This window comes from Erythrolamprus reginae, chromosome 1 (genome assembly GCF_031021105.1).
Source record: "Erythrolamprus reginae isolate rEryReg1 chromosome 1, rEryReg1.hap1, whole genome shotgun sequence".
In the NCBI taxonomy this organism is placed as follows: Eukaryota; Metazoa; Chordata; class Lepidosauria; order Squamata; family Dipsadidae; genus Erythrolamprus; species Erythrolamprus reginae.
In genome coordinates, this window is record NC_091950.1 from 323,878,362 (window position 1) to 324,103,837 (window position 225,476).

General features: G+C 41.0%; 1 protein-coding gene across 8 annotated transcripts; it reads left to right on the forward strand.

The window, feature by feature from the left end:
* Positions 1–99,901: 99,901 nt before the first annotated feature.
* On the forward strand, positions 99,902–219,034 carry SCAF8 (SR-related CTD associated factor 8). 8 transcript variants are annotated; one of them, XM_070733743.1, is made up of 21 exons: positions 99,927–100,284; positions 117,680–117,763; positions 118,683–118,727; positions 119,142–119,303; positions 121,342–121,498; positions 125,353–125,483; positions 129,482–129,655; positions 131,217–131,299; positions 131,945–132,059; positions 134,193–134,327; positions 135,802–135,914; positions 138,098–138,291; positions 140,257–140,357; positions 140,717–140,830; positions 143,381–143,537; positions 145,294–145,424; positions 146,608–146,752; positions 148,657–148,710; positions 156,527–156,739; positions 157,472–159,068; positions 217,852–219,034. In XM_070733743.1, exons 1-20 carry the CDS (start codon positions 100,255–100,257, stop codon positions 159,052–159,054), a joined length of 3,921 nt encoding a protein of 1,306 aa, XP_070589844.1. In that variant the 5' UTR covers positions 99,927–100,254; the 3' UTR covers positions 159,055–159,068; positions 217,852–219,034. The 8 variants fall into 8 exon arrangements, with proteins under 8 accessions (XP_070589848.1, XP_070589844.1, XP_070589845.1 ...); XM_070733744.1 differs by lacking the exon at positions 217,852–219,034 and adding an exon at positions 182,046–183,132; XM_070733745.1 differs by lacking the exon at positions 217,852–219,034 and adding an exon at positions 160,111–160,272.
* The last annotated feature ends 6,442 nt before the right edge of the window (positions 219,035–225,476 follow it).

Here is a 225,476-nt window from a genome sequence, read left to right on the forward strand (position 1 = left end):
TCATCTGTAAAAACATTGAGGATAGAAATAGACGTGGAAAAATAAGGGAAGTCTTTGAAAAATTATCTGAAATTCAATATTGAATTAGTGTGCTAAAGGATGCCAATGGATAGATAGTAACTGATTCAAAGGCAATAGATAGATTAGATTGATTGATAGATAGATAGATAGATAGATAGATAGATAGATAGATAGATAGATAGATAGATAGATAGTGTTGAATATGCATTGGGGTAATGTAAATAGTTGAATGTGGATTGCTACAATATGATTGGTTAAGAAAGTGACAGTTGCGTTTAAGCGGGAAAATGAAAGTATAAAAGAGGCGAGCTGACACTGTTTCAGTCAGTCGTGCCTAGAGCTGAAGTCACTATTGCGATGTTCTTTCCTGCTGCCGAGAATAAAGAGATTTAAAAGAGCTGACTGCCTCAGTATTCTTCAGATAGATAGATAGATTGATAAAATTTATTGCCACTCACCTTATCATGGGCAACTCAAACAAAGATGGGAGATCAAATAAAAATGAAAGCACTATATTAAAATGTTGTGCAATAGAGATGTCAACATCCAAGATACCTTAAAAAATATTCCTTACTTACAAGAACTTCTAAGACTAGAAGACAAACTTAGATCACACTGGTCATTAGTAGTTTGGAAGGCTACAGGAACTACAGGAATACCCACTAAAATCAAATACTGTACAATGATGTACCTACACTTTACAAGTATTGTGCAAATCATGGCATTCCTGTAACTCTGAAAGGAAAAGTTGGGCTTTGAAGAAGCAAAATAGGAAGAGTATTGATGCTTTGAACTTTGGTATTGGAAAAGATTTCTGAGAATACCACGGACAGCCAAGAAAACAAACTAATGGATTGTCTGTCAAATCAACCCAGAGTTCATACTCATGGCGCAATTTACCTTGTTCAAATTATCCAGACTTATTTTGCAAATACCTAGCTCTCTGGAGAAGGCTCTGATGCTGGGAAAGTTAGAAGGAAAGAGAAGAGACCAACCAACAACAAAATGGACAGTAATTATGAGTGCAAAAACCAAATTAGGGACAGATAATAATAATAATAATAATTATTATTATTATTATTATTATTATTATTATTATTATTTATTAGATTTGTATGCCGCCCCTCTCCGAAGACTTGGGCGGCTCACAACAATAATCAAAAACAATATAACATCTGGGGAAAACAAATATCTATTGTGGCCATTAAGGGTCAACATGACACGATGGCATATCATCGTCATCATCAAACCATTGCAGTCTTTGCACCGAAAGGTTGATATGTTTATATCCGTTTACTAAGATTTAAGCCCCATTTTACTGAGTATTAAATAAAACTGTAACTTCAGAAATAAATAAAGTTTCCCTATTCCCTTGAAACATTTTAGCATGTTTGTTTTAAAATGTGTTTATTCTGGTGGTTTTTTTAAGGTCACTTGAAGACAGCGAGATAGGAAAATCCTTTCAAGCTTGCTTTAATCAACAAAAGTATGTCAATCAGTACTTTCTTCAAATCTAAAACCGAAACCTGGCACAGGCTTCAAATACCTCAGGCCTCACTTTTTGTTGACATATTTTCCTGCCAACTGGTCGACTTACTAACATGACTGTGTTGGCAGACATGGCAAAACATTTCCCCACTCCCATCACACAATGTGCATGCACGCATACGCACAGACATACATACTAGGAATTGTTTATTAATGTCTTTTTGGCCTAAAGCTCAAAGCATTTGGAGGTTGGGAGGAGCTTGTATTTCAATAGCACATTTTAGTAACTGGCCCTAAATGTTTTTGAGGAGTAAGGGGATGAGAAATAACAGCTGTAAACACAGAACAATGGTTTTGTACAAATTCTTGGTGATCTGGTATGTTTTTGTAAAAGGGGAAAGCAGCCATTTATTTTTATTTATTTTATTTATTTATTTTGTCAAACAATTATAGGGTGATAATTTGTACCAATAAAACATTAGATAAGTAATGCTAAAAAGTAACAAAAGAAGACAATAGGACAGGGACGGTAGGCACACTGGTGCGCTTTTGCATGCCCCTTACAGACCTCTTAGAAAGGGGGAGAGGTCAATTGTAGATAGGCTAAGGTTAAAGGTTTTGGGGTTAGGAGTAGAAACCACAGAATCAGGTAGTGCATTCCAGGCGTTGATTACTCTGTTGCTGAAGTCATATTTTTTGCAGTCAAGTTTGGAGTGGTTGACATTTAGTTTAAATCTATTTTGTGCTCGTGTGTTGTTGCAGTTGAAGGTGAAGTAGTCGTTAACAGGTAGGACATTTTGGTATATGATTTTATGAACTATAATTAAGTCAATGCTCCCATTCTTATGCTTATACTCAGTGAAGGGCTGCCTGTCGCTAGCGCTACTGGTGTGCTCCTGGTGACGGGCGCGCAGGCGCAGGAAGCAAAATCTTGTGTGAGGATGCTCGCGCACACAAGATGTCACTGATTATGTGTGGAAGATTTTGCCAATTATGCGCGGAAGCAAAAAAACTGCCGAAAAATCAGTGAAGTCTTACACGTGTGAGTGTTCTCGCATGAGATTTTGCTTCCTGCGCATGCACAAAAACTGACTAATAATAATTTTAATAATAATTTATTAGATTTGTATGCCGCCCCTCTCCGGAGACTCAGAGCGGCAATGAATGTCGTGCGGACCCACACATGAACGCATCAGAAACACAGAAATGCATGCGCATCTCCCTTTTTTCCAACTGTTCTGGCTGCAGCCCATTACTGCTTATAACAGGGGTGTAAAATGCAAAACCCGGGGCCAGATCCAGCCCTCAGGGTGCTTATATCTGGCCTGCAGAACCATCCTGGAAACAACAAAGGACTGGCCCTCAGTGCCCCTGCTAGCAAAAATGGATGGGGCCCCTGAGTTCCATTTTCATTGGCAGAGGGTTGCAAGAGTTCACCCCAGCCAAAAATCGAGCTCGGGAGCCCATTTTCTGTGTCAGAGCATTAGGCCCACCACAGTTGTCCCCAACATGAGTTATGTCAAGCTGGCCATACCCACCCTGATCATATCCACTCCACGCCTTCTGAGATTAAACACAACGCTGATGTAGCCCTCAATAAAATTGAGTTTGATACCCATGGTTTAGACCAGACCTGGGCAAGGGGCCCGCCCGCTGTCTGCAACCGGCCCGCCGCCCAGTCACATGCCGGTCCTTGTTGCCGGCCTGAGAAACATGGCCAATGCCCGTGCCGCACTCCTCACCGGTAGCACCTCCAAGCCCGCATCTTGGTAGTGAGGGGAACCTGGGCTGAGGCGGAGATGGCACGGCTGAGCCAGTGGGTGGGTGGGAGCACTCTTCGGGCGAGGCTCCTCGGGCAAGGTTCCCCACGGGCCGGGAAGGCTCACTCTCCCCCCCACCGCCAGCCCCAGCTGGGCAGTCCAGAAGCTGTGGGGGCATCGGCGTTGCTTAGGCCCCCTCAGTCCGCCCCCACCCTGCCTTTTCCCGCCCGGGAGCCCCATAAGGGTGGCCTCGTGTCATGCTTTTGCAGAAGGCTTGCGGGAGTACTTCAGCCAGTTTGGCAGGTGAAGGAGTGCCTGGTCATACCTGAGTTAATTATATTAGTCCAGCCCTTTAAAACTATCCCAATTTCTCATGCGGCCCCATGGCAAAATTAATTGCCCACCCCTGGTTTAGACTGTAGCTTGATATTCACCACTGAACTCAATGGGACTAACTTCTTAGGAGACACAACACAGGTTATTGTTGCAAAATACAGCTGTACCAATAAATCTGCAAAGGTGAGCAATTATTGCACCTTTATTAAAACAAAATCTCTGGCTGCAGCAGGAAATAAGGGACATCTTTGTCCTTTCTTTGGTATGTGGCAAAACTGGAACTCTGATCAGTTGAAGCAGGTTGGGAAGAGGTTATTCATGGCAAGGAATAGGCAGGAAGGAGAAATCTCTGTGGATCCCCATGCTGTATGAGAAGCGGTAAAAGTGTGCAACAGGGAGTCTTTGATTTCAACCCACAATTGAGCTCAAAATTTGTTACTAGGCAAGGCAGTTTGGAAGTGAGCTGTGCCTCATTCTACGACTGTTCTGTCACAGTTGTTGAGCAAATCACTGCAGTTGTTAAGTGAATCATGTGGTCCTTAAGCTGATCTGTCTTCCCCGGTTGACTTCACTTGTCAGAATTACCTGGAAAAGTTACAAATGGTGATCACATAATCCTAGGATTGTGTAACTGTCATAAATGCATGCCAATTGCCAAGCATCACATGACCAAGAGGATACTGTAATGTTCATAAGTGGAAAAAACAATCATAAATCACTTTTTTCAGTGGTTTTGTAACTTCAAATAGTCACTAAACAAATGAGGACTATCTGAATTTATTTGTATATAAAAATATATCATTTATTTGGTTACAGGTATCCTCGGTTTGAATTGGAAATTTCTAGGATACTGTTGTACCATGGGAAATCTTCCAGAATTGTCCTTCTTGTTCTGGTCCAAGCTTAGAAATGCTTTTCTCAGTCAGATAAAACTGCACACAAATGGGTAAATCATACAGATTACATTTATTTATTTATTTATTTATTTATTCATTCATTCATTCATTCATTCATTCATTCATTCATTCATTCATTCATTTATTTATTGGATTTGTATGCCGCCCCGCTCCGGAGACTCGGGGCGGCTAACAGCAATAATAAGACAGCGTACAATAATAATCCAATAATAAAAATGATTAAACACCCATTAATATAAAAACCAAACATACATACAGACATACCATGCATAAAATTGTGAAGGCCTAGGGGGAAAGAGTATCTCAATTCCCCCATGCCTGGCAGCAGAGGTGGGTTTTAAGTAGCTTACGAAAGGCAAGGAGGGTGGGGGCAATTCTAATCTCTGGGGGGAGTTGGTTCCAGAGGGCCGGGACCGCCACAGAGAAGGCTCTTCCCCAGGGTCCCGCCAAGCGGCATTGTTTATTGTCTGGTATCTTCATATCACTTATTAAGAGATGAAATTCCTCAGATCTTATGTCCATAACCTGTCTCATTACACGTAGGTGAAAAGAGATTCATTTCCCCCATCTGCAGGCAGTTGCATGGTCCTTTGTTAAGAGTTAAAAATGGCTGTTGGAGAGCATGGCATAATTACCCAGCTGCTGAGGTATAGCTCAATGGCCAATCAGAACACACAGATGAGGTCATATGTCATGGACTACATTACCCAGAATGCAATCTGCAGCTACATTCCCTTAATGCAGGGGTAGGCAAAGTTGGCTCTTCTATGACATGAGAACTTCAACTCCCAGAATTTCTGAGCCAATCATGCAAGCTTAGGAATTCTGGGAGTTGAAGTCCACATGTCATAGAAGAGCCAACTTTGTCTACCCCTGCCCTAATGCAATCTCTTAAAAACAGCTCCTAATCAGAGCTAAATATTCCTTTAGTCTGTCAGCACACTTCTCAACTCTCAACTCCCAGAAATGATAGCTTTAATACCCAGCTCATAGAGACATAGATGCTTTTAATGAGGAATCTCCCTCAGTGGTTGACCACTAAGGACAACCGAAGAAGAACATTGTAACCTGTCAAGGGAAAGAAAGTTAGGTAAATTGGAGTTTACGTATGCTTAGAGTAAACCAAATAAAAATTAAGAGTACTATAGAAGCCAAACTGGCTCTCAACATTCATTATTTACTGCTTTAGAAGTGATCTGGCCTTCTCACAGCCCAAGAAACCCAGTCCAAGTCTAACCTTATAATCATAGTGGCAAGAATGACTATTCCTCTGTAAATGTGTGTGAGGTTTAATTTAGTTACAAAATGGGATCGTTCTAATTTTTCCACACAAATTAAATATTTTCAAATGTGGAGAGGAGCAGATGAATCTATAGGGACTCCAAGGGAACAACTAATGAAAGCAGGGTGGGTGATGCGCTCGCAATGCAAACGCTGCTCCTTTTGTATGTATGAAAAAGATAGAGCTGACTGCATGAAATTGCTTTTTTGCACTATGACAAAAGCATCAGATCCTGTAAATGCCTCTGTAGGACATTGGCCAATCCTGAATTAGATAGAACATTATATCCACAGTTGAAAATTCCTTGAATTGCAGTTAGTAATTATTGGACCTCAACTCCCATTAGCCGCAGGCTGGAAGGCCAATGGTCAGATGGTGTAGACCCACAACTTTGGAAGGTCACAAATTCTTCATCCCTAATCTATCCTGACTGCTGGGAGTTATTCTCCAGATTTCCAAATCATATTTCCTGGCATCTGCTTAGAAAGGCTAGGATGAACTTAGCACCTTTCGTATGGAAAACCAAAGCGATATAGCTGTTTCCCATAGGCAGGTGTGATTCATTCTACATAACTTGGAAAACTTAACTCTTATTAAAAAATAATTAATGCAAAATGTATAATAAATCTCAGCTGAGGACTTGTTCCATTTATTTTTCTCTTCTTCCAGAGAGCAGATTTTCTATTCTGCAGAAGCAGTTAAAAATCTTTACCAATTTAAGGTCAATATATTAACATAGGCATTTTCATTTTGCCCTATTCCTCCATGAAGTTTATTTCAGACACATGGCTGTTATTTATTTGGATCTTTGGTATGTTTTCATATTATTAGATACTTAGCAAGCATTCAGAGTAGATCCCCAAATTCTGTCTGAGAAAGAGAAAGAAGAATCAGCCCTTTGTGGTGCAATTTTGGAGAACCACCACAATTAATTATTTCCTCTTTCTCTTCACTTTCTGAGTTATAAACCAGATCTGCAAAGGAGTTCCTTTGTGTTCAACCTGGAATAATATGGTCATTGTGGAAACAAGCTATATTGTCTTTCCCACTCTACTATATAGAATGAAGTCAGTGAGTTCAGTCTATTCGGGAAATAAAAGGTCCTCGTTGTGTCTCATTGTGGCATCATCTTCATTAGTTTATATTCATTCATAGCTCGCCTGGGACAGTCAGTGCCAGAGGAGTTGGGTGTGACAGAAGATGAACTGACTCATGGCGTTAGAAACAAAACTAGATTTAAGACCATGGGGCATCTTCCCCATTGTGAGATTCTTCCATTATGGGAGTGCTGGAGCTGCAACACACAGATCATATGAGGATTCCAGATTGGAAAAAAACTATCTGAAATGATTCTCTAAGTTCTCCAAGTTTACAGTTGTGGGATGGCTGATGAATCCCACTTTACTGATTTGGAGTATAGACGTAGAATGAATAAATGACTAAATGAATGCTCAACCTGCAGAAAATGAAACCAGAAAATAATTTTTAAAAAGGAAGAGTGGAGGGGAGATAAAGGATAGTGCCATGGTAGCAGGGGTGGGCAGCAGACAGGATGGGGTGGAACACAGTTCCACCAGCAGGAAATGAAGATGTGTGTGCAGCTCCAGCTGATCGGCGGCTGTCACTTCCTGGATTACTGATCTCAGCTCAGCTCTCCTTTTTTTCCCTGCTGCTGCAGCTGCGTCTGGGCTCCTTGATTTTTTCCTCTTTCCTCCTTCCTGGCCTCGGATGAGCTTCCCTCTCTCCTGCCCGGCTCCTTTCCAGCCTCACGTGGCCACCTCCTGCCTGAGGTGCAAGCAGAAGGTGTAGGTGGAAGCGGCTCTGGCAGTATTTATGCTTCTGGCAGCACCCGTTCGCCTAGCCACCCAGCCTGAGGCAGGGAGGTGACCCAGAAACGCGAAGCAAATTGCCACCCCAGCAAATGACACTGCTAAGGTTGTAAATCGAGGATTTAACAGTTCACTTGAACGATGATTATCGCTCAAGCCACTCCCACCTGATCACATGGTCAGCAAGCCACTTCTACCCAGTCACATGACCACTAAGCCACACACACAAAATAAGCCACACCCACAGTGTGGCATTAAAACATTTGGCTGTCCTTTACTGCGTGGTAGTGCCTGGATATAAGGGAATTGCAATTCAAACTATTTCAGAAGGAAATGAAGGGAATAAGTTCCCAATTATTTTTGCATCACATTTTAGAGGGAACTCACAGCAGACTCAGAGCAGAAAATCCTGGGCCTGAATTCAAATAAAACTGTACTGATCTAATCCATAAAAGGTCTGGCCATCTGTAGAAATTGGACAGATTGTGGGGCATTTTCCTTTCACTTTCAAAAACTCAGTGCTCCATTATTTAATGCCAAGAATACACAGAAGTATCCTTACCAAGGAAGAAAAGTCAGTTTCATAAAGGTTTCTCAGATTCAAAATGGATCTAAATGGATCAAGACTTTGATCTCTGCACTGATACCAGTTTTAGACTGAACCATGAATGCTCTGATGCATTATAATAGCCTTAGCCTGAGAGGTTTGGGGAAAACAGTACTATATCATTCATTGGAGGTGAGGGTTTACACAAAGTTGGATTTGTGTGGGAAAAATAACAATAGCAATAGCACTTAGACTTAGAATCTCAATTGCGCAAATGTGGAAAAAAGATCAGACCCCAACCAAAAATCTAATTATAGAAAAAATCTATAGATGTGCGGAAATGGACGAAATGATGAACGCAATTAAAGGAATAAAAAGTAAAGAAACCAAAGAGACATGGCAAAAATGGCATGAATGGATCCGTAATAAAAACCAAATATATCAATGCAGAGTATCAGTGTATATATAGAGATAAAAAAACAAGTATAAAAATATAAATATACATAGATAAATGAAACAACTATTTTTGTTTAATTATTATTCTTTATAGAATCAAGGGTATCTATGTTTGTTTCATATATGTGAATGTATACCGTCTAATATAATACAAAGTGTAAGAAATGATGTTACAAGACGTAACAGAAACGGAGTATGACCTGTTCAACAATGTATACATGATAGATATATATATACTGTATATGTATACATGATATATGTATACATGATATATATATATATCATGTATACATATATCATATATATGTATATATATATATATATATATATATATATGTTAAAATGTTTTCAGCTGGAATTTTAAAATTAAGGGAGACTAGGATGGTCTCCCTTAATTTTAAAATTCCAGCTGAAAACATTTTAACACATACAGAATATAGTTGTCGGCTATAAATATATTAACTGCCTTGTAGTGGTCCTGGGTTGGGCCTAGAGGCAAAAAGGAGCTGTGACGTTCCTTAAATATACCAGGGTGATCCGACATAAGAAAAACATATATATATATATATATATATATATATATATATATATATATATATATATATATATATGTCACATGTTTAAGCTGAATTTGAAAATTAAGGGATATATATATATGTGTGTGTGTGTAGATTGTTCTGAGTTCGGGTTTTGCCCTGTGTAATATTTTGCATGTCTATGCGACGTTTCGGCGAAATCACATTCACCATCATCAGGCTGAAGTTCCAATCTTTGTGTTGTTGTAAAATGGAATGTTAGCAACTGTCATTTCTTCCTAGTATATAGTGTGGGGGTGGAGATTTGTTTTGAATGTAGCAAATAGATTGGGTGATTATGTTTCAGTGATCTGATTGGTTGGTGTAATCATAATTATTAGAAGGAATGACATGGAGATTTTTATGAAGTGTTTTGTTTAAGGCTGATTTCCAAATATAAAATTCTAAAATCATAATTATTAGAAGGATTGACATGCTGATTATTATGAAGTGTTTTTTTTGTTTAAGGCTGGTTTCCAAATTTCTGGTAGGCGGGATGTGTCATCTCTTTTATTTATGCAAAGGGGTCTCCTCTCAATTTCTATAGCTTCTAGAGAAATTCTTCTATATATATATATATATATATATATATCTCATGTATACACAGTATATACAGTGTTCCCTCGATTTTCACGGGGGATGCGTTCCGAGACCGCCCGCGAAAGTCGAATTTCCATGAAGTAGAGATGAAGTAAATACACTATTTTTGGCTATGAACAGTATCACAAGCCTTCCCTTAAAACTTTAAACCCCTAAACTGCAATTTCCCATTCCCTTAGCAACCATTTAGATTATTACCATGTTTATTTATTAAAGTTTATTTAAAAATATTTATTAAAGGCGGACAAAAGTTTGGCGATGACATATGATGTCATCAGGCAGGAAAAACCGTGGTATAGGGGGAAAAACTACAAAGTATTTTTTAATTAATATTTTTGAAAAAACGTGGTATAGACTTTTCGCGAAGCGAAAATCGAGGGAACACTGTATAGTGCTTTACCGCCCTCTCTAAGTGGTTTACAGAGTCAGCATATCGCCCCCAACAATCTGGCTCCTCATTTTACCCATCTCGGAAGGATGGAAGGCTGAGTCAACTTTGAGCCTGGTGAGATTAGAACTGGGGAACTACAACCAGCAGTCAGCAGAAGCAGCTTGTAGTATTGCACTCTACCCACTGTGCCACCAAGACTCAAGGAGGGATAAAAACCTGATTTCATTGTTTTCAATTATCGTACAGTATTGAATTCCAGTGGTCCCAGGAGAAGGGTGGCATAGAAATGAATGAATGAATGAATGAATACATTAATGTAATAATTTTATCCAGAATTAATAGGTCCACACCTTCTGCACTAAATAATTACCCTCTACTGTCCCATTCACTAATGGCATGTATTGGCGTCTCTTGAGAATTATAGCCATGTCTTTTGCAGGGACGATGCATGGGCTGTAGGTGGTACATCTCAGATAAAAGCCACAGGAAGTTAAGAGATGTCAAAATAATTGGATTTGTTTTGCTCAGGCTGCCTGAACATGCCAAATTAATAATCTCAGTGTGCATACCAATGTGACTAGCAATTTCTCATAATACACAGGCTACGGATTGGAACCAGGTGCAGTCGAGCTCAAATCACAACAAGTCTGTTGAGATTCTCAGTCATCCAAATCATGGTTGTCCCAAAGGTGCTTTTCCAGGAGACAACTAGACTTTCTTGTTTTTTCTTTGATGATGTTTTGCTTCTCATTCAAGAAGCTTCTTCAGCTCTGACAGGATAGTGGGGAACGGAAGTATTTACCGTATTTTTCGGTGTATAAGATGCACCTTTTCCTCCCTAAATTAGGCTGATAATTAGGGTGCATCTTATACACTGAATGTAGCTTTTTCCCCCAGCCCTAACTAGCTGCTAACGATCTTCCCAGCTCTTACCTTGCAGTCTCTTTCATTGTTTCTCTCTGTGAATAATGTTTTCAAGCTCTAAGTCTTTGCAGGGTTTCTTTCATTACTCTAACTTGCTCTGAGTAAGTTTCTTTCTAGCTCTAACCAGGTGCTAACGATGTTCCCAGCTCTTACCACTTGCAAGCTCTTTCATTGTTAATATCTGCCAAGAATGTATTCCAAACCCTGCCTTTGATTTTTTTAAAAAATTCTCTATTTGCTCCAAATGTTTCTTTCTAGCCCTAACCAGGTGCTAACGATGTTCCCAGCTCTTACCACTTGCAAGCTCTTTCATTGTTATTCTCTGCCAAGAATTTATTCCAAATTCTGTCTTTGTAGGGGGCGGGGTCATTGCTTTACTGTACTTACTCCAGATATTTCTTTCCAGCCCTAACCAGGTGCTATTAATGTACCCAAGCTCTTAAATTGTTACTCTCTGGGAAGAATGTTTTCAAGCCCTAAGTCTTTGCAGGGTTTGTTTCATTACTCTAACTTGCTCTGTGTAAGTTTATTTCAGCCGTAACCAGGTGCTAACAATGTTCCCAGCTTTTACCGGCTTGCAAGATCTTTCAATGTTGCTCTCTGCAAAGAAGAATGTTTTCCAAACGCTAAGTCTATGCAGGGTTTTTTCCATTGTTCTACTTGCAATGTAAGAAAGATCTGAGGAAGGCTACGCACCTGGGATCAGCTGGTGTGTGAGTTCAGATGGGAATGGCTAGCTTTCTACCTGGTTCTTTTCTTTTAAAGAGAGAGAGAGAGAAAGGGGGGCGGGAGAATAACAAGCTTCAAATGTGTATCTCCCATCAATTGCAGTGGAAAGACAGAAAGACAGAATTACACTGCAATTGATGGGAGATACACATTTCTTTCTCTAGAGAAGCTGGTTATTCACCCGCCCCCTTTTCTCTCTCTCTCTTTAAAAGAAAAGAACCTGGTGGAAAGCTAGCCACCCGCAGCCGAACTCACACTCCAGCCGATCCTGGTGCATAGCCTTCCTCAGATCTTCCTCAGCTGGGCTTGGCTTCCCACTCGTGGCTGGTATGTCTTCATAGCCTGGAGCTGTCATGCAGTTGCAGAGCGATGCCAGCTCTAAATCTAGCTAGAGCAGAAGGGGGTGTGAATCTGAACCTTGGGGAGGGTGGGTATTGGGGGGGGGAGAAGCAGGAGGAGAACCGAGTCTGGCCTGACTGGTGGAGGAATTCTGGGAGTTGAAGTTCACAAGTCTAAAAGCTGCAAGTTGGAAGACCCCTAAGTTAGAGATTAGGAGTGCAAGGGTTTTCAAACTTGGCAAGTTTAAGGCTTGTGGATTTCAACTCCCATTTCTGAGCTAGCATGACTGGTGGAGGAATTCTGGGAGTTGAAGTCCACAAGTCTTAAAGCTGCAAGTTGGAAGACACCTAAGTTAGAGGTTAGGAGTGCAAGGGTCTTCAAACCTGGCAAGTTTAAGGCTTGTGGACTTCAACTCCCATTCCTGAGCTAACATGACTGGTGGAGGAATTCTGGGAGTTGAAGTCCACAAGTCTTGAAGCTGCCAAGTTTGAAGTTTGTAAAAAGTGTACATGGTTTTTAAAAGTATACATGGTTGTAAAAAATATTCTGCTACACTGGTATTTTACTAAACAATATAATACTACACCATTTGGTTCAGAATGCTTTTTCCCTTGTTTTCCTCCTCTAAAATCTAGGTGTGTCTTATAAACCGGTGCGTCTTATACACTGAAAATACGGTATATTACATACCGTCAGTGAAGGGCTACCAAAATTTTTACTACCACACTGTGGGCGTGGCTTATGCATTTTCTTTCAACACCTTTCAATACAAATTGGGTGCTCTGGGGTGGAGCTCCATTTTTGCTACCCCACTGTGTCGTCCCCCCCGGTCCGGGCAGTAACCCACCCCTGCATACCGTATATAAAAGACAAACTGTCTGCAAGGAATATAAATCCTTCCATTCCCTACTATCCTGTCAAAGCTGAAGAAGCTTCTTGGATGAGAAGCAAAATGTCTTCAAAGAAAAAACAGTGAAGTCCAGGTGCCTCCCAAAAAACCCCTTGGGTCAAATCACAACGGCAAATTAAGAAGATTTAATATCTGTCTAGATACAAATGTGTGGAGAGCAATGGGAAGAAAGCAACTTATCCTCATTTCCAGATAGGATTTAGAAGTTGAAACCAGATGGAAGTGGCAATTTTACAATCTGGGGACCTTCAGAATCATAATATACTATACCAGTGATGGCAAACCTATGGCATGGGTGCCACTTAGTGGCACGCGGAGCCATATCTGTTGGCACCTGAGCCATTACCATAGCTCAGCTCCAGTGTGCATGTGTGTGCCAGCCAGCTGATTTTTGGCTCATACAGAGGCTCAGGGAGGGCATTTTTGGCTTCCAGTGAGCCTCTGTGGTGATGGGGGAGGGTGTTTTTATATCCCCTGGTTCCAGGGAAGCCTTTGGTGCCTGGGGAGGGTAAAATATGAGACTACTGGGCCCACCAGAAGTTGGAAAACAGGCCCTTTCTGGCCTCCAGAGGACCTCCGGGGGGCAGGGGAAGCAGTTTTCGCCCTTCCCAGGCATTGAATTATGGGTGTGCGTACTCATACATGCATGATAGCAAATGCCCAAGCTTTTTCAGCATCCGAGGAAAAAAAGGTTCACCATCACTGTACTATGCTGATTCAGAGTTGGAGGCTCTTGGCCCTCCTCCTTTTATTATTGTGGTGGTGGTGGTGGTACAACCTTCAAGTCAATCTTGACTCCTGGCAACTGCCTAGACCAGTCCTTGCAGGTTTTTTGGCAAGATTTTTTGGGAAGTAGTTTTCCCTTGCCTCTTTCCTAAGGCTGAGAAAAAGTCACTGGCCCACTTAGCTGCTCAGGGTATCTCAAGGTATCACATATGATCTGTTAAGTCCTCAACTTACAACCTCACCAGTGTCACTCACTGGGGTGACAATTTGCTTCGCGTTTCCCGTGCTCTCCTTCCTGGGTCATTCCCTGCCTCAGGCTGGGTAGCTAGGCGAACGGGGGCCAATCAGCTCTTGAGAAAAGAGGGGGGAGGAAATGGGCCCCCTCCAACTCCTGCCAGTGCTGGCCTCCCTGCCGCTTTCCGAGGAGGAGGATGGGGTGGGTGGGATGGTCAGGTGGAGCTGGGCACACAGCTTCATTTATGTTGTGAGCCGGCCCTATTCCTCGGAGAGGGACGGCATACAAATCCAATAAATAAATAAATAAATTTCCACTGGTGGAACTGTGTTCCACCCTGTCTGCCTGCTGCCCACCTCTGGATGCATTTTCTTCTTGATATATGTTTTTTTGTATGTAACTTCTGAACTACAAACAGCATTATCTACTGTCTGTATTTGTTAGTTGTATATGGCTTGCTGTCATGCCCTTTGTTAAAAGGACATTATAAATAAATGTTTTGTATTTTTATTATTATTACTATTATTATTATTATTATTATTATTATTATTATTATTATTATTTATCATCATCATCATCACAACCAGTAGTGGGCTGCTGCATGGAAGATCTGGTATGCAGTCCCAGTTGAAAAAGTAGAGATGTGCACGTATCTCTGCATTCCCCAATGCGTTCACACAAGCGAGATTCAGCTTTTGCACATGCGCAGGAAGCAAAATCTCATGCAAGGATGCTCATTTGCGAGATTTTGCCAATTTTCTGTGGGGGTTTTGCTTCCGCGCATGGGCGTACACATGAAATTTTGCTCCCTGTGCATGCACAGAAGCCAAATCTCATGTTGGTGGCTGCATCATTCGCACGGGGAGGACCGACGAAGGGGAGCCCTTCACTGATCATAACATATGGACAAATGCAAAACCTGTTGATCTGCTCTGTTCCTTCTATATATTAATCTAGGAAGGGCAAATGAGGTTAGTTTCTGTAAAAATGTGGAGCCAATTACTGGCACCCTTCGTGCCTGTTTATGAATTTCTGGCTTGTAAAATAAAAAGTATTATGGAGCAACTCGACAAGTCTTTGCTATTGTTTTAGTCACAAGAAACTTGGCAAGCAGTCCTGAATCACCTCATCACTTGGAAAGTTGGGCATGCCAAGCAATATTCATTTGGGTTTTTCATTTTTAACAAAAACACAGTTGTGTTTGTGTATGTATGCAGGTTTATGAAATGTGGCTGATGCGATATGTGGTGTGAATGAAAAGTATGTCCATTATTTGTTCAGCATGTGTTCGTTCCGTCCTTTCTTAATTTCTTTAATTCCTTTATCTCTTTTCCTGACTTGTAATACAGCTTTGGCTGAATCCAACACCAGGTCAGCAAACCTGGAAGAGGGTAGTCTCTGTTTTCTCAAATGTCTTGTCAGGGGCCTCTCTTGATTTTTGGAGAAGGCAATGTAAGCTGTCAGTGAATGGCCTAAATTTAACTAATGACATGGAAAGAACACTTTTTTTAAAAAAATTAAAGAACAATAAAGCATATTAAAGGTGAAAAATTATCTGATGTGACTCTTTTCAAAATCCGTCTGACTTCAGATGTAGATTTAGTGGCCCCGAAAAGGGTAGTAATTTTCTTAGCAGAAGTCTGGCTACTTTTCCTTTCGGGGAAAAAAAGTCCACAGAAAAAGAACCTCCAATACTGTTATATACAAAACCAGAATTCCCTGGTTCTTCAATAAGAAAGTGATTGTACAGTATTTCTTTTTCTCATTTTAGAAAGACTAACTCGAGTTTGACAATATAATTAAATGATCTAAGCCTTGGCCAAAAAATGGAAACTTGCAAGAAATTATTGGATGTCAAGAACCTTGTTCTCTCTTTATGCCCTTAACATATTGTAGTGTGGTAAAGTTGCAAATATACTGTAGCTTCATAAAGGAAGAACCAAAACAACTATGAGAATATATTTTGTTGATGTTGGGACTCAAATAATCACATTAGAACCTGACTTTTTGCAATATTTAATTCTTTTCAATAGGTGACATTCCTCAGATGTTAAAACAGTTCGCTTATGCCGATTGGTCACCGGAAATCCGGTCATGAAGGGTGTCTGAGACTCCACCCACCCAACTGGACACCGCAATTTCAGAACATTTGTGTATGTGCAGAGGGTAAAAGAACCCAAATGGCAACTTTTGCCAGACACATCCTCAAATACAGCTCATCTGTTTGGAACCCATATCGCATCTCAGACATTAACACCCTTGAAAATGTCCAAAGATACTTCACCAGAAGAGCCCTTCACTCCTCCACTCGAAACAGAATACCCTACGAGACTAGACTTTCAATCCTGGGCCTAGAAAGCCTAGAACTAGGACGCCTTAAACATGATCATAGGCTGCAATGTCCTGCCTGTCGGTGACTACTTCAGCTTCAACCACCACAACACAAGAGCACACAACAGATTTAAACTTAATATTAACCACTCCAAACTTGACTGTAAAAAATATGACTTCAGTAACCGAGTTGTTGAAGCATGGAACTCATTACCGGACTCCATAGTGTCATCCCCAAACCCCCAACACTTTACTCTTAGATTATCTATGGTTGACCTATCCAGATTCCTAAGAGGTCAGTAAGGGGCGAGTACAAGTGCACTAGAGTGCCTTCCGTCCCCTGTCCTATTGCTCTCCTATATCGCCTATTCCTTTCTTCTATTCCTATATCTCTTCTTCTATTCTTTCATTGATATGTTTTATTACTATATCTTCTTTTCTATTCTTTCATAGATATATTTTACTATGAGTATCTCCTCTATAACCTTCATTGTGTATTTTATTATGTGTGTATATATATATATATACCCACTAAAACCCTCATTGTGTATTGGACCAAATGAATGAATGAATGAATGAATGAATGAATGAATGAATGAATGAATGAATGAATCTCGGTGGGAGGGCAGAATATCACGCTCCCTTCATGACCGGCTCGCTAATGACTTATAGGCACAAGTAAACTGGGAGCATTTCACCCCTGGGGACATCATGGCAAAACTGAAGAGTCTTAATAAAGAGGTTCTATAATTGTAAATCAAGAAAACAGGATAGGTTAAGGCTAACAGACCCTGGCTGGAAAAAATCCAGGTGGCCACTAATGTCAGGAAAAAGTACTTGGTAGTGCTTTTTTTGCTGTCTCGTATAGTGTTTCTCAACCTTGGCAGATTTAAGATGTGTGAACTTCAATCTCCAGAATGCTAGCTAGGAAATTCTGGGAGCTGAAACCACACATCTTAAAGCCGCCAACAGCAAGAAACTGTGGTCTAGCAGCTATCTGAATTTTTGCAGCCCAGATTTAACAGTCTTGTCCCTCACCTAGGAAAACTAGGTAATATTCTACTTGAGGTGTTCTGTCGGGCTCTCTGGTAGACTCCTCCCAAAAATTCACAGGTACAAATCAGCACACAAAAAGTCAAAGCCAGTAAAGCAGTCACGAAACACAACGATCAGATAATCCTTCACAATGGCCAAACCCACAGGCTGCTCTTTATAGCAGCCTCACTAATTACCACAGCCCCACCCAACCACAGGTGACCTCATTTTCTTTGATAATAATCTCTCAGTTGTTGTTGCCTCTGCATCGTTCTCCGCATGCGTGGCTGTATCATTAACTCTTGTCCTGAATCCAAGGAGGAGCTAGATAATTGATCTCCTTCTGAGCTGTCTGCCACACTCTCCTCCTCCCTGTCACTCATGTCTTCTTAGTCAGAAGAGCCTTCATCAGCAGATTCCACCAGTGTGTGTGGGGGGGGGGGCAAAACAGGCCTGCAGCATGTGGATGTCTCCCCCACATCCACAGTCCTTGGGGCAGGTGCTGGGCCAGAGCTAACCACAACATTGAGGTATAGAGCATATTTTATGCAAATGTCAGCAAAGAAGTGGATAAGTGTCTACTGTTGCAAATTCATTTATTAATTCAATTCATTTATGCAGTTGCTTATCACACATTCATGAGTCTGGATATTTCATAATTTAAACATACCAAAAATACAAAATAAAATAAACCATAAAGAATGCAAAATATTGAAACAATTTAAAAGCCATGCAATACGTTTATTGGAAAAACACAATAATTCATGAACTGTACACTTTATGGGATTTACATCTCTGTGATCCCCAAGCCTGGAGGTAAAGACAAATTTTCAAGTCCTTCTGAAGGCCATCAAGATCAAGTTAGGGTTTAATGGTAGTGACAACCTTGGTATGAATAATGGTCCTTGTTCTGATTGAATTTGTCTTTAGGTGACCCTTGAAAATGCTAGAAAATGCTAAAAGTATTCACTCATTTAATGCCTAGTGTTATTTGTTCAATAATGTACTCTAAATACTTTGTAATGATGTTTAACTTAACTGATCAAAAAAGTAGCCTGAAGCATTAAACCATAACAGAATGCTAATTAACGCCTCTAATCTAGAACAACTTTCCTGCAGCTACTACTTATGGACTGCCAAAATCTAATCACTAGATGGCAACAAATAGCTAAGAGGTTTTTTAAAAAATCTCTTTGCTGCCCTCTAAGTTTCACCTGAATTTTGGCAGCCTAAATGTGTTAACAATAGTGATAAACATGCCTGACTTATTCCCTGCCAGATGGGTTTTGGTGTACACGATAACATGTTTAAGCATTAAACAAATGAGAGTATTATTAGCAGTTTAGCTAAAGGCACTTTTACCAGATGGGATTTAATTGTGGTGTTTTCCATTGTGGATTCTTCCTTCATTGTCTTCTTGCCTGAAGCCTTAATATGAAGCCAAGTGAATACATTAGCCACTGTGTAAGTAGAAACCATTATGCAGTAAAGCTTTATGGGGTTTTTTTTTTACTTTAAACTAAATGCAGCTTTGAGATTTTTGAATCATTTAAAAATGTTAGGATGATATAGAAAAAGAAAGAAGTGTATTGATTACTTAAATAGACCGTGTAAGTTGTAGAGAGGAGCTATTGCTTTGGGGATACCAGATCTGAATTGCAAAATTGCAATTGCAATTGCAATTGCAAAATCTGGATAACAATTGCAATGGTATCATATGTTTGTTGTCTCGCCTTAGTATGTTGTATAAAGCCAGATATTTAATAAACCATGATTAAGCAACCCATAGTTTAACTGACTTTGAATTCAGTTTGTCTTTCAGTTTCTCATTTATGGCCCAAATCTAGACAGGCCTACTCAGTGGAAAGTATCACTAAGTTCTATGGAGTTTTTTCCCAACGAATTAGATCATGTCAGCAAATTTAATTATTTCTTTATGGCCTCAAATAAGTGATACAGAAATGAAAGTCATGAAATATTCATGAAACATTTTCTAATATCTGGTTTGCATGTTTGATTAATATTCAAATGTGTTCTTATACTTTTTAATTTCAGAAGATATTAAGATCATATTGATATAACAAAAATAAGTTACTACAGTTGTACAATTGGTGTTCAGTTTAATATTTACAAAGGTACATTGAGGTTTTTTTTATGAAATGAGAGCATACATCTTTGAATTTAGGACCAAAATCTAAATGTATTATTATTGATAAATGCTATTTTAAAAGGAAAGGAGAAAAACCTTAATATATATACAGTATATATATTCAAATCATGTAAGGGTGTGGCTAGCTGATGAGAGCAAAATAGCTTGAAATAGATCTATACTAGTCTCCCTTCATTTTCATTATCAGAAAAATATGTTATATATTTTACCAGGGGAGGTAAAATGGCTTTCATATTTTATGAACAGAATAACAAGAGTTAGAAGGGACCTTGGAGGTCTTCTAGTCCAAGCCACTGCTTACTTCAAACAAATGGTTATCAAACATCTTTTTAAAAACTTCCAGTTTTGGAACATTCAGAAATTCTGGAGGCAAGCTGTTCTACTGATTAATTGTTCTAACTGTCAGGAAATTGTAGTCCTTGACTTACTATAGTCCTTGACCTACAATCACAATTAGGCCTAGAATTTTTCATCATCAGTTGTTGTGGTTGTTAAGTGGGTCACCATATGATCAGTTTTATGATGGTGGAAAACATCAAAAAAAAGTTGTAAATTGTGGTCACGGGAAGCTGCAAAAAGTCATTAAAATGAAACCAGATGCCAAGTGTCTGAAATACAATCCCTTTAGTACAGGAGGAGCAGCAGTCATAAATTTGAGGATGGATCATGGCTTTTCTTAAGTCCATCATAACTCTGAGCAGTCATTAAGCAAATTAGTCATAAGTCGAGGACATTTGTTCTCTACCCAAAGGAGAAACAACTTGTAAAATCTGTTTCTGGAAAATTCAGATGAGCTAAGTATCCAGCAATTTAGAAATACATGCTGTATTTGGACAGCTTATGTCATAAGTTTGCCAATACTATATATGCCTAACGTCAGTTGTTTTTCAGATAGCTCCAGTTTTTCAAAATACCTTCCAAATCCATTAAAGCAGTGAAACTATATCAAACTCTGGTTAATCGTTACAATTCTTTTCTCTAAACTTCAAATGAAACTGCCATAAATATGCATATATAAACATAAGTCACTGTATACAGACAAATATATATTTTGGCAATTGAAAGACATATATTATTATTATTATTATTATTATTATTATTATTATTATTATTATTATTATTATTTAGATTTGTATGCCGCCCCTCTCCGAAGACTCGGGGCGGCTCACAACAGCAATAAAAAACAATATAACAGTGGAACAAATCTAATATTAAAAACATATAAAACCCTATCATTATTTAAAAACCAAACAGCAACATTCATACCAAACATAAAACAAAGTATTTAAAAAAAAGTACTCTCTGGTTACTCTGAGTGGAACTATGTGGTTGCATTGTATGAATTCAAACAGTAATTTAATATTTAAATAAAGGAAGCAAATAAAATAAGAAGAAATTACAGACTATGTAAACAGGACAACAAGGCCCAGATTAACAAACTGGCTCAGTGGACCAATTTGGTATAGTGGCTAAGGCACTAGGCTACAAAAATGGAAGACAATGATTTCATATCATCTCCTTAGCCAGGAAAACCAGCTGGATGACCATGGGCCAGTCACTCACTCTCAGTGCAACCACCTCACATGATAGTTGTGGTAAAATAGGAGGAAGAAGGTGTGTTGAATATCTTTGCCATCTTGAGTTATTTATAAAAATATTAAGAATATTATATGAATGAATGAATGAATGAATGAATGAATGAATGAATGAATGAATGAATGAATGAATGAATGAATGAATGATCAGAAACACTGGTGTATCACAATGCAAACCCCATATCTCTTCTGCCTGAATTGTAATGTCACACTACTTCAGTCATTCAGAATTCTTGCCTCAACTTGTCTCCCACCTCAAGGATTTCAGCCAGATTAAGAGGTCTTGACAGCTTTGCAGCTCTGCTACACAGAAGCTGCTCAGATTTTTTAAAATGCAATCAAATGAATGACCACCACATACAAGATGTGGGGGATAACTGTCATTTTTTCTATTTTCTAGGCAAGGGAATATTAGTTTTCAGACCCATGGCAACTGTAAAAAAAAAAAGGTGAATCTTTTGCTCCTTCTTCCCTGTGTTGTGAGGTCAGCAACACAGTCACGGGTCATATACAGCCTTCCTTTGAGAGATGGAAGTAATGCCATGGTAGGATTACCAAAGAATTAGATTAACAGGTCATTTCCAATTCCCTGAAACCTTTACACACTGCCATTATCTACGCTTGAGAAGAGACCTTGAATGGTGAATTCTCATTATCTTCAGAAAAAAGAAAATTCTGACAGAGGTTTAAGGAAAACATTGATGCTTAATCTGGCCTGAAACGACTTCCGGGGGCAGAGCCACAGCGAGCAGGCACGGGAGAGCAGAGGTCCGCTCTCCCAAACCTGGATCCTTGTAATTGAAGGCCAGATTTTTGGCACATCCACACCGGAGACAAACCTGGCTCTTCCTTAAAATAGCCTCTTCTCTGGTCTGTCTTCTCATTTGTTGTGATTCCCATTTAGCATTAAACCAGCTGTACGTATTCTGCTGTCTGGATACAGCTGCTGTTCTTCTTTCTTATTCCCTGTATATGACTTTGCCTGTCACCTGGCCAGGCAAGTACTCCAGTGTTTTCTTCCAGGATTGCAGCTAAAAAGATTATTTCATGTGCATAGAGTACTGTTAATTATCATTCCAAATGCTCTAACAGGGCTCCAGTTACTATTCAAAAGATTGAATCTCCTGACGAAATCCACACCGCTAAATGCTAATGGGACCGGAATGACTACAACCATATTCCCAATTCTGAGGACATCCTGTTTATTTCTCAAGGAAAGTGCATATTCAAGAGCATCTATGTTATAAAATGGAAATAACACTAGTTTGCTTTCCCAGTTTGATGCACAATATTCATTGGTTTAAGTAATTCCCAGAATAGGCTTTGCTTGCACTTTAAGTAAGGTGAGATAAAACCCTGAAAAAAACCCAGTTTTTTTTAATCTCTTAAAAAGAGCCAAATTAAACCGCCCCCAGTTACTTGGATACTGAAAGGGGCAATGTTTAAATATGATGAATGAATAAATAAATAAAAATTGATCCAAATACTTAAAAGTAAGTTTCTGATATCCCTGCCAACAAAAATTCCTATAGGCATGCACAACTGATACATATTTCTGTCAACACAGAGACAATTAAAAGGCGCCTGAATGTATTTTGGAAATTTCGGAGGCTTAGATTAGATTATTATACAAATTTGCTTCTAGTTCCAGGAACTGATATTAAAGTACATTAATATTTGAGGAGTTATCTCCTTCCTGTTAGAATATATTTAGCCATTAAACAAGCAAACCAAACATTACATATTGTTATTTGAGAGTGCCCATTCTGGGATATATATGGGTAGAAGTTGGGATAGCGATTCTAAATCAGTTACTACCGGTATATAAAGATTGCTTCAAGGATTTATCTAAGCTTCAAACTTAATTTGGTCTTCCTACCTCACAACAGTAGCAGTATTTTGAACTGAAGCATGCTTAATATAAGCCCAATGCATTGGCCACCTCAAAAGTTTTGGAGAACTTTTCTCATTTGATAGAATCTATGATGGAAGTTAAATCCAGAAAACCAGTCCAAGTCTAATCTTATAATCATAGTGGCAAGAATGACTATTCCTCTGTAAATATGTGCAAGGGTTAATTTAGTTACAAAATGGGATCGTTCTAATTTTTCAACACAAATTAAATACTTTCAAATGTGGAGAGGAGCAGATGTGTTCTATGGGGACTCCAAGGGAACAAGTAATGAAGCAGGGTGATGCGCTCGCAATGCAAACTCAGCAGGGGATCCTGCATAAACCACACCCACAGTGTGGTGGTAAAAATTTTGGTAGTCCTTCACTATTGCCATGTAACCATGTCCAATTGTGTGGCCTTTCTTGCAGCAGTAGAGTAGATCTATTTAAATAATTGGGAGGAGCTAGTGTGAGTACATTTAAGAAAACTTTCTGGCATTAATATACTGCCATAATGTAATTTCTCCAATTCTTTGCTATTTCAATGGGTCACAGAAATACACAGCAAACAGTGTCTATCATCTGTGCTGTTTATTGTTTGCTGGGAGGCAGAGGCAGAATTTTTTCCCTTGTTTTCCTCCCCCAAAACTAAGGTGCATCTTATACTTGAGTATAAGATTTATACTCCAAAAAATATGGTATATGTTGTGGTTAGCTCTGGCCCAGCTCCTGCCCCAAGGACTGTGGATGTGGGGGAGACATCCACATGCTGCAGGCCTGTTTTGCCCCCATGGAATCTGCTGATGAAGGCTCCTCTGACCAAGAAGACATGAGTGACAGGGAGGAGGAGAGTGTGGCAGACAGCTCAGAAGGAGATCAATTATCTAGCTCCTCCTTGGATTCAGAACAAGAGTTAATGATACAGTCACGCATGAGGAGAGCGATGCATAGGCAACAACAACTGAGAGATTATTATCAAAGAAATGAGGCCACCTGTGGTTGGGTGGGGCTGTGGTAATTAGTGAGGCTGCTATAAATAGCAGCCTGTGGGTTTGGCCATTGTGGAGGATTATCTGATCGTTGTGTTTCGTGACTGCTTTACTGACTTTGACCTTTGTGTGCTGATTTTTCCCCACTTTGAAACTAAACCAGAGCAAAGTGTGTTTCACTTTGTGAAAGAAGAAGGACTGTGAATTGCCTCACAGCTACAAGCTAAATATCACAGAACTGATAAGGGACTTGTACAAATTACCAGTTTGTTTGGAGACAAGTGCTCTTTATTATACCAAAAGAGGGCTTAGTTTAAGTGAAATTTCATTATAAAGAACATTGTTTTGAATTTTCAAACGTGTGTGTGTCTGAAATTTGTACCTGTGAATTTTTGGGAGGATTCTACCAGAGAGCCCGACAGAACAGTACTGTATATGTATGTTTCATGTGGTCTTGAAATCAGAAATCAGTAGTAGTTTTCTGTTCCACAGAATATATTCATTTATAGAAAATGATACCTTATCTAAATACTATAACAGGTATAGAAAAACACCACATTTTTAAAAATAGATTTTCATACATATGTTATTTATAGATATGATCAGTAAGTATCTTGTGTGTAGTACCAATGTAACTTTACCAAATCACGAGACATGTATTAGGGTACACACATCAAAGATGGAAAGAGCTGACGAGACTTGAAAAATCTGTGACCTGATCACATGAATTAAAACAAAAGGATTTCAATGGTTTTCCACTTGAGTGCTTTAGGTTACCTCCACTTCTGTATCTCTTGTCAACTCAAGGCAGATCAGTATAACTCTAGTTTCTAAGAAAAAAAGAATCACGCTTCAGTTTATTTTTATTTAAAAAATAAATCTGCTGTATACCACCATGTATGGTTATGATTATTTCCTGGCTGCCTTTCTGATCAAGTTAGAAAGCAGAAATTCAGACAATTGGCTAAACTATATTAGGAAAAGTCTGAGTTTGTCTAAATGTCATGATGTAAAAAGCTCAATGGGTTTTAGAAAGAGATAGATGTATTAGAAAAATATTTAAAACAGAAGATGTCTACAACACATGTGCCTAAATCTGGTTCCCTGTCAAAATATATAAACACAGAACTGAACAGGTTATCCTTCAGAATCTCACTCTGTTCTTGTTGGGGAAAAAAACAATCGTCCATTTTCTAATTTTTATTTTATTTATTTTATTTTTATTTTCCAATTAGAATGTATCTTTTCTTTTATGTACACTGAGAGCATATGCACCAAGACAAATTCCTTGTGTATCCAATCACGCTTGGCCAATAAAGAATTCTATTCGATTCAATTCAATTCGATTCGATTCTACTCTATTCTATTCCATTCTATTAAGAATCTTCATTCAATTAGCATACCAGTATCTCAGGTAGATATGGAAGGCCACCTGCCAAAAACTGTAAATGCAAGGTAAGAATTAATGTAGTAATAAAAGTCTTGATAATTTTTATCTGGAGCTAATCTTCTCGGTCTAGCACTAGACCTTTCATAATTCATATTAATGTAAGGCTTTTTCCAACATTTTTAAAAACTTGATATACAAAGTGTTCAGAAGATAATAGCATCCTTTAGCAACTTCAAATGACAGAAGCTCCCTTCTCAAGCCTATCTTTAAAAATTTGGGTATTTATAGGTCCATCTGCCTTTTCACATGGGCTTTCTCCACCATATCTGGAAGAGAAGGCTATCTGAAGGTCCCAACCCTAAAAGATCCCAGGAGGCAACAATCTATTAAAGTTGGGAATAATGGCTTTCTCTGGAAGACTTTCCCTCTGATATCTTTTCTTTTGGTTTTCCCTCAAGGTTCTTAAGGACTGACTGTGTCAACAAGCTTGTGAGGTCTGAAGTGTTGTGTTTGTTTTGTTCTATCCTGCTAGGAGGGAACATTCTGGATATGGGGAAATTTTGTTCTTGTTGTTCTTACAGATACCATTCTGTATAGTTTGATCTTATTATTGGCTGTAGATCTGTAAGATGCTCAGCTATGACTGGAGTAGCATTTAAATGTTACACCAACACTCCGCAGTCTGCATTGGTTGCTGATCAGTTTCCGGTCACAATTCAAAGTGTTGGTTATGACCTATAAAGCCCTTCATGGCATCGGACCAGAATATCTCCGGGACCGCCTTCTGCCGCACAAATCCCAGCGACCAGTTAGGTCCCACAGAGTTGGCCTTCTCCGGGTCCCGTCGACTAAACAATGTCATTTGGCGGGACCCAGGGGAAGAGCCTTCTCTGTGGCGGCCCCGACCCTCTGGAACCATCTCCCCCCAGAGATCAGAATTGCCCCCACCCTCCTCACCGTTCGCAAGCTCCTTAAAACCCACCTCTGTTGTCAGGCATGGGGGAACTGAGATATGCCCTTCCCCCTAGGCCTATACAATTTATGCATGGTATGTTTGTGTGTATGTTTGGTTGTCTTTTAAATTAGGGTCTTTTAAATTATTTTAAATATTAGATTTGTTATATGATGTTCACTATTGTTGTTAGTCGCCCCGAGTCTGCGGAGAGGGGCGGCATACAAATCTAATAAGTAAGTAAGTAAGTAAGTAAGTAAGTAAGTAAGTAAGTAAGTAAGTAAACAAACAAACAAACAAACAAACAAACAATGGATTCAAGACTTTCTGAGATTTAAGTTGCAGCAATTTAAGATCACCAATATGCTTCCTGAGATCAGTAGGGCAGTGATAATAAATTCCTGGGTATAATACCTAGACTCTGTAGAGAATAACCAACAATGATATACAGTGGGTGGGATCCATTTGCAGGAGTGAAGTTCTGGGACTTTTTTGTTTTAATGCAAATGTGAGTATATAATCTGCTGGCCCACTAGGACTATGGAAGCTGAGGGATACAGCAAGCAACAATTACTCAGCTTCAAGGCTAAGAGGTATAGGACAAAAGATCTGTTAAAGTGTCAGAGGAATAAAATAATGAAGAGCTAGAATTACAGTGGGTGCAAAGTAAAAAAAAATGTTAAGACAGAAATCTAATGTTTAGGTAGCTACCTAAAAAAATACATATCTCACACACACGTTGTATTAAATAACCTAGGTTCTAGTACATACCTAGAACCTTACCTAGGTGAAATTCTGCTACAGTCTTAACAGTAAATGTGACAAGGATAATTTATAGGGCTTCCTTGTTCTAGTTAGTAGGTGAATTAAACCATAATAAATAGCCAGATTTCCATGCAAGATTGTATTTTTGATTAAAAACAAATGGTTGCAATTCAGTTGGCTAAACATATTTTGTGAAAGTTTATTATTTATTACATTAAATGCATCTGAATTCAATTTCATTTTCCTGGTATCCAGGTTTAGGATTATATTCATGGCCTTACAACTTGATTATGGGTTTATTGTTGCTTTGTTTTGGCTGTAGTTTATCCTCTGGGCTTGGTATAGATTCAGTTTGGGAGGAGTAATTAAAAGAGCTGTATTGATGAATTCTTGCACTTCACCATCATCTACCCCAGTGTTTCCCAACCTTGGCAACTTGAAGATATTTGGACTTCAACTCCCAGAATTCCCCAGCCAGCGAATGCTGGCTGGGGAATTCTGGGAGTTGAAGTCCAGAATATCTTCAAGTTGCCAAGGTTGGGAAACACTGATCTAACCCATAACCTTTGTGATGTAATGAATAGCCAGGAAATACAGTGTGTGAATCTAGTGCTGTTTCATTAATGCCCTTAAAAGTTTACTGCATGCTTGTATAATCATTTCTGACACATACTAAGCAACTGTGAGGGGATGATGGAAATGACAGAATAGAAAGCAGGTGTAGCAAGGCATACTAACGTCTTATGGTTTGCTGGAGTTTACACTTTTAAGTGTGTCTGTCCCTCAGAAATCCTTAGCATTCTTTGCAACAGCTGGATTTTTCCTCAGTGAGTCAACATAGCTAGACTTTTGTGTTGGGAAGAAGGAATTCCTTCCAAACACTTGGAGTTGAGACATCCCTAATGAGGGTTTTCTCAGGAGTGTGCTGAACAGCTGTTGCGGGGATAATGAATTGTCTCCTCAAGTTTATGGGAAAGGACGGGTTGACAAGTTTAACTTCTCATAGAATCTTCTTGGCCGAAAGCCAACATGGGAAACTTGTGAAATGTTACTCATCATGGACATACCTGTTTTAAAATAGGTGCACAGATGGGAGCCATCTACTTTTTAAAAGGCCAGAATGTTAAACAAATGAAAACATCAAAGCTGCTCAAGGAAACAGATATCATTACGGTATTTATAAACTAGCAAGAATATAATGCATAAATCAGATTTTCATTTTCCTTTTTTGGGGGGAAGGGGAGAGCCTGAAGAAGTAAATCAACTCTTGCCTGAATTGATACAAAACCAGAAGACAAATTCAGGCGTGTTACGTAGCCATTGAGTGACATTTGAACTGTGTGGGTATTTCAGCAAAATTAATTTCCAGAAAGTATCTGTCTTTGGGAAAGAAGGGTAATTGAATGTACTGAAACTACCACGATGATGCAAAGCAATAGCCTCTTTTCTCTTTCTAATGTCTACAAAGTCATTTTGGTTCAGCAATGAATAGGAGATAATCTACTCACTGTCACGGTACAAGCTAGGTACTGAAAGGCATTTATTATTTTTTTCTTTAGGATCTTTAAGGAAGAAAGGAATGTTGATCAGAAACATACAACAGAGGAAACTTCATACTCAAGCTACCTGAGTCTCAGCTTTCTTTGGCTCTTAAATTAAGATATGAAAATTAAGAAAATGTCCTCTCAAGAAACTGCCCCCAGACCATTCTAAGTTAGGAAGCCCAATAGCCTTGGCCAGAATTTGGCCTAAGCCATGATTTGCTGAACCATAATTTATAGAATCAATCATGGTTGGTTGGTTTATATAACACTAAGCCAAAACTAATAGATAAGACGGTTTAGAATGACGTGAACAAAATCAGGATAAAGCAGATTTCTTTGATTCCAACAGCCTCAGTAAATGAAGGGGTAGGTGGAGAAATGAGACAGCTAAATTATATTAGAGTAGCAAATGCAATTAAAATTATTAAAGTACAACGGTACGATTTGAAAACAATTGGAAGAACTGCTTCAGGCCCTCATTGTATGTGAGAATAGCACCTCTTTTCAATTCTTAAAGCAAATCTTTTTGGGGGGAGAGGGCTTCCATGTTGAAATGTTTATGGAGTCAACTATCAATGTGACTCATAAAATAGCTATTTAGCAGCTTTTAGAAGCCTGAAGAAAGACAGGATATTCTAATGAATAGCAGAGAACTCCAAAATACTTCTGAATCATTTTCAAATTGTACTACAGTGGTACCTCTACCTAAGAACACTTCTACTTAAGAATGTTTCTAGATAAGAACCGGGTGTTAAAGATTTTTTTGCCTCTTCTCAAGAACCATTTTCTGCTTACAAACCTGAGCCTCCAAAACTGTAACCGGAAAAAGCAGGGAGAAGCCTCCGTGGGGCCTCTCTATGAATATCCTGGGAGGAAACAGGCCTCCACCCTCCCTGTGGTTTCCCCAATCGCACGCATTATTTGCCTTTACATTGATTCCTATGGGAAAAATTGCTTCTTCTTACAAACTTTCCTACTTAAGAACCTGGTCCAAAGAGCCAGGGCGGAATACTGTAATTAGGTTATTCATAGCTACAATTAAGCCTCAAACAATTGTCAAGCATTAGAAGATCTGGGAAGTTTACAGTCAAAACCATGGACTTTCTATGCTTCATCAGTCATTTGGCCTATGTTGCTACACAACCTAGATTTCAGTTGTCACATAGTAATATTGGGTGTGTAAGAAAAACTAACCTGTGCAGTAATTATTTATTTTGTTTAAACTGGAATAACTCCTGACTTACATGTATGAACTTAGCACTGAGTGATGCCGCTTGTTTGATGACTTGGAATCTTTTGTCCCCGTGTTTATTTTATTTAAAATATTTACATAGCTGCCCTGAGTCCTTCGGGATTGGGTGGCATAGAAGTTGAATAAATAAATCTTATATCAAAAAACTCAGCAGCTCCTAAATCAACAGTTAAAATATGAATAGTAAAACTTAATGCATATAACTGTGAAAGTAATAAACATTACTTAGAATTTTTGCCACTCCACCCATCATCCGGTTGCATGGAGTCAGTTAGCAATAAAATAAAGCAAGTAAACGAAATGTTATTAACAATAAAGTTCACAAAAGAAATTAAAACAACAGTTACCTGGAACAGAGTTAATTATTATTTAACAATTCCATCCTTTGAGTTTACCTTTTTAGTGCCATCAAAAACTAAGCAGTGAAAACATCAAAGGCAGTCCTCTTGGGATGAAATGTTAGCCAGATCAGTGAGGTTTGCCTTTAATTCACCTGGACGTCAGAGCTATTCTGGGAGAAGAGGGTGGGGGACTGAGATAATTTATGTGTGTCAATTATAGAACCTCCTCTGTTAAAACTGGACTCTTGTACCTTGGATTTTGCCCTAATTACTTACTATTGGGTTGTGATATCTTGATGACTTACTATTGAACCGAGATGGTGCAGTGCTTAGAATGTAGTACAGTATTGCTTGCTAATTCTGCCCACTTGCCAGCAGTTCAATCCTGAACAGCTCAAGGTTGATTCAGCCTTCCACCTTTCCAAGGTTGGTAAAATGAGAACCCAGATTTTGGGGGACAATATGCTGACTCTATAAACTTCTTAGAGAGAGTTGTAAAGCACTGTGAAGTGTATATAAGTCTAAGTGCTGTTGCTATTGCTAATCCTGGCCTCTAATATGTTTTTTCTTCAACTTGGCACTATCCTGATGGGTTACATTGATGGCAAGATAGCAGAAGGAAGAGAAGGATTCTCTATGCTATGCAGTTTCTTGTAGTGTCTTCACCCCATTAATCTGGCTAAAGGCAGTAGTGATGGGGAATGCTGAATATTCCACAGCATCTCATAATTTGCATTGGGGATTGAACAGAAGGAATGCTACTCTATCATTGTTTGTCTCCTTAAAAAAAACATCAGGAAGAATACCATCTAAATTTTGGTGATTAACAAAAGCACATTCCAAACTATTGTTTTTCTACTCTCCTTCACTTATCTCAAAGAGTATAGAGCAGTGATAGTGAACCTTTTTTTCCTCGGGTGCCAAAAGAGAGTACACGTGCACTATCACGCAGGCATGAGTGCCCATACCCATAAATCAAGGTCTGAGGTCCTCTGGAGGCTGGAAATGGCCTGTTCCCCAACTTCTGGTGGGCCCGGTAGGATCATGTTTTACCCTCCCCAGGCTCCAAATGGTTCCCTGGAGCCAGAGGAAGGTAAAAACGTCCTCCCCATCCTCCAGGATGCTCTCTGGAAGCCAAAAACACCCCCCCCCCCCGAGCCTTTGTGTGAACTAAAAATCAACTGGCCAGCACACACATGCACGTTAGAGCTGAGATTGGCAAAGACTCGTGTGCCAGCAGATATGTCTCTGCATGCCACTTGTGGCACCCGTGTCATAGGTTCGCCATCACTGGCATAGAGGGAGCTCTTATCATTACTAAATGCAAAATAGTCACTACACAAAAAATTAACTGAAATTGAAGGAATCAAAAGGTAATGAAAAAGAAGACTCAGTAAAAGACCTTGGAATGCTAATATCAAATGACCTAAGTGCTAAAGCCCACTGCAACAATATCGCCAAAAAGGCTTCCAGAGTTGTTAACCTGATCCTACGTAGCTTCTGCTCCGGCAATCTCACACTATTGACAAGTGCCTAGAAAACTTATGCCAGACCCATTCTCGAATACCGCTCATCTGTCTGGAACCCATACCACATCTCGGACATCAACACCCTCGAAAACGTCCAAAGATATTTCACCAGAAGAGCCCTTCACTCCTCCACTCCTCCTTATGAAAATAGACTGACTATCCTGGGTCTAGAAAGCTTGGAACTGCGGCGCCTAAAACACGATTTAAGTATTGCCCACAAGATCATATGCTGCAACGTCCTTCCGGTCAACGACTACTTCAGCTTCAACCGCAACAACACAAGAGCACACAACATATTCAATTTTAATATTAACTGCTCTAAACTTGACTGTAAAAAACATGACTTTAACGATCGAGTTGTCGAAGCGTGGAACTCATTACCAGACTCAATAGTATCAACCCCCAACCCCCAACATTTCTCCCTTAGACTATCCATGATTGACCTCTCCAAGTTCCTAAGAGGCCAGTAAGGGGCGTACATAAGTGCTCTGGTGTGCCTTTCATCCCCTGTCCAATTGTCTCTCCTTTATCTCATATATCATATATGTTTTCTTCCTCTCATATATTTTCTCTTCTATTTTACATATTATCTTTATATATATTACTTCGTGTCTATTCTCTTCCATATGTATTGTGTATTGGACAAAGAATAAATAAATAAATAAATAAGATATACTTTAATTCGCTGTCAAAATCACATATATTCCGTTTAAGATTCTGTAAGTGTCTTCTTTTTTCTTGCAATAATCCTCACTGACAAGATTTGGTAAAAATCTAGCAGTCTTGGTTACTTTTAGGGAGCAGATCATCTTAAGAAATTCTTCTGATAGAAAGTGTTATGTCCGAAGTTATTAAAAAGGAATTGTATCTAGGTAAATTTCTAATAGTTGTTGTTAAGCAGAAATCATCAAATGTAATGTAAACTGTTTACCTGTTTCCTATTGGCTGTTGTATTTGGCGCCAAGATCGGATAGCTGTCAGCCGCCGCTTGTTGCTGGGCTAAATGCTATAAATAGGACGGCTTCTGGTCTTACGCGTCTTCTGCAGAGAGCGCGCCTAAGCGAAAGTGTTACAGCCGCTTGTTAACCTCCTGCTGTGAATAAAGAAGAAATAGTTAGAAATTGTGTATCTCACTTATTACAGAAAGGTCTCTTTCTTTTTCTTCCCCCAAGTATTAATTTAACTTAAGATTTATTTATTTTTTAAAAAAAGATGTAGGTAATAGCAGGAGAATCAGTGGTTTGGTGGTTAGAGTGCATTACTGCAAGCTAGTTCTGCTGACCATCAGCTGCCAGCAGAAGGCTCAAGGTTGACTCATCCTTCCATCCTTCCAAGGTCGGTAAAATGTGGACCCAGATTGTTGGGGGCAATATGTTTACTCTCTGTAAACCGCTTAGAGCTGTAAAGCACTGTGAAGCAGTATATAAGTCTAAATGCTATTGCTATTGCTAGAATTGTTTAACACATAGAGCTAATTAGTTAGCATGTGATCTAGCATGATGCCTTGCAAGATGGGTGCTAGAAATATAAGAAAAAAATAATAACTTCTAATAAAAATGAACCATTTTGCTCCTGTAGGCACATTCTCAGGCAACATCTCCACTCCTTAGTTCCTCTGAAACAGTTTAAATTAGACCTGCCAATCAGACTTGCTTCTCCTGACCTTCAAATCACCACCAGGAACTTGCTAGAAAGACATCAGTCTGTCCCTTAACACTCCTGTTAATGGAACAAGAAAAAAAATTCCCCAAACCACAGAAAAGGATTGAAATAAATTGCTAGAACTTCTCCCTCCCTCATGTTTTCAACAGATGGTCAATTATTTCACGTCTTTATCTTTGTATATAATTGTGTAGCAGCCTTGCTATCAAACTTTCATTTCACTCTGTTTCCTTGTGATCCCTTCGAGAGCTGAGAAGATAGTATATCAGGCCACTTATTTTACAATTGTTTTTTTCCATTGAAAGTAGCTTCCCAACTTGGGCAGAATGATTTCATTCACAAACTGCAGTAAACAATCAGTGATTTAAATCCCTGTTTCTTCAATGAGTTCGGGATCTGTGTTTCTCCCTGTGAGTGATTTTGCTTCTTCCACAGGCGCAGCAGCAAAATTGCACTGGTCCCGCAAGAACTTATGAGCTGCGGTGGTGAGCGCAATTTAGCATTCCAGCTCGTAGCCCACTGCTGCTCCTGAGGCAGCCCTTCACTGGTCGTAAGTCACTTTTTTCAATGCCATTGTAATTTTGAATGGTCCTTAAACAAAGTGTTTCTAAGTCAAGGATTACCCTTATCAAATGAATCCTTTTGCTTCGTATGTGTGGACAGCTGCTATATTTCTTAATAGCAAAACATTAAGCTGGTACATGAATCATTGGCAAATTGATGGAAACTCCATTCATCTCTGAAGCTTCCTTGGCCCTTTCTGGGGCCACCACTATTTTATCTACCTTGGCAAATGGCAAGACATTAAATTTAGAGAAAGGCAGAGCAGAGATGGGATAAATAAATGAACAACATAAGTCAGTGGTTCTCAACCTGGGGGTTCGGGACCCCTTTGGGAGTCGAATGACCATTTCACAGGGGTCGCCTAAGACTAGGAAAATGGATTCCACAACCAACCAACCTTACCTCTTCTCTCTTTACATACACACACACACCTCTTTTTGTAGGTGAGGTCTCCAGAACTGGAATACTGTGTTCAGTTCTGGAGACCTCACTTACAAAAAGATAGTGACAAAATTGAACGGGTCCAAAGACGGGCTACAAGAATGGTGGAAGGTCTTAAGCATAAAACGTATCAGGAAAGACTTAATGAACTCAATCTGTATAGTCTGGAGGACAGAAGGGAAAGGGGGGACATGATCGAAACATTTAAATATGTTAAAGGGTTAAATAAGGTCCAGGAGGGAAGTGTTTTTAATAGGAAAGTGAACATAAGAACAATCTGAAGTTAGTTGGGGGAAAGATCAAAAGCAACATGAGAAAATATTATTTTACTGAAAGAGTAGTAGATCCTTGGAACAAACTTCCAGCAGGCGTGGTAGATAAATCCATAGTAACTGAATTTAAACATGCCTGGGATAAACATATACCCATCCTAAGATAAAATACAAAAAAATAGTACAAGGGCAGACTAGATGGACCATGAGGTCTTTTTCTGCCGTCAGTGTTCTATGTTTCTATGTTTCTATTTCAGTGTAACTGTAGAATCATAGAATACTCTAGAACAGTAGCTCTCAACCTAGGGGTCGGGACCCCTTTGGGGGTCTAATGACCGTTTCACAGGGGTTGCCTAAGACCATGGGAAAAGACAAACATCCCATGGTGTTAGGAATTAAGCTTCTATTCTGGCGCCTTGGAACATATTTTTACAATCCGACCAATCAGGCGTTTACAGTGGAGGTGTCCCTCTGAACTTCCTGCTAATCAGGTTAAAGTTCTGTTGGGAGAATTGGCGCTAGACTTATGGATGGGGGTCACCACAACATGAGTAACTGTATTAAGGGGTCACGGCATCAGAAAGGTTGACAACCACTGGCATAAATAAAGAGACAACTGAAAGCATGAGCTCATCCTTCTGTTCACTGATGACTGCAGACCTTCAGGCTCCACCCTGGTTGAGCAACATTGCCCTAGTAGCTTTCTTTGTATATATTTAGTCGCTATTGTAACAAGCCAGTTTGACCCTAAAGCTGTATTTTGATTCAGCTAATGAGAAATGCATTCTTACCCATGGAGTGAACTCTAGCGTCAGCCAAATTTAAATTATTACCAGGAATATCTGTTAAAGGGGAGGAATTTCCATCCAGTGCATGCACGCACATACATATACACACACATATACACAAAGAGCAACGGATGCATAAATAAATGAACAAATAAAAGTAAGCTTGAAATAGTCCCCGAAGTAATTAAATACAGATGTTTCATAATCCTGAAGCTTTGGAGACAAGAAGGGGAGATATATTTGATATGTATCTATGACAACATTCAGATAGCATTTGACACTGATTTAGTATAAGTTAGTAAATTCAACAAGGCAGCTGAAGCTAATCCCCATGTCATTGAATTCTCGGTGTGTTTTCTTGTGCCAACTTTTATTTGTTAAACTACATTTTGTAATACAGTAATAAAATCCAAGGATTCAGGGACTCTGAAGATACTGAAATTAGAAACATTGAAATCTGGGCCAACTGAGAATTTTACAGAAAGAGGAGGTCAATCTCTGTTTTGGGAAAAGAAAAAAATGTTGGAGATCTAGGAGAAAATGTACAGCTCCCAATCAGAATGGGCTACGTTGCTCACGTGTTGAAATCAAATCTACACTATAGAGTTAAATTGGAATATCACGGGGTGGTGTTATTTTTCCCCTAACGTCCCTGGAAAGACTCATCTGGGACTTGCCTATCTTTATTATCCACATCAAACTGGTATTTTTCCAAATGTGTTGGACTACCGTATCTGTCATCTCCATGACGAGCAGAGATAATAATGCAATGGATGATTCATTGTTGTTCTGGAAGAGATTTTTTAGTAGCATTTATTTATTTCCTTTTATTTGTTTTAGAATTTAGAAGGCCACCCAACTGCACAACAGCTCTGGGCGGCCGACAGAAAAAGCAATCGTAAAATACAGGGGGAAACTCTGGTGCCAGAAGAAAAACAATCATTAAAAAACAATTCAACACACAAGACCTGTCACCCGCCCTGATCCAAGGCCTGGGGGAAGAGCTGTTTTCAGGAGTCTCTTAAATACATCGAGGGTAGGAGCCAGTCATATGTCAGGTGGCAATGGGGGAGAGATGATCATTGCTAAATTGATAAATACTACAGCTAGAAAATTTACAACTACGTCATCTCCAAACTGATTAAACTGTTGTTCATAAAATCATACATCATAATGTACTCCCTGTCAGTGACTACTTCACCTTTAACAACAACAACACAAGAGCACGTAATAGATATAAACTGAATGTAAATTGCTTGACTGCAGAAAATACGATTTCAGCAATAGAGTGGTCACTGCCTGGAACTCATTACCTGACTCTGTTGTTGCTTCCCCCAGCATGAAAATCTTTAACCTTACATTATCTATAATCGACCTCTCCCCTTTTCTAAGAGGTCTGTAAGGGGCGTGCATAAGTGCACTTATGTGCCTAATGTCCCTGTCCTACTATCTTATTATCCTTTCTATTAGTACGTTCTACTTATGTTATGTTATGTTAATATGTACTATAATACTGTACTTGTTTGAGAAATAAATAAATAAATAAGCAAACAAATAAATAAATAAATATACAAATAAATAAACAAATAACAGTAGGCATACTTCCTAAGTCCCATCCCACCCAGGATTCCTATTGAACAGACCACAGTCCATTTATTGCAAAAATTAAAAGTGCCTTCAGGCCCTCCCTTTCCTCCTCTCTTCTGTTTGCTGAGCCATACTGACTTTGATATGTTCTTCAGATGATCAACAGGCCTAAAACAACCATATATTTTTTTTAAATGATGATTGCCATTCGCTCGTGCCTGTGGGTCGTCGGAAAGCCAGTCACAAAGGCAGCGTGAAGTTCTGCCCACCTACCTGGACGCCGCCATTTGGGTTCTTTTACCTTCTGTGCATGCGCAACAGCATCTATGCATGCGCAGAGGGTAAAAGAACCCAAATGGTGATGTCTGGGCAAGTGGACAGAGCATCACACTCCCTTCGAGACTGGCTCTCTGACGACCCACAGGCACAAGCAAACAGGGAGCATTTCACCCCTGGCCATCAGATATTTGCTTTAACAAAATGAAAACAATAGCCACTGCATCAAATTCTACTGTCAACATTCCCTTGCAATCCTAATGAGTTCTCCTTTGTGTAAAAAATAAGAAGTAAGAAACAAGTTTTTCTAAGGCAACAAATAGGAAAGTATACAAAAAGTAGAGATAATAATGCTAAGAGTATTACTTGAAAACACTGAAATAACATGTTTACCTTCCCATTTTGTCAAGGAGGTTTCAGGAATTTTTAATGTCAGAATTTAGGCCAAAATTTTGTACTGAATCAATTTGAGTGAAGGGTTAATTTCTAAATATAGCAATCATAATCCAGTTTAGGTTGTGGCTATGTTCGCATAGTACACTAAATCACAACAAGCTTTGTTTAATCTCATTGTATGAACTAGGCATTATGACTTGAAAATCATTAAATCATGACTTAGAGTGAAACGTAAACTTTTCTAGCAACAAACAATATTATTTTTTCTGTTAGTTGTAGCTACCAACTTCACTCATGCCCTGGTCATCTCCTGTTTGGACTTCTGTAATGTGCTGTCATAACTGTCTATGGAGATTCTCAATCATCTAGGTCAGTGTTTCTCAACCTTGGCCGTTTGAAGATGTGTGGACTTCAACTCCCAGAATTCCACAGCCAGCGTTGCTGGCTGGGGAATTCTGGGAATTGAAGTCCACACATCTTCAAACGGCCAAGGTTGAGAAACACTGATCTAGGTCATGTTTGCCCAAAGGTACTTGTTGTATCCTGTAATGGCTACCTTGTAACTCTGTAAATAGTTTGTTCCTCTTTCAGCGCTGTCTGAGCCCAAGCAGGAAGTCGCTCCTGATTGGCTCAGACGCGGCCGGCTCTAGCTTTGGCGGGAACCGCAAATATATAAAAGGAGCGGTTTCTCCAGGCAGAGTCAGTCGGTACTCGCTGAATTGTCACTTTACCTTGCTGAGCTGTCACTTGTTCTCTGAGCTGAATAAAAGTACCGATTGCTCAAAACCCTGTCTCTGGGTCTACTTCACTGGCGACGAACGGACGGAAGAAACTTCGCGTGCAACATGGACAAAATCCAGATCGGCCAGGCTCCGGAACTTTTCGATCCCGAGAAATCGACATGGGACGAGTACATGGCCACCTTCGAGATCTTCCTCGAGGCGGCGGGAATGCAGGACGCCGAAGCCGATCGCAGACGGGCTATTTTCCTCAACTACTGCGGCGCAGAAATCCGTAGACTTGCCCAAACTCTCACCGAACCGGAACAAGCAAGAGCCACAGCGTGGGATGTCCTACAACAAAAACTGGCGAGCCATTTCAAGCCGACCAAACCAGCCATGGTTTTTCGGCATCAATTCCACATGATGGCTCAGAGGGAAACCGAGTCGATCAGCCAGTTTACAACGCGGCTTCGAACGGTACTTGCTCAATGCAAGTTTAAAGACCCGGAAGCTCGCCTCACCGACGCCTTGGTTTTCGGCATGAAAAGCAGCACGGTGAGAAATAAACTCCTCATCGAAGAAGAGCCGAGCCTACAAACCGTGATTAAACTGGCGCAAACCGCAGAAGCAGCGGACGCAGCGGCGAGAGAATTGAAAGAGCACGGAAGGCGAGAACTCATTGCAAAAATCGACTCCGCGTCTCCCAGCGCCGTGGAAACAGACAACAGCCAACAAATTCCCAGCGGAGACAACTGCCTCCTGGTGCAAGACCAGCCGAGACACCTGAGAGCTACTCACCCAGCCCCCTGCGCGGGCTGCCGGGGAAATCACCAGCGCCATCGATGCCCCTTCCGAGACGCTACATGCCGCCGTTGCAACCGGAGAGGCCACATCGCCATCGCATGCAGAGCAACAGCGCCAGAGGAAACATTTGCCACACCGCAATACCAGCGACCTCAAAACCAGACCCCCCAAGTGCGAGAAAGGAGACCATTCCGCAACGCGGGTCAAAGGAACTACTCAACCGCTAACCGCGACTACTATAGAGGTAACTCTCGATTTTCCGTGAATAACACGGCAACCAAAAAAGGGGCTAAAATTGTTATATCACTGTTACTCAATAACCAACCTTGCTCGATGGAGCTGGATACGGGCTCTAGATATACCATCATGCCCTGGGAAAAATTTAAACTGTATATGCCTAATGTATCTAAGGCTGACCTAAATCAAACCTCTTTGGTGATTAGAGACTTTCAGGGGGGAGTAATCTCGGTATTGGGAACAGCAAATGTACCTATCGCATTCAAGAATGTTAAATGTACCCTTCCCATGCTTATTGTAACAGGGGCCAAGCACTCTCTTCTGGGTTTAGCATGGATGGAACCACTGGGGATCGAGATTTCGGGTGTGTGTAATGTAAACTGTTATGATATGCCTAACTTTGTGAAAGAGTTCCCTGAAGTGTTCAGCCCCACACTGGGATTGTATAAGGGGCCCCCTATATCTTTCTCTATTGACCCCAAGGTCCCACCGATCAGACTAAAACCTCACAGGGTCCCCCTGCCGCTCCTCCCCAAACTAGACATACAGCTGGACAAACTCATTAGCCAAGGTATCTTGGTCCCTGTGGAGCAGGGGCCATGGGAAACTCCCATAGTTACCCCTCTGAAGCCAGATGGCTCTTTAAGAGTTTGCGCTGATTACAAATCGACCCTAAACAAGGCACTCCAACACCACCCCTACCCCATCCCGGTTGTGCAACAACTGCTACACTCCCTGGGGGAGGGGAAAAGGTTCGCAAAGATCGACCTGGCGCAAGCTTACCAGCAACTTCCGGTCGATGAACAAACAGCAAACGCCCAAACAATTGTAACGCACAGGGGGGCTTTCAAATGCACGAGATTACAGTTTGGGGTAAGCATAGCCCCAGGAATATTCCAGAGCATTATGGAACGCCTATTGTCAGGGGTAAATGGGGCCATTCCATACTTTGATGACATCTTAATTGCAGGGGAAAACCAGGAACAAGTAAACAAAAGAATAAGGGAAGTACTTAAGAGGTTACAGGACAAAGGGTTAAGAATCAAGCCTGATAAATGTGTCTGGGGAACCAACAGTATAGAATTCCTAGGATATAAAATAGATAAGGAAGGGATCCACCCCACAACAGAGAAGCTGAGAGCAATTAGAGAAGCCCCAGAGCCACGAGATAAGAATGAGTTGCAGGCATTTTTGGGCCTCCTTAATTTTTATTCCGTTTTTTTAAAGCAGAAGGCAACAGTAGCAGAGCCTCTCCATCGTTTACTCCAGAAGGAAGCCCGCTGGACATGGGGGAAAACTGAACGTGAAGCTTTTTCTCAAATAAAAAATTTATTAACTTCTAAAAGTGTAGTAGTCCAATATAGTGCTTCACTACCCATTAGGCTCACGTGCGACGCTTCGCCGTATGGCATAGGAGGAGTCCTAGCTCACGTTCTACCTAATAAGACAGAGGCCCCAATAGCATTTTTTTCAAGAACCATGACCAGCACAGAAAGGAATTATAGCCAGTTAGACAAGGAGGCTCTAGCATTAGTGGCAGGGGTAAAGAAGTTTCACAATTACATTTTTGGAAGAAGCTTTGAGCTAGTCACTGACCACAAACCCCTACTAGGCCTGCTAGCCCCCAACAAGCCCACTCCACCTTTTATGTCTCCAAGACTAATCAGATGGGCTCTTTTCCTCTCAGGGTATCAGTATGAGCTCACCCACAAGGGGGGGAAGGAAATCAATCATGCAGACGGTCTCAGCAGATGCCCCATAACAGACTTAGTGGAAGACCCTGTTCCTTCCACAGATGTGTTAATGATAGAACTCGAGGAAAACCCACTAACCACAGCAAAAGAGGTAGCTGCACACACGCAGCAAGATCAAATCCTTAAACAAGTGGTGAACTGTGTTCTAAAGGGATGGCAAAATGATGTTGTGAAACCTGAATTGTGTGATTTTAAAAACAAAAGACTTGAGTTATCGTATGTAAAAGGTTGTTTGCTGTGGGGAGATAGAGTGATCATCCCCAAAAGCCTAAGGGGAAAGGTACTCAAAATGTTACATGTGGGTCATCCTGGGATTGTCAGGATGAAGAGCCTGGCAAGGGGGCATTTATGGTGGCCAGGGCTGGATGCTGATATTGAAGGTTGGGTTGCAAAGTGTGATCCGTGCCAAGAGTCACGGCCCAGTCCCCCCAAAACGACTCCGGCTGAGTGGGAACAGCCTGCTGGTCCTTGGTCTAGAATCCACATTGATTTTGCTGGCCCAGTGGGGTCTCAGTATTTTTTAATAGTGGTTGATGCCTTCTCCAAATGGTTGGAAATAATAGCAATGAACAACATAACCACAAGTGCCACTATCAAGGTATTGAGCAGACTGTTTGCATCCCATGGTTGCCCAGATCTCTTAGTGTCTGACAATGGGCCACAGCTAACAGCCAGGCAATTCGAATTGTTCCTAGATGGCCTAGGGGTCAGGCATGCCCTCATCTCGCCTTATTCGCCCTGGGCTAACGGATTGGCAGAACGTTACGTACGGGTGGCAAAGGAGGCATTGCGCAGGTCAGGCCCTGGGGATGTGCAACAGAACTTGGACCAATTCTTACTCACCCAACACATTACCCCTAACTCGCACACACATGTAAGCCCTGCAGAGTTATTGATGGGAAGGAAGTTGAGGTCACCACTAGACAGGTTAAACCCAAGGTTCTGTGTTAATAATAACCAAATGTGTATAAAACCTGAAAGAGAAATGTATTTGGGACAAAATGTATATGTAAAAAGTTTTGATGGAAATGTAAACTGGATGAAGGGAATTATTGTTAAGCAAAATGCACCTAAGACCTATGTTGTTAAACTAGAGGATGGTCGTTTGTGGAAAAGACACATAGACCACATTCGGAAGCGAACAGAAAATCAATTGCCACAAACCGCTGACATGGACTCTCCCCCTTCAACAGACTTTAGTACATTGCCCGAAATAAGAGACACGCAAAGAGACTTATCGGGCCAGGGGGAACCATCCAGCGACGCCGAACCATCCTCGTCCTCCGAAGCCTTCGTTGGGCCCGCCAGGCCAAGTCCGCCACACCGGGAGAACAGCGGCGAGCCATCCTCCACAGTCGGTGGCGAAGGAGAAATTGAACTGCGCAGGTCAGCGCGAGCTCCTCAGAGGCCCCACCGATTGGACGACTTTGTCACATGGCTTTCTTGATGGATGTGTCCAACTATGAGGGGAGGGGTGTTGTATCCTGTAATGGCTACCTTGTAACTCTGTAAATAGTTTGTTCCTCTTTCAGCGCTGTCTGAGCCCAAGCAGGAAGTCGCTCCTGATTGGCTCAGACGCGGCCGGCTCTAGCTTTGGCGGGAACCGCAAATATATAAAAGGAGCGGTTTCTCCAGGCAGAGTCAGTCGGTACTCGCTGAATTGTCACTTTACCTTGCTGAGCTGTCACTTGTTCTCTGAGCTGAATAAAAGTACCGATTGCTCAAAACCCTGTCTCTGGGTCTACTTCAGTACTTTTTTCTAAAAAGCAATTGGACTTTCTTGGATTTTTTCCCCCCTTCGCTTCACATCCAAGAAGGTTCGTCAGTTCTCTGTAATGGGACTTATCTCAAAGAGTATCCAGAAGCTTCCACAGGCATGAAATTCAGTGACACAGGTGTGTGCCCCTAAAGCAATATTCATTACACCTCTGCTCTGGAAGCTTCATTGGTTGCCAGTTTGCTTCCTGGTCCAAATCACAGTGCTGGTTTTGAATCTTTAAGGTTCTTCATGATATGGGGAGAGATTATCAGAGGGACTACCTGTCCCCAACTACATCTGCTTGCCCCATCACGTTTGTTGGAGAAGACAAGCTGCAGGTCGTGTCTGAGTTGCATTTGGTGGATCTCAGAAGACAGGCCTTTTCTGCTGCAGAATTCGCCTTGTGGGAATTGTTTCTCTTTTTAGTGAGTGACATTAGTTTCATCATTCCTCCCGGCCCCAACCCAGGACTGAGGAGATTTTGTGTTGGCTCCTTTATTGTGGTTACTATAATCCTCTTTAGTTTTGTGTGCCTTTTTATAGTTACCTTTTAAATTGTGCCCGTTTTTATATTTTTATTATTATTTTTAATTGTGTTCATGCCATCCAGAGTCACTTTCATATGAGATGTGCAGTTATACAAATATAATAGATGATAGATAGAGAGAGGGAGGGAAAGAGAGAGAGAAAGAGAGAGACAGACAGACAGGCAGACATAGCAATAACATGAAAATAATTTTTATTTACAAATATATATTAAAACAATAACAACTGACAATACGTTTACATCTAAGCAATGTACAGAACACACACGAAACTTAAAAAGACGAATCTATTTTGTCACCCCTCCCCTCTTACGGCTGGCTCTATTGACAGCCAACATTTGGTTCTTAGCGGTATTGAGACCAGTGATTTAATTAATAACCTATAGTATTTAATGTTTTGTATTGTATATTAATGCATGTAAATTCTTTTTATACAGTTAATAATAAAACATACCTAACTCGCTTTCTATTGAATAGACAGGGAAAAAAAGGTTATATTGATTCTTGGTGTTTTTGCCTTTATAACATTTCTTTATCAAGCAGCACTACTAGTAATTGTTCTTTTATTCAACCATGTATAGAAGTCTTCCCAAATCTGATAGTATTTTGAGTTGTCTTGTTCTTTTAGCTCCATTGTTAGCTTGTCTGCTTCTGCACAATCTAGCATTTTTTAAATAAAAAAAATAATAATAATAATTTTAAAAAAGACATAGCAATAACAATAAGACTTACATACTGCTTTACAGTGCTTTATAGCTCTCTCTAAGCAGTTTACAGAATCAGCATATTGCCCCCAACAATTTGGGTCCTGATTTTCCTCACCTTGGAAGGATGGAAGGCTCTGTCAACCATGAGTCTGGGAAGATTTGAACTGCTAAATTGCAGGCAACCGGAAATTAGCAGAAGCAGCCTGCACTACTGCACTCTAAGCACTGCACCATTGTGGCTCATAGATAGAAGAAGGGAGGGGGAAGGGCAGTGAAGGGCTGCAAAAAAATTTATTACCACACTGTGAGTGTGGCTTATTTTGTGGGTGTGGCTTGCCAGCCATGTGACCAGGTGGGAGTGGCTTGATGATCATGTGACCGGGGGGTGACTTAAGGATCATGTGATTGGCTTAAAGGTGACCAAGTCGATGTCACTCACCTCAAGGGTTTGGGTTAGGGTGCCTGGCCTCTCCTTGCCTCAAAGAGATACAATTTCCCTATCTATTTACTACATATTACACATACCGCACAATATGTAATATGTACATACATATTACACACAAATATATATATATTATCTACTATATAAACTGTAAGTGTATGTACACACGCATGCACAACTCTTCTAAAATTATACACGTAAAACCTCATTTACTGCAATAGGAAAAACATACCCAGAGCCCAATAGGGGGAAAAAAGTTCAAAATTTTTCTACCGGTTCTGCGTACCTGACCAACATTTTTCTACCAATTCTGCGTACCTGACCACACCTGTAGGAGCCCATCAGTGGGGGAGGGGGAAAGAGAGAGAGATGATGGAATAAATTAAATGTGATGTGTAAAGGAAATCCAGTAGCAGATACTAAAAAGGACATGTGGAGATTCACAATCGCTACCAATAGAACTCAGCTGACTTCATTTCCATCAAATTCTCACAGTGTATCTCATTTGAATTACAAAGTAAAGCAGGATCTAAGCCGGAATGCAATTGTGCAAAAATGGTCACTTTCTTCTTTGTTTACTAAAGATTTTTGAAAGATTCTTTCGTGTTGTGAAATAAGTTTGGGCTCTCTTTCTTCTTTTTGAAATCACTCTGGATGCATCAAGACTCTTAAGAGTCTTGAACATTTGCTCCAACAGCTGCCCGAGCCAAGATAAGCCAGGAAACACTTTGCTTTTCATGACCACTTGCTCCATCTACCACAGCGGTTATCCTTGTTCCAGAGGCATTTGATGACATGGTGCACGTGGCCTTGGCAATGTGTTGTTGTTGTTCATGAGAAAACATCTGTCTTCTAATGTTATTGCTAAAAGCCCTTTTAGTATAGGGCATAAAGGCTCTAGCAGCACAGAATTACTTCAAAGGAGTTTCACTAGGAGCACACCAGCTTACTTCAAAAGAGTTTCACATTGGCACTGGGGGGAAAAAAACTTCCAGTTCCTACAGTAGAATAAAAGAGCCTGGAGCAATTATTAATATTAGGAGCAACATTATAAAAAGTTAATGTAAACAAAGCAGGAACAAGAATGTAATGCAATGACATCTACTTCTCCATCTGTAACCCAGGGCTGTGTAACATTAAACGAAAAGACATCTATTCTTGCATTAAAAGGTAGGTAGGTATCCCCACTCCAGTTTTCACCCGATAGGATTGATTGACAGCTCCCTAAATCTTTATGGAAATTAGCTAAGAATTCTGGGTATTGGCATTTTAACAAAATGTTTCTCAACCTTGGCAACGTTTAAGATGTGCGAACTTCAGAATTCCCCAGCACATCAAGGAGATGAAAGTCCCCATATCTTAAAGTTGTTGAGGTTGGAAAACATTGTTCTAATTCATTGGGAGGGAATCTGGTGGGGGGAATTGTTAAGGTAGAACAAGCAATTTTTCAGGTAGATGCCTTAATGTTTTAATTTAAAAAAATACATTCTCACAAGATGATAGGATCTTCCAAAAGCTTTCTTAGTTTTCACATGAGAACGTAGACATTTATTTATTTTATTTATTTATTTCTTAGATTTGTATGCCGCCCCTCTCTGAAGACTCGGGGCGGCTCACAACACATGGAAACAAATCATAAATAATCTGACAAATTTAAAATATTTAAAGATTTAAAAAAGACCCCATATACTAACAGACATACACACAAGCATACCATATATAAATTAAACATGCCCAGGGGGAGATGTTTCAGTTCCCCCATGCCTGACGGCAAAGGTGGGTTTTAAGGAGTTTACGGAAGGCAGGAAGAGTAGGGGCAGTTCAAATCTCCGGGGGGAGTTGGTTCCAGAGGGCCGATGCCGCCACAGAGAAGGCTCTTCCCCTGGGGCCCGCCAACCGACATTGTTTAGTTGACGGGACCCGGAGAAGGCCCACTCTGTGGGACCTAATCGGTCGCTGGGATTCGTGCGGCAGGAGGTGGTCTCGGAGATATGCTGGTCCAATGCCATGAAGGGCTTTAAAGGTCATAACCAACACTTTGAATTGTGACCGGAAACTGATCGGCAGCCAATGTTCAACATAGACAAAGTCCCGTATCATCTTCTGGGGATTTTGTGACATTCCCACTTTAAAATAATAATAATAATAATAATAATAATAATAATAATAATAATAATAATAATAATAATAATAATTTAATATTGGGGTTCTGCAGAAGATCATGTATGTATGTTGTGTTGCTGTTTTGCTACTATATATTCTCTATAGCTGATCATTTGTTAGAAAACCAGAAGAAAAGGGCCAGACTATGTTTGAGACTTCTTTCTACTACATAGCTCCCAGCAACCAATAAGGGCCCACAGAGTTGGTCTTCTCTGGGTCCTGTCAGCTAAACAGTATTGGCTGGCAGGTCTGCAGGGGAGAGCCTTCTCTGTGGCTGCTCTGACTCTCTGGAACCAGCTACCTCCCGAAATCAGGACTGTCCCTACCCTATTGCCTTCTATAAAGCTGTAAAGATCTGTCTTTTCTGGCAGGCTGTTGATTGGATGGTGTGCCATAGAGATCCGGCCATAAATGGTATCTGTGGTTTTTAACAGTTAGATTTAAATTGTTTTTAAATTGTTTTTAGAGATATTATCTGTATGTTTTAATTTTTGGTTGTGAACCGCCTAGAGTCCCCAAGGGGATGGGCAGCATACAAATTGAATGGAATGAATAAGTGAGTGAGTGAGTGAATGAATGAATGAATGAATGAATGAATGAATGAATGAATAAGTGAATGAGTGAGTGAATGAATGAATGAATGAATGAATAAGTGAGTGAGTGAGTGAATGAATGAATGAATGAATGAATAAGTGAATGAGTGAGTGAGTGAATGAATGAATGAATGAATAAGTGAGTGAGTGAGTGAGTGAGTGAATGAATGAATGAATGAATGAATGAATGAATAATTGAAGATTGAACTCCTGGTTTGGATCGGTTTTTAGAGCCAGTAGTGGCAGCAGAAGCCGTGGGAAGCCTCGCCCACCTACCCAGGACGCTTCTGCGCATGCTGATCCACAAGCATGTGGATGCTTGTACACAAGCATGTGCACAAGTGTCTGCGTGAACTGGTAGACTAATTCAGAACTCACTGCTGATTAAGATTAACATGAGAAATATGTCATTTTAATCATAATCAATTATAGTGAGAGAAATGGATCAGATCCTCCTGCTTCAGTATTTATAGACAAACAATAGCACTCAGTAAACACTTTCCCTTTTTCCAGAGCTTCAGACAGAGATCAATAGACTCATTTAAAACTAGTGGTTTCAAACTTAGCACTTTTTAAGATGAGTCAGTTTCAACTCCCATAATTTCTCAGCCAACGTGCATTTATTGGCTTCACATCTTTCATAAAAACTTTAAACTGAGGAAGGAGCAGGCATTGGTCTCTTGCTTTTGTTTGTCCTAAATGACCTTCTGCCATTTCTTCCATTTTTATGGGGGTAAAAATAGGAAAGTTGCTCAGTGCATTTCAATTGGAAGTCTTAAAGCCCATCCATCAGCTCACCATATTAAAAAGTATCTAGAGCAGGGATGTCAAACTTGATTTCATTGAGGGCCACATTGGGGTTGTGTTTGACCTGGGGGACCAGGGTGGATGTGGTCAGCTTGGCATAATTCATATTGGGAGCATCGGTGGCAACCTGAGCACTCTGCCAGCAAAAACAGACTTTCCAAGCTCTGTTTTTGGCTGCAATCCTCCGCCAGTGAAAACAAAGCTCAGGGGGGCCACTCATAAGCTCCGTTTTCACTGGCAGAGGCCCCACGGGCCAGTCCTTTACTATTTCTGGGGTGGCCCATAGGCCAGATCTAAGCATCCCATGGACTGAATCTGAACCCTGGGCCTTGAGTTTGATACCCCTGATCTAGAGAAACTGCCTGTACGTAAATCCCAATGTGACCGGCAGTAAATCCCTGCTTTAACTTATCATCATGCTTTTTAATATATTAGACCAGTGGTTCTCAACCTTTTCTTCACCACTGATCCCCTTTAAATGTCTTTTGTGGCCACAGACTACCAAGACTTAACTCAATATTTAAATCATAACATTTCTTCAAACCTTCGTGGATCCCCTGTGATGACCACAGGTTTAGAACCACTATTAGTCTGTTTTGCTTTTATTCATGCTGGGAGGTATTTAGCATTCATCCATGATAACACTTTCTCTTTCTAACTCACTGCTTTATAATACAGGAAAATCATTGTCCCCTTAATTATCATGAAACTGGAAGTTTTTTTTTCCTGTTTTTTCTCTGCCTCCAGGAAATAAAACTTTCCCACTTGCATTCAGGTTTCCTATGCTGGTATCACCATTACAGTATAATAGAGAAGTCATTATTGTGAGAAAAATCAGAAGAAAAACTCAGTAGCAAATATTTTACCTCTTTTTTTTATTTTATTGACATACACAAAACAAAACAAACATAAAACATATGTAAGGGCTTTTATCTGCCCCACTCTTTTTAGAAGTTGTTCAGAGTAAAGTTTTATCATACATGAAATTTCTAAAAATAATATATACTCTTATTTGCCTTTTACTTCATTTACAAAAGTTTGATTTATTTGAATATTCTCTATAATTATCTTTTAATTAACCATTATTTATTTTCCCTTAAACCTTGTCCCTAACAGAGCTTCATTTATTGCTTCACTTCTTGGCACAATGCTTCAAACTGAATTGTAAGGTCCAACTGGAATCCATTGCACTGGTTTACCATACCAAATATGAATAACATATTTCAATTGTATACAGCTGCAGTTTATGTTGGCTTCCAGTTTCTATTACAATGCAATTCACAGCAGAACAGAATAGAATAGAAATTTTATTGGCCAAGTGTGATTGGACACACAAGGAATTTGTCTTGCTGCATGTGCTCTCAATGTAGATAAAACAAAAGATAAGTTCATCAGAATCATAAGGGACAAGACTTAATTATAGTCCGGGTACAAATAAGCAATCAAATCATATTAGGAACCAGTCAATATATAAATTGTAAGGATACAAGCAATAAAGTTACAGTGATACAGTCATTTGTGGAATGAGATGGGTGATGGGAACAATGAGAAGATTAATAGTAGTGCAGACTTAATAATTGTTTGACAGTGTTGAGGGAATTATTTGTTTAGCAGAGTGATGGCGTTTGGGGAAAAACTGTTCTTGTTTCTAGTTGTTCTGGTGTGCAGTGCTGTATAGCGTCATTTTGAGGGTAGGAGTTGAAACAGTTTGTGTCCAGGATATGAGGGTTAGGTGTTTTTTTAATTATTTTAAAATTTTATATAACATTTCTCAAGTAAAATATATTTAATGTGGCACTCTATTTTTGCCTGAAGGTGTTGTTATTAATTGTTAGCTATTGTGAGAACTTTGTCTAAGAAAAGGGTGTAGGCAATGTGATTACCAATCTAGAGTTTAGAGTACAACTCTACAGTTCCTTTCCATGCTGTGCTGATAAGACACCATGGATGTCCAAATATATGGAGCCACTCTAGGAGTTTTCCAGATCAAGCTGTCTTCCAAAATTTCTGAATCCAATTTAAATTTGGATCTAACAGCTTTTTAAAAAAAATAGATTTGTACAGATATCAAAACAATATGCACGTGTATGTATTTCTGGAGTTATTAATTCAGAACTCTAGGAAACCATCAGCCAAACCGTAACTGAATGCTGTATCCTACTTTCAGATCCCTTTCTCTTCTTCACAAAATAATTCATCAGCATTTTTAACTCTGCTTCTGTTGTCTTCCAAACTTCTAAAATCCCTAAGAATTCTGGGGGAATAAAGTCCACGCATTTTTAAGATACTTTGGTTGGGGAAGCCTAGCATAAATTTTTTATGTAAAGATAGTGATGCACGAATCCCAGCGACTAGTTAGGTCCCACAGAGTGGGTCTTCTCCGGGTCCCATCAACTAAACAATGTCGCTTGGCAGGACCCAGGGGAAGAGCCTTCTCTGTGGCGGCCCCGGCCCTCTGGAACCAACTCCCCCCAGAGATTAGAATTGCCCCCACCCTCCTTGCCTTTCGTAAACTGCTTAAAACCCACCTCTGCCGCCAGGCATGGGGGAATTGAGATACTCTTTCCCCCTAGGCCTTTACGATTTTATGCACGGTATGTCTGTATGTATGTTTGGTTTTATAATAAGGGTTTTTAACTGTTTTAGTATTGGATTATTATTATATGCTGTTTTATTGCTGTTGTTAGCCGCCCCGAGTCTGTGGAGAGGGGCGGCATACAAATCCAATAAAAATAAATAAATAAAAATAAATAAAAATGCAATGTTAGCCACGAGCCCACGGCATAGAATGCATCTAACATTGTATGGACATTAAGGAGCTACGTCTTAGCATTCCCCAGTGTGCAATGAACCACATTAAGCCCATTAAATCTCGTCATTGCAATAATTGCAAATACAGACACAAGGATGCACATGTCAGAAAAAAAACAGCATACTGTGAAATTAATGCCTTTTGAAATCTAGGAATTCTTATTTTAAAAGTGATTTTAACACCAGTCTTTGTCTCTCAAAATCAAAGTTTGACAGCATCATTCCAAGAACGAAGGGAGAATTTGGGGTCATTTTACAAGGCTTCCCAGTGCAGTGGTGTGGGATAATTTCCTGCTTTTCCACCAAGATCTCAGAACAAGCTCAGAAGTAAAAGTACTGTCATACGTACTAAGTAAGCATTTCTCATATACAAAAAGTATGTTTGCTTTTTAAATGTAACATGGATGGATGATTGAATTTTCCCAGATACAAAATACAGCTGTTCATTTTCTCCAGCAAAGGTGCACAAATTGCACGAAATATGCCTGGGATTCCCAAAACTATCACATCCACATGACAGCTGCATAAGATTTGTGTTAAAACAGCCTTTCTGGCTTGTCCTCCAGAGACAAGGAATTACAGTTCTCATTGCCTTATCCAGCTGCTCTTGATGGGAACTGTAGTTGAATGCTAGACATCAAGTTGGAGAAAGTGGCATTAAAATATCATGTTCGGAAGAAAACACTCTCCTTTGGAGCATTTGAAGCCATAAAGAATCCTGGAGAAATGGACAGATTATCTCCAGTTAAATTAGATTTTCACATCTTGTTTCTTTAACATTAGAGCATACTAAAGATATACACAGGCATCTGCTGTTGAGGTTATTGGTCATATTTTATCTGGGGAATGAATAGAGGCATTTCCTGTCTATAAAAAGAAAGGAAACTTATAAAATACAGCTATTTGCCTGTTGTGCAAAAGATTATTGAGGGATTAAGTGACAGATATGTAGTTGCTTGATCAGATGATGAGTTTGGCAACCCACTTCTTTCTCCTGGGGCATTAGAGTCTGATCACCATATGTGGAACCAAGATGAATACACGATAGTATTTGTTATCATAGCTGATCCACCATAATATTAACAGCTTGGTTTAAAGTGCAATTTATTTATTTATATATATATTAGTTTAGTTTAGTTTTATTGGATTTATATGCCGCCCCTCTCCGAAAACATATATATATTTATTTATGTTTGGGTATGTATACGTTGTTTGCTTTTTTAAATATGATAGGGTTTTATGTGCTTTTTAATATTAAATTTGGTTTCGCTGGAATATTGTTTTCATTATTGTTGTGAGCCGCCCTGAGTCTTCGGAGAGGTGTGGCATACAAATCTAATAAATTGAATTGAATTGAATTAATCATATCTTACCAACTGTATGTGAATTTTTCATAGTAAAGAGTGCAACAACCAGATACGAATTCTCTACCATACTATATAATATATCTGACATATAATGTTAGGCTTGCAATGAGTAATATATATCCATACAATTGATTGCATTAGTCTTATTTCAGTCTCATCCTGGAGTAGAAGAATCTATTAGTAAGGAACTGAATTTCTCAGAATTAATGAGTAATATACACTGCTCAAAAAAATAAAGGGAACACTTAAACAACAGAATGTAACTCCAAGTATTCAATGAAAATATTTCATTCATTCAGATCTAGGATATGTTATTTGAGAATAGAATAGAATTCTTTATTGGCCAAGTGTGATTGGACACACAAGGAATTTGTCTTGGTGCATATGCTCTCAGCGTACATAAAAGAAAAAGATATATTTGTCAAGAATCATGTGGTACAACACTGAATGATTGTCATAGGGGTCAAGCAATGAAGAAACAATCAATATTAATAAAAATCTTAGGATACAAGCAACAAGTTACAGTCATACAGTCCTAAGTGGGAGGAAAAAGATGATAGGAATGATGAGAAAAAACTTGTAGAAATAGAAGTGCAGACTTAGTAAAAAGTTTAACAGTGTTGAGGGAATTAATTGTTTAGTAGAGTGATGGTATGCAGGAAAAAAACTGTTCTTGTGTCTACTTGTCTTGGTATTAAATAAAGGGAACACTTAAACAACATAACATACATTAACTCCAAGTATTCAATGAGAATATTTCATTCATTCAGATCTAGAATGTGTTATTTGAGTGTTCCCTTTAATTTTTTGAGCAGTATATATCCTTCTATTTACAAATGCAGGAGAGAGAGCTTTGCAATACCTGTTTTGGGAAGGAAAAAGTCAAACTGTTTTGTGTTGCTTGTCTTTCGTGGAGTTGGATGGTTGAAAAGGCCAAGGGTGTATTTTAAATCTTGTGGATGCTTAAGGTATCTATTGTAGTTTTTATATCCTCTTCAAAAACCTGACTTAGCTTCACCCAATTAAGTGCAGCCTTTGGCGTGCTGTGCAAAAGCTGGTGCACATTTGATGTTGCATAGCTCCACTTTACACTTTCTTTGCCTCCCAGCTGACCTCTCACTTGTTCAAAGTTAATGATCGTCTTAAATCACAGTCTTTGACTTGTCAGCTACTTACTGCGTTGGGAGTCTTCAAAGCAGGGGTTAGGGGTACCCATGTTAGCTTTCAAATTCCATTTTTCTTGTTAAGGAGAAAACCATGAAGGGTCATAGATCATTCTCCTTGAATAGCTAAGATGCCATGCACTGTAATTACTTTTTCTTTGGGAGGGATTACAGAAAGCATTACACATTTTTCATCATGGAGAACCTGTACATATTGTTCAGTTCCAAAATACAGTATATGAGTCCACCCCAAACTCTCAGAATTCTAGAAATGAATTTTTGGATTTAAGCCTATTTTATTATTATTATTATTATTATTATTATTATTATTATTATTATTATTATTATTTATTAGATTTGTATGCCGAAGACTCGGGGCGGCTAACAACAATATAAAAAGACAATGTAAACAAATCTAATATTAAAAACAATCTAAAAAACCCCAATTTAAAAACCACTCATACATACAAGCATACCATGTATAAATTCTATAAGCCTAGGGGGAAGAGAAATTTCAATTCCCCCATGCCTGATGACAGAGGTGGGTTTTAAGGAGCTTGCGAAAGGCAAGGAGGGTGGGGGCAACTCTGATATCTGGGGGAAGCTGGTTCCAGAGGGTCGGGGCTGCCACAGAGAAGGCTTTTCTCCTGGGTCCCGCCAAACGACATTGCTTAGTCGACGGGACCCGGAGAAAGCCAACTCTGTAGGACCTAACTGGTCGCTGGGATTCGTGCGGCAGAAGGCAGTCCTGGAGATATTCTGGTCCGATGCCATGTAGGGCTTTATAGGTCATAACCAACACTTTGAATTGTGACCAGAAATTGATCGGCAACCAATGCAGACTGCGGAGTGTTGGTGTAACATGGGCATAACTTGGGAAGCCCATGATTGCTCTCGCATCTGCCTTCTGCATGATCTGAAGTTTCCAAACACTTTTCAAACTTCTAGATAAAGTATGCCTTTCTGAAAATATCCTTTATCTTGAAGTTGAGGTATTATTGTTTTTCTAGCTGCACACAATAAATTAATAAAACACTTCAACTTGGGGACAGTGGTAGTATTCAGCCAGTTCTATCTGAATCAGGTGAATCAGTAGCACTGAGTGTGGTGGCCCACCCATCCACCTAGATGTAAGCACGTCACATTTTTGAAACTGTATACATGTGCAGAAGGCTTTGCGCATGTATGCATGCTCACATTTGTGAACTAGTGGGCAAGGTAAGTGAATATCCCCCCTGCTTAGGGATCATATGAAATTGATCAAATTTAGCAAAATAGACTATTTAGAGCAAACTATATAATTAAAATATGGATTATTTATTTACTGCTAGAAGATGTATTGGGTTGATACACCAAAATAGTGAAACTGTATATATTCTGTATATAATTTAAGCAGTAAGGAGCAATAATATGTCCATGGGATTAGTGTGCTTGCATTTTCCTCAGTTAGTACGTTGGCTTTTATCTTTTATCAAAGTTGCATTAAGTACCTGCAACTTTTCCCAGGCTGGCAACTCACCATGCAATCAATGGGCCCTTCCCTGTGACAAATAGTTGTTTCTAATGAAACAACCAAGATTCAATCTGAATGTGAGATTCAGTAAACCAAGAGCATTCTATATGGATTTTCAATGCGGCGGCTCAAGTCAATTTGCATTGCAATTTGAATCACTACACACAATTGATTAGAATTGAATAAAAATGTGGGTGTGGGAATGGATGTGCCTGCCTGAATCACTATGGATATGTGAATCAGCCAGGATGTAGTTGAGATCCTAGGTTTGATTTAAAGAGTCGCTTCTGTTAGAAAGTATTACCCACACAAGACAAATCAAATTGGAGTTGCAATTCAAATAATTAAACTGGTTGTTTGAAAATTCAACTCAGCTTTCAATTATAAAATGACCTTGCCTGTGCCAAAATAAATTGAGGACAACCTAGTTTTATTTGAAATTAGTTGGGGGAAAGATCAAAAGCAACATGAGAAAATATTATTTTACTGAAAGAGTAGTAGATCCTTGGAACAAACTTCCAGCAGATGTGGTAGATAAATCCACAGTAACTGAATTTAAACATGCCTGGGATAAACATATATCCATCCTAAGATAAAATACAGAAAATAGTATAAGGGCAGACTAGATGGACCATGAGGTCTTTTTCTGCCGTCAGACTTCTATGTTTCTATGTTCTATGAAATATCATTGTAAAATATCAGATTCATCTGATTCTTTCTTACTTTGAGGATGTATTCATCCCAGTGAAAATTGATGCTCATAACAATATTAGCTATTTATCCGAAAGGAAAAATTCTTATTCTCTCAGGATCTGTTTGTTTTCCTCACAGAAACACTGTCTCCTTTTCTTGACAACAGAATGTCCCATTTTTAGGGCTTGGTAGAAGCTCCACTACATTGCAGATCATTCTGTGAAATATATGGGCAGAATTTCCCAAGAGTAATAATAAAACTATTTTTCTGGTTTGGTGGGAAATAGTAGATGGCAACGTTTACATAGAAATTGGGCACATCTCTATGATTTCAATGTTTGTAGTTTATGATTCTGTATCTTTCCCAGTTTTCAGCTGCACTGAGGACATACAGAAAAAGCAACAGTTGCATTATTAGTGTCTATAATTCTGCCACAACATGTTCACCTCAATAAGCAAAAGCAAAAATTCCATGATTTTGATAAGACATAATAATGCTCAATAAAAATGCCCCATAGAGAAGATCTGATCCCTGCTATAGCAGTCCCAGATATTATGGAGCACAAGAGGAAGAAGAAAGAAAAACAAATAACTTATAGTACAGTTTAAGTAAAAAGTACTAAGATCAACAGAGTGGAGTAGAGAACAGAACAGAACAGAACATAATTCTTTATTGGCCAAGTGTCCTTGGACACACAAGGAATTTTGTCTTTGGTGCATGTGCTCTCAGTACTAATCTGAAATGCAAGCATTTTAAAAATACTATCACCTATCCCAGCAATCAGGTGTCAGTGTATTTTCTTCTGTCCATTTATACAATGAACTTTTTAAAAAAATCTGCACAGGAGATTCATTCTAAGCAGCAGCATGTTTCATTACAAGATTGGCAATCTTGGTCAGGTGATCTATCTAGTCAAGATTTTCAAGTTAAGAGATTTTCAAATTAAACGAAGCTTTCCAGAGATTCATGCAGAGACCAAAACACCCTTTCCCATCATTGGCTACCTGATCATTTTGACTGAAAATATCAGGGCTTATCCTGGGACTTCTCAAATGCAAAGTAAGTCATTGATCACTAGGCAGCATGTTCAGTGTCTATTCACAGAACCAAGATCACTAGTGGAAACTATCTTCAGATCCACCTAAAGGTTTGTCTGTCAGTTTTCTGGGGGTTAAATACATGGAGAGGACCATTAAAAGCATTGCATAAATCAACAGACTACTGTACTGTGGAGTACAAAAGAAACACCCAACCTAATATTGCCAAACTGCAGCTTCCAGTTCTTTACTTACCTCTAGTCAGGGGTCCCTGGAAAACAGTTCAACAATATTTGGAGAATGTTTTATGCTTCCCATTGCTCCTGTAAAAGTTTCCCCTAGACATCCCTTTAGAAATGGCTGTGACGTACAAAAGTTAATACAAAACTAATTTAGGAACTCGGATTTGCAGGCTGACAATAATTTAGAAGGTGGCTTATTGTCAATTTTACTTCTTTCAAAAGTAATGGAATGAATTTGGGTGGTCTAATGAAAGAAAAAGCATGACAGTGACAGCTGTTTTGTGTAATGGGGATTCTTTAGAAGGTCAAAATTCATAATTAGAGCTGCAGTGGGAAGCAAGGTCCTTGAGTGTAAGTTCATTCTGTTTCCATATCTTCGGAGTCTTGCTCCAATAGTCTTGGACAATTCCTGAAAGACTTTCTAGAGTAGATAGGTTGAACTGTATAATATAATTAACAATGGGATTTGGTAATCTTTGATGAGCTTATTGAAAAACTTGAGGTGTGAGCTCTATTCAAACCGGGAAACTTATTTTTTAACAGATGTCTGCCAATACATGTTGCCAACAACTTTAGAAATGTGAAGAGATTTTATAGAAATGATACAACATATTTTGCATTGGGTGCATGGTGTTAGTTCTACTTGCTATTTTCCCAGTAGAGACTTATGGAGTCATCCAGCCATCATTGAGATAATATAAACCCTGTTCTTAATGTTATGATATCAAGATAATGATGATCGGATGCGTCCAGATGATGGTTTCAATCACTAGTGGGAATTCTGCTTTAGTAGAGGGTGATATGTTACATTGAGCTAAGTGGGAATCCAGTTTCATATATGAAAATAGAGAATGACTGAGAGATGGAGGAAGAAGTGGGATGCCACCCATTCTATTGTCATAACAGCAAAAACCAAAGGATGAAATACAGGCAAGCAGTGCCATCCAAACCTAACACTTTCTTCTTTATTTATTCTCAGCTTTCTGCTTCTCATACAAAAGTTAGGGGAGTGTGAGATGAATATACTGTAAAGGAAATTTCACAGTCTATTCCATCAGCACCCTCTGCTGGTGCAGCTTCTGTTAAGATTAAACAGATCATCTAATTGTGACAAAATAGAAGGAGGCTGTAATTAATACTACTGACTTCCATAATTTGCTATCAAAGTCAAGATAAATCCTATCTTTAACACTAGGGTAAGCGCGCTTATCTCCAAAGTCAGAATGCATAGAATGGCAAGAGTAGACTGCAAACCTTCGCTGATGGGATCTGGTGTTTGGTTATCTCAGTATTATCTGAGTGGCATGCTACACTAAGATTAAAGCAGAGGCAAAAGCGAAAAAGGCAAAAAAAGTTAAGAAAAAGTATTTTAAGAGAACATATGCATATAAATTTTTATTGCTTTCATCAAGGTGGAGATTCTGATAAAACCCTTTGCTTTTTCTCCCCATGGGATTCCGATCACGGATGCTCCTGTTAGCTCTTTTCCTGCATCAACAAAATATTTTAGTGAGCTGTATGAGGTCCATTTCTGCCCTGCCCTCTTGCTTCTTTGTCCATCTTTTTCTTCCCTAAGCACTCTTCTCTAAGCACTGAGCCACATCCAGAGAGATACGTTTTCTTATAAACTTTCGTTTGTATTTTGGAACATTCAGGCATTCTCTACCAAGGCTCCTTCTACCTACCTGTGGTTCATATCTGTTGGCTTCAATGCACACCCAGTGACTTCAGTGGGCAGAGATAGGAATCTGTTCTCTCTAGAATCCGATGCAATCTGAGCACCTCAACACATGTAGAACTGTTCATCTTGCAGATCCCATCACACCTCACTTGGTGACATGTCACAATCTGTTCTTTCCCTTTTAACTGGTTCAATTTCTTTCCCTCAATACTCATACATAATAAAACCACCTGGACCGAGAATAGGGATGGAAGCAGTTGAGATCCCATATCAGATCTTTGCAAAGAAGACAGGGAGATGCTTTTATCTTTTGTAAGGATGCCAGCTCACTTGGCACTTCTTTGCCCTTCAATCTAAACTATTTTGCTGGGGGGAAAATGCATTCGGTAAGATTTTTACATGGGGCAGCTTAGACCTGAAAGAATAACAGCAAGTCTGTAATTCAGAAAAAATTACAGCAATTTTTTAAAAAAGAAAAGAAAAAGAAAAAAGAAAACTGGTGATTTTGGCCAGAGATCAGCTGCAGAATCAGGCCATAAACATCAGTTTGTGATGTTGAGACCATTTGATGGCTTACTTTACTTTATTTCTTGTTCTCTCCAGATGTTTTATGACCTCAATTGCAGTGAGAAAGGCAGCACCATTGAGTGGTAGACATCCTACCTAGAGGAAGAGTTGTGGAGGCTAAAACAGACAAAGCATGACAAAGTTTAGAAAGTGCAGTACAAACTGGAGCAAGTACTACAGATTTGCTTCTAATTGCATACATATCGACAGAGATTTTATTAGAACAAAGGTATCTTAATATATTAAGTATTGCCTTCTTTGCCTCCTTAAATATGGCGATAAGGAAGTATTCCCAGAGCCCAAGTGATGGATGTGGTTATGTAAACATTCTTTGTAGGCATAATTCCTTGAAATACAGATAAGCCTTCTTTGATTCTCATTGCAACTGGCAGCATTGTGCAGCCGCAATACAACTGCAGTATCAGAACTAAAAGGATGAGGGGGCATTTAAAGGGCTGCTTCCCTTGGCCATGTTTAATCCATGATTAAGTATCTGTACTGCAATGGAAGAAGCCTATGGTTATCATTTTGGTCTCTGAATGTGGTTGTAGCAAAGCCATGGAAAACAAAAACCACATTTACTTAATAATTTAGTGACTGCAAGAGAAGCAAAGGGACATAGGAAGAAGGAAGCAGAAGGGATTAACTCTGTCCTGCCTGGAGATGCAAAAGGAAATATCTCTCCTGGAATTGCTTGCATTATCAACGGTGGAGACCTCCCTTGCAGTACAAGCAGTGAAGGGCTGCAAAAAAATTTACTACGTGTCTGCCCCCCCCCCCCCGGCCATTTTAAAACTACTGCCCCCAAAATCCCGTGCCATGCCCACCATGGCCACACACCCTGGGCAAGCCCTCCCGCGGCCCTCTGAGGTCAAACACAGCCCTGATGTGGCCCTCAATGAAATTGAGTTTGACACCCCTGGCCTAGAGGCTAAATCCTATGAACAAGGGCTTAGAGAATGAGTATGTTTAGCTCAATATAGAAAACTGAGGGGGAATATAATAGTAGTTTCCCAATCCTTAAAGGGCTGCCACAGAGCAGATGGCATCTATTTATTCTCCATGCCACCTGAAGGTAGTACAAGAAGCAATGGGCGGAACCTCACCAAGAAGAAATGCAATCTGGAAATAAGGAAAAACTTGGGACTGGGCGGCATAGAAATAAATAATAAATAAATAAATAAATCCCTTCTTTTTTATTAAAAGAAATTAATAGAAACATAGAAGACTGATGGCAGAAAAAGACCTCATGGTCCATCTAGTCTGCCCTTATACTATTTCCTGTATTTTATCTTAGGATGGATATATGTTTATCCCAGGCATGTTTAAATTCAGTTACTGTGGATTTACCAACCACGTCTGCTGGAAGTTTGTTCCAAGCATCTACTACTCTTTCAGTGAAATAATGTTTTCTCAGGTTGCTTTTGATCTTTCCCCCAACTAACTTCAGATTGTGTCCCCTTGTTCTTGTGTTCACTTTCCTATTAAAAACACTTCTCTCCTGGACCTTATTTAACCCTTTAACATATTTAAATGTTTCAATCATGTCCCCCCTTTTCCTTCTGTCCTCCAGACTATACAGATTGAGTTCATTAAGTCTTTCCTGATACGTTTTATGCTTAAGACCTTCCACCATTCTTGTAGCCCATCTTTGGACCCGTTCAATTTTGTCAATAATAATTTAAAAAAACCAAAATCCATTACTATTAATACTAAAACAACCAGCAAAACTATTAATAAAAAAATGTGAGGGCTGGGTTTTTTTCTCTGTTATTATTTAAGTGCTTTTACCATATGCTTTAAATCAAGAATCACTTCTCTCTCTGTTTCTCTCTCTTTTCTGTCATTCTCTGCCTCAATCATTTTCTCATTTCTCTTTTTTTCTCCCCTTTTTTCTATCATTTCTCTCTCTCTTCCTTCCACTCTTCTCTCTCTCTCTTCCTTCCTCTCTCATCTCTTACTTTCTTTCTCTCTCTCTTTCTCTATCTTGCTTTCTCCCTCTCTCTCCCTCTTCCTTCCTCTCTCATCTCTCTCTCTTTTCTTTCTCTCTCTTTCTCTATCTCTCCCCCTCTTTCTCTCTCTCTCTCTTTTTCTCACTTTCCCTCTCTTGTTTTCTTTCTCTCTCTCTCTTGCTTTCTCTCTCACACTCTTTCTCTCTCTCGTTCTCTTTCTCTTGCTATCTCTTTCTCCCCCTAATTCTCTCTCTCTCTCTCGTTCTGTCATTGCTCTCACTCTCTCTTGTTCTCCGGAGGCTGGCGAAAGTAATTTTCAATTACTTTCAATTGTAATTTTCAATTACAATCAACCTATCTCTCCTTCCTTCCTTCCCCCCCTCCCTCTTTTCCTTTCCTTCCTTCCCTTCCCCTTTCTCCTTCTTTCCCTTCTTCCTTCATTCCAACCAACCTATCTCTTCTTCCTGTTTCCTTCTCCTCCCTCTTCCCCTTCCTTCCCCTCCGTCTTTCCCTCCCTTCCCTCCCTATTTTTCCTTCCTTCCTTCCCTTCTGTGTCCTCCCGGCCCTCTCTTCCCTCACATCGTGTAAACTTCGCTCAATCCCGGCCTGAAAAAGGGATGCAATTTTCCTCATGTAGGATGCTGTGCTTCACCCCAGGAGGGCACTCAGATACAAATACTGTACAGATATAAAGAGGGAAACCGGGGAAGTGACTGTCATAATTTATTAAGGTGCCACTTCTTCAGGTGGGGTTTTTTGGGGGGGGGCGGGGGACGTGCTAAAACCAAACAATCTGAGGTAAAATTAAAGATCCGACGTGTCCATGAAACTGCCGTCTGCAAGTCCGCTGAGAGAAGAAACGGAGCGCGGATCTTAAAAGGCAGGAGACCGGCCGTGGGTCAACTCTGAGTGACCCGCCAACAGCGCTGAGGGACCCTGACCACTGTGGGGGCCAGCAAAGTCCTCCACGAAGCCACGAGGTGCTCGGGCGGGAAAGCAGAGCCGGGCTGAAGGCCGCCGCGGCGACGGCAGAAGAAGAAGGAGGGATCCAAGAATGCCTGCAGGGAAGAGAGGCGGAGCAGACGGGTGGGCGAGGGCAGCGGCGAGTAGCCACGGGGGCGCGAGGGGGCTAGAGGCGTGGGGGGGCGGCCGCGGCTTCGTGCGTGCCCTTGGAAAAGGGTGTGCAGAGGGGGCTTTTGGGGGACGCTGGCGCACGCGTGCGAAGCCTACAACTTGCGCTTGTGTTAAATTTTGTTTCTTTCCTAAGCAGCCTTCTGTGTAAAAAAATCCATTTGGGAACGAGTCGTTCCCAAATGGATTTTTTTACACAGAAGGCTGCTTAGGAAAGAAACAAAATTTAACACAAGCACAAGTTGCAACCGCCACCCCGAAGGGACTCCTACCTTCGCCGCACGCTTTACTGGGACTGGAGGACCGCGCCGCTGCCAAAGGCTCCGTCGGGGCTTCTTCAAGTCCTGCCTCGCGAGGGCCAGAGGGCCCGCCTTTTTCGTTGGTGAGGCAGGCAAGAGAGGGCCGGTACTGCGCATGTGCGACGGCGGGCAAAACCGGGCCCCCTCATGGCTGGGCCCGGTACACCACTACCAGTAATACCCCCATATCGGCGGCCCTGCACACACACGCACAGCTCTTCTAAAATTATACACATTCAACCTCATTTACTGTGATAGGAAAAACATACCCAGAGCCCATCACTGTCCCACGTGCCACCTGTGGTATGCATGCCATAGGTTCACCATCACAGGTCTACACTCTTTCCCTTTAGATTTTCTCTCATGTATAATCTATTAGCGTTCACAGGAAAGCATTATAATTTCCACTAAGATACAGTATGTAAAGGGATATTCGTACAAAGCATCTTATTTATATACAAACCCTACCCATGTCTTTCATTTTTAAATCAATCCGTAGACTCTAAAGTGAGGGATGCTTTCCTGGCCAACTGAACCCTGAACTCATCACGACCCTGATCTGACCCTGTCGGTTCCATGGTATGAATGGCATGTCATGATTTTTTTAAACTTTTGCTTGGCCTCATTATGCACGCAGCATTCCACTGAAGGGACATCCAGCTTCATGCACTGATGAATAACTCAGAATTAGGGAGCTGTCATGTACCTGCCTGTCTCCACTTGCACTTAATCATGGCACAAACAAGTCCTGGCTGCATTTTTTTACCCCATTGCTGCTGCTTCATTCTTATATTGCTTTCAGCTCATCCTTCCAGCCAATGAGTAAGTTGAGCTTAACTATGTGGGTGGCAAAACAACATCTGAGACACTTTCCAAGGGCAACCTTGGTAAATGAAAATTTTACTCAGTTTCTCACCCATTCTCTAGCAGACTACAGTAATTTGAAACGGAGGCAAAAGAAACAGGATAAGAATTGGCACTGGGGGAAGGTACTTCAACTCAGCAGCAGGGGAAAGACCCACAGATACAGGTAGACTTACAACTGTTCATTTAGTGACTGTTCAAACGGCACTTTTAAAAAGTGACTTATAACCAGTGAAGGGCTACCAAAATTTTAGTACCACACTGTGGGTGTGGCTTATGCAGGATTATTATTATTATTATTATTATTATTATTATTATTATTTTAAATTAGATTTGTATGCCGCCCCTCTCCGCAGACTCGGGGCGGCTCACAACAACAATAAAACAATATACAACAAATCTAATAAATTAAAAGTCACTAAAATCCCCTTGTTAAAAAGCAAAAACATACACACAAACATACCATGCATAAACTGTATACACCCGGGAAAGATGTCTCAATTCCCCCATGCCTGATGGCAGAGGTGGGTTTTAAGGAGTTTATGAAAGGCAAGGAGGTTGAGGGCAATTCTAATCTCCAGAGGCAGCTGGTTCCAGAGGGTCGGGGACGCCACAGAGAAGGCTCTTCCCCTGGGTCCCGCCAAATGACATTGTTTAGTCGACGGGACCCGGAGAAAGCCAACTCTGTGGGACCTAACCGGTCACTGGGATTCGTGTGGCAGAAGGCAGTCCCGGAGATATTCTGGTCCAATGCCATGAAGGGCTTTATAGGTCATAACCAACACTTTGAATTGTGACCGGGAACTGATCGGCAACCAATGCAGACTGCAGAGTGTTTGTGTAACATGGGCATACCTAGGGAAGCCCATGATTGCTCTTGCAGATGCCCTGCATTTTCTTTCAACAGTGCAAATTGGGTGCTCTAGGGTGGAGCTCCATTTTTGCTACCCCATTGCGTTCTCCCCCGTTCAGGCAGTAGCCCACCCCTGCTTATAACTGTTTTTCACACTTATGAGCTTTGCAGCATCCCCTCAGTCACATGATCAAAATTTGGCCTCTTGGCAACTAATTTATATTTATGACAATTGCTGTGTGCCAGGGACATGCAATCCCCTTTCGCGACTTTTGGACAAGCAAAGTCAATGGGGAAGCCAGATTCACTTAATAACAGTGTTACTAATTTAAAGCCTGTATCAATCCACTTAACAACTGTGGCAAGAAAGGTCGTAACATGAGCCAAATTTACCCCACAAAAAATTGTAAAAGAGTTTAGCAATCTGCCTTTTAGCAGGATTGGCTTCAATATGTTCCTGGCCTAAGAGAACCTCATCCTTAAGAACATAAGAACATAAGAAGAGCTATGCTGAATCAGACCAAAGCCCATTGAGTCCAGCATTCTGTGTCACACAGTGGCCCAGCAATTATACATGGGGAGCTTGAGCAGAAAGAGAAGGCAAGACCCTGCCTTTCCCTTGACCCCCAACAAATGGTACTCAAGGGAATCCTGCCTGCCTCAACCAACATAGAGGCAGCACGTGGACATCCGTTTCAATAACCACAGATACACTTGGCATCCATGAATCTGTCTAATCCTGCCTTGAAGCTATCAAGGCTGACAGCAGTCACGACCTCTTCTGGAAGTGAATTCCACAAGTCAATGACCCTCTGGGCGAAGAAATATTTCCCTTTATTTGTACTCACTTTCTCACCTATGAGCTTTAGGGAGTGCCTGCTTGTCCTAGTATTGTATGATAGAGAAAAGAATCCACCTTTATCCACATTTTCTATCCCATGCATGATGTTATACACTTCAGTCAAGACATCCCTTAAACGCCGTCTTTCAGGGCTGAAGAGTTTGAAGTGTTGCAACCTGGTTTCATAAGGGAGGTGCTCCTTCTTTTCATAATCATGAATATAGCGGTCTTTACCTTCTTCCGTTTTATACCAATTGGAATAATCCCTGGCTTCCTGTTTTTGTCCAAAATGCATGTTAATATAACCAGAAAACAAAGTGCCTGTCTTTCTTTCAAAATGCCAAACTTCATAGATTTCTGCAATTCTGTAACCTTTCTCCATAGCGACATTCAGTTCTACGGTGCACCATGTACCGATTAGGGATCACTCTTCATCATTGTGGAGACACTCAGTGACTTGCTATATTTCTCTACAGGCTGCACACAGACAAAACATTAATTCCCCCCCTAACTTATGTGGCAGCACTGGAAAGTAGAGATCCCTTGGCGGGTACACTTTAACTTTAGTAAGTCCATAATACTGTTTTATATCCCCGAAGTTCTGGATGGCCTATTGGGTACACCTTGTTCTTGCTCACAAAAGAATATAAACTTGTAAGGTCATAATATAAGATTTGTTCCCCTGCTTTGGTTTATAGTACAATATAAGAAAGACTATGTTCTTGGTAATATTTGGATTGTGTATGACTTTAGATTGTTTATCTGAATATGTTATTTCTCAAAGTAAACTTTAATTCAAGTTAGGATATCGGTGTGTAGCTGAGTGCAACTACAACTAATCTCAATCTAAACGTTTCTGTGTGTGCACAACCTTAATAAACAAGGATTACTCTGCTCATACATTAACAACTTGGAACATGCACACGATGAATTCATGATCTGTTCCATAGTTATTCCTGGGCCACATATCTACTGCTATTAACCAATCTCTTCTGTTTTATTGTATAAATAACAAACACAACTTGATTTCTATGTGCTCCCTCTGGCAATGTCAATCTATATAAATGTCATTTGGTTATTTGGAGACAGTGTTAGCAAGTGAAGAAATGATTTGATTGGCAGAAACTAATACCGGTAAATAAATCTCCTGTTTCATTTCTATATCCTGGGGCATATAGTCTAGCTATATTTTCCTTCTTATTATTTCTGTTGGGAACATATAGCACATCTTCTTAGCGTGTATTGTCAATTTCAGATTGAACGTGTCAGTTTCCTCTTCCTCTGCATCAGTAGTTGGAGGATAGCCTTGGATAGCCATTATATTTAACAGCTATCCATAAAGTCTAACTGATACTCTTCAGTCATTATTCACTATTGTCTGTCATATCTTTCCTGACTACAAAGGCGGAGCTTCTTCCTTCTGTTTGTTATGTCCTGAATAGTAAACACTGTGAATTTTTTTCACCCAGTATCCAGTTCCAATCCATTTTAATTTGGAATGTCTAAGATGTCAATGTGTAATCAATACATTTCATTTGTCACTGCACTAAGCTTTTCGATATTCGGGCTTCTAACATTTCATGTTCACGCTGTAATTCTGTCTTTGCAGTTTGTAATATTTTTTTCCCTTGCATAGCAACATTCGTAACTAGATACAGCAAAGGCTTTGTTCAGAGATTTTTTTTTATAGCAAGGCATTATAAACCAAGTAGTCCTGGAAACAGCACCCACAGTTCTACAACGCCTTGTAGAAAGCATCTATTGGAAAGTCTGTTGAGAGGCTGGGGAGTAAAATGTTTTAGTTTCTTTTTTTTTCAGATTCCCCCAAAGATATTTTTCTTTCTGTTTGGCCTTTTAATATAGTGATAAGTTGCAGCAGTTTAAGATCTCAAATAAAACAATTTCTCACCTCTTGCAGTCTGGCACATTTTTATTTATCTACCTCTATCTCTGTGGCATATAGTTATTAGTGGCCTGGCCTAGCTGCAATTCTGCTGCTGTGAATCAGCAAATGTTTGGGGAGGGGGGAGGAAAAAGGGGCTCAATTTGGGGCCTTGAAGGCTAGCTATGCTGTCCAAAGGGCTAATGAGTTGACTTGGCTGTTGTGGGAAGGCGTAGGGACAAAAGTCCTATTGATTCAGTCTAATATTATTTGAGTATTCAGTACTAATGGGGACACCACACCTTCAGTAGTGGGTTCCTACCGGAATGGTAGGGGATAGTGTACCAGAAGTAAAAGTTGAGCTGTGTGCATGGCTTCGGGTCTCTGGCGTGCATGCACATCCCAGTGAAATTTTGCTTCTGCGCATGCACAGAAGCAAATAAAAATTCTGAAAATCTCGTGCGCACGCAATTCCCCTTGTGAGATTTTGCTTTCTGCGCATGCACAGAAGCAAAATCTTGCTGGGATGCATACATGCACATGCCAGTGAACCAAAGCTGCATGTGGAGCACACCAGTAGGAGCAGTAATGGCAACTGCGCCTGCGGGTGACATGCTGTCAGTCTGACCCAAAATTGGAGAGGAAGATTGCGTGATACTTTTTATTCTATTTTTAAATTTACCTATTCTGATTTTATGTATGGTGGGACTGGTCTCTGGGTGTCACACGACTTTCGTTGCCAATGACAATTCGTTGTTTTGACAATGACAATAAATTTATTATTATTGTTGTTGTTGTTGTTGTTGTTGTTATTATTATTATTATTATTATTATTATTATTATTATTATTAAAAGTTGGAGAGTAAAGTTACACTAGCGTGCAGAGTAATTGGCAATTCCTGCTCAGGAGAAAGAGAAAAAAATGATCCATGGGTAGCTTCCTTGAAGGAATGAAAATGAAGACTCAGAAAGGGGGCATCTTCAAAACAGAAAGATGGGACGCAGGTGGCTGCAGACAGCATCTTCACCTTTCAAAGACAGAACAAGGAGGATGGACAAAGCCCTGGTCTCTGGGGAAGGACTGGGCAGAAGACCCTGAGCAGGGGTGAAATTCAGCAGGTTCTGACAGGTTCTGGAGAACCTGTAGTGGAAATTTTGGGTAGTTCGTAGAACTGGCAAATACCATCTCTGGCTGGCCCCAGAGTGGGGAGGGAATGGGGATTTTGCAGTATCCTTCCCCTGCCATGCCCACCAAGCCACGCCCACAGAATTGGTAAGGAACATTTTTGAATTTCACCCCTGACCTTGAGAGAGGTTTTTCTCCAATAAAGCAGTAGATGTTCCTCTAAGCCAGTGTTTCTCAATTATTTTCTGTTATGCACCCCACCCCCCAATTCTCCGCCGGGACAATTGTTTGCAATATTTGACACATTTTCACTGAAAAAACCTCAAATGGCTTACCAGCATGATTGGGTGTAATGTGTTTAAGTGACGCCTTAATTTATTTGGCTTCATGCTGTCCGCTGCCAACATTTTTAGACACAGTAAACATACCGGCTTTTCCTCATCTCCCATCATAGTCACAATGAAGCCAAGCTTCCTCCTATTTCCTCATCTTAGCTTTCAGGAGACTTACGTTTGCCTCATTATCTCCATCTCTCTCCTCCTTTCTTTTCAGCCCTGTTAAATATTTTTCCATGGTGTCTCTTAAGTGTTTGTTATATGCACTTCATATCTCCTACTCTGTGCTGTGTGCTATTGTTCAGTGCAAAAAGCCCCTACTCCCTTAGGCAAAAAAAAAGGATGTTCCCTAGGGTCACGCCCCCCCAGTATCGCTCTGTGCCCCCACTAAGCAGATCTAGCAGAAAGTCAAGCCGTACTAAACACACTATAGTGAATTCAGCTGTTTCCTTTCTTTTCACTCTCTCTTGATAAGGCCAGAGAAGGGGAAGGAAGCAGGCGAGTTAGAGGGGGATGGTCTCTGAGAGGGTGACCCAGAAGGAAACCTGATATTATGTGAAAACCCCACCCCCAGATTATGTTGTAAATACCTATTATAAATACTTGCTGCAAATAGCTTCCCTGTAAATAGTTAGAAGTATAAAAGCCTACAACTGTCTTATTTCTTGTATCATTTACCACCCTTTCAAACTAAAATACACCTCCAATTTAAAAAAAAAATAATCACAGAGACTACCTCAATGTGAGAAATTGAATTTAGATCATTTTAAGTACAAAGAGGTGAATTTAAAAAAAAATAAGGAAAGAAGGTACAGATTTCACAAAGTAGTTTTATGATCCATCAATTAAAAAAAACCTCTTCCAATTATTTGAGAAGTGCAGTGGATTTCCACTGCATAGGCCAGTGATGGCGAACCTATGGCATGGGTGCCACAGGTGGCACATGGAGCTATATCTGCTGGCACGAAAAGCTGTTGACCTAGCTCAGCTCCAATGTGCATGTGTGTGCTGGCCAGCTGATTTTTGGCTCACACAGAGATTCTGGGAGGGAATTTTTGGCTTCCAGAGAGCCTCCAGGGGGATGGGGGAGGATGGTTTTACCCTCCCCTGTCTCTAGTGAAGCCTTTGGAGCCTGGGGTGGGCCAAACATGAGCCTACTGGGTCTACCAGAAGTTGGGAAACAGCCCTTTTCCGGCCTCCAGAGGGCCTCCAGGAGGCAAGGGAAGCTGTTTTCGCCCTCACCAGGAATTGAATTATAGGTATGGGCATTCGTGCATGTGCAATAGTGCACACCCACACTCTTTTGGCACCCGAGGAAAAAAAGTTCGCCATCACTGGCATAGGCCATCAACCAATTGTGTATGACCTATCAAAGACTCATTGAGATTAACTTGTTTGAATTAATGGCCTTTACAAACATTAGTGAAGAAAAAAGCAGGAGATTTGAACATGGCATTAGAACACTGAAAGTTCTCAAACTAAATCTCAGTGTTATTCCAGAAAAGGGGGAGGGAATGTATCTTACCCCTGGAATGTTGGAACAGTTTGCTGGATTCAGATGGAAGTTGCTGTGGTTTTGCAAAAAAAAAACCTGAATGTGGCTATGCTTAAAGGAATCTAAAAGGATCTACGTTGGATGACCCTTAAAATTAATGCAAAAACTGCAGCCAACCTAGAATGCAGTGGGTTGCCTCGTTATAAAGAGAATTGAATTGTTTTCATTCCCCTGCATTGGAAATAGAATATCCTTTGAACCTAGTTTCCAGTCCTGCTGCAAGCTTTTAGATCACTTAACAGTTTTAAGTTGAAATCTCTAACTGAGTCAAAGATGCCATATGGCAGTGATGGCAAACCTATGGCACATGTGCCACGTGGAACCATATCTGCTGGCACGCGAGCCGTTGCCCTAGTTCAGCTCCAGTGTACATGTGTTTGCCGGCCAGCTGATTTTTGGCTCACAGAGTCTCTGGGAAGGCATTTTTTGCTTCCAGAGAGCCTCCGGGGGGATGGGGGAGGATGTTTTTACCCTTCCCCAGCTCCGAGGAAGCCTTTGGAGACTGGGGGTGGCAAAACACGAGCCTACTGGGCCCACCAGAAGTTGGGAAACAGACCATTTCCAGCCTCCTGTTGGCTTTCGGGGTGTGGGGAAAGCTGTTTCCGCCTTTCTCAAGCATTGAATTGTGGGCAGGGCCGCCATCAGGAATTTTGGGGCCCCATACAGCCTAAGTGTCTGCTCCCCCCCCCGTGCCATTTTAAAACTACTTTTTTTAAGTTTTTAAGAAGATGTTAGATAATCATCTGAAAATAGCTGTAAATAAAACCCGATGTTCCCAGAATTAACTTTATTCATAAGATTATGATAGGAACAACTTGACCTTAGTTTTACTGGAACTATAGAATAATCATATAATAACCGCTGATGTTACAGGCCGTATAACTATATAAAGAAGGAACTGTGAGGATAACAGTTCAAAAGGGACGGGGGTGGTGTTTGTTATGTTGTGTTGTTTTGTTGCTTGTCTTATAAAATGCAAATACAAAATTTAAACAAACAAATAAGTATATTGTAAAATGATAGATTATGTACTATCTTATTTTTTTAATGTTTACATAATAACTACTTTTTTTAAAAAAATCATCTGTCTGAAGTAGTGTAGGATTCCTGTCTAAGCAGGGGGTTGGACTAGAAGACCTCCAAGGTGCCTTCCCACTGTTATTCTATTCTAATTATCCAGGGGGTTGTGTAGTTATCAGTGGTATTAAAATAGGAGCTGTTAAAAAAAACCAAATACAATTTCATATTGCTTCACATCTCAATATCCTTTTCGATCTAGTTTTTACGCCCATCGGTGAATGCAGGTCTGAACGAGCCCGTGGTATCCAAGTTAATTTCAAAGTACACTGCTCAAAAAAAAGTGAAGGGAACACTTAAACAACACAATGTAAACTCCAAGTTGTCAATCAGTGTTGCTTCCTAAGTGGACAGTTTGATTTCACAGAAGTTTGATTTACTTGGGAGTTATATTGTGTTGTTTAAGTGTTTCCTTTATTTTTTTGAACAGTGTAGATCAGGGGTCCCCAAACTTTTTACACAGGGGGCCAGTTCACTGTCCCTCAGACTGTTGGAGGGCCGGACTATTAAAAAAACGTGTGAACAAATCTCTATGCACACTGCACATACCTTATTTAAAGTAAAAAACAAAATGGGAAGAAATACAATATTTAATATTTATTCTTCCTCTTTCTCTCTCTCTCCCTTTCTCTCTGTCCTTCTGTCTTTCTAATTCTCTCTCTCTCTTTCTCTGTCCTCTCTTTTTCTTTCTTTCTCTCTCTTCTCTCTTTCTATCACTCACTCTCTTTGTATCTCTCCCTCTTTCTCTCTCCCTCTCTCTGTCTCCTCCTTTCTCTCTCTCTCTCCCTTTCTATCTCTCTTCTTCCTTTCTCTCTCCCTCTCTATCTTTCCCTTTCTCTCCCCCCTCTCTCCTTCTTTCTCTCTCTTCTCTTTCTTTCTCTCTGTCCCTCTTTCTTTCTCTCTGTCCTTCTCTTTCTTTCTCTCTGTCCCTCTTTCTCTCTGTCCCTCTCTTTCTTTCTCTGTCCCTCTTTCTTTCTCTCTGTCCCTCTCTTTCTTTCTCTCTGTCCCTCTCTTTCTTTCTCTCTGTCCCTCTTTCTTTCACTCTGTCCCTCTTTCTTTCTCTCTGTCCCTCTTTCTTTCTCTGTCCCTCTCTTTCTCTGTCCCTCTTTCTTTCTCTCTGTCCCTCTCTTTCTTTCTCTCTGTCCCTCTCTTTCTTTCTCTCTGCCCCTCTCTTTCTCTCTGTCTTTCTGTGGGTGGGTGTATGTGTGAGTGTGCGCGCACGCACTCCCCGCTGGGCGGTCGCGGGGGTTGTTCCCGTTACTTTGTTGTTGTTATTGCCTTTTTTTTTAAAGCCAGAAAGAGTCGTGGAGACCTCAGGTGGAAGGAAAGCCGTCTCACCACCTTTAAATGGCAATTGCGTGTCATCTGAGCATGCTCCTGAGTGGGCCGGCGAGGGATATAGAAAAGGCTGGGACGCAGCGCGGAGCTCTCAAGCGAAAGAGCCGCCGCGGTAGGAGAGTCAGTGGGAGCGTTCAAGGCGCCGGGTTCCCCTTTCTCCCTTGCCCGCATCCTTGCCGCGGTGACTCACCAGGAGAAGACCCACGCGGCTCCTCTGGGGGCCTTGCGGAACGCGGCGGCGGAAGCCCCCATGGCCGGCGCTGGGTGTGAGGGAGGATGCTTTCTGCGCGGGCGGAGGCCCACCCTCGCCGGAAGAGCTGCCCATCTAGCAGTCCCGCTGCCCCATTGGCCGGCAGGGGATGATGGGCAAGGGACGCCTCGAGGAAGGAGGGCGGGAAGGGAAGGAGGGGGCTGGCGGGGGTTTAGGGAAGGGGAGCCGAGGCCAGCCTTGCAGCTCCTCGGCGGGAGGAGTCGAAAGCCACCGGGAGAAGACTGGGCTCAGCAGCAGAAGCGCTGGGCCCGCCCCCCCATTATTCAGGCTCTCTTCGGGGTTGGGGAGTTTTTGGCGGGCGCCGGGGCCCGGGGCCCTCCAATTTTCCAATTTGCCCGGGGCCCAGGACAGCAGTCCCAGTAATACCCGTCTATCGGCGGCCCTGATTGTGGGTGCGGGCACTCGTGCACGCACAATAGCGCTCACACATGCCCTTTCGGCACCCGAGGAAAAAAAGGTTCACTATCACTGCCTTATGGTATTCTGATACTGTCATTACAAGCTTGCAGATTTATTTATGTATTTGGGTTATATGCTTCTCGAATCCAGGAAGACCCTAAGATGGAATTGATTGCATATTATGCAGTTAGATAGGACTTTGGACAAAACTCTGGTTTTAAAATATGAAAGGTATACAACTAATTTCAGTATTGCATAGGTCAGTGATGGCAAACCTTTTTTGGCTCCGGCGCCAAAAGGGTATGTGCGAGCGCAATGGCGTGTACGTGTGTGCCCACACCCATAATGCAATGTCCTCCCCCCATGCATGCACACAACCCCCCACACTAGCCCCCGCACATGTGTTCGGGCCTCACTGAAGGCTCCGGCCTTTCAGTAGGCCCATTGGGTCATTTTTCGCCATCCCCAGGGTTCAAACGGTTTTCCTGAAGCCTGGGGAAAGCGAAAACGGCCGAAAGAAGGCTGAAAATCAGCTGACTGTCACACTTATTATTTATTATTATTATTTATTGGATTTGTATGCCGCCCCTCTCTGCAGACTCGGAGCAGCTAACAACAGTGATAAAAAACAGCATGTAACAATCCAATACTAAACAACTAAAAAAAACCTTATTATAAAACCAAACATACAAACAAACATACCATAGGTAGTACCGGTAGTCCTCAACTTACGAGGATGTGGGAAAAAGTGACTCATTAGCGTTTTTCACACTTACAATCTTTGTAGCAGCCCCATGATCACATGATCAAAACTCAGACGCTCAGCAACTGGTTCATACTTATGATGATTACTGTATCTCAAGGTCATGTGATCCCCTTCTGCAACCTTTCAACAAGTGAAATCAAAGGGGGAAGCCATATTCACTTAACAATTTTGTTAGTACCTTATCAACTGTAAAACAACTGTAAAACAACGGTGACAAGAAAGCTCATAAAATGGGGCAAAACTTAATAAATGTCTCACTTAATGACAAATTTGGGGCTTAATTGTGGTTGCAAGTCAAGGAGTACCTGTATTATCTCAATATGTCATGCACTTGGAAAAAGTTGCTTGAATTCTCCTTTGGCTCAAGGTTGACAGTTTTATTTTGCATATTGAAGTATAATTGTTAAGATTGATAAACTGGCAAAGCACAGATACCATTATCCTCTTGTGTTATCCTCTGCAATTCCTTTCTGTGAAGAGATGACTTATTATTCATGGTTTTTCTTCTTTGAATAAATGCGTTTGTGGCATTTTATCCTTTTATTTATATTTCTTTGAGAATTCACAGGGGGAGTTAAATGACTTTCATATTTTATGAATGGAATAGAACAGAATAACAGAGTTGAAAGGACCTTGGAGGTCTTCTAATATAGCCCACTGCTTAGGCAGGAAACCCTACACCACTTCAGACAGATGGTTATTCAACATCTTCTTAAAAATTTCCAGTGTTGGAGCATTCACAACTTTTGGAGGCAAGCTGATCCATGGATTAATTGTTCTAACTGTCAGGAAATTTCTCTTTAGTTCTAGGTTGCTTCTCCCCTTGATTATTTATTTATTTGTTTGTTTGTTTGTTTGTTTATTCATTCATTCATTCATTCATTTATTTATTTATTTATTGTTACAGTTGAAAGGGACCATGAAGGCCATCAAGTTCAACCCCCTGCCCAAGCAGGAACCTTATAGTACACCAGTCAAGTGGCAGTTCAATCTTCTCTTAAAAATGTCCAGATTGTTGGAGTTCACAACGTCCGCTGGTAGGTTGTTCCATTGGTTGATCGCTCTGACCATCAGGAAGTTCCTCCTTATCTCCATGCTGAATCTCTCCTTGGTTAGCTTCCAGCCGTTGTCCCCTCTGGTGCCCTGAAGAATAAAGTGATCCCCTCCTCTCTATGACATCCCCTCGTATACTTGTAGATTGCTATCATGTCCGCTCTGGCCCTCCTTTTCTCTAGGCTATCCATGCCCAGTTCCCTCAGTCTCCCTTCGTAAGTCTTGGTTCCAATCCCTTAATCATCTTGGTTGCTCTTTTTTGCACCTTAGATTAGTTTCTACCCATTGCTTCTTGTCCTACCCTCAGGTGCTTTGGAGAATAGTCCAACTCCTTCTTCTTTGTGGCAAACCCTGAAATACTGGAACGCTATTATCATGTCTCCCCGGTCCTTCTTTTCATTAAACGAGACATACCCAGTTCCTTCATATGTTTTATCCTCCAGTTCCCTAATTTCATTTTGTTAGCTAGTGCCCAATGTGGGCATCCTGTTTTGAAGTGGGAGGAAATAATAGATGATTGAGCAACACTGGAGGATATTGGATAATCCGAGTGAAAACTATGTACTCTTCCTAGTTTACAGTTTGGATCAATTGTTTCCTAAAAGAATTTGAGACAAATTATTCTCTTTTTTTAAAACCATGCAGAAATTATGTTAAAGTTCTATGACTGTTAGTGCTATGCAAAGCTTCAGTCTGAAGATTCATCCGTTTCAGAACCAAATCATATTTTGGGGAAACTCATTACATCAAACTGGATAAAAGGATTCAGATTCTCAAACCCAGACTAAATCTTGTGATTCAAATTGTATCAGAAGCATGTCCCATTTTTTCTAGATAAGATTAGAAAGTCATTTGTCCTTGGTCCTCTTTTTGAACCAATACAGATTTTTTTTCTTTGCATCCTTTTTCCTAACTGTCCCATTTTATCTCTGCACACAATAGAACAGTTGTTGTGTTTCAAAACAAATAGCGCCACCTTGCGACTTCAATAGATACACTTTTTAATATACAGTATATGAATACATGAGACACATCATGTAAAGAACTATTTATTCCTTGAGATTTTGTTTTAAATCCTATCCTCCCTTTTATTACTTTTATAAATAACCTAAGATGGCAAAACATACCTAAAACTGTTTGCTGTTAGAGAAATACAGTATACCTAACACTCTTTCCTACTTTTTAATTTATACTTATTATTGCTCGTACTATTCATCATGCAATATTTATTCTTTTAACAATAGCAATAACATTTATTTATTTGTTTGTTTGTTTGTTTGTTTATTTGTTTATTTATTTATTTATTCGTTTTTTATGCCGCCCTTCTCCTTAGACTCAGGGTGGCTTACAACATGTTAGCAATAGCATTTTTTTAACAGAGCCAGCATATTGTCCCCACAATCCAGGTCCTCATTTTACCTACCTTGGAAGGATGGAAGGCTGAGTCAACCTTGAGCCAGTGATAAGATTTGAACCGCTGATCTACAGATCTACATTCAGCTTCAGTGGCCTGCAGTACAGCACTCTAACCACTGCGCCATCCCGGGTCATTTTAACTTATATACTGCTCCACAGTGCTTTACAGCCCTCTCTAAGCGGTTTACAGAGAATAAGCATATTGCCCCCAACAATCTGGGTCCTCGTTTTACCCACCTCGGAAGGACAGAAGGCTGAGTCAACCTTGAGCCTGGTGAGATTTGATCTGCCAAACTGCTGGAAGTCGGTGATCAGCAGAAGTGGCTTGCAGCACTGCACTCTAACCACTGCACCAGGCGGGGGTTCCACTTACTGGCCGCTACCGCTATGCTCTCTGGGACCGTCGCGGGCACACATGCACCCGTTGGTGCGAAATTTGGCTTCTACACTTGCACAGCAAGTGGAATATCGCACAATGATGCGCTCGTGTGCAAGATTTTGCCAATTTTCAGCTATTTCTTTGCTTCTGCTCATGCACAGAAGCAAAAAACCCGCTGAAAATTGGCAAAATCTTGCACGATATTCCGCTTGCTATGTATGTGCAGAAACCAAATCTCACACATGCACATGTTGGGGCACGGAGATGTGTGCGCCTCTCAATTTCCGCTACTGGAGGTCCAATTCCAGCTGTACCAGCTGCAACCCATTACTGCCAGAGTTGGGCTTCAAAAATAAAAAAGGGGTTCCCTGCCCGGTTGCTGGGGGCACATGGCCTTAGTGGACATGACCTAGTCAGCCTCCTGCACCACTCTGGGGAGAGGGGCATTTTTGCTCTCTCTGGGCTCCAGAGGCTCAAACCTCCAGAGGCTCGAATCTCTGGTAGGTGCATTTTCCTCCTCCCCAAGCCTCTGCACATGCCATGCACTCACTTGCATCCTAAACGGACCACATGGGCAGGGTAGGGTGGGTGGGGCAAGCCAGGAGTGGGATTTGGGAGCTTTCTAAACTGCACAGAATCTTAGCTAAAGGTTTTCCAAAACCCCTGTGAACCCCACCTCTGGCTTTCACCTGTTCTGATGCTATTAGTGGACCAGAATATCTCCGGGACCGCCTTCTGCCGCATGAATCCCAGCGACTGATTAGGTCCCACAGAGTTGGCCTTCTCCGGGTCCCGTCGACTAAACAATGTCGTTTGGTGGGGCCCGGGGAAGAGCCTTCTCTGTGGTGGCCCCGATCCTCTGGAACCAGCTCCCCCCTGAGATTAGAACTGCCCCCACCCTCCTGGCCTTTCGTAAGCTTCTTAAACCCCACCTCTGCCATCAGGCATGGGGGAACTGAGATAACTTCCCCAGGCCTATACTGTTTATGTATAGAATGTTGTGTGTATGTTTTCTTAAATTATGGGTTTTTAGTTTTAATTGTTAGATTTGTATTGTACATTGTTTTTCTATTAATGTTGTTAATAATAATAATAATAATAATAATAATAATAATAATAATAATAAAATAACCAGTGAAGAGCTGCACAAAATTTTACTACCACACTGTGGCCGTGGCTTATTTTGTGGATGTGGCTTGCCAGCCATGAGACCAGGTGGGAGTGGCTTGACAATCATGTGATGGGGGTGGTTTAAATGTCACGTGACTGGGTGGACAACCTGATGTCACTCACATCAAGGGTTTGGGTTATGGTGCCTGGCCTCTCCTCGCCTCAAAGAAATACAACTCCCCTTACTATTACTGAACATCCAAAGTATACTATTTAGTTCTATGTATATATGCCATATCTGTACATACACATTACATATAGGCACACAAAAATATAAATTATCTACTATATAAACTGTATGTGTAGGCACACATGCACAGCTCTTCTAAAATTATACACATTTAACCTCATTTATTGTGATAGGAAAAACATACCCAGAGCCCAGAAGGGAAAAAAAGAAAAAAATTCAAAATTTTTCTACTGATTCTGTGTACCTGACTCTACCCGTAGGAGCCCATCATTGGTGGTAACCTCCAATTAATATTATTACACCGTTAACATTTTCCTATCATTTGAGTACTTTGCATAACTTTATGGTTATTTCCCTTCCTACCATTTCAGATCTATAACTCAGAATGGCCAGAGTGCTTCATGACATTCTTTTAAAGTTGCCAGGGAATGAACACCACGTCACTTGACTTGTGTTATGTTTCTTGGTGTGTGTTTTTTAACCTTTGTGGCTTTTAGCCTCGCTGTTGAGGATGCATTGTTCTCATCCTTAAATAAGAACTACCTGACATTCAAATTGTATAAACAACATTCGGCTAAAATTCTGTAAATGTGAAGCCGATTACAAATGAACAGGGCAAAAGGGGAATAAAAAGAACTTTTCTGTCCCTGCGAACCATTCATTCTTTGGTGATATCAACAGCATTTCCTGCCAAGTCACAAGTAGAAAGGGTTTTTTAAAAGTCAGATGCTATTTAGCTGGAAATATAGCTAATTATAAGTAATTGTAGTCTAGATACTAGAAGTTCCTATCAAATAAGCACCTGATTTGTATTTATTGCCCAGATGCCTAATCCTACAGCCCAATCTAGACTTAACGTTGATTTCACATTACAATAAGAATTAAAGGACATTTAAATTTACAGTGCCTAGATCACGGGTGTCAAACACTCACCATGCGTCACATTGTTGTCACAACTTTTTTCCCCTTTGTGGAGCTGGGGTGGGCATGGCCTGCATGTGACACATCCTGTTTTTCCACTGCCTTTAAAGAATTTGTAAGTTGTGTCGGTGAAATGAGATTCCACCAGCCATTTTACTAGATGTCTTTCTCGATAACTCCAAACACAATTACATGGTTATTGAAAAAAAACTACTGCAAAAGTGGGGGGTGCAGTCTAGTAAATGTTCCAAGAACAGGATTCTGAGAGAGGAAAAGTGTGGTTTGAGCAAAAGACAGGATGAGGCATATTTTCTCACCAGTCACCAAATATAACACTCATAAATGTTAAAGAGTCATAGAAATAAAAGGTTTATTAAGTTTATTAAGAGCTTCACATTTAGTTCCAAAAAATAGGCATCAAAGAACATAGGAATATGAAATAGAACATCTGTTTGCAATTTTTAAAACAGCTGCATCTTTCCTTGGGCTCAAACAGCCATTCTCCCAAGTTGGATTATACTTCTCCATCCTTAAAGTGCCTATTGTGTCACTAGTTGTAGTTTGAGATTCATCTGATTATTATTCAAGGGCAGAAACTGTTTTATGTTGCTTGATGTAAACAGCAGATATTGACAATTAAAAATATTTCCCCAGAACTGTATCTTGCATTACAGTGATTATCTCACCAAAATTATCCTACAGTACCAGGTTCCTCCATTTTTATAACTTTTATGTTTTAATAACTGATTAATGCTAGTTACATGAAAATGCATTCAGCTTCTTTGCAATTTGCTATGGGATTCCTCAGTATTTTATTGCATTGCCTCTGTTGTAAATTTATATGCTTGTTAGTGAAATTTCCTACTAATTTACCACTGGTAGGAATTTACCACGAATTCTAGTAAATATGAACTTGTTAGTTATTGAATTAAATCTGAAAGTTTACTTAGCGGTATCCTTTTTGATTGCTATGTATCTCCATCTCTCTGGCTTCCTCCATGTCTCTGTAGCCTTACCTGGCTAATGTGAATTACTCACAGTCTCCTATCCCCCCCACCCCCAGTCCCTTTGACCTTGCCAGCTGTCCCTCCCACTACCACTACTGGTAGTGATACTTAGTGGAACTTTTAAGTCCTTCCTCCACGTCAAAATGGTAATCCCCTGGAAAGGATATCTACATATTACCATATCTAAAATGGAAAATACATCTATAATTAAAAATGCTAAAAGTTTTTAGTTGTTAGTGGTGGTGGTGATGGGGTTGTTTCCCTATTTTAGGTTGTTATCTTTATCTGTGCTCCTTTCAGTTCCTGAAATCCATTAGCAAATTGCCTCATTTAAAGAATGTGTTCGCTGAATAACAGCAAGTGATTCACGAAGAATAGCAAATGGATGGTGAAAATCTTTGTGCAAGCCTATCTCCATAGCAATGTAGATCATTACTACAGCAATTGTTGTCACACGTTCTTCTTTTTAAAACAAGCACTCACCATTTTTCTGTTCAGTTTTCAAGTTGGCAAGGCAGGAAAGAGTGATGGAGAAAGAATAACTGGCCAGCAGCCCTACATATTGCTGTTTTTTGCAAGGCAGATGAAGACTTTTACTTTGTCTTCAGCAGAAAATGCCACTGCACACAGCAGAAAGGGGCATAGCCGGTGGTTCCCACCTTTTTTTGGCCATGCTCCACCTAAGCATCTCTAAAATCCTGATGTCCCCCTCCCCGTGATATATAATTCTTACTGTTTGTTTGTTTGTTTGTTTGACCTGTATGCCGCCCATCTCCAAGACTTGGGGCGGCTCACAGAACATAGAAACATAGAAACACAGAAGTCTGACGGCAGAAAAAGATCTCATGGTCCATCTAGTCTGCCCTTATACTATTTTCTGTATTTTATCTTAGGATGGATATATGTTTATCCCAGGCATGTTTAAATTCAGTTACTGTGGATTTATCTACCATGTCTGCTGGAAGTTTATTCCAAGGATCTACTACTCTTTCAGTAAAATAATATTTTCTCATGTTGCTTTTGATCTTTCCCCCAACTAACTTCAGATTGTATCCCCTTGTTCTTGTGTTCACTTTCCTATTAAAAACAGTTCCCCCCCGGACCTTATTTAACCCTTTAACATATTTAAATGTTTCGATCATGTCCCCCTTTTTCCTTCTGTCCTCCAGACTATACAGATTGAGTTCATTAAGTCTTTCCTGATAAGTTTTATGCTTAAGACCTTCCACCATTCTTGTAGCCCGTCTTTGGACCTGTTCAATTTTGTCAATATCTTTTTGTAGGTGAGGTCTCCAGAACTGAACACAGTATTCCAAACGTGGTCTCACCAGCACTCTATATAAGGGGATCACAATCTCCCTCTTCCTGCTTGTTATACCTCTAGCTATGCAGCCAAGCATCCTACTTCCTTTCCCTACCGCCTGACTGCACTGTTCACCCATTTTGAGACTGTCAGAAATCACTACCCCTAAATCCTTTTCTTCTGAAGTTTTTGCTAACACAGAACTGCCAATACAAAAACAATATGTGTACAAATCTAATAATTAAAAACTATAAGCTAAAATCCCATTACATTAAAAAGCAGTCAATAACTCAATCATACCCACACATAAAATTTAATGGTCAGAAAGGGGGGGCGCATGATCTAACTGCCCCATGCCTGGCCACATAGGTGGGTCTTGAGGCTCTTGCGAAAGGTGAGGAGTGTGGGGGCAGTGCGAATCTCCAGAGGGAGCTGATTCCAGAGGGTCGGGGCCGCCACAGAGAAGGCTCTTCCCCTAGGTCCTGCCTGATGACATTGTCTGGTCGATGGGACCTGGAGAAGGCCAACTCTGTGGGACCTAATCGGCCACTGGGATTTGTGCAGCAGAAGGCGGTCACATAAGTAATCTGGTCTGGTGCCATGTAGGGCTTTATCACCAACACTTTGAATTGTGTACTCAAAAAGTAAACTCCTACTCATGCAGAGAAAATCTAAAAGGTCACTAACTTGGTTTAAACAAGTTTCCAAGTGCCCCCATTTAAAGTCAACTGGCCTCCCTGTAGGGAGTGGGCCCCAGGTTGGGAACCACTGGGCGTAGCTTTCCTCTTCCCTGAGATGCTTGGTAATACAGGTAGCAGGGATGGGTTCCTCCTGGTTCAGACCGGTTCGAGTGAACTGGTAGCAACCCATTGGTGAATGTCGCAATGATGTCACCACCCCGGCTCAGTTGGTGCCAATCCATGGGCACCCATCTTTTTTTAAAAAAAATATTTTCTTTCTGATTTTTTTAAATTTTTATTTTTTTCTGAGCATGCGTCGAAGCTGAATTTCGGCACTGTGCATTTGGTTGCCATCTTGTTTTCAGCTTTTTGGGGGATTTTTTTTGCCACTGCTCATGTGTGCATCCACGAGGCACAGCCATGAGGCACACCCACGAGGCGCAACCACAAGGCGCACCCACAAGGCGCACCCAAGTGGCCTGGGAGGAAGTGAACTGGCAACGAGGTAAGTAGGAACCCACCCTGAGAGGTAGTCTTTGACTTACGACCACAATTGAGCCTAACATTTCTGTTGCTAAGTGAAACATTTGTCAAGGGAGTTTTGCTCCCTTTTATGACCTTCATTTGCCACAGTTGTTAAGTCAATCACTGCAGTTGTCAAGTTAGTAACATGGTTGTTAACTTTATTCTGGCTTCCCCATTGACATTGCTTTTCATTTGATTTTGGAGAATCAGAAAGTTAGTGATTTATTGCCTGGGATGGGTGATGTATCAGATATGAGTGAACAAAACAAGAATTTAATCAGAAATATGTCAGGACTAAGACTAGCCTGATATAATACTCCAAATGCAGAAAGAAAGGAAGATTGTAATTACCATAATGAATGTAACACTGAAAGAATGCTTAGTCATCCTGATTCTACAGAATGAGCTTATAACCTGACAAATGTATATAACATGATACACCTTTGCATAGGCGTGGCTTAAAGATATTGTGGCTTGAAGGTTAGTTTGGCTTGAAATACTGTGTTTTTCAGAGTATAAGACATAGCTTTTTCCTCCCTAAAAGAGGCTGAAAATTCAGGTTCGTCTTACATTCTGAATGCAGCTTTTTTTGAAGCTTTTTCCCCCAGCCCTAACTAGGTGCTAACAATCTTCCCAGCTCTTTTCTTGCAGGTTCTTTCATTGTTACTGTCTGCAAAGAATATTTTCCCAGCTCTCTTTGCAGAGGTTTTTTCCCCATTATTCTAACTTGCTCCAAGTAAGTTTCTTTCCAGCCCTAACCAGGTGCTAACAATGTTCCCAGCCCTTACCGGCTTGTAAGATCTTTCATTGTTGCACTCTGCTAAGAATGTTTTCCAAGCCCTAAGTCTTTGCAGGGGTTTTTTCATTGCTCTAACTTGCTCCAAATGTTTCCTTCTAACAATGTTCCCAGCTCTTATCAGCTTGCAAGCTCTTTCATTGTTACTCTCTCCAAATAAGTTTTTTTAAAGTCCTAACCAGGGAATAAAATAATGTACTGAAACTGACCAAACAAGGATGCTATCCAGAAGAATATCTGGTAAGCAGATTCTTTTCCCTATTTTCCTCCCCAAAAACTAAGGTGTGTCTTATACTCTGGTGTGTCTCATATTCTGAAAAATACGATAGTTATTGTGTGGCTTGTGATTGTAGTGTATAGTAGAATCCTCTAGTGATATAGTTACAGTGTAGTGAGATAGTTACAGTGTAAATACATATAATAGTTTTGTTAAGAAGTAAACATTTTCTTAAAGAACTTTCTGCTCTGTTTGTCTTTAATTATCTGCAAAGACTTTAGTTCCTGGTATCCTGGTCTGTGTTTGGCCTATTAGAAAAATAGAAACATAGAAGTCTGATGGCAGAAAAAGACCTCATGGTCCATCTAGTCTGCCCTTATACTATTTCCTGTATTTTATCTTAGGATGGATATATGTTTATCCCAGGCATGTTTAAATTCAGTTACTGGGAATTATCTACCACATCTGCTGGAAGTTTGTTCCAAGGATCTATTGGGATTGGTCAGCTTCTGAAAAATGCAACTCTAACAAAACACTCCTATATTCTGCATCAACTGATACAGAAAACGATATAAAAAGAACTCCAGACTAGTGTCTTCCCTTAATAATTAGATGTTTGCAGCTTGAGGGTTGTTTTTCTGAAAACTGCTTGACACAAATAAAGAGCACCTTTGTAGAGGAAAATTTGATGATACATTTCATACTGCTAGGCTGCGCCTTCTAGATAATATACAAAATATCTTCAAATGTTTCAATGAATGAAAAAATAGTAATTTATAAGATGGGATCTTGCCGAGAAGTGGACTCTACTGACTCTAGGGCACAGTGCTCATCTCCGTTTCTTGTCCCAGAGAGCCAGGATTGTCCAATGACAATACCTTGGTCATATGACCAGCACATGTCAAAAGCACACAGAATGCTGTTACCTTCCCATCGAAGTGGTAACTATTAATCTACCATATTTTTCAGAGCAGAAGATATAACCTTTTCTCCCCTAAAAGAAGCTGAAAATTTGGGTGTATCTTATACTCCGAATGTATGTTTCCAAGATTTTTTTCACCAGCCCTAATGAGGTGCTAACAGTCTTCCCGGCTTGCAGGGTTTTTTTCATTGCTACTCGGAAAAAGTTTTTTTCCAGCCCTAAGTCTTTGCAGGCTTTTTTCATTGATACTCTCTCTGAAAAAAGTTTTTTTTCAGCCCTAACCAGGGGATAAAATAATGTGCTGAAGCTGACCAGACTAAGGATGCTAGCTAGATGAATATCTGGTAGGTAGATTTTTCCCCCTATTTTCCTCCCCCAAAACTAAGATGGGTCTTATCCTCCAAAAAGATACAGTACTCACATTTGTAGTCTTTTGAACTGCTAGGTGGGCAGGAGCTGGGGCACGATGCCTAAAATACGATTTAAGTATTGCCCACAAGATCATATGCTGCAATGTCCTGCCTGTCAATGAATACTTCAGCTTCAACTGCAACAACACAAGAGCCCACAACAAATACAAGCTTAATATTAACCGCTCCAAACTTGACTGTAAAAAATATGACTTTAGCAATCGAGTTGTCGAAGCGTGGAACTCATGACCAGACTCAGTAGTGTCAACCCCTAAACCCCAACATTTCTCCCTTAGACTATCCACGATTGACCTCTCCAGGTTCCTAAGAGGCCAGTAAGGGGCGTACATAAGTGCACTAGTGTGCCTTTCGTCCCCTGTCCAATTGTCTCTCCTTATCTCATATATCATATATCTTTTCTTCCTTTCATATATCTTCTCCTCGATTTTTATATCTTTTCTTCTACCCTTTTCTTTGTATATAATACTACATGTCTATTCTCTTCAATATGTATTGTGTATTGGACAAAATAAATAAATAAATAAAATAAAAATAAATAAGTAACAGGAGCTCATCCTGTTGCAGAAGCTCAGGCCTTGAACCCAGGCGGTCAGCTTTACACCTGACCATCTCAGTGTCTTTAACCATTGAGTAATTGTGCTCCTTTCATCCACACTATGCTTCCTTAAATGTACCCAGGTGAACATAGGACAGAACAAAATACTGGATTACTCTGCACAGGTGACCTACATCATTCTATTTCATCTCCAATAACAATATATGACTAGCTTGCAGCACTGACATAAAGCATCATCTGCCATAATAATGTGTAATAATTATGCATAATAATGATGCCCAACTAGTTCACAATAATTGACCTTGGTGGATCTCATAAAGCTAAGCAGCGTAAGTACTTGGATGGGTTACCACTATGAAATATTAGGACTTTCATATTAAACATGAAAGCTAACAGAGAAAGGAATTGACAAACTGTTTTCACGTTTTTCCCAAGAAAACTGTATGGATGAATCTGTAAAGTCATCAGAAATCAGGGATTACCTGGAGGAGATTTTACTTATAACAGTGCTGCAAGATAATTTGGGAACAGACTAAATTAGGAACGTTCTAATAATAAATGTACTGCACTTTTACAGTGATTTGGGGAAATATGTTCTTTCCCCCATTCCAACTATTGATTAGAAAATATACTGCTCAAAAAAAATAAAGGGAACACACAAATAACACATCCTAGATCTGAATGAATGAAATATTCTCATTGAGTGTACAAAGTTGAGTGTGCATAACAGCATGTGCAATTGATTGTCAATCAGTGTTGCTTCCTAAGCGGACAGTTTGATTTCACAGAAGTTTGATTTACTTGGATTTATATTGTGTTGTTTAAGTGTTTCCTTTATTTTTTTGAGCAGTGCATTTCAGTTTTCTAGATAAGCCACAAAGCACATTGAATTCTCAGATTAAATGGATGACAACTTTGGTTTCCTGGAAGCCTTTGCTGACAAACTATATTAGAATGTGCATTATCTTCTATCTTATAAACCAGTGATTTTCAACCTTTTTTGAGCTGCGGCACATTTTTTACATATACAAAATCATGGGGCTAAAAAAAGTTTGGACAAAAAATATCTGTGTCTCTCTCTCTCTCTTCCTCCCTTTTGCTCTATTTCTCTTCCTCTTTCTCTCTCTTCCTTCCCCTCTCTATCCATCCCTCCTTCTTTCTCTCTTCCTTCCTTCCTCTCTTTTTTGCCCTTTCTATCTCTCCCTCCTTCCCTGCCTATCTTTCTATCTCTTGCTTTCTCTCTCTCTCTATTGCTTTCTTTCTCTTTCTCTTTGTCTCTTGCTTTCTTTCTCTCTCTCTTGCTTTCTTTCTCTCTCTTTCTCTTTCTCTCTTGCTTTCTCTCTCTCTCTCTTTCTCTCTCTCTTGCTTTCTTTCTCTCTCTATTGCTTTCTTTCTCTCTCTTTCTCTTTCTCTCTTGCTTTCTCTCTCTCTCTCTTTCTCAGACTTCAACACAAGAAACCAAGCAAACTACTTTTTTGCTTGTTTGTTTTCTCTGCGCTTGGTCACAAATAATCAAGAAGTACTATTCTTGGAAAATGTGAAAAGTGCTTAATATTCCAAAAGGGTATCTAATTGATGGGTCCTTGGTACTCTCTGAGCTTGGTTTTTCCCCCCTCTCACTGACAGTAAACCTCATTTCTAGGTAATGAAGTTCCTAGTTTGAGTATAGAGATGCCTGCAGGAAAACAATCAAGTCCATCCCTTTATTGGGATAAGTAATTCCATGAATATGCTAATGTGCATATTTGGATGCAAGTGTAGAAGTAATGGGTCTAATTTAAACTAAAATGCAGGTAGTCTTCAAGTTACTTTCGATCATAATTGAGCCCAATTTTTATAGTGCTCAGTGACAATTGTTCCTTCCTGTCTTTTCTTGAAATGAAACAGCAGCAGATTTTTGTTTATTTAATTATTAAGGTTTATATATTGTTCCAAAGGAAAAAAAATATTTTAAATAGTTTACAATCTGGAATACCATTTTATGATCCATGGTCTTCTGTGCACTTTTAAATTACTAAACTCGAATATTGAATTTGTTATAAATCTGCTCTCCCTCAAAATTTCAGGGTTGATATGATTATGAGTTACCAAGACAAATTCCTTGTGTGTCCAATCACACTTGGCCAATAACAATTCTATTCTATTACTTAATTCATTCTGATATTTCCCTAAAATAACAAATTCCTCACTAATTGATTATCTACATATTTTAGTACAGAGAATTTCTGCCTCTGTAACAAAAGGAAATATTTTAATGGATGTATTTTACAGGTCTTTTTTTCAGAGCTATTAAATCAATCTCTTATTTGTCATTCTTGCTCTGAATTATGGAATAGTAATGCCCTTGCTTACCTCCCAATTTTTATGTAGATAAATCAAGAGTTTTCATAGTCTCTCCTTAATAAAGAAGTGGCAATTTTTTTAAAAAAATCATTCTTTCATTGCAGTTTCTGAAAACCTATAGTTCTAGTATAGACTTCACTGAAAACTGAAAGGCATTTTTAGCTAATAACAGCCTTTTTACGTGAGATTCAATACAGTATACAGTAATAAACGTTTGATTGCTGTGCATGGGGATATTCACTAGATGGTGCTATTCTCCAGATGAACAATTTAAAATATTCTGTATTACTTTCATCAGTGTCCCTAGCAGATCTAGATGGGAGTGTCAAACTCAATTTCACTGAAGGCTGCATCAGGGTTGTGTTTGATCTTGGGGGGCGGGGCCAGCTCAACATCACTCATGTCAGCGAAAACGGGCTCCCCATGCTTTGTTTCTGGCTGCAATGGCCTCCTATGGCTCTCCTGAGCAGTTCCTGCTAGCAGAGGCACTGTGGGGTGGTCTTTGATGTTTTCAGGGCAGCCCCACGGGCCAGATCTAAGCGCCCCTCAGGCCGGATCTGACTCCCAGGCCTTAAGTTTGATTGATCTACAATAACAAAATATTGTATTTTATATCAGTATGATATATATCCAGTATATTAATAATTAAGATGGTAAACTAGAACTTCCGAGATCCAGGAAGATGTAAACTTACAGCAATCATCCTCTTCAGTATCAGATTCCTATCAGTACGGATGAGAACGGTGCACCGGTATTAAAACTGGAGCTGCGTGTTCAGCTTCAGGTCTCTGGCGTCCATGCACATCCCAGAGAAATTTTGCTTCTGCGCATGCACAGGAAGCTAAATCTCCTGAGGAGACATGCGCGTGTGTGAGATTTCAGCAATTTTTTTGCTTCTGTGCATGCGCAGAAGCAAAAAAAAATCACCAAAATCTCTCGCACGCACACATTCCCTCACAAGATTTTGCTTTCTGTGCACCCGCAGAAGCAAAATTTTGCTGGGATGCGCATGGATGTCAGAGACTCGAAGCTGCGTGCATAGTGCACTGGTAATAGCGGTAACGGCCACCCCCGCCGGATTCTCTTAGCTCAGCCTACTTAACAGAGTTGTTATTGGTATGTCTGTGGTGGGGGGAGGCAGTGTTATATAAGAAGAACAGGAGATAAATCTAACAAATAAACAATAATTATTTCCTTCTTTTTATGACCCTGTAATCTCTTTTATCGCGTTGGAGTCAGGGCGACTGAATGGAGCTGATTGTTGACTGGCCAACGGGCCCTTCCTGATGCCTATATGGGGTGTGCAGCAGATAATTTCTCTTTACGTTCTGATAGAGAGAGAAAAAATCTATCGCTGCCTGGGATTGAATTCATAACCTCTCAAGTGGGAGGCAAAAGCCTTCACCTCAAGGCCACTGCACTACTCAGCAAATAAATAGTAAACAAGTGAAAGTTAAGGATTTTTTCACCCATAGATGGTCAGTAATCTATTCAACAAGCATGAAAGATGCTCTTACCTTATTCCCCTGCTGCAGACAGGGTTGAGTGGAAGAGTTTGTTTGTAAAATTGACAGCATAATCTTTATTTAGGAAAGAAAAAAGGCAGATGGATTATTCTCTAAAAAACATGTTTACAATCCTGCCAAGTAGGAAATGAAAGTAGGAAAATTACTCATATGACAGTAAAGCAGGGGTTTACAACATTGACAACTTTAATTTAAAAAGAGAAGCAACATGGAATTTATTTATTTATTTATTTATTTTGAGTACTATTGATAGTACAGTGTTCCCTCGATTTTCACGGGGGATGCGTTCCGAGGTCGCCCGCGAAAGTTGAATTTCCACGAAGTAGAGATGCGGAAGTAAATACACTATTTTTGGCTATGAACGGTATCACAAGCCTTCCCGTAACACTTTAAACCCCTAAATTGCAATTTCCCATTCCCTTAGCAACCATTTAGATTATTACTCACCATGTTTCTTTATTAAAGTTTATTAAAAAAAAATATGTATTAAAGGTGGATGAAAGTTTGGTGATGACATATGACGTCATCGGGCAGGAAAAACAGTTGTATAGGGGGGGGGAACGCAAAGTATTTTTTAATTAATATTTTTGAAAAACCGTGGTATAGACTTTTCGTGAAGTTCGAACCCGCGAAAATCGAGGGAACACTATGCAAAAATATAGCTTTGCTGGCTGAGGAATTCTGGGAGTTGAAGTCCACAAGTCTTAAAGTTGCCAATGTTGAAGACCCCTGCAGTAAAGCATGTATCAACTGGATGAACCAAAAGAACAACTCTGTTAACTGGACTCTACTTCTTAATTAAGGTCTGATTGTTACGCTATTTAGCTATTATGGCATAGATAGAATACAGGTAGTCCTCAACATACGACCACCATGGAGCCCATGTTGCTAAGCTTTGCTTTATTTTACGACTTTCCTTGCCACATTAGTTGAGTGAATCACCACAGGTATTAAATTAGTAACCTGGTTGGTTAAGGGAATCTGGTGTCTCCATTGACTTTGCTTGTCAGAAGGTCGCAGAAGGGGATCACATGACAAAAATGTGCATGTAGAGACTTTGGATTTTTGTCAGATTAAGCAAAAGGAAGGAAAATGTTTTACCAAAGGAATAGGTGATTTAGAATGGAATAGAACTGGAAGGGAAATCTTCTAGTTCAGCCCTCTGCTCAAGCAGAAGAACCTATACCAGTGATGGCGAACCTTTTTTTCCCTCAGTTGCTAAAATGGTGCATGTTTGTGCTATCACATGCATGTACATTCTCACACCCATATTCAATACTGTTGTGGTTAGCTCTGGCCCAGCTCCTGCCCCAAGGACTGTGGATGTGGGGGAGACATCCACATGCCGCAGGTCTGTTCCACCCCCCCAGTGGAATCTGCTGATGAAGGCTCTTCTGACCAAGAAGACATGAGTGACAGGGAGGAGGAGAGTGTGGCAGACAGCTCAGAAGGAGATCAATTATCTAGCTCCTCCTTGGATTCAGGACAAGAGTTAATGATACAGCCACGCATGCGGAGAGTGATGCATAGGCAACAACAACTGAGAGATTATTATCAAAGAAAATGAGGCCACCTGTGGTTGAGTGGGGCTGTGGTAATTAGTGAGGCTGCTATAAATAGCAGCTTGTGGGTTTGGCCATTGTGGAGGATTGTCTGATCGTTGTGTTCTGTGACTGCTTTACTGACTTTGACTTTTTGGGTGCTGATTTTTCCCCCGCTTTGAAACTAAACCAGAGCAAAGTGTTTCACTTTGTGAAAGAAGAAGGACTGTGAATTGCCTCACAGCTGTAAGCTAAGTATCACAAAACTGATAAGGGACTTGTTGTGTTCGTTTAAAAATATTCACAGAAATTCTGTGATTGGTTAAGACGCGGCTATTTAGAAAATAGCCGCGAAGGTTAAATCGTTGTCAGTTAAAGAAAGCCCGCCGTTTTAAGAGAGTATAAATAGGGCAACGGATTAGCCGTTGCCCTCAATTCGGAAAACTGCTGTTCCAGTGCTTGTATTCTGTCTTGTTATGAATAAACCAGTTCTGTTCAAACCACCGGAGTCCTGACTTTTCAGTGGCGACGAGGAGGTCGAACTCCCGCGAACGCAGCCATGAACTCGGCCATGGCTCCACCTCCGCCAGTATTCAACTCCGAAACGGAACCTTGGACCTCGTACATGTCCAAATTCACATTTTTCCTCAAAGCGAGCAATCTACATGACGCCGATGATGAGAGAAAGAAAGCTATATTCCTCGCTTATTGCGGCACAGAAGTCTACAGCTTAGCCTCTACGCTCGTTGACCCAGACACTCTGGAAACCATCACATGGTCAGCTCTACAAGCAAAACTCGCCGCACATTACCAGCCGACAACTCCTGTCCGCGTATACCGCGTACACCAACGACCGTACTTCTCACCAAGGAATCGACGACCGCCGTTTTCACGCAATGTTTCCCGCCCGGCTGACAACTCTCACTCTCCAAACCAACGAGGTAACTTAAACATCCAGTGCAGCCTACCGTCCTGTCCTAATGTTTCTCTTATTAGTATTAGTAAACATTGTTATATTTTTGTATACTACCAATAGTACTCAGGGCTGCCGATAGACCGGTACTACTGGGAGTGCTGTCATGGGCCCGGGCAAATTGAACAATTAGGGGGGGCCCTGCAGTCAGCGGCTCCTTGCACATGCCCAGTCTGTACCCTCCCTCTTTTGCCGGCTGCCTGCCTTTACCCCACTCACCGGCTTCCATCACTCCCACTGAAATCCCTGCCGCCGCCAGTGGCAACTTCGCCTAGCAGAACCGCTCTCCGAAGTTCACACATTTGGGGCAGGGCCCCCTAATTGGCTGGCGCTTCCGTCGCTCCGACTTGCCAAGCTCCGCCTTCCTCCGCCTTGATAGACAACCCCGCCCCCTCTTCTCGGCTTTCTCCCGCCCCGCCCCCTCCCACCCCCTCCACCGCCACCACTTGGAGTACACGTGGGCGCTATTGCGGGTGGGCGCCTTTTTTGGGGCCATGTGCGCTACACCCGGACGTTCGACCCACGGCCGGCCGGGAAGGGAGAACTTCTGGCAACAGGTGGGTTGAGGTAACGCCGTCAATCAGAGCTTCCCTTCGGTAAAAGAAAAATAACCCGGATGAATGGACGTGAGGGAAACTCGAGGCGCCTTCCCAAAGCAAAAGAAGGGAGGCTTGTTGTCGTGTGGGGCTGGTCTTCAGAACCCGGTTGTAACTTATACAACGATAGAATCCCTGTATTATCAGAGGCGGGTCTCCAACCTTGGCGACTTTAAGACTTGCGGACTTCAACTCCCAGAGTTCCCCAGGCAGCTTCGCTGGCTGAGGAACTCTAGGAGTTGAAGTCCGCAAGTCTTAAAGTCGCCAAGATTGGAGACCTCCTGCTCTATCTACAGTGTAATCTGCCCAACGAGGTCTTTTAACCGGCCCGCCGCAGCTCACGAGATTTGAGGGACGGCTTATCCAGGTGGGCGTGGACCGGCAAGCCGCCCTCCGCTCTCTCTCTTTCTCTCTCTGTTGCTGGCGTGGTGTATGAGAGAGAGAGAGAGCGAGAGCGGAGGGCGGCTTGCCGGTCCACGCCCGCCTGGATAAGCGGTCCCGCATGGCCCCAGCGCCGGACTCCGCCGTTGATCTCCGCCCCCGTTCGGCTCTGCAGCTGAGAAGCAGCAGCCACGTCCACCCCTTCGCCCTCCCCCTGCGTCCCCGGCACCCAGCGTCTGGCACCACACCGCCTCCACCACCCGGTAACGCGCCCGATCTCTACCTCTCTCTTTCTCTCTCTGCTGCTGGTGTGGTGCATGAGAGAGAAAGAGAGAGAGAGAAAAAATAAGGGAGAGAGAAAGAGAGAGAAAGAAAGAGAGAGAAAGGAAGAGGAGAGATAGAAAGGGGGAGAGAGAAAGAGGGAGAGATAGAGAAGGAGAGAGAGAAAGAGAGAGATACAAAGAGAGTGAGTGAGAGAAGGAGAGATAAGAGAGAGAAAGAAAGAGAGGGGCAGAGAGAAAGAAAGAGGGACAGAGAGAAAGAAAGAGAGAGACAGAGAGAAAGAAAGAGAGGGACAGAGAGAAAGAAAGAGGAACAGAGAGAAAGAGAGGGACAGAGAGAAAGAAAGAGGGACAGAGAGAAAGAAAGAGAGGGACAGAGAGAAAGAAAGAGAGGGACAGAGAGAAAGAAAGAGGGACAGAGAGAAAGAAAGAGAGGGACAGAGAGAAAGAGAGGGACAGAGAGAAAGAAAGAGGGACAGAGAGAAAGAAAGAGAGGGACAGAGAGAAAGAAAGAGAGGGACAGAGAAAGAAAGAGAGGGACAGAGAGAAAGAAAGAGAGGGACAGAGAGAAAGAAAGAGGGACAGAGAGAAAGAAAGAGAGGGCCAGAGAGAAAGAAAGAGAGGGACAGAAAGAAAGAGGGACAGAGAGAAAGAAAGAGAAGAACAGAGAGAAAGAAAGAGAGGGACAGAGAAAGGGAGAGAGAGAAAGAGAAAGAAAGGTAGAGAGAAAGAGGGAGAGATAGAAAGAGAGTGAGTGAGAGAAAGAGAAGAGAGAAAGAAAGAGAGAGGGGGGAGAGAAAGAGGGAAAGACAGAGAGGGAGAGAGAAAGGAAGAAGAGAGATAGAAAGGGAGAGAGAGAGAGAAAGGAGGAGACAGAGAGAGGGAGAGAGAAAAAGGGAGAGATACAAAGAGAGTGAGTGAGAGAAAGAGAGAAGAGAGAGAAAGAAAGAAAGAGAGAAAGAGAAAGAGAGGACAGAGAGAAAGAGAGAGAGGGAGAACTAGAAAGACAGAAGGACAGAGAGAAAGCGAGAGAGAGAGAAAGAAGAAGAATAAATATTAAATATTGTATTTGTTCCCATTTTGTTTTTTACTTTAAATAAGGTATGTGCAGTGTGCATAGGGATTTGTTCACACGTTTTTTTAATAGTCCGACCCTCCAACAGTCTGAGGGACAGTGAACTGGCCCCCTGTGTAAAAAGTTTGGGGACCCCTGATCTACACTGTTCAAAAAAATAAAGGAAACACTTAAACAACACAATATAACTCCAAGTAAATCAAACTTCTGTGAAATCAAACTGTCCACTTAGGAAGCAACGCTGATTGACAACTTGGAGTTTATATTGTATTGTTTAAGTGTTCCCTTCACCTTTTTTTGAGCAGTGTACTTTGAAATTAACTTGGATACCACGGGCTCGTTCAGACCTGCATTCACCGATGGGCGTAAAAACTAGATCGAAAAGGATATTGAGATGTGAAGCAATATGAAATTGTATTTGGGTTTTTTTTAACAGCTCCTATTTTAATACCACTGATAACTACACAACCCCCTGGATAATTAGAATAGAATAACAGTGGGAAGGCACCTTGGAGGTCTTCTAGTCCAACCCCCTGCTTAGACAGGAATCCTACACTACTTCAGACAGATGATTTTTTTTTAAAGTAGTTATTATGTAAACATTAAAAAAAATAAGATAGTACATAATCTATCATTTTACAATATACTTATTTGTTTGTTTAAATTTTGTATTTGCATTTTATAAGACAAGCAACAAAACAACACAACATAACAAACACCACCCCCATCCCTTTTGAACTGTTATCCTCACAGTTCCTTCTTTATATAGTTATACGGCCTGTAACATCAGCGGTTATTATATGATTATTCTATAGTTCCAGTAAAACTAAGGTCAAGTTGTTGCTATCATAATCTTATGAATAAAGTTAATTCTGGGAACATCGGGTTTTATTTACAGCTATTATCAGATGATTATCTAACATCTTCTTAAAAATTTCCAGTGTTGGGACATTCACAACTTCTGGAGGCAAGCTGTTCCACTGTCAGGAAATTTTTCCTTAGTTCTAAGTTGCTTTTCCCCTTGTTTAGTTTCCACCCATTGCTTCTTGTTCTACCCTTTTATAGAATAGCTTGACTCCCCTTCTTTTCATTAAACTAGACAGACCCAGTTCCTGCAACCGTTTTTCATATGTTTTAGCCTCCAGTCCCCTAATCATCTTTGTTGCTCTTCTCTGTACTCTGTACTCTTTCTAGAGTCTCAACATATTTTTGTATTGTGGCGATTAAAACTGAATGCAGTATTCCAAGTGTGGCCTTATCAAGGCCTTATAAAGTGATATTAACCCTTCATGTGATCTTGATTCTATCCCTCTGTTAATGCATCCTAGAATTGTATTGGCTTTTTTGGCAGTTACTGCACACTGCTGGCTCATATTTAAATGGTTGTCCACTAAGACTCAAAGATCCCTCTCACAATTGCTACTGTTGAATAATGTACCAAATATACTGTACCTGTGCATTTTGTTTTCTTGCCTGAATGTAGAACCTTTCTTTTTTCAACATTGAATTTCATTTTGTTAGATAGCGGCCAATGTTTAAGTTTGCCAAGATCCTTCTGTATCTTGAGCCTATCTTCTGGAGTGTTGGCTATTCCTGCCAGTTTGGTGTCATCTGCAAATTTGATGAGTTCCCCATCTATCCCCTCGTCCAAGTCATTGATGAAGATATTGTAGAGTAGTGTACCTAAAACAGAACCTTGGGATATTCTGCTGGTTACTTCCCTCCATGTAGATAGATACAATTCCATTGAGCACTACAGGTTGAGTGCATAAGAACATAAGAAGAGCCATGCTGAATCAGGCCACCAATGTCCATGTGGATGTTGAGCAGAAAGAGAAGCCGCCCCGAGTCTCCGGAGAGGGGCGGCATACAAATCTAATAAATCAAATCAAATCAAGACCCTCCCTTTCCCCTGAACCCCAACAAGTGCAGTTGGTCAGTCAGTTTCAAATCCATCTGGTAGTGTTGCTGTATAACCCAAATATTTTTACTTTATCTAGTAGTAGGTTATGGTCTACTTGTGTGATTATGTAGCTTCTCTAACAGCCAAAATGTGTCATAACTTTCAATTGTGAAGTCAGTGTGTAGAATATTACTAGAACAAACATAAAATCAAGAATTTGGGCAATTCTCGGTGGGATAAGCTGTATTGTTTCTAGGATCAATCACCTGGGAATACTAGACAATCACTCACTGCTAACCCACACTAAGTAAAAGACCTTGGAATACTAATATCGAATGACCTAAGTGCTAAAGCCCACTGCAACTATATCGCCAAAAAAGCTTCTAAAGTTGTTAACCTGATCCTACGCAGCTTCTGCTCAGGCAATCTCACACTACTCATAAGAGCCTACAAAACTTTTGCCAGACCCATCCTAGACTACTGTTCATCTGTCTGGAACCCATACCACATCTCAGACATCAACACCCTTGAAAATGTCCAAAGATATTTCACCAGAAGAGCCCTTCACTCCTCCACTCGAAACAGAATATCCTACGAAAATAGACTAACAATCCTGGGCCTAGAAAGCTTAGAACTACAGCGCCTATAACACGATTTGAGTATTGCCCACAAGATCATATGCTGCAACGTCCTACCGGTCAATGACTACTTCAGCTTCAACCGCAACAACACAAGAGCACGCAACAGATTCAAACTTAATACGAACCGTTCCAAACTTGACTGTAAAAAATATGATTTCAACAATCGAGTTATCGAAGCGTGGAACTCATTACCGGACTCAACAGTGTCAACCCCTAACCCCCGACATTTCTCCCTTAGACTCTCCACGATTGACCTCTCCAGGTTCCTAAGAGGCCAGTATTTGTGTATTGGATATGTATTTGTGTATTGGATAAATAAATAAATAAATAAATTCCATCCATCCATAAACAGGAGGAAAAATGACAGTAATATTTATGGACAATTAAATATCTTTGTTGAAAATTTGGTAGACATTTATTGTTAGTCTATATAGAGATAAGGATATAAGAGTAGGGCTAGAAAGGGGCCATGAGCTTCTTGATTTAAAACCTAGGCTCTTTTTCCTGGGCCAGATTATATCTGACCATAGGCTATCAAATGCAAGAGTCCTAGTCTTGTCTACTGAGATCATGTTGCTTTGCAGGAAGTATTTGAAGAAGCAATCCAGAATTCATCCAGAAAGGTATTCCATCCCTTGCTTAAGACTCTAGATCTAGGACAGGTGTCAGCAATCTGCAGTTCCAGAGCCGCATGGGGCTCTTTGGGTCCTCTGCTCTGGCTCCCTGTTGGATGATCCTACCACTGGTTGACCCCACCCTTCGCCCTCCCCTCTTAGTCACTCTTTGCCTGGCCTGAGAAGATAAAGTCAACGGTGGGGGATGGAGAAGCAGCCAGGGCAAGGACAGAGAGATACAGAGAGGGAGTGCCGTCCCGCCGGGCCACAAAGGACACTTGCCGTCGACGCCAGAGAAGCTCCAGCTGGGCGGGGCGCTGCCGGTACTTCCATCCTGGGGCTCCTGCTTGCAGCATGTACGACGTCCGGCAGCACGTCCAACCGCCACCATCAGGGATCCCGCTTGCAGTCAGCTGAGAGAGAGAGAGAGAGCGCTCCCTCTCGCCGCCGCCATCTCCCCGCGACTGCCTGCGGCCGCTGCGGCCACCCCCCCTCTCCCATCGCCAGTGCCGTCCCGCCGGGCCACAAAGGACACGTCGACGCCAGAGAAGCTCCAGCTGGGCGGGGCGCTGCCGGTACTTCCATCCTGGGGCTCCCGCTCGCAGCTGTCCCCCGGCTCCTACTCGATGGAAGAAGGAAGGCGGGAAAAAGGCGGAAGGCGGGAAAAAGGCGCGAAGAATGGAGCTCTCCTTCTTCCTTCTTTGGGGTCCAGCAGGAGAGCGCCGAAAACCGCGGCATCGAGTAGGAGCCGGGGGACAGCTGCGAGCGGGAGCCCCAGGACGGAAGTACCGGCAGCGTCCCGCCCAGCTGGAGCTTGGCGGCACACCTGGCCATGTCTCGCGGCACACCGGTTGGGAAACGCTGCTGTAGATGTTGCAAGTTAAAAATATTATTTTTTTCAAAGGTTTTCTTCAACTCTATTTTATTAATGGAAAGGGCAGGCTGGACAAATGATGCAATTTAAGAGTTTACCCAGAGCCTGGAGAATATGGATCTGAATGAGAGTATGGATCTGGATGGAAAGAAACTGGCTACATGAGACATGAGACATGAGTGTCTCTGAGTTTTGGGACTCTCAGATCTGAAGAATTACTGTATTGCATTTTTGACAATGTTACTGTATTGTATTTTTGACAATATTGAGATCTTCCTACACTTGGGATTCCTGCTTAAAAGAGTAGATAGCAGCCGAAATATTTGTATATGTTTACAGTTCACTGTGCTTTCCTTTATGATGTCATATTTGCACTATAGTAATAAACATACTTGACCAAAAGATTTAACAAAATGACTCATATTATTAATCTGTCAAACAAGTGTACCTTGTTGTAGTGGCAGGGTTTAAATTTTTTTTGTGAAAGGTAAATTTAATACATAATTGGTATGTCGCAAAATAAAGTAGTTTTAAAATGGGGGGGGGCAGACACTTAGGCTGTATGGGCCCCCAAAATTCCTGATGGCGGCCCTGATAGTACTCAAAATAAATAAATAAATAAATAAATTCCAGGTTGTTTCTCTTTTTAAATTAGAGCCAGGGTAGTGCAGTGGTTAGAGTGCAACACTGCAGGCTACTTCATCTAACTGCTGGCTGTAGTTCAGCAGTTCAAATCTCACCACTGGCTCCAGGTTAACTCAGCCTTCCATCTTTATGAGGTGGGTAAAATGAGGAGCCAGATTGTTGGGGGCAAAATGCTGTAAAAGGGATGTAAGAGGGCTGTAAATGCACTATGAAGCTGTATGCAAGTCTAAATGCTATTGCTAAATTAAATAATAAAATAAAATAAAATAAAATTTTGATTAGTTGATGAGGGGATAATCCATGCTAACCTATTAGTCCCTGGAAATAAACTCTATTTATTTATTTATTTATTTATTTATTTATATTTGTTTTATTTGTCAAGTAGTGTACGTAATGATAGTGTACAAAGGAATAACACTATTTATATACATGATATTGGTACTAATAAGGGCAAGACATCCGAAGAGCTCCGTTAAAATATTTCGTCAACAAAGGCTTTTCCCCCCTTAGGTATACAGTTTTCAATCAGATTCCACAAGTCGTTTATCTTTCAAAAGGCTCAACCGCTAAAATAAAGCCATAAGGATTCGATTCTCTCTCCCCCGGATGGGGGAGGGGGTCGGTCCCTCGGTGCTGTCGTTCCTCATTCCGCTGCAGTACCGCCTTTCTCCTGCGAGGGGAGATCGTTCTCTGGCAGAGCCCTCTCTAGGGTACCAGGAGAAACCAACTCTTAAAAAAAAAAAAAAAGACACTCTGCCCTCTTACCTCGCTGGTGGCCTCTCCAAGGCTCGCGTTCGCCCGCTTAGGAGGAGCCGGTCTGGCCCGCGCGTCTCGCTGCTCTGGGAGGGAAGTACGCCGCTGCGAGCCAAGAGCCCTCCCGCCCGCCATATTGGTGCCCGCGCCGCAGCTATTGCGTGTTTGTCCCTGCAGCGCCAGCCGAGCCTGCCCTGGGGCGGCCCAGCGGAGTAAAGGGAGGAGCGCCCCCCCTTTTCCGCGACCCGTCCGCCGCCCCCTCCCTCCCCCCGCTCTTAACCCGTCCGTTACCCCGCCATGGCAACGAGGCCCGGTGGCCCATGAAAGAAGCCGACCGCCGTCACCCCAGCGGAGAACAACCCCCTTTCGGCGCCGTCTAAAGCCTTTCCCCCCCCTCCGACACACAACATGGAGGCCGTGAAATCTTTTAACAGCGAGGTCTGTCTTGGGACTCTTTGAGGAGGGGATGCGGGCAGGGAGGGGGAGGAAAGAGGCTCTCGTCGGCCGAAAAGGTTGCGGGGGGGGGGTTAGTTTGCTGCGGCTGCTGCCATTCTTCTGCAATACTACGCTGGGAGAGAGGCCTAGATGCCGTTGGGAGGGAGGTTGGAGGGAAGCAGGGCTATTCGAGGAAGGAAAGTGGAGGGGAGAATGTCTTCCTGCTTCCACTGAAGAATCACTGTTAGGGCTGGAATTGAGGGGAGGGGTGGACACCCCCAAACGAGCTCGGTTTGTTTTTCTGAGCTTTTAACCACCAGCTTGGCCCAGCTTCTGCTGCCCCCCCCCCAAAAAAAAATCTCTTCATTTCCTGCTCCTTTTAAATATCTAACCGGGGACGCACATTTTCCCCCAACACCCCCTCCCCGCAAATAACAGTTGTGCCAGTTTACGTTAATATAGAACGTATGTGAATAACCGCAAATGGAGGTTTGGATCCTGCCCTTAAGATGCTACCTAGAGTTTTTTATTTATTTATGTGTGTGTGTGTGTGTGTGTGTGTGTGTGTGTAACATTTATCCTGATAAGAGATATAGATAGATAGATAGATAGATAGATAGATAGATAGATAGATAGATAGATAGATAGATATAAATTTATATGATGTAATATTTTATATTACACTATATATAGTGTAATTATATATACTGTATACACATACATACACACACACACACACACACATATATGAAGGGATTGGATACTGTAGCTTAGAGGATAATTCTCTACCTTATAAGGCAAATGTTGCAGGTTCAAGTCCCAGTGGGTATGGCTAGCTGATGAGGCCAAAAGAAGGCCGAAATAGATCTATCCTAGTCTCCCTTAATTTTCAAATTCAGCAAAAAACAACAACGTGACATATATATACATATATATATATATATATATATATATATATACACACACATATATACACACACACACACACACACACACACACACACATACATACATATATATATATATATATATATATATATATATATTATAATATATATAGTATAATATATATAGTGTAACACACACACACATTACACTAGGTAGCATCTTAAGGGCGGCTGCAAGCAGACCCAAACCTATCTATTTATTTATCTATCTACCTACCTACCCAATCGCCTTTGCTACATTAAGTTGGGTTTGTGATAGGGAGAGGGCAGCACTCCGGATGATGGAAGAGGCCTAATAATAATAACAATTTTTTAAAAGCCTGCACCTCCTTCTGTTAGGATATCTTTAGGAGTTGTGCTATATACAAGCGGAATAGCCTGCTAAACGGGGGAGTGACTTACTTTCAACCAATTTAAACAACTGAATTAATAACAAGAAAGGTTATTTCATTTATTTTGGTTAATCTGAGTGGGTGGAGGGAATGATACAGAGAAACACAGGTATAGGAAACACAGATTGCAAAGGAGGACCATCTATTTCCGGAACATAACATATTGTTTACTTGGCTCTCGTTGTGCAAATATTATACTTTTTTATTAAGCAAATGGATTTGATACTTTGAAAAAAAAAAAAAACTTTTGGGAGAGAGGTAAAAGGAGCAAATACCCTATATTTGTTTTATGGGGAACTCAGATATGGTGAAAATTTTTAGTAGTGAAAATTTTTAAGATCAGTTTGCAAGAGGATTTCTACAATCGTGAAATAGGTAGGCTGTTTCGATAATACATGCATCAAATTAAGCTTCATATGCCATGGAAAACTGATATCCATATTTAGGTGAAATTATTCACAAACGCTGCAAATTGGTTTGTATATACAAATGTTCATCCTGTGCATTTTGAATAATTTTTAAGCATTTAGTCTTTCTAAAATACAAAATATTGAATAATAAGATTTTCCTCCACTGCAAAATTTTCATTTCCATTTTTCATGTTATTCCTGTATTTTTCTACAGGTCTTCACCTCTGTAGCTGCTATAATTTATAGTTACATTTGAAACAAATATTCTTTATTTTTCCCTGTTATTTCCCTTTGAAATAAGAAACCTATTTCATTTATCTACCTTTGCTTTGAGTTTAAGGTAGCTTAACTAAGATTCTTTAACGTTCTTCCATTCAAATATTTTTCTAGACATGTTTGCCTTCAACAATATTGTACAATCATGAACTGTTTCTAATTTCACAGGCTATTTAATTCTGTATTCAGAAAATCAAGAAGGAAAACCTAATGTTTGCACACAAAAAACCCATAACACACTGTGTGGGGGATGCTGGAATAGGCAGGATAGCCTATTTGCAATATCTTGAAAGTAAATCCTTCTATAACAGAATATTCTCAAAATGTTAGCAAAGATTTGTGTGGTAATAATACCACCTACAAAATAGCTGTCTATTGACAGTGCTAATGATGTCTTGTCAGAGTTATAGTCCAAAATAGACATAGGGCATCATATTGCCTTCTATGTTCATGTTTTGAAAATGATTTTGAAAAATTGCTTTGGGAAGTACAGAAGTAGCAGTAAGTGATTTTTTTATTCAACCCATTAGAGCAGCTGTGACTTTCTCAAGCTTATAAGGAAGATGCTTTTTCTTTAAAGCGGTCTTGTGAATGGACTCCAGTGCATTCCAAAGTATAACTTCCTAATTTTCAAAATAAACACAATCTGTTTGTTGTTGATTTAGAAAATACATGTGTTTCTTTTAATAAAGCTTGAGACCAGTTGTACTTATGTTTACTCTTGTTAATTGTATAACTGTTTATATGTTGAATTAATTTCAAATGAATGAAAAAAAATCTAGCCACAATCATCAGTCTATTTGTAAATTTCCTGTGCAAAGCTATCTGCAAACATGGTAGTACACTTTAAGATCGGCATTCATTAGGAATTTTAGGTAGGGGAAGCCCAATATGATTTGTAAAGAGAATTTGGACTCTCAAACAGTTCAGCACCATGTTCAGCAGCATCATTGACTGTTTTCTGTTCCTCCCTGATCATTTTACATTCTCATTTACAAAGTGAACTAATAGAGATAGGGCAGAAGTCAACTAGATGCAGATAACAAAAAACAGCTATTTTCTTAGAATATCTAAACAACAAAAGACATCCTTCCTTAAGATTTAAGTAAAGTATAGAAAGTGTCTCTCTTTCACTTTTTGCTAAAATACGTCAAGTCTACCAATTGCACATAAAGACATGTAGCTGGCACTGAATAATTTAATGTATAATACAAGGTTCAACAAACCCAGGCGCCTGGTCGCCAGTGGCGCCTAGAAAATGTTGTCTGGCGCCTAGAGCCGCCTGGGCAGGGCGCTGCGGTGCCTCTGACCTCTCCGCTCCTGCCCGATGCCGGGGTTTCTGGCGCTCTCCTGCTGGGTCCCAAAGAAGGCAGGCAGGAAGGAGAGCTCCATTCTTCGCGCCTTTTTCCCGCCTTCCTTCTTTGGAGCCCAGCAGGAGAGCGCCAGAAACCGCGGCATCGAGCAGGAACCGGGAGGTCGGAGGCACCGGCACGGCAGCGCCTGCCCAGCTGAAGGTTCCCTGTCGCCATCGGCAAGTGTCCTTTGGGGCCCGGCGGGAGGGCACTGGCGGTGGGAGCGGGGGGGGGGGCCGCGGCTGCAGCGGCACAGGCAGTCGCGGGGAGATGGCGGGGGGAGCGGGGGGCGGCTAAAGCGGCCCCGGGCACCGTTCCCTGTACGCTTTTCCAGGGGCGCGCAGGGAGCCGCGGCCACCCGCCCGCCTACCGGATTTCCCTCCGCGCGGCTGGGGAGGTGGATTCGCCGCCCCCGCCAGCCCGATCTCCCTCCAGTGGCTGGTGACGTAGTTCTACCGCCCTCGCCAGCCTGATCTCCCTCCGTGGGGGGGTGGGGGGCGACGAACCGACGACCGGGGGCTGTCCGTCCGTGTTGGGTGGTGCAGGGCAGGCACAGGCAGCCCCAGGGGAGAACAAGGGAGGGAGAGAAAGGAAAGAGAGAGTAAGGGAGGGAGAGAAAATTGAATGAAGGAGGGAGAGAAAGAAAGAGTAAGAAGCAGAAAGGATAGAGAAAAAGGAAGAGAAAGGGAGGGGGAGAAAGGAAAGAGGGAGGAAGGGGGGGAGAGAAAATTGAATGAAGGAGGGAGAGAAAGAAAGAGTAAGAAGTAGAAAGGATAGAGAAAAAGGAAGAGAAAGGGAGGGAGAGAAAGGAAAGGGAGAGAAAGGGAGGGAGAGAAAATTGAATGAAGGAGGGAGAGAAAGAAAGAGTAAGAAGTAGAAAGGATAGAGAAAAAGGAAGAGAAAGGGAGGGGGAGAAAGGAAAGAGGGAGGAAGGGGGAGAGAAAGAAGATATGAAGGAAGGAGAAAAAGAAAGAGAGATAGGAAGGAAAGAGGGAGAGAAAGGAATGAGAGAGAAAGGGAGGGAGAGAAAGGGAATGAAAGAGGGAGAAGGGGTGAGAGATAGAAAGGATAGACAGAAAGGGAGAGAAAGGAAAGAGAGAAAGGGAGGGAGAGGAAGGAAAGAGATGAGAGAGGAAGGAGGAGACAGAGGGGGTGAAAGCGATGTCAGGTGGAGACTCGGCAAAAAACCAAGTTTGCTTAAAAAAAATTCTGGCTCCTAAATTTTTTGGCTGGCTCCTAGATTCTGAACAACTTTGTCGACCCCTGGTATAATATTTAGCATAATTTGTAACATGTAAGTCTGTATGTAATAAGTGCGGAGAAAGGCGGCATAGAAATCGAATAAAGAAGTTTTCAATATCATTTATTCATTATAATTTATAATATTTATAATATTTACTAAGTTTAAATTTATTTCCCCAAATAAAAGGGAATAGTATTTTTTAAAAATCAAGTAGCTTTGACCCAAATTTTCAAATTTATTTTAAAATATTAGTTCACAAAGATTTATATTAAGCAGTATTTAAGCTTGCTTCCTATACTACTGTATTCCTGTAAAATATTTTATTTTATTTTATTTATTTGGATTTCTAGGCCACCCTTCTCCAGTGGACTCAGGGCGACTTACAAGATAAAATAAATACAAAATATAAAATTATAAACCCCCAAGCATAAGACCTAAGTCTTTAAACCCCAAACCTTTGAAACCATACATCCAAATTCATCCCAATCACAGTCATGCTATCAGTCGGAGCAGAGTGTCAACACTCAATGGCCCCAGGCCTGCCGACAAAGATGTGCTTTTAAAACCTTTTGAAAGGCCAGGAGGATAGAGCAGTGCAAATCTGGGGGGAGTTGATTACAAAGGACCGGAGCTGCCACAGAGAAGACCCTTCACCTAGGCCCCATCAGGCAATGTTGGAGAAGGCCAACTGGGATCTGACTGGCCGCTGAGGCAGGAGACGGTCCTGTAACTAATCTGGTCCTAAGCCATGTAGGGCATTATAGCTAATAACCAACACTTTAAAATTGTGTTCAGAGACCAATCGGTAGCCAATGCAGCTCTTGGAGTGATGGTGATATATGGGTATACTTTGGTAGAGTCATAATAGCTTGCACAATTGCCTTTTGGACTAACTGCCGTCTCTGAATGTTCTTTAAAGGTAGCCCCTGTAAAGAGCATAGAGAACAACTATTTTAGGAATAGCTAAGAATTATTTTTTTTAAAAAAAACCCAGATTTTATATTCACTGTTCTTTCTTTTACAGACTCTTGTGTATAAACAATAAAAACATTGATTACCAACAAGATGTTGGTTTCTCTAATTGAGATAAGAATAGATGTTAATGTTTATGCATTGTAAACCCAAGTTTACAAGTTTGTAATGGGTTTTTCTAACCATTTCAGAAATATTCTAATTTTGAAATATGTTTTGAGGTCATAGTGGAGATATTTTGGAATGAGAACACATCCAGTTTTGTTCAAACCAACTGTTTTGAGTTCTAATAGTCTTTAGAACAGAGATGTCAAACTAGCATCCTGTGGGCTTGGATGCATCATATACAGGCTTCGTCCACTGCAGCTCCACGAATGGGGAAAACATCACAAAAGTCACATGATGCAGCAAGTTTGACACCCGTGCTTTAGAACTACACTCATTTAGAATTTGCAATATTTTGCAGCTCCCTATCCTTACATTTTTAATGTTTTTATTAAAAATAACCCCTATTTTGCACTGAAGTGATGGTAGACATAGTGTATTGAAAGAATGCTTGTTAAAAAAATGTAAATAAATTTATAAAAGAATTAGATGGAACATATAACAATAACTGTATTATATCTCTGGCAATTCTATTCATTTTATAAATAGTAAAAATAGTTAAAAGGTAGTTTGGAAGTAAATAAATTGGCATTGTGGTGGCCTTCTTCCGCACGAATCCTAGCAACTGATTTTATCCCATAGAGTTGGCCTTCTCCACGTCCCGTCGACCAAGCAATGCCATCTGGTGGGACCCAGGAGAAGAGCCTTCTCTGTGGCGGCCCCGGCCCTCTGGAACCAACTCCCCCCGGAGATTAGGACTGCCCCCACCCTCCTTGCCTTTTGTAAACTTTTGAAAACCCACCTATGTCGCCAGGCATGGGGAAATTAATATGCCGCTTAACTATTATGATTTATGTATGGTTTGTTTGGGCTGTATGATTATTTTTTATAAGAGTTTTAAACTGGGTTTTTTTATCATTGGATTTGTATACTATGTATTGTTTTTGTTGTGAGCCACTCCAAGTCCGGCATACAAATCTAATAAATAATAATAATAATAATTATTATTATTATTATGCTGGGCTTGTCAACTGAAAAACTGGCAGCCTAGATTTGAAACCCCAGTGCCCCATGATGAGGTGAGCTCCCGTCTTGGCTCCTCTTCTGCCCACTTAGTTGTTCGAAAGCACCAGTTTGGTGAGAAGATAACAGTGCTTAGTGAGATGAACCTAAAGAAGCTGAATAATTTTTGGACAATAGTTGGGAAAAGCTGCAGATTTAATGACTGCTTGAGATTCTAGTAAGATACAAACAATATTGGATAATATTAAAAGAAAAGATATTAAAGTACAGAAAATGCCAACAGAGATTTTATATCAGATAAAATTGTTAAGCTATCAGATATCTATGTTAACTACAGAAAAAATAGATACTAAATTGAATTTGGTTACTTGACTACTTCTGTCCACCTGTTGACAATGGAAGTAAATTTTCCACTGTTCATGTTCAGTTTACTATAGCAATAATAAGAAGAGTCAGAATATTTTTTTGAACTTGGCTAACAAAGTGATAGGATTTTTTTGTTCAATTTGTTTTGTTCTCTAACAATAGTTTAATTAATTATCGTGTTTTGACCATTCATACACATGTTTATTATTTCATGCTTTTATTTACTAATACAGTGGTACCTCTACCTAAGAACGCCTCTACTTAAGAACTTTTCTAGATAAGAACCGGGTGTTCAAGATTTTTTTGCCTTTTCTCAAGAAACATTTTCTACTTAAGAACCCAAGCCCAGAAAAATTTCCCAGGAAATTTAAGAGTGGTACGAAGGCCCGACCAGTTTCCTGCCATTCCCCCTTTAATCCCAGCTATCTCAGGCTTTTCTGGGCTGTCAGAGGAGCCTTTCGGTGGTGCTTAAATGTCACTCCAGAGCAAACCAAGTGTTTTCCTTTCTCTGGGCGCTTGGAGAGGGAATAAACCACTTCGTTGTGGTGACTCCCTCATGCTGCTTCCCATACACCCTGCATGAGGTTGCCTCCTGGAGCGTCTGGGTGTGGAAAGGCAAAAGTAGGCCCTTCACCCTGGCCAGAGCAACTCGGCTTCAGCCAAACCGAGGAGTCACCACAGTGAAGGAAAGCTACCGGTACAAGGTGAGTGAGGGGAGAGGGGAGCCCTTCAGCCTGGGAAGGAAGAGGAAGCAGGTAGCAGCAGCAGCAGCAGCCTTTCGGTCTAAGGAGCGGGAGGTTCCCCCCTCTCGCCCGCCTGGGTTTCTCTCTGGTGGAGTGTATGGGAGGCAGCCTCGTGCCGGGTGTATGGGAGTCCTCCTCCTCTTCCTCCTCCCACCCAAATTCCGAGCTTTTATTTCTTTCCTAATGGGTTTGCACACATTATTTGCTTTTACATTGATTCCTATGGGAAAAATTGCTCCTACTTACAAACTTTTCTACTTAAGAACCTTGTCACGGAACGAATTAAGTTCTTATGTAGAGGTACCACTGTACATTTATAAAGTGTTGCCATCCATTTTATTATAAATTAATATCATAGTGGCATAATTTTATTGCATCTGATTGATCAATTCTTTCTTTTTGTTCCCGTTCATTGATAACAATAAGTCAAGGGTCCTGATTTCTTTCATGGCAATTTGAACAAATAGCATGCTCATGTGCACAGATTGTTATATTTATGTACATAAAGAACATAGTATGAAATCCAATTCCAGAATTATGCCTTGTTACACCCAAACAAGTTAACATTTGTAAATCAGCTTTAAGTTAGAGTTTCTGGTTGATGTATAAATCCTAGTCTCTTTGGATACATAAAAGATAACCCCAAATTTGATACCACATTAAGTCCACTTATTTTCTTGCACACGTGGAGCCATAAATCTGTAATACAGGTTGCATGTACTGACACAACATTTTTCAGTAAAGTGAAATAATTTTTTTATATATATACAGTTGTAACCTTTGTTATTTATCATTACTTGCTGTTTTAAATATTTTCCCATTTTTATGTATATTGTTCTGACAGAATCTGGATACTAGTCTATTGAAAGTCTGCTACTTGTAAAGAATTTAGAAAAGAGACAGAACATGCAAAGAATAACAAAACATTATGGTTTGATGATATGTTTACAAATGTTCATTACTATTGTGTAAATTAGGAATTTACATGCCTTATTTTTTAGAGTATAAGATGTACCTTTTTACCCCAAAAAAGAGGGTGAAAACTTGGGTGCATCTTATACACCGAATGTAGCCCACCCATCCATCCCCACACTTTGGCCTCCACCTCCCAGCAATTTACATCCTTGCAGCAAATAGAACAGAGCCTGATTAACACAAGCAACTGATATCAGCCTCCTGACCAGCAGCTGATTCAGCACAGGCAGGCCATGTGCTAGAACTGAAAGTAAAACTAGCTGCAAGGAGGTGAATTGCTGAATTTTCTGCTGAATTGGATGCAAGGAGGTAAGTCAATAACTATAAATGTCTGTAGAGTGTTCAAATTATGAGACTTATTTTTTAAAGACTGCTTTATTATAGTTCTAGACAAGTTAACAAAATGAAGAAGCTTTTTAAAATAAATACTTGATTTGAGGAGGCCCAGTGGTATTGTATCTTCTTTTAAATAGCAGAAAATGTATACTTCCAGAATGCCACATCAATTTTAAAGATCTGTAAAAATATAATTTGAAATGTAACAGTGTCCTGTTTTAGTATTAAGATAAGGCAGCTGAGCTAAACCTTGACTTAGGCATGTTTGGAGCAGATCTATTTAATTAATTGGGAGGAGTTAGTGTGACTACATTTAAGAAAACTTTCTAGCATTAATATACTATCATCATGTACATTTCTCCAATTCTTTGTTATTTCTATGGGTCAGACACACATTCATAGAAATACATAGCAAAAAATGTATATCATCTATACTGTTTGCTGGGAGGCAGAGGCAATTTTCCCCCTTTTTTTCCTCCCCCAAAACTAAGGTGTGTCTTGTACTCTGAAAAATATGGTAATTACATATATTGATATATCCAAGGCTATATGAATATTCGGAATCAAATAACTTGCTTTCTTCCACTATATCAGGTTTATTTTAGATATTTACAAAATGAAATATTTCTGTAATTCAGAAAACAAAACAATGTAAGCAGTCTTATATTTTTATGTCAATATCAGATGAAATCTAATGCAGAGAGAGACATAATGTGAACTATTAATTCTCCAGTCACTTTTGGAACAGAATACTGGCTGGATTAAATGGATGCGTAATCTAAATGAAGATAATTCCTTTTAAATATAATCTGTAGTTTAATATATCTTCCTTTATTTAAACTATCTTCCCTTTTCTCACAATACATAAGTATTCTTAAAATAAAATTACCCTTCAAAATAAAATTTAAAGAACAATTTGTGCTTAGAAACTAACTTTGAATTCATATATTTTGTTTAGGGAAATTACTTTTACAGCTTGATTTTTAAAAATATGTTTAACATAAAATGTTTTAATATTCTTTTAGCTATATTAATACGAGTATAATATTTTTTATCTGTCAGTACATTTATTTGGGAAACTATGAGGAAGATAAGATATTATATAATAATGACGTCAAATCTACAAACCATAACTTTAAAATCTCTGCAGTACAAAAAAACCTGAATTTTTTTAAAAAGCAGCATCTCTGGTTCCAATATTTTGCTGCTCTTTCTGTAGATTTCAATATTAATGATAGACAAGATTTTTTTTAATGAATTGGTGTTTTTTTTATTCATTGTATATTGTGAAGATTGGCCACAGAGGTAAAAGCAGAAACATCCTTTTTCAAACATATATATAGATATATATATATATATATGCCAAGACCTGCATGTGTGTGTGTATACCAGTGTGAATCAAATCCCAGTAAGAGTATGGCTAGCTGATGAGGCCAGAACAAGGCTGAAATAGTACTATCCTAGTATCCCTTAATTTTAAAATTCAGCAAAAACATGTAACACATACATACATATATACACACACACATGCATGCACATCTCTCTATGTGTATTATATGTTTATTTCTGTCGAATCATCAACAAAATATGTTACATATTTGTGTACGTACAGTATATGTATAAAAGTAAATATGCATGTATGTAATATATGAAGCAAATATAGTAAATGTTGATATAAAAGTAAAAATGATAAGCACCTTCATCTGCTATAATTGTTTGTTTCAAATTATACTAAAACCAACATAATTTCATTATTCAGTCATTTGTTTTACAACAAAAATAAAGATAGAACAGCTAAAAAATTAAAAAGATTGAGTAGACAGCATGTAGACAAATGTCATTCAGGCAAAATTCAGAGTAAATGGCTACTAAAGATAATATATAAATTATTTTGAGACTTTTAATTTTGTTTCAAATTGATTGTAATTAACCATTGACAATAAAATACAGTGATACCTTGTCTTACAAACTTAATTGGTTCCGGGACGAGGTTCTTAAGGTGAAACGTTTGTAAGATGAAACAATGTTTCCCATAGGAATCAATGGAAAAGCGATTAATGCGTGCAAGCCCAAAATTCACCCCTTTTGCCAGCCGAAGCACCCGTTTTTGCGCTGCTGAGATTTCCCTGAGGCTCCCCTCCATGGGAAACCCCACCTCTGGACCTCTGTGTTTTTGTGATGCTGTGATTTCAGTGAGGCTCCCCTCACTGGGAAACCCCACCTCCGGACTTCCGTTGCCAGCAAAGCGACTGTTTTTGCACTGCTGGGATTCCCCTGCAGCATCACAAAAAGATGGAAGTCCGGAGGTGGGGTTTCCCATGGAGGGGAGCCTCAGGGGAATTCCAGCAGTGCAAAAACGGGTGCTTCACTGGCCATGGAAGTCCGGAGGCGGGGCATCCTAGCAGCAGTGGTGGGTTTGTAAGGTGAAAATAGTTTGTAAGAAGAGGCAAACAAATCTTAAATCCCTGGTTTGTATCTCAAAAAGTTTGTATGACGAGGCGTTTGTAAGACGAGGTATCACTGTATATACAATCCAGTAGAATGAAATCTACATATTTCTTTTCCTATACAGTATCACAAAATTCTTTTAACACAATATGTAATGGTTACTGTTACCCTGAATTTTTATAAACCAAAGGCAACAGCTATATGTAGCTAAGATGGAATTTGTAGTAAGACCCACTAGATTGAGAGGTTTAGTTTTTGTTTATTGGTTGAATAACATAATGCCATAAAATTTGAAAATTTGCTGTTTCTCTGAGTATTAAATAATTTCTAATTAAGCAGAGTTTTGGAACAGATTTTGTTTCAAGGCCAGTATGCCTACTTTTCCACAATGGGTTTCTCATTGGTTTGGTCTTGTTATTTAGTTTAGTTAAGAATATGCATCTGCATTGTTTTTCAAAGATGAATTTGCTACAGATCTGTTTTTCTGATTTCTGGAAACTCTAAAATAATTGTTTACTAAGCCTTCCAAATAAATACTGTCTTTCTCAGAGTATAAGATACACCCATTTCCCCTCTAAAGCAGGCCGAAAATTTGTGTGAATATAGGGGTTTTTGTCCCAAGCCCTAATGATCTTCCTAGGTTGCAGGATTTTTTCATTGCTACTTCAAAGAATTTTTTCCAGCCTTAAGTCTTTGCAGACTTGTTTTCATTGCTACTTTTTCCAATGATGATTTTTTCAGCCCTTACAAGGGAAAAAATAATGTGGTGAAGCTGACGAGACTAAGGATGCTAGTCAGATGAATACCTGGTAGGTAGTTTCCCCCCCTATTTTCCTCCCCCCAAACTCTTATAATCCAGTAAGTCTTATACTCTGAAAAATATGATAATTTAAAATATAGGCTCATTTTATCGATGTATCCAGTACTAAAAATGTCATTAGTTTTTTATTTTCACTAAGAAAGGGGGATGTAGTCATGAAGACACTATATTTTGGGTAAACCATAAAAATTATTCCTCACTAGGCCTCTGTAGCTTTTCTTTGGACCTTTGACGGGTATAGGTAACATGTAGCAGGATCAGATTCCTTTGGCGTCACTCTTATTTCAGAGTGGAAAGATGAAAGTGGATGTAGTTTATTGAGAACTTCATTGTAAACTTCCCAAAAGATTCAATAACAAAAACTGGCTGTGATACTTGCCTTGTGTTTCTTTTCTTGATAGAGCAAGTTTTATGTCATACATTAACAGTGGTTCTCTAGGCCAGTGTTTTTCAACCAGTGTGCCGTGGCACACTAGTGTGCCGTGAGACATGGTCAGGTGTGCCGTGGGGAAATTAAACATGGGTCCCCAAACTACCATTCCTGCCAGGGTATTCCTTTTGTGTTCATTGCAACAGGCCCAGGTTTCACACTAAGTGAGTGTAAATACATTTAGAAGCTATATTATTAACTATACAGTATGTATAATATGTAACTGCATTAGAGTGTCATTTTGGTTGGTGGTGTGCCCCAGGATTTTGTAAACGTAAAAAATGTGCCGCAGCTCAAAAAAGGTTGAAAATCACTGCTCTAGGCTATATTTTATGAAAAAAATGGACGATGTTGAAGGTGCAGTTTAACTGACTTAGAATTAGATTGTTAAAGTTCAAAAGCTTTCTTTATCATGTGGCAGAGTCAATTAGGAATAACCTCAAATTCACTTTTCACCGTTCGGAGGCTGCTGGGAAGCCGCACGGCTGTTTTAAAAGGTGACAGCCGGGCTGGGGGGCTTCCCAGCAAACGCTGAACGCGGAAGTTCGGGTTTGGCGTTCGGCTTCGGGAGAGGGCTGGGAAGCCGCGCGGCTGTTTTAAAAGGTCACAACCGGGCTGGGGCACTTCCCAGCAACCTCCCAAACTTTTGCCGAACTTCTGGGTTCGGGGTGCAGGAGGTTGCTGGGAAGCCCCCCAGCCCGACTGTGACCTTTTAAAACAGCCGCGCGGCTTCCCAGCCGTCTCCCGAAGCCGAACGCCAAACCCAAACTTCGGCGTTCGGAGGCTGCTGGGAAAGCCGCGCGGCTGTTTTAAAAGGTGACAGCCGGGCTGGGGGGCTTCCCAGCAACCTCCCGAACCCAGAAGTTCCGCAAAAGTTCGGCGTTCGGAGGCTGCTGGGAAGCCTCACCGCCCGGCTGTCACATTTTAAAACAGCCTGGGGGCTTCTCGGCGGCCTCCCGAACGCCGAACCCGGAAGTTCGTGTTTGGCGTTCGGCGTTCGGGAGGTCGCTGAGAAGCCCCCAGGCTGTTTTAAAAGGTGACAGCCTGGCGGCGGCGTTTTTCTTGCAGGTTTTTTTTTTTGGTTGCACGGATTAATTGACTTTACATTGTTTCCTATGGGAAACAATGTTTCGTCTTACGAACCTTTCATCTTACGAACCTCCCCCTGGAACCAATTAGGTTCGTAAGACGAGGTATGACTGTATCTGCAATTTACAATGCCTTCTGCAACAAATGTGCATAAAATGTTGAAACTATTTGTTCTACATAATTTTGTTTTAGATTTAATTAAAATATCTAATATAATATAGGATAGTTGTATAGAATCTACTTGGTTTTTTACAAGCTTGATGATGTAATTGTGATGCTTGTAGAAGTTTACCATACAATTTGCCTTCTGAACCCTTGCCCATTACACTTCATTTGAAGTCAGTTAGGAGGAGTAAGGGAAGATGACTTTTATATGGAAGGAAAACACTCACTAGATCCACAAGTTTATAGTTAACACTAATTAATAATTTTTATATTCCTTTTTGGGGCAAGTTGATTGAAGTTATAGTTGTGATTGAACTGTATAAACATTTTTCAAGATTATATTAGTATTTGGTTTATTTTATACATTTCTATTGTAATCCATTTGCTTTGGGATTTGCATAAATCAGAAATAGTTTTTCAATATTTTTAAAACATGAAAAGTATTGGGTAGAGAGTGTTTAGCACTTAGATTTAGATACAGTTAACATCTGTGTATGTTAACTTACTGCTCCATAGTACTATTGTATGTAAAGGAATGGAGTAAGATAAAGATTGTCAATCATTTTAATTAGCAGATCTGTTTGAGGCTTGTAAATAGCTGAAACACTTGACCAGATAGAACATTATTTGGACCGGGAGTCATTGCTCACAGTCACTCATGCCCTCATCACCTCGAGGCTCGACTACTGTAACGCTCTCTACATGGGGCTACCTTTGAAAAGTGTTCGGAAACTTCAGATCGTGCAGAATGCAGCTGCGAGAGCAATTATGGGCTTCTCCAAGTATGCCCATATCACTCCAACACTCCGCAGTCTGCATTGGCTGCCGATCAGTTTCCGGTCACAATTCAAAGTGTTGGTTATGACCTATAAAGCCCTTCATGGCACCGGACCAGAATATCTTCGGGACCGCCTCATGCCGCACGAATCCCAGCGACCGGTTAGGTCCCACAGAGTTGGCCTTCTCCGGGTCCCGTCGACTAAACAATGTCGTCTGGCGGGACCCAGGGGAAGAGCCTTCTCTGTGGGGGCCCCGACCCTCTGGAACCAGCTCCCCCCTGAGATTAGGATTGCCCCCACCCTCCCTGCCTTTCGTAAACTCCTTAAGACCCACCTTTGCCGTCAGGCATGGGGGAACTAAAACACCTCCCCCTTGCCCATGTTGTTCTGTTGATTGATTGACTGTGTGCCTGTTTTTTATATATACTGTTTTTTATGAGATTATTAATTTCAATTGGAACTGGATGGGTGGGCATTGGATTTGGTATTGTGTACTGTACTGTTTTTTTTTTTATTATTATTGTTGTGAGCCGCCCCGAGTTTGCGGAGAGGGGCGGCATATAAATCCAATAAACCAAACCTAACCTAACCATTTTCATGGGGGAATACTCGAACACAGGTATTGTGCAACTCAGGTAGAAACGGCATAAGGATGAAAATCTCAAGAATCAAACTGGCAGGTATTTATTGGTTTCAGTGAAAGATTAAGAATGCTATATACATATTTATTTTCTGCTATATATCAGTAAATCATCTTCATCTGTTAAGCTTCAGGTAGCACATCCAGTTATGATCAGCTGCTGATCATGTGCAGTCAGGCGGTAGGGAAAGCAAGTAGGATGCTTGGCTGCATAGCTAGAGGTATAACAAGCAGGAAGAGGGAGATTATGATCCCACTATATAAAATGCTGGTGAGACCACATTTGGAATACTGTGTTCAGTTCTGGAGACCTCACCTACAAAAAGATATTGACAAAATTGAACGGGTCCAAAGACGGGCTACAAGAATGGTGGAAGGTCTTAAGCATAAAACGTATCAGGAAAGACTTAATGAACTCAATCTGTATAGTCTGGAGGACAGAAGGAAAAGGGGGGACATGATCGAAACATTTAAATATATTAAAGGGTTAAATAAGATCCAGGAGGGAAGTGTTTTTAATAGGAAAGTGAACACAAGAACAAGGGGACGCAATCTGAAGTTAGTTGGGGGAAAGATCAAAAGCAACATGAGAAAATATTATTTTACTGAAAGAGTAGTAGATCCTTGGAACAAACTTCCAGCAGATGTGGTAGATAAATCCACAGTAACTGAATTTAAACATGCCTGGGATAAACATATATCCATCCTAAGATAAAATACAGAAAATAGTATAAGGGCAGACTAGATGGACCATGAGGTCTTTTTCTGCCGTCAGACTTCTATGTTTCTATGATGATAATTGATAACTCTCCGGTGTGGATAGTATCATAGTAATCTGCCCATCTATCACTTCTGATTTTTCTTTTATTTAAAATACTTCTTCCTGATGTATGAATGTTATGCTAGGTTGTGTAAATCAGTGAAGAATTGTAGATTCAGATGATGGTTATAATGCTTCATCTGAATTTATACCTAGCTCACACCAGGCCTTACCCCAATGCTTTTTAGTGAAGTTATACAAATATATTTAACATTTATTCATTCATTATATATATATATATATATATATTGTATATGTATATGTTTATTTATTTTATTTGTTTATTTATTTGTTTGTTTGTTTGTTTATTGGATTTGTATGCCGCCCCTCTCCAGAGAGTCGGGGCGGCTAACAGCGACAATAAAACAGTGTTGCCCGACTTTGGGGCAGTTTTCCAAATTGGGGGGGGGGGGGACATAAAACAAAAGCAAAAATGGCAGATAACTAACTCAAATGGAGATAAAAAGAAAAAGAAGAAAAGGGGGCTGTAATAATTGTTAACACTTTGTAATGCATTTATATCAAACCGACGGCGCACAGCGACATCCACCCCAGCTCTGAATGGGAAAAAATGCTGGGTGACAGCAATGTGATGCTGTGACACCTATAATCTAAATGAACATGATTTCAGGCTTTACTGCAATCTGTTCCTTAATATGGTGAAAATGAAAAGGATTTTTTGTGACACATTTAAGTTTGGATTCAACAAAAAATTAATTAGCTTTGCTTCTGCAAAAAACAGTCTTTTAAGGAACAGAGATAAGGTAAGGGGAAAGCTCCTGCTGCTTTTTTCAGTTCTAGACTTAATTAACAGTGTCTATAGTTCTACTCCAGAAACTGGAGAATGCTACTACTTTTGTGTTGGGGATCCATATTGTTCTCTTAACCAACGCAAAATCATCCTGGGTTTCATTAAAGTGCCATATCACTAATGGATATGATTAATTACAATAAATTAAATATCAGTTTTGATCTGATGAAACTATTACTAGTGGATCTAACGTTCTTACATAATTTTAATTGTTTTCTTCCCTAATATATTCACAATAATTTTTCTTTTCTTTTAGCTTTACTCACTGAATGATTACAAACCACCTATTTCAAAGGCTAAAATGACACAGATTACTAAGGCAGCAATCAAGGCCATAAAGGTAAGAAAATGATTATATAGCTTACAAATGTTTCTTAGCTTTAAATGGTTCAGATAGTTAGTATAGATTAATGCCCAGGTATCATAGTCATTGCCTCAATTTCCATTAAAAAAATTCACTGTTAGTTAAAATTTAATGTTTGGAACCTTTAAATACTTACATGTTTTCATGTCATTTGTGGCATTTTCTTTGGAGAAGGATGGCATACAAATCTAATAAGTAATAAAAAATAATTTTAAGAAAATTGTCTTGAAATATGTTAAATATTACCAATTGCATATGTCCCTATAGCTCTAATACTTCGGGGCTTTTAATTCACAGGACACATAATGATACACATACATAAAACAATACATACATGCACACACGCACATTCTAAATGGAAAGGTTTTGTTTACATTAAATAAATAATGTAGTCAATAGATAAAAAATGTCATTAATGGGAACAAAAGCCAAAAAGAATAGATCCTAAATATCCATTAAGTGAGGGATTTCCATTAGATGCTACAAAATGTTTTTACTTCCGTGTTCTCCTTTCCCCTTAAAAACAATATTAGTATTTGATGATGCATTTTGTCAAAAATAAGCCATTCCTTTTTTAACTGCATTCTTAAACTCTATTTTCTATTAAAGGGATATTTAAAAAAAAGGAAAAGAGTAGGAATTCTTCCAAGTGTGGGTCTTGAAGCTATTTACTTTAAAATTTAGTGAATTTACTATTCACTAAATTTAGTAACACACATTAATCAGAAAATTGCTTAAAAAAAGAAAGAAGTTGGTACATAGTGGAAGCTATATAAATGTTGTAAGCTGCCAGGAGTATAAGCAATATGTGAATTGGATGGCTATATAGATTTCCTTAATAAACAAACAAATAAACAATAAATCTATTGAACAAATTATATATTTTTATTTTTAGTTCTACAAACATGTTGTACAGAGTGTTGAGAAATTCATTCAAAAGGTAAGTCTCCAAACAAAACATTATCGTTTTAGTAATGTAAATGAATTTATATGTTTATATAAAGATAAATGTATTATAGGCATTAATGTTACTGGATATATTATCACAATTTACAATCCAATGAGGTACAGTAAGTTATTTTTCCTCTGTGGAACAGTTGTAGGCTGTAGTGAGAGATATTTCTTGTTTGGAAGTCAGAATAGCCTGTTGGAATATGAAGAGTCCTTCATGTGATTTAGTTCACTTATTGTTTCCTTTACATGGATTACTTTGAGGTGACAAAAACTTCCATCCATGACTACTTGCTTATCATAAAAGGTTTGATTTATTATATGGATATTATTTGAATTAGTTTCAATAGCTTAGCTAATAAATCTTATAGAAAATTTATATTTTTATTGTATTTCTATTTAGTGTAAACCAGAATACAAGGTGCCCGGCTTATATGTCATTGACTCGATTGTACGGCAGTCTCGGCATCAGTTTGGACAAGAAAAGGATGTATTTGCTCCTCGGTTTAGCAATAACATCATTAGCACTTTCCAGAATTTATATCGTTGCCCTGGGGATGATAAGGTATGGATTCTTCTACATTTCACTCTTTCCCCAATAAACTACTTCAGTTTACATTAGTAATATATTTTTTCTATTTTTAATGTATTTTTTTTGACATGGTTCCTGAGTAATAGATAAATACTATTTGTTAATAGGGAAGAAAGTACTGTGCATGCCTTCACTGTAGTCCCTCATGGAGTTAAAATTGTTTTGCAGAGTACTGAAAAAGAGTAAGAAAATATAAACCAAAAGAAAAAAAGAGATGAGGTTAAAAAAAAGTAAATGTAGCTAAACCATTCACTATATTTGTCTCAACATCAATGTATTATAGTCAAATTTTCTTCACCTTTTGGTATATAGCATCAACGTGTATTAATTTTGCAATTTCAATCTCATTAATTCTTAATGCACAATATATTCATACCAAGGTAATCCAATAATAATATTCTTATAGAATGGATATGAAATTAAGCATGACAGTACCTAATCTGAAATTATACGTTATGTATATAAATGAGCTAAGCTCTATAAAATTGAGAGGTGTTTCTTAAATTCTTGGGGATTTAAAATAATAGTTTAAACAGAATACCAAAGATTTAGATTGGATGGAAACTAGGATCCCATAAGCTAAATTCACTTAGGCAGTAGAATCACCAGAATCATTCAGCACATTCACAGGAATAAAATAAAGAAATATATTCCAAATTGAACAAGTTTTTTAACTGTGTCATATATATCAGGGGTTCCCCAGCCCACAGCCCACTATCGGGCGATGGTCTGTTTGGAACTGGACTCTGCGAGCGGCTGGCTGAACATGCGAGTGATAGGCTGGTTTCCCTTTCTCCCTCATGCCAGGCTGCCAAGCCATAAAGGTTGTGGACCGCTGACATAGACTATTTTTTATTCTCTAAGACTGGAGAAGGCATCTTCTTTGCAGATAGGGACTGGAATGTACCCTCAGCTGTTTAATAATGTACCTTTCTTCTTGTTTGCCTCATAAATTTCTTGACTGGTAACTATAGTTGATTATGATGTCTGAATGTAATCATTCAGTCATGATTATGGTTTGTCTACAGATCATGGTTGGATGGGTATGTCAATTCATAGTTTAGACCGTAGTAGTATTGACTGAAATATAGTGGTTGATTGAGAGAAGGCAAGAAATAGTGGTTAATTATATCAGTCAAAGAAAATACAGTGGTCCCTTGACTTTCGCGGGTCCGACTTTCACGGAAAGGCTATACCATGGGTTTTCAAAAAATATTAATTAAAAAATACTCCACTTTTTTTTTAACACGACAGGTTTTCCTGCGGCCGCCTGATGTACAATACTGTGTGTTTTACCTTTCCTCCTTCCCCGCCCCCACCCTAGTCCTGCTTCTTTAAATAAAAGCTCCACTTTCGCCCCAGCCTCCCGATCCCTCCCCTTTAACTCTCGGAACGTTGGTACGCTCCACTTGAAGCCAAGTCTTACTGCCAACCGCCGCCTCTTCTTCCCCTACCCACCTAAGCCATCTCCCTTAGTGGTAGCGTCCGACCTCCCAGCTGACTGGCCTGGAATCCCGGCTTCGAGTCCTGGCCTGGATCCCTCTTGTCTTGAGCTTCCCCTGCCCTGACCCTGAGCACCGGTGCTGCCGCCACCCCCATGGGAGACTCCGGCAGCAAGCATAGCAAACCCCCAGCTTGCCACCCCCGTTGCCCCTGCAGGTTCTGGGGGTAAGTAAAACCAGGAATGGAGTAGGGAGGGGGAGGAAGGAAGGGAGAGTCTCTACTTCACGCAAATTGGAACGTATCCCCCGCAAAAGTCAAAGGACCACTGTAAGAGGAAACTGATGTTCCTAAGTAATAAATAGAGGTTTTGGACTGGTGTGCTTATTCTGTGACAAATAATGTTAAAGTTTCATGTTTTCAGTCCTAGTATAAAAAGTGCACTGAAATCCACAACAAATTCCTGATTCTTGTAACCATGATAAGGAATATTGAATATAAGCCTCAGTAGTTTTATTTGTATGGTGTAAAGTCTAAAAATTAAATTAAATATTATCTCTTTCTTTTCTAGAGTAAAATTGTTAGAGTGCTGAATTTGTGGCAGAAAAATAATGTGTTCAAAAGTGAAATTATCCAGCCTCTATTGGATATGGCAGCAGGAATTCCTCCTCCAGTTGTGACTCCTGTTTTGCCAGGGACAACTGCTACTTTGAGTAATAATACCCCAGGTAATGAGAACCCAACATTATCATTTTGTTTTACATTCCTGTCAAATATTCATTTTAACAAATTTCCCTTTGTTACATCTTTAAATTTTAAATCTGCAAGAACAATAGATTTTTGTTGCATTACTTTTTTGCAGTTACATTCCTTCCTTATATGCATAGTTCCCTCTAAGCTGAGCAGTGAGCAATCGCTCACTTAAAAATCATCATCAACTTAGAGTTTTCCAAAACTGCCCAGAAGCCAAGAGGGAAAGAGTGAGAGGGAATGAGAGAGAGAGAGAGGAAGACAGGAAGAGAGAGAAACAGATAGAAAAAAGAGAGGAAGGAAAAGAGAAAGAAAAAGAATGGGAGTAAGGAAGAGAGAAAGAAAATTAAAATCTAGTTTGAAGCTAGCTCAACTATTTAAGTGGCATTTTGATATTGATAGAGTTGCCCTATTATGAACTCACTGTTATAGACACATAGTATTTATTTATTTATTTATTCATTCATTCATTCATTCATTCATTCATTCATTCATTCATTTATTATTTCTGTGGCGCCCAGTCCCAAAGGGACTGCCACTCAGACACTATACTTTTCCGCCCATCCCCCCAAAAAATTAGAGGGAACACTGCTTATATGTATATATTTTTCCTTGAACAGTGTTTTTTCCTGATATGTATAGAGAAACATATATTCAAATTTCTAGTTTTTTTAATTTTGTGCTTTGGGGAATTACTTAATTTTTTATGTTGTATAGCATTTTTATATTTTATTACTGGTCTTTTGAAAGGTGCACCATAACTATGAGAGGGTATTATAAGGGGAAAATGAAAAAAAAATTACCATATGGATTTGAATGAAATGAATATTAAAATTGGTTAATATATGCTTGTGAAATTTCTATTGGTAGAAAAATAGATTATAGTTCAATGACAGTCAGAAGAGTCCAGAGTTAAGACATACACGTCTAATGAAGATGGTTAAGTTCAACATCATTTTCAAGTTAAAATTTCCATTGTTAAGAAATTTATTTTTCCAGGAAAATAATATATTTGCATATTAGCCATTAGGGGTCAGCATATTCTACAACATTAAGTACACAAATCTAAAAGACCGCTTATGCTCTCTAAATAATACTATAGCACTGATCGTGAACCTATGGCACGCGTGCCACAGGTATACGGAGCCATATTTACTGGCACACAAGCCGTTGCATTACCTCAGCTCCAGTGTTCATGTGCATGCCGGCCAACTGTTTTTCGGATTACATGGAGGCTCTGGAAAGGCATTTTTGGCTTCCAGACAGTCTCTGGGGGGATGGGGGAGAAATTTTTTGCTCTACCCAGGCTCCAGGTAAACCTCTGGAACCTGGATAGGGTGAAAAACGGTTCTACCAGGCCCACCAGAAGTTGGGAAACAAGCCATTTCTGACCTCCAGAGGGCCTCTGGGGAGATGGGTAGGCCATTTTTGCCCTCCACAGGCACTTAATTATGGGTATGGGCACTTGTGCATGTGCAATAGCGTGCACACACATGGTTTCAGCACCCAAGGGAAAAAAGCTTTGCCATTACTCTACTATAGTTTTTATATATAAAATACATATTTTATAATAGTATAATGGTAGTGTGTAGTTATTGATACCAAAACCATATTTTGGAACCAGAGCACATGCTACCAGGCAATAAGTTGAGACTCACCAGATTGAAGAAGGATTTAATAATGATTGGGCTATAATCATAAGGAACTATATGTTCATTGAGTCATAGTGGTGCAGTAGTTAGAATGCAGCATTGCAGGCTAACTCACTCCCAACAGTTCTATTCTGACCGGCTCAAGGTTGATTAAGCTTTCCATCCTTCCAAGGTCAGTAAAATGAGGACCCAGATTGTTGGGGGCAATATGCAGACTCTGTAAACTGCTTAAAGAGATATATAAAGCACTGTGAAGTCTAAGTGCTATTGCTATTACTATTTCTTCAGAATATGTTAAGGGTACTACTTTCAGACCCAGTTTTTCTTATATTAGTTAACATTGAACACCAAGTCTTAATTACCCTTCTCAGACACATTAAATAAATTCCCACCCAAGGAACGTAGCCTTGGTTTGGAAGATAGGGTGTCTCAGATAATCTGTACATATTCCACAAAAACAGAATGTTTCTAGGTCAGATATGAATTTTGAGCTCTGAGTTATTCAAAATTCTAACAAGCACAAGATAATATCCTTGCCAACTGATAGCACATGGCTCAAACAAGATGTACATAGGGCTCTGAAGGTCTACTTCAAATTCAAACTGGGGAGATAAGTAGTTTGTTTCCTATAAATAGAGAATCAAGAAAATAACTTTCAGTTCCAGAATTGACAGATTGACTTGGAGAATGCCTTGTCCTTTTCACAAAAAAAGACAAGAAAAAAACAGGGAGTCATGCTTCACAGCATTCTATATAAAGAGTGACTCTGTTGGCAATCTTAAAATATCTACAAATAGAAATTTGGGATAAAGCTACTACTTTAAAAATATGAAACAAGTAAAATAGCCTTTCAAAGGTGGGCTTTGATCTTTGGGTCATGGAGTGCTGATCCATCCTTGGGGATACTACTATATTATATTGCTTTTCTGTTCATTGTTACCTCCTGCAATCAAGAAGAGCAGGTAGACTTACTGTGATATACTGTCTGCTCACCAAAAGATACACTTGATATTTAGGAAGGGAAGTACCGTAGCTTGAACAAGCATCCTAGTCACCCAAGAGTTGAAATGCAAGGTACCTACTGCACTAAACATTGTTTTTTATGTTCTCATATGTCTTGATAATGGGGAGTTTGTGGGTTACACTGATATTCATATTAATACATTGAATACATGATAAAGGAGGGGCTGAATTGGATTCAGAAGGGGCATCGGTCTTACCTGAAAACCTTTTCTCAGTGGGTTGCAGAATAGTCCAGGAATGGGTTGCTACAGTATGATCCGCCTAGTTACTGAGTCTAGTTTTTTTAGCCTCTGTGCATACTTCAGTTTTCAATGAAGTGATGGCTGAAAGAGTCTTGCACATAATGTTAGAAATGTATGTCTCCAGACCCCATGAGCATTTGTAAGGGAGGTACTGGATATTTTGTAACCCACGGAGAAAAGGCGTTCAAGTAAGACCAAAGCCCCTTTTCCAGTGTAGTTGTGGAATAGTCCAGGAATGGGACATACCAAAGCCTGATATCCTTAAGGGCGGGTAGCCGTTGAGTCTGGAGCCCCCAAGGCTAAGAAGACATGTTATAAACCCTCCTCCCAAAGGAAGGCTCTGCAGAAGCTAAGATATCCAACTTATAATACCTAATGAAAGGCACGGGGGTATTTAAAGTGGCTGCCTGCAGATATCTTCGAGGGATGCTTGCGTGGCCCACCCAGTGGTGGTAGCTGCACTTCTTGTGAAGTTTGTGTTGATGCACTTAGGAACTGACAGAGACTGCCTCGTAATCTTTTGCGATGCACGCCCTGATCCAGCGACCAATGGTCAAGGAAGACACCTTGATGCCCAGTCATGTGGGTGGAAGGAGATGAAGAGAGTTTCCAATCTCCTGGTGGGTGCTGTCCTCTTAATATAAATTCTGAGGGCCCTCCGCACATCCAGCTTAGGTCACTTCCGCTCCAAGGCATGGGAAGGCCGAGGGTAGATGTTTGACAGAACAATCTTCGGTGCCCGGTAGAACCAGGAGTTGATTTTGGGGATGAAGGTGGCAGAGTTGCCTTATCCTGGTGGAAAATGCAGACGTCAGCACTGACAAATAAGGCCAGAAATACAAATATGATTATTCTCTTGCTATTTCCTACTTCTTTCCAACAGTATCTAAATATCACTGCTTATCTTCTTTTCAGGAACTCCAGTAACTCCTGCTACTCCAGCCAATGTTATCCAAAGTTTACCTGATCCATGGGTATCTCAGATAACTAATACAGATACACTTGCTGCTGTAGCACAAATCCTGCAGAGTCCACAAGGTCAACAGGTAATAAGTACATTTTGGCCCGATCTTTACCTAGAAATACATAATTCTGCTTTTCTGCTTCATGTAGTTTAAATTGCTGTTTAAAAGTTAAAGACTAATTTACTTGTTTGGTCAGAAAAAGCCCTTAAAGGCTTACTTGAGATAATAATATATCTGTTTTAGCTTCAATCAGATAAACCAACTTTATATTCCTTCCCTGTAATTGTAAAACCTTGATTTTTAATCCCTTCAAATAGTGTTTTAGAACTTATTTTCTTTTCATTTTTTCCTACATCCCTTCTTTGAAATTCCTTCAAAACATAATTCTCTCTTGTAAATCTAATGTAGAAAAATTATTTCAGTCATTAGCTTGTTATTTTTATATTTTTTCAAATTATTAACACTTCAATTGGTTTCATTTGTATATTCAGTTTATCATCTTTTTCCATATTCATATAGCTTGTCATTTTAATCCATATTTAAAACCATAGACCTTGTTCCTTTCTGCAATATTTATACACCATTTATCTATAATACCAAGACATTCTTAAAATTCTTTTATGAGTTCTTGTTCACAAATATCCTTGAAAATATTGAGTAAAATATTTTGCTCCATTCTGAATTAACAAGATCACTTTAAGTATTCTTCTTTAATTGTAATGCTTAATTTATTCTAACTTTATCTAGTGTTTAGCTCTCAAACTCCCATTTTTTCAATTTTCCCCCCTAAGGAATCCAAACAAATTTTCAATGAGAAGGATTCTTATAATTAATTTCAAAATTTTATTTCAAAACCTTATGGACCCTTAGTCTGTTTTTAACTTTCCAGAATAAGTGTTCTAAATAATTTCGCTGTTTATTCCAAAAAGTATTTTTTTCTAAATTCTTAAACTTGTACTTAAAACTAATTTTGTTACATGAGAAAATTTACTATATGAATGCAGTAAAGATTTGGCCAGTCTGAAAAAAAAATACCATATTTTTCGCTCCATAAGATGCATTTCCCTCCCCACGCCCCAAAAAATGGATGCTAGTACTTTGATGAATAGCAGGCGGCCCATGGTGGCATGGTCCTTTTAGAGTTCTGAACACCATCACTTCCGTATTTGTGATTGCCTGCCTCTTCTGTCTCTTTTCCACAGTGCAGGAGTCAATAGACAGAGCTAGCACGTGGGAAGACATCTATCTGTGGCCCTTTCAGGCTCCCCCTTGTTGTGGTTGGCTCTGGGACAGCTCCTGCAACGGGGAATTTGGATGTTGGCTTAGGAGAGTCCTCAGGTTCCCAGAGACTTGTCTTACTGCCATCAGCTTCGGACTGTGAGGATTCCTTGCCAAGGTTAGACGCTGGGGGAGAAGAAGAAGAATCAGATAGAGAGATGGATGCAGCCAGCCCATTAGTTAATGACCCCATTAGTGGGTCATCAGACTCAGACTCGGAGGATCGGTGGATAGATGCCAGAATGCGCAGGCTCATGGCTAGAAGGCACCAACTGCGTAGATATCTTCTGAGATAAGGGAGAACACCTGTGGCTGAGGCAATTAGGCTAATGGGTTTGCTGATAAATTACCAGCGTTGCAGAAAGGGCATGTGAGAGTTTATCCGTTTGGAGAAGGAGACGTTGTGTTTGCGTTTTGTTCCTGGCTTTTCACAGACTCTTGGGGATATTTCATAGCTAAGTAAAAACATGTGGACTGACTGAAAGAGTTGTGGCTGTGATGCTTCCCTAGCTGCTCTTATCTGCTTTGTTTTTGTTCTTGCAACTTTCAAGGACTGTTATCTGTAATTTGCTCAGTTTAAAGTACGTGTGCACAGCTTTATTTTGGATAAACAGCTTTTCTGTTTACAACAGCGTGTGTGTTTGAATTTACATTTCTGACTTAATTGGGGCTCGTAATGTGAAGCCCGGCATAACACCCCTGATATATTTTTTTCTTGTTTGCCTCCTCAATCCAGTTGCGTCTTATGGTCAGGGGCATTATATAGTGTGAAAAATATGGTATTTAAAAAGCAGTAAAAAATAATAATCCAAAAGTGATTATGTTCCTATAGGTTATATGCAACTGTGACCTTAGATGGAATTGCTTAACTCCCAACTGCTTGCATTGTTGGCTTCTAACATCTCCTTATCTGTGGGTCAGGTTCAAGTTAATTTCAAACAATTTTATCTTGCAATATTAAAATTTACTTTGCGGGAAAAATGGCGGAACATCTATCTTGTCTTCTTCACTTTGCAGAAAAGTGTCCCTCATTTCCGGCCATCTCCGGATGTAACATATTTATTAATTTACACACTCTAAATAGCAGATTCAAAACCTCTTTCCCAAAAGCTTGTCTTTTCTTTTCTCTAACCTCCTAAATCTGGCACTTAACCAAGGGCTATTATCTACTCCCCCATTGTCTGAAGAAGCACTGCTATCCATGCTAACGTCCGATAGATTTTCTACTAAGCTCTCATCCCCACTACCCTCCTCCACTTCTCTTAAATCAGGGTAAATTACAGCTTCTGCATCTTCTTCCTCCTCTGAATTTGACATTTCCAAAGGATGACAGGGAACACTCACAACACTACCTACCTATCTAATCTACCTACTGTCATTATCTATCTTGCTCTTTTCTTTGGAGAGATTTGCTAGCCATGTCCCAGCATCTGGCCATTGATTTCTGCTGCAAACGATATCCCTGCTCTTTTGTCATGTCTTCACCAGATGTAAAATACAGTGATCCCTCGATTAGCACGGTCTCGATTAGTGCGAAACGCTACAACACGGTTTTTCAAAAAATATTAATTAAAAAATACTCCACGGTTTTTTTTTGCTATACCACGGTTTTTCCCACCCGATGACGTCATACGTCATCACCAAGAGTCACTTCTCTGTCTCTTTCTCTTTCTTTCCTGTCATTCTCTGCTTCAATCATTTTCTTATTTCTCTTTTTTTCTCCACTTTTTTCTATCATTTCTCTCTCTCTTTCTCTCCCTGTTGCCGGTGTGGTATATGAGAGAGAAAGAGAGAGGCAGAGGTCGGGCGCATTACCGGGAGGTGGAGGCGGCGTGGGGACGCTGGGTGCCGGGGACACCGAGGAGGGGGTGGACGTGGCCTCTCAGCTGCAGAGCCGAACAAGGGCGGAGGCAACGGCGGAGTCCGGCGCTGGGGCCATGCGGGGCCGCTCATCCAGGGGGGCGTGGACTGGCAAGTCGCCCTCCTTTCTCTCTCTTTCTCTCTCTTATACCACACCGGTAACAGGGAGAGAAAGAGAGAGAGCGGAGGGCACCTTGCCGGTCCACGCCCCCCTAGATGAGCGGCTCCGCATGGCCCCAGCGCCGCCCAGGCAAAGGGGAAACCCCAAGATTGCTTGCCGCTTGCCGTATTGCAGCGAAGGAGGCGAAGCAAGGCTCCAAGCTGCAATACGGCAAGCGGCAAGCGATCTTGGGGTTTCCCCTTTGCCTGGGCGGCGGGAAGACCAAGGGAAGGTTCCTTCAGCCGCCCAACACCTGATCCGCTCCGCAGCGCGGCAGCAGCGAGGAGCCGAAGATGGGGTTTCCCCTTTGCCTGGGCAACGGGGAAACCCCATCTTCGGCTCCGCGCTGCGGAGCAGATCAGCTGTTGGGCGGCCGAAGGAACCTTCCCTTGGTCTTCCCCGCCGCCCACACGCAAACTCCACCATCTGCGCATGTGCGGCCATGAAAAAAATGGCGCGCATGCGCAGATGGTGTTTTTTACTTCCGCACCACTATAACGTGGAAATCGATTAGCGCGGGAGGTCTTGGAACGTAACCCCCGCGCTAATCGAGGGATCACTGTACTCTCTTTGATTATGATCTATCCTGTTTCTTTTGTAAGTGCATTGAAAATTGTTAATATTTTACAAAATGTTTGAAAATTTGAAATTAGGAATTATGTACTTGGAATTGAAGTTTTGATTTGGGATAGTTTGTCCTCTCTTTGAAAACTGCTAGAATGGGTGCTTAATTTCAGATTTTATTTATAGCAAAACTATCTTTTTCCGAACTCCATTTCAGCTTCAGCAGTTAATACAGACATTGCAGATGCAACAACAAAAACCACAACCATCATTGCTTCAAGCACTGGATGCTGGTCTCGTTGTTCAGCTGCAGGCTCTCACTGCTCAACTTACAGCTGCTGCTGCTGCCAGTACACTCAATCCACTAGAACAGAGTGTCTCTTTTAACAAGGTAGTTATTCATACGTTTTCTAAACAAAATATATTGATTAAAGTTATACTAAGTTCTCCACAGTGTATTCTCTTTACAATATTAGATGGGAAGTACACTGGGATTCCATTCACTGAATGAATCTGAGACCCTTAGTCATACTCCATTTCCCTTTTTGTGGTTATTTACCTATACACCTAACTAAAACGATCTTTGTTATGAAGAAAAAAGGTTCATTTCTATTCTCACATTGCTGACTAGTAGAATTGCTAAGTTCTTGTGTGCAGCAATTTCCATGGCCCACACGGAGTGGTCATGGAGTGGTAACAATATGAAATTTTCTAATTTATTTTTCTTCTTATTTTGTACTATTTTTTGTTTTGTTTGTTTTATCTATTCTTAGATTAAGTCTTCGATTAATATGCTGTTTATCAGGGGTCCCAATCATGGCCCGCTATCAAGTCATGGTCTATTCAGAATTGGGGCCCGTGAATGACTGGCTGGCCCACACACAACTTAACTTGCCCAAATGGAGGGCTGATGGCCATTTCCAAACATGCATACTGGCCTGCTGCTTGTCAGTCTGCTGGCTCAGTCCCCCTTTTCCCCACCCCAGCCAAGCCACCAAGCTACAAAGATTGGAGACCACTCCTGTATATGACTGATACAAGAACCAGTTTGGTGTTGTGGTTAAAGCACCAGGTTAGAAACCAGGAAATTGAGTTGTAGTCCCACCTTAGGCACAAAGTCAGTTGAGTAAACTTGGATCAGGTACTCTGTGATGGGGGGTTTTTTGTCCTCTTTTTACAATTCTTGGTTTTCTATTGGGAACTAAACTTGCAATTCTAAATGATTCGTAATTGTCTTTTTATCAAAGCCTCCGAACGCAGAACGTGGAAGTTCGGGTTTGGCGTTCGGCTTCGGGAGACAGCTGTGAAGCCGCACGGCTGTTTTAAAAGGTCACAGCCGGGCTGGGGGGCTTCCCAGCACCCCCCAAACCCCGAACTTTTGCCGAACTTCCGGGTTCGGGGTTCGGGAGGTTGCTGGGAAGCCCCCCAGGCCGGCTGTGACCTTTTAAAACAGCCGCGCGGCTTTCCAGCAGTCGCCGAACACGGAAGTTCGGGTTTGGCGTTCGGCTTCGGGAGACAGCTGGGAAGCCGCGTGGCTGTTTTAAAAGGTGACAGCCGGCCTGGGGGGCTTCCCAGCAATCTCCCGAACCCCGAACTTTTGCCGGGGTTTGGGGTTCGGGAGGTTGCTGGGAAGCCCCCCAGCCCGGCTGTCACCTTTTAAAATAGCCGTGCGGCTTCCCAGCAGTCGCCGAACGCCGTTTTTTTGCAGGGGTTTTTTTTGGTTGCACGGATTAATTGACTTTACATTGTTTCCTATGGGAAACAATGTTTCGTCTTATGAACCTTTCGTCTTACGAACCTCCCCCTGGAACCAATTAGGTTCGTAAGACGAGGTATGACTGTATATATATTTATATATATCATCAAAATCTATCTAGTAAAAATCTTTGACTTCAAATAATGCTTTTCTTGTTCAACAATGCCTTTTTAATGCATAATTTGTTTGTTCCTAGAAGCTGATAGATAGATTTGGAGATTTTGGAGAAGAAGCTGATTTGAATGAAGAGTCGAAAAAGGAAACTTCAACTTCTCAATTGTAAGTCTTAATTTGTGATTGCAAACACCTCATTTTATATTTTAATTTGAGTTTATTTTTCAAAGGAAGTCTGCAGTTAAATCCAATTTTTCTAATCCAGAGGTTTTTCACCTACAAAATGGTTTTGGAGTATTTGTGACCTAAACTGGTGATGGAGAAGAAGTTAAGGATTTTTTAAAATTGCTTTGTTTTTTAAAAAAAATTCTGACAGTTCAGACTTCCCCTACTTGAGATTTCCAATACACTTCAATCTTAGTAAAATATTCTTTTAAATTATTTTCTTACCTCTGAGAAAGAGGGAAGAAGGGAGAGAGGTGTAGTTGAGGATAAACCACAATTTCTTAAATCAGCAGTTGGGTTCATTCAAGATATTAATCTATATAAGTTGTTGTTTAAAAGGCACAGTGTTGTATTCTGTTCTCCCTATTACATAAAGTGAAATATGAATTACAACAATGTTGGAATCCCGTTATTACCCCATCAGATCAAGCTAATCATCTTGTCCCTTTCTATTCTCACCACATTTTGAGAGAACATCAAATTCTGGTTCTAAAAAGTTCTGTTGTATTCTTTAAATAATGAATTCTGAATGCATTTATACAGTTATTGTAAACAATAGGGTAACTACTAAATTATACATTTTAGGCCTCTTGTATCGGAATCTGTGAACAACTCACTTTTTCATCAGTTAGCTGAACAACTACAGCAACAAAACTTAGAACATCTTCGTCAGCAGCTTCTAGATCAGCAGCCACCAAAGGTATATTTTTCTTATTTTTGAAAATATTGCTTATTTTTTAATTTCTAAACTAACCACATTGCTTTAGATTTCTAAATTTTTGAAACGTGTTATACTTTAGAATTTTTTTTAAAAGCATATTTGTTTTGTCATCTTGAATTCCCTTCAGAATACTTGCTTATACTTCACTTTATATTTGCATTTTAACTTCTATTCCCAAGTCTATTTAAATTTAGGATCTCTGTAATTCCAGGGCTGTGGTTTGAAATAAAGGACTGAATTTTGCACATTTGTTTGCTTGCTTGTTGATATTATCCAAAATTCCAAACATTCCATAAAACTGTTGGTTATTGACATTTTTATTGAGTTATAAAATATTGTAAAATACAAAATACAAAGTAAATTGAAAAGCAGTTGGGGGGAGGGAAAGAGAAGTGAGATAAAATAAGAAAAAGAAGCATTGACTTCTGACTCTCTCTGTTATACTAAAATAAGGCATTAATATCAAATCACAACTTTTTGATTTTTTATAATACAGTGATCCCTCGATTAGCACGGTCTCGATTAGCGCGAAACGCTGCAACGTGGTTTTTCAAAAAATATTAATTAAAAAATAAGTTCTCTCTCTCTTTCTCTCCCTGTTGCCGGCATGGTATATGAGAGAGAAAGAGAGAGGCAGAGAAAGAGAGAGGCAGAGGTCGGGCGCATTACCGGGAGGTGGAGGCGGCGTGGGGACGCTGGGTGCCGGGGACACCGAGGAGGGGGTGGACGTGGCCTCTCAGCTGCAGAGCCGAACAAGGGCGGAGGCAACGGCGGAGTCCGGCGCTGGGGCCATGCGGGGCCGCTCATCCAGGGGGGCGTGGACTGGCAAGTCGCCCTCCTTTCTCTTTCTTTCTCTCTCTTATACCACACCGGTAACAGGGGGAGAAAGAGAGAGAGCGGAGGGCACCTTGCCGGTCCACGCCCCCCTAGATGAGCGGCTCCGCATGGCCCCAGCGCCGCTCAGGCAAAGGGGAAGCCCCAAGATCGCTTGCCGCTTGCCGTATTGCAGCGAAGGAGGCGAATCAAGGCTCCAAGCTGCAATACGGCAAGCGGCAAGCGATCTTGGGGTTTCCCCTTTGCCTGGGCGGCGGGAAGACCAAGGGAAGGTTCCTTCAGCCGCCCAACACCTGATCCGCTCCGCAGCGCGGCAGCAGCGAGGAGCCGAAGATGGGGTTTCCCCTTTGCCTTTACCCCATCTTCGGCTCCTCGCTGCTTCCGCGCTGCGGAGCAGATCAGCTGTTGGGCGGCTGAAGGAACCTTCCCTTGGTCTTCCCCGCCGCCCACACGCAAACTCCACCATCTGCGCATGTGCGGCCATGAAAAAAATGGCGCGCATGCGCAGATGGTGTTTTTTACTTCCGCACCACTATAACGCGGAAATCGATTAGCGCGGGAGGTCTTGGAACGTAACCCCCGCGCTAATCGAGAGATCACTGTAATGTGAGCAAGTCATTTCTATAAAGATTGCATCAGTCTAATTGGTAAAATCCAAAGTCAGAGTTTCATTCTTTTCCACATCAAGTATGAAGTTCAGAAGCGGTCTCCGTGTGGAAACAAAAGTACTTATGTTCTTTCTTTAATCAAAATAGTCAATTTTGTCATTTCAGCCAACTCCAATTTCTGCAATCATTTATTCATAGTAGGAATCAAAGTATCCTTCCAATTTTGTGTATACAATAGTTTTGCTGTTGTCAACATATATAATAACAAGTTCCAATTTTTTTCTCCAGTTCTTTTTCCATTAAGCCCAAAAGGAAAAGTTCTGATTTCATTTTTATCTCTTTTATCAAAATTTTCTGTATGAAAAAATGAATCATACTCCAAAAAAAATTTGCTGTATCACATGTCCACTATATATGATAAAAAGTTCCCTCTTTATTTTTATACTTCCAGCATTCATTTGGATGTTGACATTTACCTTTCTGCATCTTGGATAACTTATCTGGTGTTAAATACCAACAATATATAAGCTGATAGAAAAAAATTATGTACTAGTTATTGAAACCCAGGGAGGGGGGGAGAGAGAGAAAGAAAGAAAGAAAGAGGTAGACAGATAGACAGACGTGTTGCAGAGTTGGATGCTAAAAAAATAATGTAAACAATTCCTCATAGCAGGTAAGCCCTGAGGAAACTCAAGAAGAAATTTTTGGTTCTGAGCATTCAGCATCACCTTCACAAGACAGCAGTCACCAACAATTTTTAGAAGTGGAAACAAAGCTTGACAATTCAATGGATGTTCAACAACAGGTACATTTTAGTATTTCTAATTGAAATTATGAATTTAGTAGATCACAAAATTGTAAAATAAACGCTATATACCCGTGATGGTGAACCTATGGCATGCGCGCCACAGGTGACATGTTGAGCCATATCAGGGAGCACGTGAGACGTTGCCCTATGTCAGCTCCAGCAGGCATGTATGCACTGGTCAGCTGAATTTCAGCCTCGGAAAAGGCCGTTTCTCCCTCTGGACACTTCAGGAAAGCTTCCCTGAAGTCCCGGAGTGCAAAAAATCCCACCCAACTGACAAACCAGAAGTTCAGAAAACGCACTTCTGGTTTGCCATTGTACTGCTTTTTGTGCTCTAGGGCTTCAAGAAGCTTCACTGATTCCTTTGGAGTGCAAAAAAACGGCTGTCTTTTCATGTCCCAGGCTTCAGTGAGACAGGGGAGATTGTGCGCATGCACAGGGACAGCACGGAGTGTGTACACATGGGTAGGTGGAGGGAAAGGGTGTGGGCACATACACGTATACTAGCACACCCACACAATCCCTTTTGGTACGTGAACCAGAAAGGTTCACCATAACTAGAATGTAAATATTTAACATTAGTTGATGTCGTAATCTGTTGGATAGCAGGATGCTCTGTCCATGATCACAATAAAGACGCATCAAGATACATTGAGTAAAAAGGTTTTTCTAGATGCTAGAGCAGAGGTATCAAACTCGCATTGCCATGGTATCGTCATGCGACTCTCCCCCCTTTCACTAAACCAGGTGTGGACATGGCCAGTACATGATGTATTTGGCCCATTGGCCATATGTTTCACACCCCTGCTCTAGAGCAAACTGGTGTATTTAGGAATACACAGTGGTACCTCGTCTTACGAACTTAATTTGTTCCGTGACGAGGTTCGTAAGTAGAAAAGTTCGTAAGATGAAACAATGTTTCCTATACGAATCAATGTGAAAGCGAATAATGCGTGCAACCCCATCCCAAAACTCACCTTTTTTGCCTTGCGCCGATGGGAATCCCCACCTCCGGACTTCCATTGCCAGCCGAAGCACCCGTTCTTGTGCTGCTGGGATTTCCCTGAGGCTCCCCTCGCTGGGAAACCCCACCTCTGGACTTCCGTTGCCAGCCGAAGCACCCGTCTTTGCACTGCTGGGATTTCTCTGAGGCTCCCCTCGCTGGGATTCAAAGCAGCGCCGGCAAAAATGAAGGGAATCCCCAGCGGTTCGGCTGGCAACAGAAGTCCGGAGGTGGGGCATCCCAGTGGCGGTGGCTTAGGTTCGTAAGCTGAAAATAGTTTGGAAGAAGAGGCAAAAAAATCTTAAACACCGGGGTCATATCTTGAAAAGTTCGTTAGAAGAGGCGTTCTTAAGACGAGGTACCACTGCATTTTTAAAAATTTCCATAAACCACAAATAAGATAAGAATATAGATAAGAATGAATATATTTTCCAATATGTTGGCATCTCATTTCCTCCCTATTTTTAGGACATGGATTTAGATGAAGCCCAAGAGGTTGCAGAACAAGAAATCTTTGAGCAAGAAGAAAAGAAGCCAGCAGTTATTTCAAGATCACATACACGCTCAAGATCACGTTCAAGGTTTTTATAACTTTATTATAAAGATATTTGTCTTCATTAAAACCCATATTCTCCAATGTGGGTGGAGATAGCATCCAGGAATGGGTTATCTCTGTCTAGGATATGATTGGACTGAGTCTGCAATCTGTAAAGTCATGCCTCCTCTGCCATTTTCCCCAACTCAATCAATCTTAGTGACTAGAGGTTTGGAAGAGTTCCCTTTTTTGAATGCTGTCCTCACTCCTTGGTAAGAAAAACATCTAAAAAGAAACTTATTCCAGTGAGAAGGGTTTGCTCGATGCTGCTGAAGCCACACAAGATGGATTTACGAAGGATATTACCCTCCCCCAGTGAACAGGGCATTGCCCCAAACCCCAAGAGCCACCTGGTGGCGAAACGTGCTCGGGAGTGGTGAGGAGAGAGAATTTGGCAAAGGACATTGCGAGCTCCTACTGCTTGTAGCCAGGCGAAGGGTGGCTGCCCGATCCTGTTGTAGGCTACGTGGCAGCGTTCAGGCAGTGATTCCACCAATCTATGGTAATACATATAGCCATTCCTCTTCTGCAAATGAGGAGCTGTACAGAGAGCAGCAGGATTCTGCAGCTGAGGTTTTTAAAGATCAGGAATTCTCGGAAGATGAGGATTTAATTTCTGATCAACCTGCCTTTGTGGAGCTGTTCCATCCCTCGGTATTCTAATTTCTGCTATATAAGACCAGGAAGACGGCCAATATGGGTCCCAGCCAACCACGAGATTTTGGACCCTCAGGAGTCTTTACTTTACTTTTTTAACCCACTATCGAAAAGGAGGTTGTTGCCGCCTCCAAACTCTTTCGTGGTGTGGTTCAGTGACAATGAGCTTCTCTAGGCACAGGCCCCAATCCCAATTCTCTGGATATGTGCTTCTACCAAATGAGCCCAGAACTTTCGCAAATGCTGGAGGTTCCATCAATTGACGCTCCTGTGGTGGCCCTTTCATCACTTACGAGTCTGCGGAGAGGGGCGGCATACAAATCTAATACATACATATATACATACATACATACATACGGTGTTGGCAGTTTCTCCGGCTGGAGAACAAGAAGTTAGAGCAGACCTTAGTCAGGTCTCACCAAGCTTTGGCCTGGGCTGTAAAGGCTTCTTCTGCATCCTTCTTTTTTAATCTGACTTCTCTCAACTGGCTGAAGCAACTATAGAGAAGGCTTCCTCCTGAGGACTTTAGGTTTCATCAGAATGTTAACAAAATCATAGCCATAGAATTTTTGTCGGATGCCACACTAAATGCAGTATGCTTCACCTCAAAGTCTTACTTCATCCTTAGTGGCTTCAGGATGGCTCCTATGACTCCACTAATATTAGACGGATCTAAACATAAATGGAAACTGGCCTCTGACCTGTATTGGGGATTCCCTCGATCCCATTTTAATTGAAACAAAGGATAAGTCTTCGGAGAGGGGCGGCATACAAATCCAAATAATAAATAAAATAAATAAATAAGAGGAAGGTTTTGCCATCCATCTCCAGAAGGATGGAATTCCAATCACCTTCTTACTTTCAACACCATTCATTTTTGGGTCAGGAAGGGGGTTCAACCTTCTCTAGTCAGTCAAGGCCATTTCTCCCCATAAAGGGAGGCCAGCAGGACAGACCTGGAAAGGGAGGTCAGCGTTTTTCCCCAAAGAAGTCCTTTTGGGGTGGTGGAAGTCGCCCCTTCCAGCTCCAGCGGTGACTATTTAACCAACAGTCCCATTGGGGGTCATCAACTTATGGGTCAGGGAGATGGTAAATTTTGGCCTCTCCCTGAAATTCCTCTCCATCCTCTATTTTTTTTACCCAAAACAGGCTGTGTTTGCCTATTTTTTTGGCTCCTTTCACTCCCCTCCTCACCTCCAGTAGCATTCTGCAGTCCAAAACCAGGCAAGAATGGCTCCTTTTTTTTCCTTTTACCAAAAAAGGGCATTTCTCACCTATTTTTTCACTCCTTTCACCACCACCACCACCCCCGCCCACCTCCAGGAGCACTCTGGAGGCCAAAATCACCTTTTATTGTACAGCCCCTTTACAAGTCCTGGCTCTGCTGAAGGGTGAGCAGGGCGCCTCCTGTGTAGGCCGGATTAATGCCTTTGGCAGGCTGCATGTAATCCGTGGTCCATAGTTTGTGGACCCATGTTTTACATTAACATGATTAAACTGATTATTTTATAGGTCACCAAGAAAAAGAAGGTCAAGATCACGGTCTGGTTCTCGAAAGCGTAAACACAGAAAGCGCTCACGTTCTAGATCAAGAGAAAGAAAGAGGAAGTCATCACGGTCATACTCAAGTGAAAGAAGAGCTAGAGAAAGGGAAAAAGAAAGACAGAAAAAAGGGTTACCTCCTGTCCGGTCGAAAACACTAAGTGGTATGTATTACCTGGTTTATTTGTATGTATTTTCTGAAATGTTTGTAGTACATTTTCATTCTGGTTTGAGATTCTCAATGACTATATTTCCTTTAATTAAAATTACATTACCACTCCTTAACACACTCTAGAATTTATAAATCGGGAAAACTGGAGAACAGGACTATTACTACTAATTATTATTACTAATCTTAAGGATCCCAACCCATAAAGGAGATTCAATTCTGTAGAAAAATGAGAACTGTGCTAAATGGTGCTGTTAAGTTTAGTGAGACTTCCTGGGTTTCAGGGTCAACTCAGAAGTAAGAGCTGCTTGCTATTTCTGGGACTTAGCTTCTCCTATGTGATATTTATTGTGGAAGAAATATTACTAAACCCATTTAAATTTACATTTTTGTGATGCTTGCCATTTCTATCCATTTTGTCAGTTTGTCTCCACGGATTATTTTAATAATATATGCATGGTGTAAAAATTGTGCAATAATTAATAAATATAAATATATTTTTATTGTAATAGTCCAATAAATTGGCTGTATTGTTAAGATAAATTTAACTAGTGTTAATGAAAGAATTTTTAAGACATTTCTTAAAAATATACTGTATTGCAAGAAGCTAAATAAATTGTTCATAAATATTCAGTGGTATGCCCACTATAGCTTTCCATATTTCTATAAATAATGTTTGCCATTTTTTTCCTGTAACATGGTTCACACAGAGACTGGGAGGACGTTTCTGGCTTCCAGAGAGCCTCGGGGGGATGGAGAAGGATGGGTTTATCCTCCCACAGCTCCAGGGAAGCGTTTGGAGCCGGGAGGGTGAAACATGAGCCTACTGGGCCCATCAGAAGTTGGGAAACAGGCCATTTCTGGCCTCCAGAGGGCAGGGGAAGCTGTTTTTCGCCCTTCCTAGGCATTGAATTATGGGTGTGGGCACTCATACATGCATGATAGCGCGCACGCACGTTCTTTCGGCACCCAAGGAAAAAAAGGTTCACCATCACTGGCCCATAGAATGTTTAAATTATTAGATTTATTTTTTAAAGACTGCTTTATTATTAACTTAACAAAATTAAGCTTTTTTAAAATAAATGCTTGATCTAAGGAGGCCTAGTGCTATTGTATCTTCTATTAAATAGCAAAGAATACTTCCAGAAAGCCACATCAGTTTTAAAGATCTGTAAAAGTATAATCTGAAATGTAACAACGTCCTGTATAGTATTAAGATAAGGCAGCTGAGTTAAACCCTGACTTAGTCATGTTTGAAATAGTTCTATTTAAATAATTGGGAGAGTTAGTGTGATTACATTTAAGAAAACTTTCTGGGATTAATATACTGCCATAATGTACATTTCTCCAATTCTTAGCTATTTCTATGGGTCAGGCACACATGCACAAAAATACATAACAAACAGTGTATATCCTCTGTACTGTTTGGCAAATTACTGGGAGACAGAGGTCTTTTTTCCTTGCCCCCCCCCCCCAAACTAAGGTGCGTCTTATATTCTGATAAATACAGTGCTATTCCTTCTTTCATGGCATCCCCTACTATTTCAAACATACTTCTGTTCAGTATTGATTTTGATTCCTTTGTTAATCAGTGCATTAGTAGTAAACAGCTCTACCCTATTTCTGTATTCTCCCCATGCCTCTGCTTTTTTATGTGCATAAAAGTATTCTTATTTATATACAGCTTTCATAAAAAGTTAGCCCAAGTCTTCGGAGAGGGGCAGCATACAAATTTAATTAATTAATTAATAATAGGGTTTTGTTCTCCTGCTATTCACTTCTTGGAAGACTATTGACATTTTTTGTTTTCACTGTTTTAAATTAAATAATTGTATTGATTTCTACATATAGGCAAATTTCAGCTTGTCTTTCCTCTGTAGTAATAAAAGATTGTAGTGATGATAAATGACAAATGATATGAATAAAATATAAACTTTGCCATTATAATTTATCCTGGCAGTCTGCAGTACCACGCTTTGGGTTGGTCAAGTGGACAAGAAAGCCACACAGCAAGATTTAACCAATCTATTTGAAGAATTTGGACAAATAGAATCTATAAATGTAAGTATGATAATCTGTAACTTTGAAAAAGTTTGGTAATTTTGAGTTTTAATGAATTCCTCATTTTACATAAGTGGAAGTTTAATACGATATATTTTAAAATAAAAGTACCTAGAGGTTCGGTAGCTGGATGCAGAGAAATAAAAATTGTGTTTGCACAGCAAGATATTTTTTGTTACTCCTTTTGTGCCTCTTAAAACACTTCTCCTGAATTTCAGGAAATCATTTAGAATGGCATGGGATATGACAAAATAAATTGGGAGTTGCTAATATTTATTACTCCAAGAGGTTTACTGAAACTCAGTTATTAATTTCTGTTTTAATTTTATTTGTTCCCTTGTCTTGTTTTTATTTTATAGATGATCCCTCCCAGAGGTTGTGCATATGTCTGTATGGTTCATAGGCAAGATGCTTATCGTGCTCTTCAGAAACTAAGCGCTGGATCCTACAAAATTGTATCTAAAATTATTAAGGTACAATTTCAGTGGTCCTGCTTATATGCAATATGAATTATAGTTTATTATCATAATTATGTGCTTTTTTAAATAAAATGAAGGGAAACCACTGTGTTAGTGCTTAAGAGTTTAGGCTAAAACTGGGGACAGGACGATTCAAATCCATCCTGAGCCATAAAAACTCACTGGTAGACTTAAATAAGTCACTGTGTTTGTCATCCTATTGTTGTAATAATAAGTTAGATCAATTTGCAAGAATAACAAGAGCATAGCAGTTAGACTTATATACCACTTAACAGTACTTTACAGCCCTTTCTAAATGGTTTACAGAGTCAGCATGTTGCCCCCAACAATTTGGATCCCTGTTTTACTGACCTCAGAAGAATGGAAAACTCTTATAAATGAAAGTTCTGTAATTGAGTTAAATTTAAAATGTTTAGAAATGGAAGACAGGATGTTATGTGAGGAAAATAGTTGTTTGATGTAAGAAGGAAATGTTATATATTAATTTCTTTAGGCAGGGATGCTGTGTTTATATTATGTTATGTTAGAGAAAAAAATAAAAAAATCATACCTCCCCACCCACCCAAAAAAAAGACGAAGAAGAATAGAAAACTGAGTCAACCTTGAGCCTGGTGAGACTTAAACTACCAAATTGCAGCCAGCCATCAGTCAGCAGAAGTAGCCTGCAGTACTGCACTCTAACCACTGTGCCACCATGGCTCATGGTGGAACCTCAGTCTAACAATAGTAATAGTAATAGAACATTGTGAATCAGGAGGTGAAGGACTAATGTCCAGGACCAGTGGAAAAGTCTCTGTCCACTCTACTCATCTCCAAATCATGTAGAAGGGAGCTGAATGTTTTGGACATTATTGGAAATTAGAATGTGTTGAATGTCATGTAAGTAAGGTTTTGCTAGTAGGTGGGCTGAGTGATTTGCTAGATTGTTAACTCCAGATTAAGTAGGAAATATGGTTAGTAAGATTTGGGGTGAAATAAGTGCTTACCTTAGATAAATGGGATAGTTAGATGGGAATAGTACAGAATTGTTTTGGTGATGGACAGACAAGTAGATCTGGTGCATTTTACTCACTACTAACTGCATGAGAGTAGCAATATCCTTATTTCCAAAATTTGCCCAACCAGGTTTTGGGTCCTGTCTCAGCCTGAGTACCAGGGTCAGGGAAATAGAGTGATGTTTATAAATTATGAGATTTTACCTGTGACCAAGATCATTCTTTTGAAAGCTTCAGGATGGGACTGCCTTTGTGTTAAGTTGTGTCTAAAAACAAACAAACTAGGGGTACTGTTGCTATACCAATGGCCCTCTGTCTATCTAGATCTTTCCTAGGCTTCCTGGGCCTAGTTGTTGGGTTGATGATTGAGTTTCCTCCGCCTATGTGTATTGGGGGATTTTAACCTCCATACAATGGGTGCTGGGAAAGCCTAGGAGTTTGATGAAGATCTGCATACATAGGTGGCCATGAATTAAATCTAATTTTTGCTTTGGAGCAATGATCTGGACGATATGGAAGGTATTACCATTATTCCTTTGTCATAGTTAAATCAGCACCTTATGTTATCCCATAGAGTCAGATCCATTTGGTTGTCTGCTAGATAGGTGAATCCATCAATGAACTGCCTACCAATTACAAGAAGTAACTCAGACTCTTGCTCCTGAATGGCCACACTTCATGGCTGATCCAGGCAGTCTCTTGAATTTTAGTGGCCTTCTGGAAGACGAAGCAGCAGGAACAATCCCTAGAGCATAGGTGAAAGATCAATAATGAAACTAACAAAGTACAGCTAACTGTCCAGGTTCAAGCTTATTCCAGAGCAATAAGAAAGACAAAGCATTCCTACTTTTCTCTCTCTTAAGGGATAGTGGCAGGAAATAAATATAATAAATAAGTTTCTGTATAGATTCTTATGTCTATATTGTGTAGATTTTAACATTTATATTATTGGGGGGGGGGAAATAAAATGCTTCTAGGAAAGAATTCATCTGAACACATTTTAATGACTCCAATTAAATGGAGATATTATCCAAAAATAGAAAAGGAAAAATTTTAAATGAATTCAAAGTATTTATTGTTTGATTATTAGAAGGGAAAAAATTGTCCTGTAAAATAGTAAAACGTAACTACAAATTTTGGATAAACAGTAAACCTGAGATTGGAAAGAATAATGTCCAAATTCTTTGGGACTAAGAACTTTAAAATTCTTTACTGCTGCATTTATAGCAGAAAAAACTGGAAGAATTTAAGACAAGCACAGGAGGATTCTTTATAGATCATCAGATTCTCTATGTTTTTCTATGCTATGTAACTTTAATATCTCATTTCCTATAAAAAGGAAATTTCATGATGAAGAATTAATCTTTTAATGTTAAATAAAAGATATAATTACAATGTATTTGGACACTGCATTTTTTGTTCTGCAAGCATGTCCATTTTACAAACAAATTGTTAATCGTGCTGTGTACAAATAAACAGAATGCTAGGTTGCCTTGTAGAGATTATTGTACTTTTGTTTCCACAACCACTGAATTTGCTTTATTTGCAGATTGCATGGGCTTTAAACAAAGGGGTGAAAACTGAATATAAACAGTTTTGGGATGTGGATCTTGGAGTATCATATATACCCTGGGAAAAAGTTAAGCTGGATGATTTAGATGGCTTTGCAGAAGGAGGCATGATTGACCAGGAAACAGTAAATAGTGGTAAGAACAATTTAAAATTCTTTGTAATTAAAACTTTATTTTCATTTTTTAACCTTTTGTTCCAGAGAAATTGTTTCCAATAATCTAAATATGCACTACAACTACAAGTTATTCCTCTCAGGCTATTTAAGAAGTAGGCTGAGTGTTGGCAATCAAGCTGAATCATAATGCCATTTTGTGACATCTGTAGAAAAAGTCTGTCTTCAACTGGGATATATGCTAGTTTCCAAAGGAATTTTTTAAAAAAATTTAAATAAATAGAATTGCTTACTTATTTAGAAAATATACTTATTTACTAATGATTTCATTTCCAAAGGAAATTTATTTATTAAATAAATCAGATAATATGTAAGATTTAATATAGATCTTTAGTATCAGTCCAAAATTGTAGATAATTTGTAAATAGGAGAAATCAATTGCTACTTACAAAATAATCCTTTGTTAAAACCAGTAGGGTTTAGTGTGGTTTGGTTTGGTTTGGTTTAATATGATAGAAAGAAACAGAAAAAACATAAAGAAAACAAAAATAAAACAAAAATATATTTTTAAAAACTCTGATCTAAATCTCCCAGAGGTGATTTTGATCCAAATATTGTACATGTCTAATAATACATATTTTTTTAAATGTAGTTTTTAAACAGTATTAATTCTTGACTAAACACAGTAATATTGATCATTCTTTCTATTACACTGTTAGAAACAGCACATTAATCCAAGGTTGTAAATTTCAAGAATCACAAAATACCACCGACCTCCAAAAAATCTCTTGCTCTGCATCAGGGGAGTAAAACTATTTCACTGAGGGCTGCATCAGGGTTATTTTTGACCACAGTGGGGGACGTCATCAACTCGACATCGCTCATGTTGGGGGCATCTGTTTCCTGTTTTGGCCTGAATGGCACCCTGCAGCCCTCTGCGAGCAAAAACACCCCCGCCCCCAGCTCCATTTTAGCTGGTAGAGGCACCGCAAGCTGGTCCTTTGTTTAGATTTGGCCCCGCAGGCCAGGAATAAGCACCCCACGAGCTGGATCCAGCCTACGAAGCTTGAGTTCGACATCTCTGCTCCACATAAAACAATCTGGGAATGTGCCATTCGTATAGGGTTTTTTGAATATACAGTGGTACCTCATCTTACGAACGCCTCTTCTAACGAACTTTTCAAGATACAAACACGGTGTTTGATTTTTTTGCCTCTTCTTCCGAACTATTTTCACCTTACGAACCCAAGCCGCTGCTGCTGGGATGAAGGGGTTTCTTTTTTTCCCCTTTTTTGAAAAAAGAAAAGGGAGGGGCGGCTTGGAGGGGGAAAGACTTTGCATTAACAAAAGTAGGAGAACAGCGTGCTTGCAGAGGCAATGAAAGGGTGTCTTTTGAAGAAAGAAAAGGGAGGGGCGCCCCCCTTGCCTTTCTTCCTTCCCACTCACCCTTTAGCCTAGCCTTGCTTTTTCCACCTGCCCCCTTTAGCTGCTCCTCCCTGCCCGCTGTTCGCCTCCCTTCTAAAGTTTGGGATTTTCCTGAAGGATTTGCACGCATTATTTGCTTTTACATTGATTCCTATGGGAAACATTGTTTCATCTTACGAACTTTTCACCTTACGAACCTCCTCCTGGAACCAATTAAGTTCGTATCATGAGGTACCACTGTATTTTTCAATCTCCATTTATTGCGAAAATGTAGGTATCATAGGTAGTAGAGCAAATGCTTATTATCTTCTAATGTGCTTTTCAAAATACTGGTCTGTTGTTGTTTTGTATAGAATGGGAAACTACAAGGATTTCAGAGACTGTAAAAGACAATGTGCCTGTAACCCAGAGTACAACCGTTGACAAAACCACAGTTGTCACAACACAGACAGAAACCTACACACAGTCTGTCGCTATGTTACAGGTTAGTATTGTACTTCCTTTTCTGACCACGCTTTTCTTCCAGTAGTGAAGGACATTCAGATTATTGATTAAATTGACAACTCTACTTTTGTATCAGACAGGGGTGGGTTCCTCTCGGTTTAGACTGGATCGCCCGAAACAGTAGCGAGTCGCTGGTGACTTGACGATGGCGTCACGGCTCCAGTTCAGTCAGTGTTGGTCCGTGGGTGCCGCCATCTGTACCCCCCCCCCAAAGTTTTTGCCATTTGGAAGTTTTTTCTTCTGCTGCTGCCTGAAAAAAGGCTCTGCTTCCCGCCCCTGGGTTTATACATATCTTTATTCCTTCACTCAAAGCACAGCTGATCAGCTCCTCAGCTGTGTTTTGGGCTGATTATAGCTACTGAGCATGTCTTGAAACAGAATTGTACGAGGGGATGTGCAAGCTCACAAAATGTCGCAATGCGAACTAATGGCGAAGGTAAGTGGAACCCACCCCTGGTACCAGATGCACATCTCAGTGATTCTGATATTTGCAACTTGTTGAGGCATTTTTTCCATTTATTTTGAAAAAACCCTCTGAAGTTAAATGTGCACAAAACTGAAAATGCATTGGTTTCAAATCGAGAGTAAAGAACTCCACTCAGACCTCTCAGGAACATCCCATGTTGGTTGTTTCCTAAGGAGGCTCCCAAAAAGTAAGAGGCAGCAAAACTCTGGGAATGATTCCATGGCAAGTTGCCTCCCCCCCAAAATGGTTTTCTTCTCCTATATATGTGAAGGAGATGAACAGTTTAAAAATGTGATAAATAAAATTTAAAAATCTTTAAATTGACCCAAAGTTATTTTTGGAATTAACTGGCAAGTGTTCGGTTTCACTGATAGGGGAGAGAGAATTTGGAAATAAAATGAAAAATAGTTATGTGGACTTTCTAGAAGTTCATTTGTTAGTCAACTATTAAAAGACTAAGTCTGAATTTAAAGAGACAGAACTACTTTTACATTGAAAAGACAGAAATAATACTACATTACCCTTCCTACATGCTTTTTTGTGACAGCAAGCTATAAATCTTATTTGGGGGCTCCAGCTGAAATTTAACAGCAAAATAGCTCAAAGAGACCAATTTCCAGGGATGTGATTTTAAAATTTCCTTCTCATAACTGTATATGGATTAAAGATTATCAGGAATATTTTCTCATTATAACAGATGCCTGTAGCTCCAACTGTGCCAGCTGTTAATTTAGTTCCACCTGCATTTCCTGTTACAATGTCTGTCCCTCCACCTGGTTACAGTGGAATTCCTCCGCCTCCATTCTTGAGAGCAAGCTTTAATCCTTCACAACCACCTCCTGGTAAAGTTATCTTTCCATTCTATAATATAAATCAAAATGTATTGGCATTGTTATTTATTTCTCTTAAATCTACATTAATTTTGCATAATTAGCTAGAAAGCTTCTCAAAGCAGGACCCAATGTTGTGAATAGGGAATTGGATTCAGTGACTTAAGGAATCCCTTTCAGCTTTATGAATCTATGACTCCTTCATTTAAAAAATATTACCGTATTTTTCAGAGTATAAGACATATCTTTTTACCCCCCAAAAGAGGGTGAAAACTTGGGTGTGTCTTATACACCAAATGTAGCCCCATCCATCTACCTCCACTCTGGTTTCTGCCTCCCAGCAATTTATGTCCTTGCAGCAAGCAGGACAGAGCCTGTTAAAGCCAAGCAACTCATTTTTAGCTTACCGACCCTCAGCTAATTTGATGCTGCAGGCCAGCCGTCCACATGTTAAACTGAAAGTGAAACTAAAGCTTCAAGGAAGTAAATTTAGATGTGTTTTAGATCAGTGATTTTCAACCTTTTTTGAGCCTCGGCACATTTTTTACATTTACAAAGCCATGGGGCACACTGAGAGGGGGGGGGGGGGCTAAAAAAAGTTTGGACAAAAAAATTCTCTCTCTTCTTCCCTTTCGCTCTATTTCTCTCCCTCTTTCTTTTTTTCCTCTCTCCATCCCTCTTTCTTTCTCTCTTCCTTCTTTCCTCTTTTTTGCTCTTTCTCCCTCCCTACTTCCCTCTATGTCTTTCTCTTTCTCTTGCTTTCTCTCTTTCTCTCTCTTGCTTTCTTTCTCTCTTGTTCTCTTTCTCTCTCTCTTGCTTTCTTTCTTTCTCTCTCTTGCTTGCTTTCTCTCGCTTGCTTTCTCTCGTTTTCTTTCTCTCTCTCTTGCTCTTTCTTTTTCTTTCTCTTGTTTTCTTTCTCTCTCTGAGCTTTGCGGCACACCTGACCATGTCTCGCGGCACACTAGTGTGCCACGGCACACTGGTTGAAAAACACTGTGTTAGATATTAGATTTGTTACATTGTCACATTGTTATTATTATTGTTGTGAGCTGCCCTGAGTCTGCGGAGAGGGGCGGCATACAAATCTAATAAATTGTTGTTGTTGTTATTATTATTAAATTACTGGGAGGGAGAGGCAGATTTTTATTTCTTCATGCTAATGAGACTGCTGAAACTGAATACAAGAAAGTAAGTCAATAACACTATAAATGTTTGTAGAATGTTCAAATTATTAGACTTATTTTTAAAGACTGCTTTATTATTGTTCTGGACAACTTAACAAAATGAAGAAGCTTTTTAAAATAAATGCTTGATCTGAAGAGTCCCAGTGCTATTGTATCTTCTTTTGAATAGCAGAGAATAACTATAATTCCAGAAAGCCACATCAATTTTAACAGCTTTGTACGATCTGTAAAAGTATAGTCTGAAACGTAACAGAGTCCTGTTTCAGTATTAAAACAAGGCAGCTGAGTTAAACCTTGACTTAATCATGTTTGGAGTAGATCTATTTAAATAATTGGGATGAATCAGTGTGACTATGTTTAAGAAAATTTCTGACATTAATATACTGCCATAATGTACATTTCTCCAATTCTTTGCTGTTTCTATGCGTCAGGCACATATGCACAGAAATACACAGCAAACAGTGTATATCATCTGTACTGTTTGCTGGGAGGCAGAGGCAGCATTTTTTCTCTTGTTTTCCTCACCCAAAACTAAGGTGTGTCTTATACTCTGAAAAATATGATAATTTAATCTGTAGTCATCTATTTGCATAGTGAAGTGGCAGTAAACCTATTAATTTTTGAATTAGGTAATATATGCTTGAACATATTTATAATTTAGCTAAGAATCTTGCTAATTTTTATAAACTTTAATAGATTTATATATTAATATTTATTCTTTTTTTCTTCTAGGTTTCATGCCTCCACCTGTTCCACCACCAGTTCCACCACCAGTAGTTCCAACATGTAAGCTATTTAAACTTTTCTTCATAGGATGCCATGAACTGTCAAGTTGAAAAAATCAATTTGGTTTAATTGACTAAAATTGGATTTATTTTTATAAATAACATTAAAGCTTAGAACTGAATCCCTGCTACTCTTAAATAAATGGACAAGTTTACCTGTATTTGATAGGATGACACATGTATGGGAATTATCAAGAACTATACATAGGCAGTCTGTTCTGTACGAGATGTTTTCCTAGACTTCCAGTTAGGGTTAGGGTTAGACTGGAGACCATAGGAGTCCAGAACTGAAAGATTTTTACATGTAGATAACATTTCTTAGTACGGGAAGTCATTGACTCACAATTACGATTCAGATTGGAACTTCTGTCACAAAGCAATACAATTATTAAATGAATTGTTACAACCCAGTTGTCAAGTGCCCTGTGATTATGTGATTACCATTTGCAATCTTCCATGTTGCCTTGCCCAGAAAGTCTGCCATTGCCTGTTGAGAGGGTTCCTTCTCAATCTCTGGGGTGGCTGAAAGAGCTGCTGGCTAATGGGAGCTGACATCTTCTCATAGGATGCAGAAAAGGAAGCTTAAATCATGAATATTTTAGCTCTATTTCTGCACCCCTTGCAGATGTCAGCTGTCCTTCATGCACAGAAGGGAATTTCTCTGGTGTGGTGTAGAAAAGAAGCTTAAATCATAATGATCTAAGCCTCGTTTCTGCACTCTCCCATGGTGGGACTTACATCTTCAAGTCTTTGCACTTGTATGTCAACTTTATAGTACTTGTGCTTAAAGCACTATAGTGCCTCCTACAGATAGGTTTTGGCATTACTGCCCATAAAATGAAGTAAACAGAGTATCATCCACCTATTCTATGAACTCTCAACTTAATTCTTTCTTAAAACAACAGTTAATATCAGGCAGAATTGCAAAACAAGGTTGACTCAGTCTTCCATGACAGGCACATAACTAAAGATTTTTCTGTCTGATCCTAAGAGGCTGATGCAGTTTTGAAAGCTGTCCTTACTGTATTAACTGCTTAAAATTAATAGGTACCGTATATACTCGAGTATAAGCCGACCCGAGTATAAGCCGAGGCACCAATTTTTGCCACAAAAACTGGGAAAACGTATTGACCCGAGTATAAGCCGAGGTTAGAAAATGCAGTGGCTACTGGTAACTTATAAAAATGGAAAACAATAAAATTACATTAATTGAGACATGTTTTAGAATATTTATTTTAAAGAAAACCAGTAAACTAGCTCTGTAAATTTAAAAGAGGGTAAACAAATTAACAATATTAACAATAAATTAAAAAGTAAAAAAAGTAGCTCGATCAGGAACAAAGCTAAAACCTAAGAGTTAAAATCCTTCAAAACTGGATTCCTTCTCATCATTACTTGGATTTACATTATTGTTCTGTTTTTATATATGCTGTGAGCCACCCTGAGTCCTTGGAGAGGGATTGCATACAAATCCAATTACCGTATTTTCCGGCGTATAAGACGACTGGGCGTATAAGACGACCCCCTAACTTTTCCAGTTAAAATATAGAATTTGAGATATACTCGCCGTATAAGACTACCCCTCTTCTGACGCACACCAAAAAAAAAATGAAAAAACCCCCCATCAGATTTGATTTCAATATGATAATAATTTTAATTCAACTGCTTATGACATGCAGGTGCTTAGCAGGAAAACATAAGACTGCTTGTCATCAAACATAAAACAGTGCAAGTGGATTACACTTTTCATAATTCACTCTAAAGCTGAAATAAACCCATGGGAGCTGCCATGCTGTTTGTTTTCTAGACTGTCAACCAAACTGAAACTGATGATGATAAGAGGAAGATAATAAATAATAGAGAGAGCAAGTGCCGGGCAAGTCCCTGGCGAGTTAGCAACACCTATAACTGCAGGCTAAGTTTTTCTGCCGTGACTGTTTCCCTTTAGAAGCCTTCAAAATCCTCCTGTTCGTCATCTGATATCATAAGTACATCAATGACATCTTGTGGTACATCTGTAAGGCAGTCATCATATGGATTGAATTCCGTATCAGATGGTGTGGTCTCAGCTTCGGCTTCATCTTGCCACAAGTAGTCATCCTCCATGCCATCTAATGAATTGGATATGCCACACTTCTTGAAAGACCTGATTACTGTTTCTGCATCAATATCATTCCAGGCTTTTATGACAAACTGGCACAAAACATCCAGCTGTGGAGCCCGCATGTTTCCTCCTTTTGTGAATGACTTTTCGCCACTAACCATCCATTCATTCCACTGTTCTCGAATGCGATCCTTAAATGGCTTGTTTAGGCACACATCCAGTGGCTGTACCAACGATGTCAGACCTGCAGGAATGACTGCTGCATCTGTGTTTAGTCTTCTAAGCCTTTGCTTGGTTCTGGGGGTTAAATGAGCCCTGAACATATCCCACACTAGTAGACTACGTTTTTTAATAAGTCCACCTGGTCGCCTGCTCCATATATTATCAAACCATAGTTTTACCCCTTCTTCATCCATCCAGCCTTTTTCATTCACATGTACAAAGCAACCAGCAGGGAACTTGAGTTTCGGCATTGTTTTTCTTTTAAAAATAATCATTGGTTTCAGTTTGGCACCATCAGCTGTGCATGCTAGCACCACTGTAAAACTGGACTTCTCATGTCCTGTTGTTTTAATTAGAATTGTTTTTTCACCTTTTTGATGGACAGTTTTATTTCCAATCATATCAAAATTCATTGGAGTTTCATCCATATTTCCAATACTACTTAATGCATAGCCATGTTTAGTGCGCTGCTTTATTACATATCCATGGAAGCTATTTAGTTTGCCATCAAGATCTGCAGGTAATTTTTGGGCAATTTTTGTCTTTTGCCTCAATGCCAAATTATGCCTTCCCATGAATCTAGTGCACCATGATATAGTGGCCTTAAATCTGTTGCTGTGATCTGGGTTAGATTTGGCCCACTGAAGTGCAAACAGACGTATTTGGTTTCGTGTCACCACATAACCGTTTTGGCGACGCTCATTTACCATGTCTGCTACATGTTTTTCGAGTTCTGGCCAGTGTGGGGTGCCTCTTCTTAATGCACACTTACCCCTTGGCATATTCTTTAATGCTTTTTCATTTGCTTTCCAGTCCCGAACCATTTTTTCTGTTACTCCATATTGTCTTGCAGCAGCACAGTTATTATGTTCCATGGCAAAGTTTACAACTTTAAGTTTGAAACTGGCTTCATATTTCTGTCTTCTTGCTGGTGTAGCCATGGTGGGGTTTTGACTTTTGGACATTTGTGTACTGTATTATACTTTGGGGGTATGTTTTATATTGTTCCTGACGCGCTACCGGCTGGTGTTGGAGGCGTCGGAGCAGTTCGCGGCGCTGGCGAGGGAGCTTCGCGCCCAGGAGAGTCTCCCTTACGCAGCCTGGTGCCAGTTGTTTAAGTGTTCCCTTTTCCCTTATTGGATTTGTATGCCGTCCCTCTCCGCAGACTCGGGGTGGCTAACAACTGTAATAAAACAGCATATACCGGTAATAATAATAATCCAATACTAAAAACAGTTAAAAACCCATTGTAAAGGCCTAGGGGGAAAGAGTATCTCAATTCCCCCATGCCTGTTTATATAAATAAGGTGTAGTTTCCAGATTGTCAAGTATCCTTTAAAAGGTTTGGATTATTCTTAGGAGCCACAAGCATCAAAGGGCTGTTGCAACCAGATGTTGAGAACTCCACATCTACCTACTTATCTACCTACCTACCTACCTACCTGTCCGTCCATCCATCTATCTACCTATCCATCATATATCTTTCTATCTATCTATCCATCCATCCATCCATCCATCATCTGTCTGTCTATCTGTCTGTCTCTAAATTTGTAATTGGCTTATAGCAGGACTCTGAGCAGTATACAATTTAATCAATGTAATAAAACGTTAAAACAAAATAATTAAGATTTTTTTAAAATGTAAAATAACGTTATCAAATTACATTTTTTGTATGTGTGGTGGTGGCTATCACACACATGTAAAAAGGCTTCAATCCTTTTGGGGCCTACCATTTTAATGCTGTTAACTAGGCCTGAAGAGATTTCCACTCCACTTAGCATAGCTAAGAATGCTGACAGGCCAAATTGAGGGAAAAACAAGATTAAGAATTGTCCTAAAATTCATTTGCAGTATACAATTTAATCAATGTAATAAAACGTTAAAACAAAATAATTAAGATTTTTTTTAAATGTAAAATAACGTTATCAAATTACATTTTTTGTATGTGTGGTGGTGGCTATCACACACATGTAAAAAGGCTTCAATCCTTTTGGGGCCTACCATTTTAATGCTGTTAACTAGGCCTGAAGAGATTTCCACTCCACTTAGCATAGCTAAGAATGCTGACAGGCCAAATTGAGGGAAAAACAAGATTAAGAATTGTCCTAAAATTCATTTGCAGTATACAATTTAATCAATGTAATAAAACGTTAAAACAAAATAATTAAGATTTTTTTTAAATGTAAAATAACGTTATCAAATTACATTTTTTGTATGTGTGGTGGTGGCTATCACACACATGTAAAAAGGCTTCAATCCTTGTGGGGCCTACCATTTTAATGCTGTTAACTAGGCCTGAAGAGATTTCCACTCCACTTAGCATAGCTAAGAATGCCGACAGGCCAAATTGAGGGAAAAACAAGATTAAGAATTGTCCTAAAATTCATTTGCAGTAACTAAACTTAATAAAGCATCAAACAGTCACCTCTTCAGGTAAAGTCAGATGTAACCAGCTGTTGGACAATTAGTAAACAGGTTGCTCAATGGCCCTCCTAGAACTGACAAAGGCATTCAAACTGTCAACTGCCACAACCATCTTAGAATGGAACGTACGGTACGTATTCAAATATGTCAGAGTTCTGAAACAGTTGCCGAAGGGGGCGGGGGAAGACAGGCATTTTAAAAAAAAAAAAAAACTCTTCCCTTTTATTTTTCTTTTTTCTTTTCTTCTTTCTTCTCCGCCTCGCCTCCGGTACTCCCGCCGCCTTTGCCTCTTGCCCGCCGGGCAAGGGGCAAAGGCGGCGGCGGGAGTACCGGAGGCGAGGTGGAGAAGAAAGAAGCTGCGGATAGCTGGCGAGGCGCAGCTAGAGGGCTGGACTCCAGCAAAGCCGGCGGCGGGAGCCCTTTTTTTTTTCTTCTTTCTTCTCCGCCTCGCCTCCGGTACTCCCGCCGCCTTTGCCTCTTGCCCGCCGGGCAAGGGGCAAAGGCGGCGGCGGGAGTACCGGAGGCGAGGTGGAGAAGAAAGAAGCTGCGGATAGCTGGCGAGGCGCAGCTAGAGGGCTGGACTCCAGCAAAGCCAGCGGCGGGAGCCCTTTTTTTTTCTTCTTTCTTCTCCGCCTCGCCTCCGGTACTCCCGCCGCCTTTGCCTCTTGCCCGCCGGGCAAGGGGCAAAGGCGGCGGCGGGAGTACCGGAGGCGAGGTGGAGAAGAAAGAAGCTGCGGATAGCTGGCGAGGCGCAGCTAGAGGGCTGGACTCCAGCAAAGCCGGCGGCGGGAGCCCTTTTTTTTTCTTCTTTCTTCTCCGCCTCGCCTCCGGTACTCCCGCCGCCTTTGCCTCTTGCCCGCCGGGCAAGGGGCAAAGGCGGCGGCGGGAGTACCGGAGGCGAGGTGGAGAAGAAAGAAGCTGCGGATAGCTGGCGAGGCGCAGCTAGAGGGCTGGACTCCAGCAAAGCCGGCGGCGGGAGCCCTTTTTTTTTTCTTCTTTCTTCTCCGCCTCGCCTCCGGTACTCCCGCCGCCTTTGCCTCTTGCCCACCGGGCAAGGGGCAAAGGCGGCGGCGGGAGTACCGGAGGCGAGGTGGAGAAGAAAGAAGCTGCGGATAGCTGGCGAGGCGCAGCTAGAGGGCTGGACTCCAGCAAAGCCGGCGGCGGGAGCCCTTTTTTTTTTCTTCTTTCTTCTCCGCCTCGCCTCCGGTACTCCCGCCGCCTTTGCCTCTTGCCCGCCGGGCAAGGGGCAAAGGCGGCGGCGGGAGTACCGGAGGCGAGGTGGAGAAGAAAGAAGCTGCGGATAGCTGGCGAGGCGCAGCTAGAGGGCTGGACTCCAGCAAAGCCAGCGGCGGGAGCCCTTTTTTTTTTCTTCTTTCTTCTCCGCCTCGCCTCCGGTACTCCCGCCGCCTTTGCCTCTTGCCCGCCGGGCAAGGGGCAAAGGCGGCGGCGGGAGTACCGGAGGCGAGGTGGAGAAGAAAGAAGCTGCGGATAGCTGGCGAGGCGCAGCTAGAGGGCTGGACTCCAGCAAAGCCGGCGGCGGGAGCCCTTTTTTTTCTTCTTTCTTCTCCGCCTCGCCTCCGCTACTCCAGCAAAGCCGGCGGCGGGAGCGGCGGCAAAGCGGCGGAATCTGTGGAATCAGTATCCGGCGTATAAGACGACCCCCCACTTTAGATAAGATTTTCGGGGGTTAAAAAGTCGTCTTATACGCCGGAAAATTCGGTAAATAAATAAATAAACAAACAAACAAACAAATAAGTGTATCCAAAGAAGAGCTTCAGCATTAGCTGCTGTGAGGTTATCAGCATAGAAAACCAAATAGATAGATAGATAGATAGATAGATAGATAGATAGATAGATAGATAGATAGATAGATAGATAGATAGATAGATAGATAGATATAGATAGAAAGATAGACAGACAGACAGAAAAATAGATAGATAGATAGAAATAGATAGATAGATATAGATAGAAAGATAGATAGACAGACAGACAGACAGAAAAATAGATAGATAGATAGATAGATAGATAGATAGATAGAAATAGATAGATAGATATAGATAGAAAGATAGATAGACAGACAGACAGACAGATAGAAAAATAGATAGATAGATAGATATAGATAGAAAGATAGATAGACAGACAGACAGATAGAAAAATAGATAGATAGATAGATAGAAATAGATATAGATAGATAGATAGATAGATAGATAGATAGAAAGAAAAATAGTTAGATAGAAAAATAGATAGATAGAAATAGATACAGATAGATAGATAGATAGATGATAGATAGATAGATAGATAGACAGATAGATAGATATAAAGATAGACAGACAGATAGAAAAATAGATAGATAGATAGATAGATAGATAGAAATAGATACAGATAGATAGATAGATAGAAAAATAGATAGATAGAAAAATAGATAGATAGAAAGATAGACAGATAGAAAAAGAATTCCTGTCTAGCTCTGCCTCATAACACATTATTAGATCCTATCCAAGCAAGGACAGCAACTACCACAAAATACCATTTTTTAAACAGTTTAAATCCTTTCAAAGGAGGGGGAGGAGAATCTGACAGCAGGGGGCCTTTTTAATCCGACTCACCATTGCAAATGGCTGCCTTCTTTGAGCTAGGGAGAGGAACTACGGCGTGCCAGAGGGAACAAAAGCTGGTGCCTCCTCGCTCTGGCTCAAGCAATGGCGCCCTCGTGTGGTGACTTTGTCAATGACCCGAGTATAAGCCGAGGCTGTGTTTTTCAGCCCATTTTTGGGGCTAAAAAACTCGGCTTATACTCGAGTATATACGGTAATAGATCGTTTATTGTTATTGATGAGTAATGATTAGAATTTTTTAAAAATTATAATCCGATTGTATAATTTTGATGGATTTTCTAATAGCTTTCTTAACTCTGGATGTTTTAAAGATTATGTTTTTGATTGTGATTACTTTTTTATACAGCAAGTAGAAAGATGTTTCAGAGTTCGATTAACATACTGGTGGATTCTTTTAGAAAGACATACATAGATTTGCACAAGCATTAATGTGCATATGTATTGATTTACAGCTCTTGTACAACCATCGCTGAGTATTGCTCAAGAATCAATGAAAGATTTTAGCAGCCTTGTTCTACCAGGTGGTACGGTTTCTAGTAGTCTTACGACACCAACATTATCTGCCGGAAGTGTCTTTTCTTCTCTTTCAAAGAACAGTTCAGAATTAGATGAAAAAGGATCTCTTCGTGCTGATCTTCAGACCTCTTCTACTGAAAACAGAACTGGTAAATAGCACTAAAAAACCTTTTTGGAGTGTTATATGCGTACTTATAAATATGTATGTATATGGAAAATTCATATGCACATATACATGCTTGCATAAAAATGTCATAATTTTCAAGAATTCTAGTCCTGTGTCAGATGTCATATTTGGGAGAGTATTGAATTTACCTGTTGTTTCTCAGACCTAAATAAAGACCGACAGACTATACTAGAAGAATAGGACTATACTAGAAGGATAGGAAATAGAATCAGCATAACTGGAATTGTTTATTAGCCCAGTTGCAATATAATTTCTGGTTTTTTCCCAGCAGTGGTATGTTTTTATAAGAACTGTTATTCACTCATTATATTGCCACAATACCTTTTTGTTCATTTAATCTGAATTGTATTAATATTAATATACAAATAATTTTTAAAAATTAAACAATTTTTATAATTTCTATTCACTCAAATATACAAGGAGATAGGAAAATCATATGCCAAATCCTAGTTCTTTTTTTTAGTGCTTTATAATTTTCCAGATAAAATATTTTAAAAGCTTACAAGTTTTCTAAACATTGATTTTATAAGCTATTCTTCATAAGAAATACTGTTTACTTTTTCTTAAATATATTATAATACAAAACCAACCAGTATATCTTGAATTTAGTTTAATCTGACTCTATAATCAAATTATTGAAGTATTAGTTAGGCATGGTTGTTTCAATTCTCTGATTTAAGTTTTTGTATTTTAGTTCAAGATGACGTTTCAAGCAGTTCTGGACTTACCGAGGGAATACAGCCACCTGGTATCACAACCAGTTCTGGGCATGTAGGGGGAATCCAGCCACCCCACGTCTCAAGTAGTGCGGGACTTGTGCAGCCAGTCAGTGTCTCAAGCAGCTCTGGACTTTTGACACGAGTTCAACCACCCACTGCTTCAAATAGCTCCGGTCTTATAACAGGTGTTCAGGCTCCAAGTGTCTCAAGTAGTTCTGGGCTTTTGACAGGACTTCAGCCCATGAATGTTTCAAGCAGCTCCAGCCTTTTAATGGGAATTCAACCACCCATAGTCTCAAATAATACTGGACGTTTGTCAGGAATCCAGCCACCAATTGTGTCAAGCAATTCTGCAATGTTAGGATTGCCACCACCAATAGTTTCAAGTAGTTCTGGACTGTTAGGATTGCCACCACCAAATATTTCAGGTAGTTCTGGACTATTAGGACTACAACCACCCACTGGAATTCAAAATTTGCCCCATTTAACTATGGGTAGTCAACGGTTGCCTGGAATTCCTCTAGTAGACATCCGATCGGGATTAATACCACAACCACCTGGTCCCAAGTATCCACTACTGCAACCTGGGATGCCACCACAACGTACAATTCCTCCTCCAGCTATACTTGATCCATCCCTTCCTCCACCTAGAGTTCCTTTCCTTCCAGGAGATATTTTTACTCAAGCAGAGAGGTCATTTGCAACTTCCAGTAGACAAAATATGGATATTTCTAACCCAGATAAAAGATTGTCTGTTGGGGAAGATAGCATTCAACAAGAAGGAGATAGAGACTATCGATTCCCTCCATTGGAAAGCAGGGATCGAACATCTTCAGTAGATATAAGGGATTCTATTGGAAGGCCACCACTAGATCCGAGAGAAGGTCTAGGTCGACCTCCTATAGATGGAAGAGAACATCTAATGAGGCCACATATAGATTTACGGGACAACTTTGGAAGGCCAGGGATTGATAATTTGAGAAGAGAACATTTTGCTTTCAACCCAGAAAAACATTGGGGTCAAAGAGGAGATTATGATGAAAGAGAACACCAGACCTTTCCTGTATATGGTGGTCTCAAGGGGTTCCAGGACTTTCGAGAGAGATATCGGCCAACAAACTATAGATTTGAAACTCGAAGTGGCCCTCCCTGGAACAGAGGACTTGAACAAGATGTTCACAGAGACTTTGATGACCGTCGTAGACCATGGGAAAGACAAAGGGACAGGGATGATAGAGATTTTAATTTTGGTAGAGAAATTAATGGAAACAGATTTGGGAGAGAGAGAATACAGAACAACTGGATACCCCCTCCACATCCAAGAGTGTTTGAATATTTTGAAGGTGGTGCTTCTCAACAAAAAGTTGATAGTGTACCCCAAGTTAACGGTGAAAACACAGAGACAGAGAATCAGCCATCTGCTGTCCAAGTGGAAGATGAATTGGAATTTTATGAAAAGTTGGCGACTTCAAATGAGACAAAAAAAGAGAAGAGTGACACAGAAGCTGAATTAGAAAATGAACCAGTGGTAGAAAGCACAGAAACTGAGGGGACATAATCATCACTCAGTAGGTAAAAAGATACCTTTTGTAAAGTTGTCATCTCTCTCTGTAATAGATGAATGGCTGACTGGACCTTAGTAGTTCATTTTTTTTCTTCCAGAATTAAGTTAATCTAATATTCATGTTCATCTTTCACTTAAATAGTTGTACAACTGACCTGTATAGAATATTGTTTTTAATTTGAACATGGTAGGTAAAGTTTGTCTTTCTTTTCTTTTTTCTTTTTTTTCCTGGCAAAATGCAAACTTTCCCCACTTGCTTTTACTTCTGAAGGATAAATTACAGCTTGTCAAACAAAGAAAAAGACTTCCTATGGAAGAACTTGATTTTTTTAGATGCTATTAGGTTGGCCATAGAAATTGTTTTACTTGAAAACAGGCGCTGGTATACCTTATCCAGATTTCTAGGCTGCTGCAAATTTTTAAAACATAGGCAGAGCTGTGATATTAAAAGTTCCCTCAGTTTGGCCCAGAAAAGGAGCATAAATAATACAGAGATGGTGTGTTTTTGGAATTTCTGCATTATAGTCTCTGTTTCTCAAACGAGTGTCCATGAGCTGTCCTTCTCATACTATAATTAGTTTAAAAAATAACATACGTTTTAAATGTTTTTTTAGATGCCAATAAAGCATTATTTGTTTGATAAGCATTCTAGGTATTGTATTTTTTATATACAATCTATAACATTCTGGTTGAATTGTGCTTTAACTAATTGTTGCAAAAGGTTTATAATGCTGTTGTAAAACTAGTGCAACAATTATATATGTTACAAAAGCATATGCCTTTCTACTAAAAATAATCATGGAATCACATTAGTTTGTGTATAATATATGTATGTAAATATTTGTGTAAAACTGTATGTAGATACCACTGTTTCTGTGTGTGATAGTGCATGCGCACACACTCACAGAATAATGTAGACAGTTAAATAAAATGAAATGAATTAGGTTATGCAATTTCATATTTAATCTTTAGGTAGAAAGAAAATTGTAGATGCTGATGTGACAGGCTAAACAAATTAATATTTGCTCTTCTAAATTCTTATTACTTCAGAAGGTGGACTGGCATGCTCTGAAGGCTGAAGAGTAAGATTTAAGGATGCTTTTTAAGTGTGGCAATATATGGTGCAAAAATGAAGCAAATGTTTGAATTGTCATTTTTGTAATGCTTCTGGTGTTTTGGGTAGAAAGTGATATATAAAAATACTTTGTTGATGATTTGCTTGCTGTGAATATTGAGTTCATAGTTGTTATCTAAAACATATTGAGTCACTTTAAGAACAAAACACCCTTGCTTATCTCAAAAAACTGACCACGTAAAGGTTTAGGTTTCAAGATTTTTTAGGCTGCAATCGTATATGCATTTAACTTGGATTAAGCTTCATTGATCTGGCATCTGGATATTTGGAATTTTTTAAACTCTGGGCTAGCTAATTTCCATAATTTGAAATGGCCTCATAAAAATATTTTTGTCCAATCCAAAAATATGTTTTTAGGATCTACTCTCTAACAAGTAAATAGAATGTAACCATTTATCCTTTATTTTTTCTTTTTAAAAGCCTTCAAAATCTAAAGAATATGATAGTTCTAGAATTTATATTATGCTATATTATGGAAAATGACACCTTCAAGAAAAGTTTGAATTTTCAGTGATGTGAATTATTCAAATTCCACAAAATTATGTTTCTATAATAATAATATGAAATAACAGGAATTTCATTAATACTATGAAGTCAATACACTTATTGCAATAAAGTTTGAGAATTACAATCTTACAATTTGGAAATTCACAGTTGCGCTACCATTTTTGCGTTTGGTCAATTTAAGTATTAAATTACAAATGCATTATTTTTGCATACTTATTGGCAGTCTGCCTGTTAGGATGGATTCACTTTCATTGAATTACTGTTGCCAAAATATAACAGCATCAAGAATCAGGATAATCAGTATAACCTAGCCACAATGCCCCAGATTTGTGTTTGCTGACAGGAAATAATGCAACAGTTGAATATAATTGTATTTTTTTATTTTGGGACAGTAGCTCTAATAAGATAAGTGTTTGATTGGATTCTTGATTTTTATAAATGGCCAAAAACATGTTATGCGGTTTCAGTTTAAGTCTTGGAATAGTACTATCTACATATCACTATCATATAAAAAGATATCTTGGAACTATGTATCTTTTAAAATATTAAATAGCATAATAGTATGTCATACTTTATTATCTTTGGACACAGCATCTGATGAGTAAGATAGGCATAACTCAGGCCTGGCATAAATCAGATCTACTAGTTGAGGAAAAAGTTGGATGAGACAAAGGTGCCTTTTAGATAGAAGGGATCTCCAGACTAGGTAGTTATGTTCTGTTGGTAGAAGGTTACTGCTAGTGGTATTCCAAATTATGGTAGTAAACATAACACTTACAGGAGTCAGGGACATTTTGAGAATTGCTGAATTTGTAGCTGTTCCATTTTTTGGGTGAGAAATTGTAATTGTAATCTATCCACCAACTTATTGGAAATAGAATCAGCTGTGAGTCTTTTGCTTGTTATGATTGTTTTCCTTGTGAGGCTAAAGTTGATAACTTAAGTGAATGAAATTAATAGTCTAATCACTAATTATTATAATAGCAAACTATTATAGTCTAGAAATTATTTGAGAATATACTGCTCTTGCTCTATATTTTTCTCTTGTTCCCATATATGTAATAAACATTTGTTTTATAGAGAAAAACTGTCCCTTTTCAGCAAGTTTACAGCTAATTTTTATAAACATAATTTCTATTTTTCAGTGGTATATTGGTTTAACATGTAATTTTTAAATGTGTTTTGATGAGTTTATTATAGAAAATAAAGTAAAATCTCAAACAAATGAAGTAACCAAAATAGAAATGTAATTAGCAAATAAAATTATTATACTCTAATTCAAAATATTGACAGTCCTGTAAAAACTTCATTAGGCACCATGTTAAATTGATCTCTTCAAATGAAAATTAAATCGTAACCAGAAATTTGCACTATAATTGACACCATACAGAATATGCATAGCATCTTTGAGAAGCTAATTTGACATTCCTAGAATGTAAACTCATCATTTAAAAAGAGACTGCTCCCATATACATGTTTAAATACAAATAATCCATGTGTCTGATTTCTATAATCCTATTTCCAGTGGTGCTCATGAAATTATAATTTATCAGGAATGATTTCCCATAGATTCTGCAGTTCATGCGAAACATTAAATGCCAATACTAGTTGCCTTGCTTTATTTTTTAAAAGATGTATATTTCCAAAATGCGTTTTTACTCTAAGACCTTTCAAAAATCACAAGTAAGTGTGACCACAAATTGATACTAAAATTATAACAGTGATGTTCAGACTTTATACTGGTTACTAATAATTCTGCGGCACTTCTTGATGATTTTTTGTTGGTTTTCTAGTATGAAAAGATGGCTATAGTGCTCAAACCTACTGCATTGAGTTGAGTTGAATTTGCATAGGATTGCAGCCTTGAAATGCAATGTAAATTTATCTGTGAAGTTTTTCTTGTTTGGTTTTTAATTAATCTTACTTATGAAATGCCCTGGTATGTTTTTGCAAATACTTAAAACTGATTACAGTACCTATAAAAATGAATATGACTGGAAATCTTACTTTTAGTGTGTTATACTATATGTTTGTAGTTTCTCACATGAGGAAGAACTTATGAGCTTGACAGTTCCTAACATTCCATCCCTAATTTCTGAAAGAACTTTTCTTTTTGACAGTTATTTTACTTCTTCCCTTCTATACTATTAGATGTGATTCCTCCTTTGGTATTTGAATAGCCATCTTCTTTCTATAAAATCTAAGAATATACAAAAAGTTTACTTCAAAATGTGTGAACTATTTAGTATATTTCATTTGACACTCTGCAATCTACTACTCTGACACTTGCTCTTACTGTTAAGCTTGCTCTTACCAGTTCCAATAGGATAATTGCCATCCAGTCTACAGTCCCAGTGGGAAAAACTGAAAAATCAGAATCGTACAATATGAATTTTGTTATATTAACACTACACTTTAGGTGAAATAGAATCTATTTTGAAATGTGTGTGGGTTTTTTGGGACAATTTAAATCTCAAAGTATGGGCTTGGAATTATTTTAGTGTGCTTGAATAAACAACTCATAGTTCCAGAACCATAGTGACAAGGATGTCCGAATACACAGTGCATAGTATTCAGACACCCTTCACTTTTGTCAATTTTGTTATGCTACAGCTGGATTCTACAGTTGTTGAAATTCATTTTTCCTCATCAATATACAGTCATTACCCTATAATGACAAAGTGAAAACAGAATTTTAGAAATCTGTAAATTTATCAAAAAGAAAAGAGTTGCGACAGTTTACGAACAATTGCAGAGGCGCAACATTCATCCTATTTCCTTGCTTCCCCACATTTGCTTTCCTCTCACATCCTGTCGCGTTGGATTCAACTTGCAAAGATCTATGTCTTCTCAGCCATAGTTTCTTTGCCTTAGGAGAGGAGAGCGGGATGATTTCCCTTCCAGTTTCCGATTGGCTTGCAAATGCCTTTTGTTCCAAGAGTGAAATGTTCTGGGGGCCGTGATCTTCCATGACTTCAGGCAACCATTCTCTACAAAAGGAGAAGTGTGCCTGAAGTCATGTGAGATCACAGTCCCCAGAATATTTCACTTTTGGCACAAAAAACATTTGCACACTGATTGGATGTTGAAAGGAAAATCATCCATCAGGGAAAGAAACTGTGACAGAGAGGGGACAGGTTTTTGCAAGTTAAGTTAGTCCAGCACAGCAGGATGGGATGGGGAAGCAGGCATCTCAGTAGATCGGATAGGCCTTAGGTGGCCTGTTCCCTCACTTGGCCCCTCCATGGCCTTCCCCACCCTGAGATACCTCATGTACATTTGATTAGTGAATGTGTGGCTGAAAGCAGGGAGTGATCAGATTCAAGTCATGTGATTCACTCCTATGAATCCTGGAGTAAAAATGTAACTGGCAGTCTTCGTTACGTTCATAACTCAAGGACTGCCTCTATCACATTGGCATAAGTATTCAGACCCTTCACTAATTTGTTGAAGCACCTTTGGTAATAATTATGGCCTCAAGTCTTTTGGGATATGATGTGACAATTTTGTACATCTGAATTGGGGGATATTTTGACATTCTACCTTGCAAATCTCCTCAAGCTCAGTCAAGTTGGATGGTGACCATCAGTGGACAACCATTTTCAGGTCCCTTCAGAGATGTTCAATAGGGTTCAAGTCAGGGCTCCGGCTGGGTCACTCTAAGATATTCACAAGTTGTTCATAAGCCACTCCTGCATTATCTTGGCTGATTTTTTAAGATCATTTTCATGTAGAAAAGTGAACCTTTGGCCCAGTCTGACATCCTAAGCGTTGTGGAACATATTTTCATTGAGAATATCCCTGTACTTTGCTCCATTCCCTCAACCCTGACCAATCTCCCAGTACATCCTGCTGAAATACAGCCCCACAGCATGATGGCTACCACTACCATGCTTCGGTGTTGGGCCGTTATTGGGCAGGTGATGAGCGGAGGTGCCTGGTTTCCTCCAGACATGTTTAGAATTGAGGCCAAACAATTCAGTCTTGGTTTTCATCAGACCAGTGAACCTTGTTCCTCACAGTCTGAGAACCCTTCAGGTCCTTCTTTGCAAACTCCAAGTGGGCTTTTATGTGTGGAGAGGCACTGAGGAGAGACTTCCATCTAGTCATTCTGCCATAAAGCTCAGATCGGCGGAGGGCTGCAGTGATGGTTGTCCTTTTCGAGCTCTGTCCTATCTCCTCACAGGGTCTGTGGAGTTCAATAAGATCATGATTGGCTCAGGAATTCTGGGAGTTGAAGTCAACAAGTCATAGAAGAACCAACTCTGCCTAACCCTGTGTTAGAGTGACCATCGGGTTCTTGGTCACCTCTCTTAGTATGGTCCTTCTCCCTCAATTGCACAGTTTGACCAGGCAACTAGCTCATAGAAGAGTCCTGGATGTGGCAAATTTCTTTCATTTGAAAATTATGGAGGCCATTGCACTCTTAAGAACCTTCAGTGCAGCAGATACTTTATTGTAGCCTTCCCCATTTCTGTGCCTTGCAATAATCCTGTCTCTGAGTTCTGTAGGCGGTTCCTTTAACCTCATTGCTTTTGCTTTGCTACAGCATGAATTGTCAGCTGTGAAGCCTTCAATAGAGAGGTGTGTGCCTTTCCAAATCATGTCCAGTCAATTTAATTTACCTCAGATGAACTCCAGTCAAGGCGTGTAAACATGTCAGCACCGATCAAGATAAAAGGGAGGCACCTGGGCTAAATTTCAAGTGTTCAAAAGGCTTTGAATACTTACACCAATGTGATATTTCAATTTTTCTTTTAAATAAATTTAGACATTTCTGAAATACTGTTTTTCACTTTGTCATTATAGTGTACCGAGTGTAGATTAATGGGGGGGGGGGGGTGAATTTCATCAACTGTAGAATCAGGCCACAGCATAACCAAATTGACAAAACTGAAGAGGATCTGAATGCACTGTATAATGATACTTTTGCTATCTTCAGTACATTAGTAGTAAAGGAATTTTAGTATGGCTATAGAGGGAAATCTATGGCATAAGACTGATTATAGGAGTGTGGGTGCAATATGCTTTGGCATTGTAGTTTATTTGGTAAGGCAGTCTGGACTTCCTGGTCCATGATAGATAGCTTAATGTGAATGTAAAATTCTAAACTCATGGGAAATACCAAGTTGCTTATCTTTGTACTAATTGAACTTGCTGAAGCATCTTGTGATCAGACACTACCTTTCCCTTGCAAGTAAAAGATCCTTTCTTATTTCAATTTCTTTATTGTGGCTCATTTCAAGTGATTCTGGGTGACTCCCAACTCTCTATTTAAAAATACAAGAATCATAATAAAAACGATTTAGATAGCTATATAACAAAACAGTAGCTGAGGTATCAGAAGATTCATCAATAATAGAGTTATCTTGACGTAAGATGGGCGGCCAATACATTTAAGAAACAGACAGACAGACAGACAGAGAAAGAAAGAGAATAAAATAAATACAGTAAATGTGAACATTACTGCTGTACAGCCTCTGCCCCCCCCCAAGCAAATTTGTGTCCATAAGGCTTTATGAAAAGCCAGTAGGTTTTTCATTTAGTAGCCTATTATTCTGTAACCATTCCTTTGGGGAATGATTTTCAAAGGGTGAATGCCACAACAGGAAAAGCCTTTCATCCTGAATCCAATCAGATGATATTTTGTAACAAAAGGGACCCCCAAAGCATGCTTGTCCTGCCAGACCTAATGGGACAAATAGATGTAACAGGAGAGGCATTCCCTCAAATAAACCCACAAAAATAAAAAGGGAGGAACACTAGCAAACATCTAAATCTAATTTTGATTGTGAAAGTATATTATTGCTCATGCTAAATTATCATTTAAATACTTAAAGTTAAATCATCACAGAAAGAAGGAACCATCAGATTGCTCATTTATAATGTAATAACCTATCAAGATGCACACTTTTAAAAGAAAGAGAAGCAAGAGAAGAATCTGTTTTTGGTGTTTAAAGTCCTTCTATTACTGGATAAACTATAGTATTCCTTTAAATGGTTTGAAATAAAGAAAATGGAATTGTCTGGATTCCTTACTAAGGATCATGAATCTTACTTAACAGTAAACTTGGGACAACTTCCTGGACATTTGCCACCAATGGGGGTTCCTGAAAATAAACATTTTTTAATTTTTGTCTAATTTACACTATAAAGAAAATTCTGGCTGTCCACAATAATAATATTGACAATATTTTATTCCCCTGATGGGTGAACAGTTCTTTTTGATGCTTTTTTGAGAAGGAGAGCAGTCACAGCACCAAGAACAGAGCTTGGAATGCAGCTTTTGTACTGTAGCTATCAACAATATGTTAAAAGTATTCAATATTGCATCTAAAATTACATTGAGGAAGTTCATTTAGGTTGAAGTTCTATATCATTTATTTTGGAGCAAATCTTGTTAAATTTTTTGGGGGTAAACATGTAGGTTTATTCTGTTGTTGCTGCTTTCAGGTTATTACATGAAATAAAGCCAAGAATTTTAAAATCTTATCTATTCACTCATGTTGGAATTATGATACATGTACACATTACATTTTAAATGGGCTACTCATTCTTTTTTACATATTACTGTTAGAAGAACATAAAGTAATTTTAAAACTACATGAATAAAATTGTCATTTTTCTTAGGCAAATAGAAAAATGACAGTTATGACAAAATAAAATTAACATTTTAATTTTGTAACATTTCTTCTGCAAGCTGCTTCTGATATAGCTACTGATGGAAATTTCATCTCTTACATGCAAACTGGAAATATATCTTTGCTGTATTTTAGTTCAGCTTTTGTGAAATACATATATTTCCTTTTAAATGGATAATTTTCAAACATTGGTGTACAATTTGTTATATAACTTTCAACAAGAGACATGAGTTGCAAATATCATGGTATATGTACCGTAACAGTTCATAGACTTAAGAGTCAAATACGGAGGAGAACACACCCATTTGTTCTGCATCAGACGTAAGTAACCTACTTAGGGGTAATACAACTGAAATTGAACCTATCCCAAAATTTAAGGGAAAATATTCCCAACAAGTACTCAAGAAAGTTAAACTCAGGAAGATTTGCCTGAGAGAACACGTCTATGGAAAGTTGGGCAAAGGCTTTGAAAAAGAGGCAACAAGGACTTCCCCAAATCTGAATTGGGCAGGCCATACATTTTAACTTTTGAATGAATAAATATGGAAGCCTAAAACAGAATTGTCTGAAAAGATCCCCAATTTTCTGAAGGGTGTAACTCTGGGATCCCCACACCACGACCCATTACCAGGCCGTGGTCTATATGCAACCATGCCACAGGCCAGCACACACAGACATGCTTGCAGCTCAGTTTGTGTTAACAGTGGCCCAGTGCACATGCACAAGTTTATTCATTTATTCATTTTCTATGCCGCAAAACTCCCTAGGGACTCTAGGCGGCTCACAACAGGAATATAAAACAACAGTAATACAAAACCTCTAAAAACCTTTTAAAAACAATTTACAGTTAAAACAGTTAAACCCCTGTACATCATTCATACCCCCATAAGATCAGTGACCCCAGGCCTGTCGAAAAAGTGAGGTCCTTATAACTTTCCGCAAGGCCAATAAGATGGGAGTGGTCTGGATCTCAGGAGGTAGCTGGTTCCAAAGAGCCGAGGCAATCACATAGAAGACTCTCCCCTGTGGACTTGCCAGCCGACACTGTTTAGTTGATGGGATTCGGATAAGACCAACCCTGTTGGTCCTTAACAGTCACTAGGAGCTATTGGTAGAAGGCGGTCTTGAAGATAGTCTGGCCATAAGCCATGTAGGGCTTTAAAGGTAATGGCCAACACCTTGAATTGCGCCCAGAGACCAAGTGCAGCTTATGGAGAGTTGGTATAGTGTGAGTGTACCTAGGTGCACCCACAAAAGCTCACACAGCTGCATTCTGGATCAGCTGTGGTCTCCGAACGCTCTTCAGGGTTAGATAATAATAATCTAACTGTGAGGTGAGAAGGGCATGAGTGACCATGAGAAGAGCCTCCTGATCCAAGTAGGGTCGCAATTGGTGCACTAGGCGAACCTGTGCAAAGGTAGCCCAAGCTACAGCTGTCAGGTGTTGGTCTAATCTTATCTGTGAGTCTAGGAGGACACCCAAATTGCGAACCCGTTCATAGGGGGGCAATTTCTCCTCTTCCCCCCAGAACCAAGGCTGGACAGTCAATAATACTCTTTCAGGGGGAATACCCACAGCCACTTGGTCTTGTCATGGTTAAGTCTGAGCCTGTTAAAACCCTCTCAGCCTCCAGGCACTGTCACATCATATCCACTGCTTCACTGAACTGACGCAGGGTGGAAATATATAGCTGGGTGTCATCAGCATATTGCTGATACCTCACCCCATGTCAAATGATCTTACCCAGTGGTTTCATGTAGATGTTAAATAGGAGAGGAGAGAAGACCGAACCCTGAGGTATCCCACAAACGAGGGGTCTGGGGCTTGACCTCTGTCCTACCAACACCAACTGTGACCGGCCAGAGAGATAGGAGGAGAACCACTGTAACACACTCCCAACTCCCTTAGTCGTCACAGAAGGATACTATGATCAATGGTATCAAAAGCAGCTGAGAAGTCAAGTAGTACCAAGATAGAGGGATGACTCCTATCTCGGTCTCGCCAGAGCTCATCCATCAGTGACCAAAGTAGTTTCCATTCTATAGCCAGCCTGATTGAAAAGGGTTTAAATAATCTGTTTCATCCAATGACCATAGGAGCTGGAACGCCACCACTTTCCGTACAACCTTTGCCAGAAACGGTATGTTGAAGACTGGATGAAAGTTCTTTAATTCTGCAGGGAGGGTTCTTGAAGAAGGGCCTCACAACCGCTTCCTTTAATGTTTGCGGGAAGGACCCCTCCCTCAAGGAGGTGTTAACCATAGCCTGGAGCTAGCATTGTGTCACCTCCCTGCTGGCTGAAACCAGCCAGGAGGGGCACAGGTCCAATAAACACGTGAAGGAACTCATTGCTCCCACAGCCTTGTCCATATCCTCAGGAGTTGCAGTATCAAATTCACCCCACACAATAAGACTAAGATCTGCCCTGTCATCTTAGTTGGAATTGCCCAATCAGTCCAGGTCCCTCTGAACTTGGGCAATTTTATCCAACAGAAACTGAACAAATTCCTCAGCTCTACACAGCAAATTCCTCAACTCTACCCTTCCCTCTACATTGAGAAGTTGATTCATGCAAGCAGCAGGCTGATTCACATGTGGATGTACATGCAGTTTGACTTGCAGTCAGGCTATATGCATACACATGAGTACCAGCCTGCTGCTTTTGTGAGTCAAGCTGCACACCTGGGAATGTGCTGGCTCGTTGCTCGCACAGGTTGAGCTATGTGTGTGTGCGCGTGCCCAGGCATATGTGTGTGCACGCTGCCTGTGGCCCAGTTTCGAATAGGCCACGGCCTGTTTCCCTCTTCCCCACACCACAGCTGGCCAAGCCATAAAGGTTGGAGACCACTGGGGTAACTGGTACAGCAGGTAAAGTTGTACAGCAGACAAAGATCATCTTGGCTCCCAATTGTACACCAACCTTGAAAGGGAAGTGCTACCCCAGGGGTCCCCAACTTTTGCAGCTTGGTGGCCTGGATGTGGGATGGGGCAGAGGGGAACTGGACCACATTAGTGATGGGCCAGTACATATGTGCACGTAGAGCTGTCTGCATGTTGGCCTGCCACTTGTGGAAATCAAACTTCACACATGCGCTGCTCACACAAGTTAGCTACGCGCAGTAGTGGGCCTGGTGACTATGCTACCCAATTCATCAATGGAATATCCACAATTCTGGGCTAGTACAAACTTTCACAGTCAACTGGTCTTGATAGGATTGAGTCAGAGGTACTTCCTCCTCATTCAAACCTGAACAGCTTCCAGGCATCTGAACAGAACCTTGACAGCCTCACTTGACTGGCCCAGAGTCGAAAGATTCACTTGAGTTTCATAAGGTTTCTCCAGGGGTGGGCTGCTAGCCGGAATGCCTAATTGGGCTCGTCTACGAAGCTCTGGAAGTACCGTGAGTTTGAGCAGAATTATGTGTCTGCACCCATGCAGGTAGCAAATTCATTCATGGAGATGCAGGTGTGCCTGTGTTCTGGTGAGGCTTTTTGCTCCTGTACATGTGCAGAAGCAAAAAACCTCACCGGAACAGGGCATGTGTGTCCATGTGCGATTTTGCTACCTGCACGGGCTCAGACACATAATTCTGCTCAAACTCACAGTATCTCTAGAGCCGCGGAGGCAAGCCCAATTAGGCGTTCCGGCTAGGAGCCCACCCCTGGGTTACTCATGATCCCAGATCCCCAATAAGTGGATGACTACAATTGATAGTTATCGGTCATATGGTTGTTGAAAGGCTGGAAGAGAGATTAGTACCCTGCAGCATACCAAATAAATTGTGGTCTCTTATGACTGTAAGCTGGCCAGAATTACTTGAGGTAAAATGGGCAATCAATTTTATAAATATATACAGTAATCCCTCACTATTTCACGGTTCATCTTTTGCTGGTTCGCTACTTCACGGGTTTTCAAAGGGGGCTTAAATCCATTAAATCCATTGAAAATTTTAAATCCATTAAAAATTCATAAAATTCTTCTACAGTACTACTGTACTCTATTAAAGAAACTGGTAGGATATCACATGTAGTTCCAGCTGAGAAACATGGAATGGCTGTTTAATGCAAAAGGTCGGTTTTAAAAGTCCAAATACTCGTTAAATACATTTAAAAATATCTTTCCTCTACTTCATGGAAATTTGATTTTTATGGGTGGTCTTGGAACGCATCCCCCGCGAAAAACAAGGGATCACTGTAAATAAATTTCTTCACCTAATCAACATCGACTAGAACCAACCCAAGAGAAAAGAAGAGAACCACAGTAAAATGGTGCCCCCAATCCCAAACCCATGGACACTGAAAGAAGGATGCAGTTGATGGTATCAAAAGTGCTCAGAGGTGAAGATACACAAGAATAGCATCTTTCATCCCACAAGTTATCAGCCAATATAAGTAAGTCTGTCCCAGTACAAAATCCTGGCCTTAATCAAAACATATAGATAATCTGGGTTTTTTTAAAGACTCCTTATCAGCTGCAGACCAAACACCTTCTCACCAACCTACCCAAACACAGAATGTGGGGTACTTATTGGTAGTTGCCAAAAATTGTTGGATCCAAGATGGCATCCTGGGGAGGAAGCACATGTTTTTTTTTTCTTTCAAGGCAGTCCACTAGTACTCCCTCTTTTAGGGAAGCTGATATAACTGCAGATCATTTTCCTGGATGCTTTTTATATATGTCCCTGATTTAGCAAAGACGTGGCCAACTTCCTTGGGAGTCACCAGCTCCCTCCCAAACCATGCCCCCATGGATCAGCTTGCCCTATTGAGTCTGAGCAAATCAGACATATTTTATCCGCTAGTAGCCCAACAGATTTGCAAAGAGCCCACTCTACCTAATGGGGATCAAAGGAAATGGAGCATGAGTCCTTCCGGATTGGGCAGCATAGAAGTCAAACAAACAAACAAACAAACAAACATCTATAGAACACATTCAAACAAAATCTATGCAACTTTATCAAAAAGTCCCTGACCACTGAACCCAATACAGCACAACCAACACAAACATTAAAAATCTCAGAAACCACAATAGACTACTACAAACCACATGGAATCAGGGTAGCACACAAGTCAACTAAAGCCTTTCAAAATATCTTAAGGAGACCAAAAAACCTAGCAATCCCTGAAGTAAAAAATAGGAGTCATCTACAACATACAATATAAGAACTGCAGCAACCACTCTGTAGGACAAATGGTAGAAGACTGGTAGAACACGTCCATGAACACCTATTGGCAGTCAAAAAACATGATGAAAATTCTTTAATTTTGCAACATATAAACAGATTTAACTATAGTTTCAATTGGGAAAACTTGACAATCCTAGATCAGGCCAAGTCCAAAAATGCCAGGGAATTTCTAGAAACTGGCACTCCCACAAATCTATGACCTTCCTCCAGCGAGACACAAAGGCATGTATGTCCTGTCGGTACCACTCCTTGTTCTGGTCACGAAGCCTTGGAGCTCTGCCGAACTGTCCTCTAATGGCCTCACCCTCTGCTCAGCGACTAACCGTACTTCTGTTGACTGCAGATTCTCCATAAACTGTACACAAACATTTGTGAATGTTCCCAACAGTTTCTTTCTCCACATTGAGAAATATAGTGATAACACACTGCTTGTAACACACCACTTACAGACACTATTTTGAAAAACTACTGCAGCTATGCTGTCTGAAAAAACACAAAATTTACACACGCACTCCTGGCAATTCAAATAATGTATATTGTACCATTACTGTAGGCTGAGAAAAAAATGTGGTGCATTATTTTCTGGGCGAGCCTCGTAGAACAGGCTTCTCAAACTGATGGCCCATGGGCTGGATCCGTCACATGCAGGTCATACCCACCCTGGCTCCACAAAGGCAAAAAAATGTCATGATCTGACCCGTGACCCGATTGAGTTTGACACGCAATGTAGAATATTGATGGAAAATAAGATTGTCAGTATGATAGATTGCTCTTGGATTTTTTGACTAAATCCATGAAACCAAAATGTTGTTTTGCATTTGGTCCATGGTTCTCATAACATATCACAGATTTAAAGTCATATAAAGCAGTTATGTTCAAGAAGAGCTGAATTGTTGATGATTGATGTAAACATACCCATTACCTTATCTCTGGACGTTTTTCAGCTTCTCCATCTAGTTTATAGAGTCCTGGATTTTCCAAATGTTCACATCCAAATACAAACAAGGGCCATCTCTACTGAAGAAAAATGAGAAATGGAAACATGCATTTTAGTAAGCATGAATGTATGCATAAAAATATAGGTTTGTTCCTGATTCATATTTAGAGGTATAAAAAGCCTTACAAAAGCTCAGGAAAGGGAGGTTTTGAAGTGATTTAGAGCAGTGTTTCCCAACCTTTTTTGAGCCGCGGCACATTATTCATATTTTCAAAATCCTGGGGAACACTGAAAGGGGGGGGGCGGGACGGGGGGGGGGGCTAAAGAAAAGTTTGGACAAAAAAACCCCTCTCTCTTCCTCCCTTTCGCTCTATTTCTCTTTTCCTTCCTTCCCTTCTTTCTCTCTCTCCATCCCTCTTTCTTTCTTTCTTCCTCTCTTTTTTGCTCTCTTTCTCTCTCCCTCCTTCCCTTCCTCTATGTCTTTCTCTCTCCCTTGCTCTCTCTCTCTCTGGCTATCTCTTTCTTGCTTTTTTCTCTCTCTCTTGCTCTCTCTCTCTCTTTCACTGTCTTGCTATATGTCTTTTTCTTTCTCTTTGCCTCTCTTGCTATCTCTCTTTCTCTCTCTCTGTCTCTCTTGCTATGTCTCTCTTTCTTTCTCTTTCTCTCTCTCTCTCTGCCTCTCTTGCTAAGTCTCTCTTTTTCTCTTGCTATGTCTCTTTCTTTTTCTCTGTCTCTGCCTCTCTTGCTATGTCTCTCTTTCTTTCTCTCTCTCTTTCTCTATCTCTCTTTCTCTGCCTCACTTTCTTGCTATGTCTCTCTTTCTCTCTCTCTCTGCCTCTCTTATATGTCTCTGTTTCTTTCTCTCTCTCAGCTGACTGCAAGCGGGAGCCCTGACGGCGGCAGCTGGACACCGTATATGCCAGGCCCGCAGCGCCAGCATGTACGACGTCCAGTAGCACGTCCAACCGCCACCATCAGGGCTCCCGCTTGCAGTCAGCTGAGAGAGAAAGAGAGAGCGCTCCCTCTCACCGCCGCCATCTCCCCGCGACTGCCTGCGGCCGCTGTGGCCACCCCCACCCCCACTCCCATCGCCAGTGCCCTCCCGCCGGGCCACAAAGGACACTTGCCGTCGACGCCAGAGAAGCTCCAGCTGGGCGGGGCGCTGCCGGTACTTCCGTCCTGGGGCTCCCGCTCGCAGCTTTCAACCGGCTCCTGCTCGATGCCGCGGTTTTCGGCGCTCTCCTGCTGGGCCCCAAAGAAGGAAGGCGGGAAAAAGGCGCGAAGAATGGAGCTCTCCTTCTTCCTGCCTTCCTTCTTTGGGGCCCAGCAGGAGAGCGCCGAAAACCGCGGCATCGAGCAGGAGCCGGTTGACAGCTGCGAGCGGGAGCCCCAGGACGGAAGTACCGGCAGCGCCCCGCCCAGCTGGAGCTTGGCGGCACACCTGGCCATGTCTCGCGGCACACTAGTGTGCCGCGGCACACCGGTTGGGAAACGCTGATTTAGAGAATATTAAAGATAGAAAAACTTTGTTACTAGTGAGAAATACACATGTTGTTTAAAAAAAACAGTATAGTGTTTAGAAACAGGTGAGAGACTAATAACAGGTATATATATATATCCATTTTACAGCAACACGAAGCTTAAAACTTCAGCCTGATGATGGTGAATGTGATTTCACCGAAACGTCGCATAGACATGCAAAATGTAGATTGTTCTGAGTTCGGGTTTTGCCCTGTGTAATATTTTGCATGTCTATGCAAAATATTACACAGAGCAAAACCCGAACTCAGAACAATTCGGACATTTTATTACTTTATTGTTATTTTCTCTAGTCGATGTAAATCTTCCTTAAGAATTGGTTTAAGGGATTATGTTCACTTTATTTTCATAGTTGTTTCTTTCGTTCTTCATTTCCTTGTTTTCCACATCATCATAGATTTTCTTCTACATCCAATAATCTTGGTTTCAACTTCTTGAAAACTCAGTTGCTTGAGATTTTGTGATATCAGTTTACAGAAGCTTAACAAGCCTAGAGTTTTTACCTTTTTTCCAAAGGCATCATCTAAAAATAATTTCTGCACACACCCTGCTTGAAGCTTTAAAAATAACTTTTCATAATGAATAAATTAGAAAACTATCAATCCCTGTGCAGAGTTGTGCTCTCTTAATATCCAGAAGTTAATTTGAAAGGTTTCCAATTCTGCCTGTAAAGCTTTGTGTGTCAGACTACCTGAATTTAAGTAGAAATGGTATGATTATACCAAACAGATGGTCATGTTTTTCTCTGCATATTTTGTTTGAAGAAAGACTAATTTTTCATTGTATTCTCACTGTAAATGAATGATCCCATTTGAAGCTTCAGTTAATCTGGAACAATCAAATTTGTAGTTATTCTGATTTGCTATCAGGTAAATATTGAAACAGAAGTACAGTGAACCCTCGATCATCGCGAGGGTTCCGTTCCAGGAACCCACGCGATGATCGATTTTTAGCGAAGTAGCGGTGCGGAAGTAAAAACACCATCTGCGCGTGCGCAGATGGTGTTTTTGCTTCCACTGCCGCCCGCCCTTCGCCCGCCCACCCCGTTGCTCGCGCCCAGGCTCGCGCGCGCTGCCCGCCCGCCCACGCTGTTGCCGGCTCCGCTTCCCAGCTGGGAGGCGGAGGTGAGGTTTCCCGCGCGCACGGGCTTTCCCCAGCAACGCGCGCAGAGCTAGGGTGTCCCCAGGCTCGCGCGCCGCTGCCCGCCCGCCCACGCTGTTGCCGGCTCCGCTTCCCAGCTGGGAGGCGGAGGTGAGGTTTCCCGCGCGCACGGGCTTTCCCCAGCAACGCGCGCAGAGCTAGGGTGTCCCCAGGCTCGCGCGCCGCTGCCCGCCCGCCCACGCTGTTGCCGGCTCCGCTTCCCAGCTGGGAGGCGGAGGTGAGGTTTCCCGCGCGCACGGGCTTTCCCCAGCAACGCGCGCAGAGCTAGGGTGTCCCCAAGCTCGCGCGCCGCCGCCCGCCCACCCACGCTGTTGCCGGCTCCGCTTCCCAGCTGGGAGGCGGAGGTGAGGTTTCCCCAAGCGCGCGCGCTTTCCCCAGCAACGCGCGCGCGCTGGGAAGCAGAGCAAGGGTGTCCCCAGGCTCGCGCGAGTCGCCCGCCCACCCACGCTGTTGCCGGCTCCGCTTCCCAGCTGGGAGGCGGAGGTGAGGTGTCCCCAAGCGCGCGCGCTTTCCCCAGCAACGCGCGCGCGCTGGGAAGCAGAGCAAGGGTGTCCCCAGGCTCGCGCGAGTCGCCCGCCCGCCCACGCTGTTGTCGGCTCCGCTTCCCAGCTGGGAGGCGGAGGTGGGGTTTCCCGCGCGCGTGCCGCCCGCCCGCCCACGCCGTTGCTCGCGCCGCCGCTGTCTTACCGGGGCAAGAGGGGGAAGACCCAGGGAAGCCTCTGCCCGGCGGGGAAACTCCACCATCTACGCATGCGTGGAAGGGCACGCATGCGCAGATGGTGGAGTTTACTTCCGGGTTGAAAACTCGCGATATAGCGTTTCGCAATAATCGAGATCGCGAAACTCGAGGGATCACTGTACTATTTTTCCTTTCTAAAACTTATCATTTTTTGAGGTGTGGAGGGGAAGAGAGATTTTAATCTTATAATTTACCTCACTTCAGTTCCTTTTCTGAGCATATTAGAAGCTACGCCAATCAGTTATTTATCTTCCCAATCCCCAATTGGTTCCTACTACTGTACTTCTCTTTAAAAAGTAAGCCATTTTTGTTAGATTGAAGAAGCATAAATCCTTGCTAGGCCATTTTAAAAAAGATTTAATGACCTTTTAGTTTGAAGACTGATACATTTCTAAATAGCCTAGTATGTAAAATGCTATATTATTTTCAGTCAATATCAGTACAGTGTTCCCTCGATTTTCGCGGGTTCGAAATTCGCGGAAAGTCTATACCATGGTTTTTCAAAAATATTAATTAAAAAATACTTTGCGGGTTTTTCCCTATACCACGGTTTTTCCCACCCGATGATGTCATATGTCATTGCCAAACTTTCGTCTGCCTTTAATAAATATATTTTTTAATAAACTTTAATAAATAAACATGGTGAGTAATAATCTAAATGGTTGCTAAGGGAATGGGAAATTGCAATTTAGGGGTTTAAAGTGTTAAGGGAAGGCTTGTGATACTGTTCATAGCCAAAAATAGTGTATTTACTTCCGCATCTCTACTTCGCGGAAATTCAACTTTCGCGGGCGGTCTCGGAACGCATCCCCCGCGAAAAGCAAGGGAACACTGTACACATTTTGCATACTTAATGCAACCAAATACAGGGGTACCTCTACTTAAGAACTTAATTCATTCCGTGACCAGGTTCTTAAGTAGAAAAGTTTGTAAGTAGAAGCAATTTTTCCCATAGGAATCAATGTAAAAGCAAATAATGTGTGCAAACCTATTAGGAAAGAAATAAAAGCTCAGAATGTGGGTGTGAGAAGGAGGAGGAAGAAGAGGAGGACAGTCGCTGCCCAGAGTGAAGGGAGTGTTTCTTTTCTCTGGGCGCTGGCAGAAGTTTATTCCCTCTTCAAGTGGCCAGAGAAAGGAAAATGCTTTGTTCGCTTTGGACTGCCAAAGCCTCCTTAAGCGCCACCAAAAGGCTCCTCTGGCAGCCCAGAAAAGCCCAAGATGGTCAGGAATAAAGGGAGAATGGCAGGAAACTGGCCCAGCCTTCGTGCCACTCTCAAACTTCCTGAGAAATTTTTCCAGGCTCAGGTTCTTAAGTAGAAAATGGTAAAAAAATCTTGAATACCTAGTTCTTATCTAGAAAAGTTCTTAAGTAGAGGCGTTGTTAAGTAGAGGTACCACTGTATTTTGTTCTCACTGTCTGCCTGACTTTGTTCCTTTAGATATTATTTTACTCCCACCTAGCTGAACTACTACATAAGAAATCAATAAAAATATGCAGTTTGTTTTTTACTGTTGCAATGACAGTTTGTGTATAGGTTCCTTATGCTACAGATGAAGGATAGCTTTTTCTCTGATCAGTGAATGTTTTTAGCTCTACTTTCCAGTTTTCAGTAGGTCTTAGAAACTCTAAAATTATTTTTATCCGCCTTTCTTTTTCAATACAGTATTTCATGTATATGTCAGTATGTATCCAAGAATGCTGAAAGCATTGCTTTATTTTTAATAACTATTTTGTTTTCAAGTTACTTGATCACCCAAAGTATTTATCTCAGTTTTGAAGGAAGCAATATATTTTATATCTGTTTTTAAATATATTTTATTCACTTGCATCAGCAAAAGGTATCTATTAATCTTCACACCAACCTTATAGGAGTGTTTACATTATAACCTATACTATTAATTTCCTAAAGAAATGGCTCTAGAAAATTATTATAATGCTTTGAATTGAAAATGCGAGCTCCATCCCTTCACAATACACAGCTCCAAGATATTAGTGAATGGTTGCTTTTATATGTTAAGTAGGCTTAGAAAGCGACCATGTGTTTAGCCAGACGTTGTTCCATCTAGACCAGTGGTTCTCAGGATCCCTTTGGGGTGGGTGGGGGTCGAACAACCTTTTCACAGGAGTCACCTAAGACTATGGGAAAAGACAAATTTCCCATGGTGTTAGGAACTAAAGCTTCTATTCTGGCGCCTTGGAACATATTTTTACAATCCAACCAATCAGGCGTTTACAGTGGGGGGGGTGCCTCTTACCTTCCTGCCAATCATCTGAAAGTTCTTTTGGGAGAATTGGCGCTAGACATATGGTTGGGGGTCACCGCAACATGAGGCACTGTATTAAAAGGTCACGGCATTGGAAAGGTTGAGAACCGCTGAAATTCTAGACCATTATCCTACATTTCGTTATTGAAGCTGACCTGTTGAAGGGACAGTTCTTTGCGCAAATACTTTCCATGGCATGAAAAAGCATTTTCAGTGCCAGCTAGAAGAATCAGAAATACACACACATCAATAAAGGAGAATATTTGTAGCTCAGTTCTTGGTGCTCTCAGAGCTTGCTTGTTTTTCTTGAAGATGTTTCATTACCCTAACTAGGTAACATCATCAGTGCTATCAATGGGTAATGAAATGTCTGCAAGAAAACAAGCAAGCTCAGAGAGAACAAAGAAACCCTCATATACAAACATATTTATTTATTTGTATCTCGCCTTTATGATTTTTATAAACAAAGCAGCAAATACATCGCACACACCTTCCTCCCCTTATTTTGTCTACAACGACAGCTGTGTGAGGTGGCTTAGGTTGAGACAAGGATGACTAGCCCAAGTCATCCAGCTGTCTTTCATGGCTAAGTCAGGACTAGAACTCAAGGTTTCCCAGGTTTTAGGCTGGTCCTTACAACCAGATCCCAACAATATTTTTATGACAAAAAACTAACCCCAAAAATATGAAGCAACCTATTCAGGATTTGGTTGAGGGAAAAAAGGAGAGGGGTGTAATTTTGTCCTTCATGTTGAAACCTTTAAAGAACTTTCTAGGTAGCCAAGATACATATTCATTTCTATTTGCCCTTTCACTACTGTGTTTTTCCGAAAATAAGACCCTGTCTTATTTTTTTTTTTTGGAACCCTGAAATAAGTGCTTGGCCTTATAGACATGCCTTCAAAAGCCCGATTGGACTTATTGTCAGGGGATGTTTTATTTGGGAAAACAGGGTACTTTGAACAGAAATTTGTTCTGTTCCATCCAAGTTTATAATTAAATTGTCTTTTCTTGTACATTTGGAGAAATATTTTCTAATAAGGCCTCAAGCGATCTCAGAAGCAATTTAACCGTGCTAAACTGAATTTGAAATATTATGACTATATACTTTACTGATGAACATCTCTCAAATTTAATGCAGTTCACCTTACCACAGTAAATGAAAAAAACAAGAAAGAAAACTTCAGAAAATTATAACCAAAGGGGATTTTTTTTAAAATTTTAGAAAAATATATCATGGAGGATCCTTAAATATATATACAATTTTAATTAAATATACTTAAAATATTTATCACTTGCAAGAAGATCTTGATCCTATTAGGTGTCATTGTTCAACATTTTGAATTCAAAAACAAAAAAGTACTTCAGGATGTGGAATGAATGCATTCTCTAAAACAAAGCGTATCTTTCCTGTAATTGAAAAGCATCAATAGCTTTGCAAAGCCAGGAACATTTACGATTGCATTGAGTTTCAAATAGGTGTTCTCATCTAACCCTCCCCCTATGAACAAAGTACTGTGTAGGGGTGACATTCAAATTTCCCCCTACGAGTTTTGTGGGCATGGCTTTGTGGCGGTTGTGTGACTGAGTGGGTGTGGGCAACTTGACATCATTCATGGCAAGGTGGAGTGGCACCACTCCATCAAATCATGCACACAGAACTGACAGAAAAGTTTGGCCAAGTTTTCTAGCACTCAACCTCCTTCTTTTGTTTGCTCTGTGTGTAGGAGTGAGGGGGAGGGGAGGGACCAGTCAGTGATGTGATTTATCAGTTGTTATTATTATTATTATTATTATTATTATTATTATTATTTATTAGATTTGTATGCCGCCCCTCTCCGAAGACTCGGAGCGGCTCACAACAAAACAGTACAAATACAATAGTTAAAAATAATTTAAACCCCTTAATATAAAAAACAGTCATACATCTCAGACAAACCATACATAAAACGGTAACGGCTCAGGGGAATCAATTTCCCCATGCCTGACGGCAGAGATAGGTTTTAAGGAGTTTGCGAAAGGCAAGGAGGGTGGGGGCAATCCTAATCTCCGGGGGGAGTTGATTCCAGAGGGTCGGGGCCGCCACAGAGAAGGCTCTTACCCTGGGTCCTGCCAGACGACATTGTTTCGTCGACGGGACCTGAAGAAGGCCAACTCTGTGGGACCTAACCGGTCACTGGAATTCGTGCGGCAGAAGGCGGTCCCGGAGATATTCTGGTCCGATGCCATGAAGGGCTTTATAAGTCATAACATTCTCCGAACTGCACATGATCGCCACTGTCAGTTCTATAGAACCTGTTTGAACCTCCTGAATTTCATCCCTGGCAGTACCTCACCAAGTAACTCTTAATATTAATCAACCTGATGACCTAAAAACATAGTGCTGTTATCTTATGTAATAGATCACACTTTCTAGTTTAAAAAAGTATAAGCATTTATTTGCTCAGCTCTTAATCATGCCATGATTTTTCTACATTCACACCACCTCATGTAGATAAACATCTAATTGCAGAGGGCTCACAGGTTTTTAAAATTACACTTTGTAGAATTACAGACTGAGAAGTTTATGTTGCAGTTGTCCTGTTAATTGCTATATTTAGGTCTCATGCTAAATAGTCTGATAAAAATGATAAAAAATATATTGCAATAATTGTTAATGGCCCAATCCATAAAACATTTCTAAAATTTCTAATAGTTCACATCTTAGATGTAGGGAAGGATTTTTATTTAATCATTTTCTATGTGTCGTGGTCAACCAACCCTGTAAAAATAGAGAGGACACTGTGGTAGAACCAAAGGCTCTACCCTGGGGTAGCTGCCAGTGCAACAAACAACAAAATGAACGCTTTTATTTTTCCTCCCCAAACTGTACAGATGAAAACACAACTGCAATTCCTTCCAAATGAATGACAAGGGTTTTCTGTGTCTTGCCTGCTGCCGTTACCTAGACCTAGAAAGACAAAGGAGATTGGTGAAAACTGGAGATTCTCCCTTGTGCAAATGAGAACGCTTTCTACTCATATCAAGGGATTTTTTTCTGTATTGCTACAGTAATTTTCTTTCTTTATTCTATGTGCTGATTTTTCTGTTTGAATAAAACACTCAAGGTGTTGATGGAGATTCTCGATCCCCAAGGTCCCAAAGTTGTTTTTCAAAAGGCAACTGGACTTTCTTGTCCAGTTCAGGAAAGCCTAGTTAGCTTTTGAAAAGCACCTTTGGGAAATGCTTGAGGCATTTACAATTTGAAACAATACAGGTACACACACAAATGCAGAATACTGAAAATATGTTAAAATGTAAATGAAAACATGAATAATATAATTTTCACTATCAAAGGCCAAGCAAAAGAAAGGCATATTTGCAGAAAAAAGTAAATTCATCTCCAAGAAAGTACAGTTTATAACCTGGGAGAAACACAGCAAAAATTTATCTCCTACCTTTTCAATAGGCAAACCTCTGAAAGTAGAAGCACTTTCAGAAGTGCCCTTTGTACAGATCTTTAAAGTACCGTATATGAAGGCAAGTTACTTCATATAGTTACAGCCTAAATGGTTTGAAGTTTTTTTTTAAAGCGTAGTTTCTTCAGCCACCTCTGCGTACCACATCAGCTGTTCTCCCTCAAGGTGGATATAGCATCCAGGAATGGGTTAAATCCGTCTGTTTGGACTGAGTCTGTCAAAAGCTTTTTCACTCAGGCTACCAAAGTGGAATAGCAATCAAAAATGATTGGGGGGAAAAATGCTTTGGGGACACTTGGTGATTTTACTTTGCTGGATTCATATGATGTTCTTCATTTGCACATCTCTTGGATGATCATGACATTAGTCGTGGAGTGTGGATGTTCCTCATCTCTTAAATCTTTGGTCTATGCCTGTCAATTTTGGCTAATAGCTTTGGCCTTTACAATCACTAGCTATATTTCTAGTAAAATCATTTCTAATAAAACTGTCTTTACAAATAACTGAATTTGTTGTTTCTTATTGTGCCTCTCTGCATGCAAATTAGCTGACACAGTCATCGATTTGAGTACCATGTCACAAAGATTGGCATTATTTTCCCTTACACTCATAAACATAATAAAAGTACTTCTAATGTACTTTTTAAGCCTGCACAGAGCTAGAATCCAATTATTCAAAGCAACGTTCTGTATTTGCATTAGACATTTCCTGGTTCTGAAATGCCAGTTTTGAAATACAGTATAGGAGATTTTCTCCTGCCTTATATGATAGCAACAGTCATTTGTTGTAAGAAAGAAAATGCATATTGACCAATTCAAATTCTGACCTAGAGCATAGAAACATAGGAAGTGACTTTAGAGTGACTGGATTAACACATTACAGTAAGCACTTATGTTATTAGATTTTGGATTAGTATATGTCAGGGGTCCCCAAACTTGGCAACTTTAAGGCTTGTGGACTTCAACTCCTAGAATTCTTTAACAAGCATAGCTGAAGAGAAGAATTCTGGGAATTGAAGTCCACAAGTCTTAAAGTTGCCTCGTTTGAAGACCTCTGTATATGATATGAAGTAGCCATGATACATTAACTCAACTAGTAAACCACAGATGTGTATATACAGTGTTCCCTCGATTTTCGCGGGGGATGCGTTCTGAGACTGCCCGCGAAAGTTGAATTTCCGTGAAGTAGAGATGCGGAAATAAATACACTATTTTTGGCTATGAACAGTATCACAAGCCTTCCCTTAGCACTTTAAACCCCTAAATTGCAATTTCCCATTCCCTTAGCAACCATTTAGACTATTACTCACCCTGTTTATTTATTAAAGTTTATTTAAAAAAATATTTATTAAAGGCAAACAAAAGTTTGGCAATGACATATGACATCATCGGGCAGGAAAAACTGTGATAGGGAAAAAACCCATGAAGTATTTTTTAATTAATATTTTTGAAAAACCGTGGTATAGACTTTTCGCGAAGTTTGAACCCGCGAAAATCGAGGGAACACTGTATATGAATCCAGTATTACGGTATTTAAAGCCTTTTCAAAATCTGCCAAGAGTTGAGTGTGGGAACTTTCTCGTAATGCATTGGTTTTACAGCTCATCTCTACTATTTCAGATGACTCCAATATTCTTGCTCTAGAAATATCTGATCTGTGTTTGACAAAGAATTTAGCAATGCATTTATATATATTGGATCAGCAACAATTTTCTGATGGTGAGTGACATGTACAGCAAGCTTGTCAAAATGAAGACACATGGGCAGTGACATCACATAAATGACATCCTTATGTACTTGTGTCTCAATCTTTCATGCAAATGTTTAAGTTGCGGCATACACATGATGACATCAAATAGATGTTGTCATTCTACCCATCTAGATGTGTAAATTAATTGTAGGTTCTACTATGCAATCTTCAATGATTGTGCAATTGCAAATCATAGAAAAATTCAGTTTTAAATAGTTGAAATCCTATGAAATCTTCCTCAAGAATTCCAAAATATCAAAAATGTGAATGTTTCTCAAGTCACATGAAATCTCAAATAAGACTTTAAAAGGAGTTGCTTAACTTGCAATATTTTGGCCATTTTTCTTTAAAAGATATGCATCTTTTAAGTATAAGGTGCAGCATTGCCAATTCCCGATAAACATATTTTTGCATTAGATGATTACGTAATTCTGCTGAAACTACTTAAGGTGGATATTGATATTGAAATATTCATTATTTCTCTTAACTTCAGCTATAAATCAATCATTTCAATATGTAATACAAACTGATATTGAAATGCTAACCTTGCAGGGATATTTTTGCCACCACAAATGTTGACCTGAAAAAAAAGACTATTAACTCAATACTACTATTAACTCAAATTAATCACTAATTTTTAAGACAAATTCTTTAGAGAAAAATAGGGTACTTTTGCCTTCTTCCCTGGAATGGAGACATTTTGACTTAGAATTTTGTATTCTTATTAAATGGCATGAGTTATTGAAATCCTCTAATCTAAGCACTAGATAAGGCCTCTGCTGTGCCATCAACTAAAATGGCTAGCAACAGCTTCCATATCTTGTATTTGCCACAGAAGGATTCCCAGATCCTAAACCTCTCTTTCAGGAGTAGTGCATACCTATCCATACCTCCATCAACATTGACATTAATGGAGAACCTCAGTGAACAAAAAGTACTGCTGTCTTGTTTGTGTTCAACTTCAACCTGTTTCCCATATAGACCTAGACAGGCTCCAGACACAGAGGGAAGATGTTGGCTGCACCTGTCCTACAGGGTAGCAATATGAGCAGTTAGATATTATCCGCATAATAATGATACCCTATCCTGAACTGTCAGATGATCTCATTCAAAGGCTTCATAATAGATATTAAAAACAGGAGACAGAAGATTGATATTTGGAATTCTGCAAATAGGTCCACCAAGCCAACCTTTGTTCCCTACCTCAGCAGTTTGAAACCAATGCCTCCTTTCTACAATCCCATAAGGCATTCCAACAATATACTATTGTAGTTGGCATCAAAAACTGATCAAGTGTCTAAAGAGACCAGGAGAGATGCACTTTCCCCATCTAAATCCTGAATGAAATGAAATGACCAATTCTGTCTTCAGCCAATACCCAATTCTTTTCATGTAGAATCTATTGGAATTGATCTGCCACTGCCATTCCAACAATGTTGAACATTATAAATGCCCATGGCACAATATTTTTGTTGTAGGTTATTTTCTTAGAAGTTGGTGAAGCTTTCAGCATAGTAATTTATAGTAGTGGTATAGTAATGGTATTTTAAGGTACCAATTTTTTTAAAAAGGTGCATTATGCACCTGCTGTTTCCAAAACTATTTAAAGCAGTTTTGTTATATAAGCAACTTGCGAATAGATTTCTTATTGCTGAATTCTGAAAGCTAAAATTAACACGAAACTTTTCTTGTTTATTTATTTCACAGTTTCTTGTAACCTATCCCCATCCATAGGTAATGTACAAAAATAAAAGCAAGACAAACAATAGCAATTCTTCAGATTCTTATGAGAAATAAATATTTTGGTTAAGTGCACAGTGGAATGATGTTCTTTAAAAGCTTTATGAAGCTTATGGTACAAATATAGAAGGCCTACCAGTTGGTATTTTTGCCTCTTGCCACCTTAGAGACTGTAAGCAGGTTTCCTTGAAACTGACTTAATAATAGGAGGTCTTTGTAAGTACAATTCAGAATATATTAGTTTATATATTTGTATCTTAAATGTGGACATGGCATACTTTGGAACAGCCTATCAGATGCTACTAGCAGGGGTGGGCTACTGCCCGGATGGGGGGAAATACAGTGGGGTAGCGAAAATGGAGCTCCACCCCAGAGCACCCAATTTGCACTGAAAGATGTTGAAAGAAAATGCAGGGCATCCTTATTTATTTTATTTATTTATTTATTGGATTTGTATGCCGCCCCTCTCCGGAGACTCGGGGCGGCTAACAGCAATAAGAGAGCGTACAATAATAATCCAATCCTGCATAAGCCACGCCCACAGTGTGGTAGTAGAAAATTTGGTAGCCCTTCACTGGCTACTAGACAGCAAAAACCAAAATTCTCTGCAGATCTAAGTGTCATCTGGATTTTTGCAATCCAAATCTAATAGCTCTAACCTTCCTCAAATTAAGGATAGGTTAGGGAAGATCTCTTGAGGTATGACAGTGTCATACTTAGTTCTCTGTTGCCCCTTACGTTTTTCAGTGTAGTAGCCTCAAGATACAGTGGTACCTCAAGATACGAACTCCTCGTCTTACGAACAACTCGTGATACGAACCCGGGGTTCAGAAAAAATTTGCCTCTTCGTACGAACTTTTTTCGTCTTACGAACGCCAAACCCGAACTTCCGGGTTCAGCGTTCGGAGGCTGCTGGAAAGCCGCCCGGCTGTTTTAAAAGGTGACAGCCGGCGGCGGGGCTTCTTTCCGGGTTCGGGAGGCCACTTTGGGGTTTTGTCTGGGAGAGAGGGCAGGAGGTCCAGCGCTGGGGGAGGGAGTCAGGAAGGTCCTCCTGCTCTCCCCCCCCCAGCGAAAAACACAAAGACAGTCTGACAGGCAGGGCAGAGCAGCCTGGAGCAAAGGGAGTCTGAAACCGCCGCCGGCTTTAGCTTCCCATTGCTCCGCGGGCGGCGGCTGACCGCCTTTGTATTTTTGGCTGGGGGGGGAAGCAGGAGGCGCAGGATCGGCGGGCGTGGGGCGAGGCAGCAGGTCTGCATCCTGGGAGGGCGGCGGGCGAGGAGGCGCGGGCGAGCGGGCCAGCGAGGGTGCATCCAACTTGAGGGGCTGAAAGCAAATGTCTCTCTTCGTTGCGCTGCTGCCAGCAGGGCCTGGTTGGCAGCGGAAGATGTAACCGAGCCCACGGGGCCGGGCTCCGTGGCGGAGACCGCCGGCCGCTCAATCGGGCCAGCAGGGAACAGAATGGAGCCTTCCGCGGCGGGGCTGGTAAGGGGGGGAGCCGAGGGGGGAGCCAAGCCCAGCCCCGTGACATTCGCTTTCCTCCCGCCCGCAGCCGACTGATCGTGGGCTCCTTCGCAACCTCGGAGAGCTTCCTGGGCATGAAAGCTCGCGAATCCAACACGGACGAAAAGCAGGAAGCTCTCCGAGGTCGTGAAGGAGCCCACGATCAGTCGGCTGCGGGCGGCAGGAAAGCGAATGCCACGGGGCTGGGCTCGGCTTTCCCCCTTACCAGCCCAGCAGGCAGCCGCCGCAGAAGGCTCCATTCTGTTCCCTGCCGGCCCGATTGAAGGGCCGGTGGGAGGAAAGCAAATGTCTCTCTTCGTTGCGCTGCCGCCAGCATGGCCTGGTTGGCAGCGGAAGATGTAACCGAGCCCACGGGGCCGGGCTCCGTGGCGGAGACCGCCGCCCGCTCAATCGGGCCGGCAGGGAACAGAATGGAGCCTTCCGCGGCGGGGCTGGTAAGGGAGGGAGCCGAGGGGGGAGCCGAGCCCAGCCCCGTGACATTCGCCTTCCTCCCGCCCGCAGCCAACTGATCGTGGCCTCCTTCGCAACCTCGGAGAGCTTCCTGGGCATGAAAGCTCGCGAATCCAACACGGACGAAAACCAGGAAGCTCTCCGAGGTCAGGAAGGAGCCCACGATCAGTCGGCTGCGGGCGGGAGGAAAGCGAATGCCACGGGGCTGGGCTCGGCTCCCCCCCTTACCAGCCCAGCAGGCAGCCGCCGCAGAAGGCTCCATTCTGTTCCCTGCCGGCCCGGTTGAGGGGCCGGTGGCAGGAAAGCAAATGTCTCTCTTCGTTGCGCTGCCGCCAGCATGGCCTGGTTGGCAGCGGAAGATGTAACCGAGCCCACGGGGCCAGGCTTTGTGGCGGAGACCGCCGGCCGCTCAATCGGGCCGGCAGGGAACAGAATGGAGCCTTCCGTGGCGGGGCTGGTAAGGGGGGGAGCCGAGCCCAGCCCCGTGGCATTCGCTTTCCTCCCGCCCGCAGCCGACTGATCGTGGGCTCCTTCGCAACCTCGGAGAGCTTCCTGGGCATGAAAGCTCGCGAATCCAACACGGACGAAAACCAGGAAGCTCTCCGAGGTCGGGAAGGAGCCCACGATCAGTCGGCTGCGGGTGGGAGGAAGGCGAATCCCCCGTGGGCTCCGTTACATCTTCCGCTGCCAGCCAGGCCATGCTGGCGGCAGCGGAACAATCGCCTTCCTCCCGCCCGCAGCCGACTGACCGTGGGCTCCTTCCCGAGCTCCCTTCCTGAGCCTCTCGTTCTCTCTCCCCCCCCTCGCCCCTTCGCCTCCCTGTGTTCCTAGGAGAAGTGCTGGGGATTGAGGCAAGACAGACCTTCTGCTCCTCACCAGCACTTCTCCTAGGAACACAGGGGGGCGAAGGGGCGAGGGGGCGGAGAGAGAACGGGAAGCTCAGCATTCCGTCAGCCACAGCGCTGGCTGTCAACTTTTCTTTTTAGCACTGGGCAGGAGCTGACTTGCCTCCCCAGTGCTAAAAAGAAAAGTTGACAGCCAGCGCTGCGACTGACGGAATGCTGAGCCTCCCGTTCTCCCCCCCCCCCCCACCTTGCCCCTTCCGGTTTCGGCGTTCGGGAGACCGCTGGGTTCCCAGCTGTCTCCGAACACCAAAGCCGAACTTCCGCGTTCGGCTTCAGGAGACAGCTGGGAAGCGGCGCGGCTGTTTTAAAAGGTGACAGCCGGCCTGGGGGGCTTCCTAGCACCCCCCCGAACAGGGGGGTGCTGGGAAGCCCCCCCAGGCCGGCTGTCACCTTTTAAAACAGCCGCGCCGCTTCCCAGCAGTCGCCGAAAGCCGTTTTTTTTGGGGGGGGGGGGTTGGTTGCACGGATTAATTGACTTTACATTGTTTCCTATGGGAAACAATGTTTCGTCTTACGAACTTTTTGTCTTACGAACCTCTCCCCGGCACCAATTAAGTTCGTATCTTAAGGTACCACTGTATTTTGGACAGAAAGTTCCATACATTCTCAGGCAAGGGTCCTCTTTGTAGACTTCAGTTCAGCATTTAATACCATCATACTGAATTATTCTAACTAAATTAAACCACCTAGCAATACCTGAACACATTTATAAGTGGATCACAAGCTTCCTAACAAAGAGGAAGCAGTAGGTGAAGCTAGGCAAAATCATTATTATTATTATTTTATTATTATTTATTGGATTTGTATGCTGCCCCTCTCCGTAGACTCGGGGCGGCTAACAACAGTAGTACAAAACAGCATGTTTTAAAATCATATCAGCTATCTGATATGGCTCCGGTTATGTGCTCTAACCTCTTCTCTCTATATATCAATGACTATATCTCAAACAATACATATATTAAACTACTGACATGAAACCACATACAGACAGGAGGTTGAACAACTAGCCTCGTGGTGCGACCAGAACAATTTGGAACAGAACACATTCAAAACTGTAGAAGTTGTAGTAAACTTTAGGAGAAACCCTTCCATCCTACCACCTCTAGACAACACAGTATCAACAATAGAGACCTTCAAATTTCTAGGTTCTATCATATCTCAAGATCTAAAATGGTCACCTAACATCAAAAACATCATCAAAGAATGTTCTTTCTGCGCCAACTCAGAAAGCTCAAATTGCCCAAGGAGCTGCTGATACAGTTCTATAGAGGAATTATTGAGCTGTCATCTGCACTTTTATAACTGTCTGGTTTGGTTCTGCAACCCAACAAGACAGACACAGACTTCAGAGGATAATCAGAACTGCAGAAAAAATGATTTACTGCCAACCTGCCTTCCATTGAGGACCTGTATACTACACGAGTCAAAAAAGAGGGCCATGAAAACCCCTCACATCCTGGACATAAATTGTTTCAACTCCTACCCTCAAAACAACTCTATAGAGCAGTGATGGCAAACCTTGTTTTCCTTGGGTGCCAAAAGAGCATGGGTGTATGCTATTGCACATTGCTGGGGAGGGCAAAAACAGCTCACCCCATGGAGGCCGAAAACTGCCTGTTTCCCAACTACTGGTGGGCCGAGTATGCTCGTGTTTCACCTTCCCCAGGCTCCAAAGGTTTCCCTGGAGCCAGGAGAGGGTTAAATGCCTTCCCCATCCATCCTGATCCTCTGTGCTTGCCAAAAATCAGCTGGCCAGCACACACATGCACGTTGGAGCTAAGTTAGGGAAACTGCTCGTGTGCCAGCAGATATGGTTCCGTGTGCTACCTGTGGCACCCTTGCCATAGGTTCGCCATCACTGCACACCAAGATAACTATACACAAGAACAATTTTTTTCCCAAATGCTAAACTCTGCTAAACAAATAATTCCCTCACCACTGCCAAACTATTCACGAAGGCTTCATTACTATTACTATTAGTCTTCTCATTATTCCTATCACCCATCTCTCACTTATGACTTTATGACTAACTTGTTGCTTTTATCCTTATGATTTATATTAATATTGTTTTCATTGCTTAGTTGTACCCTATGACAATCATTAAGTGTGGTACCTCATGATTCTTGACAAATGTGTCTTCTTTTATGTACACTCTGAGCATTTCAAAGAGAAATTTCTTATGCATCCAATCACACCTGGCCAATAAAGAATTGTATTCTATTCTATGATAGATACACATATAGAAGGCCTACCAATTGGTATTTTTGCCTCTTGTCACCTTATAGACTAAACAAGTTTCCTCCATGCTGGCTTAATAATATGAGGTATTTGTAAATACAATTCAGAATTTATTTATTTATTTATTTATTTATTTATTTAGATTTGTATGCCGCCCTTCTCCGCAGACTCGGGGCGGCTCACAACAAAGTGAAAAACAATTTATAACAAATCTAAATTTCTACTAAAAACATTTTAAAAACCCCATTTTCTAAACACACATACATACACACATACCATTCATAAATTGTATATGCCCGGGGGAGATGTCTCAGTTCCCCCATGCCTGACGACACAGGTGGGTCTTAAGGAGCTTACGAAAGGCAAGGAGAGTAGGGGCAGTTCTAATCTCTGGGGGGAGTTGGTTCCAGAGGGTCGGGGCCGCCACAGAGAAGGCTCTTCCCCTGGGGCCCGCCAACCGACATTGTTTAGTTGACGGGACCCGGAGAAGGCCCACTCTGTGGGACCTAATCGGTCGCTGGGATTCGTGCGGCAGCAGGCGGTCTCGGAGATATTCTGATCCAGTGCCATGAAGGGCTTTAAAGGTCATAACCAACACTTTGAATTGTGACCGGAAGTTGATCGGCAACCAATGCAGACTGTGGAGTGTTGGTGAAACATGGGCATACCTAGGTAGGCCCATGACTGCTCTCGCAGCTGCATTCTGCACGATCTGAAGTTTCCGAACACTTTTCAAAGGTAGCCCCATGTAGAGAGCATTACAGTAGTCGAACCTCGAGGTGATGAGGGCATGAGTGACTGTGAGCAGTGAGTCCCGGTCCAGATAGGGTCGCAACTGGTGCACCAGGCGAACCTGGGCAAACGCCCCCCTCGCCACAGCTGAAAGATGGTTCTCTAATACGTTAGTTGTTTGTATCTTAAATGTGGACATGATAGCCTATCAGATGCTACTAGACAGCAAAACCCCAAATTCTCTGCAGATCAAAGTGTCATCTGAATTTTTGCAATCCAAATCTAATAGCCATAACCTTTCTCAAATTAAGGATAGGTTAGGGAAGGTTGCTTGAGGTACTAATGTAATCATGTCATACTGAGTTTTCTGTTGGTCCTTATCTCTTCCAGGAAGTTTTGCACAAAAAACTCCATACTTTCTCAGGAACATCTGTCTTCTTTAGGTAAAAGTGAGATCTTCTAGATCAGGCTGATGGCTTAATAATAACAGAATAACAGAGTTGGATGGGACCTTGTGGGTCATCTACTCCAAACCCTTTGCTTAATTAGGAAATCCTACATCAGTGATGGCCTCCCCCTTCATGCTCACAACCACCCCCACGCTGCCCCCCACACATGCGCATAGGCCTTTCTGAAGCCTGGTAGGCAGTGGTGGGTTCCTATTGGTGTTCTCTAGAGAGCCGCACCACTATGAAACCACTGATTTTTACCCTTTTTTTTTTACGGCGTCTCCGTGTGAAAGAAGCCCTCCCGTCCGCCCTTGTCTTAATGCTGATCTTTATTCTTTATCCGGGACACAGCTGAGAGCTTCTTCCACATGCAGACGCTGGGGAAAAAAGTCACATAAAATCACTGGGTTCATACTGATGCTGATTTCTGGACTGCACCGGTATGAACCCACCACTGCTGGTAGGTGAAAAAAATGTCCAAACAGCCAAGTACGTTTTCCCAAACTTCCGGTTCATCTATTGGGGGATTTCTTTGCGTCCGGGGCTTCAAGGAGGACAAAACTGCCTTTCCAAAGACCGAAAATCAGCTGGCCAGAGAGTGCATGCGCGCTCAGAAACCTTACATGGACAGGAGGAGGAGGAGGATGATGACGATAATAATAATTTATTAGACTTGTATGCTGCCCCTCTCGAAGACTCAGGGCGGCTCACACCAGCAATAAAACAGTACAGTACAAATCTAATAGTTAAAACTATGACTAAAAATCCGCTATCTTAAAAAACAATCAATACTATACAATCACAACCACCCATAACTCTTAATGGTCAGAGAAGGGGATACATTAATTGTCCCATGCCTGGCGATATAGATCTTCAAGGTCTTGCGGAAGGCGAGGAGGGCGGGGGCAGTTCGAATCTCTGGGGCGAGTTGATTCCAGAGGGTAGCCGCAGAGAAGGCTCTTCCCCTAGGCCCCGCCAGACGACATTGTTTAGTCGATGAGACCCGGAGAAGGCCAACCTTCTGTTGTACTTTTTTAGTAACCACTTCTGCCTTTTGTGATTCTGGAGTAAATAATCAACCAGTGATAACCTGATCTATAAATTTCACCAACTGCTTTAAAAGTTATTTTAAAATGCACCATACCACAGCATCAAAGAGATCCACAATTTAATCATATTGTGCAATCAAGTACTTTATTGGTTCTGAATGTCCTTCATTGTGTTTGATAAATGACTAGTTCTAGCTCTATACAATCTATATCAGTGTTTCCCAACCAGTGTGCCGCGACACACTAATGTGCCGCGGGACATGGTCAGGTGTGCCGCGAGCCCGGCCTGGCTGGAGCTTCCCTGGCGGTGACGGGAAGTGAACTTTTGGGGCCCGGTGGGACGGCGCCGGCCACTGTTGCTTCTAAGCTGCGTGGGCATGCGCCCGACACAGCCATTAGGACCCACCCCCACCCCCCCGCAGAAATTTTTGAAGTGGCGCAAAGCCACGCAGTCCTGAATCGCTCCCTTCTCTGGCCAGCAAAGTCGGCTGCCCAGGAAAGCGCTGCATTTGAAAAGCGTGCGTTTTAAAAGCAAGCCGCTTTCCCAGGCAGCCGGCTTGCTAGCCGGAGAAGCGAGCAGAACGGGACTGCGTGGCTTTGCGCCATGATGACAAAGGCTGTGGTGGCCTCCAAGCACTGCCCTTTGTGGCGCCCCACCACCCGTTCCTGAAGGTAGAAGTCGGGCAGGGTACCTGGAGGCGTAGGTGGCGCGTGGCAGGGCGCTGAGCGCCATGGACACCTGGGAGGGCGAAGGGTTGAATGTAGCTGCTGCCTCTTAGGCGGAGGCGGAGGCGACAGTGGAGTCCGCGCTGGGGCCATGCGGGGCCGCTAATCCGGGGGGCCGCAGACCGGCAAGCCGCCCTCCACTCTCCGCTCTCTCTCTCTTTCTCTCTCTGTTGCCGGCGTGGTGCATGAGAGAGAAAGAGAGAGAGAGAGAAAGGGGAGAGAGAAAGCAAGGAGAAATCAAGAGAGAGAGAGAGAAAGCAAGGGAGAGAGAGAAAGCAAGGGGGAGAGAGGGAGAAAGAGTGTGTGAGAGAGAAAGAAAGAGAGAGAGAAAGAAAGAGAGGAAGAGAGAGAAAGAAAACAAGAGAGAAAGAGAAAGAGAGAAGGAAAGCAAGAGAGAGAGAAAGAGAGAGAGAGAGAAAGCAAGGGAGAGAGAAAGAGAGAATAAAAGAGAGATAGCAAGAGAGACAGAGAAAGAGAGAGAGAGAAAGAATGCAAGAGAGAGAGAAAGCAAGAAAGAGAGAAAGAGGGAGGGAAGGAGGGCGAGAGAAAGAGCAAAAAAGAAAGGAAGAAAGAAAGAGGGATGGAGAGAGAGGGAAAGAAAGAGGGAGGGAGAGAGAAATAGGACGAAAGGGAGGAAGAGAGGGTTTTTTTGTCCAAACTTTTTTAGCCCCCCCCCCCCCCCCGCTCAATGTTCCCCAGGATTTTGTAAGTGTGAATAATGTGCCGCGGCTCAAAGAAGGTTGGGAAACACTGATCTACATTATGTGTGAGCCTATATACCTCTTTTATCGTGCCCACTCTTATTCCAATCTAAAAAAATCCAAGGACTGTATTTCTGTGTAGAGGAATTCTTCCTGCTCCTATGCTAATATTTTTGCTTCCTTTTTTTTACTTGCATTTTTCCCAGCTCTTAAAATTCTTTTCAGATGCATGCAATACTCCAAGTGCAGTTTCTGTCACTGTTAATATTATACTTTTATTTCCAATTGTGTTCCTAATAGCATGAAATTTTTTTTATTTTTTTTTATATGGATACACTGGATTTTTATTTTCATTGAGCTATCATGACTCCATAATTTCTCCTGATTTATTACTGCTAATTAACTCCTGCTAACTTTAGTTCCAATTAATATGAGAAGCTCATTTTCTTTTTGGGCTGATGTGCCTTTTTGGGCTGAGGTCCTTCTGTTTTACTAAAATTACCATTTAGTGGTACATTCATCTGTTTTGAAAATCCTTTTAGAGATTTCTTTAATTTTCTTTCAGTTTTAATATCCTCAGTAGTTTGGTACCATTGGCAAATTTGGCTATCTGATATAATAGAATGGAAATTTCCCTTACTCTAGTCCAGACCTCATTGTTTCCTATATCTTGTGGAAATGATATCATCCTATGATCTTATACAGGAATGCTAAATTTTTACTAGCCTTGCCATTAGCCATTTTATTTTTTAGAGAATCATGGGCAATATTTTGGGGAGACCTAAAACCCATAGGTATAATGTTGCTGACTTTCCTTAACATTTATTAATCATTTGTTATTTTTACAAACTCAACGCCAGAATTCTTTTCCAAACAAATTACCCAAAATGCTGCACCTATATTTTGGAAAATTCTTGTAAGATTTTGTTATTACTTCCATTCATTTTAACAGTGAAAAATAAGCAAAAAAGAATCAAATTACATCATTGAAAGATTTTAGATTATATGTTTTTCTTATCTCTCAGTATTTGGGTTAAAGGAAAAGACAGACATCCAAAATAAATAAAATTAAAAGTTGACTGACAGAACCAACACTTTTGTAGAACTTAAATCTTTCATTTGCCTTAAATTTGTGTTTTTATTTATTTCTCATTTCTGATAACTTGCGCAGTTATTACAGAATACTAATTGTATTTTTTGTTTTTGTATTGAAACATAGACTTTCTATGTTTACCAAGAAATTTTATCTAGTATTTAGTAGACATTGCAAAGTTAAGTATACATAACAACATCTGCTTCATGCTTTTCTTACAGTATATCATAGAGTAGGCTAGTTTTCCCTTAATATGATAAACATCAGCTAGTAATCTTTCTAGGATACAGGCAAATTAAGAATTGTGGTAAAGTATCCTACATACCATATTTTTATTTACACATGATTTTTTTTCTCCATTCCCCATGTATTCTGCCTACATTCTCCTTATTTACTCATCTCTCAGTCATCTTTTTTTCTGTGTGTTCTATTCCATCCACCCTAGCCCCACACAACAGTACTTCTTGTAGCCTATCAATCCTAGTCTAGTTATAACCCTGTTATTTAGCTCCCAGCTTTAATAAATAGATCATCCAGGACACTTTATATTGCAGCCTCCTAATATCCTTAGTTGGAGTACCTTTGGGCTGAGATATATTTTGGGAAATAAGGGTGAAGCTAGAAGTGAGTGTTTTGGTTTGAAGTGGCTCCAGTCACCCTGGGAGATTTTTGAAATAATAAATTATTAGAAATAATTGGGTCCTTGGCATATAGTAAAAGGTATGTTTGATTGTATTACTACTTATAGGTCTACAATGCTAATCCCTACCATAAAACACTATATATGTAGATAAACTAATACAAGTTTAGGTATATATCATAGAAGATGAAATATTGCAATATTGTTAGAAGCCAGTTTTAATCCAACAGTTGGTCACACGACATCTCTGTAAAGATCTAAAATCTTTTTATATTAACTTATTTGTTGCATATTTTGAGACTTGTTAAAATGTAGAAAAACAAAAGTACTACACGGTATTGTATACTCAACCTTTGATCACAATTAGAACTTTCATTGATAAGCAATTCTACCATTAAGTGAGTAGTACCCACTTTTACAATCTTTTTTTGTTGCAGTAGTTAAGCGAATCACAAGTCATCAAACAAATGAATAATGGCTTCTCCATTGATTTTGTTTGTCAGAAAGACCCTGGGAAGATTGCAAATGACAATCAAATCCTGGACACTGCAACCTCATAACTACATGTCAGTTGCCAAGTATCTGAATTTTGATCACATGACTGCAGGAATAGTAAGGTTGTAATAAATGAGAGGACCAATCATAATTCATTTTTTTTCAGCATTAAATGAATGGTCGTCAGATGAGGACTTCCTGTACTAATTTTTTTTTCTTTTATATACACAAAAACATGACATAACATACAAACATAAAATGTTAGGAATCTTAGTTCCTGTCTTAATGATAGCTTATGATCAATCCACAACATTTCATATACATATACCATAAATATTTATCATTCTTATCTATATTTATTCTTTCTATATATTCTACTATATATAAATATCTTTTTCTGGTCTATTTTATCCTATTTCTTACATCTCTTTTATGAATTTCTTCAGTACATATTATCTCTTCCTTTTTTATATATACATTCTTTTACATATATATCTTTTTCATTTTGTTTAATTATATATTTATCTGTATAAACATTTAGCAAGTTGATATTTACACATTCTCTAATGAAGTATATCTGTTCCTTAACCATTCATAAAATCTATTCCAGGTTAGATAGTATTCTGATTCTTCCTTTCTGTACTGAACTTCTAACTATTTCTTAAACCCAGATTTGTAACCTTAACATACAGTAGATGTAACAAGAAGATCCTCCCATAATCTCTTATACCAAAGACTTTGCATTTTGGTATGAGGATGCAGAAAGTGAAAATATTTGAATATTCAAGTTAGGAATGCAGGCCTTGCTAAATTTAGAGTCCTAAAGCCTATATTTTGAAGTGACTTTTTAATGCTGGCCTCTGTTTTTCCTTAAGCCCCAACCTTTTGGACCTCAGAGACCACCAAAGTCATAATTTTAAACCCCATGGACCCTAATTCATAATTTTAAGTCCCGTAGGCCACTAATACAATTTTTTAAAAAAAGATAAATACATTTGTAAAATAATGATCAGAGAACTTTTATTTTATTAATATGAAATGCACCTATTTAACATAAAATTATAAATGCTTATTTAATTATAACAAAATCATAAATGATTATTTAATCATAACCAAAACTTTATTGTCCCTGTCCAATTGTTTCCTCTTATCAGTACCTATCCTATGTATATTAACAATGTTATATCTATGTATATTGCAAATACGTACTTGATATAAATAAATAAATAAAACAATTGAAGCTTATTTGATGGTGGCTTGCTGATGTTGGGAAAGTCAGTCCCATATTCCAGTCCAGAGCTGCACCTGTAGTCGCTTCCCTTCTCCCCTTCCCTTCTATTTCCTTTCCTTTCTTCTTCCTGGACTGGATTAATTGCACTCAGCCCTATCTGGCCTAGGGGCCAAGATTTCTCCATGGACCACCAAACTTTCTCGTGGACCACCAGTGGTCCATGGACCACAAGTTGGTAACCTGTGCCCTAACATATTGCATTTTGTATTTTGCTCACCACTCTTATCACTAAAAACTGAGAATTTGGAGCCTACTCCCAATATGGTAACATTATCCAATTTGGGGTTACAGAGATTTTTAAAATATTTTTAAAATGCAAGATTTTGCAAAATTTAATTAAAATTTAAGATTTAATCCGTAAATTGAGAATGCATTGGTATCTGAGCTTGGACCTTTCACATCAGCTTATGAGAGTTGTGCGCAGTGACTTGGAATATCTAAGAGTTGTCATCTATGTGGACATTTGTTTGGTAATTGAACAGATTGTAAGAATTAATTATAGTAGCTTAGTACAAGGAAATCTGTTTCGTGATTAAATGTCATTTGTCACATATTTCCTCACATATTGTATAAATAAGTACAGGAAAAGTTGCAAGCGTACATGTTTGTACACACCCACATATACACAGTTGCTTGATTAGAGCATCTGGTTAGCGTTTCATCTGAAAGGAATTATTATTATTCCCTGTCCTCTGGCGAATGACTAACTGCTAGATTCATTTAACTATTTAAGATACTTATTGTTTTTTTCCCATCTTCTTGCCAAGATTCTGAAGAACATCCACATAAGACCCTGGAAAAGATCTATACAGATGAAAAGAAGCAAGAATTAAAACAACAACAAGAACAAAAACTATTGTGCAAAGGCAGGACTTCAGTTATAGTGTGAAAACTGGCATTTGGGTCCCTTGACAGCATTTTTAATATACTGTACATATTTTATAGGTCAGTGATGGCCAACCTTTTTTCCTCGGGTGCCAAAGGCGCATGCACACTATTGCGTGCTACGAGTGCCCACACCCATAATTCAATGCCCACCTTCCCCCTGTGCATGTGCGTGTGATTCCCCATGCTGCCCCACCCTCTGTGCATACGCACACAATTCCCCCACTCTCCCATTTTCCAACTTCAGGTGGGCTCGCACAGTAGGCCCATTTTTCGCCCTCCCCAGGCTCCAGAGGTTTCTTGGAGCCTGGGGAGGGCTAAAATGGTTTTCCCCACCACCCTGGAGGACCTCCGGAGGCCCAAAACGCCCTCCCAGAGCCTCGATGCAAGCCAGGAATCTGCTGGCTGGTATGCACATACGCACTGGAGCTAAGTTAGGGCAATGGCTTGTGTGCTGGCAGATATAGCTCCATGTGCCATAGGTTCAACATCACTGGTATAAATAATGCCAGTTTAATCACCTCTGGCTTACATTTGATTACTTGCAGCTCATGAATAAATAATACAGGAAGAGCACATGTTACATAAACTGTCCACGCTATTTATTTTTATTGCTTATCTTAAAGCTGTTTTAACTTACTCCTAGCTGAAAAACAATAGCAACTACTATCTCTGCCAACAGACTTAGTATTTAAAAGATGTAATGCAAGGAGAAAAGAAGAAAACAACAAGCTTTCACACTCCTTCTGTAAGTTTCAGTTTTTCTGGAATAATCAGTTTTATTTTGGAAATTTTGGAAAAAAGAGGAATCAAAAGAAAGTAGCAAAATTAATGGAATAGTCTTACTTCCATACTAGAGGTATGCATTGGATTTTCTTGAAACCCGGACTACCTACAGATCAGGGTAATAATACTTTCATTTTCCCACAATGAAGCCAACAGATATGAATTCAGTATTTTGATTCTGGTTTTCAGAGGGCCCTTTCTCATTCTGGTTCTCTAAAAATCTATTGTTTTACAAAAAATAATGTCAAAAGCAAAAAAATACTTTGGTTTTGGATTTTATCAACAACATATCTGTTTCAAATCAGAGACACTCTGGCTGCCCCATTCAAGCATTGTGACCATGAGATTGAAGGACTCATCTTTAGTTTTTCAATACTCATTGTAATTTAATGTTGCCCAGTATCTCATCTATCTGACCATATGTTATTAAGAGTGTTTGCAGCTTTGCGTGGGCTAGTAACTAATTTACTTTATAAGCAAGACTCTTGATTTAATCATTTATGCCTTCACCTTTTCAGCAAGAACATTTACCTCTGATATTTGTACTTGCATTAAATAAGCATTTAAAAGAACATAACTTGAAATCTTTTTATTGATTTCTATGATGTTTGATATATTTAATCCCATTATAATTGTTGTTTACATAAACATTTCAATCCATTGCATGAAAAATGTATTACGGCCATTTATATTTTTCCATGCTAGACCTTTTAAAGAAACAGAATTATTTTTCTCCCCAATGTCCCTCAAAATCCAAGCATTGAATTGGGTTGGATAATATTAGTGTGACATAAAGCTATCTAGGTCCTTTTGCAATGGGTCCCAATATCAGATATGATCATCTCTGCACTCTTCCCTCTTCTCTTTCTGCTTATATTGCATTTGTATTAAGAACTGTGACTTTAAAAAAAATTATGAACATTCTAAACCAGTAATGGCAAACCTATGTCACCATAAGGAGCCATATCTGAGGGCACGCAAGGAATTGCCTTATGCCAGCTCCAGCACACTGCCCAGCTGATTTTCGTCCTTTCCCCTCTCCCCAGGCTTCAGGAAAGCTCCTAAAACCTGGGGATGGTGAAAACTGCCCAATGGGCCAACCAGAAGTTTACTATAATTTATTTATTATTTATTTATTTATTAGATTTGTATGCCGCCCCTTTCTGTGGACTCGGGGCGGCTCACAACACAATAAAACAATTCATAACAAATCTAATAATATACAATTTAAAATTTAAAATAGTTAAAAAAAAACCATTTTTAAGCAGACATACCTACAAACATACCATACATAAATTATATAGGTCCGGGGCAGATATCTCAATTCCCCCATACCTGACGACAAAGATGGGTTTTGAGAAGTTTACGAAAGGCAAGGAGGGTAGGGGCAGTTCTAATCTCTGGGATTAAATATATCAAACATCATAGAAATCGATAAAAAGATTTCAAGTTATGTTCTTTAAATGCTTACTTAATGCAAGTACAAATATCAGAGGTAAATATCAGCCTCATTTTCACTGTTCCTTTTCAGGAACTTCTTCGGCTTTAGATAGTTGCAGCCAGACCTAGCACATCTCTGCCCATTTCTGCTGCAGTCGGCAAGGTTTTTCTAAAGGCCTTTGCAGCTGATAACAGAGCTCCAGATCGATCTAGAGCTCTGTTATCGGCTGTAGAGGACTTCAGGAAAGCCTTCTCGGCTGCAGAATAAATGGACCAAGGTGTGTGAGGCCTGGTTGCAACTATCTGAAGGGAAGTAATAGGGCAGCTTCATTTCTGTTTTGTTTCCAAACTTCTGATTGGCCTATTGGGCCATTTTTCGCCATCTCCAGGCTTCAGGAGGCTTTCCTGAACTCTGGGAAGAGTGAAAAACGGCCCAACAGGCCTACCAGAAGTGCAGAGGCTTCAATGAGGCCTGTGCACATGTGTAGGGGATGTGCACATGTGCAGGGCGTTGCATTATGGGTGTGGGCATGCGCGTGCGTGCACGCTTTTGGCACCCAAGCCAAAACAGGTTTACCATTATTGTTCTATAGATAGTTTGAACTCACTGTACACATCTGCTATGTGATACTGAGAACAATACTGAATCACGGAAGTTTGATTTGACAGAATAATACAAATGGCAACTAAGTACCAACATACATTGAGAACCTATAATGGGGATTTATACAGCTGGGAAGGTCGAAAGTAGCCGGGGAGTTACACCTCTGTGTGGGTATTGAACACATATACTGTATCTTCTCCCCTTAATGCAGTGCTTCTCAATTATTTTCTGTTATGCCCCCCCTAGGAAGAAGTAAACATTTTGTGCCCCCCCCCAACTCTCCACCGGGACAATTGTTTGCAATATTCGGCACATTCTCACAGAAAAAACTCAAGCGATTGGGGTATAATGGTGTTCGCTGCCAACATTTTTTAGACATAGTAAACATACCGGTCTTTCCTCATCTCCCACCGAAGTCACAGTGCAACCAAGCACTACATACATATTCCCTCGACTTAGCTTGCTGGAGACTTATGTTTGTCTCATTATCTCCGTCTCTCTCCTTTCTTTTCATCCCTGTTAAATATTTTTCCATGCTGTCTCTTAAGGGTTTTTTATCTGCACTTCATATCTCCTGCTCTGCTGTGTACTATTGTTCAGTGGAAACAACCCAGGGTCACGCGCCCTCCTGGCATTGCCCTGTGCTCTCCCGGGGAGGGCCCGCATCACTATTTGAGAAGCACTGCCTTAATGAAAGACATGTTGGCACGCTTGGCAGAGGGGAGGATCTTCAGAAAACTAGATCTTAAGAAAAGTGTATTACAGAGTTTGGATCAAACCAGTCAACAAGTAGAAGACCATGTTCAACTGTCCTTTAGTCTAGGGAGTTACAAGTTCAAGGTCATGCCATTCGGGCTACAGGGAGTACCCGCTGTATTAATTCAGCTTATAAATGAGGTGTTACAAAATCATTTATATAACGGGGTGCTCATGTACCTGTACATATTAATAGATCATCCACGTACATCAGGGAAGGCTAACACCTCTGGTGTAGGGGCATGTTGTGTCCTTGTATAGCAGCTCATTTTAGGACAGCTTTTAAGGTAGCTCATTCATCTTTGGTCCTCACCTGTCACTAAGTTCTCACCTGTGGTTCCTAGTAGCTGTAGCATGTGCAGCGGCCACACCCCAGGCAACAACTTTAACAGGCTGGCCAAACCAGGCTGAGAGTAGCCATTGGGTCATTGACCTTCAGTGTGATAGGGACTTGTCTATTGCAAGCATGTGAAGACAAATTTCAGTGGACTGGGCAGATGAAACCTATTAGAATAGGACAACAGTCATGAAGGCAGTCTCTGTAAGCGATGTGGTACACTAAGAGCACAGCAAGATGCAAAGGACGCCCTGGTCAACCACTGCACCCAGCTCATCTCCAACTGTCTCAACTCTTGTCCTGCTATTGGAGCAAGATGGAATCTTGAAAGAGAGCAAGGCTGACTATGTGCACCCCTCCCTCACTTTAATACAATTCACGCGCAAATCTTGATAGACACACACACACCAGTAAAGATGTCAAGGTCCTCTTCGAACACGATGGGCAAACATCATCATCATATCATATTATACATTATTATTTAAAATTAGATGGAAAAACAACTGCAGTTTTGAAATAATAAGGATTGTTTTAATTTAGACTTATATTCTAAGTGAGAAATGATTAGCCCTTCTATATTAACCATTTTTATTCCTGTGTTAAAAATATTAATTTGACTCTGAGTTAGAAATGTTATATTTCAGTTTATTCTGGATAAAATTAAAAGCTATAATCTTTTCACTAAAGTTAAATAATAACATATATAGCCAGATCCATAGCTAGTTGGTGTCCAATTTCTAGGCAATTTATAATAGCTTTCTTCCCACAGTACTTTAACTATAGTTAACTGAACAATGGTTTACTGAATTGCCTGGTTGCATATAACACTGCTTGAACTTTAACCACATTTGCAGAGTTTGCACAGCAGGCTCTACATAAATTCTCCAATCACCTTATAGCAGGGGTCGGGAACCTATGGCTCGCGAGCCAGATATGGCTCTTTTGATGGCCGTATCTGGCTCGCAGACAGGGCTCCTAGCACTGAGCACCCGCTCGCAGCTGTCCCCTGGCTCCTGCTCGATGCCACGGTTTTCGGCGCTGTCCTGCTGGGCCCCAAAGACGGAAGGCAGGAAGGAGGAGAGCTCCATTCTTCTCGCCTTTTTCCCGCCTTCCGTCTTTGGGGCACAGCAGGACAGCGCCGAAAACCGCGGCATCGAGCAGAAGCCGGGGGACAGCTGCGAGCGGGAGCCCCAGGAGGGAAGTACCGGCAGCGCCCCGCCCAGCTGAAGCTTCACTGGCGTCGGCGGCAAATGTCCTTTGTGGCCCGGTGGGAGGGGGGCTGCAGCGGCCGCAGACAGTCGCAGGGAGATGGCGGCGGCGAGAGGGAGCTCCAGCTGGGCTGGGGGTTTGGGGGGGCCGTGAACGCCGCCCGGAGCCAATGGCTTCTTTTGGGCATACTTGAATTCCTGCTGCTGGTAAGCGCGCGCGGGTGGCCGGGTGGGAAGGGCGAGGCGCGAGGGGGAGGCAAGTGGAGAAGCGGAGAGAGAGAGAAGTGGACCAAAAGAAAGAAAAGGGAAAGAGAGGGAGGGAAAGAGAAATGGAGAGGAAGGAAGGAGGGAGGGAGGGGAGGGAGGGAGAGAAGGAAGGAAGAGAAAGGAGGGTAGAAAGAGAGGGAGAGAGAGAGGAGAGAGAAAGGAAGAGGAGAGATAGAAAGGAAGAGAGAGAAAGAAAGAGGGATAGAAAGAGAGAGAGAGTGAGAGATGCTCAGTGAGCCTTTCTTTGAAGTTGCCTTTCTTTCTTTCTTTCTTTCTTTCTCTCTTTCTCTTTCTCTCTTGCTCTCTTGCTCTTTCATTCTTTTTTCTTTATCTTGCTTTCTTTCTTTCTCTTTCTTTCTCTCCTTCCTTCCCTCCTTCCATTTCTTTCATTCCCCCTCTCTATTTTTATTTCTCTTTCATTCTTTCTTTCTCTCTTTCTTGCTTTCTTTCTTGCTCTTTTTCTTTCTCTCTTTTACCTTCCCTTCCTCTATTTCTTCTTTTCTTTCTCCTTCCTACCTTCTTCCCTCCCTCCCTTCCTTCAGTCCTTCCTCTCTTACTCTCCCCTTTCATAAGTTTCCTTGCTTCCTTTCTCTGTTCCTGTCCCTTCCCCCTTTCTTTCTTTCTTTCTTTCTTTCCTTCCTTCCCTCCCTCCATTTCTTGCTTTCCTTCTCCTTCCTCCCTTGTTTCCTCCCTCATTCCCTTCTTTCACTCCTTCTTCTCTTACTCTCCCCTTTCACACCTTTCCTTGCTTTCTTTGCACCCTTCCTCTGTTCCTGTCCCTTCCCTCTTTCCTTCCTTCCTTCCCACCCTCCGTCCATTCATTCACCCATTCCTCTCTTGATCGCCCCTTTTACCATTCCTTCCTTCCTTCCTTCCGATGTGGGCCTGGGCCAGCAGAGTAGTTTGCTTTTGCACCCCGTCTCGAGCTCCCTTGGTGCCAACCCGGCCCTCCCCACTTCAGAGAGAAGGGGGAGAAAGAGAGAGAGAGAAAGAGAGAGATAAAAAGAGAAAGATAGAGGGAGGGAGAAAAAAGAGATAGAAAGAGACAAAGAGAGGGGGGGAGAAAGAGAGAGAGAAAGAAAGAGAGAAAGGGAGATACGTACGGCTCTCGCGGAATTATATTTCAAAATATGTGGCGTTTACGGCTCTCTTAGCCAAAAAGGTTCCTGACCCCTGCCTTATAGTAAATTTATCCATATTGCAGCAAACATATTTGCCTCCGTGCATTTTCATTTTATATTCACAATTTTTAGATTACATTTTCCAGATCTGTACTAAAGCAGAGGTCCCCAACCGCCGGTCCGCGGACCAGGACCGGGCCATTGGGGTTTTTCAGCCGGTCCGCGGCGGCGCTGACAGCTAGCTCCGCGGCCCTGCGCCTGGTCAGAGCTCGCGTGGAGGCTGCCTCTCTCCTCCTCCCATATTTCGCCCCCCTCCCAGCCTCCTGGCCGCATTCACCTTCCTCCGCCACCTCCAGCATCCAGCTCTTCCTCCGCTTCTCTACAAAATGACAGCCAAGCGGCGGCCCGGAGGCTGGGAGGGGGGCGGAGCACTTTGAATCCTGGCGGAAGCTGCTGCCCAAGTGCTCTTGGCCGGCGGGATTCAAAGTGCTGGGGTGGGGGTGTCCCGACAGCCCACCCCACCCCAGTGCTTCGCCTCCCGCTGGGCAAGAGCACTCGGGCAGCAGCTTCTGCTGGATACGGGTGATGGGTGGGACGAGCGGCGCGGAAGCCGGTGGCTGTGGCAGCTGCTGCAAGAGGCTTCCGCGCCGCTCTGTCCCACTCATCGCCCGTATCCAGCAGATAGGCTTTGAGTTTTTGGCTGGGGGGGGAGAAGTAGGACCTTCCTAACTCCCCCCCCAAGCCAAAATCACAAAGCCAGGCAGCCCCCAGCCGCCAAAGGAGCCTCCTGATTCTCCCCGCACTTCTGTCCCGCTCATTGCCCGTGTCTGGCAGAAGCTGCTGCCCGAGTGCTCTTGGCCAGCGGGATTCAAAGTGCTGGGGTGGGGGGTGTCCCAGCGGGACACAAACCAGTTTAGGAAAGATCTATGAGAAATTCAAAAAGACTACAGGTAGTCCTCAACTTACAACAGTTCATTTAGTGACTGCTCAAAGTTACAAGGTTCTGAAAAGAAGTGACTTATAGCCATTTTCACACTTATGACAGTTACAGCATCCTCATGGTCACACGATCAAAATTCAGATGCTTGGCAACTGGTTCGTATTTATGACGGTTGCAGTGTCCTGCGGTCATGCAGCAAAATCCATGATAAATCCAGATTCACTTAGCAAAACTTATTATTAACTTAACTAATGCAATGATTCACTTAACAGATGTGACAAGATAAGTCATAAAATGGGGAAAACTCACTTAACAAACATTTCGCTTAATGGCTGATTAATAACTGAAAAAACCTGAGTCCTAGCAAAAGGGATAAAAACATCAGGAAAATATAACCAAGAAAATACTTGTGTTAATAGTTTAAGTACAGGGGTGTCAAATTGGTGATCCATGGGCCGGATTCGTCATATGCAGGCCACGCCCACCCCAGCTCTGCAAAGGGGAAAAATATTGCGATATTCACTTGATGACAATGTTACACAGCGAGTGTCTACTAAAACACAACTATTCTAGTACAGGGATAGACCAAGTTGGCTCTTCTATGACTTGTGGACTTCAACTCCCAGAATTCCTGAGTCAATCATGCTAGCTCAGGAATTCTGGGAGTTGAAGTCCACATGTCATAGAAGAGCCAACTTTGCCTACCCCTGTTCTAGGAGAACAGGAAGGAAAGAGAAGCTGAAAAAACACTTTACATATGGTCTGGATTCATTATAAAAATGTTTGATTACCTACATAGTTGTATCATCTATCATTTATTGACACCAGCTGTTTATAAACAGCTGGTTTCAATAAAAAACATCATTTAGAGAAAAATTATGATATAGCAGAAGACAGACTTGGTGGTTGCAAATACTGTAAGAATTTTTAGCACAGTTATATGCGTGATGTGCATATGACGAATGGAATTTGGCCAATAGAAATGTTCTACAACAGCAATAAACTAGGGTTAAATTACAATAGTATTAGAATTAAAATGTTGAATAGCCAAATCATCAGGAACTATTAAGATACAGTCTGCAAGTATCTGCACGTTTTACAGTTGAATAACATCAAACGTGGACCAGGATTAAAATGTGATTAATAAAGAATCCATCCAAAGAGTGAGAAAGCTGATAAAGACAAAATTGAATGCTGAACACACCATCAAAGCCATCAATACCCAGGCCATTCCTCTCACATGATATACTGTTAGAATTATTAACTGGACACAACCAGAACTGGATAGTTTGGATCCCAAAACCAAGAAAGCTAATGACTATTTGCTATGCATTACATCCTCATACTGATATAGTAGACCAAAGAGATCCCCATAAATACTGATAGAGTAGACCAGTGATGGCAAAACGTTTTTCATCGGGTACCAAAAGAGAGTGCGCATGCGCAGTAGCGCATGCGCACATGCTCACACCCATAATGCAAAACCCTTCATCCCGCACATGCATGCACAGCTCCCCCATATGTGTGTAGACCTCACTGAAGCCTCCGGACTTCTCCGGATTTCTGGTAGGCCTGTTGGGCAAGGGAGAAAGCAGTTTTTCCCCTCCCCAGGCTTCAGAAAAGCTTCCTGAAGTTTGGGGAGGGCAAAAATCAGCCCAACTACAAGTTCATTTCTGAATTTCCGTTTGGGCTGTTTTTCGTCTTCCCTTGGCTTTAGGAAAGCTGCCTGAAGCTTGGTGAAGGCAAAAAACAGCCCAATGGGAAGTTTATTTCCAAATTTCCAGTAGGCCCGTTGTGTCCATTTTTCGCCATCCACACGCTCTAGGGATTTTCTGAAGCCTGGGGAGGATGAAAACGGCCTCCCCTACCCTCTGGAACACTGAAAATCAGCTGGCCGGCGCTGGAGCTGACTCAGATATGGCTCCATAGCCATAGGTTTGCCATCATGGAGTAGACTATACCTGCCCTGCGGAATTGGAACTGAGCTTTACTTCAACTCAAACCAACTGTTAAAGAGGAAAAGCATTTACTGACTGATTGCATAAAAAAGCAGCCGAGAACAAGCATTGATGCAAGTTAACAACTTGAGCTTACAAAATGTGCAGGAAGCAAGACACGAATATTGAAATAATGTAATGCAAAGAAGAAGAGAATGCTGCCAAGGAAAAGCACCACATGGTCACATTTCCACAAAAAATCAAGAGGAAAGTGGGTAAGAGAGTATTTCATAGCCTAGGAATCACACAGAGGAAGGTCTTCTCCTATATACCAGATATCTTGGTTTCTGGCAGTATAGAGTTTGTTTTGCTTATTCCCAGTACTGTAATTAAATTTAACAGAGCCTCTTTAGCTTATTCTGACAGTATAATTTAATTACAGTGATACCTTGTCTTACAAACTTAATTGGTTCCGGGATGAGGTTCTTAAGGTGAAAAGTTTGTAAGACGAAAAAATGTTTCCCATAGGAATCAATGGAAAAGCGATTAATGTGTGCAAGCCCAAAATTCACCCCTTTTGCCAGCCGAAGTGCCTGTTTTTGTACTGCTGGTTATCCCCTGAGGTTCCCCTCCATAGGAAACCCCATCTCTGAACTTCCGTGTTTTTGTGATGCTGCAGGAAAATCCCAGCAGCGCAAAAACGAGTGCTTCGCTGGCAACGGAAGTCCGGAGGTGGGGTTTCCCAGTGAAGGGAGCATCAGTAAAATTGCAGCATCGCAAAAACACCAAAGTCCTCGAAACCCCACTTCCGGACCTCTGTATTTTTGCGATGCTGCAATTTCACTGAGGCTCCCCTCGCTGGGAAACACCACCTCCGGACTTCTGTTGCCAGCGAAGTGCCTGTTTTTGCGCTGCTGGGATTCCTCTGCTGGGATTCTCCTGCAGCATCACAAAAACACGGAAGTCCAGAGGTGGTGTTTCCCATAGAGGGGAGCCTCAGGGGAATCCCAGCAGCGCAAAAACAGGTGCTTCGCTGGCAACGGGAGTCCGGATGTGGTGCATCCCAGCGGCGGCGGTGGGTTTGTAAGGTGAAAATAGTTTGTAAGAAGAAGCAAAAAAATCTTAAACCCCAGATTTGTGTCTCGAAAAGTTTGTATGACGAGGCGTTTGTAAGACGAGGTGTCACTGTACATAGAGTTGAACTAGTAATGTAACTGGCTGAAAAAAGACGTCTTCTTAGAACATTTCAACTGTTTTAAGGAATCAGATGCGATATTTTAGAGTCCCTCTGATAACAAGTAATGTGGCTGGTTTCTTCTTTGCTCCTTTTGTACCAAACAAGCCAGTTGGTCCATCTTGCCTAGCCATTTGTTATTCCTCCTCTTTAATGCCTTCTTAATAGACACTCTCCTGGATGGAACTGTGGATTGTCAACATGCAAATAATGTTCTTTTGTAGTTCTTTCTTACTGTTGTCTATAAGCATCAGAGATGGGTTCCTACCGGTTTGGACTGGTTCTATAGAACCAGTAGCATGAATTTCCCCCCGCTGGCTGAACTGGCAGCAATGGCCGGCTAATTATGCCCCCAAACTGTCTTGGCGGCATTATCTTGTTTTTCGCTTCTGAGCATGTGCAGAAGCTGTTTTTGCTTCTGCACATGTGCAGATTTGGGTTTTTAGCACAGCGCATGCACGCCCACACACATGCCCACACAGTGAGTGAGGAAGAGAACCAGCAGCAGGGTAAGTCAAAACCCACCCATGATAAGAATGCTTCCCTGAAAACCATTATTTGGTTGTTTTCTTGCAGAGATTTCATTAATTAATTAATTAATTAAATTAGTCTGCGGAGACGGGCGGCATATAAATCTAAATAAATAAAATAAATAAATAAATAAATAAATTTGACTTCCATGCCGCCCAATTCCAAAGGACTCAGGGTGGCTTACAACAATGTAAAATTACAAACAACAATAAAAAGAAGTCAAGAAAAAAACAGTCTAAATTCTAAAACCCTAATTGAAACTCATAAAAACAATTCAATAACACACGTACTTGCCATTCATACAAATTCATATACGCAGTCAAGCTAGTGGTTGATTTAGGGCCCTAAACTAGGTAACAACTAGGTAACAAACTAGGGGTGGCGCAGCAGGTAGAGTGCTGTACTGCAGGCCACTGAAGCTGACTGTAGATCTGTAGGTCAGCGGTTCAAATCTCATCACCGGCTCAAGGTTGACTCAGCCTTCCATCCTTCCGAGGTGGGTAAAATGAGGACCCGGATTGTGGGGGCAATATGCTGGCTCTGTTAAAAAGTGCTATTGCTAACATGTTGTAAGCCGCCCTGAGTCTAAGGAGAAGGGCGGCATAAAAATTGAATAAATAAATAAATAAACAACATCAGCATATGATGAGGTTATCTATTTTGGCTAATGAAACATCTGCAAGAAAACAACCGAGCTCAGAAAACATCAGGGACCCCTCAATTGTGAATTCCCCTCAGGACTATTGTAAGAAACCCACAATAGTCCTGAGTTTGCAATATTTATTGAGTTAGAATGCTTTGGTGCCTGAACAATAGCAGTTTGGCTATTTCATTATTTTTTAAAAAAATTTAAGCAATGCAAATAATGCAACTTTATTGTTGAATGTCCATACCGATGAAGTATGTAAAACTGCACATTTTAAGGATTAAATGCCATTTGAGCTTTTTCCAAAATTTCCTCTTTAATTTTTGGATATTTCAGAATATTTCAGAATGATACAAATGTTAATTTCATCTTCAGAGGTAGATTCACTATGAGAATTCCAAAGCCAGAGACAAACATCTAGAGCCTCTTCTTGGATCTCTCAGCATTTCTTAAGTTAATCATTTCTGTTTTTTAACTGTTGTGTTCACATATTTTTAAATGAGGTAGCCTTGTAGCAATTATAGCATCCATCATTCATTCTCAGAATTGATCCAAAATGTTTTTTAGACTCCTGATCTCTGTGATGAGAGCAATCTTTTGGAAAATCAGTGTATTTAGTATGAAATAGCCAAAAATTGACAGTGAATTGTTTTCACTTGAGGTTCTAAACATTTCTGCGGTGTTTTTTTACTTGTCATCTGCTGGGGAAATGTTGAGAATGGATGTGGAATGTATGCAAAAACGTTGAAAATAATATTTTCGTGACATCCGTGTTGATTAGCTGCATAAACCCATTATGTCTCCAGCCTTACTGACTTCATTGTTTGATTTATGTTTAAACATTCTTTCATAAGCCTTTAAACAGATATATATAACAGAAGGGCCATTTATTTCATCCTTACAGTATGAAATCTCCCATTATTTCTCAGAGGTTTTCCCCACTCTGCTATGTATCAACACTTCTAACTGTAAATCGTATACTACTTTGCTCTGATAGTGATCTTGCTATTTTACTACTTTCCTCCGATAAGTCCAAGCAATAAGGATCCTCTCTTTGTATTTCCACTTCTATAGCCAGTGTATACCAAATTGTAATGCTCAAGCATGATTCCGTCATGTTTTATGCCGGGACTGTTCAGAGAATCAAAGTACAGCTTTCCTAAGTCAATGGCCTATGTCAGTGATGGTGAACCTTTTTTCCCTCAGGTGCCGAAAGTGTGCGCAGGTATACTGTTGCACGTGCGCGAGTGTCCACACCCATAATGCAGTGCCCCTCCCACATGTCCTGCCCCCTGTACATGCATGAATGACCCCACCACGCATGAATTCGTGACTTCTCCCTGTTTTGGCCTCACATCCCCAAACAGCTGTGGTAGAGGGGAAAATCCTCCCATCCCCAAACAGACCTGGGAGGGGGGAAGCCTCTTTCCCCAAATGGAGCTGGGAGGGGGGGAAGCCTCTTTCCCCAAACGGAGCTGGGAGGGGGGGGGAAGCCTCTTTCCCCAAATGGAGCTGGGGGGGAAGCCTCTTTCCCCAAACGGAGCTGGGAGGGGGGGGAAGCCTCTTTCCCCAAATGGAGCTGGGGGGGAAGCCTCTTTCCCCAAATGGAGCTGGGAGGGGGGGAAGCCTCTTTCCCCAAACGGAGCTGGGAGGGGGGAAAGCCTCTTTCCCCAAATGGAGCTGGGGGGGAAGCCTCTTTCCCCAAACGGAGCTGGGAGGGGGGGGAAGCCTCTTTCCCCAAATGGAGCTGGGGGGGAAGCCTCTTTCCCCAAATGGAGCTGGGAGGGGGGAAGCCTCTTTCCCCAAACGGAGCTGGGAGGGGGGGAAGCCTCTTTCCCCAAATGGAGCTGGGAGGGGGGAAGCCTCTTTCCCCAAACGGAGCTGGGAGGGGGGGAAGCCTCTTTCCCCAAACGGAGCTGGGAGGGGGGGAAGCCTCTTTCCCCAAATAGAGCTGGGGGGGGAGCCTCTTTCCCCAAACGGAGCTGGGAGGGGGGGGAAGCATCTTTCCCCAAATGGAGCTGGGGGGGAAGCCTCTTTCCCCAAATGGAGCTGGGAGGGGGGAAGCCTCTTTCCCCAAACGGAGCTGGGAGGGGGGGAACCCTCTTTCCCCAAATGGAGCTGGGGGGGGAAGCCTCTTTCCCCAAATGGAGCTGGGAGGGGGGGGGAAAGCCTCTTTCCCCAAACGGAGCTGGGAGGGGGGGAAGCCTCTTTCCCCAAATGGAGCTGGGGGAGGGAAGCCTCTTTCCCCAAATGGAGCTGGGGGGGGAAGCCTCTTTCCCCAAATGGAGCTGGGAGGGGGGAAGCCTCTTTCCCCAAATGGAGCTGGGAGGGGGGGGAAAGCCTCTTTCCCCAAACGGAGCTGGGAGGGGGGAAAGCCTCTTTCCCCAAATGGAGCTGGGGGGGAAGCCTCTTTCCCCAAATGGAGCTGGGAGGGGGGGAAGCCTCTTTCCCCAAATGGAGCTGGGGGGGAAGCCTCTTTCCCCAAACGGAGCTGGGAGGGGGGGAAGCCTCTTTCCCCAAACGGAGCTGGGAGGGGGGGAAGCCTCTTTCCCCAAACGGAGCTGGGAGGGGGGGAAGCCTCTTTCCCCAAACAGAGCTGGGAGGGGGGGAAGCCTCTTTCCCCAAACGGAGCTGGGAGGGGGGGAAGCCTCTTTCCCCAAACGGAGCTGGGAGGGGGGGAAGCCTCTTTCCCCAAATGGAGCTGGGGGGGGGAGCCTCTTTCCCCAAACGGAGCTGGGAGGGGGGGAAGCCTCTTTCCCCAAATGGAGCTGGGGGGGAAGCCTCTTTCCCCAAATGGAGCTGGGAGGGGGGAAGCCTCTTTCCCCAAACGGAGCTGGGAGGGGGGGAACCCTCTTTCCCCAAATGGAGCTGGGGGGGGAAAGCCTCTTTCCCCAAATGGAGCTGGGAGGGGGGGGGGAAAGCCTCTTTCCCCAAACGGAGCTGGGAGGGGGGGAAGCCTCTTTCCCCAAATGGAGCTGGGGGAGGGAAGCCTCTTTCCCCAAATGGAGCTGGGGGGGGGAAGCCTCTTTCCCCAAATGGAGCTGGGAGGGGGGAACCCTCTTTCCCCAAATGGAGCTGGGGGGGGAAAGCCTCTTTCCCCAAATGGAGCTGGGAGGGGGGGAAAGCCTCTTTCCCCAAACGGAGCTGGGGGGGGGGGAAGCCTCTTTCCCCAAATGGAGCTGGGGGAGGGAAGCCTCTTTCCCCAAATGGAGCTGGGGGGGGAAGCCTCTTTCCCCAAATGGAGCTGGGAGGGGGGAAGCCTCTTTCCCCAAATGGAGCTGGGAGGGGGGGAAAGCCTCTTTCCCCAAATGGAGCTGGGAGGGGGGGAAAGCCTCTTTCCCCAAATGGAGCTGGGAGGGGGGAAGCCTCTTTCTCCAAACGGAGCTGGGAGGGAGGGAAAGCCTCTTTCCCCAAATGGAGCTGGGAGGGGGGGGGGAAGCCTCTTTCCCCAAACGGAGCTGGGTGGGCGGGGGGAATTTTCCTTTCCTCAAACGGAATTGGGAGGGTAGGGGGAAGTTTCCCTTCCCCAAATGGAGCTGTGAGGGGAAGAAGCCTCCTTCAAACAGAGGTGAAAGGAGGGAAAAACCTTGCGTGGCCAAATAACGCTGAGGTAAAATCTCCAGAGATCTGGGAAGGCACTGGTGGCATAAAGTGAGGAGAAAGTCTGAGCTTGTGTGACCCAAAAATCAGCTGGCCAGCGGGAGGCACTGGCACATGCGCAGTGGAGCTAAGATGATCAACGTCACGTGTGCCTGCAGAGAGAGCTTCGCATGCCACTTGTGGCACACAAGCCATAGGTTCGCCATCACGGGCTTATGTGCACAGGATTACTCTTGCAGTTTTAATCCATCTTAATGTTTTGAAAGTTACACCCTGTTATGCCCTTTGAAATATTTGAGGTAGCAAGAAAGGGGCTGGAAAGATTTTAACTAGATAATTATTCTTACATTGTTCTGCATGAAGAGAAACCTTGCAATCATGACCTGTCTTGTCTTTTGTAGGTGCAGCTTCAAATAAAAGTACAGTGGTACCTCGGTACTCGACCACAATTCGTTCCAGAAGTGTGGTCGAGAACCGATTTGGTCGAGTACCGAATTTATTTATCCCATAGGAAATAATGGAAATGGATTTAATTGGTTCCCAGCCCCTGTTAACTCGCTGGGAACCAATTAAAAATCTATTTTCTTTATTTCCAATGGGATAAATAAATTCGCTACTCCAAGCTGCAGGAAAGGTGGGGGCTGCTGCAATCCCGGCAGCTTTGGGGGGCTCTTTTCCTCATTGCTTCTTTTTATTACCTGTAAGCAGCTTCCAAAACTTTCTCGTTCCTTGTGGCTGCAACAGCGGCGATTTCCCTTCCAGTAGCAAGAGCGCCAGGAACGTCACGTGATGAATGGAAGCTGCTGGAGCCAAAGCAGCTTCCCTTCATTACGTGACGTTCCCGGCGCTCTTGCTACTGGAAGGGAAATCGCCGCTGTTGCAGCCACAGGGAACGAGAAAGTTTTGGAAGCTGCTTACAGGTAATAAAAGGAAGCAATGAGGAAAGGAGCCCCCAGAAGCTGCCATCCCGGCAGCTTCAGGGGGCTGAGGAGCTCTCTAAGAGCTCCAAGCTGCAGGAAGGGTGGGGGCTGCTGCAATCTTGGCAGCTTCTTTCCTCATTGCTTCCTTTTATTACCTGTAAGCAGCTTCCAAAACTTTCTCGTTCCCTGTGGCTGCAACAGCGGCGATTTCCCTTCCAGTAGCAAGAGCGCCGGGAACGTCACGTGATGAAGGGAAGCTATTTATTTTGTTCAATGTTATTTTCTCATGAATTCTGCGGGTAAAATTTTTTAAAAAGTAAATGCCTTATACGGGTAGTCCGTGATTTACAACATTTCGTTTAGTGACCATTTGAAATTACAGTGGCACTGAAAAAGTGTCATGACCGTTTTTTCATACTTACAACTGTTGCAGCATTCCCACAGCCATGTGATCAAAATTTGGGTGCTGATTCATGCTTATGACGGTTGCAGTGTCCCAGGGTCATGTGATCATCTTTTGTGACCATCCGATAAGCAACATTAATGGGGAAGGCAGATTTATTTAACAACTGTGTTACTAATTTAACAACTGCAGTGATTCCTATAACCACTGTGGATGGAAAGGTCGTACCTGAGTCCTACGGGATTAGGTGGCATATAAATCAAATAAATTTAATTTAATTAATTAGTACAATGCTAAAACTCGGTTAGCAACTATCTCACTTAGCAAACATGTGTAATTTTGTTCAGAAAAGTAAGCAGAATAATTATTGAAGTTGGTGTGGGATAGTTATTGTAACAATAGTTATCAAAGCTCATGGTTTTCTAGGAAGATGCTGAAAGAATGTTGAATGTGAATTCAAAGGTACAGTGTTCCCTCGATTTTCACGGGGGATGCGTTCCGAGACCGCCTGCGAAAGTCGAATTTCCGCGAAGTAGAGATGCGGAAGTAAATACACCATTTTTGGCTATGGACAGTATCACAAGCCAGCCCTTAAGACTTTAAACCCCTAAATTACCATTTCCCATTCCCTTAATAACCATTTACTCACCATTATTACTGGTACTCACCATTGAATAAGACAATTAGTGATCCTGATATTTATAAACATAATTATTTATTAACATTTTTTTTTTTGCTATTTATTTGCAAAAATTATTAGTTTGGCGATGACATGTGACATCATTGGGTGGGAAAAACCGTGGTATAGGAAAAAAACCCGTGAAGTATTTTTAATTAATATTTTTGGAAAAACCGTGGTACAGTAATACCTCATGATACGAACTTAATTGGTGCAAGGAGGAGGTTCGTAAGACGAAAGGTTCGTAAGACGAACCATTGTTTCCCATAGGAAACAATGTAAAGTCAATTAATCCATGCAACCAAAAAAACCCCCGCAAAAAAAACGGCTTTCGGCGACTGCTGGGAAGCCGCGCGGCTGTTTTAAAAGGTGACAGCCGGCCTGGGGGGCTTCCCAGCACCCCCCCCTGAAGCCCCCCAGGCCGGCTGCGACCTTTTAAAACACCCGCGCCGCTTCGCAGCTGTCTCCTGAAGCCGAACGCTAAAGCCAAACTTCTGCGTTCGGCTTCGGGAGACAGCTGCGAAGCGGTGCGGGTGTTTTAAAAGGTCGCAGCCGGCCTGGGGGGCTTGCCAGCACCCCCCCCCCAAACCCGGGTTTGGGGTTCGGGGGGTGCTGGCAAGCCCCCCAGGCCGGCTGCGACCTTTTAAAACACCCGCGCCGCTTCGCAGCTGTCTCCTGAAGCCGAACGCTAAAGCCGAACTTCCGCGTTCGGCTTCGGGAGACAGCTGCGAAGCGGCGCGGGTGTTTTAAAAGGTCGCAGCCGGCCTGGGGGGCTTCCCAGCCGGCGTTCGGGAGGCTTCTGGGAAGCCCCGCCGCCCGGCTGTCACCTTTTAAAACAGCCGCGCGGCTGTCACCTTTTAAAACAGCCGCGCGGCTTTCCAGCAGTCTCCGAACGCCGGTTCGTAACTCGAAAAAAGTTCGTAAGAAGAGGCAAAATTTTTCTGAACCCCGGGTTCGTATCACGAGTTGTTCGTAAGACGAGGGGTTCGTATCTTGAGGTACCACTGTATAGGCTATTCGCGAAGTTCGAACCCGCGAAAATCGAGGGAACACTGTACTTTAAATTTTTCTTTCAATGTTAGTGTCTCTGTATTTTGGGAATTCGCATTTTTTAAAAATCATACTAGTAATTATTCCTTTTGTCAACAGGCAATATGATGAAGGAGGTTGTGGCAACTTTACCGTATGCTGGGCTCGGCAGACTTAAATGAGAAGTACTTCTGTGTTCTAATGGGCACCACATCGCATCTTGATTATGAAGTATTAGAAGGAAGGAACCTGGCCTGGCATATTGAGGAGGCAATGTGTGCCAAAACACACATTCTGATTCTTTAAAAAATAGAGATTGCAAACATATCTACCAGTATTACCTGTCTGGAGCAGGCTTAATTTTATAAATTGAAAGAAATAAACTCCATGAGTTTTTTTAAAAAGAATACTCTTTTTTCCTATGTTTTTGAGGATTATTTGTTCAAATGAAAGTTTTGCATCCAGTAGAGAGAAAGGCTCTTCTGCAGGATCAGAAGATAACACTGTACTGTAAATTATAACTAAACCCATATCTTCTAATGTTATTAATCAAAGAACAGGTTGCAAGAAAAATATTTAGTGGTTTTGCTTTCTGAAATGTGTCGCTAAGAGGTTCCATTTGATGTAACACCATATGTGCAGTCACTGTATAGATGCTACATTAAGGATATGCCCTTGGTTCTAGACATTTCATTCAGCAAGTGGTCAGTGTCAAACTACATGTTCTGCAATCTTTGACTATAATCTTTGTCCATAAGCAATTAAATCTGTTACACAGAAAGTCTTGAAGAAGGGTTGAGACAACCACAGAAGACCTGAGCCTTTTTAGGTTCTTGAATCCCAAAGCCTTCAGAATTTTAGAAGAATGTGAAATTAAATTGCAAAGCCTGTACTTCTCCTCAATCAACTTTTTGGCTTTTTGTTAACATTGAAAAAGTGAGGTCCAAATAGAAGTTATTGATGATAAAATAAAGCACTATAATGAATTCATTTTAAAAGGCACTCAGTGGACACCTTAAAAATGATCCCAGCTCAAAGCTTTTATCTACATTCCAGGTTCAAACATGTAGACCTGGTTTACTGATCAGCTTTAGAGAGGAAAAAAAGCAATGTGGTTATGTACCACACACAGGAAACGTCTCTCTTAAGTTCGTTTTCTTAGAGAAGTAATGGGACAGTTATTCAAAATGTTGTAGCTTATGATCTTGTGGAAACTTCAGCAAAACCATTCCCCTTATGCTGTACTTGCATGGTGACAAGAGTTTTGGACTTGTGTAACCATTAAAAAAAAAGATGCAGAGTCCCATTTTTGTCATCAGTTTCTTCACCTGGTAAGGCTATGAATCGTACAGTTTGACCTCCTCACTACCATGATAACACCTTAACCCTAACCTTCTCTCATCTGGCGCTGTTTCTGTTGGTTGAGATGGCAACCACGAAATCCCAGCTTCCTTGACTATTCATGATGCTAGCAGCGAATTGTAATTCTAGCCAATTTTGTGCGCAGCAGCTTGAGAAACGTTGCATAAAACCTACTCATTTAGGTACCTTGCCTTTACAGTATAACAAGTAACAGCATAGATATGAACACAGTGAAAATCAACATTCTATCGCATTTTTTATTTAAAAATGTATAAATTAGTACACAAAATTAGTTCAAAATTTTGAAGAGTGGGTTGTACTTGCACATGCCCATGTTCCAGCTACATCCACCATCCATAATGTTGTTCCTCTGAAACTTCTACTGCTCTGGTTGTTCTAATTATGGCTCTTGATTTGTGTGCTTCTTTATCTAAATTCTAATTTATTTTTTTATCACACACAAAAAAGTGAGCTTTAAAACATAACTACACGATGATCCTACAAACTCTCTCTATGTTCTCCAATAGGACAAGGGCATTTTTAAAACCAACTACCATTTTTTAAACAATAGCCACATTTGAATTGATTTTAATAGTGGTATTTTATTATATTGAGGTCTATGTATTTCCCCCTAATGGCTCAATTAACCTGTTTCAATGTCTTAAAGGAAAATAATGGATCAGCAGAGCTCAACAGGCTCCTATGAGACATTCTTGAAGAAATGTTTGGAGCAATGAATATTCGAAGGAGAAAGGAGGAAATCCTTACAAATGTGTGCCTGACCTTATCCACCAGGGTGTTATGTTCTAGGATATGATTTCTAATTGTGTTCATGTTATTTAACACAAGGCATTTCTTAAGTGTAATTTGAATTTGCCAAGTTATGCTTGTGTAGTCATACAGTTATAGTATTGTCCATCTGATGAATAATTCTTTGTGGCTAAATAGAGCATTAAGAAAAAAAAATTAAATAAGTTTACATTTTTCAGTCTGAAGTGTCTGATGATATTTGAATATTAAGCTATTCCTAGTAACTATTTTCAATTCCCACTAACTATTTTCAATCTGTCCACTGAATAGTTGCCCTTTTATAAAGTAACAGTAAAGCACATACGTGCTAGTTGTTCCTGACTCTAGGGGGCGGTGCTCATCTCCATTTCTAAGCCAAAGAGCCAGTGCTGTATGATGACGATTCTGTGGTCATGTGGCCGGCATGACTAAACGCCAAAGGCGCATGCAATGCCGTTACCTTCCCACCAAGGTGGTCCCTATTTTCCAATTGCATGCTTTCTGCTAGTTCAACAGAAGCTGAAGCAAGTAACGGAATCTCACTCCGTTATGTGGCGCTAGGGATTCAAACTGCCGACCTTTTTGATCCTCAAGCTCAGTGTCTTAGCCACTGAGCCACCGCGTCCCCATTTATAGAATAATCCAAATGTGGCATAAAAATTGTCTCACTCACAAAGAGAATATAGATTCCCTGTAGTATGGCATAAAATTGTATCATATGCAGTAGATAGAAGCCCAGATACTTTCATAGTAAGTACTGTCTCTTATAATCCTAACCTGCATGATTTATAGCAGCGTTTATTAAACTATTGAGGGATTATTGACATCTTTAGTAAAAAGATAATCAGAAATGAACAAATTTTCCTCAAACAGAATCTATTCGCATTGACTAAATTTCCTATTACTGTACCTGAAAGTTCAAAAAAATTAGAAATAAAAAAATGTTTTATAAGTTTGATTAGCCAACAGCCCAGCAATTTGCCTTCTATGATTGAGATAAAATTGAAAATCAACATTGAATACGGGTAGTCTTCGATTTACAACAGTTCATTTAATGACAGTTTAAAGTCACAATGGCACTGAAAAAGTGACTTCTGACACTTTTTCACACTTATGAACATTGCAGCAGCCTCAGGGTCATATGATCAACAGAGACTTGGCAACTGACTCAATGCTTATAATATTTGCAGTGTCCTAGGGTCATGTGATCACTTTTTGCAACGTCTGACAAAGTCAACGTAGGAGTTAGATTCACTTAACAACCATGTTAGATTAGAGTAGATTAGATTTATTGGATTTATATGCCGCCCCTCTCCGTAAACTCGGGGCGGCTCACAACAATGGTAAACAAAACATAGTAACAAATTTTGCAATCTAAATTACAGTTTTAAGTTAAAAAATCCATAAGAACCCCAATATATAAAAAAACAAGCACACAATCGAATCATACACAAAAACTACATGGGCAAGGGGGAGATGTTTCAATTCCCCTATGCTTGACGGCAGAGGTGGGTTTTAAGGTGTTTCCGAAAGGCAAGGAGGGTGGGGGCAATCCTAATCTCTGGGGGGAGCTGGTTCCAGAGGGTCGGCGCCACCACAGAGAAGGCTCTTCCCCTGGGTCCCGCCTCACAACTGCCATGATTGACTGGCAAAAAAAGGTCATAAATGGGGTAAAATTTACTTAACAACTGTCTCACTTAGCAGCAGAAATTTTAGGCTCAATTGCAGTCATAAGGACTACCTATAAAATTCTGTATCCTATTCACACATTTAAAAGACATGGTAGAAGTAGGCTATTAGGATTACAATATAGGTAATGATCAAATCTGGCTTAAGGCTGAATTCCTGAATCCTGAAGAAAGATATGACCTTGGAAGAGAAACAATCCTCCTAGGGGGGGTTGCTACTTACCACCTTCTTCGGGTTGCCAGTGTGCACGCCCACGCGTCCCAGCGAGACTTCGCTTCTGCGCATGCACAGGCAGCAAAATCTTGTGAGAGTACATGTGCGTGCATGCAAGATTTCATCATTTTTTTTCCTTCTGCGTATGCACAGAAGCAAAAAATTGCCAAAATCTTGCGCACCCGTGCATTTCCTCACCACTAAAGCTGACTGTAGATCTGTAGGTCAGCGGTTCAAATCTCATCACCGGTTCAAGGTTGACTCAGCCTTCCATCCTTCCGAGGTGGGTAAAATGAGGACCCGGATTGTGGGGGCAATATGCTGGCTCTGTTAAAAAGTGTTATTGCTAACATGTAAGCCACCCCGAGTCTAAGGAGAAGGGCAGCATAAAAAAAAAATCAAATAAATAAATGAACTTTGTTTCCTGCGCATGCGCACAAGCAAAATCTTGCTGGGATTTGCACAGGCGTATGCCACAACCCAAAATTGTGTGCGCATCTTCCATTTTACTAGCAGTAGGCAGTGTGGACCATGCCAGGTAGGAACCTGATACGGAATCCTCCCTTATCCAGTCTCTAGATCAGGGGTGTCAAACTCATGTCGTCACCGACGGCATTACATGACATATCGGGACTTTTTCCTCCTTCGCTAAACCAGGTGTGGGCATGGCCAGTGCCTGATGCATATGGCCCGTGGGCAGGAGTGGGCTGCTACCCGGGGAGAGGGGGGAACGCAATGTGGTAGCAAAAATGGAACTGCACCCCAGAGCACCCAATTTGCACTGAAAGATGTGGAAAGAAAATGCAGGGTGTCCTGTATAAGCCACACCCACAGTCCGGTAGTAAAAAATTTGGATCCCTTCACTGCCCATGGGCCAGGAGTCTGACAGCCCTGCTCTAGATTCTCCAGTGTCTGAAATTACAGTCTTAACTGGAGACCTGACTGGAGTAAGAAATTGAAAGGTTCCAAGTTCTCTCAGATCTCTGCCATACTCGAAATCCATGAAACATGTAGATCAGCTCAGTTATACTTCCTATTATAAGCAATATAAGGGATTTCTTTCCAATTAGAAAGGTTATTTCTTCCTATTTTTGCACTGTATTTTTGTACTGTATTTTTGTACTGGTCCTTTGATAGCAGAGCACCTGGAAGCGTTGGACTGTTCTGCCACCAGAGAATTCCAACCAGCCGATGGCATTGATCCATCAGAAATCTTGAAGTGGATGCCTAATGAATGACTCTTCAATGGCATTTTTGTTCTCCTTGTGTGTTTCATAGACTTGATGTTTGTTTGCTGATTTTATTTCTATGCTGCCTGAAGTATTTATGTCACTTCTTGCCATGCCTGTCCTCTTAAGTCCTGCTCTCCAGATGGAACTGCAAAAGAGCTCTTCCATAGGTTGAAGAGCAATATTCTGACAAGGGTATGAAGTTGAAATGTCTTGTTCTCTGTGATTCAAAAGTCTTCATTTCTCACATTTGGATAAGCCCACCTTTGTGAATAGCATATGAATATTTACAAGGTTTACCCTCCTTTCTTCTCTTTCTGAAATTTCAAAGGCTAGCATTCAAATGCCATTGCTCTCTAGGGATTTCAGACAGTTGGACGCAAAGCTTCATACATAATATCAGTTGAATTAGATAAGCTGAATTGATTCCATACTTACACAATTAGAACAATATTACATTCACATTCAAATAAGGTGATTGAGGGATGAAGTGCTCTTTGATTGACAGCTTTAAAAAAAAGGAATCTGGCATTATTTCAACTTGATTTGAATGAAGACAGCCAGTTAATTTGAATATCAAAGATTTTATACCCACAGCCACAATGAGACTTCAAATTACAACTAGTATTTTCAGAAGGAAAGAAAGCATTCCTAAGTTTCTAATGTACTTTTGTAATATTTAGAGTATAAAGTGAATTGCATTAGAAATCCTGCAGGGACCTTTCTAGTCTATTTAACCCATTTTTTTTGTCACTTTGGCAAAAAGTTTCATTTAACTGTCCTTGTTAGCACCCATTGATTGGGTAAATTGAGCTTAACTGTTCTCTGTGTTGCAATTAGTAGATCATTGATTTTCAACCTTTTTTGAGCCGTGGCACATTTTTTACATTTACAAAATCCTGGAACACACCATCAACCAAAATGACACCTCAAGACACTCTCCTCTCTTTTTCCATCCCTGTCTCCTCCCCACCCTTGTGTGTGTGTGTGTGTGTGTATACACACTCTTGAACCATTTCCAAAAACAGGTGAGGGCTGGGGGGGGTTTCTCTCTTATTCTTTGGGTGCTTTTTATCATATGCTTTAAATCAAGAGTCACTTCTCTCTTTTGTTTCTCTTTCTTCTCATTCTCTGTCTCAATCATTTTCTCATTTCTCTTTTTCCTCCCCTTTTTGCTCATTTCTCTCTCCCTTCCTCTCCTTTTCTCTCTCTCTCTCTTGCTTTCTTTCTCTTACTCTTGCTTTCTCTCTCTCTCTTTTCTTTCTCTTGCTTTCTCTCTCACACACTCTTGCTTTCTCTCTCTCTCTCTCTCTTTCTCTCTTGCTTTCTCTCTCTCACTCTCACTCTCTCTCTCAGCAAAAAGTTGCGAGACCGGAACCTGAGCTTCCTTCTTCGCGGCACACTGGTTGAAAAACACTGTAGTAGATGACCAAAACCATCCTATTTACAGGCTTGTGATTCCTCATGTTAGCATCAGATGGTGCTCTCTTCTAACTTTAGCACATCTTGCCTATTTCATACCTCTGTTATATGATATGTGCACATGAAAAAAACGATTCTAGACTATTCTGATAGAAGAAATAAAATGACACTCTCCCCATAGATTTCCATAGATTATTTGTTTTAAATCTCAGGATATTTTTTCATTAAAATTAACTTGGCAGCTTCATTTTCAATTTGTTTTTTAAAAAAAATAGAATTATGAGAACTGCCTTTTAATTAACACGCGGCCAATCTCAAAACAAAATAATAGTTACAATCAAAAACCGATTGAATCTTTGCAGAGAATTCTAAAATAAGGATTGCTTATACTTTGGAAGACTTTTGAATTTAGCCTAGCCAATATAAAGTGAGTACTGTACTTAAATTCATTAACTAAGAATTGAGTAGATTTTCTAGGTATTCCCTATTGACACAAGAATGGCAAATAATTCTAACTCCTTAGAAGATCATGATGCTTTTGAACATCCAAATCCTGCATGCAAAGATAGTTTAAAACACGGGTTCCATGGCTCAACTAATGCTCTACCAACATTTTTGAACGTTGTAGATTAGTTGAGATTCTTCTTCCATAGTATTTCTGGAAGCTATTCCTGCCATGAGGAATATGATGATGTTCATCCATTGTGTTTGAAGAGGACCTTGACATCAAATGGGTTGTAGGCTTTACACAATATATCTGCAGGTGGCTGGTAAGGCCTATACGGGCACAAAATGTTGGGCAGAACTGTGGGCACCATTGTCACAGCATTTCTAGCTCTGGCTTTGCGGTGTACTTCTCTCCTGCTATGAATGTTTTTCTGGCCTCCGATGTCTGGCAGCCTTGGTGGATCAGCATGTACCATGTTGGTCGATCTTGTGCCAGGGTTTCCCAGGATGCGATGTCGATATTGAGAGACTTGAAGTCCACACTTGGAATCCTGCATTCAGTTTGGTCGCCATGATGCAAAAAGGATGTTGAGA

Excerpts from the sequence above, each read along its gene's own strand:
- SCAF8 (XM_070733743.1), top strand. The coding sequence starts at position 100,255 with ATGGAGGCCGTGAAATCTTTTAACAGCGAG. Across the intron at positions 131,300-131,944 it reads GAAACTTCAACTTCTCAATT|GCCTCTTGTATCGGAATCTG; the intron begins GTAAGTCTTAAT and ends TATACATTTTAG. Across the intron at positions 156,740-157,471 it reads TTCTACTGAAAACAGAACTG|TTCAAGATGACGTTTCAAGC; the intron begins GTAAATAGCACT and ends TTTGTATTTTAG.